At 39.1% G+C, this 232,264-nt stretch overlaps 18 protein-coding genes and 3 long non-coding RNA genes across 36 annotated transcripts; 11 read left to right on the top strand and 10 right to left on the bottom strand.

Moving 5' to 3' along the window:
* Positions 1-2,123: 2,123 nt before the first annotated feature.
* On the top strand, positions 2,124-3,269 carry LOC101742646 (uncharacterized). Of its 2 annotated transcripts, none has more exons than XR_001139882.4 (2): positions 2,124-2,536; positions 2,973-3,269. It is a non-coding gene; the product is annotated as an uncharacterized LOC101742646 (long non-coding RNA). The 2 variants fall into 2 exon arrangements; XR_002430998.3 differs by having other exon boundaries at positions 2,184-2,524.
* A 9,617-nt stretch (positions 3,270-12,886) lies between these two features.
* On the top strand, positions 12,887-18,347 carry LOC134199889 (uncharacterized). The gene has a single exon (XM_062671597.1). The coding sequence runs from the start codon at positions 13,003-13,005 to the stop codon at positions 16,144-16,146; it is 3,144 nt and encodes a 1,047-aa protein (XP_062527581.1). The 5' UTR covers positions 12,887-13,002; the 3' UTR covers positions 16,147-18,347.
* A 1,662-nt stretch (positions 18,348-20,009) lies between these two features.
* LOC101736941 (DDB1- and CUL4-associated factor 7) lies at positions 20,010-28,621 on the top strand. The gene is made up of 8 exons (XM_038014473.2): positions 20,010-20,240; positions 20,404-20,486; positions 20,902-21,004; positions 21,804-21,939; positions 22,458-22,708; positions 23,755-23,880; positions 24,675-24,856; positions 26,055-28,621. Exons 2-8 carry the CDS (start codon positions 20,425-20,427, stop codon positions 26,251-26,253), a joined length of 1,059 nt encoding a protein of 352 aa, XP_037870401.1. The 5' UTR covers positions 20,010-20,240; positions 20,404-20,424; the 3' UTR covers positions 26,254-28,621.
* On the bottom strand, positions 27,648-31,592 carry LOC101742508 (ATPase family gene 2 protein homolog A). The gene is made up of 2 exons (XM_004929349.5): positions 30,948-31,592; positions 27,648-30,533 (listed from the first exon to the last, which is right to left on the bottom strand). Exons 1-2 carry the CDS (start codon positions 31,294-31,296, stop codon positions 28,651-28,653), a joined length of 2,232 nt encoding a protein of 743 aa, XP_004929406.1. The 5' UTR covers positions 31,297-31,592; the 3' UTR covers positions 27,648-28,650.
* Positions 31,593-31,973: 381 nt separating this feature from the next.
* LOC101742356 (gamma-secretase subunit Aph-1) lies at positions 31,974-34,884 on the top strand. Its single transcript, XM_004929348.5, has 3 exons — positions 31,974-32,433; positions 32,594-32,767; positions 33,049-34,884. The coding sequence occupies exons 1-3, from the start codon at positions 32,212-32,214 to the stop codon at positions 33,373-33,375; spliced, it is 723 nt and encodes a 240-aa protein (XP_004929405.1). The 5' UTR covers positions 31,974-32,211; the 3' UTR covers positions 33,376-34,884.
* On the bottom strand, positions 32,788-37,120 carry LOC101742222 (uncharacterized). Its single transcript, XM_004929347.5, has 3 exons — positions 36,644-37,120; positions 36,217-36,327; positions 32,788-36,075 (listed from the first exon to the last, which is right to left on the bottom strand). Exons 1-3 carry the CDS (start codon positions 36,721-36,723, stop codon positions 35,868-35,870), a joined length of 399 nt encoding a protein of 132 aa, XP_004929404.1. The 5' UTR covers positions 36,724-37,120; the 3' UTR covers positions 32,788-35,867.
* Positions 37,121-37,548: 428 nt separating this feature from the next.
* Dorsal (embryonic polarity protein dorsal) lies at positions 37,549-94,350 on the bottom strand. Of its 5 annotated transcripts, none has more exons than XM_038014266.2 (13): positions 94,176-94,342; positions 63,279-63,353; positions 62,498-62,636; positions 57,469-57,621; positions 56,207-56,391; positions 54,914-55,143; positions 54,458-54,613; positions 54,305-54,383; positions 52,982-53,050; positions 48,715-48,756; positions 48,321-48,379; positions 46,463-46,810; positions 37,549-45,720 (listed from the first exon to the last, which is right to left on the bottom strand). In XM_038014266.2, the coding sequence occupies exons 1-13, from the start codon at positions 94,240-94,242 to the stop codon at positions 45,553-45,555; spliced, it is 1,770 nt and encodes a 589-aa protein (XP_037870194.1). In that variant the 5' UTR covers positions 94,243-94,342; the 3' UTR covers positions 37,549-45,552.
* LOC119629230 (uncharacterized) lies at positions 84,510-87,816 on the top strand. 2 transcript variants are annotated; one of them, XR_009974433.1, is made up of 4 exons: positions 84,510-85,250; positions 86,001-86,093; positions 86,887-86,935; positions 87,015-87,816. It is a non-coding gene; the product is annotated as an uncharacterized LOC119629230 (long non-coding RNA). The 2 variants fall into 2 exon arrangements; XR_009974434.1 differs by lacking the exons at positions 84,510-85,250; positions 86,001-86,093 and having other exon boundaries at positions 86,712-86,935.
* LOC101742066 (uncharacterized) lies at positions 91,139-103,891 on the top strand. The gene is made up of 9 exons (XM_004929346.4): positions 91,139-91,343; positions 93,859-94,080; positions 95,120-95,270; positions 95,725-95,877; positions 98,029-98,092; positions 99,574-99,671; positions 101,632-101,774; positions 102,544-102,723; positions 103,560-103,891. The coding sequence occupies exons 1-9, from the start codon at positions 91,222-91,224 to the stop codon at positions 103,651-103,653; spliced, it is 1,227 nt and encodes a 408-aa protein (XP_004929403.1). The 5' UTR covers positions 91,139-91,221; the 3' UTR covers positions 103,654-103,891.
* Positions 103,892-104,573: 682 nt separating this feature from the next.
* On the bottom strand, positions 104,574-152,803 carry LOC101742572 (apoptosis-resistant E3 ubiquitin protein ligase 1). 3 transcript variants are annotated; one of them, XM_062671335.1, is made up of 18 exons: positions 152,486-152,781; positions 144,421-144,920; positions 136,379-136,544; positions 128,351-128,559; positions 127,854-127,993; positions 127,319-127,459; positions 126,310-126,418; positions 125,460-125,647; positions 124,558-124,756; positions 123,522-123,718; positions 123,213-123,389; positions 122,709-122,886; positions 117,700-117,845; positions 113,973-114,116; positions 113,679-113,852; positions 111,601-111,753; positions 109,994-110,188; positions 104,574-109,460 (listed from the first exon to the last, which is right to left on the bottom strand). In XM_062671335.1, exons 4-18 carry the CDS (start codon positions 128,406-128,408, stop codon positions 109,290-109,292), a joined length of 2,370 nt encoding a protein of 789 aa, XP_062527319.1. In that variant the 5' UTR covers positions 128,409-128,559; positions 136,379-136,544; positions 144,421-144,920; positions 152,486-152,781; the 3' UTR covers positions 104,574-109,289. The 3 variants fall into 3 exon arrangements, with proteins under 3 accessions (XP_062527319.1, XP_037870319.1, XP_062527318.1); XM_038014391.2 differs by lacking the exon at positions 144,421-144,920 and having other exon boundaries at positions 152,486-152,803; XM_062671334.1 differs by lacking the exons at positions 111,601-111,753; positions 144,421-144,920.
* A 3,421-nt stretch (positions 152,804-156,224) lies between these two features.
* LOC732921 (peroxiredoxin) lies at positions 156,225-161,780 on the bottom strand (the record flags this gene model as incomplete). Its single annotated transcript, NM_001046921.1, is given in 4 exon segments — positions 156,225-157,059; positions 160,941-161,207; positions 161,277-161,449; positions 161,678-161,780. Coding segments are annotated over 3 exon segments (567 nt in total). The 3' UTR covers positions 156,225-156,864.
* Positions 161,781-162,725: 945 nt separating this feature from the next.
* Positions 162,726-178,740, top strand: LOC101742428 (transportin-3). Its single transcript, XM_038014566.2, has 11 exons — positions 162,726-163,095; positions 163,206-164,096; positions 164,691-164,870; positions 165,690-165,853; positions 170,206-170,422; positions 172,349-172,504; positions 172,624-172,868; positions 172,943-173,263; positions 175,538-175,725; positions 175,800-176,043; positions 176,490-178,740. Exons 1-11 carry the CDS (start codon positions 162,982-162,984, stop codon positions 176,548-176,550), a joined length of 2,781 nt encoding a protein of 926 aa, XP_037870494.1. The 5' UTR covers positions 162,726-162,981; the 3' UTR covers positions 176,551-178,740.
* A 606-nt stretch (positions 178,741-179,346) lies between these two features.
* Positions 179,347-183,877, bottom strand: LOC101741922 (chromatin assembly factor 1 subunit B). The gene is made up of 7 exons (XM_004929345.5): positions 183,577-183,877; positions 183,213-183,440; positions 182,518-182,726; positions 181,900-182,166; positions 181,313-181,525; positions 180,391-180,530; positions 179,347-179,932 (listed from the first exon to the last, which is right to left on the bottom strand). Exons 1-7 carry the CDS (start codon positions 183,703-183,705, stop codon positions 179,427-179,429), a joined length of 1,692 nt encoding a protein of 563 aa, XP_004929402.1. The 5' UTR covers positions 183,706-183,877; the 3' UTR covers positions 179,347-179,426.
* A 1,493-nt stretch (positions 183,878-185,370) lies between these two features.
* RpL36A (ribosomal protein L36A) lies at positions 185,371-186,273 on the top strand. Its single transcript, NM_001098283.1, has 3 exons — positions 185,371-185,394; positions 185,538-185,711; positions 186,107-186,273. Exons 1-3 carry the CDS (start codon positions 185,392-185,394, stop codon positions 186,242-186,244), a joined length of 315 nt encoding a protein of 104 aa, NP_001091753.1. The 5' UTR covers positions 185,371-185,391; the 3' UTR covers positions 186,245-186,273.
* Positions 186,274-187,028: 755 nt separating this feature from the next.
* Positions 187,029-188,792, bottom strand: LOC101741584 (WASH complex subunit 3). Of its 4 annotated transcripts, none has more exons than XM_004929343.5 (4): positions 188,644-188,792; positions 188,380-188,509; positions 188,058-188,222; positions 187,029-187,674 (listed from the first exon to the last, which is right to left on the bottom strand). In XM_004929343.5, exons 2-4 carry the CDS (start codon positions 188,434-188,436, stop codon positions 187,402-187,404), a joined length of 495 nt encoding a protein of 164 aa, XP_004929400.1. In that variant the 5' UTR covers positions 188,437-188,509; positions 188,644-188,792; the 3' UTR covers positions 187,029-187,401. The 4 variants fall into 4 exon arrangements, with proteins under 4 accessions (XP_004929400.1, XP_012548547.1, XP_004929401.1 ...); XM_012693093.4 differs by having other exon boundaries at positions 188,380-188,506; positions 188,597-188,791; XM_004929344.5 differs by having other exon boundaries at positions 188,380-188,506; positions 188,644-188,789.
* A 703-nt stretch (positions 188,793-189,495) lies between these two features.
* On the top strand, positions 189,496-196,830 carry LOC101741443 (pre-mRNA-splicing factor SPF27). 4 transcript variants are annotated; one of them, XM_021350047.3, is made up of 7 exons: positions 189,496-189,639; positions 189,810-190,027; positions 190,736-190,899; positions 191,712-191,924; positions 193,271-193,412; positions 194,412-194,583; positions 196,636-196,830. In XM_021350047.3, the coding sequence occupies exons 2-6, from the start codon at positions 189,953-189,955 to the stop codon at positions 194,538-194,540; spliced, it is 723 nt and encodes a 240-aa protein (XP_021205722.1). In that variant the 5' UTR covers positions 189,496-189,639; positions 189,810-189,952; the 3' UTR covers positions 194,541-194,583; positions 196,636-196,830. The 4 variants fall into 4 exon arrangements, with proteins under 4 accessions (XP_021205722.1, XP_062527317.1, XP_062527316.1 ...); XM_062671333.1 differs by having other exon boundaries at positions 196,585-196,830; XM_062671332.1 differs by lacking the exon at positions 196,636-196,830 and having other exon boundaries at positions 194,412-194,704.
* Positions 196,831-197,165: 335 nt separating this feature from the next.
* Positions 197,166-200,083, top strand: LOC101741309 (ubiquitin thioesterase otubain-like). The gene is made up of 5 exons (XM_004929340.5): positions 197,166-197,366; positions 197,464-197,763; positions 198,481-198,702; positions 199,537-199,647; positions 199,963-200,083. Exons 1-5 carry the CDS (start codon positions 197,259-197,261, stop codon positions 200,047-200,049), a joined length of 828 nt encoding a protein of 275 aa, XP_004929397.2. The 5' UTR covers positions 197,166-197,258; the 3' UTR covers positions 200,050-200,083.
* A 393-nt stretch (positions 200,084-200,476) lies between these two features.
* LOC101740933 (uncharacterized) lies at positions 200,477-203,523 on the bottom strand. Its single transcript, XM_004929337.3, has 2 exons — positions 203,055-203,523; positions 200,477-202,723 (listed from the first exon to the last, which is right to left on the bottom strand). The coding sequence occupies exons 1-2, from the start codon at positions 203,217-203,219 to the stop codon at positions 200,588-200,590; spliced, it is 2,301 nt and encodes a 766-aa protein (XP_004929394.2). The 5' UTR covers positions 203,220-203,523; the 3' UTR covers positions 200,477-200,587.
* On the bottom strand, positions 203,496-204,425 carry LOC101741165 (radial spoke head protein 9 homolog). Its single transcript, XM_004929339.3, has one exon. The coding sequence runs from the start codon at positions 204,353-204,355 to the stop codon at positions 203,540-203,542; it is 816 nt and encodes a 271-aa protein (XP_004929396.1). The 5' UTR covers positions 204,356-204,425; the 3' UTR covers positions 203,496-203,539.
* A 15,197-nt stretch (positions 204,426-219,622) lies between these two features.
* On the bottom strand, positions 219,623-225,269 carry LOC119629311 (uncharacterized). Of its 2 annotated transcripts, XR_005245336.2 has the most exons (3): positions 224,981-225,253; positions 221,559-221,779; positions 219,623-219,876 (listed from the first exon to the last, which is right to left on the bottom strand). It is a non-coding gene; the product is annotated as an uncharacterized LOC119629311 (long non-coding RNA). The 2 variants fall into 2 exon arrangements; XR_009974432.1 differs by lacking the exons at positions 219,623-219,876; positions 221,559-221,779 and adding an exon at positions 223,333-223,494 and having other exon boundaries at positions 224,981-225,269.
* Positions 225,270-227,784: 2,515 nt separating this feature from the next.
* Positions 227,785-228,797, top strand: LOC101740791 (fork head domain transcription factor slp2). The gene has a single exon (XM_004929336.5). It carries the CDS (start codon positions 227,870-227,872, stop codon positions 228,569-228,571), a length of 702 nt encoding a protein of 233 aa, XP_004929393.1. The 5' UTR covers positions 227,785-227,869; the 3' UTR covers positions 228,572-228,797.
* The last annotated feature ends 3,467 nt before the right edge of the window (positions 228,798-232,264 follow it).

The following is a 232,264-nucleotide window of genomic DNA, read 5'->3' as shown; positions in this document are numbered from 1 at the left end:
GCTAGATATTATCTTCACTGTTTCTCAATTATTTAGTTCGCAAAAAAATGAGTGCGAAAATAATAATTTTAATAAACAAATTTCACACGTTCTGCACTGTATGTATTACATGCGTAATGCGTTCTGTCGCCAGTGAAGGACAAGAAAACATCTAAACAATGCAGACTACATCGCGGCCTCGGGTCAGCGCAAGGATTGTAAAATCGTTCTAGCTTTCATAGAATTTATAAAGCCTTAGACATGGCATTAACAATGTAAATGCACGCCAACAGGATGCCAGTCGTGAACAAGCGTGAACATACTTCGCATTATGTTCACTGGGTACAGAGAAACTAAAAAGGTAGTGATAATCTGTGCCAGTCTCAACCACAACTGAGGCAACTGATTTTTCCTATGAATGGATATAATAATTTGTTTTTCCTACCAGCATATATTCCCACTATACCAGCAAACGACATAGAAAGCCCAATTGCTAAATGTGAAACCGGAATATCGGTCGGTACCTTTTTAGCCTTCAGGGGCTATTCTGGCCTCGCCTTGATTGGTGGGCGAGCTAACAGGACTCAGCCTAAAAGGATTTGCTAACATCTGCTTTAGCAAGAGCTTTGCTGAAGCTACCACCGAATAGGAATCGAGACTCACTAAGAAGATCCGGCGAGAAACTGAGTGGGTCGATGGTGCCTATTTAATATATCCGTGCGCGCTAGTATCGAATGATACAACTGATCCAGTCTTGCAACAAGTACTATTTTTTTTAAATAAACACTAGACTGGACGTTTTCGTTTTAAATCTGTGACTCGCTTACAATTGAATCGTCTATTATCAAAGGTGGCAATCTGTGCATTTGGACAAAAAAAATTTATTGATATGTCAATACAGATTGATTTGAATTTATTCGTCTCCTTCAAAGAATACGGTTCAAAACCTGCATTAAATAAAGGTTAATAGTTAACCTGTTATTTATCTAAGATGTCGTTCCAAAGAGTTTTGTGACTGCCAATGGAATACAAACTCAATAATTCGTTTTTCTGATTTACCAATAATTGTCCAAAAGTCAGATTGCCGGCTTTGATAATAGTCGACTCAATTATCCTGTCTATTTCCATGCGTTCAAAATGGAATGACCGTTAATCTAAGAAATTGAGAGCTCCGGCTGAATTCGAATTCAGAGGGAATCATAGACATCACAACGTGACTACCAGTTGCCACCCTCACTGTCAAATGGGTAGTGACCCATACAGATATAACAATAAAATATGAAAAAATGCGCCGAATGGTATACACTAAAAAAAGGGAAATCATATCAATAAGCGATCATGTCTAGAGATGGCCGTGAACTAATCTTTGAAGGTGCATTTCACTTACTTCTATGCAATTGTCCCTATCAGGATTCTACATATTTATTCTAATGCAATATAGATTTTCCCTCCGAAACAATCATGCACAATGTTGACAGATGTCAGAAACGTATCGAGGCAGCGGGACATTGGCTATTCAGCCAGTAATTTGTTACGATAACGTTCGTGTTCCGAAACCGAAACGAATAAGACTGCCGCGGGCTGCATCGCAAACATCCAAACACAAACTGAATTATGTTGTTGTATCTTTGATTTCGAACCGTACGTTAATAGGAATAAGTGTGTATTCGTCTGTAAGATACTTGTGCGGAATGCCCCCGTGTGTTTCCACAGTAGTCGAACCGTTCCAGGTATGTCAAGGACCATTTGGCAAAAATACTTTCTTTCACTACAAAAAATAACTTGTAATATTTATTTTCACACGTAATTACCATTATGCGTCGATAATGCCTCAATTATGGGTTTCATTCGTTTAGAAATTCACTTAATTTCTGTAAATAATATTGTGAAAATGATTGGTTATGAACAAGAATTTATAGTTTCAACTTATTACTTGATAATTAAAATCGGATTAGCCCAAATAGTAAATTTAATAAACAATAAATAAATTGGTAAATTTGGTAAACTGGTTAAATTAAGAAACATAAAACCACAAACCTTGAAATATTATCAACATTAAGTTGACTTTTTGAAGTATTTGCCACATATTTTACCTTAAAATTACGTAAATTTCAATTGCTTCAAATGGTTTCAGGACTATTTTAAGTTACGAACCTAAAATTTGGTACAAAACTAAAACCTTCTTACGCTCCAAAAAGCGTCTCGAATTTGACACACTTCGGAATTGACATATCTGACAGTTCAAAAATGCACTAAAACCAAAAAAGAAATGTAACGCTACAATAAAACCCCAAAACCATTTCCTGACAATGTCAATAATGTCGAAATATGCCAGATTTCCTTAACAGACATTGGAAGAGAAGTAACAAAGTGGTGACACGTAAAAGACAGTTGAGGAAATGTTTGCAGCTACGGTCGCCTTGCAGGCAAGAGGAGTGGTCCCCGATCGAAATCCAGTTCTGTAACATCGTGGCTTGGACTGGGGCAATAGTGATCACCGTAGTGATCCTGAGGTCCTTATATTTGCTTTACATGAAGCCGGAAGGTACATGAACAGGTATATGTGAAGTCGGCGCGTCTACAATTATAGATAGACTCTGTGGCTGATCATCAAATTTGATGACCCCTTTGCAAAGTATTATCCTAAAAAAACCTTCACTGTTATCCACTTGCCATTTTTTCCCTTCCTTCCCCAATTCCCTTCATTCGTACCACAGATAGGGGTGGTAAGATATATCGTCACGAGCACACTTAGCAATCCCACACAACGCAGTGTGTAGGATTTCGTCACACAAATCCATTTGTGGCTCTACCTTTCAGATATTTCGGTTGTATTTCCTATGAATTTGTAAGCTGTTAAAAATATGTGCCTATAACAAGAGGCTATAAACTACCACGTTATTAATATCAATAGTGTACCTTATAAAAATGTCCTTTGTTCTAATTTAAAGGATGGCAAGGGCAATTTTATTAATTCAAACTCCTTGTTACAGAATCCAGAATAAAAAACATGTTTAAATTTCGAAAACTCAACACAAAGCTTCTAAATGTTTAATCAAAAAAAAAAGGGTAAACTTTCTCGTTTGAAACGATCGATGTACATGAAAAATTCAAGATACCGTCTCGACTCTTATCAAGTGGAATTAAGGTACATATTGGTATGGTCCGTGTTATTATTCGTAGCCCTTCTGGGTCTAAGGGCTTTGTATCTGAAATACAATGTTGAGGACAACGAGAATAGGTTTCCTGTATGCTTGCACGAGTTTAGTTGAATAAACAATTTAAAGATTTTTGTTTTTTTATTCTTTAAAATCCTTATTTTAATTGAGATTCAACGAGTTACGAAATCTGCAGTCCACGGAATAGACATTCAATACGAAAAGTGTCAAATATGTACGTCATTTAACGAAATACAAACATAGGAACGACATAATATAATAGCCAAGCCAAAATTCGGTATACTTTAATGAAATCACTAATTTAATGTAAAAATTAATATAATATAATGTATGAAATTTCAGTAGCTAAAATAAATTATGTATTTACCACAGTACAATACTTTAATAATTAGAAAGTTATTCTTACAAAAGAAACCAATCATCGATCATCATTTTGGTCTTATCACGATTGATCGCAAGTCCAAAATCCAACGCAGTGGTCTCCAGCCGTCGAAGAAGCACCTCGATTTCGTCTCTGGTTTAACCCGTAACCCTCTGGTTAAACCTTAGCATTAGCAATGCCTTAAAGCATTGTCAAAGTGTCGAACCACAAATGTAATCTAGATCTTTCATTACCAAAGCAGAAACAAGTATTAAAAAAAAACAAATTTAAAAAAAGAACGGTCTTGTCAACAGTGTTACACAAGATGACGCGTGCTCTTGTAATTGTTACAAAACATTTACATAACACACCGTATAATGTTAGATTTAACGGTGAATTAAAATAACTGTGGTGCGGATGGTCACGGGTTGACGTCTTCAGTGTTCTCGAATAATGCAAATAGCTTTCAAATAAGTGACCTTTTTTTCGTCTTATATTTATTTAGCGCCTTTACATTTCAATGGCAATATGTTTGGGGCCTTGCGAACATAGTCGCTACGAGAGCGCTTACGGCTTTGACAGATTCGTGGATCTATCTTATCAGAAGAACTATTCCGCCCACAATTAAACCAATCCTTATCTGTGCCATTCATATCTAAAGCGACATTACATTCAGTTAAACGTCTAATTATAGAATTATTTTCTAGAAAATCACGCGCTTCCTAATTTACGCAATGAAAAAAACAAAATTATTCTGTTAAAAAAAAAGCATACTTTATCTGTCCATTTTATCGACAAAACTAGTCTCCCATTAACCTTTAAGTCTATTTCCGATAAAGAAACATACGTACAAGTAAATAATAGCCAACATAAAAAACCACACCAGAACCTTGAACTTTATGAATCAAATCTATCCTAAAGTCAATTAACTGCCAATTTGTATAGATATAGACATCCGTAATGCTAATTCTCGAATATGTACTTCCTCACACATATTTTATATAGCTAAAATTTTGTTATGTCTATGGCCAAAAGGATAAGACTCCGGGTGTATTTGTGTCAGCCGATTTTACCAGTGTTCAAATCGCGCAGGAGGACACGAATTTTTCTATGAAATCATGACGAATTAACGAACAACTAATACGGCTTTAGAATAAAATATATATTCGGATATTTAGTTTGAACTGTACGTGCCATATTCCTGTCCCATGCCGGGTCTTCGATTGGAAAAAGGGAAAGCCTTGATAGAATACAATGGAGACTTTTTTTTTTATTGCTTAGATGTGTGGACGAGCTCACAGCCCACCTGGTGTTAAGTGGTTACTGGAGCCCATAGACATCTACAGCGTAAATGCGCCACACACCTTGAGATATAAGTTCTAAGATCTCAGTATAGTTACAACGGCTGCCCCACCCTTCAAACCGAAACGCATTATTGCTTCACGGCAGAAATAGGCGGGGCGGTGGTACCTACCCGTGCGGACTCACAAGAGGTCCTACCACCAGTAACTTCGACTGCATGTTTCAAAATGCATATATCGAAATGCACATAACAATATTCGTAAGCTTCAGTAGTCAATTAGAATAAATAAAAATTAAAATATAACGGTAAAAATGGCCGTATGAAAATCACCGTCTTCAATTCAAAGTATACATTCCAGAACAAGGTTTATAATACATAGATACTGTGGGTATAATTTCAGGAATATCTATATAATCGATGTGTGTGTATGTTCCCCAATATGTAGGTTCCGATTTCTGGATATCTTCAGATTGGCCTGGTGATAGCGATCTGGTAACGACAGGATCAACGCCAAATCTAAAACACGTCCAGCAAAACCAAAGTGCTTGGTATTTCAGGTTAAATTCCATATTGTCGCAATTCGGGTTTGCTAGTTCATCAGTTCAAAATCCATATTTTCTCGATTTTACCTAGCCTATCCCTTAATATTTGCTTAGTTCTAACTATCGTGTGTAATAATCGGCAGCTATAAATAAAACATTAGAACCGAAATACTCGTAAATTAATAAAAATTAAATAGCTGTTTGGTGAAGACTTCCTCGCATCAAAACACCCATAATCGATTCTGAGATAAGATTTAAAAAGAAAAATATGCTTTAATGCCTAAAACAAAAAGTTTCATTTACATTCGTGCCTAATTAACAAAATTTCAAAGCTAATCAAAATGTTATTACCATTAAATGAAGTATTATATTGATTTGTGATTAGATAAATTTATTTTTGCGCCGGAAATTCATAAATTCGTGAATCTGGTTGGGTTTTTTTTAACGTAGGTGAACTATTGGAAAACGTGTTTTTAATTGCTATATTTTAAGGTTTGAAAATGTGTACTGTACTTTTCTACTCGCTGGCCGATTTACAATAATATTCTAGCAATCGTTGCATTGTTAAGTCTCCTAACCTCTACACCGCTGAACTCAAGATTGATTCGCGCCAGAAATAGGGTGAATTGACCTTGACTTGTGGGCTTGCATAGAAACAGAATTGGAGGAAGAGGTAGACAGAATTATGACTGAATTTGCGACGAACACGGGCCATTTTCAATTCTAAAACCAACATTCACGATCAAAATATAGGTACTCACTCAACACCCTACTCTGTAATAAAGACGTCAAGTAAACGTTACAAAAGTAATACATGTCTGTAAAATCTATTTTAATTGGTCCAGCGACGGTCGGTCCGGCGTGAGGCCAGGTCAAGGCTCAGAGCGGGCTTTGTCTTATTATCTGATCGACCTGAGGCCACTTCCCTGTCTGTACCGCAATCACATCGATTAGGTACTGTATAATTGACATTTTTATATTGAATGCAATCGACGCGGATTATACCAGGGGATAGCCAGCTGATGGCATCTCAAATGTTTCTATTCTAAAGCGAGGCATTAACACAGCTCGTTGTACTATAAATGTTATAAAAAATATCTATTCGTTAATTCCGGACATTCATGGATCAACAACCTCTCAAATCGTTTTAAGTAAGCTGAGTCTTCACTTCAATTACGCCGATACGTTATTAAGAGGACTTCTGTTAATTCTGGAAAACAATTAATTTGTAAATTACGATTGAGTCATAACATAAATAATGATACCTCTCAAATATTAAGTGTATAATCTATGATGATACCTTTTCTAAGTGGCTATTCGTTTTGCATCGTGTTGAGCATATGGTCTTATTAGCCTGCTATAATTTACTTATACCTTTGGCCGTTCCTATTGTAGAGTCTACTTTTATCCAGCTGTCACGACCTTGTGCATCTTCGTATTATTCAGTCAGATAAGTAAGATTTACAGAGAAAGTATAATTTAATAATGTTACAAAATTATTAATATGCTCACCACTCAAACGTGACGATTATCTGTTGAACTTTTTGTATTTGAAATCTTCAGAATCAATTTTGTTATCGATATTGAAAAGCTTTAAGAGTTATATGACCGTTACTGCGACGTAGTAGTAGATACTACTACTGTAGTAGCTGTAGTAGATACAGCTATACAAAGATCTTTTGTGAGCCAATGCCTTGTCAAAACATGACAAATAGTGCAGATAGGCGTACAAAAGACCGATATTATTATTGCTAAAACGCCTTGACCTGTTAGGTGCCTGCTAGTTTGTATCTACAAAATGCGAAATATAAGTCCAAAAGCGTATCTTCGGCACTGGAACTGAATCAAAATATTAATATTATATGGAATATTATAAAGGAACTGTCCTCGATAATGTTACCTAGTGATGGTACACAACGTTGAAGATATGGCGATGGAAAGAATGTGGTCTTCCATGTTTTTTGCATTGAAACTAATTCATCCGTTAACTAATTCATTAACGGCCGTCTGGTGTAGTGGTAAGTGACATGGTCACTACACAAGGGGATCGCGGGTTCGAATACCGCCAAGGGAAGATATTTGTATGATAAATATAAATGTCTTTTCCAGGGTTATGGATGTATATTAAATATATGTATGTGTATAATAAAAATCTTACATTTATATCCGTTATCTGGTGCCTGTAACACAAGTTCTTTACGAACTTATCACGGGACCAGTTAACGTGGCGTGATTGTTAGTAAATATTTATTTATTTATCCTTTTTTATGTTAAGAAATTTGTTTACGGTTACTCGCTGCTGGACGAGCGATTGGAATATGTCAGAATCCGACGCGACGAGTCCAAAGAGACTACGCCTTGAGATAGGTGCCCGAGGAAATGTCAATCCCCAAAGAATTCCTCCTGCTCCCCCTGAGCTGATTCCACGGTACCGCTAGAATGCGCGTCGCTACTCCTCCTTCTTCGGCACCCATCAAGATGGTCGGACGGTATCGACCCCTAGAGCAAAACTCTCATCTCTTCTCATCACCTGACCCATAAGACTGTCTCCGAACACCTCTACATCCGGTATCCTATGGTCCTTATGAGAACGGAGGCTACGACCACCCGCCCAGCGAGCCTTTTTCGCCGGAGATCACCTGACTCTAGATCGACTTCCCGCTCCCGTTTCTTAATTACCCAGAGGGCCATGACCAAGTCGCAGAGCGTCAACGTGGCCTCCCAGAAAGTCCGATCTTTGATTATGCGGACCATGACAGCCGACAAGGTGAGGCCCGCCCCGTAGCCTTCTGCATCTACTACAAACTAAATATAATTGTCTTAAGACTAAACATTGAAAATGACCCACCCTAAGCTACTTATCTTAATAAGTACCTTTTAGATATTAGTAGCTTTCTGCTCATTTAATTGAAGGAATGGAATATTATTTATAGCCGGCAGATGGACATCGTCCTACTGAATGCGATGGAGTTGCGGATTTCCAAGCAAAATTCTCCGGTAGCATACGAAAGGCAACTGATCTTCTCGAGGAGCTGATCGACTTCCTGGAGTAGTTGAGAGTGTTATGGTGGTGTAGAATACATCGCTCAACGTTTGTTTTCTTGGTGGCAGAAACAAGCAGGATAGTGATACCTACCCGTGCTTGTTAACACGTAATGAAACAACTTGAAACTAGTCAGTCAATATAAGATAAGTTTAGCAATAGAAGAATGTCCTTTTATTTTCCATAAAAAGCCAATTAATAGGTAAATGTACCTATTATTATATTATTTGGCATAATATTTAGTCTATCTATATATAGGTATAAAAATGAATTGCTGTTCGTTAGTCTCGCTAAAACTCGAGAACGGCTGGACCGATTTAGCTAATTTTGGTCTTGAATTATTTGTGGAAGTCCAGAGAAGGTTTAAAAGGTAAATAAATATGAAAATGCTCGGAAATAAATAAAAATAATTTTGTTTTTCCTTTGATATGTCCCCCGTCGGACGGATTCCTTTTGTTTGTTTTAAGTTTATTTAATACAAAAACTTAGGTTTTTTATTTATAGATTGAGGCACTACGAAGTCTGCCGGGTCAACTAGTTTAGTTAATAAAAAATAACGTACTTTAAACTATTGGGCTAGCAATAAAATTATTAGCTTGTCATCGGTCATTGATACTTGTACAAATTCTCAAGTTAATCGGACGTCTTGAAGTTACTGCAGATTAAATACCCTCAGGTAGATAAATAGATACATATCAAAACGATAAAAGCATGCTATGAACATAAAACTCGAACATTGCTTTTAAAAATTCAATTCAAATTCATAACCAAATCTAGATCGTCACGTACTTCGAACTTTATTTCGGAACACCGTCGTAGGCGGTAAACATTTATATGCCTACTAAACTAAAACGCCCACGTGACAACCGAATTTATCAAAATACATCTTGGGACAAAGCTTCAAACAATTACCGACTGCAAAAACTAAACGCACAGATAACGAAACAACATGAGAACCAAAAAGCTGCTTTTATGCAATGCACGCTCACACGAACTGGTGCCTCATTCGATGGTATACTGGAACGCATAAATATCACTTTTTTTTTTATTGCCCTTGTAGGCAGACGAGCATACGGCCCACCTGATAGTGAGTGGTTACCGTCCGTGGTAATTGAACCAAGTTCAATTCACCCCATTCGGAGACTCGCCCCAGAGAGTTCTCCACTTCAGACACAAGTTTTGATCGTCTCTCTTACACCACGCTCCGAGAGAGACTCTGATGGCCGATATATCGCGCATCCCCCGTGCTGTCATCCGCATAGCAATGCATGCCATCAATAGACAACATGTCACTGATATACAGCATGAAATAATGAATGACGCACAACACACTGCAAAAAAAGAAATAACACCTTCTCTCAAAATGCTAACTTCGGTAAAAGTTTAAACTATCTATAAATCACAAATCAATCATTGCAACGTTAGCTATTTTATGCTACTTTAAAACCCGATTGAACAATCTCAATAGATAACACTCGAAACTGGATTACAAAGTGCTTAGTCATAATTTAGGACAACATATTCGAGCTGTTATAATATTAACTAGTATATTAATTAATTTACCTAAGACCGAAAAGTGCCTCTAGCAGCACTTTCCGGCCTAACATATACTAGAGCCCCGTTGGCTCGATGTCAGTCACTCTGCGTCGTTACTATGAGCCACACTCTTTCTAAGTAGAATTTTGTATCTTCAAAGTGAATAAAATCTTTTTTAAAAAGAGTTTTTCAAAGTCCCGTATAACATTGGTGGCAGCGGTGGGATTTGAAAAAGAAAAATCCCCGGAACGTCTTCCGAAAATAAAAGTGAGAATAACTATTAAAAGTGAAAAATAACAACTAAAAGTGAAAATAACTAAATAAATAAGTGAAATAAGTGAAAAGAAAATATTTACTTACTAGTATTCTGAACATACTAATCTCATCATCCCGTGGAAATCCTGGAAAAGATCTGCGCGTACTACATTTACCTTAATCTCCTGCGAAGAAATCTATCTACTATTTCATCCTGCAACATCTTTAGAACCTGTATCCTGTTGGTGGCTGTGCGTCGTAAAATCTTGCAAATAAAATTCATCGTGAACAATCCAAGGCCGAAGCAATTGTTACCTGTTACCTGCCTTATCGCTGCGGAATGCTCCTGTTCGTCGCACCGATATCCGCCGTCTACATACTGCTGACTCTGTAAGTCTCCGGACATTGTTGCGTTTTATAACTAAGGTTGTCAAATTTCTGTAATTGAATTCTAATCCATGTAATGTTGTAGTAGTTTGCCATTTGTTCCGTCTCCTCTATCTACATTTAAATTTAAATACTATGCCAAAAGTGCCTAAAACTGAAGAAAGTAAATTAAGCTTACCAATTCCAGAACCGGAACAGGTTGCAAGCAACATAGAAATTAAGTCGCCTACTCTATCTCCCCGTGTCACAAGAAAGACCGCCGCATTCCTCACTATGTCCGAACTCGACCTAAATACTCTGTTTAAATTTGTTAAATGTTACGATGGTAGCCGCGATACCCTCAACTCATTTTTAGTTAATTGCGACAACGCATATGATTTAGCATCAGAATCACAGAAACACATATTGTTCAAGTATATCCTTAGCCAATTAAATGGAAAAGCAGAAATTGCCTGTTCCATCAAAGAGTTTTCGACATGGGAACAGTTAAAGGAGTTTCTCAAAGCTCAATTCAGTGAGCGTAAACATTACTCACATCTTTTAACCGACCTTCAAGAAAGCAGACAAGGGACACAAGAAAATGTCGGTCAATACGCTCTACGAATCGAGACATATCTATCTCAACTTTTAACAGAAATCTCCCTTTCGAACACAAAAGTAAAAGAACTCCCTGGTCGGACAGCGGCCATGGAAGACCTGGCTCTACACCACTTCTTAATGGGACTTAATCCCCGAATAGCAACGATTGTGAGATGCAGGTCTCCCAAAACTCTCAATGAAGCTATCAATATTGCAATTTCCGAAGAGCGCATTCAACAAAGCATGTTCAACAAACGCCCTGTAAATACGGAAAATAGGTTTTCTAAATCTAACAGAATTGATAATTTTAATCAAACTCCCTATCGTCCACAGACCTATCGTCCTAATCCTAATAATTTTAACCGTAATAATAATTTTAATAATAGCTTTTGCCGATACTGTAAATCCTCCGGACACTCTATTGAAAATTGCAAAAAGAGAGAATTTAAAAATCGTGCTCGTGAATTCGAAAATCCGTCTACTTCCGGTTTCAGACCACAACGCGTAAATTTTGTTGATAAATGTGAATACAAAAATAACACAAACGATTACGAGAACAATTACACTGAACTTGAAAACAATGACAACGCACACGAAAACGCTAAACCAAAAAACGAGTAGGTGGCCCGTATAGGTGTCGTGCGAGGCACCACAATATTAACAAATTCGACGCTGCTCCTACTAAGACCATAGTGTCACCTAATAATAAGAAATCAAACACATATCCTAAATCCACTGAGTCCCCTGAGTCCCCTGAGTCCCCTGAGTCCACTGAGTCCACTGAGTCCACTGAGTCCACTGAGTCCACTGAGTCCCCTGAGTCCACTGAGTCCCCTGAATCCACTAAATCCGCTGAGTCATCTAAAACAGAAACCAATAAAATATTCGAAATAAACGTCGATCCTACAAAAAAATTACTTCCTTACGTCATAATCGATTCACCCATATCGGAAATCCCACTTTCTTTACTCATTGATTCAGGTTCAGCAATCTGTTTATTAAAATACTCTTGCTTCCAAAATTTCCCCAAACTTATAGAAGAACAAATAACTTTAAAGGGTATCGAACCAGAAGTGAACACTACAAAGACAATGGGTCATTTCACATTAAAAATGAAACTAAATAGTTCATCCCATGACTCAATAAATCACAAATTCCACGTCATAGACAAGATTCATCTGCCTTATGACGGCATCATCGGATCAGATATGCTGAATCATTTCGGCTGCATGATTGACTATACTAAAAATCAACTTAAATTAAATAAAACATATTTACCACTCCGTTTTAATGAACCAACTTATACTATACCTGCTAGATCAGAAATGATAATCGAATGTTCCGTTTCAAACCCTGAAGTTAAACAAGGTCTTGTATTAGATCAAACTCAATTAAAGGATATCCTAATCGCAAATTGCCTAGTTAAAGTAAAAGAAAACAAACGAATAAACTTAACTGTAGTAAATATCTCTGAGTCTCCTAAAACTCTAACTTCAAACCTCAACATAACTTTGATTCCACTAGAACCTTCTGTCTTACATTCAAAAGAAACTTCAGAACAATACTCAATAAATACCGTTCAAACCCAAAATACCTTCCAACGAACTAAAGAAGTCCTAAATCAACTTCGAGTATCACACCTAAATTTTGAAGAATCTAATTCTCTTTACCAAATATGCTCTGACTATTCAGACATCTTCCACTTACCTGGTGAACCATTGACATCAACTAACGTACTACGTCATAACATAAAAACCACAACCAATGATCCTATCCATGTAAAATCATACAGATTTCCCGAATGTCACAAACATGAAGTTCAAACTCAAATAGAGAAAATGCTTAAAGATGACATTATACAACCATCAATGTCTCCATGGTCTGCTCCTATTTGGGTAGTCCCGAAGAAACTTGATGCCTCCGGCCAGCGTAAATGGAGAGTTGTTATCGATTACAGGAAACTAAATGACATCACTATAGGTGACTCTTATCCTATCCCCAACATAAATGAAATTCTAGATCAACTCGGAAAATCAAAATATTTCTCCACGTTGGATCTTGCTTCTGGATTTCATCAGATCCAAATGTCTGCCGAAGATGCTCCTAAAACCGCTTTCAGTATTCCACAAGGGCATTTTGAATTTAAAAGAATGCCATTCGGACTCAAGAACGCACCATCAACGTTCCAGAGATTAATGAACTCTGTCCTCTCAGGTCTGCAAGGCACTCGCTGCTTTGTGTATCTTGATGACATTGTAATATACTCGTATGACCTTGACTCTCATATGAATAACCTCGAAAGTGTATTTAAACGTCTACGAGAATTCAATCTTAAGCTTCAACCCGATAAGTGCGAATTCCTTCGAAAGGAAGTCTCGTACCTTGGCCACCTGATCACTGATGAAGGAGTCAAACCTGACCCAGCTAAGATCCGAGCCGTATCTGAATTTCCAGTTCCTAAATGCCCGAAAGATGTAAAATCTTTCCTAGGGCTTATGTCTTACTACCGAAAGTTTATTCCAGAATTTTCAAAAACAGCTAAATCATTAACTTCCCTATTAAAGAAAGATACCACCTTCACTTGGAACAACGAACAACAACTCGCTTTTGAAACACTCAAAAATCGTCTAATTTCTCCTCCTCTCCTCATATATCCCGATTTTACTAAACCATTTACCCTCACCTGTGATGCCTCTAACTACGCAATTAGTGCTATCCTCTCGCAAGGAGATCCAAATAGAGATAAGCCAATCGCTTACGCATCCCGGACCCTAAACAAAAGTGAAATAAATTACAATGTTACAGAAAAAGAATTATTAGCAATTATGTATGGGTGCAAAACTTTTAGACCTTACCTATATGGTCAAAAATTCAAAATCATAACCGATCATAATCCACTTAAGTGGCTTTTTAACCACAAAGACCCCTCAAGCAAGATGCAAAGATGGAGATTGAAATTAGAAGAGTATGACTACGAAATAACCCATAAAAAAGGCAAATTAAATTCAGCTGCAGACGCACTATCCAGATACCCCGTCAACCCTGTCAGAAGCTTAAATAATATAAACTCTGACCCAATTCCCGTCTTACCTATTTCTGACCCTCTGATCTCTTCTCAACCTGTACCCGAACAAAATCCACATCACTCTAACACATCTAATAGTGAATCTCCTCTTGAAACACTTCCTCTAGACGGCTTACTTACGTCAAGTCCTTTTAACCCTGATGATTACAACTTACCTTCACTAGAACCCCTTCAAGATATCGATCTCCTACCAAACAGTCCGTTCAATCCTGAAAATGAAATAGATGACCGCAATCTTAATAACAATGATAACATAAATCCTCCGACTAACAGTACTCCCAACCCTATGATTGATGATGAAAACCTACCAAGAAATCCATCAATTAACCTTCCGAGTCCCGAACCAAATTGTGAATCCTATACAGACTTTCTGAAAACTTTATCAAATAATAACCATACTTACAATACTAAAATTTGCGAACATGCAAATTCATTACTATCAACCGATTCAAAAATCATAGTCATTCCAACATCCATCGACCTCGATGAAACTAATCCATACATTGAAGAAATCCTGAATAACCAAGAAAATATCTCTGAATTCCTTAATGAAGAAAGAACCTTACATTCATTCCTTAACCTGAATGTTAAAGATAAATCTTATTATTTTTTATTCACAAAAGTATATCATTTCGACACTCCTCAGTACCCTCAACTATTTAAATCCTTACAAAATCTCCGAAATCATTTACTTATAGAAAAGGACATTCCAGTGAATATTGCTATATCAGACTTTAATGATCCATTCTTTAAACCAACTTATTCTAAAATATATAACATTCTTGCTTTTTTATTCCACAACACAGATATTACAATTAAAATCTACAAAAACTCAGTAGTTTTTCCAGCCCCTAGCGAGATTTCAAAAATCCTTAAAGAAAATCATGACCTTCCCATCGCTGGTCATGTAGGCACATCACGAATGTATAATCGTATTAAAGAAAAATATCATTGGAAAAATATGAAATCAGACATTGAAAATTATGTGAAAAAGTGCATACAGTGTCAAACGAATAAGGCGCTAAGACAAATAAACAGGCAACCGATGCAGATAACCTCTAGTTCAACAGCCCCATTTCAACGCATCGCCTTAGACATCGTCGGACCATTACCAGAAACTGGTCAAGTTAAGCTTAAATATATATTAACATTGCAAGACGACCTAACAAAATACTCTACTGCCTACCCTATTAGTAATGCCTCAGCCGAAGAATGCTGCGAATGTCTCATACATTTTATATCTCTTTTCGGAATACCAAAAATAATATTAACAGACCAAGGTACAAACTTCACCGCCGACCTTTTTAAGAAAACTTGTGAATTCCTCAAAATCAAACAATTATGGTCTTCGCCCTACCATCCTCAAACACAAGGAGCCTTGGAAAGGAGCCATTCTACACTAAAAGAATATTTAAAATCATACGTTAACGAAAATCAAACCAACTGGCACAAATATGTTTACACCTATGTCCTAGCCTACAACACTAATGTACATACTACTACAAAATTCACACCCTACGAATTACTCTTCGGCCATAAACCCTATCTACCCGATTCTATTTACGATCCTAGTCCTAGTGGTACCTATCATGAATATGTTAAAATGCTAAATCATCGCCTCAAATTAACACGCGATAAAGCTTTAGAAAATATTCAGAAATCAAAAGAAAACTCCAAAACCTATTATGACCGAAGGTCTCGCCCTTCCACGTATAAAATCGGTGATATGGTATATCTAAAAAACCACTTACGTCTACGGAAAGCATTATCACCCTTATGGAAAGGACCATACAAAGTGGTAAAAATACATGGAAACCACACACTTTCCCTTCTCATAAATCGACGACACGTAAGACATCATTATGATGAAATTAAACATGCAGAAGTTGAAACCTAATAAGTATGATTGTGTAATTAATATGATTAATTATTTTATTAGTTTTATTTCCTCTCTAGTATAACTTAACTCAGTAGCCTTTAAGTTAAAAACATTTATCGTAAAACATAAATAATAATAAATACATTCTCTTACAGCCTGTCGGCACCATGTCAAGGCCTATCACGCACTCGAGAAATTACCAATATCGAACAAATTACGAAAAGCCCTGGCATTTACTTTAATCCCTCGGGATCTGTTAGGATAATTAGTGATTATTTACATGTATTAGTACCAATGGACATAGACTACATTAAACCCCATATAGATAACATTCAGACGGTTTTGCATTCAGCCAGATACTTCTGTACTAAAAACAATGTGGTTGACGACCTAGAGTGCGAGAATATGTTCATGCCCCTTTTATCTATGTTCAATGATATCTCAAGGGACTACCACGCCATTTCTCATCTTATCCAAAGTAAATCAAAGAGGTCTGCGTGGATTTCCGGCATCGGCACTATTCTTAAACATATAATAGGCACCATGGATGAGAATGATGCTATAAGGTATAATAAAGCCATTCAAATACTTAAAGATAATAATAGAAAAACTCTAGATTTGATAAAAGAAAATATCCTTATCTCCAAGTCGGCAATTATAACACTCAACGAATCCATAATTGAAATCAACACTAATGAACATAAATTAAACAAAATGATTGAAAACCTATCTTCCAGTATTAAAAACCTAACAAAGGCAAGTAATGCCTTGTTGTTTAAATCTACAATACATGACATGATAAATGTTATTCAATCAAATATGTTAAACTTGTCCTATAAACTAGAAGACATCATAAACTCAATTTTGTTTTCAAAAACCAATACGCTACATCCATCAGTCATAACACCCAAAGATTTGTATTATGACCTTGTTAACAATGTTAAATATCTACCTAGATATTCGGAATTAGCTGTAAGTTTAGAATTAGAAAACATATATGTACTTATAAATCTCTCGGAAATTATTACATGTATTTTAGAAAATAAGCTTATATTTAGTCTTAAAATTCCTCTAGTACTCATTGATACTTATACTTTGTATAAGACAGTACCTATACCAGTACCCCATAATGTAACATCCAAATCTTTTGCACTAATACTACCTACATGTTCTTATGTGGCCTTAAATCAGAGAAAATCGAAGTATCTTAAACTCGATAATCTTTCTAAATGTAAATCTATTAATAAGGAAACTCATATTTGTAAACAATTAGATGAAATAGATATACAAGACTACCCCATCTGTGAAACAGAAATAATGACAAAAGTCTTGAAATCACTTCCGAAACAGTGTAAAACTAAATTTTTATACGGCCATGCCAACATATGGCAATCCTTAAATAATAATAGATGGGTCTTCACACTATCTGAACCCACTAAACTCAACATTGAGTGCACAGACGAAACTACCGAATATATAGTTTCAGGAACAGGCATATTATCCCTGAAACCAAACTGCACTGGATTCTGCAAAAACATAAAATTAATAAGTAAAAGTTATCCTGAATATAAATTCAGTCACATACACTCAGAATTCAATTTAGTAAACGATACATGTTGTAACCCAGCAGTGTTTGAAAATTATAATTATACCGAATCTATTACAGGACTGCATAACTTAGAATCGAATAATTTAGACCAAATAATCAACAAAGCTGATAACATGCTACAAACCTTAAAACATTTAAAATCTCAGAACGAATCTATTTCGATAAGCACTCCCCATTCCATTGTCACATACTTATTTGTAATACTATTTGTTATTTTTATATGTTATTATTTTTGTCATAGAAAGTGCGTGGCTTTTGTGCGTAAATCTAAACCAAACGAAAACACGACGCAAATAAACACACCCCCACAAGAAAATATTCAACTAAATACCCAACCGCGAATAAGAATCCATTAAACTTTATATTAAAATAATCATCGAAAACTTCGGAAAGCCGTAAGTTTTCGCTTAAAGGGGGAGCTGTTATAATATTAACTAGTATATTAATTAATTTACCTAAGACCGAAAAGTGCCTCTAGCAGCACTTTCCGGCCTAACATATACTAGAGCCCCGTTGGCTCGATGTCAGTCACTCTGCGTCGTTACTATGAGCCACACTCTTTCTAAGTAGAATTTTGTATCTTCAAAGTGAATAAAATCTTTTTTAAAAAGAGTTTTTCAAAGTCCCGTATAACAGAGCGCATTCCATTACGCTAACCCGACCTTACGAATTCAGCGCATGAACGCCATTACTTCGGTTAAGGACGAGTCACGCTTTCTTTGTTACCACACTGGCCACTGCATTAGGGACCAGTTACATAATAGTTTACCAGCGTAATAAATAATAATAATAATAATATAGCATCCATTATGGATTTGGTTCGGATAGCATTTGCTGATTTCCGAACTTGGAATGATATTAATGATACAATAGACTTAACTTTGTATACCTAAGTGGCCGACATTCTAAACCCGTAGAATACGGATAACGGATACAGAACTATCCGTTACTTTAACAATTCCTGAAATTTGATCAGCATCGATGGAAGGTGTAATTAACTCACGTGGATCATTATGGGACAAAGCAGTCATAATATGTTATATTTTAACTGTTTTGTTTCTTTATTTTAAAATTTAGTTTTAGTTTATTACAGATTTAGGCTATAAAAAATTAATTGGGGCCTTCGTTTTCATTTTTGAAGATTGTTATCATGTAATCACGTTCCGTTTTCTATTGCATCTGGTTTCTAGTTACCACGAAATGGGGAACACACAACTCAGGCGAGCAGACAGACGCTCTTCGAAACGTCATGGCATTCGAACAAAGCGCCTAATAAAAAGTTTTACATTGCCAGTGTACTTTATTGCTATTAATTAAATTCGGGCACTTTAAGTATCTATAATAATCTTTAACATAGTTATGAGTTAAAAAGTTATACAAACTAATAAGTCTGTCCTTAATTTTTAATTAAGAAACTGAGACTGCCCAGGTATCTAGGCAATAAAAAAATATTATACACAATAATAGAAAACGTAAGAAATTTAGAACCTTTTTACCTACGATATCAGATCAGGAATATGGAAATTCGCAGGAAAACCGTAATAACTGACATAGCCGAAGGAATTGTGAGATTGAAGTGGGCAGAGCATTGCTCGTAGAACAGATGGCCACTATGGCTGAAACGCTTTCGAGTGGCGACTGTGTAAAGATGTAGCTTGGGTGGAGCTCCCACAAGGCAGACCAGCTACCTGTTAAATATAGCGGGAATCCGCCGAATGCAGACAGTGTAGGACCGGTCGTTGTGTCGAGGCTTTGGGGGGGCCTTTGTTCAACAGTGGACATCTGTGGATATTGTCGTTTATTTAACTTTCTATACATAGCCTGGTTTTACTACTCATTCAGTTTCGAATAGGTAGCTTACTCATTATTGAATTTTTACCAGGCATATGTCTTCAAATCCAATTTCGTCTTATTGCAGCCAATTTAATTTATTTTTAAATTATTTCATTTTCATTCATAAAATAATTTTCATTACACTTTTTTAACAACTAACAGAGATTCGACATATACTAAAGTAGGGACCCGCCCTTGCTTCAGAAACTGTAATTGATTATTGATTTCTCCACTATTTAATGGATGTTATTATACATATAAACCTTCCTCTTCAATCTCTATCTATTAAAAAAAGCGCATCAAAATCCGTTGCGTAGTTTTAAAGATTTAAGTATACATAGGGATATAGGGACAGAGAAAGCGACTTTGTTTTATACTATGTAGTGATGAGGTTTACTCGCAGATGCTAAATTCCCGTTGCCTAGTCAAAAAACGAAACGAAAAAAAATTAAAATGTCAGATTGTCCTACTTGCCAGTTGTCAAATTTTGTAAAAATAATGCTTCATGCTTGTTTTCTCCACACAAAACTAAGTTTTTAGTTAATTTCCAATTATAAAATACATTAATTGAAGGTACAGAAGCTCATGGACAGTTCAATATTTAAATAGGTATATTTAAATCAAACATAACAAAGCCGCTTGGTGGCCATTCTGTGATATTACGGCAAAGGTACATAAAATATATATTTTTTGTAAATTTAAAACCATATGTAAAAATCTAAAAAATATAACTTGAAAGGTATGAAAACTTACGTACTTGAAAGACAAAAAAAATAAAAAAGTCACTATTCATTAAAATTTCATATAAATATCATTTTGATTTGTGTTTTCAGAAACATTAAACATTATCAGTGATGTCGATGCCACACAGCAGTTCGAGTACCAGTTCAGGCACGAAACGTAAAGAAATATACAAGTAAGTAACGTTACAACACAATATGAACTATAAATAACAGATTGGAAATAATTGACAGTATAAAATACAGAGTTGACCCAATTTTGAGATTGCTAATTATAATTAGGTATAGCGTGTTATTTATTTCTGTACCCATTCCTATGTTTCGAAACATTTGTAATACAATCAAGCAGGCATTATGGGACTTACTAATTTAATGCTTTAGATGTTTTGAAATATACAGATAATCCTTTCACAATTCCCGAAAAGAACTAAAGTGATGTTAACAAATTGCAAAAACAGCCTTATCTTGATAATTACGTACGAAATTTGAGTTGTTCATACAGTTAGGTTAAATTCTCATAAACGAAGTTGTGATAAAAAAAAAACACTATAAGCTAGACAGCTGCATTTCTATGTCACACATCTTTTACAGATACCAAGCGCCATGGCCATTATACTCAATGAATTGGTCTGTCAGACCTGACAAGAGATTCAGGTTAGCCCTGGGCAGTTTTGTTGAGGAATACAACAATAAAGTAAGCTTTTACAGAGCAGTTATTATATTAATTTAGTAATTTACAAAACATACCAACAGGATTAAGTAAATACAGTATAAAGGCCCAGATAATGAATCATGCAAAGCTAATGCAATTTTAGGGAAGTCAATTTGTCAAAAATTTCCCACTCATTGAATTATAAAAGATAGAGGTGTGTGCCTTATAATCTATAAATGCATAATATTACCAAAGAAAATACACAATAAATTACATATTTTTGTTGTTGTTCATTTTTCAGTAGTTGACAGAATTGGTAGGAGCACTTAGTTTGTGGAGGCTGTTCTTATAGACCAAGTAGACAAATACAGCAAGAAAAAAAAAATTCTAAGTAATTATTGGTGCATAATATTACTTACTTAATTCCACCATTAAATTAGTAAAAACTCAACTACATACTACTAATTAGTTAATTGTTTAGCATAATATACAAACATATAGTAAGTAAACCAGGAGTTCCCAAGATATATAACCCACTTAGACACACAATAACTTGACCGCAAAGGTTTTAATTGGTGAGTATGTTGTATGAATAGGAAAAGAACTAGGGATAGGGTTTTTTAAATAATTTGGGTATGGGGTTTTGAGGTATCAGTTCATTTTAAAAAGGGGTCTGCCAAAAATTGTTTTATATTACCTAATATAAATGAATTTATTAGTTTTCACTACATTGAAGGATTTTTAGTGAAAACTAATATATTAATGGTTTCATTTAACACACATACTGTATTGTAGCATTCCTTGTGCATGACATAAGCTTAATAAAACTCTTAAATCCTAGGTACAAATAATTTCCCTTGATGAAGACACAAGTGAGTTCACTGCAAAAAGTACCTTTGATCACCCGTACCCGACCACCAAGATTATGTGGATACCTGATAGCAAGGGGGTGTATCCAGACTTGTTGGCAACTAGCGGTAAGACTTCGGTAGCAGTTTGTTAGCACTAAGATTACCATATTTAATATGGAGATAATGAGGCTTGAATTTACTTTTACACTGCTACATAGACAAAAACATATACTCCCAAAAATAATGCTTACAATATCATCTCTCTCTAGAGAAACAGTATTCATGATAGTCTTTGAGCTCCATAAACCACTGAATTGTACTTAACTGAGCCTGTCTATCTCCTTTGTCGTCATATCACTCTTGTCAGAGCGGTTGTGGTCGTCATTCAGCATCATTGCTGAGGGCAGATGTTATGCGCCTCACAAGCAATCGCTACTCCTCCCGGTTTGTGGTGAGCCTGGTACACTCATGCAAACAATAATAATCAATCTACATAAATAAAAATAAGTGATACCCTATGAGTACAATATGAATGATTGTGATGTTAATAGAGGCAACTTTCGTTGACATAAACAGTTTTGATAAATAATCAAATTCAAGTAAAACTATTCAATAAAATTTCACAATGGTGCCTTATGTTGCAGGTGATTATCTACGCATATGGCGTGCCGGAGAGCCGTACACATTATTCGAATGTGTCCTAAATAATAATAAGAATTCTGACTTCTGTGCTCCTCTTACATCCTTTGATTGGAACGAAGTGGATCCTAACCTCATTGGCACCAGTAGTATTGACACGACCTGCACCATCTGGGGCTTGGAGACTGGACAGGTCTTGGGCAGGGTCAATGAAGTGTCTGGGCACGTGAAGACTCAGTTGATCGCTCATGATAAGGTTTGTGATTTTTATTTAATAGAAGATCTTGTTAATTCATTTGTGTCCAAAATTTATGTTAATGATTATCTGAAGATTATTGGTGTCTTCAAAAAATTTTCGTTCTGCGAATCTAGTATAACCCCTCGAGGTTACAAGAATATGTTGAAAAAAAAATTTTTTCAAATCAATGTATTCAAATATGTTTAAATCACTTATTACAATTTTGACATGATACATATTTATCAAACTAAAGAATTGCAGGATTGAAATGGGCATGTTACATACGTGCCCGATTTCATAATGATCACATAACATTTTAAGTTTTAATGTAATCATAAGCATGTAGTGTGAAGTATATTCAAGGATGCTCACAACAGATACTAATAGAATTTTATTCTATTGGAGATTCCATTAAAAATCTATTAGCATACACAAAACTGGTGGTAGGACCTCTTGTGAGTCCGCACGGGTAGGTACCACCACCCTGTCTATTTCTGCCGTGAAGCAATAATGCGTTTCGGTTTGAAGGGTGGGACAGCCGTTGTAACTATACTGAGACCTTAGAACTCATATCTCTAGGTGGGTGGCGTTATTTACGTTGTAGATGTCTATGAACTCCGGTAACCTCTTAACACCAGGTGGGCCGTGAGCTGGTCCACCCATCTAAGCATTAAATAAATAATAATAAACAAAGCCGAACGTATACGCCCCTATCTGGTTTTATACACCTTGACATAATACAAGATGCACTCTGCGTGTACATCTTGCTAGACACTGTAAAGTGATGGTTACTTGAACAATAATTTGTCCTTGTCTAACTCGCCTTAGAGAAAGGTGGCTGAACAAAACTTTATATACATGTGGGGGTATACGAAAAAAAGGTTCGACGGTCCGAATGTGGTCGTTCGGAACCTGCATATAGGCAAGCTTATTAAGCTATAGCAAGCTTGAAAATGTCGTAAGCGAGATTCGGGCATCAGTCAAATATCTTGTGTCGTGTGATGGCTACCCGCCACATGCAACTTCTCGCGTACGGCAGCCCTAATGCCGGTGTTTGTGCGCAGGAAGTGTACGACATAGCGTTCAGTAGGGCCGGCGGGGGGCGAGATATGTTCGCTTCCGTGGGCGCCGACGGATCCGTCCGGATGTTCGACCTCAGGCATCTAGAACATTCCACCATCATTTATGAGGTAAGTACAGGAGGCAGTAAGCAGCGTCTTTCGGCGCTCGTGCATGGGCGCATACTATCATTATTTGGACATGTCTCCCGGCGAGTAAATGACTCCATAAAGCGCCTTATCGTTCAGGGCAAAGTAGAAGACACCAGACCGCGTGGAAAGTTGCACATGCGATAAACTGACCAGGTCAAGTCAGCTATTGGCGGCTGTTTGCCTGAGTGTACCAGGCTCACCACAAACCGGGAAGAGTGGCGATTCCTCGTGAGGCGCATAACATCTGCCCACAGCAATAATGCTGAATAACGACCACGATCGCTCTAACAAGAGTGATACGACAAAGATAAAGATTCAAGAGGCCTGCGGCACGAATGACTAACACAATGAAGGAATGCCGCGTTAAGTCCGAGTTAGTTGACCATGTACTGTGGTAGTAAGACGTCTTGTGAATGTGCACGGATAGGTACCACCACCCTACCTATTCTTGTTGTACTGTGAAAAGTGAGGCCTTAGAACTCATGTCTCAAGGTGGGTGGTGGTATTAACTTTGTACACATCTATGGATTCCGGTTACCCCTTTAGCACTACGAGGGCCGTAAACAGCAAAGTAGAATCGGCAAAATTGCGGAATTTTCACTGTAGGTAGTAAGATCGATATCACAGATCTGCAGTATCGGGCTGCAAAACAGTCGTCTGTGAGGACCCGTGCAGTTTGCCTGTGAGCGCCACGAACTGGTCTGATCGTGTTTATGTTGAGAAGCTGCTGTCAACATAACAAGTCTTATGGCAGACTGTAATGTAACACGCAGGACCCTCAGCACACCCCGCTGCTCCGCCTGGCCTGGAACAAGCAGGACCCGAACTACCTGGCCACCATCGCCATGGACGCGTGCGAGGTGATCATACTGGACGTGCGCGTGCCCTGCACCCCGGTGGCCAGGCTCAACAACCACAGGGCGTGCGTCAACGGCATCGCCTGGGCGCCGCACAGGTTCGTAGGCCAGGTAGTAAAGTAGGAGCATCAAGGTTGCTAAACAAGCCCATCCGATATCTCCTCCTCTGGGACTGTGTTCCTCAGCGCATTATACGCAAAAGATAATTTGCGTAATGACTGGTGGTAGGACCTCTTGTGAGTCCGCACGGGTAAATACCACCGCCATGCCTATTTCTGCCGTGAAGCAGTAATACGTTTCGGTTTGAAGGGTGGGGCAGCTGTTGTAAGATAATGTAATACTGAGACCTTAGAACTCGTATCTCAAGGTGGGTGGCGTATTACGTTGTAGATGTCTATGGACTCCAGTAACCACTTAACAACCGGGTGGGGTGTGAGCTCGTCCACGCACCTAAGCAATAAAAAAAACAATGTTCTTGTCGTCAAGTTCTTAGAACTCTTCAAACTAGACTGTGCAGCCGAAAACACCAACTTTTGTTCTAATTCAGTCCGTAAGGTATGCTCCTTGTATTGTGAACGGACCACAATAATATAAATAATAGTTTAAAAAAAACAAAAGAAACGCTTTTATAGAAAATCCAACTAAAAAATAGAAAACAAATTTTAATAAATTTGTTTTTGTTGTGTTTGTAAATGTGTTTTTTAAAATAAAATCATTTTTTTTACACTATTTTTAATTCAAATTTATTACAATTTATTTTATATTTTTTAGTTGGATTTTCTATAAAAACGTGTTTTTTTTTATAACTTTTTTTTAAACTATTTTTATTTTTCATTTTTTAGTTGAATTTAAAAAATTAAATTTTTTTTTTTAATATTAAAATGTCATCGATCCTTAATAAGTATGCCAAATTTCGAGTTAAACCGACGTTTTGAAGGGGGTCAAAATCACGTTCAAAGATTCCGATACAAACTAACATACATACGTCTCATAAAGCTTATTAATAAATAATAATTACAAAATTTTAACCCTCAGACACAGCCCACTGAGTTACTCGCCGGATCTTCTCAGTGGGTCGCGTTTCCGATCCGGTGGTAGATTCTGCGAAGCACGGCTCTTGCTAGGGTTCGTGTTAGCAACGTCGTCAGGTTTGAGCCCCGTGAGCTCACCTACTAGTTAAAGTTACGCTGAAATAGCCTCTCAAAGCTCTCAGCATAGGTAGAAAAAAAACAATTAGAATAGTATGAATTCTTTTGTGTTATTTCGGTTCGTTTTAAAGTGAAATTTTTAATTCAGTTCTTGTCACATCTGCACCGCCGGAGACGACCACCAGGCCCTCATCTGGGACATACAGCAGATGCCGCGCGCCATAGAGGACCCGATCCTCGCCTACACCGCCGCCGAGGGAGAGGTCAACCAGATCCAGTGGGGCGCCACACAACCCGACTGGATCGCCATCTGCTACAACCGGCACGCCGAGATACTGCGCGTCTGAATATATCCTGATTGTACAATCCGGTGTGCAGTCGTGTGGACTGTAACCCCTGAAGCCGGCGTGTAGTTTGACGGTAGACGACAGTCGGTTAAACAATATACATATAGTCCTTAGAATCGGACGGTCGCAACAGATGATCCTTCGAGCTTGATTGTTGGAACGGGTATTTTAGTTGCAACATTTCAATTATTTTATAACTAAGAATTCTAGAAATAGTTCCTGTTTTTATTCAACTTTAATTAATTGTGCTCCTTGTGCGTTTTAAGGTTGAGAGAAATTTAGCAATTAAACAAAAATTAAAGGAATTTAAATAACACACTGAATACAAAACCTTGAATACAAAAAAATTATTGGTGAACGTTGACAAACTTGTATGATTTAAATTGAATGAATGATATTATAATAATTTCAAAATTTCCACAAACATTTCTCGAACAGAGTCCCCCTAACTCGAAGGTGCATTCTTTACACTAATCTATTATTTATAAATGGTAATAAAAGTAAACGTGTCGTGCTCGCGGCTGACAATATCTTGTCAATCGCCAAGATAATGTTGAGCTTGACTCCGATACTTAGGTATACACATTGCACTAGACCCCGCACACAACTTCATTACATACAGATGACTTTTTGGCGGGAACGCGAGGAGTGAAATTGTGTGATTTGTTTTGTTTTGTCTTTTTAGTGTTTCTTCAGATTTAAAATGTGTAATAACTGCGGTTTGTTAACCGTTAAATATTTGTGAAAGTGCACAAATATAGGAAAATGAAGAAATTCAAATTTATTCAGATTGCAGTACGAGCGAGATGATCGTTATACAATACAACTGATACAACTGATACTTCGACTTCGTGGTTTAGGACGGGTGACGCTAATCACGACGTGATGTCTATGGGCTTTTATTGCCTTTGTAGGCAGACGAGCATACGGCCCACCTGATGGTAAGTCCTTACCGTCACTCATTGACGTCAGCAATGCCAGGGGCAGAGCCAAGCCGCTGCCTACCGTTAAGTACTCTCCACAAGCCTCGTTTGAAGAAGGACATGTAGCGCTCGGGAAATACCGTGGAGGGGAGCCCAATCCATAGTCGGATGGTACGTGGCAAAAATAATGTCTGGAAAAGCGCACTGTGGGTGACCGCAGTGGCTCCAGGTAGTATGGATGAACTCTACTCCGGTGGCGGGCGGGCGATGGTAAAAAAGAGATGTTGGTATCATCTCAAACAATTTCTCAGAGCACTCCCCATGGAATATAAGGTACATACTCTGATAACTACGCCGTGGGTGGCGCTGAGACGTGGGTCCGTCACTCCTACGCAATAAAAAACGTTTTTTTTACTTACAAAGGCTGCTACAGCACAGTGACTTATTTGGCATGATAATAAAAAAAAAGACTGAAATTAACTGTTTGTATTTTTCCTGTATTCCAATATTATAAAATTAAGGAATTTTGGAGTAAAATTTTTCAAACAAAAAATATTAGTTTATTGTTTGTGGTCTTAGTGGGATTTGGTTAAAAATGTAATCGAAAAAATATCGCATTTCTTTCAAATTCGAAAATTGTAAAGCTAACGATTACATTAGTAAACTCATTACAAGTAACTCGTAACAAACAAGATCTGCATTTAATACAAAATTCATCTTTGTGTGTTGTGTACAAAAAATAAATCGCTAATATAAAATAATATGTACTTTACGCATCTGTTTGCTTCATTTTATTCCTTTTCATTTATCTAAGTCTGTAAAGATATTTTTCTTTGTGTGTTGTCCTCCATTATATTATATACGATCGCCGTAAAAACTATGTGTGTACTTAGTGCGAGTTTTTTAACGTTTTCAATCGCGTAAAAGTTAACTCCAATTTGTATGGAGTTGGAACAGCGCCCCTAGTGGCAAACAAAGGGAAGTTTTGTCCAACTCCATACAATTTTCATTTAACTTGACTTGTAATGACGTTTGCGACATAGCGGCAACCTTCAGCCTTCGACAGAGGGCGCGCGTGGAGCTTCAACACTTAGGTATATTTTATGCATTTACCGGTGGTCACAACAATATGATAGAAAAATTTTCGCATTTCAGACAAGCAAATTTGTTGTTAATTTCGTTATAACAATGGAGCCTTAGTCGGCATTTGATAGTAATGACGAAACCAAGCCAGTATTTGTAATTAAAATAACAAAGAACCACTAGTTTATCTGTATTCATCAAATCAATATTATAAAAATGTTGACTTGTCAACTTATTATAACTTATGACTTATTCTGTAAAATATAAGGACTAGATTAAATTATTAATTTATATAAATACATAATTACTATACAAATAGTTTTGTTTTCTGATTAGTAAATATAAATGGTAAAATAAGATAAGGCACTTTCATTTCGTTTCACACAGATTTCTACCCGAGACAGAATTCTTCATAGACTTTCAGTAATGTATGAGGTGTTCTGGGTTTAAAGTTTCTTAAAACATCCTCGAAATAAGTCATAGTAACTTCTGCACAGTCGAGATCTTTTTCTAGAGCCCTCAAAGCAGCTTCCTGACATAATGCATTCAACTCGGCTCCAGAAAATCCCTCGGTTCTTGACGCTAAAGCATGAGGGTTAACATCGTCACCAATACTCATTGTTTGAAGCTTCAGTTCCAAGATCTGTAGTCTCGTCTCTATGTCCGGTAAAGGCACGTAGATCAATCGATCTAGTCTTCCAGGTCGAAGTAGTGCTCTATCCATCCTGTCCGGTCTGTTGGTAGCAGCTAAAATAGTCACAGAATTTAGAGGTACAACACCATCTAACTCAGTGAGGAGTTGTGCCAGCACTCGTTCATGCACACCGGCCTCCCCTGCACCCCTTTCACCGCCTATGGCATCCATCTCGTCAAAAAATATCACAGACGGTGCCACTTGGCGTGCTTTAGTGAACAAATCTCGGACAGCCCGCTCAGATTCTCCCACCCATTTCGAAAACAGTTCAGGACCTTTAATAGACAAAAAATTAAGGCCACTTTCTGTTGCTAAAGCTTTAGCTATCATAGTTTTAGAGCAACCTGGAGGTCCATACATCAATACTCCGCCTGGAGGCTTCACTCCCAGCCTCTTGAAGCTTTCAGCGTGCTTCAATGGCCATTCGACAGCCTGTCGTAATTTTAACTTCAGATCTGCCATACCACCAATATCTGCCCATCTAATATTAGGTACTTCTATTAAAAGCTCCCTCATAGCGCTTGGTCTGACTATTGTCACTGCTGCAATCAAGTCCTCCTTCTCAATGTTTTTAGCTGAACGCTTTATGCATTTCATGGCAGCTTGTGTACACAGATTCACTATATCAGCAGCTACATATCCATGAGCAATATCCGATATTGTCTCAATATCTTGCGAAGACATCTGATTTGGTAAATTTTTCAGTAAGCTATACAAGATATCTTTCCTCCGCACTCTGTCTGGAACCGGTATTTCTATTTCTTTGTCTAATCTTCCAAACCTCCTTAACATAGGATCTATGGCTTCAGGCTTTCTGGTTGTAGCTAGTACAAAGACCTTGCAATTTTCATCATGTAAACTGTCTAAAAATGATACAAAGGCTGAAGTAATGCGTCTCTCTTGTTCAGTACTCCCAGATGAGCGCCTGGGACATATAGTTTCAATTTCATCAACTAATATAATGCTTGGTTGATTATTAACGGCCTTGTCAAATAAACTTTTCATTGTGTTTTCTGTTTCTCCAAAATATTTGCTAAATATTGCTGGTCCATTTATTTCTACATGGAAACATTTGAAATTCTCAATTAAGTATTTACAGATGGCAGTTTTCCCAATCCCTGAATGTCCATAAATAAGTAATCCTCTAGTTGGTTGGAAACTAGCTTTTAAACCAGCCTCATTAAAGGATATTTTAATGTATGTCTGGATTTCTTCCACAATATCATCAACTCCACCTAATGAAATTGGTTTCTTTTGTGTTTTTGGTTCAGATTCTTTACTCATACTCCAAATTGTTTCATTACTGAGAACAAACCAGTCTTTACTAGAGTTATCACTTTCATCTTTGGACTTCACAGTGATCACTTCTATCTCCAATCTTTTACCAAAATAATAATACACTAGTATAGTACCGACTGCTACATAATTTTTATAGAAATGATGTTTCAATATGTCACAGATGTCTGTTTTGATTTTGTTATTTTTTATTTTTATTATGACTTCCGTGGCTTCACTTACATTTTCTTGTAGAACTGCTACTGTAATTTTCTTATTTTCATTTTTCCATGACGCAGGAATGTCTGTCAGGTTTTTAAACATAATTAATATCGGTAATAATTGTTAAGCATAAATTGTGACTGGCATAATAATGGAATATTTCAGTAGTCAAAATACTGAAAGCAATAATATTATCAGCTATTAACGCTTTGCCATCCTCACATCTCATAAAAATGTATTGGCTTGGCATCAGCAGTGCTAATTCAGATGACTTAGTTTCTCTCCGAGACTCAACCCTGTTCACCTACTTTCATTAAATTCCGAAGATATGGTCACGACACCACTCTGATTTGACCGGCCGTTGGCCGCTATTTTGCGCCCGACACCCCTGTAGTTGCAGTGGCAGTGTAGTGGTTGGACAGCAAGGTGTTAACATAACCAGGGTAAACATGAGATGTACAAATTTTTAAGCTTTTAAATCAATATTAAACTCTCACCAGCGGCAGGAAGTATGACAGCAGCTGGGGAAGACGTTTTGGAGGGCCACATACGCTTCAACATCGCTGGTGCACCCTCGCGGGTTAGTTGTAATGCTCCTCCAATAACTGCATTTATAAGCGAACCAGCCGAAGGATGTACCATAACAGCGTCTCTAGGAATTCCATCAGCGGGGGATCCGGTCCTTTCGAGCCATGTATTTAGCTCTCCGTTATAAATAAATGGGCATTTCACTTGATCTTTTGCACAATTCAATTCCGTGTGAACATTCTTGTCGTTTGACGTTACGCTGCATCCACATTTCTCACATTCAACCCAAAGAGTTTTCTTAGCTTGTTTAGGCGGCATATTTTGGGGCTACCGTCGTTTATGAATCAACTCTGCTATGTTTAGTTACGTATGTATTGTATTTGCTTTTAAGGTTATGTTATTATTAGATTTTTTTTAACTCTTAGTGGTTTTGATTCCATTTCTTTTAAGCCAAACTTCATTGGATGACAAATGAATGTAAAGTGAAAATGAAGTTAATTAACCTGAACATTAGGCTGTTTAACCTCTCGGTAAAAACTGAAAAATAGCAATGTCCTTAGTGATAACCAATGGTGACAATTAATTAATTAATTTCAAGAATCCAAGCATTTGAGGGAGTTTTTGGCGGGAGCGCGAAGAGTGAAGATGTGTGATATTTTATTTTGTCTATTTAGTATTTCTTCAGGTTTAAATGCGTAATAACGGTGGTTTTTTTTTTTGTATCTGTGAAAGTGCACAAATGTGGGAAAATGAAACAAAGCCACTAAACGTAACTTCTCAGGGTCCTCCAAAAAGTCCACTGAAAAGGTCTCGGTAAATGACCACCATTGTACTGAAATTATATTCCATCTCATATCATCTCATTTAATGCCATGTTTCATATTAATCAACTTCATTTCATATCACTTCATATTAATATTTTTCATAAAAAATAATATAAAAGATTACGCTTTATGGTATAACATCTTTGCCTTTCCAGTTGGAAAAATAAAACTATTACTACCAAACATTTGACAAATGCTTGATTTGACACTTTTGACAGTGAGTGAATGAATCTGTATTGAGTCCAATGATTAATAAAATGGTTCAATTTACACTTTTAAACGAAAACATCATAAAATAGTGATAAATGTTCCGTATTTCACTTTACTGTATTAAAACTAAGAATAGCTGCAAGACAGCGATTATATTATAGTGTAAATAATTACGATTTCTAAGATTTAGAAAGTTAAAATGACACTCGCGGAGTTCTTTAGTTGTTCCCTGCTGGCGTTTGGGGCTCCGATCGTGATGTTCGCGATGACTGTGGCCACGGATCCAGTGCGCATCATCATTATGATAGCAGCGGCGTTTGGGTGGTTACTGTCTTTTTTGTTATCCTCGTTAGTATGGTACGCTGTGGTTCCTCTTAGATCATACTTGGTTTTTGGAATGATCTTCGCTATAATATTTCAGGTGAGGTTTTACAATTGATCTATTTATATTACGCTACATTACTTTCATTAAAAAAATACTTAAAGAAAAATAAGCGAAAATTGATAAATCATTAATGTTGCAGTTTTTTTGTAATATCCAAATAAAAAGTAAAAAGTTATCACTTCATTTATATTAACAGGAATTATTCCGGTATGGAATGTATCTCTTACTCAGAAAAACTGAGGCTGGCCTCAAAGAGATATCAGAGAACCATGAGATTGGTAGTAATAAGCTAGAGATGGCTTATGTGTCTGGCCTAGGATTTGGAACAATGAGTGGAGCATTTGCACTAGTTAATGTATTAGCTGACTCGGTGAGTAAATAAAACAAATCTTTTATGTTTTAGTAAACAATTTAAAAATAATGTACATAAATTTGCAATTATACTGTAGGACTCTAGTGTATTACACTCTAGGTTTGTGACTTAACTAATTCAAGCATTTGTTAATTTTCAAAAAAATCATAAATTTAAAATAACTCTTCAAATTACTGCTTTTCCCAAGTTCCACTTGCATTTTTTTATTTATTTACAAAGTGAAAATAACATATTTTATTCATGATCTGTATGTAACATGACTACTTTTATTATTGCAGATTGGCCCTGGCACATTAGGCCTGAGTGGTGGGACAGAATACTTTTTTGTGACAAGTTCTGCAATGACTCTTTGTATGATACTACTCAACACATTCTGGAGTATCATATTCTTTAGTGGTTTTGATGAAAAGAACTATCTAAAAATTCTCTGGGTTATCATATCACATTTCTTTGTATCATTTCTAAGTTTATTGAACAGCAGGGAGCTCTATGCAGCTTCAATCTTGCCTTCGTACATTGTTCTTATGATAACTTCATATATTGCGTTTCGCTGTGCCGGAGGATCTAGTAAAACTTTTATACAAAGTTTCTCTGCACGGTCATAGGTTATTGTTGAATTTGACCCAGTAAGTGGTGTTGAGACATCTCTAGGAGCGCCATAAGACGGAATCTGTGCTAGTATTGTGTTGTGGTGTGCCTTACGTTAATTGATAGTGTGTTAAATAAAATACAGTTTTGTAATCTGAATAGTCTAATAAATGGAAGTTGAAAAACTATTTGAATGCACAATTGACAATGCCAATTAATTATATAGGGAAAATCAACATAAATGGCAAATTTCAGTAAATAAAACTTGTGAATATATAGCTTGGCTGATTAATTAACAGTATTTTGTTTAGTTTTCTAATTATTTTAAAAATGATTCTACACAAGATTGCCCACAATGCTATAATACCACATTTTCCTTCATAATTTCTTAACTAACTAAAAACATAATAACTTGATTTTGAAACACACAAACACAAATATGCCACATTTGCAAATGTGGCTTGTGTCTTTCAAAGGCAACTCAGGGCACAGTTTTTATTTTACAGTATAGTACATTAATACATATTCATATAGTTATGTTTAAAGACCTCATCAGCTAAATAGGAAATTTAATCAGAAATAAAGTCCTATGGAATTTATGTATTATGATTTCAAATATTCACTACAGCTTGTGATGCAAAATCCACTTCATGCTAGGGTGAAGTCTCATTCCTCTAGTGCAGAAATTCACTTATGAACATTTGACACCAAAGAGACTAGCTATATTGGGCTCGAGCTACATTTGGGCTGATCATCGCTCAGCATCACTATCTGAATGTAAAACAAAACTTGCCCCGTAGTTAATATGTTAACAGAATTATATTACTTATTTTTGCTTTTATTAAAAAATTCAGTTAAAATGACTATGAATAGTTTAAACACTAAAAAGCATGCCTAAATAGAAAGCCAAACAAAAATTAATTTGATCCTGGTAATCTTAGAATGGTTAGATCAATAAATTAATTGCATTGTCAGCAGTTCTCAATGTGCAAAATTTTTAAGTTACATATTAAAATTGGTAAAAGTTTCATTGATTCCAGTAAATAGATAGACAGGTCAAGCTAACAAAAAACGTATTAAAAAGGCTGATAAATTAATATGTTTTGTAGTATTTTGATTTAATGTTGCCTACATAATAGACTGAAGTATATTTTAAATTATAAATAGTGAATGAGTCAGGTGTGATTAGGACATTTAATTTAACTAAGCCTTTTTTCCATAAATAGAAAAGAAATGCGATGAAAAGTTTTCATCTTCTATGACTAACAGGAAGAAAATGTAATCTACAGGATGCAAGAGATTCCCCACTAATGACATTCCATAAAAAAATCATACACGTTTTAATGTTCTTTTAATTTTAAGAATAATTTTATTTGAGCTGAGGATTCCTTTAATTGAATTTAATATGTTTAATGTAATATTCTAACAAAAAATATGATTTCAAAATAAAGTTCACTGCTCTAACATTGCAACATAATAAATAATGATTTTTATACAAAAATAAAATGTTTTAATAATACATCAAATGCATTTTTTTTATTGTCTTTGTAGGCAGACGAGTTTACGGCCCACCTGATGGTGAGTGGTTACTGTCGCCCATGAATGTCAGCAATCCCAGGAGCATTTTGAGCCGGAGGCCGAACCTCTTGCGAGGCCCCCGCGCCTAGAGGGCGCATGGGGTATGTGGAACTTGACGATCTACAGATGTTGGGAGCAGATCGCGGGCCTAAGGAGTTTTAGTGCACTACCGCAATAAACGACTCCACTGCACTCTTACTCTTACGTCCGGTCTCCGTCCGGGGTCAGAACCCGGTCAGAGTAGTGGGGTTTCCGCGGTCAACACTACAACCAGACTCGCGGCGCGGTTCTGGGATACCCCACTTGGCCAGAACCAGCCTACCGGGTTGGAACGCGATAAACCGCCAACCGCGTTGCTTTTCCACAGTATATTTCGCGACGACAGCGACGACGACAACGCAGAGCGCTGCCGACGACGCGTTAGAGTGATAGTAGCATGCGGTGCAGCCTCAACCCCCTCAGGTCGCCCCGTGACCATTACCGGGAGGAGATTACCTCCTCACGAGGAGCAGAGCCAACCTGCTGCCTACCGATAAATTCTGCAATAACTACTGCAATTCACGTTTTCATGTAAAATCACATAGAGTAACCGTAGTTGACATTAAATTTCGTGATTCTATATTTCAATACATCAAGGGTTAAAAATATAAATGTTGAGTAATACAAGTTGGATACAGATATTGCAGCCAGTATCCAATAGGTTTTTGGAATTTGTTTATGTTTGATATTTACTGCCTGTTTGATATTACCTGCTGCTAAAATGAAAGTCTAACAATCTCCTAAAGTGATTTCCACTATGGTTTTGGTGGTTGATCCACAATCTGCTTGATATAATGAAAACTAGATGAGCTGAAGGGAATTTAGCTCAATGTTTTAGTGTTGGTATATCCAACTGTAAACAAATGTGGAATGGTAACAGTGATGCAAAACATCAGTTTGAATTGCCTTCCTGGTATTCTTCAGCTAACTGCATGAGTAACGAATCTACTGTCCACACAGTATCTGCGATGTCTGACTCCACCTTTGGTATATATGTTTTGAGTACTTCAAGCACCCCTTCAATGCTGTCTGCAGAGCCACTGATACCTCCTCCAACTTCAGTCAAAGTGTTTACTGTTTCTGTGTTCTTCTGCGTAGGTCTAAAATAATTTCATAAAACTATTCAGAGTACAGTATATTTTATAGAGAAAAAACTATTTCAAATATTTAGTTCATAAACTTAAAACAATTTTAAGGGGTAATCTGATTTCCTCTGTGACTTATATGCAGTAAATACTTACACTGGTAGTGATGATATTTCCTTCTCCAATATATCTTGTAGATCATCTAAGTCTGGTATTGTAGGAATATCGTCAGTTGATTCAGGTGATTTGTTTGGTATCATAAATTCCCTTAAATGCAAAAAGTAAACTACAATATTATCTGAAACTATACTATTCCATTGAAAATAATTATTAGTCTCAATAATTATTAACTGTAAGTCCAAATTATAAAAAATGTTATTATAAGTGCCTAATTTAATAATGTATATATTCCCTGTTATCAACTTAAGCTCGAAAAAATATTCCTTGGTAAAAATAGGAACCGCAGATTTTGAGTAGAATTATTAAAATTAATTCTGATTATCGCTGGTAAACTAAACAAAAAATGTGGTCTGGTAATGGGTTTTAAATGTATAGCCTATTGAAGTTATTTGATTTTTCTTACTTTGCTTCTATGTGAGTCCCTTCTGCCCAAACACCAATCTTCTTAGGTTCCGGAATAGGATTTAAAAACGATTCGTTCATTATGAAATATGTACAATTCACCTTGATGTAGATGTAGATGACGCTACTGTTAAGCTTGGGTTTTATGTAAAATGTATATATGTAATAGTTAAGTAATTTTCTTGTACAAGTGCTTTAGATTCTATCAATTTGAGTTTGAGTTTACTTGTTTATTTACGCTTTCATTTTTTTTTTAAAACAGGAAAGACGAAGGTAACGCACCATACATACAGCCAAATCTTTAATTTAGGTTTTTACACAAAAGCAATTTGCTGTCAGAAGTGGATTTTTTTATTTTATTGCTTAGATGGATGGACAGGCTCACAGCCCACCTTGTGTTAAGTGGTTACTAGAGCCCGTAGACATCTACAACGTAAATGCGCCACCCACCTTGAGATATAAGTTCTAAGGCCTCAGTATAGTTACAACGGTTGCCCCACCCTTCAAGCCGAAACGCATTACTGCTTCACAGCAGAAATAGACAGGGTGGTGGTACCTATCCGCGCGGACTCACAAGAGGTCCTACCACCAGTAAAAAATAAGCAGAAAAAAGTTTTTAAAACTGACATTTGAATGCGTATAGCGAAAAATTTAATTTTAGAGAAAGAAAAGAATTTTCGGATTAGTCTCATACCTACTTTCATAGATGCTAAGTGGTTAACAGTATTGTTTCCTTATCGTTAAGTGTCCTACGTTTAAACACGAAGAAAAAATTCACAAACATTATTACTGGCAAGCCCGTAAAAAAATAGAAAAATCGCATCCCTGGCGTATTAGCCTTTAGAATACAACTTCACCGCGATATACCTGAAAAGACTGAAAAGGTAACACAATAAAAGTACAAGGTAACTTTCATATTTTATTTTAAAGTAGTTATATAAAATGACAACAATATAAATTCTCTGTGTGTTTCATTGCACCATTTAAACAATAACTCTTTCATTGTGATATTCCGTGATGTTTGTTCTATAACGACACTTTTATTACACGACACCATAGCTACGACAATCTATATCGACAACGAATTATTGGACTATTAAAATAAATAATCAGGTAATTACTTCGATCAAAGCTTGACATTTAAATACTATGAGACTTTGTTCTCTTTGTAAAAGACGACCCAAAAAATAGTGTAGGCCCAATGTTTGAAAAAAATAAAATATTTTTATTACATATTTTTTAATATTCTTCATACTATGTACTCTAATTTTATATGCGTTTAAAAATTGGGTTTAACGTATGCGTTAAACCGAGATTTTTATATTAATTTGATCAATATAGTTAGACAGACCGGGTCCACTTATGCAACAAGTCTTTACCGCAAATTTTGAAAGCGACGAGCCATGGCGTGGCGGGTGTACATGAGGTCTACTTAATAGGGGTACTAGTACATGTCGATACGCAACTTTTCCCACCTTTTCTCTAGGTTTTTTTTTATTAGACAAGGTTGGAGGACGACCTGACTACTCACTTGACTTGAGCGGATCCAGTAAGACTACTCAATGGAAGCGTTAGTGAATATCTCAATCAAAATATAATACTGGCTTTCTGTGCAAGAACACTACGCCGGTACCTAAATAAAGTTCATTGATCGTCAAAGCTCCAATTAAAAAGTTTGTGAGTCCGCGTTACGTACGCCTTTGAGAAAAATTATGTTATACACATCGAACCACATATTCGATAAGTGTTCAAATTCCAGTCTGTTTAAGAATTGACTGACTGACTACAAATATTATGTTTACGATCTGAAAAAAAGAAACCAGACACGCCAGGCGCTAAACAAATTTCGTTGTAACGATCCCCAAGTAGGAAACCCCGTAGGGCGGGTTAGATCCACCTGTGGTGAATGGTTTTTCACACACAGATTAGCAACGGGAGACGTCCGGAAGAAAAGAAAGACAGGCTGTCAGATTGAGGGAAAAATGTCATGAGATAAAAATTTGTGTTTTACGTTTTTAAAAGGTTCAAAGGATAAAAACCAATTGATTGTTAATGTATACGATTTTAAGGTGCGTGTGGAATAAATAAGTGCTTCTTATACTGCAGTTTGAGTTTAATCCGCAACGACGACAGTTGACAACATATTTCCTAAAATGGTGACCCCGACGTGATAGTATTGGCCGCCGCCTGTTTGTCATTGACCAAGTGACCAAGCACCGTTTTTTAATCGACACTGGATCAGACTTATGTTGTTTCCCCCATCACTGGTTACCAGTAAAGCGAAAGGCTACCAAATACGACTTAAGCGCTGCCAATGGTAGTTGCATTCGGACTTTCGGCACAATTAATTTAAATCTAAACTTCGGGCTACGCCGTAACTTTGTCTGGAAATTTGTCATAGCCGACGTTAACTCTGCAATTATCGGATCTGATTTTTTAGCGTTTTACAATCTTTTACCGGATTGCAGAAATGAAAGGATAGTTGATGGGACCACAGGACTATCATCAATTGCCTCAACCACTGATATTGATCAACCAAGTGTTCGAGCAGTTGCATCTGGAAAGGTCATTTTTACTGAATTATTAGCAGAATTTCCAGACATTACACGACCACCAGGGCTGCCTCGAGTCGTTAAGCACCATACGGTCCATTTCATCAAAACAACGGATGGGCCTCCGATTGCCTGCCGTCCCCGCCGCTTAGCCCCTCAGAAACTAGTTGCAGCTAAGAAAGAGTTCGAGGATATGGTGCAATCTGGTACAGCTCGACCATCCAAAAGTGCCTGGTCATCACCACTGCATATGACAATTAAAAAAGACGACACCTGGCGTCCATGCGGCGATTACCGGGCCCTAAACGCCAGAACAGTTCCAGATAGGTACCCCGTGCGCCATATTCACGATTTTGCTCATAACCTCTCTGGTTCAAAAGTTTTCAGCACCATCGATTTAGTAAAAGCTTATCACCAGATACCGATCGCTGAGGAGGACGTGCCGAAGACAGCAATTGTTACACCGTTTGGCCTCTTCGAATTCCCATTCATGACTTTTGGGCTTCGAAACGCGGGACAGACATTCCAGCGATTTATTGATGAGGTCACACGGGGTCTTGATTTCTGTTTTCCCTACGTTGATGACATCCTCGTTCATTCAGCTGATGAGAATCTTCATCTGAAACACCTTCGAACCCTCTTCGAACGTCTACAAGAATACGGAGTTGTAATTAACCCCTCCAAATGTACTCTGGGAGTAGATGAAGTTAACTTCTTGGGCTATCACATAAACAGTGAAGGGACACGCCCTCCTCAGGCTCGCATCCAAGTCTTATTGGACTTTCCACCTCCTGAGACGGTACAAGGTATGCGCCGATTTCTCGGTATGCTGAACTACTACCGGCGTTTTGTTCCACATGCTGCTCAGTTTCAGGCACCGCTAATTGAGGCTCTCGTAGCAACAAAGAGCAAGGGTGCCAGGCCATTTCCTTGGTCCCCAGAGCTACTTCAGCAATTTGAAGCCTGCAAGCAAAGCTTGTCCTCGGCGACGCTATTACAACATCCTGTGAGTAATTCTAGTTTAGGTCTGTTCACGGATGCCTCCAGTGTTCATATTGGGTCTTGCCTTCAGCAAAAGGTAAATGGTAAGTGGTTTCCACTATCTTTTTTTAGTAAGAAACTCACACCCCAGCAAAGACAGTGGCCGACTTACTACAGAGAATTATTAGCGGTATACGAAAGTGTTCAACATTTTCGATATATTTTAGAAGTCCAGCATGCCACAATTTTTACCGACCACAAACCACTCTTATATGCTTTCTTACAGAGACGCGAGAAGCTGCCACCTCCTCAGTTAAACCAGTTGTTTTTTATAAGCCAATTCACGACTGACATACAGTATATTAAGGGCGAGGACAATATCGTTGCTGACACAATGTCACGCATCGATATCAACGCCATCGCGCTGGATCAAGATCACGATGCACTCGCGAAGTCTCAGGCTACAGATTCTGAATTGAAAAATCTGTTACAAAATGGCTCTAGCCTGAGCCTAACTAAAATCAGCCCTCCAGAAGCGAAATCGGCAATTTATTGTGACGTTTCTACAGGTAAGCCACGTCCGTATTTGACCCCTTCCTTTCGAAGAACCGCGTTCAACCAACTGCACAACTTGAGTCATCCTGGTATCCGTGCTACCACACGCCTCGTGTCAGAACGTTTCGTTTGGCCATCGATGAAAAGGGACTGCCGTATTTGGTCTCGAAGCTGTGACGCATGTCAACGTAGCAAAGTTTCAAGACACAACTCAGCTCCTACTGGAAACTTTAACACACCATCCGGTCGCTTCATGCACGTGCATATAGACATTGTAGGGCCATTACCGGTTTGCAACGAATACCGATATTGTTTGACGGCAATTGATAGGGTTTCCAGGTGGCCAGAGGTGTGGCCTATGCGTACCATCACGGCAGAGGAAGTGGTGGAAACTTTTACCAGGGAGTGGATTTCCCGTTTTGGAGTACCGTCAATAATTACTACAGACCAAGGATCCCAATTTGAATCCGATTTGTTTAACCGGCTGCTGCTTCGATTCGCCACCAAGCGTATAAGGACTACCTCATATCATCCCTGCGCAAACGGAATGATTGAACGTGTCCATAGACAGCTCAAGGCGGCATTAATATGCCATCAAGATTCATGGGTAAGATCCCTTCCCATGGTTTTGCTGGGAATGCGGTCAGCCTTTAAAGAAGATTTGGAAGCCACAGTCGCAGAAACGGTGTACGGTGAACCTTTAAGACTCCCTGGAGAGCTGTTAATAGCTTCCTCGTCAATAGAAAAAATTGAGGATGCCACCGACTTTGTGGTACAATTGCGTAACAAAATGTCATCTATACGCCCAGTGCCTGCTTCTCGACATTGTAAAAACTCTCCATTTATATTCAAGGAATTGGAAAGCGCTTCTCATGTTTTCCTGAGAGACGATACCATCCGCAGGGCATTGCAGCCGCCATATACAGGTCCATATAGAGTATTAGAACGCTCCCCTGATGGGAAAACGTTCACACTGTCCATAAAAAATAACAAAGTTGTCGTGAGTGTAGACAGACTTAAGCCGGCTTTCATAGATCACATTGATGATGAACGGAAGCAAGCCGAGCCTTTGTCTTGTCAGCAAAATCAAGCCTTACGACCAATGGATCTGGAAAATCCGCCGCTGTTGCCGCTGCGAACAAGGCCGCTGTCAATTCCAATAAAAATTCAAGGTGAGAAAACAAAAGAGCCTTATACCACACGCTCAGGCAGACGTGTCAGATTTAAAAAAATTACTGATTTATAAGAACTACTTGTATCTTGTTACCTGTTGTTACCTATCTTTACCTTGTACTTGTTACTTGTTACCTGTAATTTTCACTTATAATTCTTCGTTTTATACAATTATTCTTGTAATACATTCGCACGTATACCTAATTATGCGTAATATTAAGAGTATAGTGACAATTTTGATTAAGGGCTCTCAACTGGCGTATCTTTCTCCGTGGGGGTGTGGTGTGGTGAATGGTTTTTCACACACAGATTAGCAACGGGAGACGTCCGGAAGAAAAGAAAGACAGGCTGTCAGATTGAGGGAAAAATGTCATGAGATAAAAATTTGTGTTTTACGTTTTTAAAAGGTTCAAAGGATAAAAACCAATTGATTGTTAATGTATACGATTTTAAGGTGCGTGTGGAATAAATAAGTGCTTCTTATACTGCAGTTTGAGTTTAATCCGCAACGACGACAGTTGACAACATATTTCCTAAACACCTACAGTGATTGAAGCAGCATCAAGAGGTCTTGGAGAGTGGTCATGGTGTACTGTCGCATCGACAATTGGGGCACTCACTCGACGCCATGACACAGTCCAGTGTCACTAAAACTTGTGATATTTTTTTAAACAGCTAATTTACAGTCAGTCTCTGAGAACAAAATGAATGTGTGCAAAAAGAAACAAATTTAATTTTGCATTATTTTCATACTACACCGAGAGCAAACTGAGTGACGTTACTCAGTGTGTCTCTACCTTAATTCTAGATGACACATTATCTCTGCAATTGTGATAATAGAAACAACAAAGATAGCAAACGAAATTTTAAAAAGATGTTTACCTTGAGTTGAACTATTTTATAAACATTTTACACAATTAATTATCTGAAATAAATAACCGAAAATATAATCGAGAAAAAAACCACATGATTAATTAAAAAATCACACATCAAATACAAATTTTACATTATTTTTTATTTATTTACAAAAAAGTATAATCTATTTGGTAACAAATTCAAAATTAATATAGTTCTAGTGTTGAGATGATAATATCGATAATATTATTTATTATTCTACGAATCATTACTGTTTTATCACATGCGTTAACGAACTCAATAAATTTCATTGCTCATTATTTATTGATTTGCTGCTTTTGAATGATGTTATATCTAGATATATCTGAGAAGGTTAAATAAAACAGTTTCGTACGTTTGTTTGTCGATTGATTTTCTTTAGAAACTATTGACGAATTATACAGATTATCAATAAAAATTTTGGAAGCATGTTTCTATACTCACTAACAAAAGAAAAAAACGTAGTACACAAAATGAATCTAAGTCTTGGGGTATCAGTGAATAAGGTCGAATTTCGATCGTTGGACGTACACTACGTATTATAAATACGAACATTTTTGAGAATGTGATGATGTTTGTCGCGTAATGAAAAAACATAATTAAAAGTTCCCAATAGTCACTTCTAATCTAGTAGAAATGGTATTGCACAAAACTTAATATTTCCAGAATAAAAAATGGCGTGAAAGAGAATGTTCATCTAGCCACGCTAATGAGAGATTGTCTTCAATTTTTAATCTTCTACAACTAAATGCATAATATAAAAACTGTGTTACACGATACACACTCGCAGACCTACAGATCTTTAATTCAAATTAATGAATTCAATTAATTTATACAAAAAAAAAAACGAAATGCAGTATTATAACAACCTTTAACGCATAAAGTGCCTTTGCTATGAAAAATAATAGAGATTATATTTAATATTTAAAAAGCTCATAAGAAGCTGCGTAAACATTGTACTCTATAATCAACATATTATGACGTTACATAGCTTTTCAACAAGAAAATACAAACAGTTCGACATGAATATGTGCAGCTTGTTCAAGTTAAATTTGTAACTTGTATAGTTCAAAGTGAATCTCGCCGACTACCCTCAAACAAAAGTTTTAATAACAGTAGACTTTTATTATAATACAATACTTTTTAAAGAATATATATTGTATCATTAGCGATATGCAATGTAGTGTGGTAAGCACTAGCACACACGACGTTATTTTATGGTCGAATTTTATTTCTGACAATTTAGTTAATTGTATTTTTTCAATTTTTTCTAAACTTTTGCCACTAACATATTAATGTCCGGGGGCATTCTGAAGCGGATATTAAATTGTTCAATGTCATCGTGTATCTAACACGGAAATATCTACAAACGAGTTCCACAGTAAAAATAATAACATTTACTCAGTTTATTTTATCATAGAGATGTACAGTTCTAAAGAGGATCGATTGGGCGCAACTTCCTTACACGCGTCAAATACACACCCACTAGCCACATATGACGTCACGTTTTGTGATTAGCGTTCAATGTTAAGAACCAATTGATTTTATGTAGTAATTTAAAAATTTATTATTTTTTTATAAATATTTAATGATATTGAAATATATAATTAATGGTTTTAATTTAATTAACATCTCTAAAAACGATTGTTTAAATTTATTTTAGTTATTGGTGTTCTATTGAAGGGCGGTACAGATAGCTACAGTTATACAGAACATACAGTAACAAAAACTTGTATCAATAACTTTGTGAACACATTATTATTATAATTTCCGAAGGCGGAGTGTCTGCCAAACAACAAGTTGTCTAAATTCGTTGTGTCCACAGCATTATTACTTTAGCTTTAGTTAATTTTTAGCAAATTCTGAAAATTTCCGTATTGATTAGATTTGGACTATTTCATAATGTTTAAAGCCGTCGAAACTCCCGCCAACAATATTGGATATGTAAAATTAAGTACCAATATTTTTAGAGCAAGGTTTATTTTTTTACTTATAATCCGAGATTCATTAATCGTATAAATCAGATTGCGTTGAGTGGCAAGCGAGCGGCGTAAATAAAACCATCGACAATGTCATTGACAATGTTATCATGACCACACTGGACTCGATCGAATCGGTGTCGTTTCGTGAATATATTGAGTTATGCCAGCGCAGTGTCCGCATGTGACGAGAGCCAACAAACTTGAAGGTATCTAGTGCGTTACATAAAGTTGACAGCCACTGGCTGCGCACGACGGCTCTCAACCTCGCGCCGCGCCGCGCTCCACGTCCCTTCGTCCTTCGCTTCAGATTGAGAAACGTTGCATTTAAAAAACAATTTTTTATGATCGAGCTATTTTTTCCACTAGCAACATTAGAAGTTTGCTGTTGCCAGAGTTGATATTTTGATTGAATTTAATATTTTTATTTCATTATATTACAAGTGATGTTTATTTAAATTATTTGTATTATCCTAGTTGGTCTGTCGGTTTATTGACAGTGTCAGTTATCGTAAGATCATCTTTCTCGATTTCTGTTTGTACGTATGTGTGCATCGCGTGGATACAAACTACACATATTCCTGTCGTGTTGAAGGCAGGGCATAGATTTATCAGTTTCTCAACAGAATCCTTCGAGAATCATTTCACTTTATCAATAACTCATTTATCACATGTCCATAACTAAGCTTAAGCTACATTACACATACAAATTAAAAATAGTTTAAATCTTACGAGGCCCCCCACCGGGGCGCTACTGTCGGCCTCAACGTTGAGGTTCACAGCAGGAGGTCGCTTGTGGAGAGCTTGTTGAGGTCGGCAGAGAGCATGTTCCCGTCCCCCCCGAGGAGGGATCGGAACTCGCTGGAGTTGAGTATGGGCTCGCGGTCAAGGAACTGGGCGGAGAACGTGGTCCCGGCGCCGTCCGCCTCCGCGCCCTGGGGCAGCTGCAATACAATACAACGCTGTATACTGCTGCGGGGGCGGCCGAGCTCACCACTGTGCTTACAAGTCGCATACCGACCTTCAGACACCAGACCGAAGTCTATTTAATTGTAGGTTTTTTTATTATTGCTTAGTTGGGTGGACGAGCTCACAGCCCACCTGGTGTTAAGTGGTTACTGGAGCCCATAGACATCTACAACGTAAATGCGCCACCCACCTTGGGATATACGTTCTAATGTCTCAGTATAGTTACAACGGCTACCCCACCCTTCAAACCGAAACGCATTACTGCTTCACGGCAGAAATAGGCAGGGCGGTGGACGTGGGCGTGGACTCTCAAGAGGTCCTACCACCAGTAACAAGCATGTCAGCTTCTCGACAGAAATAATAGTTATACTGTAAAATAAACTTTCTAAAATAGTCATTTTAGGGTCGCAGATTTTTTTAAATACTGAACTGAAGCAATTTATCGCCAGAGTAGAAGACAAAATTTACAATGACCGATACGACACTGACCACGTCGTGTCCGACGCCACGTGGTCGCGACTTGCACAGTCTGGAGGTTGTTGGTTCTCAACGCGGCCAGGGCAGGGGGCCTACGGGGGACACGGGGGCGGATGAGCCTCCGTGAGACTACTAATAATATTTAAGTATTTATTTTTATTGTAGCCATTTACAAAATTCATGTTGTTGCTCATTGTCTTACTGATGTATTTCTTTTTAAATAGTAATAGTAATTCTTACGTGATTATAAGTGTTGTGTTGCATGTTGGGCGATGTAGACCCGACTTGCATCATCGGGCCGACCATGGGGGACACGCAGGCGCCGCCGTGCATGGGGGACACGCAGGGGCCGCCGTGCATGGGGGAGCCGCACTGGGGGTCCTGCATGGGGGACACGGACTGCCCCCTGTGCATGGGGGACAGGGAGTGGGGGGAGTGCATGACGTTGGCACCGGGCTGCAGCGGCTGGAGGCCCTGTCCATACGGCACGTTGCTCCACGCCATGTCGGCGAAGGTGTCCATGTTGGTAGCGGCCGGTACGGCGAGGTCCGGTATCGTTCGCATCTGCTCCGGGGGAACCATCCAATTCTAGAATTCAGACAACTTTCTTTAACAAATGCGACGCGTTTATGTTATATCAACTTTAGTTTTTTTAGATGACGTGGATATTTCTTTCGTTTTTTATTTTCAAATATTATTATATTTTTTTATATATAGAGTGCGTTGAAGGCGTTCTGGAGAACGATGGCTTGTGATATAACTAAGAAAACATCACCATTTATTTTACTAATATTTTTAAGCAGCGCACAGTGTATTTCTATTAAGAATTGACGGACGTTCACCCGACTCAGAGAGAATGCGGATGCATACATAATTCACTTTTTTTTAATACGCTTTTATTAGCTTTAGACGTATGTATGTTAGTATGTAACGGAATCTTTGAATATGATTTTGACCACCCTCAAAACGTCGGATTAACTCGAAATTTGGTATACTTATTAGGACCGATGAAAAATCAAATTAAAAAATTGATATTCAACTAAAAAATGAAAAATAAATAATAGTTTAAAAAAACTAAAAAAATATGCTTTTATAGAAAATCCAACTAAAAATAGAAAATAAATTTTAATAAATTTGAATTAAAAATAGTGTAAGAAAAAATGATTTTATTGTAAAAAAAAGCGTGCGGTGCATGGTATCAGTTATAAATATTTTATGAACAGATATGAATAGAAAGGTTATTTTGATAATATTCTGAAAGGACCCCGCGCTTTTTTTTAAACTATTGTTTATGAGTCGGTTACGCCCCTGCACTCCCCCTCACCAAGCTTTAAGTTCCCAGATGTCACATCGTGCAGTCGACTTAGTTAATTATTATGGGTGAACACAGAGAAGCTTACTAAACATTTTTTTATGCATAGACGAGTTTCAGTTCTCCGAGTCCGTCTGGCGAGAAGGGAATACTGGAGCCCATAGACATCACGACTTGAATGTCGCCATCTTGATACTTTGATGAGGTGGAAGTCTCATTGTATTGAATTGTACAGTAATTACTAATCTTTATATTAATACGTGAAGCAATAATTTTGTGCCCCTTTTTACGAAAATTCCGCGGACGGAGGAGTATAGAATTTCCCACGCTTATAGAGAATATAGAGAAGGAGTGCAGTATATTAATATTTTTTAATTATTCGTAAAAAATACATTAAATCAATAAAAATAAACATTGCACACACTACCATGTATTTGACACAACACGCATGCATTCTATTTCTTTATTGTCAAACTTTTGTTATTGTTTAAAGTCTGTAGTCAAATTGAGGATAGATTAAATATTGTTTGTCTTTATTAATATTTGTCTATGGTGTAGTCTTGGCTAAATCTGTCATTATAGAAATTTATTACTCTTTGACATAGAACTTCAATTAATTATAGTCGAATTTCGACTACCGGGGGACCACTAGTTATATAAATTACGTATATATAATTTTTGCTCTGTTCAAAATTTCAAAGAAATATGTGATCTGTTAGATCTCAATAATGATTCCGGAACCGCCAAAAGGATCGAGTCGGTTGCTGTAGACCGCGGGCTACTCACCGGGTCGCTGTAGGGCGGGTACGCGCCGTAGGGCGACGTGGCGTGGTGCGGCGACTTCTCTGCAATACAATGCGTTAATAGAGTTGCAGCCCTATTTCCAGTAGTATACTGCTATAGCCTGATTTTTATGATGATGATGAGTATAGTTTTAAACTAACAAACATGTGTCGACGGGTCAATTAAAAACGAATTTAATATTATTTGTATCCTGTTGAGGACAACAGGTCTAAGTGCTCATATTGTTGTGTCGCCATCGGTCCTTGACGCGAGTGACAATTGCCAAGTTAGTGACATGTTCAAGTTGTTGTAAGTTGGAACATTCCGTCACACAGATATACATATATACAAGCAGGGGGGGCGCAGCGACCACCCCCCGGGTACTTAAGGTACTCACCTCTGGGCTCCGCCTTGATCGGCATCTGCTCCTGGAAGGTCCCTGCGAAGGTACAGATATGTTCAGGATTATGTGTGGTTTGAACATTGTGGTTAACAATAAAAACAACAAACATATTTACAGCGCAAAAAAATTTCAAGCGTATAAGTAATTCGCATTTCAAAAATACATTTAATAAAACATTAACCCTTAGATGCTGTATTGATTATTTCTAAATAATATTTCTGAAATGCAAATTCAAACACGACTTTGATTAAAAACAAAAAAAAAATGATGATGTAATTGTGGAAGTGTGAGTCCTAAGATCTAATCTGAGTGGTGTTGATAGCTTGTGTATAATAATAATTGTACTTATAAAGCAAAACAACTAGCTAACTAAAATTCAAGCTCTCGAAGGAATGGTGTGAAACTCTACCAAAACTCTACCAAAAATAAATAACTTGTCGTTGTGACGGGGTCTTATGACTTTCAACCTCTCTCTTTTTACCTCTAAGGACCTTGCTCTAAAGTTACGTTTACCACTATTGTCTACTTTCAAAAGTTGGATCTATGTGTAACGTTGACAATAAGAAATCAACAAAAAATATTACGACACACATACACACAAATGCACGCAACATAACTGTTAATAAAAATATACTTAAATAAAATATATTTCAAATAAGAGTGCCGACCGCGGGCAGCGAACACACACACACACAAGCGCTGACTACGTAGTGTCGCGGGGCGGCGCGGGCCGGATGTATTAACGGGTAAAGCAAACATCGACACGCCAGAACCAAGCTGCGGCGATTTTGTAAGTCTTATGCTGTTGGTTCGTTTCAAATTGTGTTTTCGATCGTAGGCTGCGTCCCCCCGGGGGACCCACAGCGGGCCGCGTCCCCCCGGGGGGCCTACAGCGGGCCGCGTCCCCAGGGGGGATATAGAGCAGGCCGCGCTTGTCTCTGGTGCGCCGGTAGTGGTCACAGCGACACGCATGCTTAGTACAACGGGGCGGATACCTGCGGCTCGGGGCGTGCGGGGACGTTACAAAACAAGTAGATACGTAATATAGTTTTATTGGCGTTATTCATCGTCTCCATTCAAGCCTTATCTTCGTATAAACCGTAAAATCTAGTTACATACGTGTCGATAGTTACAGTGGCTATGACCTAGTCATTGGCCAACCGAAGCTTTGTTCGACAACGGCTTGTAGACCGACAATACAACAGAGTCGCTTCTATATGCTCAATTCAAACCGTATCCAAATTCTATTGGCAGATTTTAATAAAAAAAATGATAAATGCTATGTTATTACTTGGTTTAATTTACGTACGAACTACTTCATATTATTATACAGATTAAAGAAACAAAAGATTATTATTGATATAGTGTTTTATCGACTCGCGCTCCAAATTACAAAGATAAGTTACAAAAGCATGTCCGCCGCACACGAAGCTAACTGACCAGCTGTGTCAATTCAATATAAATACCTCACGGTTTAACAACATTTGTCTATAAAAAAAGTTATAAAAACATTTTCGATATAATATTAACCAAATACGTAGTTTTTTGTTTTCGATATATCGATACAACTTTCACGTAAAACACTATTTTTATCACTTACATCACTAACGTTTAAATTTCTAAAAAACCACATTTACACGTGTATAATGAATAAGTTGTAATCGAATTTAAGACAATTTAATGTGCTTAGTGCGAGTTTTTAACGTTCTCGATAGCGTAAAAGTTAACTCAAATTTGTATGCAGTTGGAACAGCGCCCCTAGCGGCAAACGCAGGCAAACGTTCCTACAAACAAATTTGAGTTAACTTTTACGCTATCGAAAACGTTAAAAAACTCGCACTAACCGACCGCGGACCGGGCGTGCCCTGTTCTATGAACATTCTAATTAAAAACGTACAAAAATATTGTTTTACCGACAGACACAAAATACATTATATAAATAGTAATAATTAACTGCACCGAGTAATGGTTTGCACGGTTTTAAGGTCTATATAATTATGATACCGTGTTCAATACATCTTGATCATGTTGTTAGTACCCACAAATCCACATTAAGATAATTAAGATATACATAATACAAGGCGCTGTGGACTGTTTGTTCACTGTGACAATGTCGGTATCGACTCGATTGAATTGTTTTTTAAAAGGCCTTCTCATTAGGAGTGGGTGATATAAATCGTATCTAGATTCAATATCTATATATCGCAGCAATATCGTTGAATCCGATATCGCCCCGCACCAAATCTATATATCGATATCAGCCGATAAACGATATTGCTCGATGTGATGCGCATCGGCATAACGTACCGATTCGTGAATATCAGCAATATTCGTTTGGTTCGTATCGAATCGGCCAGAGTGAGTGAGCGCACGATAGGGATATCATGTGATTAATGAGACAGAAACAGACATTATCCATACAATTGTAAACCTTATATTTAAGTCCATATGTCTGTAGATTATTCTTAGCGTATCAGCAGGATACAATTTAGGAAAGAAGTTTCAACTTTCGACCCTAACTTGAATGCAGTATAGCCTATTTGCATCGTTGAATTTAATTTCACGCGCTTTGACCTTGAACTAGAATTTTTGGACAAGTGTTTATAAATACTTAAAAGTTTTTGTGTTTGATTTTTAAAGTACACATTTTTCTATTTTTAGTTGAATCCAAATAATTGAGTTTATTTCTTGTGTTTGTATTAAACTTTTGAAATCTACACTCTTTTGGTATATTTTGTAATTTTAAATTAAGACAAAATACTAAAAACTGAAAATAATGTAGCCAGTCCTAAGCCTGATAAAAGCATGAAGGAAAGTTTTTTTGATATTTTTATTTTCATGTTCTTTTTATTACTTTAAAATCATATTATAAATTGATATCAGAAAACCAACCGTATAACGTTGACTTAAATCTATATCTACTACGATATTATATCAGCGTATCGTTTCAAATCTCAAATATCATGAATCGAGAAAATCTACTAGCATCCATCAATATATAGATTCAATATCCGATATTGATCCTCGATATATAGATACGATTCGATACGGGGTAAAACCGATATTACCCACTCCTACTTCTCATCGAGTAGCCGCCATGCCCATATTATTGTATTTTTCTCATAAACTACTAATAAAATTGACCGCTTGTCTTAGGACATCACTTGAATACACTTCATAAGTACAACATTATAAAAGCGAAACCTACAAAAATAGTTAAATTGATATTTAGTTAATTTTTTAAAACTTTGCAATTGTAATTGGTCCTATTGTTAATTCCTTTTGTATGTAATAGATACATGGGTCCCGGCGGAGGCAAAGATAAATCGGATGATGAAAAATTGTTTGTGTGGCTGTGTGGCGAGGGGGACCGGGGCCGGACATTCCGCCCCTAGTGCGCCCCGCGTTTCCTCTCTATGCCAGCGCATTCGTTGTAGGTGCTCTAAGACCAGCACTGATAATTTAATTTTGTGTTTCATAAGCTCATACCAATCATATTGGAACTGATTTTTCTTTAGAACTTAAAGGTATACCTTCGTTTTAAAAAAAACAACAATGAGAACAACATATACCCTACCCTAATTTTTTACGCAACATTTTTTGTATTTTTTTTTATTCAACACCAAAATATTTGTTAGTAACATCCACTGCCATTAAATAAATAAATCCTAAACTTATATCATATTAGAAGAAAACATTAGTTGTTAAAATAATCAATTAAACTGAACGCATCGTTTTCAATGTAAACTATTCATTTGTGGTGTGGCAACATTTAGGGGTTGCCATGTGCGAAGCACCAATATTTATATTAATCTTATAAATATAGAATGCGGTATAAGATATAAGAATATATGTTGTGTTTAATTATACATAATAAATTTTGTTGGAAATACATTTCTTTTTAAATAAATTTTAAAATAATCAGACAAAGTTGGTGTGTATTTTTTGAGAATTTCAACAGATTTTGTTTTAGTAAAAGTTTATATAAAAATTGTTTCTAACAATCATTTTTTATGACAAAAATGTAAGAAACAAATGCACGACGTATGTGTGGAGTAAATCATAGTTTAATGATGATACCCTTCACCGTATAAATGTAAATAACATGTAATGATACATATTTAAATAATTAATTTAAAAAAATGCGCGGTCCCGTCAGTGAGCAAATTCTACCTTTCACCGTTATTCATGTAAACTATAGAATTTGCTGCAATCGGAACTTCTTTAGATAATAAATCGATAAAAATTGATGTAGACTTACTTTCTTGCTCATACGCGGCCATTAATGGCATTTTGGTCTTCCGCTTTTTACCCAATATGTAATTTGAATCTAAAAAAATTTAAATCAAAATATTAGTCGGACAAATCGACAGTTTCTCAACAATCAAATAAGTATATGAGATATTTTAATTAACAATTTGTAACGAAAACAAAGAAAAACGAAAACTTAACAAAATAAATAGTAACGAAAGCGTAAATTAGACTAGAAGTGGGGGTTCGGGGGAGGGGGCACAGGGAGCCCCTCATTGACGAAGGAAGTTGCTCCCGTCCAGCGGGGAGTAGTACGAGCTCTGGTCGTCGAACTCGGACGCGGTGGCTCGCGGCGCCAGCGCCATGTACAGCGCGTAGTGCTCCGCCTCCGTCAGCTCCAGCTCGTCCTGCAGCCGCCGGAACGACGACGCGTCCAGCGCCAGCACGCTCTCCGCCACCAGGATCGCGTCCGCCGGCGGCGCCGCGCACACCGACACGTCCTCGTGCAGCGACACGTGCGTCACGCTGTCCGCCGCGCGCAGCCCCCCGCCCGCACCCCCCGCCGCGCCCCCCGCCGCCCAGCGCGCCGGCCGCTGCCCCGACACGCTGCTCACGGAGCGCCCCACCGGCCGCGCGCGCGCCTCCTGCACGCTGGGCGCCGGGGACTTGTCGCGCCGCCGGAACAGCCGCGAGAAGAACGAGCGCTTCTTGGCGGGCGGCAGCGCCGGCTCGCTCCGGGCCGCCGACAGCTTCTCGTCGGGCGGCGGCAGGCGGGCCGGCCGCGCCGCGCTCTCCACGGACGTCTGGCTGGACCTGAACTCCGAGGAGACGGACTTGCGGACGCGCTTGGGGGGCAGGGGGGGCGCCTCGTCCGTGTCGCGCTTCAAGGGCGTGAACTCGACGATGGGGCCGCGAAACGTCTGCACGTGCACGTCCTCGTAGGGCGGCGGCTCGGGCTCGGCGATGGGCAGCGGGTTCTTGAAAGCGAGCTGCAGGCTGGTGTAGGTGCCGGCGTCGTTGAAATCGTCGGCGTCGGTCTCGGCGTCGGCGGCGTCGGCGGCGCGCTGCAGGCGACTGCGGCTCTCAGAGTAGATCTCGTCGAGCTCGGCGACCTGCTCCAGCAGATCGTCGAGGCTCTTCTCGTGCGGCTCCGCATGTCCGTTAGTCTCGGCGGCGGCGGGCTCGGGGTCGGGGGGCGGGGGCGAGGGTACGGGGTCGGGGGAAGAGGGGACGGAGACGGCCTCATCCTTGTTGTTATTATTGGTGTCGCGTTTCTCAGCGAGGAGAAGGGAGAGGAAGGACAGGTCCGGGGGCGGCTTACGGCGAGTGGTACCTCGGAAGTCCGGGATGTATTCGAACGCGAAGGAGTTGCTCCGCGCGTCGTCCGTCAACCTCTTCAGCTGGAAGTGTACCTGTAACGGGAGGCGCGTGGTTAGGGGGGCGGGCGGGGGGCGGGGGGCGGCGGGGCGGCGGGCGCGCTACTCACGGTGACGTGCTCGTCGCGCTGGGGGTCGCGGTAGGGCGGCGTGTTGAACACCACGGCGACCTGCTTGTGCACGTAGGACGGCGTCACGGTCTCCTCCCACACTATCTGCTCGTTCACCTCCTGGTAGAATATCACCGCCGTGTCTTCTTTCGATACCTGAATATTGACGCCATTATTGTTATCGATCACTGAGTTTAGAGTTTTGAATGTTTTTTGGAAAAAAGAAAACTTACATCCTACCCAGTATTAAATATTTAGCAGAATGTACCAACACAGTATGATGATACCGCTCATTTTGAGTCGTGAATATGAAGTTCTAATTGAAGTGGATTTTATTTATTGTTCTGGACCCCCTTCAAGGGGGGACCCTTGCTTTCTCCGCAGGAGAAACAGAACGGGCTTCACAAGCTATTCTTGGGCGAGGTAGGGACACAAGACGACAGAGTAGTGACGTACCTTCTCGCAGAGCAGGATGACCTGCGTGCCGCCGCGGATGGTGCCGGAGCAGTGCGAGGAGCGCATGATGAGGAGGTCGCTCATGGCCTTCTTGTCGTAGATGATGTCGGACACGACGGCGGGCAGCGGCCGGCGCATGCGCCCGGCGCCGTCCGGCACGAACACTTGGAAGGCGAGCCGCACCGCGTTGAGGTCGATGCTCTGCGTGTGCGAGCGGTGGTCGAACCCCGCTGTGCCAAACGTACACTTTACATGCACCCGACCTACACTAGCACGTGTCGCCATCCGGCTTTCTCTAGTGAGGCCAGAGGAAGCCAGATGGCAGGCGCTCGGAAGCGGTGCGGTAGGCGCCACTCTCCGACTTTAGATCCAGCATTGCTTTCTGGTGGGCTGTGTGCTCTTCTATGATAAACTTAAATGGCAATAAACAAGATTTTGATATTTATGTCGTTAATTACGAGGAGCGACGAAATTATGAACAACTTGACACGTCTTCATTTGTGTTTTTGTTATTTATTGCTGTTGGACGAGCTCACGGTCCACCTGGTTTTAAGTGGTTATCGGGGCATAACTACAACGTAAATGGCGTAATCGACTTCGAGACATGAGTTCTAAGGTCTCCGTTTTTTTACTGTACAACGGCTGTCCCTACCTTAAAACCGTAAAGTATTATTGCTTCAGGGCAGGAATAGGCAGAGTGGTAGTACCTACCCGTGCGGACTCACAAGACGTCCTGTCACCTCCTCATGAAACCGTCACCATAAATTAAATTTCTATTTATTTCATAAATATTTGACCGAAATTTTGAGTGATCCGGCGCGCCGACCCGCATTTCCTTCCATGGCGGTCGCGCGTGTAGTTGAACAATTAGGGATATTTTTGGACGAGCTATTTCGGGTAACGCATCGGAGCCCGTGGCAGTACAAAGCTAGCAATAAGTTGTACTTTGTAAACAAAATACGTTATACGATCTCAATTCAAAAGCTTTGGTCCCTTCGCGAACCTTACTATACTGGCGCATACTTGTAACAACTGAATGACTGCAACTGGGCGTCTTCTCTCAAATCTGATCTTAATAAACGCACTTTTAGTTCGCAAACGGATTTGATGTTACGAGTCATACCAGACAGACACAGAAAGCAGTATTTTGTATAATGACGTCAACGTTTAGAGACCTTTAAAAATTATATAGCTCGAAACACGACTCTACCAAACTATTTGTGTTCGTGTATTGCGTGACGTGAACGTGTGATTATTCCTAGAATAAAAAAATTGGATTCTAATAGAACTCACTCCTGAAGGGGTCCACCCTGAGCTCCTCCCGGAGGCGCAGCTCGGCGACGATGTCCTTGCGCTTGACGCATTGTATCCCAAGGTTCCTGAACTGGTACTCGTTGTTGTCCTCCGTGACGTCGGTGCGCACCGAGCACACGCCGCGGTCGCAGCGCTCCCGCCCCACCAGGTTGTGCGGGTGCGGTCTGCGCGTCACCACACACGTAACAGGTACATACATACAACTCCGCAGGACAACGCCCAGGGAATAATGCCCTTGTAGGCAGACGAGCACACGGTCCACCTGATGGTGAGTGGATACCGTCGCCCATGGACTTCAGCATTGCCAGGGGCAGACCCAAGCCGCTGCCTACCGCTTAACTCGTTTGAAGAAGAACATGTCATAGCGCTCGGGAAACACCGTGGAGGGGCTCATTCCATAGCCGGATGGTACGCGGCAAAAAAGACCTCTGGAAACGTACTGTGGATGAACTCTATTCCGATGGCGGGCGGTGGGATGGTAAAAACGAGATGACGGTATCATCTCGAACAATTCGAAATCGACATATTGCAACACCGCGAACCAAATTGTGTTATTATTGAAAATTCATTTGTGTATGATCGGAATTCATTGGAAGAAGACCTTGTTCCAGTATTACGTAAGCAAATTTATTACAATCATTCACCCCCCCTTTCCCCTTGTCAGCATAAGTAAACAAAGCTCTGACCCCAAATGCTAACGTGAACATTAGTATATGAATTTTTCTACTAACGTATTCTAATTTTTTTAATGATTAATGAGCAGCAATTATAATTCTAAAAATAAGAAAATAGGCTTATAGGATAGAGTACTTTAACGCACATCATATTCACTTATATGCGCGCAATAATTCCCCTACTCTGTTCCAAGCGAGTACGTAAACGTATTATTATTCATGGGAATCCCCGAAAATGCGTTTCGTTTTCAAGCATAGACAATGTGTAGGTTGTCAATATGTGTAAAAAAATAAATAACCACTGCGACATAATCACCCCACATGTCACCAAAAATAAGCAAAGTAAACCCGCACGCAGTCAGTCAGTAAACGGAACTACTCGAAGCGAAACAGCGAACGGATCACCTGAAGCGAAGCGGAACAAGCGAATTGAGTGTTTTAAAGTGTTTGTGAAGTGTTTAAGTGTTCCAAGTCTTTAATACAGTTTTTTTGTTGTAGTTTGGTGAAATTTTATTTATAGAACACCAGCGCGTAACAATATTTTAGAAAAAAAAAGACGACACTTACTTAAACGGGGGATCCTTGTTGACGCAGGACACGACTATGGTGGCCGGTCCCTTGTAAGAGCATATCTTGATTGTAGGATAAGTTTTGTTCTCCGGAGTACTGGACACGCCCGGGAGCGAGCCCGCCGACCGGCCCTCGCATTTATACCGGAATCTGCAACAAACATATGTGAGGTTCGCATAGTTTTCTTTGCGATTTAGATAACGCCGTCCTGCCGACTTCTGCGGCGAAGCAGTAACTCATTCCAGATAATCGCGTGCGGTGGTTTAGCTGTTTTGTAGTCGAAATTTCGGTTTCATGTCATAAGGTCCGTAAAACCTTTAGAAAAAATATTGATAGCGTGCACTACAAAAATTTTTTTTTTTTAATTCGTTCGTATGAGCGTCACACTAAAACCACTGATGCGGTTTTGGTACGAGCTGTACGTCTAAAACCTTGTAATTATCTAGGTAAAGGAAACAGTACATAGTTTAGTGCATACGTATTTTTTCACAGTTACTCTTCTTTTACTGGTGGCAGGGCGTTTTGTGATCTCGCACGGGTAGCGATAGCGTATAGGTGTCGGTGTCGCAGGCAATTTGTATGATTCCGCCGTTTACAAACGGCGTCGTCATTATAAAAACGCTCGCCGTTATGTAAAATGCCGAAGGCAAAATGTAAACTGCCGTGTCACTTTATAATATGCCACAACATAGCATCGACAATTCAAACGCTGTTTTCATAATGCCGCGGCGAATTGAAATGCTTAGTTCAATTTTTTACCACGCGCGCCACTGTTGATCAAAATAATAACAACCGCGTCAAAAAATAACTGAAAACAGTGCAAATATATCGTGTGGAGAAGACATTTTAGGAAAGATTCTGATTTTAAAGGCATATATTATAGTGAATTAAAAAAAAAATACAATTCTCAAATGGAAGCTGTAAAAAAGCCTTGGACAAATAGTAAGATTTTTGAGGTTATTCGGCACCTAAAAAATGCTAAGGTGGCCACAGAATCTAGTTCGCGGAGGACTCCTGCAGATTACTACTGGTCAAGACAATACGAGGTCCTGAGCATCAGTGAATTGGACTACTTTATTTTAAAAAGGATAGCCCTGGTAGTCCAACCGTTCGTGTAATACCGTTGAACGAATATTCCGATGTATTGTTAGAGATTCATAGAGGTTGCGGACATGGTGATCGAGACAAAATTCAGTATCAAACGAAGGATAGATTTATTAGTGTGAGAAAAGCGATTGATTTATTCGTATCGTTATGTCCTGTTTGTGAATCCAAACGTAACATACCAAATAAAGGTATCGTAGTTAAACCGATTATATCTCGAGATTTTAATGAGCAGAGTCAAGACCATGAATACTTCAAACTTCAAAATATGATTTTACTTACGACCTGTTTGTTTTATTTGAAAGTGTCATATTATCCTTAGAAGTTTTATTATTGTCATGAGTATCATAATATAAAGTGTGTAATTTAAATGTTGTTTTGTTACTTAAATATTTTAATTAAGTACTTTAAGAGAATCAAAGCACATAATTTAGTCTTACTTGAAATCTTCATTAGTACTTGATTACAGAAATAAAGTCTGATTATTATAAGCTGCATTTTATTGTGGTCACCCTAAAACTACAACCAATGTCGAAATTATAACTATTGAACGAGTTATCATTTTGCCTTCGGCATTTTACATAACGGCGAGCGTTTTTATAATGACGACGCCGTTTGTAAACGGCGGAATCATACAAATTGCCTGCGACATAGGCACTACCCTGCCTATTTCTGCAGTGAAACAGCAATGCCTTTCGGTTCGAAGGATGGGGTAGCCGTTGAACATGAAAACTGAGACTTAGAACTCATGTTTCAAGGTATAAAACGATTAAACCGTAATTCAATATATCTCGCCCGGTAACAAAGAATACTCGTATTAAAACCAATACAATGCAAACGCGAAGATATTAACAGGTCATGCACACAGGCCGCGTAATGAGAGCACGTTTATAATTAGAAAGCCACATACATACTGAGTTCGAAACATTGTTTATATCAACTTAAAATTTTATTAGCTTACGCTGGCAGCGGGCTTGCGGTTCGAGCGAAATCGGCTGCTATGCATTTTTTTTTCCTACCAAGTTGCTAGCCTTGAGAGGCTATTTCAGCGTAACCTTAACTAGTAGGTGAGCTCACGGGGCTAGAACCTGACGTTGTTGCTAACACGAACCCTAGCAAGAGCAGTGCTTCGCAGAATCTACCACCGGATCGGAAACGCGACCCACTGAGAAGATCCGGCGAGAAACTCAGTGGGCTGCTACTATGTCGTGAATGGGTGTTCGTTGAAAAAATTGGGTTTTATTTTATTTGATTGCCCGCCCCGTTTAGTGTTAAACGGTCACCAGAACCACGATAGCTGACTCTCATCTTGAGACATATACACCGAAGAATAGAAAGGTGTTAAAATAGTTATCTCTAACAGATGAAATGGACGGGTCGTTTGGATCGTTGATCGTTTTGTCCACACGGGTAGGTACCACCGCCCTGCCTATTTCTGCACGAACGACAAAGAGGCACAATCGGTGCCTCTTTGTCGCTCGTTGCGCGCTCTCGCTTGCACTTCAAGCCTTAAATAGAACGCCTCAGAGCGAGGTAACGCCGCATGAGTCAAGTTTTTTCCTGCGTGCAGCCGGCTTCATCAAATTATAAGACGTTTTCACGTCAAAAAAAACATTAAATGCATGAATCAGAAGTGGTCACAGTTATCCATTTTTAGTTAGCCGGCCCATTCGTCAGCAACGTGCACAATAATCACCCAAAAGCTTATATCTTTCAGGAAACCAAACCCGAAAATAGTATGAGCAGGAAAATATTACATTTTCCTTCTAATCATAATACGATTATAACAAAATTAATTAAGAACTCATTCAATTCTATTTATGTATGTTTACTGAACTATTGCCATATGCGAACATCTGGTCAATATTATTAATATAGATTGTGTATATTTAAGATCGGTCTTACCAACATACATAACGGTCTGGCATATCAATGTGCGATGAAATTTACATCGACGATGGTTTTTTTTATTGCTTAGCTGGGTGGGCGAGCTCACAGTCCACCTGATGTTAGGTGGTTACTGGAGCCCATAGACATCTACAACGTAAATGCGCCACCCACCTTGAGATGTAAATTCTAAGGTCTCAGTATAGTTACAACGGCCGCCCCACCCTTCAAACCAAAACGCATAACTGCTTCACGGCAGAAATAGGCAGGGTGGTGGTACCTACCCGCGCGGACTCACAAGAGGTCCTACCACCAGCCTTTCTCAAAATTTATATTTGTATACCAGAAATTGTATATGTAGTGATCCTCTTTAATTCATAACAATTAAATAATACACAAGACCTCGTTAAGTTACTAAGTAATTGCCGTAGCAGTTTTGATGGTTACTGGCATGAATTATAAATTAATTAGATAAAGATCCACCCCTTTTTGAGTGGACCTTTAAAAGTATATAGGGATGAAAGGCTATATGGTTTAAGCGACATTTTATTTAACACGCGACATTTATCTTTGTAATTAATGGTGCGCTTTATTTGGTATTACGATCAACGGTTCGATGTTTTTAATTGAACTTCAACTAAGTTTACTCCATTCAAATAGCTGGAGAAGTTTTTTGTTTTGATATATTTTTTCCAAATTTTAAAATTTTAAATGGGACTCCGGTAATTTTAAAAAAATGTAGCTTTAACAAAACTAGTGGTCTCCCGGTAGTCGAAATTCGACTATAATTAATTGAAATTATAAGTTTAAACTGGTGTTTGTATTGCTGTTAGCGTGGACCTATGTGTTACTTATGACGACGCTTGTAGCAAGTATTGTACTTTTTGACGAAGCATGTTGCTGATAACTCTATTTTGTAATCTGACGAAGCATGTTGCGGATAATAACATGTACTTTTAGGTTAGGAATATTATGTTATTTTTTTTATAATAAATATTAACGTGGGAAAAAAATTATAAAAAAAGTTTGCCGAAAGTTTTAAATGCCCACTTCGCTGGGCATTTAAAATTAACATTATTATTTATTGTCATTATTATTAGGGAATCCAACACTCATATAAATATTAGCCTATCCATTAAGTACATGTATTTTCTACATGGATACCAAGTTTCAAGTCAATCTTCAAGTCAAGATTTAATGTATTTTTTATGCATAATTAAAAAAAATTATATTCTGCACTCCTACTCTATATTCTCTATAAGTGTGGGAAATTTCATACTCCTCCGTCCGCGCAATTTTCGTAATAAGGGATACAAAGTTTTTGCTTCACGTATTAATATTTTATATAGATGTAAGCTTTGTGTTGGACGTTGACGTTGACAGAAACATTAATATTTGGGTATGTATCAGATCAGCATTCAACCATAAGAGGGAGCCACAAGTGGGACAAAGAAAGAAACGTGTTTTTTCTCGATCGGAATAAAGATATATAATTAAAATTCATTAAAACTCTTTGTGAATTAGCTTAATGAAAAAATTTGAATCGTCCTTTTTACTTTTCTATACTAATATTATAAAGAGGAAAGATTTGTTTGTTTGTTTGTTTCGAATAGGCTCCGAAACTACTGGACCGATTTGAAAAATTCTTTTTCCAATAGAAGCCGACATTGTCCCTGATGAACATAGGCTACTTTTTTTAATTTTTTTTTTATATTTTTTTTTGGTTTCATGTGTGTTTTAATGTTTCCGAAGCGAAGCGAGGGCGGGTCGCTAGTATAATAATAAAAGTAAAAAGGACGATTCAAATTTGAATACAAGTATAGTAAAGCATGAACATTTAATTGTCGATTCTCTGTTTTAGATTAGTAGTTATTTCATTACTTGATATTTGTTTTGATATTTGTTAAGTAAAAGGTATCTAATAAATAAAACTCTGATTTTAGATGAATCACATAATGTTTTGCTTGAAGAAGAAATATAATAGATAATCTTATATACAGATAGGCTTTCGCCTCTCGATATGCATTTACTGTACCTGAGGGCTTTGCTGGCTGGTTGCTCGACTATTACCACGCTTGGTGCTCGCGGGGGCGCGGATTGACTCGCCATGTTCTCTAAGGCAACAGGAGGAGGGCCCTCGCCGAACGTGGGATCCGCGAGCGATATGGCCTCAACTGTGGATAGTGCATTGCTAATTATTGTAATTGAATATGCAATTTCGAACAGGGCACATGTCGCATATTTTGTCAAATATGTTTTTTCATATAGTAGTATAAGTTTTGAGGCTTACCTACACCCATTTTATAATAATTTTAGTAATTTTCAATTGCTAATTAACACTAAAATATATCTCAAAAGTTAATATTTTAAATTTTACACTGCTTTAGAAAATAATCAGTTTTTTTCATTTCCTGAAAATTTTACATTTTCAGAGATGTGCCCTTTTCGAAATTGCATATTCAATTGTAATTACTCATTTATTTTTGTAGACAAAAGTACCGCGATATTCATTCGGTGATAGGACTTCGACTTCTCAGCCCGCGACTCACTCGTACTCTTCAACAGAGAACACTTGGAAACTGTATGAAATCTATTGATTCCACTTTTAACAATAATTCTAGACAGTTGTTTTATAAGGAATTCTTGTTCTTCTTCAAACTAGGTTTAAAAAGAATCCCAAGCATGAGACAGCAGCTCCTCGTAGGAGGAGTTATTGTTGATTTCCATAGACATATTTGACCCCCCTCAAGTGGGACAACATAGTTGTCTAACTTTCAAGACCATGTTATACAAAAAAGAGAATTAAGAATACTTACAAACATCATTAATATTCAATTCGTTAGGTTGATTGGGGTCATTTTGTTCTGCAATACCTATCGGTAGACCGGCGTCTGCAAAGCAACAGTAATACGTTTAATATTTGCTAAGGTTTTCACAGAAAACATGTAATGTTTGAAGCGTGAAAAATTATAAACTTAATAAGAAATTAATCTAATAATTGTTTAGTCACGTTGCTACCCAGATATGTTCCTTGTTTTGTCGCTGTCCTTGAGCGACGGTGAGCACATACGATCAAATCGTTTGCCATCAAAAAACCTAAATTTAATTGTTCAAATCAAATCAAATTTTTTTTATTCAACATAAATGAAAGTACTGTTGAACGTCAAAAAGAACTACCGCCAATTAACAAAAACTAGCCTCCGTCCTGAGAAGAACTGGCAAGAAACTCAGCCGGCGTGTCCTTTTTTTTTAAATATTAAAGTTTTTTTATTTAAATATTAGATTTTTTTTAAATATTCATGTTAACGGCGTAGCTACAATCCCGCAACAAGGGCACATTCCAACAAAACACCGTGACATACAATACTTATAGTACATAATCCACATTTAATTATAATTCTGGAGTCTCGCTCTGTCAACAGCTTCATCACCCAATAAACGGGAACTCGCCACTGCTTAGCGGCTGAAATAACCAGGATGGTGGCACCTATCCGTGCGGGCTTTCAATACGCCCTTCCTTTTTTATTTTTTAGATGGGTGGACGAGCTCACAGCCCACCTGGTATTAAGTGGTTACTGGAGCCCATAGACATCCACAACGTAAATGCGCCACCCACCTTGAGATATAAGTTCTAAGGACTCAAGTATAGTTACAACGGCTGCCCGACCTTTCAAACCGAAACACATTACTGCTTCACAGCAGAAATAGGCAGGGTGGTGGTACCCACCCGCGCGGACTCACAAGAAGTCCTACCACCACTAAAAAAAGTAACTCAATTCAAGTAACTGATCAACTTCCTCAAGTAACTCATCAACATCCATCACATTGACGTTATCAACTTTCATCTTCGTTGGACGCAATACAAATAACAGTGGTGGATCGTCAGTAACAAGAACCACAACATTTAGCCCCATAGCACACAATGAATATTTCATTTAAATTATAATAAAATTTTAACAAAAATGAATGACTAATGTAAAAGCATTAATGATGAATGATACCAAAGCAAATATATGCGCGAAAACCGGTAACAATAATAAACCGGTTTAAATTTATTACGTTTCCAAAAACGTCTAATATCGGTTTTGAAACTATTGACCGGTTTCAATGTCGACGGACGTTTAATAAAAAAACGTCAAAATGTAGGTATGTACATAGTTATGTTTATGTAAATTGAACTACTCGAGGCCTAAAAGACAAGAAGTCCAGTTTACTTGTGTACAATTATAATTCAACTATATAATTCAACAACTATTATGTCTATCCGACGCAGTGCTAATTAATTAAATACATTTTTTTACTCAACTGAGAGGATCAATCCTATTTTGCGTTGTCGATTCAAATTTTCTTTATTTATTTATTTATTACTTAGACAGGTGGACGAGCTTACAGTTCACCTGGTGTTAAGTGGTTACCGGAGCCCGTAGACATTTTTTTTACTACTAAGGTCTCAGTATAGTTACGACGGCTGCCCCACCCTCCAAACCGAAACGCATTACTGCTTCACGGCACAAATAGGCAGGGTGGTGGTACCTACCCGTACGGACTCACAAGAGGTCCTACCACCAGTAAACTAACTTCATCGTACCTAACGAGATTAGAGTTGTAGACGAACGTCTATATGTAAGACTGTTCTAACTTTAATCATCTTTCAAAACTTTAGTCTATCTTTAATCAATCTGTAACTTGAGAGTCAAATTGGTTCGAATGAGCCTGATTTTCCTTATTACTGTCGAAAACCGAAAATCGCTCTGCCCCTCTGATAGTAAGTGGATTAACAGTACCGCGTCCGTGACCAAATGGGAAAGACGCCCGTATCGAGTTATGCGATTACAAAAGGACTCCACGTGCTTTAAGTGTAATTCACGATATGGTTCGGCGGCAAATGAAGTCAGGTGAACAGCGAACCTTCCTGAAGGTCTACAGCTCAATAAGCCTTAATACGACGATGTCATATCTGTATGTAATGAATAATCTTTAAGATTTAAAACCTTTACAACTCTTTAATTTTAAAAAAGGTTTTACGTACACGTTTTCACTCACCTGTCTGTGAAGAGAATAGTTCATTTTTGCATAGTATAATAATACCATTTAAAATATTATATTTAAATAGAGATTAACGGGTTTAAATGGTGTTTTCTTATCTTTAGTACAGACTAGCCGTACTCGCCCGTTTGGCTGGGCATTTAAAATTAACATTATTATTTATTTTCATTATTATTATGGAGTCCAACACACATATAAATATTAGCCTATCCATTAAGTACATAATGTGTTTTCAACATGGATACCAAGTTTCAAGTCAATCGGATGCATGGTTCAGTAGTTATAACGGAACATCCGTAAAAACCGTACGTAATATTTTTTTTATTTTATACGGTCAATAAAATCTTATTTAGATTACAGAAAACGCAATCAAGTATTTTATTGTTCATGACTGGAGTATTTAATATCATTATATGTATATGTATATTTAATATTAGTATATAAATATATCATTTTCAGATTCCTATAGTACAAAAGATCCTAGTTCCGTGCCGAATGAAAGCGTGTGATATATCCCTAATTATTAATCTAACTCTACAATATACCAATACGCTAGACTACAAAATTCATTTCGGTGCAAGATCCACAGCAATGAGCTCATCACGTCGCAGTGAAAGCAGGAAAATTCATTTATTATTTGTTCGTGTGTATTATACGCAGGCGTGTGTGAATGTGAGTGTGCTTCTGTGTGTTTTATTGTATGTTTACCGTTGAGTATGTGTGCGCAGATTGTACTACATTAGCATAACGGTCTAAGGCAGGGGTCGGCAATCTGCAGTTCTTTAGTTCCATACGCAAATAATATTTATTTTATAAAAAAATATATTTAAAAATCGTTCTGAATCGACTAACGAGGATTGGGCACCGTTTGTTTCTATCTCTCAGCCCATTATTGTAAGTAAATGTTTGTTTTCATTTTTTACTTAAGTATAATTATCTAACAATACCATATCATAGTATAAAACAAAGTCGCTTTCTCTGTCTGTTCCTATGTATGCTTAAATCTTTAGAACTACGCAACGGATTTTGATGCGGTTTTTTTAATAGATAGAGTGATTAAAGAGGAAGGTTTATATGTATAATAACATCCATTAAATAATGGAGAAATCAATAATAAATTACAGTTTCCGAAGCGCGGGCGGGTCGCGAGTATATAATATATGTAATTTGTTGTAAAAAACACTAGTTATATAATAAATAAATATTTTTCTTATGAATAATTAGATTCGTTATTTTATCAAAAAAATTTTTTTTATGCAAGTACTATTTATTGTTGACAAGAAGATATGTATTTTGTAGCTACATATTTCAAAATTTGAAATTTTGTAAATTGTAATTTTTTGCTTTTGCGACTCAAAAGGTTGCCGACCTCTGGTCTGAGGTAATCGAAATATAAAAAATCTATCAAGTGTTTAATATTTCACTCAAATAGAATAACTTTGTGAACGTCATTTCCGGCCACTGTTTCGGTGCAGTTGTTTCTTTTTGTTGTTGTGCTAATTGGATTAGGTAAATAACATGTTTTTTAAGGTATATTATGACCTAGTCAATAAGACCTTTAAGTCATGTCTTATTTTTATGTATATTCTTATTTTTATGAAAAATGGTAATATGAAGTGAAATGAAATGAAATGAAGATGATTAATTTGAGACATTAATTAGCTGGGATGAAATTAAATGAAATGAGATGAGATGATATGGGATGAAATATAATGTCAGTAAAATGGTGGTCATTTACAGAGATTTTTTCAGTGTACTTTTTGGAGGTTCCCGAGAAGTTACGTCCAGCGACTTTGTTTCATTTTACCACATTTGTGCACTTTCACGGACAGTTCATTAACAGTTAATAGATAAAAACAGTTAATAAAACACCGTTATTACATATTTAAACCTGGAGAAACATTAAATACACAAAACAAAAAATAAATAATAAAATCACACAGCTTCACTCCTCGCGTTCCCGCCAAAAAGTCCTAAATGATATTACCATTTGAAAAATCACAGGTTATATTATGCACAAAGACGCGTCCTATTCAGCCCAAGATACGAGGAATAGTTTTCTTATAACGGTTATGTGGACCTTAACTGAAATCTATTGTAAGTTATGATATATTTTGTTATTCAACCATAACTATAATAAGAAAATATTTTTGAAAGTCGCTCTCAGTTCCGTAATACCAGCCCACATTAAATTTTAATCGGTCTAGTTTATAGGATGTTGAATATAGAGTTGTAAATGATATTACTTTCTTAAGATACAACCTAACATCTCATGTATTATTTTATAATCCATGTCTTTTTAAAATCGTATTTTTTATGTTTTTTATTGCTTAGATAGGTGGACGAGTTCACAGCCCACCTGGTGTTAAGTGGTTACTGGAGCCCATAGACATCGATAACGTAAATGCGCCACCCACCATGAGATATGAGTTCTAAGGTCTCAAGTACAGTTTCAACGGCTGCCCCGCCCTTCAAACCGAAACGCATTACTGCTTCACGGCAGAAATAAGCGGGGTGGTGGTACCTACCCGCGCGGACTCACAAGAGGTCCTACCACCAGTCAACATTATACATTTTAATTTTAACTTTCCTTTATTGAACTACACCAAGCATTTATTTTCATACTCTGTATTGGTTTGTACACTGTGTGACATTAAATCGACAATGATTCGTTTAAAATTTCATTTGTTTTTTCCTTATGACGTAGAAAACTGATGAGGCAACTGCCCTCATTCATAATGTAGCTAGCAGTAACACCAGTAAAACCATTCTATTAAGTAATTGTTGTGTAATTTCTAATGGACTATGAATTGAATGTGAGCAGGTCGACCAACTGCTAGCAGGATGCGTGTTGTCTATTTTATTTTATTTATTTATTAGGCACAAAATACAGATTACAAGCTAATAAGATACACAATTTTAGCTGATGATAGGACCTCTTGTGAGTCCGCACGGGTAGGTAGCACCACCCCTCCTATTTCAGCCGTGAAGCAGTAATGCGTTTCGGTTTGAAGGGTGGGGCAGCCGTTTTAACTATACTGAGACCTTAGAACTTATATCTCAAGATGGGTGGCGCATTTACGTTGTAGACGTATATGGGTTCCAGTAACCACTTAACACCAGGTGGGCTGTGAGCTCGTTTACCTAACAACAAGCAAAAAATCTGACTTGCAAAATAAGCCATGTGCGCACGACTAAACAACTATGGAGTCCGGTAGTCACTTGGTTGTAATGTACCCAGGATGACAGTCTGTATATTGTCCGACCTCCTGAAAGTCCTAAAGGCGACCTCTGCGACCTACAATGACGACTTACAACTGTTCTGAACTAATGTATTCCTGGGGGATGTATAAGATCAAATATGTATCCACAGTCCCAGTGTTTTAGGTTGGTATATTATGGTGGTTCAACATCTATTAAAATTAAAATTAAAATAAAGCAGTTTTTAAATTACATACTTAATGACAGTGAATCCGTGTTGTACACCTGTATTAGTACATTATTGAGTACTATATGAAATTTTATCGATAATGATTTAATGACATTCAATGATAAAATGTATATTTAATTATGATTAATAATAATCATTTCGATGATGATGATGATGAACCATAATCTTTAACACCATCATTGATGGTGGTAAAGATTATAAAATATATCATTTAATTTAATTAAAACAGCAAAATAAATAAAAATGTTTAATGCGTTGCTTACTTCTTCAATGAAGAAAGAGTAACAGTCAACGTGCAATGAAAATAAAACCTACAAAATTCAAGAAATTTGCGTAATCACCTTTTTTTTCCCTACATAGGCTGGTAGCCTTAGCGGGCTATGCCAGCGTAACCAAGCGAGTAGTTAAGCTCACGGAGCTCTAACCTGCTTGAGTGCTTCGCAGAATCTAACCCACCAGATCGGAAACGCGACCCACTGAGAAGATCCGGCGAGAAACTCATTGGGCTGTGCTGGTGGGTTAATTTTCTTGCTCGCTTGCGACAGGTTCGACGAGAACGGTGACCGGTGCTTGAGGTACCTAAAAGCACCGTTGGTGGATCGGGAGGATTCGAAATGACGTGTCCACTTCCTCGTTTAATAGGACTCCCTATAAAGTCGTTTTTACGTACGCGCTTATGTTTTTTTATTTATTTAGAAGACGAAATTACAAAATTTGTCCACTTAAATATCATGACACATGCGTTGATATGTTTTTTTTTCTTTGGCTTTTTGGCACACGCGAGTTTTTGTGGTTCCGTCTGCTCTTTGAATCAATTTCAATCGAGAGTTCAGTTTAATATATTTTTTCGTAAACGGGAAGAGAAGCTCGTTATGGCGTACGCTCAAATACAACTAACCTCGAATGTAATTTTTTTAATTTTTATTACTTAGATGGGCGGACGAGCTTACAACCCACCTGGTGCTAAGTGGTTACTGGAGGAGCCCATAGACATCTACTACGTAAATGAGCCACCCACCTTGAGATATAAGTTCTAAGGTCTCAAGTATAGTTACAACGGCTGCCAAACCCTTCAAACCGAAACGCATTACTGCTTCACGGCGGAAATAGGCAGGGTGGTCGTACCTACCCGTGTGGACTCACAACTCCAGTAACCACTTAACTTAATAAATAATTTAAAAAAACTAGATTCACCGAGCGAGTAGGTGAGCTCACGGGGCTCTAACCTGTGGACGTTGCTAACACTAGCCTTAGCCAGAGCAGTGCCTCGCAGAATCTACCACCGGATCGGAAACGCTACCCACTGAGAAGATCCGTCGAGAAATTCAGTGGGCTGTGTCTGGGGGTTAATTTACTAGCCGAGCTCTAGCTCTTCGAATAGGAACGCATGACTGACGCAGAAAAACGTTAGTGATATTGGCGCATTGTAAGACAGCTAGAATAGATACCAAACGTCCTGCGAGTTTGTGCCGCAAAACAGTCAGGCTTTCCGATTTCAAGGTTCGGACAACCATGATACAATACAATTGAAACATCACCTTCGCGTCTCAAGGTGGCTGGGGCTATTCACGTGTAAGTGTCACCAGCCGTGAGTTCATTCACCTCTAAATAAAAGCAGTTTCAATCTGAAGCATATGGTCTAACAACAAACCCCATGGCAATTATTTTTTCCTACCTAAGCTGATAGCCTTGAGAGGCTATTTCAGTGTAACCTTAACTAGTAGGTGAGCTCACGAGGCCCAAACCGGAGTGATGCTAACACTGACCCTAGCAAGAGCAGTGCTTCGCAGAATCTATCCCCACCGGATCGGAAACGCGATCCACTGAGAAGATCCGGCGAGAAACTCAGTGGGCTGTCTCTATGGTCTAATTCGCTCGTCGAGCCCTTCGTCGCAAGCGACAGGTTCGACGAGGACGGTGACGTTAATGGATCGGGAAATATGACTAAAGAAGAAGTACTAGCACCACAAAACTGTTTTATTTCTGAGCAATCGTGAGTTCGACTTTCAAAGATAGAATTGGCGGAGACCATTTTTGTGATTCTTGCATCGGTAATCCTCAATGCTGAGGGTCGTGGCCTCCTCTAATAACTCTCTCTAGATTATCCGGCCGGCCAAACGGCCGCCTGGTGTAGTGGTGAGTGACATGGTGACTACACAAGGGGGTCGCGGGTTCGAATCCCGCCAAAGGAAGATATTTTGGATGATAAATATAAAATGTATTTTCCAAAGTTATGGATGTCTATTAAATATATGTATGTGCACAATAAAAAATTTACATTTATTTCCGTTATCTGGTACCTGTAACACAAGTTCTTCACGAACTTAGCACGGGACCAGTTAACGTGGCGTGATTGTTAGTAAATATTTATTTATTATTTATTTAATGTACCCCGGGTGTGAGTTCGATTCGCAGTCAGCATCCTGCACCACTCTTGCCTATCCTCGGCTGTGTGGATAGCAACAAACAAACAATCAAGACAAATGGCGACATTCAATTTATGGTATGTAAGAGCTTTTATTTAAAAAAAAAAACAATTGGCTAATTGAGTGGCGTCTGTAATAATCGCGAGTTTCTAAAGTTATTACTCGAAGTACATAATATACTTATCCCATATTATAATATTAATATTTTTATAAATTTAATCGTTTCCTTCATCACAATACGAAACTATAATAATTTACATTGCTGTCATGTTATTGAATATATTATCGATATAGATATGGTATACTATGTTTGGTATGTCTGTCTTTATACGTTCAGTATTAATTATATATTAAAATATCTAATGTAAGGATGGCGGATTTTTGTTACCAACGGGTTTTTTTTCCCTTGTAGGCAGACGAGCATACGGCCCACTTGATGGTGAGTGGTTACCGTCGCCCATGGACTTCAGCAATGCCAGGGGCAGAGCCAAGCCGCTGCCTACCGCTTAATACTCTCCACAAGCCTCGTTTAAAGAAGGACATGTCATAGCGCTCGGGAAACACCGTGGAGGGGAGCTCATTCCATAGCCGGATGGAACGTGGTCAGTTTATTTTTAACAGGCTTTTATTAGGCATGTACAATGTTTATTAATATGGTTGGTTTATGACGGAGTCTTTCAACCTCGTTTATACAGACTTCAAGACGTTCGTTTAACTTGAAAATTTGTACGCGCATCAAGGACCGATGACAATAAAAATAAGTTTATAATTTCGCTCTAATACCTAATTAGTATTTTTTTTTATTGCTTAGATGGGTGGACGAGCTCACAGCCCACCTAGCGTTAAGAGGTTATTGAAGCCCATAGACATCTACAACGTAAATGCGCCACCCACTTTGAGATATATGTTCTAAGGTCTCAAGTATAGTTACAACGGCTCCACCCTTCAAACCGAAACGCATTACTGCTTCACGACAGAAACAGACGGGGCGGTGGTGGTACCTACCCGTGTGGACTCACAAGAGGTCCTACCAACAGTAATTACTTACGCAAATTATAATTTTTGCGAGTTTGCTTTTTATTACACGATGTTATTCCTTCACCGCCGAAGTCAATCGTGAACATTTGTTAAGTGCGTATTCGATTAGAAAAATTGGTACCCGCCTGCGGCATTCGAACATCGGTGCATCGCTAGATACGAATGCACCGGGCGTCTTATCCTTTAGGCCACGACGACTTCGAATATAAATAGGATAGTATAGTATAAATAGGATAAAAGAAAGTTCACTCATCATTTATTAGTAACATTTAATTATAGGTATGAAAATAAATAAAGAGCCAGCCCTACACCACCGCGCCGCCCACGTTCTCACTAAACTAACTATATCTGAACTAGGCCGTTTTTTTTATAAGGCAATAATAATTATTATTCACACAACTTATTTACTTGTTCTTGGTCGTATTAAATCCAACAATACAGAGTTGAACTAAATGTCGAGTATATTTACTTTACCTAGGTAAAAATATTCGGCATTTTACTAACCAGCAACTGTAAGGTGTATTGGACATTTATAAAGAAAAGTTAAGTCCAAAATTCGCCTCCATAATTTGTCTATATCGAGGGGTGAAAACGCTATTCGGTTTAAGCGACCTTTCGCTTAATACGCGATTTTTTTTGTAATTAAAGGCGCGTTTTAATTAATGTTTTTAATTGAACTTCAATTAAGCTTGAACTACCTGAAGAAGTTTTTTGTTACGATATTTTTTCCTAATTTTGAACTTTAAATTTCTCTCCTATAAAGTTGCAAAAATGTCGCTTAAACCAATTACTCCCCCCATCACCCCTCGATTTGTTTTTCTTCGGATTTATTTGTTCTTTAGAAGGTAAATAATTTCAATAAGGTAAGGAAGGTAAATAAGTTAGCAGCAACGTCAGGTTTGAGCCCCGTGAGATCACCTACTAGTTCGGTGAATCTGGAATAACCCCTCGAGGTTACTAGAATAGGTAGAAAAAAAATACATGCTTTAGTTGACAATATATAGCTTTGGTTTTTTTTATTTCTCCAAAATGTCAATAATTAAAAAAAAGATGTGATATATAAAATTAATCTAGATATTAAGGTGTCAATTATTCAATAGGGAACACTAGTTAATTTAAATAAACAAAAACACAGTGTACGATAGGGCCTTATCATTATTAGCGTTTCAACAGACTGTACGTAGAATGTTTCAATTTGTTTTGCACAGCTTGGTGTTTGTAAACAACTGCACTATGCACACATGAATACAAATCAACATAGTCATAATTGAAACCGGTTCACGATAATGAAATTATAACTTCTGCGTACAATAAAAATTATTACAGCGTCGTTTTTTTATGGACTAACACACTCTACCTTGTACCCTTCAAACTGAGATGCATGACTTATTAAAAATGCTGTATGCATCAGAAAATGGAGGATCACAACACGGCCGTCGTCACCTGCTGATTAAGTTTTATTTCATGAAACTGTTTTATTTCAAAGCTTTATTTCATGAAATTGTAAAAAGTTCGCTAAAGCCTTGTTCGGACTAGGCGAGTATTTTAGTCGAGTACCGAGTAATTTAGTAGCTAAATGTGTCTGAGCACCAAAAATTTAGTCGAGTAGGTTATTAAATAATTTAGTCAAGTCACTCCATTTTGTTCTATTTTTAAGTAGCGAGTAGTTTAGTCACTAAATTACTCGGTACTCGACTAAAATACTCGCCTATTCCGAACAAGGCTTAACCGCGTGCTAAACCTCAGCCAAATAGCAGCTACAACGCATATCATATGTGGCTAATATATTATTTAATGCTCATGTTTCGATGATTCAGTAACAATCAATTGTCATCGATTAGCAGCCAATCGCCGTTGCTGAAATCGGCATCAAATTATTTTGGCGCTCAATGACGTGAAAGGTTACAAGGTAATGAAGTCAGGTCATCAGGTGGGCCGTATGCTCGTCTGCCTACAGGGGCAATAAAAAAACAAGTTGCATTGAATCGCGTTTTATAGGATACTAGCGACCCGCCCTCGCTTCGCTTCGGAAACATTAAAACACACATGAAACCAAAAAAAAAAATAAAAAAAAAATAAAAAAAAGTAGCCTATGTTCATCAGGGACAATGTCGGCTTCTAATGGAAAAAGAATTTTTCAAATCGGTCCAGTAGTTTCGGAGCCTATTCGAAACAAACAAACAAACAAATCTTTCCTCTTTATAATATTAGTATAGATGTTTCGATTTGCACGGCGAGCACTGTAAGGTGTTCACGTCAAATTAGCATACTGCGAAGCCATCCGATTATAAGCTAGCTATACTGGTTACTGTTTAAAAGAGAGGGGCGAACACGAATGACTATCGAAAAAGTATTCGTATCGCTATCGAGAAAAAATGTATGGGATTTAAACAGCGCTCCTACCGTCCGTAAAAAGAATGAATGAATGAAAGAATGAATTTTCTTACTTTCGTTTCGCAATCAAATCGTCACGTTCACTAATAGTCGAGAACATGAAAATTGTTTTGACATACGGTAACGTAAATTTCGCAGGCTGGCTATTGAGTACGACCATCTAATGCAGGGGCTCCCAAACTTATTTTGTCTACTGCCCACTTTGAGAATATTTTTTTTTCTTCTTATAAACCACTATAGCGAGAGCACAGTCAGTGTTTAAGAGTCCACCTAGGTGAAATTACAAATCGCCTCCCAAGCCTCTACACAACGCCCCCCTTTAGGCCTGCAGCGCCCACAAGAGGATGTTATCGCCCACTTTGAGAAAGGCTGATATAATGTAATGAACCGTTTTCGTATCATCATTCATCGATACTTTTATATTACGAATACGATAGATTTTCGTGCTTGACATACAGGACACAGTGCAGGATACTGCAATCGACGTAATTTTGCATTGTTTTCACTTTCAAATATTTATAAATATACACAACTTATACAATTTAAAAACTTCTTGTTTAAATTTAGTTATCACTACATAGTATAAAACAAAGTCGCTTTCTCTGTCCCTATATCTGTCTGTTCCTATGTATGCTTAAATCTTTAAAACTACGCAACGGATTTTGATGCGGTTTTTTTTAATAGATAGAGTGCTTGAAGAGGAAGGTTTATATGTATAATAACATCCATTAAATAATGGAGAAATCAATAATAAATTACAGTTTCCGAAGCGAAGCGAGGGCGGGTCGCTAGTATCTAATAAATAATAGTTTAAATAAATTAACAAAATACGCTTTTATAGAAAATCCAACTAAAAAATAGAAAATAAATTTTAATAAATTTGAATTAAAAATAGTGTAAGAAAAAATGATTTTATTGTAAAAAAAAAGCGTGGGGTGCTTTTCAGAATATTATCAAAATAACCCTTCTACTCATATCTGTTCATAAAATATTTATAACTACTGATACCACGTTTTTTTATAGGGCGGTGCGACACGATAAACTTCTTATCGTCGCCCCCTCAATTACATAACCGACTTAGACGACGGGGCAACGCACAGCCGCCTAGCCGCCGTCGCCCTAAGCACATGCTGTCGGATCCCTCAAATCAACTCTCCAAGCACCGGTCACCGTTCTCGGCGAACTCATCGAAATAGTTCGATGAGCAATTTAGCCCTTAGAACACAACCCAAAAGTTTATCGCCTTCATGTTCTCAACGGGTCGAGATTCCGATGTGGTGGTAGATTCAGCGAAACACTGTTCTTTCTAGGGCTAGTATTTGTAAGTCCTCCCAGGTCGAGCCCCGTGAACTCACCTAATATCAGCTGTTGATTTTAGGTAGTTTGTCTCGTCGATCATAATTGGACCGGGTCCAATATCGTTATATCACTAAGCCGCCGTTACTCACGCGTCACTGTAATTATTTCGTCTTTTTATTTAGAATTATGACAAAACATTAAATAAAAAATACTTCCCTAATACCCATTCTTTGCTTTTATAATTTATTTTATATAAAATAAATAACCGGGAACTAGTCTTGCACAACCATCCGGCCCCAGCTTAGGATTCCTTGTGTTGATGTACAACCAGACTGATATATGTTGAAATGTATACTTTTATACATAATAATCACCCAGAGACAAAGTCGTAAGAAGTCGTTAGGGTCGTAAAACTGCAAAAATGATTTAGCATCTGAAAGTTTAATTATTTAGGATATGGCGGTAGGCAGTCGCGTCAACGTTCGCATGTGTTAGCGACTCATGCACACTGCTCGGCTGCTTTTAGAGGTCGCTTTTGTTACTTGATCTCAAAATATTGGAACAATATTTACCCAGCAACAAGACCACTGAGTTCTTTTAAAGCATATTAAAAATGTATCTTCTGAATACACAAATAAAATTCGAAAATATCAATTGTAACTATTCTTTTTTTTTTTATTGCTTTATTTTATTATTTATTAATTTTTTAAATTAATTTATTATTTTTTATTCCATCCCATAATTGTGTATTGGGGATTGTAATTTAACATAATAAGCTATGTTTTACAAATGTATGTTGTTCTACTTTACTATTCCAATTACTAATATGTAGTTTAAAATAATTCATTACTGTTACTGTTGTCTCTTTTCGCAATGTTTTTTTTATTGTTGTTGTAAGTACTTGATTTTAGGGTATTAAGTATACCTACTTAATATTACGTTTGAAAAAAAATGCTACACTCAAATAATGATTTATTGTTCTGATGCTGACCAGAGCTGCCTAAGGGCCATTGCTCAACCGGTAATATTTTCCAAGCCTCTATGTTTTTCTTTTATTTATTTTTAACTAGCTACCCTACCGACGAGTCATCGATTCAATTAAATGTTTTTTTATTATAAAAATTTAGTCTGTAAAATTATCGGGAATGAATTTAATATGTTTATGTTTACAATTTTTTTTTATTTTTATTGTCTGATTGGCACAACCTTTTTTCCCTTTAGTGCGGAGTTTGAGTTACATCTGTTATTTAGATTAAATACAGTACTATTTTTAGTTATATCTAACGTGTATTGCTAGTTGCATTATGAACAAAAATATCGAAAAGTGTTTGTCTTAAATTTTACATCGCCAATGGAATTTTGTGTTAGGAGTCATTGAAAATGTTACAGATGGCTTATGGCGAATCAAAATTTTCAAAAACACGTGCTCATGAATGACACAAGCCGTTCAAAAGCGGTCGAGATGTGGTAGAAAATTTGCCTCTCTCTAGTAGGTCATGAACATCTGCAATTCACGTTAACATCGCGTGGTGGCGATCCTCGGCAGTAAGGTAACGATGAAGAAGAGGTGAGCTGATATCAGATGAAATAGCTTCCCCAGTAAAATTGTGGTTCCATTTCTCCAGTGTGCGTAATTAAAAAATTTCAATCGGTTAATAAGTCACTATAATCACAAGTTTGAACCTGAGAAATGATTAAAATAAAACAATTTACATAACACGACTCCTCGTGCTAATGTTGTTCCTTAACCATTGATAATTGAAGTAATTATCAATAACTTTGAGTCCAAACAGTGATACCGCTAAACAACAATAACATAAACTTTGCTTTTATCAAACATAAAACAGAGTATTATTTATTATTTTTTAAATATTATGGACTGACGTTTCAGAAACATATAAGTTATAAAATATAGCATGAAAAAGATAAAATAATTACGATTAGGTATCAGATTTGTTGAAAACACTTACATTAATTTTCACTATCAAATGGAACTACTGGCTTGGTGACTCATTATCAATTAATCTATTAATTGTGGCAATCATTCAAATCGTTACTTTTAACTTCACTGTTTATCAAATCAAGGTATTTATTTAATTCGTCTATTGTTCATTTTTCATCGATATCACGTGCCGATTTTTTAGAATTATGTACTTACATTCAGGGCGATATTACGAAGTAGTAGTGAAGATGTCTAAGGGACTTCGGTAACCGCTTAACACCGGGTGACTGGTCTGCCCACCTAACGGAACTATTATGCAAGAAATTGTTTGTTTGCAAAGGTAGAATTTGTATTTTTGTGTGTTTAGAATCTGTAACACGATAAAAACAAAAAAAATCTAATAGAAGACAGCACTAAAATCGTCTTTTTTTTTTTGTCAGTTGAATTCGCCGGACTGCCGCCCTCCAATGGAGGGTGGGGCATGTCCGAGTCGAACCGACTAAAACCTCCTGTCGCTCAACAACCAGCATCCAAGCCTCGCATGAAACGAACTCATGAAAAGGCAAAGGGGGGAAAGTGAAGCTTTTTGTGCGGAGCACATCGCTCCCATCACCCTCACCCTCGGAACGCCGGACCGGCGGTCGTCGGCGCCACGACCACCAGCCCTCTCGGCCGGCAGGCTATCCGAAGCCCGCCTTTCGAAATCGTCTTGCAGTAGTGATGGTCTAACTGAAAAAGGCTGCAGTAGAATTTTTAAAAACAGATCCTCGTAAATTATATAACGGTTCCAGTTTCCAATGTGCAGATAAAATGAAATCAGTAGAAACAATTTACGCTAATGATAGGTAGGGACGTATCAATGTTATCGTGTATTTTACAAACTATAGGATGCATCGATGCGCTGTAATACGATACTACATATTGTATTCCTCGGTTTATCGTGTACTGTAATATTTGTTGCTAACATCATCGAAATCGGTTTATTATATAAAATATAATATTTATATACATATATATATATATTTTTTTTTTCATTGCATAGATGGGTGGACGAGCTCACAGCCCACCTGGTGTTAAGTGGTTACCGGAGCCCATAGACATACACAACGCAAATGCGCCACCCACCAAACCGAAATGCATTACTGCTTCACGGCAGAAATAGGCAGGGTGGTGGTACCTACCCGCGCGGACTCACAAGAGGTCCTACCACCAGTAATAACGCAAATTATAATTTTGCGTGTTTTATTTTTATTACACCATGTTATTCTTTCACCGTGGAAGTCAATCGTGAACATTTGTTGAGTACGTATTTCACACACATTCGTATTTCACAAAAAATTGTACTCGCCTGCGGGATTCGAACACCGGTGCATCGGTCAACACGAATGCACCGGACGTCTTATCCTTTAGGCCACGACGACTTCAAATTGGTAAGCAATAGAAATTTTATGTAGCGCATTATGTCATATTACGATGCATTTAAATAACGCGACTATTGCTTGTTAACATGAAATTAAAACATTTTTTAGCAGGGGGAAAACCCAAATTTTCCTTGTAAGTTGTCTCCACCTCAGTCCTCTATGAACTATAGGTGGGACAGAAAGATATCTATTATTTATATCGAATAAAAATTAATATTAAAATAATTCAGAATAATATACTACGAAAACTATACTGAACTACTATTCGAAAAATCTCTGGTCGTCTGTCGTAATATAATTTATTACCTACTAAGACAACAATATTGAACATAGTCCAGTATGTAACTGATATACTTATTTCGATATAAAGGGAAAATAGTGGTTTTTAATTTTAACCAAAACAGGGCGCGAGACACGCAAACGCTGTTAAAATCAACCGTGACCTTCGTTTGCCCGTCATAGCTAAGAAAAAGTTATAATTAACTTAATTCTGAAATTATATTCAAATTGATAACAGGTTTTAGCTCTGTAATTTTTTACCCACTACGGTCGCAAATTCAACATTCAGCGAGTTCCAAATTATAAAAGTCTTACCTACATAAAAAAAAAATGTGTGTGTGTGTGTGCAAGTCACACATGGTAGAAGTGAAACTTATGAAATATACGAATAATCGCAAGGGTCAACCACTCCGCAGTGCAATGGAGTAGCCGCACCCCGGGGGAACCGCCTGCATGATCACGGGATCCTGACGCCAGGTAGGTATGATTTAGCAAGAGAAATACGAGAACGTCTATCAGCTGTGTAACATCTCGTCACCACGATTCAGGAATTGTTGAATTTACGTGCAGCGACATCTGTTGATAACAAACTAAATAGAAATAAAATAAACATGGCGCGTAACGGAAGAAATTAAGATGGCGCGTAACCGAAAAACATTACATACGTTTTTTCCTCCCTACGTCGATAAAGAAGTTTCACTTCAAAAAATTGTTGTATATTTTTTTGTACAACCGCGACTGTCGTTACTAGGCGTCCTAAACACGTTCTCATATCTATATAAATAAACGAAAAGCGAATTGGTCTTCAATAGCGGTCCACGGTTGGACACGAGCCTAACCTAAGGAACGCCACAATAACCAATCCTGCACCGCCTGCATCCAGAGAATTCCCCCAACCTTCAACTGCCGACCGACGCTGCGTCTACCGAATTACCTAAACACAATTCATAGTGAATTCCGATTGGATTTCTAGGGAAAGTGGTGTCATCCTTTAGAAAACGAATGAATGATATTGGCTAAGTTGTCGTTGTCTCTTTGGAAAAACTGAAGGTTGCGTCTTAGCAATTACGAATTTGTCATGACGAATAACTACCAAAACTAAATACTAAACAATGGGACGGTCTGTCCGTCTGTCAAAGCAATTAGTCAGACTATTCCGAATAGATCAAATTAGGAAGATAGGTATATTCCATAAACCCTTACGCAGAAATGTATCACAATACCGTAATCAATAGGATGAGATTAAAATATACCCGTTATTATCTTTTCAGCAACTAACTGAAAACATATAATTAAATCGGGTAAAAAACTGAATTGCGCCAACGAAATTTACAAGGTAAACTACCAAACAAAATGGACCAGTAAAAGATTGGAACGTGTCCCTAATAGTTACACGTGTAAAATGCTTCATCTATTATAAGATTTATAGATAGCCTGAATAAATCTATTTCACCAAAAGGTGCACTTTTGCATGATCGATTCCAACGTAAGGAAAACAAAGTTGCTTTGGACTATGCAATAATTTTATCGTGGATGTTAGTTATTTTGGTTAGTTAGGATAGACGAGATCACTGCTCATGCCACCATAACGTCATTGGCGACTATTATTATATACATATATGTATATACTTATAAGGCATAAAATGATTCTCATTCTCAACTACCCTCCAAATTGGACAACCTAATTGTTTCGCGGCAGTATTAGGCTAAAAGTTTAAAAATTAGTGAGTTCGATGTTGTCATCCTATCTAGTGAAAAAATAACGACATTTAGTAAGAAAAATAGGTTCTCGACGTATTGTTATTATAATATACTGATACCGAGAAAAAGTAGCTAGGTCACGATTGATATAAGAACAACGAACCTAATGTGAACTTCATAAAATGTTTTACAAATTTATTTTATCTATACATATAAATAAAATTGGAGTGTCTGTTTGTAATATTGAAATAACTGCTTTTTACTACATGCATAGAAATATATATACGGGAAATACACCAAAATAACATTTTTTACAATTTTTGTCTGTCTGTCTGTCTGTTTGTTCCGGCTAATCTCTGGAACGGCTGGACCGATTTTGACGGGACTTTCACTGATAGGTAGCTGATGATATAAAGAGTAACTTAGGCTACTTTTTTTAGACTAGCTTCGCCCCGCGGCTTCACTAACATCGCGGGACTCAGCTATCAATAATAAAATTTAATGTTTCCGAAGCGAAGCGAGGGCAGGTCGTTAGTCAATAATAAAATTTAATGTTTCCGAAGCGAAGCCAGGGCGGGTCGCTAGTCTTAATTAAATAAAGAAACTTATCCGGATACAGTGCATAATAAAATAATTTTTCGTTTTTTTCACCCCATTTCTATATCCCTTCAGCAGCAGTGTAATAAAAATCAAACACGCAAAATTATAATTTCCGTAGTTACTGATGGTAGGACCCAGCATGAGTCCGCATGGGTAGGTACCACCATCCCGCCTATTTCTGCCGTGAAGCAGTAATGTGTTTCGGTTTGAAGGGTGGGGCAGCCGTTGTAACTATACTTGAGACCTTAGAACTTATATCTCAAGGTGGGTAGCGGCATTTACATTTACTGTGGCTCTAGTAACCACTTAACACCAGGTGGACTGTGACCTCGTCTTTTTTTTTTTTTTTTTTTATTGCCTTTGTAGGCAGACGGGCATACGGCCCACCTGATGGTGAGTGGTTACCGTCGCCCATGGACTTCAGCAATGCCAGGGGCAGAGCCAAGCCGCTGCCTACCGCTTAATACTCTCCATAAGCCTCGTTTGAAGAAGGACATGTCATAGCGCTCGGGAAACACCGTGGAGGGGAGCTCATTCCATAGCCGGATGGTACGTGGCAAAAAAGATCTCTGGAAACGCACTGTGGATGACCGCAGTGGCTCCAGGTAGTATGGATGAACTCTACTCCGGTGGCGGGCGGTGCGATGGTAAAAACGAGATGCTGGTATCATCTCGAACAATTCCTCAGAGCACTCCCCATGGAACATACGGTACAAAATACAGAGGGAACCGAAGTCCCTCCGTCTACCTATCTAAGCAATAAAAAAAGAGTGCCTACAGAAATCACATCGATATCTGTTGAGTACTTACTGGTACTGTGTTGTGTACCCGTTCGGCTTGATCCACGGTTCTCACTTTTTTTTTAAACCCTTGTTTCAACCTTTGTTTATGATTGAGGGATTACTGGTTGCCCGGAGGCCTTTCCAGTTTCACCAGGACATGTGGGCGAGCAAGGGCTCAGCCAGGAGGGGTGGGATTTGCTAACAGCCACCGGAGCACCTCCAAAGGAAACCTAACGACTCAAGAGTAACTGTTTCGCGAATGAATCTACTACCGGATCGGAATCGCGACCCGTTGAGAAGATCCGGCGAGAATCTCACCGGGCTGATGTTTAGGTTAGGTTGCACGTCGAACTCTTTGTCGAATTCGACGAGTATGGTTACCGGTTATTTTAGCCGCCAAACAATAAAGTTTCGTTTTAAATTAAAGACATCCGTCACAGCACTTGAGGCTCCCTATTCCTGCTCTAGTAACCAAGAAATAAAATGTATTTTGAGATTATGTTCTTGATATAGTATGGTGATATCTTAGTTGTAGTTAGTTAAAGGTTACATACGTAATGGTGTATTTCAGAAAAACAAACAAGATGCCTCATTAAAATTGGTAGAGGAAATAGTGCCGATCCGCACCGGAGAAAAAGTTACCTAGATTGGCAACATTGAAGAAAGCTTTAAGCGTTTTCCTAAAGGCTCTCTAAGTTATTATTTATACGAGTATTAAAGATGTGTCTTTGTGTATGTGTATGACTGTCTGTTGTGTATGTGTGCAATATAGCAACTTTTCCATGTTCGAGAGATTGCGGTTTTGTTATGTACATACATATATTTATCTCATATCGGAAACCGGAAGATTGATGGTCTTAATTATCGAAGAGGAGGGTCGGGTGTACTAAATCTATTTTTAATGAAATACTTACTTCATTTTGATACTTTGTTGAAGAGCATTTGTACCGTACGAACCGTCATTGTACATTTAAATAAGTTTCTTAGTACAAATTTTATCGCGGCTTGAGGGGAAAATCATTGTTTCCTTCCTTAAAGAGGCTTTAAGTAGACCTTTTTAATATACAATCGTATGAAAACCGAGAAAATATCGAGATAAGTTCTTTCTAGAGTCGCATGGTTTGTGGCAAAGGGATCTGAACGCAGTAGACCCAGGTTAGAAGAATTAACTTGCATTTGCAAATTTGAATCAGTCAGTATGCACGTTCTGTGGTTCATTTACTTTTGAACAGCGGTAGACGAAAAGGCAGATCAGTAAATAAAAAAATTAAATTTGTATACACAGAATAAGAAGCCGTCAAACTTTTATTGAGTTAGCATGATTGCGAATGTGATTTTTTACGGATGGCAATTACATCGCCAATTTGATTAATAGTATACTATGATGATACTATACCAAATTATATTATGATTACGCTATTGAAAACATTAATATTTGTTCTAATATTTTTACTTCGGTTTTCATAGACGCTTTAACAAGTCACAGAAAGACGATTAATCGTACTGGTTACTAAAATTTGACTCACGTAGACTTGAGACTTCGAGCTCATGGCCTAAGGCCGATGTTAGGAGTCATGTAGTGACGCAGACATAGGACTATGGTAGTTATTTATTGCCAAGGACCGCGGGCTTTCTATCTACAGCAATCTATACTTAATAATATAATATTATAAAGAGGAAAGATTTGTTTGTTTGTTTGTTTCGAATAGGCTCCGAAGCTACTGGACCGATTTGAACAATTATTTTTCCATTAGAAGCCGACATTGTCCCTGATGAACATAGGCTACTTTTTTTAATTTATTTTTTATTTTATTTTTTTGGTTTCATGTGTGTTTTAATGTTTCCGAAGCGAAGCGAGGGCGGGTCGCTAGTAACTAATAAAGCGACCGATGGCATTAGCTAGGTCTGTGGACTAGCTATATTTTCTATTCATTAAATAAGATAAATTAATAAGATAAAATTGAATAAGAAATGAAATAAACTCGCAAAAATTTTGAATCAGAACGAATTTGTTTTTGGGGATAAATATTAGCTTCGTATGCATATATCTACGTAAGACTTGTGTCTACGGAAACTTCACATAGGGCAACACGCCAGTAGGTATTTGAAATGAGTAGGCTATTTTTTAATCTAGCGTATAGATGTCACTATTGCTTTTTTAGCATTTTCGACGAACTTATTACTGCTATTGTAAAGCAGAAGTTGATGAATTAAGTACAGAAGCCAAGACAAGGAACGCACTACGATAATTAATATATCGATTTGTAATGATATTAATACAGTTCGTTATCAAAATAGCATTACGTTTAAATTAGTTTGACAAAACTAAAAACCAGACTATGCATAAACTAACAGCAGTTAAATAGTACACGGATGGGTTCTAAGAATTGTCGAGGGGTACAGCCAACGGTAACCTCTTTCATCTTATTATGACATTGTTTAAATTAACAAACAATATTTTAGATCAATCAATAAGTCTCGAAAACGAATTGCACAACAAAACTCGTGTATCGAGGTAATGTCAAGGCTTATAGTATACACATAGAAAAATAATTATGGGGGCTTGAGTCAATAGTAATCAATACCCAAAATCAGGACTTAATTTTTGTCAACCATTGTGAACTTTCATATAGATTTTTTAATCCATGTTCTTGTGTACTGGAGCATGCAAATTGTAGCCTGATTTAGGTCAAATTACCACAGGAGAAGAGGTTTTCAGTGATGTGGTGAAATTTCACAAAAAAACTACTTGGATGTAATTTTTGTAGAATTTGAATAAGTACGAAAAAAATAAATAAATAAATAATATAAAAACTTTATCTTGAAAAAACTTTGTATAGGACAATTTTTTCATTACAAATTAACATGACATGAAAATAAAGTTAATTGTATCAAATAACTGCTATTCCATCCTACAAATCAGAAAGAATTTTTGTTATTGCCTTGTAGGCATACAAGCTTACGGGCCACCTGATGGTGAGTAATTACCGTTGCTCATTGACGTCAGCAATGCCAAAACACAAGTCCCTGTCTACCATTAAGTACTCTCTGCAAATCTTGTTTAAAGAAGAATGTGTCATAGCACCCATTCCAGAGCCCCCAATAGTATGCAGAAAAAAGATCTTTGCAAACACACTGTCAATGAATGCACGGTTCCAGATGAACTCTGCTATAGTAGCAGGAAGTGTGATGATAAAAAGATATAAGGATAATCACGGACAATCCTCAGAGCATCTCAGGATTACAGCTGAAGTAAGCAACATGTTGTTACACAGCTGTGTGAGCTGACAATATGCCATATCACCAGTAGCTGCCATTTGATGACCAGAGTACCCTAGTATAATATCGAGAGACTACTGATGCTTGTATTCTGATGAATTCAACAGTCACCTATTATGACATCTAAGGGTAGAAGGGTAGAAGAAATTCGTTTATGATATTCTAGACTAGCACCACAGATCCCGAATCTGAAGGAGAATAATTGCTTTGGGTTGTTTCAGTATGTCAAAAAGCAGTAAATTTGTATTGCTTTTATAGACTTGCAGAGGTAGAGTAGGAGATACCCATGCCTATTTCTAACATGAAGCCATGATACGTTTAGCTTTGAAGGGTGGGACAACCACTATACATAACAACGAAGACAAACCTCTTGTGACAAGAATGTGACATCTATGAGATCTGGTAACCATAAGCAAAGTAAGGTGTGAGCTTATTTACGCATCCAACAAAAAAGGGTTCAAAATATTAGAATTATGACTATATTACAATATCTATACAGTTTGCTATACCATCACTACACTAAAACTACTAATAAAACTAAAACTAGTAAAAAAATTTGCATGAAAACCAGTTCTGGTTAGTAAAATATATGCATAAGCTTTGATCTTATAACAAGTCTTACATATTGCACAGTGAACTTCTAAACTAAACATATTACTGTATGGCTGCTGTAAATAAGGAAAATCAAAATTTGTTCAGTGATATTATTTCAAAATTTTTATGATTTCTGTTCCTCGTTTCTAGCTAGCTAAAATTTTATTTCTAGCAACTATTTAGTGTTCAAGAGTGATCCTTCAGATGATTTTTCTAATGAGGTGAGTGAGATTATTTTTATTTCAGTGCACACTAAATTCTAAATAATTTGAAAATTCAGATTTTTTAATTCCATCACAGTGATTGAAATTCATGAATGAATAATGAAGTCTACCACAACCAGAGGCAAAATATAAGCATTACACCACGTCTGCAGTCGGCGTGCGGCCGATTTCTAAAGATATTTATAGAACAACACTCAACCCAGATACTAGCACATCGAGCAGGAAGCTTATTTACATTTTTGCCTGTAACTATGCCGAAACGCGACCAGACCTGGATAATGAGCGGTTTATTTTGCTTGGTAGTTTTAACAGAAAAAAGTGACGTGCAAGTGCTAGGCGAAGGTGTCAATTCGTCAGCTCATAAATGGGCATAAACATGCATTTTCTCTCACGGTTTACCTCCGCCGATGTCCATGACACTTATTAAGAATACGTCCCCACGGACGCCTCAGAGCGGACCTTCCGCGCACGAACCCGAAACGCACATTTATTTTAACATCGTCATAACTTTGAACAAGTTTTGTAACACTTCCCGGTTCCAGCAGGTGTCCGTGTGAACTTTGAACGCACTGAAACTCACTATTAACTTCGCGGATGGAAACACACGTTATGTTTCACTTACTGTAAACTAAAAACGTACCTCCAGCGTGAATGATGTTATAATAATAACTGTCTCTTCGCTCTCGCTTGTCCGAGGAACTAGTTATCAAGGTCTCGTCTCGTTTGCAGTGTTCAATTCCAAGAATCAACACAGGTTATGTAGTTATGTAGCAAAACAACTAACACTGAACACAATTTTACACTTTATTTTCCTTTTAATCATTCGAAGACACTTTAAAATAATATTGTTACAGCTTTAATAAAGTTTTGTACACAAATTTCGTTATTTTTTACTTGAGTGAACGTCAAAAACTAATGAAAAGTTGCAGCTGTGTGCGTAAATCCTCGATGTCACACGAAGAACGACTGCCAACAATTGGCGGTATAGCATCACGTGGTTGCTTTGTGTGACGTTTGCAAATAGAGCGCATGCGCGTCGTGAATTCAAAACTTTTCCCCTTAGTCAGAAAGAGACGGTTGTTTCTTTTCATTCCGAACTTTTCCCGCCAATTATCTAAACTAAATTATTAGCAAAGGAATTATGAATTCGTCAAAGAAGAGACTAGAGCCATAAAAAAAAGGAATTATGAATAATTCATGTAAATTCTACTGATATTTAACAATTATAAAGTAATAACTCTGTTTTATATGGTAGTCCGTAATCCATGACCATGATGATCATTTGGCTAAAGGATCGTCTTTCATCGGTAGCACTAAAAAATTTAATATCGAATACATGGCTAATTTTTATGGCTATTTTGGTGGCATTATTTAAAATACAGATACAATACTGATATTTTTTAGATTTTTTAAGTTTAGGTTTTTCGATTCAAACATTCATAATTATATCAATAAAATACCAAAATATTGGACGAATGACTCATCATATGAAATGTAAGCTACATCAGATGAGTCAGTTCAGAAGGCCTTATTGGATTGAGTTTTAACGATTCCGCCGAGAGCGTGGGCGTTTCACAAGATTTGGGCGGGCGGATGACTCAGTTACCTTTTGGTTACCTATCATTATAAATCTTTGAGGCTCGGACGTAGTAGGGAATATCTGGTATGTATATTCAGATTTATCCACAATTTATATCATTATGTATGCGCCACGGCTTAATTACTGTAAACTTATTATTATAACTTATTCAAATCTGGTATACAAAGTAATTTATTAAAAGTGTTAAGTGCTAACCGGAGTCCATAGACATCTACAACGTAGGTAAATGCCTATTCAGATTTATCCACAATTTATATCATTATGTATGCGCCACGGCTTAATTACTGTAAACTTATTATTATTACTTATTCAAATCTGGTATACAAAGTAATTTATTAAAAGTGTTAAGTGCTAACCGGAGTCCATAGACATCTACAACGTAGGTAAATGCCGCCACCAACCTCGAGACATGAGTTGTAAGGTCTAACAGTCCAACGGCTTCAATCCTTCAAACCGAAACGCATTACTGCTTCACGGCAGAAATAAGTGGGGCGGTGGTACCTATCCGTGCGGACATACAAAACGTCCTACCACTACCGTTTTGTTTCTCCCTAAGCTGAAGGTCTAGAGAGACCATATCAGCGTCACCGGGCTAGTAGGTGAGCTCACGGGGCTCAAACCTGACGTTGTTGCTAACTGCTAACACGAACCCTAGCAAAAGCCGTGCTTCGCAGAATCTACCACCGGATCGGAAACGCGACCCACTGAGAAGATCCGGCGAGAAGCTCAGTGGGCTGTCTCTATGGGTTAATTTACGCGCCGAGCCCTTCGTCGCAAGCGACGGGTTCGACGGGAACGATGACCGGTGCATAGGGTAACTATCAGTAAAAACGGTATATTATTTAATTTAAAATAAGTCAACACAGTATATTCTTGGTCAGTTAGGACAGAGGTACAAAGCATATCAAGTGACTGGTGACTCAGCTAGGACAGGTAGCACGCGCCGGCGGCCGGCGGCAGAAGGTCGCGTCGGCGTTCGTTGCGTGAGGCGCCCATTCACCCTTTCGACTCGCGAAACAACCCCAGTTCCGACACCCTCGAATTATACCTTTATCGTTACATAATTCAAACGTTTTCAATTCGCTGCGTTACTAGTCAGTTGACCTAAAGATTAAAATTGTGATAATTAATTCAAAAACGTAGTACAGTGTAGGTATTCTTTCGAATTTCATTCATAAATTAATGCACTCGAAGTCTGAGTGGAGGACAGATCACTGCACTGTGCTCTCCGTGTAGTCAATTTAGCGGATTTAATTTTATTACATTATGTTTTCTCTCATGGCAGAAGCTACGGCTGCTAACCGCGATTTGAAATAGGGATCAAATTAAAATTCGCAATATCATTTTTGATGGTCAGTCCTGGGTGATGCCTTTAAATTTCGAGGCATTTATTGATTTAATTGAAATATACAAATAAAAACAGATAGCTAATTAAAATTTGTGTTTCTCTTTTTATGATTGAAGGATTACTGGTGGCCCGGAGGTATTTCCAGTTTCACCAGGACAGGTGGGCGAGCAAAGGCTCAGCCAGAAGAGGTGGGATTTGCTAACAGCTGCCCGAGCGCCTCCGAAGGAGACTTAATAACCTAAAGCAACTGCTTCGCGAATTAATCTACCACCGGATCGGAATCACGACCCGCTGAGAAGATCTGGCGAGAAACTCAGCGGATGCATGGACTAGGTTGCACGTCGAACTCCTTGCCGAGTTCGACGAGTACGGTTACCGGGGTCCCTAAGCCTGCTCCTAGTGTTAGAGCTGAAGGCGTCTAATGCAAAGGTTATTGGATCTGATGGATCCGTAAGGACGTGTGGATTTAAGGTTCTGCGATTGCAAGCAAAGCCAATAGAGGGAGAATAAAAGCCTATTTGTGTGCTTAGTGCGAGTTTTTTAACGTTTTCGATAGCGTAAAAGGTAACTTAAATTTGTATGGAATTGAAACTTGACTTGATTGTAACTTGAGTCAACTTTTAACCTATCGAGAACGTTAAAAACTCGCACTAAACACGCTGAAGTGTACGGAGCATCTGATTAATGGTTTGTGTATGTATGTAGTATGCATTGTAGACAGCAGTCAGTACTGAGTAATGAGTAGGGAGTACGGACAGTCACGTCGAAGCGCCACGTTGTCGCAGCCCCTCCGGCGCCGTCTACGCGGAGTCGCCACACGCGACCAGCACGAACCCTAACACTAAAATATTTACATCCGATTAAAAGGGGCCTTATGAATGACCTTCATGTTCTTAAAGAATATTATTAATTTTTTAGCAATTAATTTTACGCGCTGTTTAATAAAATACGTGTTTAGTCCTAGGTAAACAGATATAAATACAAATGTAGGTATATACATCAGGTCCTTCAAATTCTTCAACTTTTTCGCATCGTATAAATTAAGTGCATTATCTATGATGTACACAGAATACATTCCTCTTAAGTTTTTTGGCCTTACGTATGGTATATATGCTTGTATATTTATGGCGAAAATAAATAAACAAAACCAATTTGCCATCGCAAACGACTATGTTAATTATATTTAGAACTTTTCTAGTTGAATCGTTTTAATACAAGCCAAAAATAAATTATGAAAAAAAAATGATGACTTGTAATAAAAATTCGAAATTAACGTCACATTGACTTACCGACCTGCCAAACAAAGATATTTTAAACGAATTTTTACAAGAAAAAATGCCTGAGAATAGTCCTAAAATGGCGAGAAGTGCGTCTCCTGTAGCGAGAGCGGGAGCCGGTGACATCTCCGAAAGAGAATTATTCAGAGAAAGACACAACTTGCAGACAACTCCGCCCGCGTTAGTATACCTTGTTGCACCAGTGACGTCGTGACCGCAGAAGATTCTGTGTGTGGCGCGTTTTTCCCAGTCTTGTGGGAAACTTTTGTACCAAGTCGCTTTGCTTATAGATCATGCATTAAGTTTATATTTACGTGACGTCATTCGACAGGCTCGCTCGGGTTTTATATCCTATGTATTACTAGCTGTAGTTGTCCGCTTCGCTGGGCATTTAAAATTAACATTATTATTTCTCACCCCCACAAAGATTCTCATAATTAACGCCCCCGCAACTGGTGTAGAGAGTCCAATACTCATATAAATATTAGCCTATCCATTAACTACACGTATTTTCTACATGGATACCAAGTTTCAAGTCAATCGGATACATGGTTCAGTAGTTATAACGGAACATCCGTAAAAACCACTGTAGATTTTTAAATCAGTGTAGATAGAAGTAAAGATAATAACGACAGGAGTCTGCCGTTGCGCGCATCGCGCTATAACTGCTGCTTGGTTTTTTTTACATAGTTTTACTTTTTAGACGCTATCCATTGAAATTTTTGAAGAAAAGTGAAAGCTGCTAGCGTATATTGTGAAATAAATTTCTCAAGCCGGTAATAATAATATCAGCGATATTATGATTGACTTCCGACTTCAGTACCAAAATAAACCATGCACTTGTGACGTAGTGGTGTAAATAAATACCGAGCTATTCTTGTTGTTAACATTTCTCATCCAAGACGCGATACAATGTTTGAAATATTTGCAGCACGTAACAAATTGTCGGTGGACTAAACATTTAGTACATGAATGAATGCATTCTTAGTTTTCCTTATTCTTGGCAGTTATTTAGTTGATTTTGTGTTTATTGTTGTGCCATTATTAATTTCTGCGTCATGGGAAACGGGTCTTGTTGAAAATTAAATGCTGAATAAGGAAAATTAACTATTGGTGTCGATAATTGATGAATGTTAATTGATTTGGATAAAAAATTTACAGTACTGCGATTTGAATTAGAAAATCTTTTACAACCCATGCCTTTTCAATATTGTCCTAAAATCTTATTTATACCTTTAAACGAGCAATTCTTGTATAAAATATATAGGTATATAATCTGAATCTCGGAAACGGCTCCAACGATTTTTATAAAAATTAGTATACAGGCGATTTCGGGGGCGATAAATTGCTAACTAGCTACGATTTATTTTCAGAAAATGTTGTTTTAGTCGTGTTTTCAATATAACCAACTTAATCATCTATTGGTGAATTAACTAACTGCTTTAAAGACACAATAACGCTAAAGCTATTTCAGCAGATGGCGTTGTTAACCCACCCGAACTCCGAAGCCACTTAAAATGCCTAAACGATCTTGGAATATTTCATCGTTTTATCAATATGTAATTTGTATTTAAATATAATTTCTAAAAAACACAATTTATAAAAAAAAAACGGTCATCGTCTAGTATGAATTAAATATTAATACGATGAAGTAGCGGTTTTGTGTCTGTTCGTACAACGTAGGTTTTTCTTCGGTATCTACCTATTCTAACTGGACTTGAGGAACAAGCGATCGGATGATTATAGGGATCCGACTCTTACAGTCCCACGATAGAGTTGGTAGGCGGTGTTTTCCTACGGCCAATAGACTACCCAGATCTTTTCGAGCCTAAGTCATTCCGCTGATTTTTTTTATTATTTGATCATCAGTGTCTTATTTGTGCGGAAACTTGACTTTTGGGGTTAGTGCACTTAATTGATTGAACGACCTAAATTATCCAGGTGATTTAAATGCATGTAATATATCTTCATTCAAGAATATACATACATACATACATATGGCCTAGTGTTCATTTTACTCGTGTCTACTATAATTCTTTAAATTATCGCCATGTATTAACTTTATCATAGCTACGCACTTCTTGAATCTTCCACTTCATCAACGATGGTCAACTGGAAGAGAATGCCGGCATGGCGTTAAGTTCGCCTTTCTATAATATTTTTGTGCAATAAAAAAATTTCAATCAATCAATCAATGGTACACATCTCCCGGACCAATATTAGGTCTGTAAAACCGGTTGGGAGACTTTTAATGAAGTCATTGAAATTTAATCTCCTAGGTGAGGTTTTTTCACCCTAAAATGATTGGTATGATCGCAATTAATACTCTTGTGATTTAGATTTACATTTACATTCTTGGCAACTAAACACTTTTGCACTTCGTATGCACGAAGTCGCGCGTTTGAAGTTTTACATAGATATTATACATATTAACATAAGAGTAAGTAAATAGTATATTTATAATACTACTACTAGTTGAAGATTCTCAGCTCAAAGCTGCAACAAGAGCGCGAGCGAGAGCTTGGTTAAATCAAAGTGGTGATTTGATGTTTTTTTTTAAACTTTTACCGTTTATATTGTAAAGATTAACGATTAGAAATTGTACAGAACTTGTACCATATTACATAATCGCGAACATATCATGAAAATTTGATGGCGTCATAATATTTTCTGTTTTTTTTTTTGTCTGGGACAGGCGACTTCAGCGCTTACACCCCAAGAAGCAGCTCTTCTTGACTCCCGTGAACAAATTCACCGCCAAGAAACCAGAATCTAGCGTTAACCTCGCCAGGATCAAAAGTTGCTTGGATGAGTATCGCAAGCAAGGGCGACCTCCAAAGATCGGACACAAGGCTGCCTCGATGGAAGATTTGACACCCACGAAAAGAAGCAAAATTGAAAACTTGAACGCAACAAAGTAATCTGTTTTGAAACTAATAGTCGGCATTGAATTGCGCATGCAAGACATCCGCTTTTACTAAAATAGCATAGTATAATTATAACGGGACTTACCTTTATTTCTCAAATAGGGTGGCGCCGATCTCATGTAGCTTATGTTTCGTGCACTAACTAATGACATTGTTATTTATTGTAAATTGGCTGCAAAGGAACGCTAGTGGTTTTTGACGCAATATATAAATTAAGCTTAATACAATGCGGCCTAGCGTCCGACAGCTATCTTCGCTCTGAACTCTGAACTTATATGCACATCACACGAATTTGTCGAAACGATAAAGATAATGTTTAGCACTTGTGTGTATGTAGGTTATTTTTATAAATACAGTTACATCTTTACAATCGGTTTCGTTATCAACTTGTATATTGCGATTTGAATAATTTTACGGTGTATTTAGTTTTCATAGCGTAGGTATTACGAAAGGCCCACAAATAGATTAAAATGATGCGGAAATGGTAGTGAGCAACCCTCAGACACAGCCCACTGAGTTTCTCGCCGGATCTTCTCAGTGGGTCGCGTTTCCGATCCGGTGGTAGATTCTGCGAAGCACGGCTCTTGCTAGGGTTCGTGTTAGCAACGTCGTCAGGTTTGAGCCCCGTGAGCTCACCTACTAGTTAAGGTTACGCTGAAATAGCTTCTCAAGGCTCTCAGCTTAGGTAGAAAAAAAAGTGAGTGTTTTGAATTTAGATATGTTTGGGACTGAGAAAAGAATAATTTTTAGGACTCACTCCGTAATTCGTCGATGCACTATTTAATTTTCTCACCGGCGAGAGTTATATGTGCTGATTGATCAACAAATCACAATTTTATTGTTTTTGCACCGGACCTTGTTTTAGTTTTTTCTTACACACTCTTCGCGCCATTTTCACACGCGTAGTTTTTCTTGTAGTGTCAACAGATGGCGTGGATAGGGGATTGAGAAAGGAATAAGGAAATGGAAGTCCCAACAGTGAGCTCGTTTTATCGCGTAGTTTGTACCGTTGTTTCTTTGTCCTACTAGGAAAGACAAGGAGGTTCATTTAGTAAGGCCAGCGCTACGTGGTATAGTCGAGGAGCGCGCCGCGGCCCGGGTGGGTCGGTTCATGTTGGTGACGGCCTGGCGCCGGCGGCGGGACGAGGTGCGCTGCTTGAGGAAGACTTTGGAGTTTCAGGTACTCAACGTTTTAAGTGTTAATCAAAGTTCGATCGAAGCCAGTATTAACATTAAAACGCAACTATCAAAAAAGGATCGATGTGCTTAGTGCGAGTTTTTTAACGTTCTCGATCACGTGAAAGTTAACTCAAAGGAGACGGCTCATTTCTGCCCGAAGTCGTTTCAAGTTTATATACTTAATTAGCCCCGGAGACCTAAAAAGTTATTTAATTAAAATAACATATTATTAAATAATGCAAACTGTACATTTGATACTAACGTGCCAAGCGGGGATTGCAAATTGGTGTGATTAAAAAGTACTTTAATGAATGCACTTAAAGTCAGCCATGTTTTTTCTCTTTTTTTATTATTCTACGTTTTGTATGCAATTGGAACAGCTTCCCTAGCGGCAAACGAGAACGTTAAAGAACTCGCTCTAAGCACACTATATAATATATGTCCGTATTCTCCAGGTGTCGTGCTCGGAACGACTCCGCATGCAAGTGTCGGCGCTTAAGTCTCTGTTGGATTCGGACAACGTGAAGGTCCGTCTCGCTATGAGAGAGCTGGACCGTCTGAAGCAGCTCCTCAAAGATAAGGACATTGAGAAGGCTGTACTAGAACGGGTGAGTAATGACGTTGTTACGACAGTTAATTCGGTTAGTTTAGTTGCGACCACAGTGCATTGATGTATTTTGTACGGTTAGCTGCAGAACTGACATGGGGCAGGACACATTGCTCGTAGAACGGATGACCGTTGGGGCCAGAAAGTTGTTGAGTGGCGACCGCGTACCGGAAGACGTAGCTTTTTTTCCTACGCTGATAGCCTTAAGAGGCTATTTCAGCTTCGCCCTAACATGTAGGTGAGCTCTCGGGGCTCAAACCGGAGTAGTGCTAACACTGGCCCTAGCAAGAGCAGTGCTATGCAGAGTCTACCACCGGATCGGAAACGCGACCCACTGAGAAGATCCGGCGAGAAACTCCGTGGGCAAGACGTAGCGTGGGTAGGCCCACAAGGTGGACCGATGATCTATTGAGGTTCGCGGGGATCCGCTGGGTGCAGACAGCACAGGCCCGATCTTTGTGGCGAGGCTTGGGAGGAGTCTTATGTCCAGCAGTGGACGTCTGTGGGCTGATAAGAAGCTGCAGAACTGCGCGAATAGGCATCATCTATATAAACACGTTTGAATTGAACTTAATAAAAATAAACTAGATAGCGTTGATGGTTTTATTCACTAGTAGTTGGCAACGGACCGGCATAGATCTAGTTGTGTTCTTTTTTTTTTTATTGCCTAGATGTGTGGACGAGCTCACAGCCCACCTGGTGTTAAGTGGTTACTGGAACCCATAGACATCTACAACGTAAATGCGCCACCCACCTTGAGATATAAGTACTAAGGTCTCATTATAGTCTCTTCAAACCGAAACGTATTTTACTGCTTCACGACAGAAATAGGCGGGGTGGTGGTACCTACCCGCGCGGACTCACAAGAGGTCCTACCACCAGTAATTACGCAAATTATAATTTTGCGGATTTGATTTTTATTACACGATGTTATTCCTTCACCGTGGAAATCAATCGTGAACAATTGTTAACTACGTATTTCATTAGAAAAATTGGTACCCGCCTGCGGGATTCGAACACCGTTGCATCGCTATATACGAATGCACCGGACGTCTTATCTTTTAGGCCACGACGACTACGTTCTACCTAACGACTTCTTCATTCTAAAGTCTAAGCAGTAATACTGTATTGTTGTACCTTCGCAAAATGAAAATCATGTAAATAATGCATTACTATTTATAATTGCACAATCTTATGAAGTGTCAAGGGTCGGCAGTATGTGAAGAAGTGCGGTTCAAGGTCGTTGCCGTTATCGCTCTGTATGCTTAGTGCGAGTTTCTTAACGTTCTCGATAGCGTAAAAGTTAAGCCAATTTTGTATGCAGTTGGAACAGCGCCCCTAGCGGCAAACGTACGCAATTTTTTTGTTTTCCTACCTAAGCTGAGAGCCTTGAGAGGCTATTTCAGCGTAACCCTAACGTTTGTAGGTGAGCTCACGGGGCTCAAACCTGATGACGTTGCTAACACGAACCCTAGCAAGAGCCGTGCTTCGCAGAATCTACCACCGGAACGGAAACGCGACCCACTGAGAAGATTCGGCGAGAAACTCAGTGGGCTGTGTCTAAGAGTTAATTTACTCGTCGAGCCCTTCGTCGCAAGCGACGGGTTCGACGAGAACGGTGACCGGTGCTTGAAGTACCTAGAAGCACCGTTAGTGGATCGGGTGGATCCGAGATGACGTGTTTTGGGCGACGTCGACTGCTTTCCATTCTGCGCGTACGCAAACGATCGCATTCCATACAAATATGAGCTAACTTTGACGCTATCGAGAACGTTAAAAAACTCTCACTAAGCACTCTGTACAGCTACCGATAAACTAACAAGAATTAGAATATATATGATATATATATAGCATAATAGTTATATAGGTACGGCATGCAGCGGCTTGGCTCTGCCCCTGGCATTGCTGACGTCCACGAGCGACGGTAACCACTTACCATCAGGTGGGCCGGTTGCTCGTTTGCCTATACGGCAATAAAAAAAATAGTACTTTTGATTTACTCGATAGTCATGGGTTCGATTCTCACATCGGGAAAACATTGGAATGATGAACAGGTTTGCTTGCTCTTTGTCCGAGTGTTTACTATATATACATATATGTACATATTTATTTAAAAAAAGTACTTTCTCATTAAATAAATACACGAATACAGGAAAAACGTGCTTTGGAAGAAGATGTGATCGCCGCTGAAGACAAGGCCTCGCAGTTAAGTATCGGTATATATCTATTTAAAAATTTTGTTTTTTAGCAACAAAAGGTGTCTCTAGTCCATATAGTGCCCCTGTGTAATCATTACCCTGGCGCTCTCTAGTGAAGTCAAAATAGAATAGGTACAAATGTAACAGGTTCATTGGAAGTGTCGAGACCAGCGCCCCATAACACCGCTGCACCCACACCCTGCATCAACCCACAGACACAGCCCGCTGAGTTTCTCGCCTGATCTTCTCAGTGGGTCGCGTTTCCGATCCGGTGGTAGATTCTGCGAAGCACTGCTCTTGCTAGGGCCACTGTTAGCAACGTCCTGAGCTTAGAGCCCCGTGAGCTCACCTACTCGTTCTGCGAATCTAGTATAACCCCTCAAGATTACTAGGACAGATAGGAAAAAAAACCCTGCACCATAGGGAAAGCCGCCTCTGTCTGGACTACTTATTGTGGAAATGATGGTAATGACGTTGTAATATTCTTTACGCGACGTCGAGAAAATTTAGATCAGAATCTTGATGGTGAACGCTAGCAATCAGCAAATGAATGCAAAACCCATTTCGATGTTTTGGTACTTACTTATTTATTAGTCAATTACCTACACCGCCCTTTTAATTTTTTTTAGAACAAGTTTGGGCTTTGCAAAAGTAGAATACAATCGTCTACAACGACTTATTTATTCATTTTACGTACAATATTGGTTATCGGGGTCATACAGTATCTTATTTTACAAGTAAAAATCAAGTAATAAACGCATTTCAAGATATCTAAGCTGATAGTCTATAATCATGTATTTTTTTTATAAAAAACATTTAAATTCAATATCTCTAAATATCTCTAAATCAATATCTCTAAATCGGTTAGATTTAGGGTAGGGTGTTTCATAGTCAAATCAGTCAGAAACGATGTAAACTACCCGCCCTTAACGGGAATAGATCGACTTAACCTGTAACCCTGTATATACCATATTGTAAATAATGACAAGCCATTCTCGATTTTTTTTTGTTTTTTATTGCTTAGATGGGTGGACAGCCCACCTGGTGTTAAGTGCCACCCAGCTTGAGATATAAGTTCTAAGGTCTCAGTATAGTTACAACGGCTGCCCCGCCCTTCAAGCCGAAACGCTATACTGCTTCACGGCGGAAATAGGCAGGGTGGTGGTACCTACCCGTGCGGACTCACAAGAGGTCCTACCGCCAGTAGTATAACCCCTCGAGGTCACTAGAATAGGTAGGAAAAAAATATCGAAGACATATCTTTAATTGCAATAAAATCAAAGTCCCAACTAACTCTTACGCTCAAGCATTCTTCGCTGAACCTCTGCATATATATTCGACTCATCTCATTTATTCCTATACATCGTTTGGTGTAGACTGTTGTTTGTAATTCTATTGGGACTTCGATCCAACATCTACTACAAACCAATCACTTACATGAGCTCGTCGCTCAGGGCTTGTTATGTGTCAAAGCTGAAGGGTGTACGTATGTTGGTTAGATTGTCGGAACGCGCGCAACGAGCTCCAAGCGGCGGGCGCGCGTGCGGACAGGACGCTCGCCGCAGAGCGCGCCCGTCGCGACCGGGCGCTGCGTGCGGTTAGTGCTTTTTTTTAAGGGATTTTATGGCCAATGTGCTTAGTGCGAGTTTTTTCACGTTCTCGATAGCGTAAAAGTTAACCCAATTTTGTATGCAGTTGGAACAGCGCCCCTAGCGGCAAACGTACGCAAAAGATCCCATTCCTACAAATATGAGCTAACTTTTACGCTATCGAGAACGTTAAAAAACTCACTAAGCACACTGGTAACTAAGACTAAGGTTAAGTCAAATCAAAAAACCATTTTTATGAAAATGATGACATGAAGTGAAGTGAAGCGAAATGAAATGAAATGAGATGAAATATAATCTCAGTAAAATGGTGGTCATTTACTGAAACTTTTTCAGTGGACTTTTTGGAGGATCCCGAGAAGTTACGTTCAGCGACTTTGTTTCATTTTCCCACATTTCTGTACTTTCACAGATACTAAACAGTTAATACTTAAACCATCGTTATTACACATTTAAACCTGAAGAAACACTGAATATACAAAATAAAACAAATCACACAACTTCACTCCTTGCGTTCCCGTCAAAAAGTCCAGCGGTAAGTGCGTTGTCTGGACATTCCTAACATAACTCTAACTTATCACGCGTTGGCCTCAAGTAGGACTTTATTGTGATCCATGTGCGCGATAAATCTCGTTGGACAATTGTAAGGCCTCGAATTTAAAATATTATGAAAATAAAGTGACTTTCTAATAGTAATGGAATCCTGAACTGTAGATCCTGATCCTGAACGGTAGTTAGGGTCCGTTTCCACCGCCCTGTTGTAGGTGGACTTACATAGTAGCTCTCTCTGTTTTTATGACTACCCGAATAAAGGAACCATCTACTGTTGCTCGGGCATCGAAATAATCTTTATATTATTTTAGCTATTTACTTTAAAGCAAAAGAGTTTCCAATTTCGTGGTTTAAAGTCAAAATCCAGTAATCCGGCTTAAAGACAAGATAATACCTCATTTCGCCTGCCCTTTAAAGCTTTAAAGATATATACTATTTTTAATCCAAGCCATTTACTAAGTACATCAGTTACGTGAGCTAAATGAAAACAATCATCGGAACATGAAGAATGAGGCCAATTATCAACATTAGTTTTGTGGTCGGGGAAAATTAATGCAATACCACAAGTGCTTACTAAAAAAAGCTATTGTTAAAGACAACGTATAAATTGATGTTCACGTTAGTTTTAAATGAGATATGCACAATTTTTGCCCCCATTTCTCGAAAGCCATGGCCAATGCTCCATATATCCAATCGAGCATAAGTTTATTAGATTACCCAGACAATGTATAACAAATATTTGTTGAGAATCAATGCGGTCGGACTAAGTATTACTGAGTAAAATAATCTCAAAACGACTTATGCGTTTAGTCATAAAGATGGAATGTAAGCTTTGAGGAGATCCGTGCAAGTCACCCGAAGTTTACAGAATTTAATTAATAATTTAATAAGCAAGGTACCCACTGGGTATCATGAGAAGCATAATGTTACGCGGTTCGAGATAAATAAAATTCCACCAAGTTACAACTAAAAACTTAATTCAACACTTAGAACACATAAAACAAGTCGCTTCGAGTAGTTCCGATTACTAACTGACGGGGTTTTTTTATGATTGAAAGATTACTGGTGACCCGAAGGCCTTTCCAGTTTCACCAGGACAGGTGACTGACTGCGTGTCATCTCTGCAACGCTTTTATAGTCGAGACGAAATCCCTAGAATCGTCGAGAATACTCCGCAAAAGTCTAGTATTGTGTGTTTCCGCTATCTGGCGTTGTACTTCTCGAGCGTTCTAGATACTAATAGATTCTTCGATCTTCGTTCGACTATTCGGCGTAACAATAATTTTATAAATTTTTGGTTGAATTTGGTACAATTAACTTCGCTACACTTACTAAATCTGCTGGAAACTTCCATTGAATATTAAGAGAGGCCATTTCAGTGTTGGTTTAATGGCACAGCTCTCGTTAATGGAGCAACAGTTGGTTCAGCGGAAGGACTTGCTATCCACTGTCGAGTCGCAGCTCGCGACGCTGCGTCGAGAGGCTGAAGAAAAGCAGAAAGTGCTAGAGGAAACCTTCCAGAAGCTTGAAATGGAACAACTGTGAGTTTTAATAAAATTTATTTATTGTTTTATTTTTTACTAGCGGCCCGCTCTGGCTCCGCTCGGGTCTTTAACAAAAATTTCAACGATATCTGACGTTGTTTTATTTTTTTTAATAAAAGAACACTTATTGTGGCATAACTATAATAATTAGACATATTATGCTGTCGCGATACTTTTTGTAAATAATAATGTGTTCTACAAAGTCGTAGTACGTTATTTTATTCTATCATCAATAGTTTTCGCAGAGCACGCGATGTAAAGAATATTTTAGGTAATTTTTTTACACCTTGGGTTACATTATATGTAGTAAGGGTCCCTAATTTTTTTAAAAAAGATTATAGCCTATGTCACTGGGGATAGTGTAGCTTCCAAACAGTGAAAGAATTTGTCAAATCGGTTCAGTAGTTTCGGAGCCTATTCAATACAAACAAACAAACAAATTTTTCCTCTTTATAATATTAAGTACCTATAGAAGTATAAATCTATCTCGTACAGGTAGATGTCTAGTCTTTAAAACAGCTGTATAGAAGCAAATACATAGTTTTAATTGAATTATCACCCACTAATGAGTGTGTGAGATAATATCAAACCAATTCCTAAACGCATTCGACATTTGTCATTCTAAAATGTAGCTATATCGCTTTTTCCTTAACTTCTCTCTTATATTTTCCTAATAGTGTTCGGTCAAGTGCGTGTTCATATTACATAATGCTTATCAATTAAGTGTTTTAATCCATATATCAAAGTACTGACTAACGTTTGAAAGGGCACGAGAGTGCAGTACTCGGGAATGCTCAGAGCTGAGCGCCCGGGTGAGCATGGCAGCCGCCGAGACTTGCACCCTGAGACGTGTGGTAGAACAGCTGAAGGAACACCTAACGAGATTGGAGCTTGATCTCAAAATGACCCGAGAACAATTGGATTGGTGGCCACGACCTCTAACCAAGTAACTCACGGACTTTTAAATAATAATTATGTTATACTGTAGGGTTTTTCCTGGAAATTTAAGAGAGACTGGTCTTTATTTTATCATCGAAAACAGCGATAGAAAACTGAACGCAATGTAGCACAACTATAGAGTAGACAGTGCGCGGGGTCAACGATCTCCTGTCACACACCTTTCACTTAGTTTGTGGGTTCAACGAAAGAAATGAATTCACTAAATATACAATCCGTTGAGTGGAGCAGAGGGTACATTTTTTCCAGTGAATGTGTAGACGGTACATGGTCACGGTGTTTCCGACTTCGAGAGCGGTCACTTATACCTTAGGCCCTGTGCATGAACACTAAGCCCACAGTCCGTGATCCAAATTTGATCGTAATCACCGTCACCTCAAGATTTAAATTCATTTGACGTTTTTTCATATTAAGCAAGAAAAGTTTTTTTTTTTACTGGTGGTAGGAATTCTTGTGAGTCCACGCGGGTAAGTACCACCGCCCTCCCTATTTCTGCCGCGAAGCAGTAATGCGTTTCGGTTTGAAGGGTGGAGCAGCCGTTGTAACTATACTTGAGACCTTAGAACTTATATCTCAAGGTGGGTGGCGCATTTACGTTGTAGATGTGTATGAACTCCAGTAAACACTTAATGGGCTATGAGTTCGTCCACCCATCTTAGCAATAAAAATATATTTATTATTAATACTAAATCTCGTTAATAGCTACAAAAAAAGGTATTCGTTTGAGAAACTAACGAGAAAAATATATATCGCGGTCCCGAATAATAGTGACGAAACGGTCTTCAATATTTTTAATTGAGGTGTTTCTGAACCGTACGTTTGCAGGATGCTCGGTGTGGCCAGGTCTTGGCTCCGGTGCCCGATGTCGATGCCGGAAGCTCTTCTGTGGTCCATGTTGCCAGCGCGCAGTGGATGCTAAATAATAACCTAAATCTAATATTCTATTTGTTATTCGTGTATGTATCATTCGACTATTATTGTGACAAACTAAGCAGGAATCGTGTGGTAGGTATTTTTGGTAAGTATTTTACGTATCGTTTTACTATTATTGTATTTTCTTAAGTGTATTTTGTAATTCGTATTAAGATTTCGTTTATTTAACTTGTACTATTAATTGTTATTTTAATATATAGATTTATTAAATTGAATTAATATGATGTCTTTTTTCGTGGAATTTCCTCCAAGGATTAGTTTAAGTAAAACCACATTATTATTGTGTAAATTGTTCAGTTTACATTTTACCGAAAACGATGGCATTTGGTAGGGTAGGGCAGAAATAGGCGGGGTGGTGGTACCTACCCGTGCGGACTCACAAGAGGCGCTACCACCAGTAAAAACGTCCTGGGACGCGGAGTCTTGTTTGTTAAGACTGCGCTGTATTGTTTTGGGCTCTGAAGATTTTCTCTTGTAACATAATAATATATCGATAATCTCTGCCACGCAGCATCGTGCGGTCGTTTCGAATGAGATGAGATATTGCGCCTCAAGATTGCTCGTCTCGCTACCTACCATGATAAAAAACCACTGACACTAGGAAGGACCTGTCTGATTAAGATGTCACCCGTATGCAGACGTAATTTGAAATCTAAAATGAATATTTATAATAAAACTAGCTGACCCGGCAAACGTTGTGTTGTCGTAAATAAGATTTATAGGGAAATTCTAGTGTAGAAAAAAAATCCTCGTTCAACCACATACCTCATTATAACCATAATAAAAAAAATCAAATGTTTTACACAGAGTCATAGGCTAACGGACGACAAAGTCTAATGTATTTTGTTTCAAGTTACCGGTGAAACAAAATACGGAAAGGAAAATGAAAGAAAAAAAAACAACAAATTCGGTTTATTTATTTATTGTTCAGTCTTAACATTCTAATCAACAATAATTCGACTACGTACACATTACTTTTTTTTTTCCAATTTGGTTACCATGACTGGAATATGAATATGGAAATATTTTTGGTACACCACAATAGATATCTTGCTGCAATATACTGGCTCACTTGTAAAAAAGATCTAATTTCTTTCTCGAGTAGGCCAATATGTACATACATTCTATGTACAGCCTAGATGAATGTATCGGAGAGGTTCGGAGAATTGCGCCCCGTACGACTATATAGTTTGAAAATAAAAATATGGAAATTAACATTTTATTGTTTTAGGACTGATTTCAGAATGATCACAGAAATAATTTTACTTTTATTGTGTATTTTGTCCTTTAAATAACGTTTGAATAAATTTGTGGCCGATTTTTATGATCTTAAGATCATAGCTAATATAAAGATTTAATGAAAAGTAAATCGCCTATCATAGAGAATGTTGTAACGTTTTGCAAACCTGAACTTCGTGATATCAGAGTCATGACAGTTCGATGCGTTTTGGCGCGAAAATTTATAACCTAAATTGCATTGTTTAACTCGTTTTTGCGCTAACCTAACTAAAGCGCTTACCTAATGGTCAAAAACCGTCCTATTCATTGGACCAGTGCAGTCGTTGGACCGATGGCGAACTGTCTCCAGAACCATATTTTATGCAGCACTGTGAACGCACAGAGTACACCATGCAGCAATCCCAAATCTTTCAACGCATCGAACTCAAGATTTTTAATTTAATACATAGAAAGTTCTCTTTGACTGCCGTCATTCAATTTCCTTTTCGAACATTCTAAATGTTTCTAGCACACTGGGTGACAATATTTTCATTATTAATTAATAGGTCTGAATTAAATATTAGTTAACCGTTATATATTTGGTTGAATAACATTAATTAATACGGAATAAACAACTATATGAGAAAAACACGTTAAATGTGTCCTTAAAATTACAAGAGATTCCACAATGGACGAAAGAGGTCTACCTGTTCTACAATACAACAATTTGCGTTCATAAAGTCTATTATTTAATAATTAATGCGTCAAGTCCACAATTTGTGCAGTATGTTGTCGAGTGCCCATGCCGTCTCGGTACAGAAGCAAGTAGCGACTAACGAGTATCCGCAGTACTTTTGCTATATTATTGACCAAAATCCATTGACAAGTGATTTTGATGCCTGTACAACAAAATCCCACAAGATGTTCAGAGCCTACATATACATAGGTTTATGAAAACTATTAAAGAACATCTGTGCAATAAAGCTTACTATAAAGTCAATGATTATCTAGAAGATTGCACAAAGTGGGAATGAGTTGCTCACTCCGGGCATTTCAATATTGCAATAATTGTTACGTTATAATAGTCATTTTAAAAATTAATATTTAAAAATAAATCTATTATTTAAAAAATATATATATGAAAAAAGACATGCCCGCTGAGTTTCTTGCCAGTTCTTCTCAGGACGGAGGCTAGTTTTTGTGAATTGGCGGTAGTTCTTTTTGACGTTCAACAAGTATGTAATTTCACTTAGGTTGAATAAAATTTTATTTGATTTGATTTAATTTCATGTTTTTGTGTTTGATTTATTAACCTGGTTTAAAATTGTCAAGAATGTTGTCTATGATGAGGTTCGGAAACCAAGTTCATCCGATATACGATCTGACCCCGTCATCGCATATGTTCCGGTCGTGTCTGATGTCTGCTGATGTCTAAATGCATGCAGGGACTACATATGTTCCCATATTATCATTATGGATGTGTTAGCGATAAATATATTGCAGTGATCCTATTTAAGTCTCTGATGTGTTTCACGCCCCAAGTCACTTCGAAAGGCCACTATATGTAGCGTTTTCCGACTTCGATCATTTCAATTAAATTCGAATTAAACTGTCTCGCTGACATGACTCTCTAATGTTACCAGCTTTGCTAGAAAATAAAATTAAAAGAACTATGTTTACAAAGCACGAAACGTGCCCAATGGATTTGTACGTAATTTTTTTTTTATAAATAGGTTGTTATCATTAATCATAGATATTTTTATGGCGAAATTTTTTTTACCATTAAAATTAAGCAAAGCAGTTTTGAATTTTTCATAAACGAACAAAAGACGCTACTGAAGTCCTATTTGATATTTTTTCATACGTTACAGATAAAGAGATATTAAATTAGAGAGTTTCACGGAACATATTGAATTTAGGGTTTGGTGTTTAAAAAAAAAACATTCGTTGAATATTGCAGCATGATTTTGTTGAATCGTGTGACTTAATGAGATAAAACGTAAATCTTTTTTGTTCGAATTTTGGTTGTCAACTTTTAGGCCGCACGTGCTTACGAAATATTCGTAAATAAAATTTGTTAAATACTTTATTCCTCTTTTCCGCTAATGGGGTTCCTTGTAAACTATAAATTTAAACAGCAGCTGTGTGAGTTCATCGTAATAAGTTGTGAAGGACTGTTTTCGTCCATTGTTGTAATAACCATTGAGGTCCACGAAGAGTGTGTAGTTTTCAAAATAACCTATAGTAGGGGCAATTGTTCATCGAAAAACGATTAATTTGAAAAATCAATCTAGGTAAAATGATTACTTCCTTCTCCAAGTAGTTTTTTTCTTTCTTTTTTTATTGCTTAGGCGGGTGGACGAGCTCACAGCCCATCTGGTGTTAGGTGGTCATCGGAGCCCATAACATTTATAACTTAAATGCCGTCACTAATCTTGAGATCTGGTTCTAAGGTAAAGTATAGTTAAAACGGCTGCTCCACCCTTCAAACCGAAACGCATTACTGCTTCACGGGAGAAATAGACTGGGTGGCGGTACCTATCCGTGCGGACTCACAAGACCAGTAAAGTTATTCTTAGCACAAACATATAGGTGTTGTGTGCCCGTCGGGCGGGCTGTCTTCTTGAATATATTCTATTGTGGATCTATAAACCGCCACCAGTGTGCTTAGTGCGAGTTTTTTAACGTTCTCGATAGCGTAAAAGTTAACTCAATTTTGTATACAGTTGGAACAGCGCCCCTAGCGGCACACGTTCCGACTCCATACAAATTTCAGTTAACTTTTACGGTATCGAGAGCGTTAAAATACTCGCACTAAGCACACTGAAGTTATCATGTTTATGATGCAGCCTGCGGTACATATTCTTTACAATAAATATTGCGTAATAAACTTAACATCTTCTATTGAAGTATATTTAATGTATTCGCAGACTGTGAATTGTGATTATGACAATGATATGCTAAGTTCGGAGGGCGATGGACTATCGACCCTCGTCGTCGAGATATACGAACTAATTTTCTATGACGTTAAATATTTTATTGATACACATCACACTGGACCGATGCGTCTAAGGTGGGGACAATGTTTGTCGGGTGTCCGAATCCGGCGGGAACGCACAATATGCGCGCGTCCTTATGTATATACAGATCTGATGCTGTCATTAGAACACATTAAATGTGTCCTAGTTTTAGAGAGAGCGTCGGTGATTTAAATACCAATAATGGATGACCAGATTTTTTATATTTATTTTTTTTATTGCCCTTGTAGGCAGACGAGCATACCGCCCACCTGATGGTGAGTGATTACCATCGCCCATGGACTTCAGCAATGCCAGGGGCAGAGCCAAGCCGCTGCCTACCGCTAAAACGTTATCTCGTCAGAGTGACTAAAGCTACTAAATAGCAATCTCATAGATCAGCGTTCATCTTAAAATGTGGAACAAAAGGAGAAGTGCGAGAAAAAAAACTTAAAATTAAATATAAATAATTACGTTATTACACCTACAAATATAACCTAGTCGGATGGACCCGTCCATAATATTATTGTCGGTTCTCAATCTATGTGACGCCGCCCAACTTGCGTAAGGAGCACGGAACTAATGTTTCTCCACTAGTTATTGACATTGGCAACATTATACAGTAGACAAAAATGACTACCTAAACAATATAACTGTGTGAGTAAGTAATATCTGCTTTATTATTATTATTTTATTTTTTATTGCTTAGATGGGTAGACGAGCTCACGGTCCACCTGGTGTTATGTGGTTACTGGAGCCCATAGACATCTACAACGTAAATGCCGCCACTCATCTTGAGATATGGAGTTTTTACAGCACAACGGCTGCATTGCCCTTCAAACCGAAACGCATTACTGCTTTACGGCAGAAATAGGCAGGGTGGTGGTGACTACCCGTGCGGACTCACAAGAGAGATGCTACCACCAGTGATGTAGTATTAACCTAAATAGTGGTTAAACGCATTCGAGTGTTGCCGATACAAGGATGTGTGATCAAAGTTATTTAAAACTTTCATAAAGATCACAGAAGAAAGAGCAACAATTAGTATTGAGTGTGACAGACAGCGCGCTCCTGGCGGCCCGGGCTATATGACAAATCTCCGTTGACTTAAATAAACTTCGAAATCACAGAAGCACATCTAACTTAAAATTAATTATCAATTCCAGACACTCAAATCTTTCATATACGTCAACGTTAACTGTGACAGTTGACCCTGACAGTTGACGTCGACACGTCATGTACGGCACAGATAACGCACATAATGTTCGATCAATTTCTTTTGTGCTCTTACTCGTAACGATTATGACTAGAACAATCGGCTCACGAACATTGGACCTTAACGTTGAAGCTATAGAGATCATTGTATCATGTCTAGGGGGCCGGCGACTCAGATCATGCCGAAGCCCTCGCCGCCCTCGTTGATGGCCCAGAGCAGCGCGCGCACCAGCTGCTCGTAGGAGTCGTAGTGCGGCAGACAGAGCTGGTTGAAGCACGTGTGCGCCGTGGGCAGCGCGCCGCTCGTGGGCGCCGGGGACAGCTGGAAGCGAGGGTTCAGCTCCTGGAACCGGCCGCCATCACATCAACAGGAGTTTTGATAGCATCCGGCGTTCCTCGATGTCCATGGGCAGCAGTACTTACAGAGCTCGATGTGTGATTGTGTCGAGTGCGTTTTGAAGTCGTCGTGGCCTAAAGGATAAGACGTCCAGTGCATTCGTGTGTAACGATGCACCGGTGTTCGAATCCCGCAGGCGGGTACCAATTGTTCTAATGAAATACATACTCAACAAATGTTCACGATTGACTTCCACGGTGAAAGAATAACATCGTGTAATAAAAATCAAACCTGCAAAATTAATTTGTGTAATTATTGGTAGTAGGACTTCTTGTGAGTCCGCGCGGGTAGGTACCACCACCCCATCTATTTCTGCCGTGAAGCAGTAATGCGTTTCGGCTTGAAAGGCGGGGCAGCCGTTGTAACTATACTGAGACCTTAGAACTCATATCTCAAGGTGGGTGGCGCATTTACGTTGTAGGTGTCTATGGGTTCATCCACTCTTCTAAGCAATAAAGAAATTATAAAAAGAATGGTACCTGGAAGCCCCCGGGCGGCAGCTGCGAGCAGCCGGTGGTGAACTGCAGCAGGCGGGCGCGCTCCTCGGTGCTGAAGTTGCTGAGCGCGGCCCAGAACCAGCCCACCAGCCGCTCCCAGTCCCGCCCCGCGCCGCACACCAGCGCGTGCGCCCGCCAGTCCGCCGCGCACGCCTCGCCCGTGCCGCACACCAGCAGCTGCACAAGCGCGCCGTCAGCCTCGCCGCGTGCCCCCGCGCCCCGCACCCCCGCCCCACACCCCGCGCCCCGCGCCCCACGCCCCACATCCCCGCCCCGCGCCGCACACCAGCGCGTGCGCCCGCCAGTCCGCCGCGCACGCCTCGCCCGTGCCGCACACCAGCAGCTGCACAAGCGCGCCGTCAGCCTCGCCGCGTGCCCCCGCGCCCCGCACCCCCGCCCCACACCCCGCGCCCCGCGCCCCACGCCCCACATCCCCGCCCCGCGCCGCACACCAGCGCGTGCGCCCGCCAGTCCGCCGCGCACGCCTCGCCCGTGCCGCACACCAGCAGCTGCACAAGCGCGCCGTCAGCCTCGCCGCGTGCCCCCGCGCCCCGCACCCCCGCCCCACACCCCGCGCCCCGCGCCCCACGCCCCACATCCCCGCCCCGCGCCGCACACCAGCGCGTGCGCCCGCCAGTCCGCCGCGCACGCCTCGCCCGTGCCGCACACCAGCAGCTGCACAAGCGCGCCGTCAGCCTCGCCGCGTGCCCCCGCGCCCCGCACCCCCGCCCCACACCCCGCGCCCCGCGCCCCACGCCCCACATCCCCGCCCCGCGCCGCACACCAGCGCGTGCGCCCGCCAGTCCGCCGCGCACGCCTCGCCCGTGCCGCACACCAGCAGCTGCACAAGCGCGCCGTCAGCCTCGCCGCGTGCCCCCGCGCCCCGCACCCCCGCCCCACACCCCGCGCCCCGCGCCCCACGCCCCACATCCCCGCCCCGCGCCGCACACCAGCGCGTGCGCCCGCCAGTCCGCCGCGCACGCCTCGCCCGTGCCGCACACCAGCAGCTGCACAAGCGCGCCGTCAGCCTCGCCGCGTGCCCCCGCGCCCCGCACCCCCGCCCCACACCCCGCGCCCCGCGCCCCACGCCCCACATCCCCGCCCCGCGCCGCACACCAGCGCGTGCGCCCGCCAGTCCGCCGCGCACGCCTCGCCCGTGCCGCACACCAGCAGCTGCACAAGCGCGCCGTCAGCCTCGCCGCGTGCCCCCGCGCCCCGCACCCCCGCCCCACACCCCGCGCCCCGCGCCCCACGCCCCACATCCCCGCCCCGCGCCGCACACCAGCGCGTGCGCCCGCCAGTCCGCCGCGCACGCCTCGCCCGTGCCGCACACCAGCAGCTGCACAAGCGCGCCGTCAGCCTCGCCGCGTGCCCCCGCGCCCCGCACCCCCGCCCCACACCCCGCGCCCCGCGCCCCACGCCCCACATCCCCGCCCCGCGCCGCACACCAGCGCGTGCGCCCGCCAGTCCGCCGCGCACGCCTCGCCCGTGCCGCACACCAGCAGCTGCACAAGCGCGCCGTCAGCCTCGCCGCGTGCCCCCGCGCCCCGCTCCCCGCGCCTCGCTCCCCCACCCCGCGCCCCGCTCACCTCGAGTTCGTTCTCGTCGAAGATGGCGAGCAGATTGTCGGGCACGAGCAGCGTGAGGCCGCGCAGGAAGGCGTCGGTCTCTGCGCGCGTGCGGGCCGCCAGCCGCCGCTGCGCCACCAGGTCCAGGTACTGCAGCTTCGTACTGTTGCGGACCTGGGACACCAACACACTTGCGATCGTCGTCGGGCGGCGCAGGGGTGGAGGGGCGATTCCGTGAGTGGACGTCACCCGCGCGACATTGTGGTCATTTACTTACGCGTATTGGCAACCAAGTGTCGACACAATATATTACAAATTTTTTGATCAAATATTACTTTGCTGAACACCTGGATAATGTATTTACACCAAATGCGATGGATAATTCGGCTATGCCTCCCAATGAATCGGAATTGAATGAGCATGTTATTGAGGTTCCTTTCAAAAAAATTAGTAAATCCGAAACAAGATCTGTCATAAAGAATCTTGACCCTAATAAATCACCAGGATATGATCTAATAACAGCAACTATTTTAAAAGAGCTACCTCAAGAGGGAATTACTTTCTTGACCCAATTATACAATGCTATTTTCAGACTTAAGTTTGTGCCTCACTTATGGAAGGTAGCTCAAATTAAGATGATACCTAAACCTGGAAAAACTGGCGAGGACGTGAAATCTTATCGTCCTATCAGTTTGCTCCCTGTACCGTCCAAGGTCATGGAGATTTTGTTTCTCGCAAGATTGAATCCTATTATTGAAATGAAAAAACTAATCCCAGATCATCAGTTTGGCTTTAGACGGAAACATAGTAGAAACTGATGGTACGATAATGGGAACTTTTGCTGATGACACCGCAATAATGACCATGGACGATGATCCAAACGAAGCTTCTTATAAACTACAGAACAGCCTTAATAATATCAACACTTGGCTAAAAAAATGGCGCATCAAAGCGAATGAATCTAAGTCTGTACAAGTTACTTTCACCACTCGAAGACAAACTTGTCCTGCAGTCACCTTGAATAATATAGAGATCCCGCAATCTGAAAATGCAAAGTACTTAGGGATGTACCTGGATAGGAGACTGACTTGGAGAAAACATATATTCACCAAGCGTCTTGCGGTGGGTCAGCAAATACGTAAATTGTATTGGCTTCTTAATAGAAAGTCTCAACTGTCAGTTGAAAACAAGCTTTTACTATACAAATCTGTTATTAAACCCATTTGGTCATATGGCATCCAATTGTGGGGTACTGCGTCAAACTCAAATATTGAAATCCTTCAAAGATTTCAATCAAAAACGCTCAGGATGATAGTGAACGCACCATGGTATGTTGCAAATGAAAGAATCCATTATGATCTTGCCATAAGAAAAGTCAAACATGAAGTAATCCATCGAGCTAAAGCATATTGTGTAAGATTGGAAGCCCAACCGAATAACCTTGCTAAGCATTTAATGGACAACCTAATGACTACAAGAAGACTCAGAAGAAGAGTGCCTCAAGATCTACTAGATCTACTGTAGATTAAGTAGATTAATTGATATGGACATGTCAATGGACATTGTGCATGCACCGCCGAAATTATTTTTATCAAAACTACGGTTGCATGTCTTACGACAGCTTACTGTATAGAATAAACTAAAAAAAAAAAAAAAAATTATATTACTTCTCTTCGAATTTGATGTATGTTATATAGCTGTTGAACTTAAAATATTTTCCATTTCAATAATTTGATATAATTTTTGGTTTATGAGAATTTTGGGGTCATGCCATCAGCATTTTTGTTGGATGCCGCTGTACTAGGCACAAGTCGCCCACGGGGTCCAACGCGGCGTGGCTATACGTACTGACTAAATTATTATATAAAACCCTTTGTGTTGAAGTGTCCCTGCCTGACCCGCACGTAGCACCGGCACTAGCAATTGTATTATGGTATTGTAACTTAGAAGTATGCGTAATTAATACTCTGTCGCGGAACAGTTGAAGGTAGGACGACCGTTACACTATACAACGAGAGATCGACCTGATTACTCACAGTGACACTACAGCACCGGCTGAGCTAGATAGCGTTTAGTATGGAGGTCCCGGCGAGGCTCACCCGTGTGCGCGCTCCGTCGGGGACCAGCTCGCACGTGTTGACGAGCTGCCCGGCGCCGTCGTACTCCTCCTCCACGAAGTACAGCTCCAGCTCGGGCTCGGCCGCGTCCAGGTCCGTCTCCAGGATGTACTTTATCTTGGACAGGTACAGCTCCGGGTCGTCTTGTTCGAAGTACTGAAACGGGTTAGTGTAGATGAGTAGGGGGCCGGGGGCGGTCAGGGGGCAGGCGGGGGGTGGTTGGGGGGGCAGGTAGGGACGGGAGCATACAGGGGGCAGGCAGGGGACGGGGCGCACCTTGTAGTGCACGCGCAGGCCGATGAGCTGCGCGCGGAAGGATCGCGTGAGGCGCGCGCGGACCAGCTGCCGGTAGGAGCCGCCCAGCGCGCTCTCGTACAGACACTTGCCGACCATCTTACCAGCGAACTCGAAGTGCTTTAGCTGCAAAACGATCCGCTGTGTGTATAAACAATCACTTATTTAAGTAACAAATTATATATTTTATCCTGTAAAATTTTAAGTAAATAATTTAACTAAAAATATATTTTTATCGAATGATTCATTCGTTTTAATATAGTGGGTATTGATATATTATATATATTAATAAAATATTTTGTATCTCAGGAATGTGGACAAGATAGGATCATAATAACAAATTACATTATTATTTTTGCAACGTTTCAGTCTTTTATTAGACCTTCATCAGGGATCTGAAAAGTACACATATTGATAACCAACAATTTAAAAATAACAATTGTCAACACTACAATATTTACCATAATATGAATTCCAACAATCACTATCCTACACTGCACAGTTGCCTTAGTCATCATAAATTAATACAAATCAACAAAGCTGATAAATTAGTTAATTATTATTTTTAATTTTAGAAATCTTTCTAGATTCTAGAAGATCTAAAATTAATCTAATAAAAGACCGAAACGTTGCAAAAATAATAATGTAATTTGTTATTATGATCCTATCTTGTCCACATTCCTGAGATACAAAATATTTTATTAATAATTATGGACGATAATATTGATAATAATATATATTAATATTAATACACACACTACCATTTATTTGACACACACACGTAAGTATATATACTCTTTTGTTTAATGTTAAAGTCTGTGGTCAAATTGAGAATAGTTTAATATTGTTTGTCATTAATATTGTTTGTCGTTAACATTATTTATCTATAGTGTAGCCTTGGCGAAATCTGTGATCAAAGAAGTATAGTCTTTGACAATAGAATTTTAATAATGTTCAAAATTGTATTTTAAATTAATTATGGTCGAATTTCGACCGCTGGGCGACCACTAGTAAAAAGAAAATATTTGAAAAAAACTATTGAACGCAATCTAATATTTATTTAAATAATTAATTCGTAAATGCAATCGCTTATCAAGGTAATGACGTCATCAACGTGACATACAAAATCTATTCCTCAAAAATTGATAACCTGTGACTCTTTTTATGCTTCTATCAACATAACCGTTCAGTTATAAAAAAAATCGGTTGTCTGTAAAGTCGGTTTATTGACGATAGTTGAACGTGACAACGTCATAAGAAAATACTGATGGAATGGTTTCATTTTTCAAAAGAAAATTTTAATTTTATTTGTCTGATAGATATTTTGTATGGACAATTGATACGACATTCACTTTTCACTAAACTTCATACTTGACGAAAACGTGTAAATGTATTATTGTATAGCAGCTGTCCACGCGGATGCATCGCACACTCAAGTAGGAGAGAGATAGATGTCGAACGCTGCCGAACGAGGAGGCCTATTGTGCCTCTTTGTCGAACGTTGCGGGGTCTCGCTTGCACTTCAAGCCTAAAATGGAACGCCTCAAAGCGAGATAACGCCGCATGAGTCATGTTTTTTCGTGCGTGCAGCCGGCTCCATCGAATTATAAGACGTTGTCACGTCAATAACGAATCATTATTTTATCTAAGAACTTGAGAACAATTTCTGAAAACACGTTCGGATTTTTATACAAGGCATTGATAGACAAGACTATAAAAAGTTTTGACGGTGTTCAAATAATGACTAACTTCATGCTTTGAGTAGTAGTTCCATTTTTCCAACTGGAAAGGCAAATGTATCATACCATACAGCCTAATCTTTTATATTCTTTTTTATGAAAAATTATAATATGGAGTGAAATGAAATGAAACTGATTAATTTGAAACATTAATTAATTTGGCATGAAATACAATGAGATGAGATGATATGGGATGAAATGTAATCTCAGTAAAATGGTGGTTATTTACTTTTTCAGTGGACTTTTTGAAGTACCCCGAGAAGCTACGTCCAGCGGCTTTGTTTCATTTTCCCTCATTTGTGCACTTTCACAGATACTAAACAGTTAATAATTCACCGTTATTACACATTTACACCTGAAGAAACACAAAATAGACAAAATAAAACAATTCACAAAACTTCCCTCTTCGCGTTCTCGCCAAAAAGTCCTTTGAGGTTGTCGATGAACTATCAAAACTGATTTTTTTAAGGGATTTTATGACCTGATAACGGAGACCTTTAAGCCATGCCTTATTTTAATTTATATTCATATTTTTGATAAAAATGATATTATGGAGTGAATTGAAATGAAGATGATTAATTTGAAACATTAATCAACTGGGATGAAATTAAATGAAATGAAATGAGATGAAATATAATCTCAGTAAAATGGTGGTCATTTACTAAGATTTTTTCAGTGAACTTTTTGGAGGATCCCGAGATGTTACGTCCAGCGGCTTTATTTCATTTTTCCACATTTGTGCACTTTCACAGATATTAAACAGTTAATAAACCACCATTATTACACATTTAAACCCGAAGAAACACTAAATAGACAAAATAAAACAAATCACACAACTTCACTCCTCGCGTTCCCGCCAAAAAGTCCACAAATCTATCAAAACTGATTTTTTTTTTTAAGAGATTTTATGACCTGGTAACTAAGACCTTTAAGTCATGTCTTATTTTACTTTATATTCTTAATTTTATGAAAAATGATAATATGGAGTGAAATGAAATGAAGATGATTAATTTGAGACATTAATCAATGGGATGAAATTTAATGAAATGAGATGATATGGGATGAAATATAATCGCAGTAAAATGGTGGTCATTTACTGAGATTTTTTCAGTGGACTTTTTGGAGGAACCCGAGAAGTTACGTCCAGCAGCTTTGTTTCATTTTCCCACATTTGTGCACTTTCACAGATATTAAACAGTTAATAAACCACCGTTATTACACATTTAAACCTGAAGAAACACTAAATAGACAAAATAAAACATCACACAACTTCACTGCTCGCGTTCCCGCCAAAAAGTCCTATCAAAACTGATATTCGAGTCATGCACAGAGTATATAAAAATACAGACATACACAGGTATCTGTTTTAATAAAGCCAATGATGACGTCATTTGAGAACACACTTTAAATTATTGATAATTAAAGTTTTTTTTTTTCTGTAATCATCTAGCTAATTAATGACTGTAAAGAAAAAATGAAACAATTTCGGAATGAAACTAATAAAAATGAGTACGAAATACGTACTCAATAAATGTTCAAGATTGACTTCCACGGTGAAGGAATAACGTCGTGTAATAAATATCAAACTCGCAAAATTATAATTTGCGTTATTACTGGTGGTAGGATCTCTTGTGAGTCCGCACGGGTAGGTACTACCGCCCTGCCTTTTTTTGCTGTGAAGCAGTAATGCGTTTCGGTTTGAAGGGTGGGGCAGCCATCGTAACTATACTGAGATCTTAGAATTTATATCTCAAGGTGGGTGGCGCATTTACGTTATAGATAGGCTCCAGTAACCACTTAACACCAGATGGGCTGTGAGCTCGTTCACGCATCTAAGCAATAACAAAAATTATAAAAAAATAAAATAACGAAAGGGTGAAAAGTAACGGATGAGAAAACGACCGATCGGTACAAAAAAAAAACGGTGAATCATGGAAGTGCACATGGTATACAGAGAGTAGTTGTGAGACCTTGAGATGCGGCGGCCGAGCGGGGTTGGGGTGCACCAGCGCGGCCGGCGCGTCGCTGAACGGCACGAACAGCGCGCGTCGGGCGTCGAACAGCTGCGCGCACACCTGCGTGAACCACTCGCGCCGCACGCCGCCCCAGTCCACACCTGCACCACACACCGCCCTCGCTCTGTACGTACTGAGCCAACCCGCCCCACCGGGGGGCCACGCGACCCACTCGCTCTCACGCCGCCCCAGTCCACACCTGCACCACACACCGCCCTCGCTCTGTACGTACTGAGCCAACCCGCCCCACCGGGGGGCCACGCGACCCACTCGCTCGCACGCCGCCCCAGTCCACACCTGCACCACACACCGCCCTCGCTCTGTACGTACTGAGCCAACCCGCCCCACCGGGGGGCCACGCGACCCACTCGCTCGCACGCCGCCCCAGTCCACACCTGCACCACACACCGCCCTCGCTCTGTACGTACTGAGCCAACCCGCCCCACCGGGGGGCCACGCGACCCACTCGCTCGCACGCCGCCCCAGTCCACACCTGCACCACACACCGCCCTCGCTCTGTACGTACTGAGCCAACCCGCCCCACCGGGGGGCCACGCGACCACTCGCTCGCACGCCGCCCCAGTCCACACCTGCACCACACACCGCCTTCGCTCTGTACGTACTGAGCCAACCCGCCCCACCGGGGGGCCACGCGACCCACTCGCTCGCACGCCGCCCCAGTCCACACCTGCACCACACACCGCCCTCGCTCTGTACGTACTGAGCGCACCCGCCCCACCGGGGGGCCACGCGACCCACTCGCCCGCACGCCGCCCCAGTCCACACCTGCACCACACACCGCCCTCGCTCTGTACGTACTGAGCGCACCCGCCCCACCGGGGGGCCACGCGACCCACTCGCTCGCACGCCGCCCCAGTCCACACCTGCACCACACACCGCCCTCGCTCTGTACGTACTGAGCCAACCCGCCCCACCGGGGGGCCACGCGACCCACTCGCTCGCACGCCGCCCCAGTCCACACCTGCACCACACACCGCCCTCGCTCTGTACGTACTGAGCCAACCCGCCCCACCAGGGGGCCACGCGACCCACTCGCTCGCACGCCGCCCCAGTCCACACCTGCACCACACACCGCCCTCGCTCTGTACGTACTGAGCCAACCCGCCCCACCGGGGGGCCACGCGACCCACTCGCTCGCACGCCGCCCCAGTCCACACCTGCACCACACACCGCCCTCGCTCTGTACGTACTGAGCCAACCCGCCCCACCGGGGGGCCACGCGACCCACTCGCCCGCACGCCGCCCCAGTCCACACCTGCACCACACACCGCCCTCGCTCTGTACGTACTGAGCGCACCCGTCCCACCGGGGGGCCACGCGACCCACTCGCTCGCACGCCGCCCCAGTCCACACCTGCACCACACACCGCCCTCGCTCTGTACGTACTGAGCCAACCCGCCCCACCGGGGGGCCACGCGACCCACTCGCCCGCACGCCGCCCCAGTCCACACCTGCACCACACACCGCCCTCGCTCTGTACGTACTGAGCGCACCCGTCCCACCGGGGGGCCACGCGACCCACTCGCCCGCACGCCGCCCCAGTCCACACCTGCACCACACACCGCCCTCGCTCTGTACGTACTGAGCGCACCCGCCCCACCGGGGGGCCACGCGACCCACTCGCCCGCACGCCGCCCCAGTCCACACCTGCACCACACACCGCCCTCGCTCTGTACGTACTGAGCGCACCCGCCCCACCGGGGGGCCACGCGACCCACTCGCCCGCACGCCGCCCCAGTCCACACCTGCACCACACACCGCCCTCGCTCTGTACGTACTGAGCCAACCCGCCCCACCGGGGGGCCACGCGACCCACTCGCTCGCACGCCGCCCCAGTCCACACCTGCACCACACACCGCCCTCGCTCTGTACGTACTGAGCCAACCCGCCCCACCAGGGGGCCACGCGACCCACTCGCTCGCACGCCGCCCCAGTCCACACCTGCACCACACACCGCCCTCGCTCTGTACGTACTGAGCCAACCCGCCCCACCGGGGGGCCACGCGACCCACTCGCTCGCACGCCGCCCCAGTCCACACCTGCACCACACACCGCCCTCGCTCTGTACGTACTGAGCCAACCCGCCCCACCGGGGGGCCACGCGACCCACTCGCCCGCACGCCGCCCCAGTCCACACCTGCACCACACACCGCCCTCGCTCTGTACGTACTGAGCGCACCCGTCCCACCGGGGGGCCACGCGACCCACTCGCTCGCACGCCGCCCCAGTCCACACCTGCACCACACACCGCCCTCGCTCTGTACGTACTGAGCCAACCCGCCCCACCGGGGGGCCACGCGACCCACTCGCCCGCACGCCGCCCCAGTCCACACCTGCACCACACACCGCCCTCGCTCTGTACGTACTGAGCGCACCCGTCCCACCGGGGGGCCACGCGACCCACTCGCCCGCACGCCGCCCCAGTCCACACCTGCACCACACACCGCCCTCGCTCTGTACGTACTGAGCGCACCCGCCCCACCGGGGGGCCACGCGACCCACTCGCCCGCACGCCGCCCCAGTCCACACCTGCACCACACACCGCCCTCGCTCTGTACGTACTGAGCGCACCCGCCCCACCGGGGGGCCACGCGACCCACTCGCCCGCACGCCGCCCCAGTCCACACCTGCACCACACACCGCCCTCGCTCTGTACGTACTGAGCCAACCCGCCCCACCGGGGGGCCACGCGACCCACTCGCTCGCACGCCGCCCCAGTCCACACCTGCACCACACACCGCCCTCGCTCTGTACGTACTGAGCCAACCCGCCCCACCAGGGGGCCACGCGACCCACTCGCTCGCACGCCGCCCCAGTCCACACCTGCACCACACACCGCCCTCGCTCTGTACGTACTGAGCCAACCCGCCCCACCGGGGGGCCACGCGACCCACTCGCTCGCACGCCGCCCCAGTCCACACCTGCACCACACACCGCCCTCGCTCTGTACGTACTGAGCCAACCCGCCCCACCGGGGGGCCACGCGACCCACTCGCCCGCACGCCGCCCCAGTCCACACCTGCACCACACACCGCCCTCGCTCTGTACGTACTGAGCGCACCCGTCCCACCGGGGGGCCACGCGACCCACTCGCTCGCACGCCGCCCCAGTCCACACCTGCACCACACACCGCCCTCGCTCTGTACGTACTGAGCCAACCCGCCCCACCGGGGGGCCACGCGACCCACTCGCCCGCACGCCGCCCCAGTCCACACCTGCACCACACACCGCCCTCGCTCTGTACGTACTGAGCGCACCCGTCCCACCGGGGGGCCACGCGACCCACTCGCCCGCACGCCGCCCCAGTCCACACCTGCACCACACACCGCCCTCGCTCTGTACGTACTGAGCGCACCCGCCCCACCGGGGGGCCACGCGACCCACTCGCCCGCACGCCGCCCCAGTCCACACCTGCACCACACACCGCCCCAGTCCACACCTGCACCACACACCGCCTTCGCTCTGTACGTACTGAGCGCACCCGCCCCACCGGGGGGCCACGCGACCCACTCGCCCGCACGCCGCCCCAGTCCACACCTGCACCACACACCGCCCTCGCTCTGTACGTACTGAGCGCACCCGCCCCACCGGGGGGCCACGCGACCCACTCGCCCGCACGCCGCCCCAGTCCACACCTGCACCACACACCGCCCTCGCTCTGTACGCACTGAGCGCACCCGCCCCACCGGGGGGCCACGCGACCCACTCGCCCGCACGCCGCCCCAGTCCACACCTGCACCACACACCGCCCTCGCTCTGTACGTACTGAGCGCACCCGCCCCACCGGGGGGCCACGCGACCCACTCGCCCGCACGCCGCCCCAGTCCACACCTGCACCACACACCGCCCTCGCTCTGTACGCACTGAGCGCACCCGCCCCACCGGGGGGCCACGCGACCCACTCGCCCGCACGCCGCCCCAGTCCACACCTGCACCACACACCGCCCTCGCTCTGTACGTACTGAGCGCACCCGCCCCACCGGGGGGCCACGCGACCCACTCGCCCGCACGCCGCCCCAGTCCACACCTGCACCACACACCGCCCCAGTCCACACCTGCACCACACACCGCCTTCGCTCTGTACGTACTGAGCGCACCCGCCCCACCGGGGGGCCACGCGACCCACTCGCCCGCACGCCGCCCCAGTCCACACCTGCACCACACACCGCCCTCGCTCTGTACGTACTGAGCGCACCCGCCCCACCGGGGGGCCACGCGACCCACTCGCCCGCACGCCGCCCCAGTCCACACCTGCACCACACACCGCCCTCGCTCTGTACGCACTGAGCGCACCCGCCCCACCGGGGGGCCACGCGACCCACTCGCCCGCACGCCGCCCCAGTCCACACCTGCACCACACACCGCCCTCGCTCTGTACGTACTGAGCGCACCCGCCCCACCGGGGGGCCACGCGACCCACTCGCCCGCACGCCGCCCCAGTCCACACCTGCACCACACACCGCCCTCGCTCTGTACGCACTGAGCGCACCCGCCCCACCGGGGGGCCACGCGACCCACTCGCCCGCACGCCGCCCCAGTCCACACCTGCACCACACACCGCCCTCGCTCTGTACGTACTGAGCGCACCCGCCCCACCGGGGGGCCACGCGACCCACTCGCCCGCACGCCGCCCCAGTCCACACCTGCACCACACACCGCCCTCGCTCTGTACGCACTGAGCGCACCCGCCCCACCGGGGGGCCACGCGACCCACTCGCCCGCACGCCGCCCCAGTCCACACCTGCACCACACACCGCCCTCGCTCTGTACGCACTGAGCGCACCCGCCCCACTGGGCAGCCATGCGGGCCCTAACACTGGTAGTCCATATTATTGCGCTTCACACAAACTTAAATACAGTCCTAAATAAAACCACCATGTGTTATTCGATGGGAAGAGACGACAATTTTAAAGAATTTCAAACGAATGAGAGGACTAATGTACCTTGCTCGCCCTGGAAGCTGACGTCGAAATTCTTACACCAGTCGGCCACGGTGAAGTGCTTGGTGGCCTTTAGGCTGGAGCGAATGAGGTCGGCGCGGGTCACGCGCAAGCTCAACTTGTCGTGGGGGTGCTTGGAGTGAGCTTTGCGCATTTCACTATAGAAGAACTCTTGCTTATTCTGTTGAATTTACATGAGTCACAGAATTAGGAAATGGTTTTCAATTTATGTTAAAATATATAAGGTTAAAAGGCTAAGCTGAAGGTTTTAGATTTAATTTAAGGTTTTAAGAGTAATGGTGTGATGATCTCATTGTACCATTTGGGATGTTTAAACGACTTAAGGAAAGATCTTCCACCGAGCGGGTGAAATTGCTCGGTAGACCGACGGTCCGAATGTTGTTGTTCGGAACTTGTATATATGCGAGCTTATCTTGAACATGTCATAAGCGAGATTCAGGCATTTGTCAAATACCTTGCGTTGTATAATGGCTACCCGCCACATACCTTAAAGGAGTCCTCTCCTCCGCAGTTGTCCAGCAGCAGGTGCGTGAAGCAGGCGGCCAGCAGGTCCCGCTGGGCGCACTGCAGCCGCACCGCCTCCTGCACGCCGTCCTCCACGCACACCTCGCCGCCGCCCTCCGCCGCCCCTCCCGCCGCCCCTCCCGCCGGCTCCATGATCAGCTGCCCGGACATGGAAAGTTTTTCAATTACTTATTAGTTTGGAGAGTAGATCCATTTAAATAATCATTCTTAATTGTATGCCCCACTGTACGTGTTCATGTGGGTTGGGTTAGATAGACGCGCCCCGCTGACCTTAGTAGACGGGCAAAGTCGAAAAGACGTGATCCTCTTCGGTATGAACTTGAACATGTAGTCCTTGACGATGAGCTGCTTCGGGTTGAGGCAGCACAGCACGCGGCGCGGGCGGCCCGGGGACAGCAGCCGCGCCTCGAACGTGATGTTGTGCCGCCGGGACGACAGGTTGCGCTGCACGGTGGCCGCGTCGCTCGCTGTCAAATGCAACATACAAATTTCGCAAATATTTTTCGTAATGATTATTCAGTGGTAATTAGAGACCTTTTTTTTATTGCCCTTGTAGGCAGACGAGCATACGGCACACCTGATGGTGAGTGGTTACCGTCGCCCATGGACTTCAGCAATGCCAAGGGCAGAGTCAAGCCGCTGCCTACCGCTTAATACTCTCCACAAGCCTCGTTTGAAGAAGGACATGTCATAGCGCTCGGGAAACACCGTGGAGGGGAGCTCATTCCATAGCCGGATGGTACGCGGCAAAAAAGATCTCTGGAAACGCACTGTGGATGACCGCAGTGGCTCCAGGTAGTATGGATGAACTCTACTCCGGTGGCGGGCGGTGCGATGATAAAAACGAGATGCCGGTATCAGCTCGAACAATTCCTCAGAGCACTTCCCATGGAACATACGATACAAAATACAGAGGGAACCGAAGTCCCTCCGCAGCCCCAGAGGTTCCAAACGATCCGTGAAAATGGAATTATCGACAATCCGAACGAAAAAAAAAAATACACAAACGAACTATAACACAAGTGGTACGAAAAAGGACGAACATGTAGGAGTAGTAAAGGCACTGACACGAACGATGGGTAACACGGCGAATATCGATATGTACTGCCCTCAGTTTTTCGAAATTTCCGAAATGTTGAACAACAATAATGGATGATTGCCTAAATTCATAAGCGACAGCGATTTGGTCGAATTGTAAGGCGGTTGCCCAAGTAATGGCGGGTAAGTGAGTCGCCACAACCCTTTGGAGATGACCCCCACTCTCACTGCAGCAAGCACCGGCGTGATCTGTACTGAAGCTACTCACGTGTCAGCACAATGCAGTCAAACTGTCCGTTGTGAAGCAGAACATCTTCATAATAAATGGCGGCCTTGTAGACTCCGGCGTTGGGGAAGCACAGCGTCATCGTGACGCGCTGGTTCACCGAGTCGTACTGGAACACTGCCGAGGACGACAGCTTCTCATCCAACTCTCCAGTTAAAGTATTAATTTTGATGGAGAAACCCTGCAAGTAGAAAGGTGAAGATTTTTTCGCTGGTATTTGATAAGTTCGTGCTGTAAATATCGGTATTAATACTTTTATAGATACAGCGATAATTTTATGAAAAGTTTATTTCTGTTTGTTTCCTATTACAAAATATAACCAAATGGCCAGACCATAGTTTGGAAGTTTGCTCTCGAAATTCAGTAATTTATTCACAGTCCATTCGATATTACATGCACTCATTACTGCGGCATATGTAAGCTGGAACAAATGTGATGAATTAAGGCGGTCACGGCCCACAATGGACGACGGACGAGACATGAACCCAATGGCAAAGCGAAGAGGGGCAAGCTTCCAGCTCATAGCACATCAAAATCCTTTTTATTAACACTATTTGTAGTTTTGGTCTCTTTTTAGTAATCAATGGTTAATATTGGTCCTTCGAGCCAGGTTTTTTGTTATTTGACCTTTTGAAAGATTTTACGTATTTTAAACAAAGTAATTACAAACACTGTAGCGCTCGTTAGTAGACATATTTATTACATTTAATTGGACCTTATAACCCGCTTATTGTACCCGGTTCAAGATTTACAGCGAGAAATGGGGTCGATTGGAATGTGTGGCTGGTCTGCGGAATAACTAAGACGGTGAACTTTACTCCAGCAGACTCATAATGTGTTTTACGTTATATCGTTAATGGTGGTGTCGCGCGCTCGGTACTGACCGCGTGCGGCTGCGGCGGCGCGGGCGCGGGGTTGTCGTAGCGGTCGCGCGGGTGGATGTGCAGCGCGCGCGGGGAGCGGGCCGTCCACACGAGCGCGGCGAGCGGGCGCCGCACGCGCGAGCGCCGCGCCTCCACGCGCCCCGCCACGAACCACTTGCGGTACGGGCTGTCGCACACGCCCGCCCCGCCTGCGCGCAACACTACATCATTGCACAACACGCGCTCCTTCATTTCGCGACATCCATAGCACAGCGCTGGCTTTACTGTTTGCTTCAATAAATGTTATGTAATATCTTGTGTTGTAGTAGTGCTAGCGGGGGCAGTAGGAGTAAGCATTCAACGACGACCAATCCCACTGGATGGGGTTGAGACAGCGAATTTTTCTACTCCATTCTCTTCTATCAGCCGTAATCTCAAAACTCACTCCACTCTCTCTCTCTCTCTCTCATATCGTCATTCACATACTCCATCCATGTCTTCATCGGTCGACCTCTTCCCCTCTACCTTACACTACCATTTCAATAAATCTCCTAGTCACATGCATCTTCTCTCTACGCATCACGTGTCCACACCACGCTAACCGTCCGCTCTTTAATTTATTAATCACCGGGGCTACTTTCACACTTCCTCTAATATTCTCATTCCTTATCTTGTCCATTCTTGTCACTCCACACATCCATCTCAACATTCGCATCTCTGCCGCATACAATCTTCACAATGAAATTACATTCCACAAAATAACATTCACGACAAAAGCCCTTAAAATGTTTGGACATGTGACAAACTAGAAGTGATTGACTCTATGTAAGCAGATGGCCCTACGGAGATCGTCCCGGACAACAGTACATACCGATAGTAACGGAAATGAGGTAGACTCCTGCCGTCCTCACCGTGAACTGAACTCGCGCCACGTTGGCCTGCGCGGGGTCCCCGCAGCCCAGCTCTATCACGGCTTGCACCTGGGCACGAGACCTGTCGCTCAACACAGACTACGCTAGCGCTGTAATGACCAGCGCTACGTGTCCTCCTTCAGACGAAGTTTGCGCTACTTAGTGCTCAACGATAGGCAACGGCTTGGCTGTGCCTCTGGCATCGCTGACGCCAATGAACGACGCTATCCACTCACTATCAGGTGACATTGATAGACATCGAAGCAGCTGTCACTCAGCCTTGGTTCAATATTGTATGTGATTCCTTCCATCACATAGGAATTATATTGTGATATAATTCTTGTTTGTTTTGTGTTTACTGGCAATCGAGTTTACGATAAAATCTTACATAACGATACCATCTTTTTTTAATACCTTTGTAGGCGCAGACGAGCACACAGTCAACCTACCGGCAATGCCAGAGGCAGAGCCAAGCCACAGCCTACCATTAAGTACTCTCCGCAAGCCTCGTTTGAAGAAGAACATGTCATAGCGCTCGCGAAACAGCGTGGAGGGGAGCTCATTCCAAAGCCGGATGGTACGTGGCAGAAAACATTTTTGAAGACGCACTGTCGATGAATATGTCATTGACCTTTGAACTCACCATTGAACTCAGAGTCCCTCTGGTGTTAAGTAGTTACATGACCCCGTGGATATCACAATATGTGTGTCACTGTGCCCCCGGGACATGAGGTCGAAATCCCAATTGTATTGTTTAAGCCAGTTTAAGGATACCCCACCCCTCAAGCCGGAACTTGACGGACTGCTTTAATATAGTTACCTATGCGGGTTCACAATGCGCACTACCACGTGTCGAAGAAATCGTGTAACGTTTTTCCACATTAACTGAGGAGACGTGACGTCATCACAAACAAAAATCAACAGCCAATCTAGTTTGTTACCATAAGCCAACCAGATCTAAGTACTCACCTTCCGGGTTCCGTGGCTAATGCTGACCGCGAGTTCATCGGTGTCGCATATGGGATAGGGTTGCCCGTTGCGCTGGTAGCAGAGGACAGTGAAGCACATCGTTTCACCCACCACTTGTGGTTCCTCCCAGCCCCATTCCACCTGACCAATATCCATAGGGTTTAGGAAATCAAAAGCTTTATTATCTGATTAACGCCGCAGGGGCAGTCGTGTCGCGACGAGAGTGAGAATGAGACTGGCACCGGAAAAGAGTACTAGTGGGGGAGGACCATGACAAACTTTGAGTGGCGCATCTTATTTATTTCACTCAAATTACCATACTGTAGTTATTATTGGCACTTAAGAGTACAACTCCAGTGTGGTACCAGTATGATGACGCACAACTGATTTCCACAAATCGATTCCTTTTCTTGGCTTGCTACACACCTATATCCCTTTGGAACCTTCAACGAGTGCAGGGTAGCCGTGGTTTTAAGTAAGACTAGCAGCATAAATAATTAAAAAGCTATATACCACTAATCAGATAGAAGCTTACTCTGCAACTAGGTGGATGTAAATATTTTCCCGTGACGTACTGCAGCAATGAGTGCTTCGCTTCAGGAGCCAACGAGGGTTGCGTCATAGCGGCCAAGGTCACCAGCCCGCACACCGAAACGGAAACAATCAGCATTCCACCTGGAGTTACAATATTTTGCATATCAGAAGGAAACCTCGAGTAAAGCTACAATTTTTTTTTATTGCTTAGATGGTTGAACGAGCTCACAGTCCACCTGTTGTTAAGTGGTTACTGGAGCCCATAGACATATACAACGTAAATGCGCCACTCACCTTGAGATATAAGTTCTAAGGTCTCAGTATAGTTACAACGGCTGCCCCGCCCTCAAACCGAAACGCATTACTGCTTCACGGCAGAAATAAGCAGAGCGGTGGTACCTACCCATGCGCACTCACAAGAGGTCCTACCACCAGTAACAGTAATATCACATTAACACCCTCGCTATTTTAGATTCTGGTCAATACACATTGGCATACCCCATGTCCAGGCGTCTTGGTGCTTGCTGTTCTTGACCACGGTACTCCAGAGCTCCATCTTAAGTGTCTGCAGAGCCTCCTTCCCTGTGGGCAAGCTGTGTCTTGCTGCCGACCACGAACCAAAGTCCTTAGGGTCCAGAACGTGGCGAGCAGTTGTGTCTTCCAGCCAGTAGACGTCTTCTAGTGACGTCACGTCGAGACTAAGCAACCTACCAACAACAATTATTTTTAAATTTTCTATTTCTTTGCTGAAATTTTGAAAGATAATGGTAGTGGATAATGGATCCGCTTTAAGTATTAAGAAACATAAGCCGGAAATCCACGTGATTATTTAGATTTGGTTATTATGTCACAAGTAAATAGCGTTGGATTTCGTTGCTAAACATAAGGCAACACAGAAAAACTCATTTTTTTTCAATTAGGGTTGACAGGGCGCTGTGGGTCACGTTAAGAATGACTGATTGTTCAATAGAATAACGCCATTGATAGCAAATTTCGTGTTATAAGCATGTTCTAAGTTATATTGCAACATGATGGTGATATTATTGGAAATTATAAATTTTTTAAAGACGAGGATAAGGTGATAAAAGCTAAATTATTTTTAAGGTTTTTTTACTGCTCTTTAAACACTCAGTACTTTTACTTAATAATAATGAAAAGAGTAGCCGCTGATAGTTAGCACTTAACTAGTACCCGGAACGGTAATCAGCTATCTTTATCACAAACTGTATCTATCTATCTATATCTATATATATAAAAATGAATTGCTGTTCGTTAGTTTCGCTTAAACTCGAAAACGGCTGGACCGATTTAGCTAATTTTGGTCTTAAATTATTTGTGGAAGTCCAAAGGTTTAAAAAGTATATAAATATGAAAATGCTCGGAATTAAATAAAAATAACAATTTTGTTTTTTCTTTGATGTGTCCCCCGTCGGACGGATTCTTTTGTTTGTTTTAAGCTTATTTTATACAAAAGTTTAGGTCTTTTATTTATCGATTGAGGCACTACGAAGTCTGCCGGGTCAGCTAATTCTAAATAAAAGTGGGCTATGGGTCGCCGCATACTCGACGACGCCTAAAGACCTGTCAAGTAACAGTGTCCGTTCTAGAAATCATTTTCATATTTTGCCTAATGAATTATTGATACAAATCGGTCAGGTATCCATATTTAAATTTATTAATAATTATGATTATACAGAACCTCAATACAAATAGAAAACATTGTTAATTTGCCGAACTTAATATTGTTTTATGACTACCAATTTTTAACAGCTTTTATGGCGGCAATTACGCTACCAATTTTTTTTTTCCTGCCTATGCTGATAGCCTTGAGAGGCTATTTCAGTGTAACCTTAACTAGTAGGCGAGCTCCGGGGTTCAAACCGGAGTGATGCTAACACTGGCCCTAGCAAGAGCCGTGCTTCGCAGAATCTACCGCCGGATCGGAAACGCGACCCACTGAGAAGATCCGGCGAGAAACTCAGGGGGCAACATTTGTCTTTGTTATTCAGTTCTCTGCCAGCGTGTGGTAAATTAAAGAAGCCATTTTAGATCACGCCTTCAATGAAGTTCTGGTAATGTTTTAGTTTACAATTAAGTTCAACTTACTAAACAAACAAAGCGTTGTTCAACGCCATAGTTCCACGTAACTTGAGCATTAACTAAATTATGCAACGCTCGGCTGCCCCTAACTTAGTTGGCCGGTTACCAACTTCCAACTTATTGCAGTGCTATGTCGGGTCGGGTATTAGGCATTTGTAAAGTGTTTTTTTTAGTAGTGCCTATTGTTCATTTAATTTTTATTATTATTTTCTTTCTCGCGAGGATGCTAAAACCGATTCCTTAATCTCAAAAGAAGACTGAATATTTTTATTACATAATATACATTTAAGAACATAAAAAAGACAAAACAATCTAGTTATTCTTGTATTTAGCCAAAGCCACAAGACAATTAATGTGTTTTTAGAAGTGGTAAAAGATTACTGTGTGTATGTGCTTTGTAAATATGTAGACTTTTTAAAAAGCTTCTGAAAATATATTACTTAGAAGGTATATTTTTCAACATTCCAACGTCAGTTCTAAACGACAATGATATACAGAATATACATAGGAGCTCAAAGCAAAATAGACAAAACCGATCAAACACTGAGTTCGAAGATCCATTAAACTGGCGAACGCTACCAAAAATATAAAATCACAACACATTTTCTAATGCCTATCCATGATACGTCTAATTATATAATACCGTGTAACGTGGCTTGCTACTCACATTTCTTTTAATAGGCCTTAAATATGACACAACTAGGTTTTATAGACTTGTCTTAAAAAAAAAGCAGCTGTCATATTTTTATAATATTTTATATAAAACTGGACACTGCGATTTTTTTTTTATTTTTTTTTTTCGGGTAGAGGGCCGAACCTAGCAAGAGCCGTGCTTCGCAGAATCTACCACCGGATCGGAAACGCGACCCACTGAGAAGATCCGGCGAGAAACTCAGTGGGCTGTGTCTGAGAGTTAATTTACTCGTCGAGCCCTTCGTCGCAAGCGACGGGTTCGACGAGAACGGTGACCGGTGCTTGAAGTACCTAAAAGCACCGTTAGTGGATCGGGAGGATGACTGCGATATTCATAAGTCTTGGAATATATTCACGGATTGCACTGTGCAAAGGGATTTGGCATGAGTTTTACGACGAGACAAAATATGACTATCTGCCTGGCGTCAATCTCCTTGCTATCGTTAGCCTAACATGGTAGCCAAAAGAAATCCTTTAAGACACCTTTTACGATACCCACAGGAAGACGTGGATCTGTCCAATTCCAAGCCGAAAACCGCACTGAAAGCAATGTGAGGAGTGGACGTCCCTAAAAAGACTTGGATGGACTATGTGAAACATCTTTCAGAGAAGACTGAGCGAAGAAAAGACGTATGATAGGCCTGAATTGAAAAAGAAGACATTGCGCCGACGCCACATAATGCGGAATAAGGATAACATAGAGTTTTCAATGGCGTGACTGCTAGTTTCTTGTGTCCACATTACCTTAAAAATAATGAGATCTAGACGACACTAAGCTTTTTTTTTATTGCTTAGATGGGTGGACGAGCTCGCAGTGCACCTGGTGTTAAGTGGTTACTGGAGCCCATTGACATCTACAACGTAAACGCGCCACACACTTTGAGATATAAGTTCTAAGGTCTCAGTATAGTTACAACAGCTGCCCTACCCTTCAAACCGAAACGCATTACTGCTTCACCGCAGAAATAGGCAGGGCGGTGGTACCTACCTACCCGCGCGGACTCACAAGAGGTCCTACCACCAGTAAGCTAATTTGTGTATAGCCAATTTACATTTATTTTCACTTGAATTCCTTTGAAAACGTTTTCCATCAGATTAAGATCAACAGCTCTTTTAGCCCTCGGGCCATTAAGGTCGCGCCGACCGCTTGATAAACGACTCGCTAATAAATACCGACCTGTATTATCTTGATTTGTACAGGTTAATGGGCCGCAATGAACGGAATTTGGGTTAAGTCACTGATTTATATGGATATTGTATTTATAATCGTTTTAATGAGAATCTGATTTTAAAATAAGGATACTTATTACTTCACACGTCCTTATTATCGTCGTGGACGAGCAAAACGACGCCCTATCTCCTTCCCTGGGGACAGTACAAAGCCGTTTAAAGAAAGATATGACATAACGCTCAGAAACACTAAAGTTAGAAAATTAATACCCCAAAATCACTACAAAGCGGTTGTCTATCCCTGAATTAGTTTTTCAAATCTAATATGAAGATAAACGATAATATTAAATTCTACTAGATGTCGCATGACCTTTAACTTCGTTTTAAATCTTTTCAGATTTTGGCAGTATGCCTAAAACAACGGCTGAGATAAAAGGCTATTGCAGTAAATACGCTTACTGCGCAGGAAAGCGTCCTAAGCTAACAACTCTGAAACGAACAGCTTTCGTTCGTGCTACGAAATGAAATTTCAAAATAAATAAACATCATGACAAGTAAACATCGAGCATAAACTCCAATATCTTGTATATCTCATGTAAGTAGTCATAGGTTCCGGACTTTAGATATAGGTATTCATTTTCAGCATTTATTTTGAAACTTATTTGTATGTGACAGATACGTAAGCAGTATGCTTCCTGATATAAAGGGCCTTCCTTTTATATTTATAAAAAAACGAGAGTAATGCGATAAGAAAAGCCGAAAACCGAAGCAAATGGAAGCTGATGGTACAAAGAGCCACGAAGGGTTTTCAGGGACACGACCTTCAGCAATGAAGTATTCGACTAAGAAGAATGCGATATAATCGGATGTCTACTCGATTGCAAAGACGACAGGTATGACAATAGTATATATCAATGGATAATGGGAATATCAGTCCAATTGAAGGACCATATTCTTTTGTTTCATTTCTTTTGTAGCTTGGTATGCCTTTTTCATAATTGAGAATTGTGTAATTTGGTTTAATAGTCTCTACTAATAAAGACCACACTACTTACCTATAGTAGTAATAATAGGGAAGTTTCGATCTGCAAAACTACCTTTCATGAAGTTGAAGTGAGTAGGGTTGCCTACGATACGAGTACTGTACGTCCGAATATTTCTTTCACAGGCACACTGCTATTTTATTTTAAATAACGACTACCTTTATAAGGCTTCAAATCGTTTTCATTCAGAACATTGAATAGACCAAACACGGTAAAGGAATTATAAAAAAAAAACCCAGGAAATCACACAAACTCCAGTGAAAGAGTGAAATTATCATTTCAAAGGTTTCTCAGTTCACGTGAAACAGAGCGTTTTGGCTTTTAAATGAAAACGAGTCACATTCAGACGGAAATTTCAGGACAGTTTCATTTCAAAGAACACGACGTGGCTTACGCTATTAAAACGAAAGACTAGCAAGCAGTACACGCTTCAAAGGAACGAAGCTTTAAAATATTATGAGAAGCATTTCTGCTCTATAGCTTTCGTAACCGAGTCTTTTATTTAGGTATTGAATGGTGAGTAAAATGAATTTGTTTAACCGCTTGAGCTTGTCACAGTGAACTTATACTAGCCGTACTCGCCCGCTTCGCTGGGCATTTAAAATTAATATTATTATTTATTGTCATTATTATTAGGGAGTCCAACACTCATATAAATATTAGCCTATCCATTAAGTACATGTATTTTCTACATGGATCAGTTTTGGAAGTTTCAAGTCAATCGGATGCATGGTTCAGTAGTTATAACGGAACATCCGTACAAACCACTGTAGATTTATATATTAGTATAGATAAAATATATCCGAATTTAAAATATATACAATTTTTTCATTTACGAGATTGCATTACGCCAATAACATACGGGTAAAATTGATTTCTAAATTTCATTTAATTTAGGCCTTTGTTCTTCTAAAGATTAGCGATCGACAAGCTTACCCACTGAGTTTCTCACCGGATTTTCTCAGTGGATCGTGATTCCGATCCGGTAGTAGATTCAGCGAAGCATTGCTCTTGCTAGGGCTAGTGTTAGCAATTCTCTTAGGTTGATCCTGCTCAACTACCGGATCGCGTGAAGTTGGAATAGCCCTTTACGCTAGCAATGATTAGGTAAGGAAAATAACAAAGGCTTACTCTATCTGCAGCTCAAAGTTTGGTTCCTACACCTATGGTTGGTTGGTTTGGTTCCTATACGAATTATACCTATAGGATTATGAGGTTCGTATACTGGCTAATACCATTAGGACTATTAGTACTTTAATATCGTTACTCATAATATTGACTGTTACATGTGATGTTAGTATTAGTATTACCACAGTTTCCCTGCGTTCAAAAAAGCACGCATCGACCCATACTAATTTAAATATGATAGCTTTCTTTGTTACTCTTTCACGAAAAAACTACTAGATAGATTATAATGAAACTTCAAAGTCTTTACATCAACGTACCACCTAGGCGTATAATACAGTACAATCAGTACAGTATAATATATCTATATTACATACATATGTACAACGATTGTGCGTCTCATCCCTTCCTTCTGGTGTCAACAATAAAAGCTACTTTATACGTTGCATTGGCGTTGCAGAGTGCCAATCATCGTGACCTGCAGGTGGAAAACCTGTCGATAGCCCAACTCCACCTGGCCTCCATTGTTCAGAAACTAGGTCAACAGATAGATCAACGTACCTGCAGTGTTACCGGACCGTTCTGGGTGTGTAATGGTACTATTACATCATTATCACATATTCATAATTACTTAGTATTGGGTTTTGGCCAATTCGCTGTATGTTCTTTTACTAGTTTTTGTGAATCGCACCAACAATTGCAGAATTTCTGGGCCAAGCGGATAGGTACCACCATCCCATTTATTTTTGTCACGAAGTTGTGCCGAATGTGAGAAAGCCGTTATTCAATACTCTTGAGACTTGGACCTCAAATCTCCAGGTGGCAGGACGGATAAGGGCTTCCTTATCCGCTTAGCACCATAAAGCAAAAATACATTTGTTTTTATCTGTATAGTTATCTTCTTTGTCAAAAACAGTGTTCCTGAAATGCCTTCGAAAACAATAAATTGCGCAATTCAAAACCATAAACAATGATAAAGCTTTGTTCGTTCGCAATTCAATCCCAAAAATATGAAACCCGTTGTGTTTCTGACTAAACAATATGTATCCTCGCTATAAGAAGCGCGTTGCGGAATGAACAATGAATATGAATATAAAAACGATTCAAGTCGTTGCGTACCATCGCGCCCGAAATTGTATTTTTTCTGTAAATATTAAATTCAATCTCTGTCACCCTCTGACCTTTACAACAGTTATGCTTTCGGAGCTTGCCTGTTTTCGAGGCATAAATAATAATGCGAGGATTCGGGTATTTTTCTTGTATTTTTTTTATGAGTGCAGAGTTTAATGACGTGTACGGTCATGGCGAAGCTGGCGCGAAAAGGTCACATAAATTAATATTGTACTGCATTGGAAAAACTAATACAACAAGGCTGGTTGCAAACACGCAATAAACGGCCGTCTGGTGTAGTGGTAAGTGACATGGTCACTACACAAGGGGGTCGCGGGTTCGAATCCCGCCAAGGGAAGATATTTGTATGATAAAATTAAATATAAATGTCTTTTCCAGGGTTATGGATGTATATTAAAATATATGTATGTGTATAATAAAAATCTTACATTTATTTCCATTATTTGGTACCTGTAACACAAGTTCTTTACGAACTTATCACGGGACCAGTTAACGTGGCGTGATTGTTAGTAAATATTTATTTATTAAATATTTATTTATTATTATTAAAAAAAAAATGTGGGATGGAAACTGATGCTTTACCTCCCCGTGTTAATATGAAACATAATTACGTTTTCCTTTAACAACTACCTACGCTACGTGGAGCTATTTCAAGAACCCATAAGACTTTCAGCAAACAAAGCAATGCTTTTCCTTTTAAGTTCCGATACGCCGCTTTTCTTATACAGAGACCTTAAGTAGTTAAAAAAGACAACGCCGCATTCATTTTGCAAGTCTACGTTCTCGTTCCGTTCTCGGTTCGACGGGCGGAGTGTTTCGAAACTAGAGGCATAAGGTCTGGTATTATATCTGCTCATTTAAACAGCAATTAATTCTAATATATGAAATACTAGCGACCCGCCCTCTTTTCGCTTTGGAAACATTAAATTTTATTATTGATAGCTGAGTCCCGCGATGTTACCCGCGGTTATTGTCGTACCGCGGGTTACGACGCGGGGCGAAGCTAGTCTAAAAAAAGTAGCCTAAGTTACTCCTTATATCATCAGCTACCTATCAGTGAAAAGTCTCGTCAAAATTGGTCCAGCCGTTCCAGAGATTAGCCGGAACAAACAGACAGACAGACAAAAATTGTAAAAAATCTTATTTTGGTGTATTTTATATTCATATGCGTGTATTAAAAAGCGGTTATTTCAATATTACAAACAGACACTCCAATTTTATTTATATGTATAAATGAAAATCTTAAACCAATGTTCATACGTACTTCGTGTACACATGTTGGAGCTTATGTGTGGAGAGCCACTGTCGCAGTACCAGCCGCTGCTGCAGAACTTGCGCGGCTCGTCGGAGGCGCTTCTCCTCGGCCGCCGGGAGCTCCGGCAGACGATCCAACTGGTCCGGAGTCCCGCATCCCGATAATGTCGAGATGCCTACATACAAAACGTGCCACAATTACTTTTTACCCATGTATTACGGTAGGCAGTGGCTTGGGACTGCCCCTGGCATTTTTGACATCCATGAGCGACGGTAACCACTTACCATCAGATGGGCCGTATGCTCGTCTGCCTGCTCGGGCAATAAAAAAAACACACACACACACGAAACACACAAAATTAAAATAAATTTCACAGTTCAACTTTCATGACTTATCTACCATAGAAGTTATAAAAAGTAAAGTAGCCTTAATAAATTATAAATTAGTAAAATTTGAGTGCTTAGGTCTGACATGATAATACATAGTTTGTCTTGACTAGTGAATAGAATTGAAATTAATAGTTTTTTTTTTTTGGAGTTTACTCCTTTAGAATCGATTTACATATATAGGCCCGGGGTATGAAAATTATGGGGACCAAAATCGTACTAGCATGTCACACGAAATGCGTTATGCGCCTGATTGGCTCCTGATTGCGTGATGCGTGCGCGCGCCAATCAGGAGCCAACGCGCGGCCGCGTTATCGCAGGTGACGCCGGGCTGCTGCGCCGGCAGTCCGCCACAAAGCCTCGTACTGATCGCGCGTTTCTCTCATTATTGTATTTTCATATATTTGTTAGTCGTTTGTTTTGTGTCTCGTTAATTTGTTAATAATCTGTAGTGTATCGTGTTGTCGTAATATAGAACTATTTCTCGTATTCGTTTAATTTTTTATATCCAGTAAACTCCAGTCGTGCGTCGGAGCGGACACACACACTTTTTTTTGGAAGGAAGTTCCTTATCGCGCCTTGTGAAAGAGGGCTAGACGGAAAAAGTTCTTACGAAAAGTTGTCACGACACTTTTTAGATCCGTCATTCTGACCAATCAACGTGTAGGCGCTTATCGCGTGACATTGCTCGTATCCGATTGGTCCGCGTAATGAGTACAGTTTCTCGAGATAGCGTTTCAACAATAGTAATTTAGTTCATAGTATTGTTTTTTTCTTCTTCATAATGCCGTAATTTATTATTATAACTTAAAAAAAAATTACAATTCCTTCACTAATTAATCGAAAGGAACTTCGTTCCATCCGGGTGTCCCTTGACAGCTCTGGTGTTTTTTTTTTTTTTCTAAATATAATTGGGCTTTCTGCTGACAACGAATGACAACAGAAACGTTTTCTTTTTGTTCCCAATACTTAAGTTCACATATAGAGCCATCAAAGAGAAAAAGTTGAAGTGCTTTTGAAAGCACTTCTGTGGCCTGAGTATAAAGACACTCGAAACAATAGACAAGCTCATGTCAAGTTATGAGAGAGTTAGAAAATTAATAACATTAAGGCTATGTTTGTTTATTATTGCTGTCCGATAAACTTTTTTTATTTTATTGATTAGATGGGTGAAGGAGTTCACAGCCCACCTGGGTTTTAAGGGGTTACCGGAGCCCATAGACATCTACAATGTAAATGCCGCCACCCACCTCGAAACATGAGTTCTAAGGTCTCAGTATAGTCAGTACGGCTACCCCACCCTTCAAACCGAAACGCATTACTGCTTCACGGCAGAAATAGGCAGGGCGGTGGTACCTACCCGCGCGGATCCGCATGATGTCCTACCACCAGTAATTACGCAAATTATAACTTTTGCGGGTTTAATTTTTTATTACACGATGTTATTCCTTCACCGTGGAAGTCAATCGTGAACATTTGTTAAATTCGTACTTCATTAGAAAAATTGGTACTTGCCAGCGGGATTCGAACACTGTTGCATCGTAAGATATGAATACACTGGACGTCTTATCCCTTAGGCTACGAAAATCCAATCATTATATAATATAACATCGCACAATGCCCAGACCAATATCAACAGGATGAAAAAATATTAAATTAATTTCGCTATGCCTATATATTTTTTTGTACTTAAACTTTTTTTTATTATTTCAAAATAAATAACCTAAAAGTTGTTTTTAAAGATTACGTAAACCCGTCTCGTGTTTTCAGCGTTTTAATACAATTTTCATCGTCCTATTACGGGCTTACGATGTTTTAATGCATATTTCATGACCGCGATCCATTAGCGTTTGCGGGCGTCAAGAAGAATTGTTGGCAGTTCGTTGCCAAGAGACGGAGCGCCTTGACCTATTCAGTGATAGCATTCTTACAATATTCAATTACCTATATACCATAATTTCGAAATTCACATCTTTCAGTTCTTGGGGTAGTAAACGGCGTAATTAAAAATAATTTATATTCGTAAAAAAAACCTTTTTATGACGAAAATTAATCATGCAGGTCGGGGAATAAATTAGTAATTTTTTCAACCTAGTTGAGTATTCGATCACGTGACTACAGTTATGGAATGTGCCATGTTCTGCGGTAATGACTTTTTTTTATTATTAATGAAGGCAGCCGAGAAGTTTGGTCTTGATGGGAATGATCACAGTAGACGTCCTAGCTTGGTCGGTACACAGCAGCCTGTCTGACCTCCTGCCATTGCTGATGTCCATAGCAACGGCAACCACCCATTATCAGGTGGATCGTATGATCGTCTACCTACAAGGGCAATAAAAAATAAATAAAACAATAATTGATCTCGGCAAATTTGCACCGGGTGAAATAATATGGCGTATCATTTGATCGCCAGTTACGTGTGGTCTTGGTTCCGATTATACTCTTACACGGCACCTCGCTGATCGAAAGGAAGATCTGACGCTGACGATTTCCTCTCGTTCAACATAAAGGGATAAAATGGTGCTGCTACTTAAGAAACTCATTACAATAACTATTAACTATAAAAATTACAAAATCAAGGTATAGGCAAGACAAGGTAATACTATAAAGAGCCAGCCGGGTCAGAATAGGGTCGAGTATATGGGACTATTCAAACTCACATAATTCAATGCAAAAATAACGAAGTAGCGTGCGTGAAATTTGTGTGAACGTGGGTAAATATGCAAATATATGTACAACACGGCAGTAAAGCCGACATGTGGCGTGTGGCGTGCTGTTCACCTAGAAGCATGCCGTAGAGAGTTATCCGTGGGATAAATAATTTTGTTCCTCATACCAAACACGTCAGGCTTATCATGGTTTACCTTATTTCTTTTTAGATTCAGGCACATGGCTAGACTAACTAATCGCCCACCGGTTGACCGCTGATCAATCCGCCCATAAATCCCCCCAAGGCACCGGAATATCTAGTAGACTGAGAAAGACGCATCCGAAGGGACTGAGAATGAATCTATTCTAAGTGTTCTTGATTGTGAATTTCAGACTGTATTTCCTTTGTGATTTGTTTTCTTAAGTGGTTTGTGAAGTCTGCCGTTAAATTATAAAATATTGTTAAATTCTATTTGGTTTAATATGAACTAATTGTACATAATATTGCGCGTCTTGTAGTTGTTGAGTCCCGTTCAGAAGTGACGGTGGTTGTCTGTGTTCGCGCTGCGGAGCTCGCCGGTCCGCCGGTTTGCCGCCCCCTCCCGCGCCGCGCTGCCTCCGTCTTTCCCGACTTCGCGAAAGAGGAGTTGATGCGTCAACATATGGCCCCCGCCTTGGAAGCTCCAGCTTCCAATGAAGTAAATACAGGATGCTGATTACGATATGTGTGTTATGAGACTCTCGTTGTAGTCCTCTGCATTATGTAAGAGTGGGCAGATTTTTGAGTATGCCCGCTGTACAATCCCAGTCGCCGTTTTGAGGTTAGCTACTCGGGATATGCCGTCCTTGCCAGGAAATGTTTGCTGCACTCGTCCAAGACGCCATTTGAGTGGCGGCAGGTTGACTTCTTTGATTAGGACCAGGGTGTTCGGTACGATGTCTTCCTTGTCCGTTTTCCATTTAGTTCTCGTCTGCAATTCGGATATGTACTCCTTAGACCACCTCTGCCAAAATTGTTGTCGGATTTGTTCCACTCGATCGTAGCGCGTCAGTCGGTGTGATGCCGTCGCCGTGAGGTCGCTGCAGGCTGGTGCGGTCAACGGTCGGCCAATGAGGAAATGACCAGGGCTGAGTGGACGAAGATCGTTTGGATCTGCGGACATTGGGTGTATAGGACGGGAATTCAGGACGGCTTCTATCTGTGCTAATACCGTGCTGAATTCCTCGTAAGTTAAGTGTGAATTACCTACAACTCGTCGTAGGTGATGCTTACAAGACTTCACTCCTGCCTCCCATAAACCACCAAAATGAGGCGAATAAGGCGGTATAAAAAACAAATTAATGTTGTCGTTGGCTGCTAGCGAGACAATTTCCTCGGAATTTTCTGTCAAGAATTGTGAAAATTCTTTCATAGCACCTACAAAAGTTTTAGCATTGTCCGAGAAAATTTGAAAAGGTTTCCCACGTCTAGAAATGAACCTTTTAAGTGCAAGTATGTATGCTTGAGTCGTTAATGATGTGACCAAATCCAAATATACCGAGCGAGTGAGAAAACAAACGATTAAAATAATGTAACATTTTTCTAATTTAGCACCTCTTCCTTTGCGGTTGAGTATAAACATTGGCCCCGCATAATCTACTCCACATCTAAAAAAAAATAAAAGTGTGTGTGTCCGCTCCGACGCACGACTGGAGTTTACTGGATATAAAAAATTAAACGAAACAATACGAGAAATAGTTCTATATTACGACAACACGATACACTACAGATTATTAACAAATTAACGAGACACAAAACAAACGACTAACAAATATATGAAAATACAATAATGAGAGAAACGCGCGATCAGTACGAGGCTTTGTGGCGGACTGCCGGCGCAGCAGCCCGGCGTCACCTGCGATAACGCATTTCGTGTGACATGCGCAATCAGGCGCATAACGCATTTCGTGTGACATGCTAGTACGATTTTGGTCCCCATAATTTTCATACCCCGGGCCTATATATGTAAATCGATTCTAAAGGAGTAAACTCCAAAAATGGAAAACCTGACCCCGATGGTTCTATTTCAAGTCTCTGCATTGCTTAATCTGCCTCCAACCTTATGATTTTATCACTTTCCAAAAATATGTTTAAGCCTGATATATTACGCGTAGGTTTCAGAGGTAAGTTGTTTACTAGTGCATTATACATGACCGGGAACGATTGTTGTTGAACCACTCGTGCTAAAACCTTAGTCGCATTGTCTAATTCATCCGTCAAAAGCGCGCCGGACTTCCGCTGTGATTTTGATTTTATACGAATGTTATCAACAAATCTTAACATGTACGCAATAGCACGCCGTAATCGATTATATGATGAAAAACGTTCAAATTCAATAAATGACTGCGTTTGACTGACAGACCATTGCCATCGCGTCAGATTTTAATTCTGGTAGATGATTGTGGTCAATGATTCTGGTTCTATGTGTTTTTAATGATCTAGGTGACATACGAAGCCAACCCATAACAATGGTCGAATAAGTCCAAAAATAAATTTTAGAAAACATCAATCTGAAGGATTGAAATATTTTAGCGTATAGTCTTGTTGATCGGGTTGTATATTATTAAACGACTTACCTGAGATTGATTTGACATTCGCATCAAATACACCTCGAAGCTTAGTAGTCGTACTGTGTTCTCGTAACACACCGTAGTGTGGTAGAAAATAATGTGACGTTGTGTATTAAAGTAATATAAAGTAATATAATTAAAGTAAGTCTGCTTATGTAGTCATTCACGAAATCGATATGCATTGGCTTATAGTTAGCCGCACTACGTTCTAGCTTGCGCTCGAGTGCATGGAATCGGTTCTCAGCGATAATGAATGTATCGCCGAGCGCATCAGCTGATTCTTGTAAAGGAATGCGCACGGAAAAACGACCCGAATCGTCGCGTTTTGTTGTGGTTTAGAATAAAGTTTCGCATGCGCGTTCCTCTTTTGTATATTTGTTATGAATTGAATGAATTTCTTCTAGCTCCCGAAAGGTTTTTAAATGTGTATATGTTTTGTGAATTATTATAATGAACTTTATTGGTTGAATTTGAATAGTTCTTATTATAAAATGAGCCAGAAATAATCCATCCGAGTTTAGTGTTTTGTAAATACGGACCATGTTTTAAGCGAATTAATCCGTCGTTTAAAAGTTCCCAAAACTTATCTGCGCCGATTAATAAGTCTATATCAGAGGGTGAATGAAAATCTGGATCAGCTAGCGTGATGTTGTGTGGAATTTGAATGTTGTTGATGTGTGTATATGTTAACGATGGCATCTGAGCAGTGATACGAGGTAAAACTATACAAGTTAAGCGCGTGTTATAGTTATTAGTTTTAGCTCGCATCTGAATATCGCATGATTGGGTGGCCTGGGTTACGGAGTTACCCACACCTGTGATTTTAATGGAGGACTGTATCAATGGAATGTTTAATTGATTACATAGTGACTGCGAGATAAAGCAATGCTGACTTCCGTTATCGAGAAGTGCACGAATTGTGTGATATTTGTTGTTGTTGTCTGCGATTTCGATTAATGCCGTTGACAACAACACAGTAGGTAGTGTTGGATGTGCTGATGTGGTAATGTCACCGTGATATGTGTGCGAGTGTAGTGAAGCTGTGCCGCCAGTGTGTGGGCTGGACTCAAGCTGCGGCGCCGGCGATGATGATACGGTTGCGCTGGCGTCGTCACTATTGTCATCACGGTGAATTAGACTATTGTGTTTTTTATTACACTTCTTACAGGGACCTAACCAACACTCTTTGACTGAATGATTTGCGCGTAAACAGTTTTGACAAAGCTTTTTGCTACTTAAAAACTTTATTTTATCTTGTGTAGATAATTTTAGAAACGCATTACATGAATAAAGCCCATGATTTGCATTGCACATGCTACAAGGACGCGATCGCTTATTCGAATTTGACTGCCTATTTTCGTTGTTTTGTGTGGATAAATAAGAGTAACTGTGTGAGTTTGATGATTGTATTTTAGTGTTAGTGGCAGGCGCAGGTTTAGTGTGAGATACTTTTAATGTCTCCAACACATCGGCTTTGTCTCTTAGAAATTTTATTAAATGCGATAATGTTAACTTAGAATTTGACTCTGATTTCTGAATGTCGCTTTTATGAAGTTCCCATTCGCGTTCTGTCGACGCGTCTAATTTAGAAACCATTATGTAAATTATTAAAGTATCCCACATGTCAGTAGGTTCACCTAAGGTTTTAAGCGCACGAATATTTCTCAAAACACTGTCAATAAGTTTCCGTATAAGCGCAGATGATTCTTTGTTTATAACCTGCATAGAAAACAGCGCCTTGACATGATTATGATCGAGTAAACGATTATTATTATATCTATTTTGCAATAGATCCCACGCAATCACATAGTTTTCGGCAGAAAATTCTAATAATTTTATAACCTGCAGTGCGTTACCGGTGAGACTTGAACGTAGGTAATGAAACTTTTGAATGTTATCCATATCAGGTGAATTATGGATTAAAGAAATAAACGTGTCTCTAAATTCAAGCCAATTATCATAATTTCCATCAAAGGAGGGTAAAGAAATGGTGGGTAGTTTTATACATGATTTCTTTGTGGAGCTCGATTTCTCACTTTTATTATTTAAGATACATTTAGCTTTGGCCACTATAGAATAATATTGATTTTCAAAAGATTCTCTGACAAGTAACTCATTCTCTAATTGAAGATCAGATACCTTCATATCAATATCATCTTGAATTTCAGAAAATTGTTCAAAAAGCTGTTCGATTTTTTGTATACGAACTTGTAATTCCGATTTTTGCAAATCAGTTACTGTGGAAATATCAAGTGACTCGACAAATTTCGAAAAAAAAGTGAGCTTGCCCTTTAAAACACCTCGCCTCTTAACTAAATCTTTTACTATTTCCTCATCATCTTCCATCGAATGTTGCTTCCTTTTGGTCATTTTAGTGGTTTATGGGAAAAAAAGGTAAAAACTCACGATTATTTCACCGGTACGACGAGCTGCACGAATTGTTCACGTTTGCAGGTAGATTGCACACCGTGTTCACGTATTCGAAAATTTACTGGAATTGATTTAAAATTACGGTATTAGCACCGACGCGCACAGGATTGGGTTTGGATAAAAGGAAATACTGGCCTGACCGTATTGATGCTGGTATTCTTGAGTATCATCGGCGTCGAAGGACCATGTTCTTGATTGTGAATTTCAGACTGTATTTCCTTTGTGATTTGTTTTCTTAAGTGGTTTGTGAAGTCTGCCGTTAAATTATAAAATATTGTTAAATTCTATTTGGTTTAATATGAACTAATTGTACATAATATTGCGCGTCTTGTAGTTGTTGAGTCCCGTTCAGAAGTGACGGTGGTTGTCTGTGTTCGCGCTGCGGAGCTCGCCGGTCCGCCGGTTTGCCGCCCCCTCCCGCGCCGCGCTGCCTCCGTCTTTCCCGACTTCGCGAAAGAGGAGTTGATGCGTCAACACTAAGAGACCCAAAACACTAAAATCTACATTAAAAACAAAAGAGGGTGAAGTTAGGCAATCTAGGCGCTTAGTAACAGAAATCGACATAATTACTTCAGTCCGCCACGTACTGAGGACCTGTAGGTCTACAAGGCCATTAATATGTTATGTTGGCAATTAATAGTTTACTGTAACTCATAGGCATAAATAACAAAGTGAATACTGCCGAAAATGTTTCGTTTCGGTTTCAAGGGTGGAGCAGCCGTTGTACTAAAAAGCTCAGACTGAGAACTCATGCCTCAAGATGGATGACGGCATTTACGTTGCCGATGCCTATGGGCCCCGGTAACCTCAAGATGCTTAGAACCTTTAGATGCTCTTTAGATAATTTTGATTTAGGCATATCCCGGGCACAAATAAACTGAACAACTATACTTTCAGTCACGCACGAAAAGATTATGTAACCGAAAATTCTAGAAAACTATTAAAAGTCTAAACACGCGACTGAAGCACGTATCTATCGATATACTTAGTATTGATTCGACTAAAATGACAATAATTTTCATTCTTTTTGACCTTCAAACGTTTACAGATGATTGATGGAGCATGCGCATGCAATTTAGAGTTTTCGTTTGTCACGAAGTGGTTTGGGGTATTTACTTTGTGTAGTTTATAGTTTGTTAATTGATATAGAAATTTCTGAGTCATTGTCTAAATGAAACCATAATTAGATTATTATATTGTACAATATTATAAGATTGGGAGTTGGGCATTATATCTCAAACTCACGGTTTCTACGTTGTGATAGCTAAGGACTTAACCTGGCGGGCTGTGAGTGATAAGTGTATTTCTATTCAACAAACTTTACTGGTGGTAGGATCTCTTGAGAGTCCGCGCGGTTAGGTACCACCACCCTGCCTATTTCTGCCATGAAGCAGTAACGCGTTTCGGTTTGAAGGGCGGGGCAACCGTTTAACTATACTTGAGACCTTAGAACTTATATCTCAAGATGGGTGGCGCATTTACGATGTAGATGTCTATGGGCTCCAGTAACGACTTAACACCAGGTGGGCTGTGAGCTCGTCCACCCATCTAAGCAATAAAAAATAATAAAAAAGTTTTGCAGTTAATCTAGAGTTTACAATCTATATATTAATACGTGAAGCAAAAACTTTGTATCCCTTTTTACGAAAATTGCGCGGACGGAGGAGTATGAAATTTTCCACACTTATACAGAATATAGAGAAGAAGTGCATAATGCTAATATTTTTTTTAAATAATGTAAAAGATACATTAAATCGATAAAGAAAACATTACACACACTACATACCATGTATTTGACGCACACACGCATGCATACTATTTATTGTCAAACTTTTGTTCTTGATGTCTGTTGTCAAATTGAGAATAGATTAAATATTGTTTGTCTTTGTTAATATATTTTATAGTGTAGTCTTGGCGAAATTTGTGATTATAGAAGTGTAAATACAATCATAATAGTGTACAAACTTACAATTCCGATTAATTATAGTCGAATTTCGACTACTGCGGGACCTCTAGTACTAATTAGTTAGTAATACAATATTGCAGTAAATAAGGAAAACTTCACTTGGACGGATATCCCTTAAATTCGAATTTGCAACAAAATTTTATAACACGACATTATTAACATAGCGACAGTTACATTTTTCAAATGATAAAAACTGTTTCGTAATAGTAATGTAAGTAGTGACCTAAAATGACTGTTGGTAATGACATAAGTATGATATGGCCGGTGTCAGTGAACACAGATATTGAATGAATGCCATAGTTAAGGTTATCAAAGCAAATCTTAAAGGGGGAAACTTGACGAATATGTGACATGTCCCGCTCAATTTGTTTCCCGCAAACTGGAGCACCGGACCAGCCAATCTGAAGATTTCCTGAACATTTCATCCAAATCGGTCTAGCCGTTTCTGAGCCTTTTTTTCCCTACCTAAGCTAATGGTCTTGAGAGACCATAATATCAGTGTCGGAGTGGAGGAGTGTTGGACGGTTAAATTTGAGGGGATTGGGTTCTGTAGGCGAGGGTCTATTTAAAAACACTCTGCTTCATGGTTAATATAATTATATTGCAAATACTTTGTACACTATTACACCATTATAATATTTTATTTTAAGATGTTGCTCTGACCGTGTCTAGATGAGAAGTCTTTGTCTTCACTGAAGAAATGACAATTATTTGTTTTAAACATTTAATTAAGCATTTCAATATTCGAAATCTGTAACCTTACATGTGTCAAGTGTTGCCCGCCATTACATTGAATAAGGAGTCTATAGTGAACATACACACATTGACTTTTGTATAGATAGCAATATATGGATTAACAGACCACTTCAGTTGTTCTAGGTGGAGGTACTTTATGGTGTATCGCCATACTACACATTGTGCATTGGCCCGGTCACGGGTCATTAGCCCAATTCACCTGATCTAGTTTCCCGTTCGCTTGAAAGCAATGCAACAAGTTATGCGTTAGGCCTTTTATTCCAGCTATTCTACTTAAATGAAACTTATGTCGTAATGCATTAAGTACATATAAATAAATGAAATTAAATGTTTAGAGTTTCACAATAAAATAAATGATTATTAGTAAATTTTTTTATGTAATATAGGAATTAAAATGTGCATAAGAGCCCCACGTACTGTACAACTCTGTCTAATCATTCACGATAACATGCAATTCGTAAACTAGACACGAGATCTATGAGGCGGTGGGAGATTGATTATTTTATGGTGTCACGAAATATGCTTGAAATTAACAATTCTCACGAACTGGTGGTAGGACCTCTTGAGAGTCCGCACGGGTAGGTACCACCACCCCGCCTATTTCCGCCGTGAAGCAGTAATGCGTTTCGGTTCGAAGGGTGGGGGTAGCCGTTGTAACTATACTGAGACCTTAGAAATTATATCTCGAAGTGGGTGGCGCATTTACGTTGTAGATGTCTATGGGCTCCAGTAATCACTTAACACCAGGTGGGCTGTGAACTCGTCCATCCATCAAAGCAATAAAAAAAATAAAAATAAAAAATAGTTTGGAACCTCTGGGTCCAAGGAGGACTTCGCTTCTCTCTTCCGTATGTGCTATAGGGAGTGCTGTGAGAAATTATTCGAGACTATTCCTTCATCTGCTGTTTTAAAATCACACCGCACGCCATCAGGACACATTTCAACTATGCTATCTGGAAACGCTGCGTTCATACACAGTGCGATTCCAGAAATCTTGATTGAAACGTGCGTACTATTCGACGGTGTTTCAAAAACGAAAATCTGATATGTCTTTCAAACGAGGTTTACAGAGAATCTAAGTCCTTGCAGAGTGAGACTCGTGTTATCTGAGCGTATACTATTCTGCCCACAGTAAAATTGAAAAGGTCGAGCCTACGATACACCTGCTGTTTATCATCGGTTACGCTGCTAATTACCTGGGATATTGCAATACTGGAGTTTTCTATACGTGGCAAGCCGAGAACCGCTGCCCTTTTCGAATCAACTACACTGTAACTATACTGAGACCTTAGAACTGATATCTGAAGGTAGGTGGCGCATTTACGTTGTAGATGTCTATGGTCTACAGTAACGACTTAACACCAGGTGGGTTGTGAGCTGGTCCACCAATCTAATCAATAAAAAAAACAAAAAATAAAAATCAAGTGATTCAGAGTGGTGCTCTGTTGAGACCGCTCGATTGGTTCGTTAAGAGCGCCAACAACGTTGTGGCGCTGGCTTAAACACAAGTGACTAAATAAGAAATATTGTTTTTTTGCCACCCATAGCCAACTAATATATATGTATATATTTTTGCTTAGATGTGTGGACATGCTAACGATCCACCTGGTGTTAAGTAGAGGTGGTAGGTCTCAATTTTTACAGTACAACGGCTGCCCCGCCCTTCAAACCGAAACGTATTACTGCTTTACGGCAGAAATAGGCTTGGTGGTGTTACCTACCCGTGCGGACTCACAAGATGTCCTACCACCAGTAAATTAAGAATAATAATCTCTATATATAAAAATGAATTGCTGTTCGTTAGTCTCGCTAAAACTCGAGAACGGCTGGACCGATTTGGCTAATTTTGGTCTTGAATTATTTGTGGAAGTCCTGAGAAGGTTTAAAAGGTAGATAAATATGAAAATGCTTGGAATTAAATAAAAATAACAATTTTGTTTTTCCTTTGATGTCCCCCCGTCGAACGGATTCCTTTTGTTTCTTTTAAGTTTATTTTATACAAGAGTTTAGGTCTTTTATTTATCAATTGAGGCACTACGAAGTCTGCCGGATCAGCTACTTAGGTGTAAAATTAAAGACATTTTTATCCGACTAAAGCATACATATTGTTCGTTTTTTGCGTGCTCATTGCTGGAGTCAGGCAGAATATATAGTTATCCTTTTCTTAGTAGTTGCGATGACATAAGTTCACGACCTCATATGGTTGGTATGTTTAGCAAAGGGTTTAATACTAATTATGACACGGATTATTGTCTCTGGTTTTCGTGAGCCGTAGACATATTTGAAAATTATTTTACTGGTCAATTTGACCCCATTTTATCATTTCCTACGTTTCAAACACTTTATAGTTTTCGTGATTACCATTTAAATAACTTACCAAAGTTATATAAAAGTTACAAAACGAAAATAATAACACACTTCTGTGCAGTAACGCTTGAGGAACTTATCAAGATAATAAGCTTGTCTAACTATAAGCTATACATCAGCCAATGCGCGTTCACCCACCTCTAGATACTACTCGTTTGCTTCCCCATCAATCTCATGCCAGTTAATCGCTAACCGTCACCTTATTTTCCTTCATAGCTCCTCCTCTAATCAACAATCGCTAATAGAAAGGCGTAATGTAACATCGCAGACTTCAATATGTAAATTTCCGGCTAGTTAAACATAGTCGCTTCGATCTCATCCCTTAACGTAAGCGGCGGCTTTGGTAGCTACTAAATTGATAACTTTGTAACACTTTTTTTTTTGTAATAACTACTGAAGTTCGTAACTTACACCTCAGTAGCGACCAGCCATCGACTCGATTGCACACTGCGGTCTGTATGCATACGTTTTAATTAAGGGGAACATGTTTTAAACGATTGTTTATTCGATTAGATCTCAAACATATTTCAATACAAAGCTCGAATACTATCGAAGCTTCGATACAAATTTTGAACTTGCTTCAGCTTTTTTTTTTCCTACCTAAGATAGCCTTGAGAGGCTATATCAGCGGAGCCTTAACTAGTAGGTGAACTCACGGGGCTCAAACCTGATGACGTTGCTAACACGAACCCTAGCAAGAGTCGTGCTTCGCAGAATCTATCACCGGATCGGAAACGCGACCCACTGAGAAGATCCGGCGAGAAACTCAGTGAGCTGTGTCTGAGGGTTAATTGCTTCAGCAAGATCATCGTGTAGGACTACATTAATCAATGTAATACAATATTTACAATAGTGAGCACCCGAATCAATTAAAACTAGAATCAATCAGAGATGAAAAAAATAAATTTTGAAACAATATGAAGTTATTCATGGTTGAAATGTGGAAAAAATATTTTTACTATAATTATTTTAATTTGTATACAAACCTGAGAATTGCGATACACCGGACAACATCGACAGGCCGGAATGCCGACTGTGCGAAGGATGTATCATTCCTATCGAGTAAATCTCAGAATCTTCAAATTGCCACATTTCAATAACAATTATTTTAATAAATGACCACCTAAGATAGGATTTCGTGTCCTTAGAATATTTATCAGCATACAGTTATTTGAGACGACTATCCCTTTGTCACCTCTGAGCGTTTAATCATTTTATAGAGAGAGCAGCGAGACGCGCGTATAACGCAACGGCGGCAACGCGACTGTACTGCTGTAACGGCTGGTGGGGGTGATGGGGGCTGTCGTGGGGGTATTGGAGGGTGGCGGGCTGTGACGTCATCGGCCGTACTCCCTCAGTTGGTACACCCAGAAACATATCCCTAGACACTTTAATTGTATTATTTTAAAATTTAAAAAAATTGAAAAAGCTGATGGTTAATTTTTTACAATATTTAATTTTAGTATATCTATCAACATACAACATTTTGATATTATTTAATAATCAATTTCAAATGACGTAATTTCGTCCCTAGATTATAATTGTTAAGGTTTTAACTAAATTGACTATATTATGTATTTTATTGTCCCAGGCTGTCTATTTTTTATTTGTCATTAATTTATTCAGAAATGCCAAAACAATTAAATATACTATTATTATATTGTATTGTTCGCTGCTAATGAAGGTTTGTAGATGCCGTACATGGTCTAATTCAACTGGAACAGCCAAACTGAATGTGAGATAAAAATAAGCTCTATCGAAGTTCAAATATGCAACAAAATAGAGTGCAGGTTGAAGACCATAGGTAAAAAACTGACAAATTAATTCTGAGAAAATAATCATATTTTTTTGTGGATTTAAATAAACTTTAGCCACACCTGATTATTCACTTTTCTGCTACTTATTGCTGCTGTCTTTTGTCTCTTCCAATTATAGTTTTTACATTTAGTTCCAAGTAGGACCCCTATGTTATAGCATGCTAATTCTGAGAAGTTTCCATATCCCTACATCTTCCAGTTGCATTAGGCTTTTTAGCTCAAAATAATGTTTCCTATCAGACTAAATCTGATAAGTTGTGGAGTGATGTTGCGCAAATCAGTAATCCTTGACCAATACTTCTGTAAACTCAAGTTCACATGACATTCAGCTCCTATATCTGGACCAGGGGTTACACTTGGCTTAGTTAATTTATTAGTTTAATATTATTACCTTTTCATTACATTCTATTTTATAGCATATTCTAATTCATCTTCTGGAATGTTTAAGTTACAACATCTATGTACAGTGCAATATATATCTAATTCTGATCTTATAATACTGTTATAATAATATCTGAACACCCAAATAATGGTAATAGAATTTCTTGACTGCTGAATTTGATGATGAAGTGTATCTTAATTGATATTTGGTTTAATGGTTACAGAACCTTACAACAGCATAATGGGTGCAGGATCAATCCTCAGTCTGAAATATTACTTGTTAGGGATATTTGATATTCCCTCGGGATGTAGCTGGTCTTATCTTATGCTTATGTTTCCAATATCAAGTTAGATGTGGAATTTTTGGATGGTGGTGAACGGAAAACTTTTACCTGTATTTTTATTGGTAGAATTTAGTTTAAATGAAGAAGTGCGATAAGTTATCGGAGACGATATATAATTTACCGGAAAGGTTAAGTAGGTTAACGCGTCGGTGAGTAAAAAGGTATAAGTTTTTTTAGTTTGTAGAAAAATGCATTAACATATCTGTCCCTTCATAATTCTACCTTTAGATACCATTGCGTTAAAAGTTTATGCTTCTGGTAGTGGAGTAACAAGGATGCCAACATAAAATAAAGACAAACTATTAATGCGAAACGTTAAAGAAATCACCTGGAACGTCAACACAATGTCAATAATAAGCGCTGCAAAGTTAATTGTAAATTTTTATACGAAATCTACATTTATCACTTACCATGCTCTCTAAAGAGTTGTTTGTATTCTCCAAGTTCATTTTGGTCCAACCAGTCATCAACTAAAACACTTTCATCAACAATAATCTGGCATAAAACAAAACTTGCTAAAATTGTGATAGAAAACACAACCAACATTGTTATAAAAAAATTAGAACAACTAAACAAATTTCTACTTATCATGTATAATACAGGAGAAGTTATATTATTTTCATTCTCATTGAAGACATTGTAAATTTTAATTCAGATTTGTAGGACGGTCGTTTGTTTTGACAAAATTTGGCATTTAAATTTGCCATTGTTTTTTTTTTTCATTGACTGAAAAAGCAACGGGAACATAGGCTTGGTTTTAGGTCTTAAAATCAATAGAATGCTGTGAAAAAAGAAGGTATAAAGCCAAACAGAGCTACTTGTATTTAAAATATTAGGAATTAAATGAAAATTGAATTATTTTTTTTATAATAGAAGCTATTACATAAATAGCTTTTTATTGCATTTCTTCAATCTTGTAAACAAAGATGAAATGTTTTATAAAACGCCATTTTATGTAAGGTAATCTGAATTTACAAAAATAGGAGTCTCACGACATTACACTTCGTGGTTTCGCTAAAAGGGATCCTTATCACTTTAGTTTCAGCCACGGAATAGATAAATAAGGTTGGAATGGTAATGTAGGCGGGGCAAACGTGCCACAGTTATGATTCTACAAACATAACTCGACCGATTCTTTCATTCACCGCGTTTAGTGCGCTTCGGACTACTTTAGCGAACAGATATCCGCTTTATAGTGCCGTGTTGTGCAATTATAACTTGTAAAACAAAAAATCAGACCTCAAGTATAGAGCGAGGAGGTATATCTTTCGATCGGTAAGTCGGATTACCATTACCATTTAATTACAATATTATTTGTCTAAAACATAAAAATATACTGAGCATTATGAAATTCCAAACATTAACAATATTATTGCAGCAAGTTATAAATAGCATACATTGCGCGATGTGTACTCGCCCAATGAACGCAATGACCAAGTCAGTCCAATGTACTACATGCATTGCGTTCTCTACACTTCAATCTTTGAAATTTCGGCCTTTGCCCTGATTGGCCGTGGTGCAGTTTGTCGGTAGTGAGGTGACCATGTGGTGAAATAAAATCATCGACAGAATTCTCGACTATATTTACATTTGACATGGATAATTTTTACATTATTTTATATTTAATTAATGATACCTAGTATATTCTTAGTGAGACGTATTTTGAGTAAAATAAATATGTATTATTATTATTGAATTATTATCATTGAATTAATGTGAAGGTATAATATAAAGGGACATGTAGACCTCTCATTTACGGGTATTTACTATATTGTCTAAGACGTATTAAAATCTAAGTAAAATGCTATTTGACTTATGCAGTAAATTAAAAATTTTAGGTTTCCTAAAGAACCTAACGCCAGGGAACAATGGATTGACGTGACAGGTAGAGGAAGCTGGAGACAAAGACGAGTACTATTTGCTCTAAACATTTTACTGAAAATGATTTTACCATAAAAAAATCAGAATACACTTAGTTTTGAAAAATTCATTCGCAATTAATAGCAAGCGCCAACTGCTTAACAAATACGTTTTATTCCAGGGACAGTGACTATTTGTAATTAATAAAAGTAAAATAGTTTTCTTTTTCAATATTTATTTCATGTTTCATTTTCTCCATTCATTCATCAGATAATTTATCGATAAAGAATATCGATTTTATCAAGCACTAGCGTGTATGAACATTTTTATTGCCTTTTTGCGTGTGTGAGTGTGTATGCCTACGGGTGTTTTGTGCTAGTTTGCGAACGAATATCTGTCCTGAGATTTATGTGTGGGTGTTTTTGTTGTGTGCGAAATACTTGTAATCACAGTATGTGTATGTGTAGAAATTAAAATAGTGGGGATGAAGCGGCGACACTGGTTCTAATACAAAATTAGAGCAAAGGCCTTTCCAACCTTATTTATCTATTCCGTGGTTTCAGCAATCTATACTGGGTACATTAGTTATATACGTATTAGGTGCAGAACCATTAGAAAAATACTAGAGATAGAATGCCTAACTTACCAGACAACTTTCTTTTTTACTTATTTTAAGGACCTCGAGGGTTTTTTAATTAAACTGTGGTAATTGAACGAACTCAACGTGCGTCAGTTATTCATTTTAATAATATTTTTAATGATACATGGAGCGGTGTTCGTTTCTGAAATATACGATTCCTTGGTTAAACGCAGGGTTTTTTTTATTATTATAATTACCTGTAACTTTGACAGCTACAAAATTTTCATCGATCTAAAAACTTATATTTCAAGAAATGACTAAGAACTTTATTTAAAGGTAACGCGGTCATTAGATATTGTAATGAAAACCTAAAATACAAAACGGTTAGGCAAGCTAAACCTCTAGTAAAAAATGGTTATTAACATTGAACTACATGGACACAGAGAACCTAATTAAAAGTAAAAAATAGCAGTAGATTTATTAGTTTTGTATCTTTTTTGATTATTTTTTCTTATTACATACTTTATTTTATATTTGTTTATTTCTACGTTCCCCTCATAGGATGTGTAATTATTTGACGTGTTATTTTTATTACTCAAATTTCAACTTAAGTGAAATCTTGTGACGCATGTTTTTGAGTGTAATAATTATTAATAATAATGGTGTCGTTTTGAGGTCGATTATATACATAATAAATCGTATTTTGGTCCTCACGATACAGGCTGTGCCTAGTGTGAAGATCATTGGTTAATATTATATTGTTGATGCATTTACCTATTATAATTATAATACGCGACAGTCCTAGCGGGAATCTTCATTTCTCGCGATAAGATTTTTTTGCTTCCTAATGGAGGTTCGACGAATTCTGGCTTTAATTTAACAGCTTTAACAGCCTTTGTAGTTCTAACAGCACGCGGCAACCCCGATCTTTTCTGGTCTTCGATAGTACGATATATGAACATACATCTTTTGAAGTGTCTGGAATATGACTGACGGCTCCATACCCACTTTCGGCGATCACTGCAATCCTGTTTTCTTTAACACTGCATTCCATATTGTAATGGCGCAAAATCGAAAGAAGTTTTTAAAATAATATACCTACACGTTCCAAATTCAAAATAATTAAAAAGTTAAAAAAAGAAAGTTTTTATGTAACAGTTTTTATAGCCAGACTAGTTAATTTATTTATTTTTTTCCTACCTAAGCCTTGAGAGGCTATATCAGTGGAACCTTAACTAGTAGGTGAGCTCACGGGGCTCAAGCCTGACGACGTTGCTAACACGAACCCTAGCAAGAGCCGTGCTTCGCAGAATCTACCACCGGATCGGAAACGCGACCCACTGAGAAGATCCGGCCAGAAACTCAGTGGGCTGTGTCTGAGGGTTAATTTACTCGTCGAGCCCTTCGTCGCAAGCGACGGGTTCGACGAGAACGACGACCGGTGCTTGAGGTACCTAAAAGCACCGTTAGTGGATCGGGAGGATCCGAAATGACGTGTTTGGGGCGACGTCGACTGCTTTCCATTCTGTCCGCGGGATCGGGAATGTAGTTAATTAATGAACACCCAGATAAAGGGCAAGCAAACCTGGTCATTACACAATGTTTGCCCGATGTGGGAATCGAACCCACGACTCTCGGCGTAACAGTCAGAGGCGCTTATTACTGCGCCGCCGAGTCAATCAGGGGTAAGAATAATAAAACTGCAATGATATGACAATAGTTTCTATTTATTATATTGATTGTTTACCATATCACAAAGAGTGCCGACAGACTAATCGTGTAAAGCTATAATTATAAAATCACATTTTACTGATATGGGATCTAGCTAACTCGTGAGTTCGCACGAGATTTTTTTTTTTTTTGATTTGGCTCATTACATGAATAATGAAAGACATTATTTTGAAAACTTTCTAATTTTGACAAAAACTTAACAAGAGATATTAATAAATGCAACAGCAAAAATGTTATTATACATATTCGAAGTTTATAGTTACATAAATAGCAAATCTAAAAGATCTCAAACTATTCTATTCAAATCCATAGTGAGATGTGTTCGATTGATTAATAGCGTTGCCTTATACGTAAAATTGCTCAGCTAACAACCGAAGCAGATAAATAACATGAAAACGAGAATTAACGCAGATTTCCCGACAATTTTCTTGGCATTTCGACTGTGCGTTGGTAACATTCAATACAGCCTTTGCCTCAATTTACTTAGGATCTTAAACGCCGCGAGAAAAAGATAAGTTGCGAAAAGTTAGAGCATCACTAAAAGTAACAAATGCGGGTAAAATCGCCTTAATTTCGTTTTTATGTTATTTAATTTTGCAATGCGATATTACACACTGCCTACTTCACTTTGATCTTATCGGCGAGAGAACAAGACAGGCCAGTGCCATCGGGCTCCACATTCAGATCTTGGACCTTGCTGTCAACGATGACCATCGAGAACCTTTTGGAGCGGAAACCTCCGAGCGGCGGCAGATTGGTGCCCAGGTCCAGAGCCTTGATGAAGTTGCCGCTGGGATCGGCTAGCATACGCACCTGAAATAATATAAACAAATATAATGTCGTCGTCATGGCCTAACGGATAAGACGTCCGGTGCATTCGTGTTGAGCAATGCACCGGTGTTCGAATCTCAGGCGGGTACCAATTTAATGAAATACGTACTAAGCAAATGTTCACGATTGACTTCCACGGTGAAGGAATAACATCGTGTAATAAAAATGAAACCCGCAAAATTATAATTTGCTTAATTACTGGTGGTAGGACCTCTTGCGAGTCCGCGCGGGTCGGTACCACCACCCTGCCTATTCCTGCCGTGAAGCAGTAATGCGTTTCGGTTTGAAGGGTGGGGCAGCCGTTGTAACTAAAACTTGAGACCTTAGAACTTATATCTCAAGGTGGGTGGCGCATTTGCGTTGTGGATGTCTATGGGCTCCAGTAACCACTAACACCAGGTGGCCTGTGAGCTCGTCCACCCATCTGAGCAATAAAGAAATAATAATAAAAAAAGTCTTCTTGAATAATCAATTAAATATTCTACTATTCGTTAAATAGACGTAGTGTGATATAGCTAACCACGTAATATTAAATCAATTCATAAAATTACTTAGCACTAGTGTAAAGCACAAAAGAATGATTTTAATTATAATTTTAATGGATTTGATTTGACAACGAAATTGGTTTTTTTTATTATTATTCAAAAGTATTATTACTGTCGGATTGCCTTGATCGAGGTTAGTAATGCGGAATTATTTCTGTAATTTTCCTAGCCTATTTACGCCACCATTCAAATAAGCGTAACAGTGTAAGTGTTTCACGGAGACCTTGATATGAACACTAGATATGTCACACGGTTTCACCCGCGATACATTTATAATTCAAAACTTATGAAACACGTTGCAGTTTTCCGAGCAGCTGAGTAGCTGGTTTTTTTTATTTCCAGCCAATTTATACAGATAGATTGGCATATATCCAAATCCTGAACGCATTACACGCCCCTGCTAGTCTGGCTTGACAACGGTATGAGCATCGGTTAACAAATTTCAAAGTGAATCAATATACTAATAGTATTAAGAGTCCGCGCGGGTAGGTATCACAACCCTTTTTATTTCTGCCGTGAAGCAGTAATATTTACTAAACTAAACTGAGACTTGGAACTCATCTTTCAAGGTGGGTGGCAACATTTACATTGTTGACGTCTATGGGCTTCGGTAACTACTTCGCATTAGGGGGATGTGAGCTCGTCCATCCGTGTTTGCAATAAAAAAAATACAAACTACTTTTTAACTCGATATAGCGAATGGTATCGATTTTCATACGAGTCACGGCCCGCACCATGAATAATAAATTACCTACTTTAGTATTATAACTCCACAAGAAAGGCATGTCTCTATTGTGTAGAATGACACAAAACCTTAAAAAATGTTAACCATACCATATTTGCACGTTGAACCGTCTTTGATTAATTATTTAAATAAACTATTGTTTGCTCAATGATTAAACATAATCGCAGACACTTCAAGATTTCGATTCATTTTATATATAACATTTTCTTTATTGATTTATTGAAGAAGAAAAAAACTGAAGCCCTACTTCAAATGACCTACAAATATTTTTAATTTGACAACCCTAGTTCGTCAATAGCTACTATACATAAAGAAATAAAATCGGTTGACAAACAGAGAAGATAAATAGATATATGTTTAAAACCTTTGACTAGGACATCCATCATGAAGGAATAGCAATGTGGAAAAAGCCAAACCAGACACATTCGGTACATACTTCGCGTAATTACCTTCTCTTGACATTGCCGGTCCCAAGCCCGGATGAGAAAAGAGGAGGGTTGAGTAGAACTGGACATTCCTACCGTAAAACGTCAACGCCGAACACTGGGCGGCGGGAAATAACCCAGCCCCCGGATCCAACTAGAGACCCGGAGCGGGACCAGTTGCCGTGAAGGACTAAATCCCTTCGAAATACTGATGGGGAAGGACGTGGGAACCACAATTACATCCCAAGAGAGTCATAGACATAAAGAGCTAAGCAGTAGCTAACTACCGCCTCGATGTCAATAGTTATTGTAGAGCCGTTATTACAATGTACCTAATTATACTTTTTCGATAAGATGTGGCTACTCAAGGTTTTTTTTTTGTTTTTTGCCAGGGGTAGAGCCAAGCCGCTGCCTACCGTAGAAGATTAGCTTGTTAAGAAAATCAGCTTGTCGGCTCATCTATAACTAAAAAATGTCTTGTCTGCCGAAAAACTATCATACGCTCCAGATTGAATGGTGAATATAGACTCCGACCTCATTTTAACTAAGACTGGCTTCACTGCCAACTCAATAACTATTTATCTACATAGTTAAACTTTTACGTGCCACCTGCCGTGGGATCGATATAGCAGTTGCACTAGTTCACACACCTACTTTTTATGTTATACTATTTGTAATACCGCAATCGCGATTACTCTGTTGCGGGCAAAAATTCAACACAAAAAAAAATGTGATGATGACACACACTGCTATTGTTTTGTCACATATACACACTGGTCATGGCACGGTCGCCGCTGCCCTGTAGACGACCTCATAACTTCTTATAACGTCTGATAACAGCTCCCACGTTCATAATAAGCTTTTGGACATTTTTTCATTAAATATGGCTCTTGTAATTTTAAAATCACTAATTACAAATAATACATATTATTAATATGTATGTTGTATACTCAGTTTTTATTATATATTCAGATGAGTGAGTAAACTGCCTTGTGTTTTGTGTTTACTGCACTACAAAGATCTACTCAACTGTATTGTATAATAGCAGTCCTACCTAACTATCTTTTTTTTTATTGCTTAGATGGGTGGACGAGCTCACAGCCCACCTGGTGTTAAGTGTTTACTGGAGCCCATAGACATCCACAACGTAAATGCGCCACCCACCTTGAGATATAAGTTCTAAGGTCTCAAGTATAGTTAGTTATATCTACCTATAGAGGGACAGGAATGGTACCTACCCATGTCCGCTTACACCATACCACCACCATTTATGCATTTCAGTAATCCGCACATTCAAAAAACATTGATTCGATGTAATATCAATAGACAAAATACTCTCTTAAAATTTATTGGTAACAAGGTCTTATACTGTTGTGACTGTGAGAAGGTCACAACGGAACGATTACTAACAGAACCTTTTTTATTTATTGTCGTAAATAAGTTAATTCAAGGTATTGTTCTTTATTTACGTTAATCATTTAAATAGTAGGTCATGTCATTAATATTTGATCATTGTATATTTTATCAGAAACAAGTAGGTAGGTTTCAGGTAAATTAGAAGCACAATATTGTAATCATTACCCACGACTTAAAAACTGTTTGGTATTTATTATATTATAGAACTATGAATATAAAATAGGTAATAATTAATTATAAAATAAATTTATAAACCATAAAATAAGTTTTACTTAATGCAAAGATCCCCCCGAAAATCAAAGAAAATACTAAATTAAATTCCACTCAGTAATATGTTAGATATATTTGATTGCGATACTGTGTAGGTAGCAGAAAAACTATTTTCAGGTTGTTTTCACTTTTGATAAAAATAAATTAACAAAATCAAAATAAAAAATTCAGATAAGTAAATGAAAATAATTTGAAGCAATTATTATTCGAGTAAAAACATTTTACTATTAAGCAAGCTTGCATTCAATTTAGAGGGTATAACAAATATTACAATGTAACCGTGAATCCAATGTCAGTCCTCAAGACACGTGGCAGTATTAAAATGGTGGTTACTGGATCTATAGATATATGCTTAAATACATTTCGCATTATAAATATTTTGGTACCTCAATGTTAATATATCTCATTGAAAAATTTAAACAAGAGAATGACGTAAATAATATATTTGTATGAAGGAATTACCTTTCCTTTAGTGTTGTGCTGAGCTCCCCAAGCCGCCATCACATACGGGTCATTAACAGACACGCACACTATTTCAGCAACTCCATCCGATTTCAGTTTATCTGCGTTCTGTACGTATCCCGGCAAGTGTGTTTTAGAACATCCCGGGGTGAAGGCGCCCGGCACCGCAAATAATACAACCTTCTTTCCCGCCGTCAACTCACAAATATTCACCTTATTAGCGGGAGAATCTTCGAATAAATCAGCAGCAGGCAGCTGATCCCCGACCTTGAAGTAAAACACTTGAAAAAAACCTGTTATGTAATTCCAAAAAGTCTTTTTTCTTAAATAATTTACCTTAATTGGTGCCATGCTTAATTGTGAAATGTGAAGTGCTCGCGCTGACGCTCGATTGGTGAATGCGGTAATGCCACGGATAATCGAAGACCCTGTGAGAAACATTAGAAGGTAGAAGTTTTTACTATGGTAGTTACCTTACTTATTATTTATTTTGTTATATCGATCGTAAGTTAACAGATGATAAAAGTTCATGACCTTCACAACTTTGATAACTTTTATGTCAAGCTGTCAAATGTCATTCGGCCGTCATGACGACGCTTTGCATTATGAAACAGAACAAGGGTACATACACTATAAAAATTCAGTGGTTAATATTAATAAATACCTAGATGCTCTAATGTGCTTTCGTTCCTGGCTTAAGCCAAAAGGTAAGGTCTAAAGTTTACTAAGCCCGAAAGAATAGAGTAATGAATATTTTTTTTATAAAGGGTCTCAGTAATGGAGCGCGCATAATTATATAGTACGTATTTCTATTATTTTCTCAATTCGTTTAAAAAAAGCCTTTTACATTATATTTTGTTTTGTCATCTTCCCTGTATTTTTCGAATATCTCCAAATAGGTTGAAGTCTTTCTACGTAAATGTGGAATTGACCTTTTAGTCGCCACAAACTCTTAAAAAACCAACCATTTTTGCTGCCAAATAGTTAGAAAATTAAAACTTTTAACAATGACTCCACGGTGCTGTACCAATACATTTCATCGATACTCTTTGGGCTTAAATGAATCATATATCCACTGTTATTATACCAGCTACTGATTTAAATCTACATCATAGATTATCAGAAATTAATTAATATTTCACAGTAATTATTAATAATAATCACTATAAGTAAATAATAATAACTTCTTTCGGATATATATTATAACTCAATTAAGAAAAAAATTAATAATATTAATAGTGGTTTAATAGCATAACAAAATAACTAAATTGTATGTTTCAAGAACAAACTTGATATGATTCTTTATACTTAACCTCGGTAGACAGCGGCTTGGCTCTGCCCCTGGCATTGCTGAAGTCCATGGGTGACGGTAACCACTCACCATCAGGTGGGCCGTATGCTCGTCTGTCTACAAGGGCAATAAAAAAAACGTTTTTTAATTATTTAAATTTTCTAGGATTTGGTCATTATCAAATCATTTCATTAATCAAGCGGTATTTTACGCGGTAAGACAAACTACTCGTTTGATTTCTACATCTTTCTCTACGTGTCTTTCTGTCGTTATTTATCATATAATGATTGTAAAAAATAAGTTTTTAATCAATCTTCTTAAAATAGGGATACGGTCTACTGCTCAAGTTTTGTCCCCTGAATATGTTTGAACCTGTAAAGTATTGTCAGATGATTACATCCCAAGAATTAAATTACACTAACGTTAAGATCTATTTTTTGTAGGAAGAAAATCTCAATGCTACTTGTTTGGGTTGAGCAGACTTAATAGGTAGGTAAATTAAAATATTACAACTTCGTTTTCCAGTCAACTTGAATCAAGTCAATGCGGTTTCGAGCTCAGCCCTGCTGACTGACTCGAATCTGTCATCTGTCATTTGCAATTTGTGGTTCGTTGTCGTTTCGTTTTGAGTTTCTTTTTGTAATCAAATTTGATTCGAAACAATACTTTCTTAAGTAGATATGAAAAGTAACATTTTATGCACCAGAAAAGTGTGGGGTTGAGATTAGTATAAGAATTTAAATCTCCACGATGGATGCTCCTTCAATGGACACTGTTTACCAGGCGATCAGCGCTCTGTACGATGGCCCAAATGGAAATGAAATTGAGAAGGCTTCGCTATGGCTCGCCGATGTACAGAAATCCGTAAGTATTAAATTGTGTACTTATTTTTATTCAACTTGGGATTAGTGATTTGATTGAGTTCATTATATTAATATAACATGAAAATGTACATAACCTAAAATTCCTCACAGATCCACTCATGGAAGATTGCCGACGAGTTGTTGCAGCAAAAAAAGGACTTCAATTCCTGTTATTTCGCGGCACAAACGATGAGAGCGAAAATTCAGCACAACCTTTCAGAGCTACCAGCAGAATCTCATGTACCACTTCGTGACACTCTGATAGCTCACCTGGAGCGCACGACTCCGGACACCACATCTTCAATTCTCACGCAGCTTAGCTTGGCATTGGCGGATCTTGCCCTCCAAATGCCATCTTGGCAAGACTGCATAAGTGACCTCATAAAATTATTTTCAAACAAAGAATATCTACTATTGGAGATTTTGACATTACTACCTCAGGAAATTGACTCTTCGAATTTAAAATTGGGTGAAAATCGCAGAGAAGACATAAAATCCCAACTACGTTTGAATTCACAGACAGTAATGTTATTTCTTAAGCAATGTCTGAATAATTCACAAGGCAGTACAAATGTGGGCTTAAAATCTATAAAGTGCATGACATCATGGCTGCAAGTCCGAGCCGTGAACTTACATGAGATACCCCAGAACACTGTCATAGGATATAGTTTACAAGTTTTGAGAGACCACAATTCTATCAACACATTGCATGATGCTTCTTCTGATTGTATATGTGCACTATTACAATGCTTGGAAGAAGTTAATGACCATGAAAATATAGACAGATTGCTATTTGACAGTGTGGTGGCATTAGAAGAAAGCTACCACTTGGCTGTTGCTCATGAGGAAGAGGAAAAAGTGTCCAATTACGCCAGAGTGTTCACAGAACTAGCTGAATCATTTCTGATGAAAATAATTGATTGTACTGATAATGGGAATACACATTTTGCAATGAAATCATTAGAATTAGCTTTAGTTTGTGTTGGATATCATGACTATGAGGTAAGAATAATTGTATTCTTAAATGCTTTCTCCAAATTAAAAATCAATAAACAGTAAATAATAATTTCAGTACAATACAAAATTAATACTGAAATGATTTAAAATATTTAATCTCAGATTACTTCTTACCTGAGAATTTTGTTTATATCTATATAAACTGATTTATACTCTCCTTTCTGGTAAATCTCCCAAGATGTATATCTTAAATCCTAAATTTCTACTATTAATAGTGCTTGTAAGCCTTGTAATAGTGATGTAACTATTACAAAGTTAACAGATAGATAATGCAGATGAAGATACCATTTCTCTTGTGGATTAATAAGCTTTTAGATTAATTAAATATAAACAAACACATTCTACTTGATGTTAAGTATGATGTTAATCATATGATTCCCTCAGGCCTACAACTAGAATATTTTATCTTGTCATTTAGACATGTCTAATCTTTAGACATGGGGTCTAAATTTGAAATTATAATGAATGATATTTAAAATATCCATAGCACTTAACTGTATGCTCCACGCACAATTATATTGAATATTAATAACTATAGTATATATAAAAGTACTCAGAATTTTTCTTATTCTTTTTCAGGTGGCAGAAATAACATTTAATTTATGGTACAGATTATCAGAGGAAGTGTACAGGAGAGATCACCAACCATTAACAGATGCATTTAAACCTCATATAGAGAGGTTGATCGAAGCTTTGGCAAGGCATTGTCAATGTGAACCTGACTTGACACAATTGCCCGACGAAACTGATGATTTTTATGTAGGTCTTTTAAAACTTTGTAACAGATAAGTTTGTTGTCTCAGTACTGTGTGTATATTCATAAGGATGCCTGAAATACAATTATGAGGAAGAGTTCAGACAACATGTCTGAAAATCGTCACTGTCAAACCAAAATCTATGTGCAAAAACTCTATTTTGAATTAACGAGTAAAAACATTATCGTATGAAATTTTATATAAAAGTGAATTTTTAAGAACTATAGCAGCAGATTTTGGTTTGACAACGACGAAATGTTAAATGAATGATATTGCTATTAAATTTTTGCAGTGTCAAGGTTATAGGAAATTATAGTTTTTCTGCATTTGGAAATATTTTAATTTAATAAAAAGCAAAAGAAAACTGCTCAAAAAGTATGCTTGTGGTTACCCCCAGCTACCCCAGCTGTGATACTTGCTTTTTTACTGGCGATTATAGTAGACAAGCTCACACTTTCACTTGGACATCTAATGTTATGTAAATGGAGCCCCTAGATGTCAGAACATCAATATTGCCACATATATTGACAAGTAAAGTTGAAGTCTCAATTGTGGTGAATATACTATATATATATATACTACCCTGCAAACTGGAATTCATGATTACTTTGGATAAAAAGCAGGTAGAGTGGTGGTACAATCCTATGCAATGCTTTCAAAACTTATTATGAAAACTTAATAATTGGATATTAAAAAAAAAGTGCCAAGAGTTTACTGTTAGTTAGAATATTTTTATGTAGTAATATTAGTATTAGTATAAGTATAATAATAGTGTATATTGAAGATACCCAGATCAATATTACCCTAATCAATATTGTTACAGGAATTCCGTCAAAAAGTGATGAGTCTGATCAAGGATGTGGTGTTCATAGTGGGATCAAGTTCAGTTTTCAGACAAATGTTTGCTGCATTACAATCTAACATTTCATGGGAACAGACAGAAGCTGCTCTCTTTGTTATGCAATCTGTTGCTAGAAATATCTTACCGTAAGTTTTTAAATTTGCTCTTAAAAGTTAAAGCATGAAATTTCTATTTACATTTCATATTAGAAAACTGAAATATTGTGTTTAAGAAAAACTTATTTCAATATTTACCCCCCTTATCCATAAATTTGTAGTATCTCAAGGGAAGGCAACTTATGCCTTTATAGAAAAAAAAATCTCAGGATCTGTACTCTCTGAAGTCTACAATGGTGTTTTGTACCACTTCCTGAGAACAAAATTTTTTCCTTGCAGGAAATTGTCCGAATTGTGGAAAAGGGGGTAATCAATTGGGGCTAGGTCTGGCGAATATGGAGGATAACTTATAGTTTCTAACTGCAGGTTGTTGCTAAAACTGTTTTTCCGAGCTATGCGAGGTCTTACATTATTTGACGAGCAAGTAGGGGTTATTTCTGTGACAACTTTGTCACCTTTATTCAAAGGTCTTTACATATCCATCCTCTATACAGAAATGTTAATTCTTGAAGCACTCATGCACTTGATTATACCACATAGGAGAAAATCAGTCAGTGTTGTGGTTTAACAAATATTAAACCATGATTTTCGTTTCATGGCTGTGTATTAAAAATCATCTTACACTATTACTTTAAATTAATTATTAGCTAGTCGATTCATTGTCCTTAGTATCAGTCATTTCTACTATTTCATTCTGCAGATAAAAGTTTCCAACGCAATAGTGAACAAAACAAAACTGTGTAGTGCTCTTATTCTTTTTTTATTATTATTGCCCTATTGGCAGACGAGCACACAGCCCACCTGATGGCGAGTGGTTACCGTCGCTCATGGACGTCAGCAATGTCAGGGGCAGAGCCAAGTTGCTGCTTACGAGGGCGGCACTGAAAATTTCGGGAATTAACGAAGTGACACAACATTACTATTTAAAAATGTATTTATTGCTTTTCGAAGTATTCTCCGCGAAATTTGACACATTTTTCCATACGATGGAACCAATCATTGAAGCAACCATTCCATTCGGAAGTTGGGGTCTCCAAAATGGCCGTTTTGTAGGCGTCCACAGCTTCTTCAGGTGATGAAAATCTCTGTCCATGCAATTTATTCTTTATTTTAGGGAAAGTATACAAATCATTAGAGCTTAGGTCGGGGCTGTACGGCGGATGGTCTAATAATTCTATGTTTTCTTGCTCTAAAAACTCTTTTGTTCTGAGCGCGGTGTGAGAACTCGCATTGTCGTGATGGAGGATGATGCGGCGGTTGCAGTTCTCTTTACGGAGTTCAGAAACGACCTGTGGCAAACAAATGCTAGCATACCATTCTGGATTAACCGTTCTTTGTCCCTCAAGAGGAATAGTCGTAGCATAGCCGGTTTTGGAGACAAACGTGGCCACCATTTTTTTTGCAACACTCCGTGAACGAACAATTTTTGTTGGCTTTAACTTTTTTCGAACACCCAAACTCGTGACTGGTTTTTTGTTTCGGGTTCGTACGCGTATATCTAGGATTCGTCACCTGATACAATGTTGTATACAGCATTTGAGGATCCTGCGTGTAATCTTTCGAGAGTTCTGACGCACCAAGTAACGCGAGCCGCTTTTTGCTCTTCACAGAGCGAATGCGGTATCCATCGGGAAAACAACTTTTTTACACCTAATTGTTCATGCAAGATTATTTGTATTTGACTCATGCCAATGTCTAAAGTTGCCTGAATTTCGTGGTATGTCACATGTCGATCTTCCTCAATCAGCTTACGCACAGCATCAATGTTTTCTTGGGTGACTGCAGTTTTTGGACGACCTTGACGGGGATCATCACTGAGCTTGACACGTCCACGTTGAAACTCAGCAAACCAGCGATAAATTGTGGTTTTGGATGGGGCTTCATCACCAAATGCAGAAATCATCCGGTCAACACACTGTTTTTGTGTTAAACCACTTCGAAAGTCATAATAAATCATCGCTCTTGAATTTTCTCGAGTCAATTCCATTTTCTCAACGACTAAACAAGTTTGACAAAACCTCGTTTGACAAAACAAGACCGAGAAACTTTTTTTAAATAAATAAATGGTATTCGATTTTTAAAACCAAGGAGTTTTCAATTAAAAAGATTTTAATATGACAGGAACAGTGGAAATATTCCATTCCCGATACTTTTAGTGCAGCCTAGTACCGTTTAATAGTCTCTGCAAGCCTGGTTTGAAGAAGGAAATGTTGTAGCGCTCGGGAAACCCCGTGGAGGGGAGACCTCATTCTAAAGGCGGATGGTACGAGACAAAAATGATCTCTGGAAATGTGACTTCAGGCAGTATGTATGTACTCTACTCTGGTGGCGGGCGGTTCGATGATAAAAACGAGATGATGAAATCACCTCAAACAATTCCTCAGAGCACCCCGCAAGGAACATACGGTACAAAATAGAGAGGGAACCGAAGTCTCTCCGCAGAACCAGAGGTTCCAAACGATCCGTGAGAATGGGATTATTGACAATCCGAACGGCTCTCTACTGTATGGAGTCAAATGGGAGAAGCTGGTATTGGGAGCCGGCCCAGAGGTGGGAGCAGTACTCCACGCGAGGCTGGACTTGTGCTTTGTAAAGCAAAAGTCTTTGTCCAGGCGTGAAGTACCGCTTCGCTCTGTTGAAGAATCCCAGCATATTTGACGCCAACTTGGCTTTGCCTTCCAAATGACTTGAAAATTGGACATCGCTCGAAATGTCGACCCCAAGTATCCCAATGCCCTTGGAAGGTTGCAGGGATACTCATTGGAATTGCGTCGCCGTTCTACAACGACCGTGATGCTCCACCCATCCAAAAGCTAGCGACCCACTTGCAGAGTCGCGGGGATTCCGTACGATGGTAACTTCGACAGAAGTGCCCTATGCCAGACCCTGTCGAAGGCCTTCGCGATATCAAGGCTCACAGCGAGAGCCTCGCCCTTGCTTTCCAAGGCTTCAGCCCACCTGTGAGTAAAGTATACAAGAAGATCGCCAGCTGAGCGACCATGACGGAAATCGTACTGTCGGTCATTGATCCGCTGGCGATCCTCAAGATACTTCAGGAGTTGCGTATTTATTATTCGCTCCATCACCTTGGAAAGCAAGGAAGTTATCGTGATAGGCCTATAACTCGATGGGTCCGACCGGTCACCCTTCTTGGGCATATGATGAGGATTGATGCTATCAACGGATGTTATTGTTAGTGTAATAACTATGATGATGATGACTACCTATTTTATACCGCAAGATATCCACCCTCATACTATTTGTCGTCCGGGTAGAGCTCATGTATATAGCAGTGTTTTAATTATTTTAGTGCTGAGCTTAAATTCACATATTTCGCGAAAAGTGCTAAAGGTTTGTGAAAAAAAAATACCTTATTAATTAAGTGTGCACAGAATCTTTATTGTTCTCCTCAAATGTAGAGGAATTTTCGTAATTCTTTCTGCTATGTGTAAGGGACATGTTAAACTGCTCAAATGAAACAGTCATATAAGTGTATGTATTTTTTTTCTTTTTTATTGCCTAGATGTGTGGACGAGCTCACAGCCCACCTGGTGTTAAGTGGTTACTGGAACCCATAGACATCTACAACGTAAATGCGCCACACACCTTGAGATATAAGTTCTAAGGTCTCAGTATATTTACAACGGCTGCCCCACCCTTCAAACCGAAACGCATTATTGCTTCACGGCAGAAATAGGCGGGGCGGTGGTAGCTTCGTCCCTTTTAACCTCTAGACCAAAATTTTGTTTGGATCTGGTTGGTATCCCTGGGATGTTTTTACTGCTGTTTTGATGACCAGAGAAGTAAAAAACAACTCAAAATATCCAATAGACTTTTCAATATCAGCGAGTACATTTTTTAATCCGAGAATTTCGAAAAAGTAATAAGTACTATGTATGTAATAATTTTAAATGGTTAGTAATAAATATTATTTACTTAATAGAAACGTTATATGATCGATACCTATTATAAGACAGCGCAATAGTCGCTATTCTGACGCTTCACACTCTATACGCATTCATAGAGTCGGTCTGTCGACGGTTCGCGCTCTAAGGTTTAAACTTCAAATGATCAAAGAAGACCAAACGGTATCTAAATAAATATACATCCCGCTGAGTTTCTCGCCGGATCTTCTCAGTGGGTCGCGTTTCCGATCCGGTGGTAGATGCTGCAAAGCACTGCTCTTGCTAGGGTTAGTGTTAGCAACACTCCGGTTTGAGCCCCGTGAGCTCACCTACACACGTTAGGCTGAAGCTGTAATAGCCTGTCAAGGCTATCAGCATAGATAGGGAAAAAAACTGCTCAATGAAAAATACCTCTACACATTTTATTAAGAAAAACTCTGTGAAGGGTCTTATAAAAATAGATTTGTTGTTTCCCAGGGATGAATACGAATACGTGCCGAAGGTGGTGGAAGCGATACTGTCGATGCCCTCCAGCAGCCACCTGGGCGTGCGCGCCACGTGCATCCTGCTGCTGGGCGAGCTGGCGGACTGGGTGGAGCGGCACGCGGCGTCGTGCCTGGCGCCCTGCGTGGCCATGCTGCTGGCCGCCCTGCCGCAGCCCCGGCTGGCGCTGCCCGCCGCCACCGCGCTGCAGGTAACGTCACCTTACACCAAGGGTTCCCAAACTTATTTTGTCTACTGCCCACTTTGAGAATCAATTATTTTTTCACTTACTTAAAAACCACTAGCGAGAGCTCAGTCGGTGTCTAAGAGTCCTCCTAGATGAAGCTACAAATCGCTTCCCAAGTCTCTACACAACGCCCCCATTTTTTTCTGGGTTTCTTACCGCCCCCCCCCTTTAGGCCTGCAGCGCCCGCGAGTAGGCGTTATCGCCCACTTTGGGAAAGGCTGCCTTACACTGATAGCCTAACACTTAAAAGGACTGTTAGCGACAAGCTATGGAGAATTTTTACAGTATCGTCAATGAACAGGTTTTTTATGTTTTGGTGTCTAATATGTGTATATATCGTAAATATATGTAGGATTAGTAAGAAAGGAACGTATGAAAAGAGTGTGGAATGGAGCGTTAAGATGTGAGTGAGAGAAAACGGAAAGAAAGAGAGAAGAGAATTACAGACAGAATGATAGAGAAAAGTAAGATGGCGAAGACGGTTCAAAAATGAGCAAGGCGTAATAAAAGTGTTAATTAATTTTTAAATTATTATTATAACAGAAGATTTTATTTTGTTGAACAGTGGAAGTTTTATTTTATGCGCTGCGATCCCTATTCTACATATCGACGCTTGAAAGGCAAACGTGACTAAGCGACAATGCGTGAACTTTACAGTAGACTAATAATTTAAAGTTGAAATACCTGAAAAAAAATCTATTTTAACGAATCTAACGGTAGGATTGGAATTATTTTAATAGACCTAGAAATATAATTTTTTTTTTTTGCGCATCCAATATGGTTATTGCCTATCATTTATGTACAAAGCAGTTATTGTCGCATAGTCACGTTTGCCTTTCAAGCGTCGATATATATATACTGGGTGTTAGGAGACTGTTCCCGAAAACGAAAATGTTGTACCTACAAAGTTGTAAAATTTGGGGAGCGCGGTCTCAGCGCCGCGCCGGTGTGCATGTATAAGAAACGTCGCGCCCGGGCGTTCGTTGATCCGAGCGTCAGCTGTTCTTGACTTTGTGTTTCATTGCTGGTTTTTTTTTTAGTAAAGTAATGTATTTTTTATGAAACTATCATTGATTTTAGCTGTACTAACGTGATGGGGCGTAAATAATGCTAATAAAACGTTGTTGTTATTAATTATCAGCCTGGCGCAAGATCAAGGTAAAAACGTAGTGGTTATATACTCTGATAAATATGATCGTCTTACCTGTCAAAACTTAAGTCAGTCGCTCAATAAATGTCGTTGAAACACACGCAGTTTTTCTTTACGGATAGTACGCAAATCAAAGTGAACCCTATTTACATCATCAAACGTTTTAAAATCAGGATCGAATTTTTCTGTCCCATCATCAAAGGTGTCATTAGTACTGTTCTCTGTCTTCGTTTTCGGAAGCGGTCTCCTAACATCAAGTATAATTTAAGTTGAATAATAGGGTTCCCTCTTGTTTTCAAAATATGATTTCAAAAAATTGTAATTTCGAATTACATGTCCGTAGTAGCAGCATGTTCGCCTCAAATAATTTCTCACTGTTACGTACGGTACGAGTAACGCCATCTGTCAACAAATATCAGAAGCGGATATCAAAACAACTAATATCGTCGGGAGTGTCAGAGAAGTGATGTGGTGGCGCGGATAATCTGTTAGTAAAAAGCGAAAACGGATATAGAAAATTGTAGAGAGGACGTGGAGGCAGTCACTAAACAATTCTACTCGAAGCGAACCAGCGAACAGAACACCTGAAGCGAAGTGGAAAAGTGAATTGTGACATTGACGTTTAAGTGTTGTAGTAATTATATTAAGTTTTACTTAGTATTTCGGTGAGCGCGTCCCCACACCATCAGGACTCCCACATTACGTTCCAAGGTCATTTACATTGTGACGTCACGCAACAGAACATCTGCAAGGCGTGTCCCGGCGGAGCGGCCGAGCACATCGGCAAGCTGCTGGGCGCCGTGCAGGCGCTGGACCAGCTCGCCGCGCCGCCGCCCGCCGCCGCCGCGCTCATGCGGGCCGTCGCGCCCGTCGTGGCCAGCCTGCCGCCCGACCAGGTACCCGCACATACCTTACCGCACGGACTTATTGTACTCATTAATATGGTTATATCCTTAATATTGCTAATAACTCAGGTTGTCAATCAGAATACAAAGAATACAATAATTGTTTTCAGATGAGCGCAGCCCTCTGCGAAGCGTCAGCCCCCCAACTGGAGGGTCTCCGTCGGCTGTGCTCGGCTCGGCAGCCCATCAAGCGCGGCACCACGTCGGACCCCGTGCTGTACCTCGACCGGCTCGCCGCGCTGTACCGCGACCTCACGCTCTCCGCCGACCTCAAAAACGTCGCGGCGTCCGAAACGCACCCGTGTCTGCCGGCGCTCACCGAGGCGTGGCCCGTGCTCATCGACGTCATGGACAAGTGAGTAGGCGGCGCGTGGTGCGGGCGCGTGGTGCAGGCGCGTGGGGCCCGCACTGACCGCGTGCACCCTGCAGGTTCGGCGGCGAGGAGCGCGTGATGGAGCGCGTGTGCCGGGCGGCGCGGTTCGGCGTGCGGGCGGCGCGCGGGGCGGGCGCGGCGCTGCTGCCGGCGCTGTGCGGCGCGCTGGCGCAGCTGTACCCGCGGCACGCGCACTCGTGCGTGCTGTACCTGTGCTCCGTGCTGGTGGACGAGCTGGCGGCGCGGCCGGGCTGCGCGGCGGCGCTGGCGGGGCTGCTGGCCGACCTGCTGCCGCCAGCCTTCGCGCTGCTGCAGCGGGACCACGGCTTCAGGGACCACCCCGACACCGTCGACGATCTGTTCCGGCTCTTCATCAGGTCAGAGAGCGCCTCATTATTGTTACTTCAAGTATAATATCAAGTCCACAACACGCGAAATATCTAAATACTACGAATAATAAAACTATGGAACAGTAACTCGCCTTCAATTCCAATTTAGATTATGGTTCCATTTACGCACACAAATAAAAGCAAATACAACGAACACTCATACTCTTTCATAAACAAACGCTTGCACGCGATTGGTCGCGCCAACGTGACGGTTTGCAAGCGCACCCTTATGACGATGACATTATGCAGTAATAATGAATTTATGAAATATTTTCTCATTTTTTTATTAAATGACTTTATTACTGCAATAGAAATAAATGCAGTTTATAAGTCAGTACATGAGTTAAAAATATGATGATTAATCTTAAAATCAATACTACTACTACTACTAGTATACAAGGTGTAAGGCACACGAATACCACTTTCAAGTATGTACATGGCCTCTTTTTGAAAGTGTCCAATTTATTTAATTTCTTTCCAAGCGTACTATCACAAGCGGCTATTCATGTTTTACGTTGAATTTCATTTGTAGGAAATCTTTAAGAAATCTGCAGTAATCAAATCTTTTGTTATCGCTGCATAATGTCATACTCGTTACTTAAATAAAACTTATGTTTTATCCGAGCAGTATAAAGAACTACTACTGCATAGAAAAAGTAATCGTGCATATTGCATAACATTGTCCATCACCAATAGTATGAAATTTTACGATGTTTGTATACTTACTTATGAAAGCTAATTCAGCTGTTTTTCATATCTGTATGGCTTTTACACCATTTCACGACACACGATTGCATACTTACAAAATTAAAAAGCGCAAAATAATAATTATCTGGTCAACCGAAAACTGAGGCAACACGACCGCACGACACGAGTGCCACAGCGAACTGGCGCGCCGTTCTGTAGCTATTTTAAGCCCCGCCCTCCGCAGTAGCTATTTACGTGGAACCATTTTTGAAGTGTAATTACGTAATTATTAATAATTAATAATTACGTAATTATTAATTATTTATTAATTAAAATAATTAATAAATAATTCAAACGAGGCTTGTGGAGAGTATTAAGCGCTAGGCAGCGGCTTGGCTCTGCCCCTGGCATTGCTGAAGTCCATGGGCGACGGTAACCACTCACCATCAGGTGGGCCGTATGCTCGTCTGCCTACAAGGGCAATAAAAAAAAAAAAAAAAAAAAAAACTTTTTGTTGTAATGTTAAATACATTTTGTATGTTTTAATTAGAAAATGTTTTGGATAATAGAACACTTTGTCAAAACATATAACCAATATTTGGTATAATTTATCAAAGATTCTTTTGTAACCTTCCATTCCCCTGAGATCATATAAAAGTGTATCTTGTACTTGTATATTGGGGGAGCTCCCGGAAAATATTCTATTTTTAAAAGTATATTTTTCTGTGGCCCAGCCACTTTTATACTTTCCAGCTTATGTAGTAAGTTTAATTAGCCCGCAAAGGTATGTAATTTGGACAGCCTTGTTCTAGCAAACTATCAAATATCTGCATTAACAATGTTGCCGCTTTTTTAAACTCAGTTTCATATACACCTCGTGGCTAGTTTGGGGTTCGTAGCTAGGGTTGTTCCCCTGGTATATGTCAAAATCCAATAAAAGTCTACGTCCACTCAAGTTGTCTGCGTGGCCGTCCGCACTTCTGCCAAACCTTCACCGGAATATTCAGCAGGTTCTGCACTTCGATACAAATCGCTTCGACATTGCAGCTTTCATCATCATTATCCAAGAAACCTATCAAATCTTTATATTCATACCCCTAAAAATAAAGGAACACAAAAGTTTTTTAGAAAATTAATATTTTTATTATGAATATACTGAAGAATTTTTTTATAGTTACAGCTATAAAACACCCACTACATAAAAAAATACAAAGTTTTAATTTCATAGAGCACTTTAGTCTTTCGAGAGTGAAATAAAATGGAAATAATGGGTTACTTAAACCTTAAATGAATTTTTACTTGTTATTCAATTTAGTCGACCATTCTAAATCAACAAAATCACATGTGTTTGGTTCCATTGTTAATAAAAAACTAATTAAATATTCCAAGTCATATCATGCATAGCCACGTGTTAGTCGTGATCAATAATACGGCGCTAATGAATTAATATGAACTTTAATAAAGTTTAGTTAGTTCACTGGTTGAAATAGTTGTTTTGGGTCATTGAAGGACTAAATGTATAATAGCCTAGGAAATGTTGGTGAGTGAGCCCTCGCGGGCGCGGTCTGCGCGCAGGTTCCTGCAGCGCATGCCGGTGCAGCTGCTGTCGTGCGGCGTGATGGGCAGCATCCTGCAGTGCGCGTGCTCCGCCGCCGCGCTCGACCACCGCGACGCCAGCGCCTCGCTCATGAACTTCCTCGCGGACTTCGCGCGCCTCGCCAACACCGCGCACCCCGACACCGCCGAGGCGCAGCACGCCAAGGGTACCGCACTCTCCGCCGCCGCCGCGCTCCCCGCCCCCCGCCCGCCACACTACTGACCGTGCCGTCTGCTGCAGCGCTGGCCGAGGAGCTGGTGGTGACGTACGGCGGCGCGCTGACGGCGGCCGTGCTGGAGGCCAGCGTGCTGCACCTGCACCGCGGGCTCGTGCCCGGCGCCGCCGACGTGCTGCTGGAGCTGGCGCGCGCGGAGAGACGGCACGGCGCCGCGTGGCTGGGGGCCGCCGTGCGCCAGCTGCCCGCGCGCCACACCGCCGCCGCCACGCTGCTGCAGGCGCAGCACTTCCACAACACGGCGCGCAGGTCGGTCCCCCGCAGCGCGTTCGTGCCAAACTTCTTTAGAATCGTTGTGATTATAAACTCGATGTAACGAAATGAAACGAAACGAAACGAAAAAATAAGTGTGCCGCGATTGGCTTGACGAAGCGACTGCGAGCGGCGCCGACAAATCACGAAGCGCTCCACATAGTGACCTTTGCGATTATTTTTATTTCTTATAAATTTCAAAAGTTTCACTTCTACCGTGTGTGACTTCAGTGATTTGCACACATACACATTTTTTGTTTGTTTTCGTTCCATCGAACTATATATATCAGTATATATGTCAGTCAGATATTTATGTCAGTTTCTGATCACAAAGATGCTAAAGAAATCTTCACTTTCATAGAAATGTAGAAATCGTAAGCCGCGGAGTTCCCTCGAGTCTACTAGTATGTATGATTTTCACAACGCGTCGTTATTTGTTTCAGTACGGAAAAATCCAAGGAAATGACCAAACTGCTGCGCGACTTCGCGAAACTCTACCGATGAGACTCCCCCGGCCCGCCCCCGCGCATTGAGCTACAACGTGAGTCTGTAATCGTTCACCGATGTACATCTAGCCACTGCAGTAGTATTGTGTAATTGTATCGTTAGTCCCGAGGCCGCAGAGCAGCGCGTGTGCGCGTGTTGTCTGCGGCGCCGGGACATCTACTAATGTTGTGAGTGCGAGTGTTGCGTGACCACGTTCCGCTGGCCCTGTACAGTGAATAGTTCGCAACACAGTTAGTGAGCTCACGGCGCCTCCGCCACTGAGCACCGCGAGGGCTGCGAAGTCACAGGGAGAATGAAGGCAGCCCACTTCTACAATAGAAACATTAACAGAGCCCGAGATACGTGAGGGTGTGGCTCAGCACGACTGCCCGACGACTGATTAGTTCTGGAAACGGCTCTTATTTCAGTCTCCAAGTCTCTATGTCTTTTTGTATATCTTTTTTATCTATTTTGACTCATCGGTGACGGTTCGTAATAAATGTGTCTCACTTTTCAATATCCATTCGGCAGTCATATCTTGATTACGGTTCTTGTTTTCAAAAAATTATATTTATACAAATACATAACAGAATTTTTATTTATTTGCATTAATAATAAAATAAACGAGCATATCTCTTTCAAAAAATATAAATGTCTATTATTAAAATCATTGCAAAAAATAAATATTTAAATTACGTACATAATAAATCTTAGCAAAAAATTATATTCAGTTATGAAAGGCTAAATTTAAAACTAATTTTAATTTTTGTCCCCGTGTGTAAAGTATGTTCAGAAATGTAAGAAATTTGCAAATTTCTTTTTTATGCAATTAAATGTTAAGTATAATATAAACAGTATGAAACACACACAAATTGTTTTCGCTGGAAAACTGACAACTTTTTGAACAATAATCATAGAACAAACTTATTGTCCAGCCCGTATATGGAGTTGGCGAAATTTCAGAGACAAGCCAAAACAAGCATTTTGAATTTAAATTCTCATTAATTTTGAAGTTTGCTTAAGGTAATTAGTTCTTACAATCAATATTGAGATAGCAATAAAAATAATTGTGAATACATTTATTGTACATAATGTAGATGTTAAATTTATTACAACTGATATAAATGTAGTAATGATATTAAAATTTATCAATTTCTTGGTTTTTAATTTACACAAATTAGATAATTAATAGGATGTATTTATTCCTTGGAGGTTTCATGCTGAATATGAAGCACATTTTGCAATAGATTCACTTTTGAGTACTCTACGAATACACATGGTGATTTAGAAATAATTTTAATTATTTATCAATGCCCATTGCTTTAAAAAGGTCTTCATTCTCTACAAATCGTCAAGTTATTTGAAACATTAAGCTCTTCGCTTTCTCGCCGACTGATACAAGTTATGATGGCAATAAATAATTCTGTTCCTAATTAAGTGATTTATTGTCGCATTTTTTTTTCATTGTAATTTCAACTTGTCGAATCTTTTCAGTTTTCAGTTTTTGTGAAAATATATGCCGGTCGCCTTAGTAATGATAATTTACATTAATATTTGACGTGAGGCTATTCATTGATTGGTACATATAATTAACATGATTTGTACTTATGTCACGAATTGCTATTGAATTTTAAATGGAACACAAATATTTTTTGTACACAACGTATCTAATTTATTAGAGTTACTGCTTTTTTCATATTTCTATCTAACATCGGTTCGTAATATTGCTCGTATGACCACTTCACACGCTCGGCTCTTGTAACCCTTCATGACCCTTAATTAACCATACCATTTTTTTAGTTTAAAAAAATATATTAATTTATTACGTTTGCTAATCGGTTTAAGATGCAAAATCGAATAAGCGCGGTGAAACTCGTCTAAACCTTGAAATTGTAATATGTTCATTTATTTTCATCCAATTATGAAAATACTCCGCATATCGTAAACAAAGGATCAGGAAGGAAGGAAGGAAAGTCAAATATATTATTTTATATGTTGGTAGAGACGCTACAGAAGTACAGTAGAAAGTGTTGCTTGTAAATTTACTTTTCAAATATTATTTTATGTGGACTTAAGCTGTCAATAGGTAAGTATGGACAATACTGTATCTAAGTAATTGTGTTTTGTTAGATTTTAATAACTTTTTTATTTCGTATGTGATAAATGCGCATTAAATTGTAAATATTTATTAAAAATGTTTACCGACAACGGATGGATTTTTATTTCTTACTCTTCTGTACAACTTTCGAAGCCACCTAGGTAGACGAGGTGCATAGTCGTGCGGAATTGCGCTATTTTACTGCTTTAGATGCTGTCACGCATCAGGTTTCACCAGGTTAGAGCCCCGTGAGCTCACCTCGCTCTGTGATTCTAGCATGACCCCTCGAGTTCACTAGAATAGCTACGAAAAAAAAAGCGTCCGAACATACGAGATCTCGTTCCACTTGGTCTTAAGCGGATACTGAGGCCCATGAATATCACGTGAATGATACAGCTAACACTGAGAACTCCAATAATATTAAAAAATGTTACTATATCTTAACTTTAATATCCACACCCTACTCGCTCCCAGTAGCGACGCATTCACTGACTAGTTCAAGAGTAGGTACAAGCGGGACTTTGTATTTGTATAAATAGGAGGCTAGGCAAGGATAGGACAAGTTACGAGCCGCGTCTTGGTGCAGTCAGTCTGTGCATTTCTGCTGTTAAGGCACTACGGGTTCGGTGTCCACTTAGCACTTGCGGGTCGTCACGTAGTACAGTACCTACAATACCACTACATTCATAAAAAAAGGATTATACCATTCAAAGTCATTATTTGGTATATATATATATATATATATAAATTTATTTACACATTAAAAATATAATCTAAAGCTTATCGTTAACAACTACTATTTCTTTTTAGCATTTTTAGGACTTGACAAAGTTACGAAGCTGACCCTCCGAGGCGCTTTAGGACTGGACACTGTTGCCGCTATTGGCTGTTTGACATCTGTCACCTTGGCCTGTCTAAAGAACTGATTGTCTTTGGGCGAAGTGTTTTGTTTACTTTTAATTTCCAGTTTGTTGGCTTGTTGCGTTTTAGGCGGCGACTTGACGCCTTCAGTTTCCTCGTAAACCAGTTTTATATCGCCGCTGTCTTCTATGACCGTCACGTCGGAGTCCATCGGTTCGCTCGCTCGATGTTTTATAATTTCGTTGTTACTGTTATCGGACCACGAGGGGTTGGCGACTTCCTCTAAAAAGTCTATTTTGACGGGCGTTTTGATTTCTGTTTGTGTTTTTAAATTTTTGGGCGATTTTTCTGGCGCTTTGAATTTTATGAACGAATCTATTTTTGTCGGTTTCGGCGCTTCTGTTTGAGCTGCAGGCTTTTCGTCTTGCGTTTCCATTGGTTCTGCGTATAGATTTATTAAAGTGATTAATATCCGGAACCCAGAAGTTAGCTATCGTCTTTAATTTGCAATTCATAGTAAATTGCGTATTTTGATTTTTTGATAAACGAATAGGCTGGCTGATGTGTCGATATTGAGCGGTGACGGTCTCCGTGAGAGGCACCGCCCACTTATGCATGAAGTGGTGGTCTCAAATACAACGGAATGATGGGTATCCTACCATGTGGTTTGATAATTTAAGGTCCATCTAGTATTGTTTCTGTGGAATCCACAGGTATTACAATGTCAATAGCCACTCATCTGGAGACACAAGGTCCAGGTTTCGAATGAATTGCATTATGGCCTAAGGAAGGACCTAGGATTGCCACAGGCATTAATAAGCAGGATATTATTAAATACCTGTGCAGGCTCACACTCTGTCAGCAGTTATAAATTATTACTAAACTATTAATGGAATCACCTGGTTTATTCTCAGTGTTTGGTTCTAGAGGAAGTGGCTCGCCGAGTTCCTCATTGTTGAATGTGATAATGGAGCAGAAGCCGTCAGTGCTGGAGGCCACCAGTATACGACCATTGTTGGACCATGTTAGATCTGTTAATCTAATTGCAGAATAAATTTAAATAAATTATTTTAGCGGGGAGTACAACAGTAATATGGAACTCAAACACAACCAGTCTCTATCAAGATTCACCGGACAGCTACGTGATATAATTATAGGAGACAAAGCTACATGTGGACTCACAGCAAAGGCAGGGTCGCAGTTCAGTAATACTGAGTAGGCTTGTTCTTTTGTACTATTGCATGACGATGGCAGACAGGTGTCTGTCCCATCTGATGCTCATAGACATCACCAACATTGGCCTAAGACACTCTCTAATAACAATTATAAAACTGTGCAACTATTAATCCATGTGTAGCCATAACACGACACTGGCAGAAATTGCTGAAATTATAGGCAGATTGCCATTAATAAAAACAAAAATAAAAAATTTATTAATCAGCTATATGGTCTAATCTCATGCTTGTTTATGCATTTGGTGACCACAAAACAGATCCATTAATGTGAAATGTTTTATAAATTTCAAGATTTTAAATTAACAAAATCGATTATAGTAGGTATCTAAGTTTCTCCAGTTGGTAAATTTGCGACTCCTTTTTGGCTAAGATCCATTCTCATGGGAGTTCACATGCCTCAATCGGTCGAGCAGAAATTTTCTTTAATTTTACAAAACTATATCACTAGTACATCATGGATGTAATGTTATGAACTTGATATGTTGAGCATTTAATAAAAAAAATATTATTGGTATCTATCTGTCAAGATTAAACCACTATTACTAATAATTTTTTGTTATTTTGTATTATCAAGATAGTTGGTTACCTAGTGTAATGTACATTGGCAACTATGGCTATGGGAGTCTTCTGTTGTGTGTCGTACACCAACACGGAGCGCCTGGTCCCCACGGCCAGCACGTGCCGGGCTCCGCTCGGGGACGGCAGGCGAGGCGCGGGCCCGGCGGCGCGGGGGCGGAACCCTATCGGCGACCAGCGGGTCACCAGGGCTGGCTCGCCGCATGGTACCACACACACTGGGCTGTAACGGACAGTTATATGAGTGCCTCTCATGCAACATGCTGCAAGTGAAGATGCAACCATGAGCCTTGGTTAAATAAATTTTTGCATTATAGATGAGTGGAAGCTATTAGCTGCTATTATTTATTTAAACTAGATAAAGAAATCTTGAACTGAAAGTCAACTGAGTTCTCCAATTGCAACATATCACATGCCATACAAATAAATCTGATATTTTCTATCAGCAGAATAAAACTGTTGAGCTTGAACATTTTTAAAACAACCTTATCATGCAATTGTGTGCAATTTCAAATCTGGAAACCGTATTGAAAGCAAAAAGTTAGCTTGTCACATCTGAGTCTATGGATTCTGAAAACAATGAATTAAAATACTCACATTTTCAAACAATATCTCGTATAGATATACACGGCATTGATTGGTTTTACATCAGGTTTTCCCTCTGGCTCCACTCTCCCTGCTGGAACTGCAATGTATAGGCCGTCCGGGCTGAACTGCAGTCGTCGGTAATATGTTTGGAGTGTGTCATCATGGTATAGCCGTTGTCTGGAGCCGTGGAGAGGATGGTCAGTGGGGAACGGGAGAGATGCTTTGCTGCTTCTTGATACAACCTTCTTGGTAGATACATCAAATGCTCGAAACACTCTGTTGATATGAACTATTTACATTACATTTTCAAGTCTTTTATAATATTGAATGAATAATCAATTAATCAAATTAGGATTCCCTCTACTATGAGAAACAAAAACTCATATGAACATATTAATATAGATTTAAACACCTAGATGCAAATTGCCCAAAGCAGGCATCAAGCCAACAATCCTGTCTAGCAGTCAAGGGTGCTAACTTTGTTATTCCAATCATCACCTTTTTGATATTTTCATCAGGTATAGAAGCTACTTTTTTACAACTAATTTGATATCATTAATATTTGTAACTACTTATGATGAGATTACTCTGTTAAATTATTGTTTTAAATTATTATTTTCAGCTTACCTGTCTGTACTCGTAGATGTTATGTACTGTCCTTTAGGATCCCAACAGACACCTTGCACAAACCCTTTGTGGTCACTAAGTATAGTAGTGTAACGAGCTCTGTGTATGTCCCAAACAATTAATTTGTTATCTACTGAGCCAGAAGCCAACTGTAAGCCGTCCATACTCCAGGATATGTCAAGGACATCTTCCATGTGCCCTCGAAGAGTCTGTTTTGTGGAATAATTCTTACCATTACTCTTTATAAATTTGAAATAATTATGCTATTCATGTAAACATGACAATTACTGCATATTAATTGTATTTTAATTCTGTTTTTGTTCAGTACTTTTGACTGACTGTAATTAGGTTAGCTTTTTAAAAGATGAAGAATCAGCCACCACATTTCAAAATAGCCACATGTTTAGGTAAAATGTGTACGTTTAAGATATTTGTTACAAAAATACTATTGCAAAATGAAAATCAGGGTTTCTGGGCTTTCTTTGGTTTAATGCATTTTTAATGACATTTTGAAAACAGAATACCTATAAGTTTTTAATAGCAAACCAAGAGTGAAATTTTGTAAAAAAAAAAGAAAGTGTATACTTGGTATTGGTTGGTATGTAACTGAAAAGAGATGAGGCTAAGAACAATTGGGCATTACGTGGAATATGTATAGCCAGATTATATCTAGTAGATAATGAAGAAAATCTCACCTTATAAACAACCCAAGTTTCTTTATATTGCTCCTCACCCTCAGTTGCCGGAGAAAGTTCTTCCAGTTTCTGCTTCCAAATGAATATGATGGACTCATCATCCCCAGAAGCCAATAACTGTCCATTAGGTGACCATCTCACTACATTCACAGCTTTCTGATGCCTTGTTAAATCAGCTGCTACTTCAAGATGAACTGAACCCGTCTCCGTGGTTGATAAATACCAGATCTAGTATTAAAAAAATATAGACTTTATATCCTACTTTAGTATTAAATTCAATTTTTTTTCAATAACATTAGTATAAATAATCGCTGATAAAAATATAAATGATTATTTGTTCGTTCTTATTAAAAGATAGTTTTACCAAAACGTGTGAATCTGTTCCACCGCTGGCGAGTCGTAACGGGTCATTCGGTTCCGCTTTGGGCTGAAAATCTACACTTAGAACTGGATCACGATTATGCCAGGATATTTCTGGTATCGCAAACTTCATTTTTTTCTAATATTTAAAATTTAATAGAAATGGTAAACGAAGTAATAATATAAATTTAAATCCAAATAAGATAAGATGTATTTCAATCAATTTCTACAATAATTGTTAGGAAGCTAGCTTATTTTTACTGTTTATAGTTATTTGGCGCCAAAACAAAAGTGTCAAATTGAAGTTTTACCTAGCGGTAGTCCCATTTTTTCAACTGGAAAAGCGAAGGTATCGTACCGTACACCCCAATATTCTGTAAAATCTGTTTTATGAAAAATTTAATGGAGCAAAATGAAATGAAGTTGATGAATTTTAGATATTATTATTAATCAATTAAAATGAAATTAAAACGAGATTGTACGGGATGAAATATAGTCTAAGTATTTGATTTTTTACTGAGACTTTTTCGTTGAGAGAAGTAACATAAATTGTTTTTAATCTACACGAAACTAGATGAATTGGAATTACACAAAACGAAGTAAGATGATGAAGGTGTTTAAAAGTTAAACGTATAAAGACCTTTCATGTAGGGTATATTTAATTAAATATTCTTATTCACTATGGTTTTTATGTTAATGTCACAATCAGTTTTATAAAGGCTTTTAGATAACTATCTATCTTTTAGGTTTATGGCGTTTCCTTTTAGATTTCGCCAATGTCAAGTGTATTTAATACTCTGCTTTCTATAGCGGGCACCGTGATTTTTTTTTTATGATAAAAAAAATCTTCTCTCCACATTCTGTCACTGTCATCTGTCTTTCTTCCTTTTCTTCTTCAACTGCCTCCAAGTAGACCTTTTCAGTCGTCATAAATTTGTAAGAGTACGCTAATGTCGAATAAAATGTTTTCAGGTTCATCCAAAAGGTCCAGTAAGCTGTCATAAAATTTCTACGATTTCCCTTAGAGGTTATTCTTAGAACTGGCCTTACTATTTGTAACCATCATAAGTTTATTAAAAAAGAATAGTTGTTGCCTAACAACAAGTAGTTAGTTGTGTTGTTTCATGTAAAAATAAAAAGTCAGTATATACATCCGAAGATTATATTTTATTTTTTAACACAATTACCACAGTTATATCATTAGCCTGCCCGCTAATTTTCTCTCTGCTTCTGTTCAGTGGGCTGCGATTCCGATCCGGTGGTAGATACAACAAAGCACCGCTCTTGCTCGGCCCACTGGTAGCAAATCCTTTCAGGTTCGGCTCCGTGAGATTACCTACTAAGCGTGCGTTAAATAACGCATTAGACTATCGCTGCCGACGATTATGTAAATAAAAAAGCCAGTGATGCCATTTAATTTATTATTAAGTGTCACTATAACAAGGCTGGGCTAAGCCAGATCTCGGAAATAAGTTAAATCAATAAAATTTAGTTGATTTAATATTTAACTAAACATTTAAATGTGTTGGACGGTTAAATTTGAGGGGACTTGGGTTATGTAGGTGAGGGGCTATTTAAAAAACACTCTGCTTCATGATTAATATAATTATAATGCAAATACTTTGAACACTGTTACACCATTATAATATTTTATTTTTATAAAACTCCTAGATGTTGCTCTGACCGTGACAATTAACATGGGCTATGCTTACTTTGCCTGTTTAAATCAAACAAAAAAATGTCAAAGTGTCAAGTGTCATTGCTGGATTAAAGTATCTCTCTTTGACGTTTGTTGATATCGTGCCGAACGAACTCAAAAATGGTTGGTGAATTTGTAAAATAATATCGTATTTAATCGCGAGCAACGCAATAATTAATATTGAAATAAGGCTCTAAATTCAGCCGGGATGTGTTGGTGGTCGAAAATGTGTTGTTATTTCATAAAAGAACGTTTATATATTTCAGGTGAACGTACCAAAACAGCGCAGGACGTACTGCAAAAAATGTAAATGCCACAAAGTACACAAGGTATCACAGTACAAAAAGTCCAAGGAAAGGCACGCTGCCCAGGGTAGAAGACGTTATGATCGTAAACAGCAGGGTTACGGTGGTCAGTCCAAACCCATCTTCAAAAAGAAGGTGAATATAACCTCAGCCAATATAATTCTTAGAATTGGTAATCTTTGGTAAATTATTCTTATGTCAAATGCCAAAAAATCGAAAATCTAAATACCGATAACATTTTTTTAATTTGATATTCCAAACATAACCTAAATATGTTTTTTGGAAAATAATTAATAATTAACATTACAACACAATATAAATTACAATACCTATTTTAGATTCAGTTTTATTAATATCTAAAATTAAGGCAAAATCAAGAAGTTTTTCATTATGCATAAGTTTGTACGCGAAGTATTGTTTTACATTAAAAAAAGAACCAAAGAAGTTAGTTAAGTTAGTCAATAAACTTGAAACTCACAAGAAAAACAAGATTAATTTTATCACTACAAATTATTTGTTGGTTGTTTTAGGCAAAAACCACTAAGAAAATTGTGCTCCGTCTTGAGTGTGCCGATTGCAAGGTGAGATCACAGGTTGCATTGAAGAGATGCAAGCACTTTGAGCTCGGTGGTGACAAGAAGAGAAAGGGACAGATGATCCAATTTTAAATGCTTCTAATAAATAAGACCATTGCCTACATTTGTGTTTTATTTGACTATCCATATTTCTTGGAGTGACTGTATTTGTGCGTTTAATATGGATGAATAAAGGAATGAATTTTGCAATGGTGACAATTTGACAGGTGGTGTGCTGGTAAATTAGAAAATATGAGTTTGTTTTAGCATCTTATTGGATACTCGACAAAAAGTTCAGATTAATTTGGTTTTGCTCTAAGAACTTTATCAATATGTAATCAAGGTCACCACTTTGGACCAGATGCATCCTTAAAACCTCCCATTTATTGCACCTATACTTTATTACCATCCACATCGTATGGTAATACTATAACTATAACTTCTATGAGTAGGAATAAAAAAATCATGCTTAGCATTAATTAATATGTCTCATAAAAATATTAATGGTATGGCCAGCCTTATTTTTATTTATTATCAGGGTGCTGGCAGAGAACTATTTCTGCAATTACTTAGGATGGTACAACATTTGATGCCTATAGGTGCCTATTATTGTTACTAGAATATAATATAATAGTATCTCTGTAGCATGATTGTACACAATCTAACTGACATGGCCAATTTTACGTCAAATAAATCTCTCATAAATCAATACACCTACTACCCCTATAAGAATACTATTTATTTGCAAAAAAAGGAATAAATCGCATACAACATGTTTCACAAAATAAATTAATTAAAATAGTAAGCATATATCAACTTTCAGAAGTATTTAATGATTTTTTTCTAGGTCCACCTCTATGTGATCAATAATCTTGCATGATTATAAAATCCTTTATTAAAAACAACATTTTCAACATTTCATAAAAATATTAAGGAATGCTACTTAAATATTTGAGCCTATTACATTATTTAAAACGATAAGAACAAAAACATTACAATTTTAACAATTAGAATGATATTTTTATAGATAAAAGATAATATTTTCTAAACTATACGTTGATTACAATTAAACAAAAAAAAAATATTATTTTATTTTATTAATTTTACACTTATGATCCCATTAGATTAGAGGTATCACAGAATACACTGTTCTATTGTTTGTTCTATAAAAGTAAACTATGGTTTACACACTATGGTTATTTGATCATACTATGCTAACAACACAATAATGTAAATAATAAAATATTATTTTATTTTATTAATTGCTCCAGTATTTCAGGATCGAGACCTTCTAACGAGACTTTGAGTTTCACTGCCTGCAATGGCACTCCTACTTGAACCATTTTAACAAATTTATCATATTCAGGTTTAGTTTTCATTTCTGCTGGGGCTTGGTCTTCTAGTTTTCTTTCTAGATTTTCTTCTTGGAGTTCTGTTTCATTTTGACTTTCAGTAGATTCAGTCTCTGTAACATTACTTGTATTTGTCTGCTTAGGAATGTCTAATTCTGGTATTGAAGATAACTGAAATCAATAAGTTTTATCTATTTATGTATCGGTTTGATGTATGCTATCAATTAAAATGAAGTTTTTGAGGCACATGGGCAATTAAAGAAATGGCATAAACACAACCTGAATAAGGATTATGGTGAAATGCAATGATGCCATATCTTAAAATTAGTAGTAGTCTAATTTCTAATCTGGTAGGAGACCGTTTTTTTTTTAATTCAATTGAAGCTTTATGCATTGCAAATATATCAATAGGCTGCTCTTACTTTATCAGATCAATCAACAGCTTTCCAGAGAAGGTCTTGCAGAAATGGTTTATTATGACTAATGATAGAAAATAAAAACATTTTAGATATCCGTTTTTGTTTACATACAATAATTTATAAAAATATAATCACCTTAGATTCTAACAAAACCATGGCAGCATTAACTTTTTCTAATTTTCTCTCAAACTGCATCAGTTTCTGCTCGCAATTCGTCATAAAGTTATTCAGAAATTGTACATTTATTGTTAGGAAATGATTTACAAATGCCAATGTACGTTTTTGATGTAATGCCGCAACCTGCAATTTGTTTTTTAAATATTAAAAATAAATTATTCTCATTTATAAAAAAATATTGTGTTTTCTAGAATTAGGAAGTTTATAAAGATAATCAAGGCCGTGAAGTTTGTACTGCATTAAATTTTACAACAAATAATAATAATTCCAAATTTAAAACCTTAGTTAAATCCGTTTGTGGGGATTCGGATTGAGTTAAATCTTCTTGGATGGTCATTTTCAGTAGAATATAAACAAGACGAAAAAGAAATTTGTCTTGTGGTTTGGAAGCTTGAATTTGTTTTGTTCTACTGAAAAAACCAAATTGAATTACATTTCAATACATTGACTAATAGGTCCACGAGTTTTAATTACACTAAGTTTAATATAAAAAGCACCTAATTATTTTACAATAACAATCTTTTTCCTTCCGTGACAGTCGTACCTATTTATTTACGTTAAAAGAGTATGTAAGCAAATTAAAAGGAATATTTCAGTAGGTACAGTAGGTACGGTACCACCACCTAAGTCTGACATTATTATCATTAATTTACATTTATCAATATAACACTATTCTTTGACAATAGTGCTACTGTCCACTGTCAATATTTGTAGTAGTTCTATTTTTCCAACTGGAAAGGCAAAAGTATCATACGATACAGCCTAAGTTATCATTGTATTTTATGAAAAATGATAATATGAAGTAAAATGAAATAGAGTTGATTAATTTGAAACAATAATCAATTGGCGTGAAATCTAAGTAAAATGATGGTTATTTACTGAGACTTTAAGGAAACTGCCACCTCGCCCCGGGCAACAGTCTCATCAAAGAGGGTACACACACGCATGATTGCGTCGATGGTAGACCGGCCCTTTCTGAAGCCGTACTGTTCGGCTGACCGATTGGAACCCGTCCTGGGGATGGGGCAGATGACGCATCCACGACTTGCTCCAACAATTTTCTAGTTTCGTCCAGCAACACGATGTGGTGGTACACCACGGATGACTCCTAGAGGAGCTCCTCTTTCCTCAGAAGGATGAATCTGTCCGATTTCCGTCCGGGCTCAAGGCAGGCTTCGAAAAGCCGCACAAGCCAATCCTCCAAAGTACCGAAGGCCTGACCTGGCCACGACTCCGTAGGAGATCTAACAGCTAAGGGCAACTGCTTCGCGAATGTATCTGTAATAAAATGTCTAATTTTGTAGTAATGAAAGCTTTTTAATCACTGAATACATGTGAAATGGCACAAGTTTTAAAAAATCAAACAAACATTGGACGTGTTCACACAAATCATCCACTCCTAGACGTGCAGCGACCGTATTTATTAGATTCCTGCGACTTTCAGTAGGACGTCAGTTCACCTCGTCGAAAGTCTATCTAAGCTGCGTCGTGTGTGGCTGCCACTCGAGAATATTTTCAAAATAAGTTCGTTGATCTCTCAGTAAGCACCATTGTTTCATTATCAACTCATCTAATATCTACTCGATGTGTTCTTCTTTCATTAAATTCCATTTTATAATATAATATTAATTTAATATCAATTTATTGAATATCGAGGAATTCAAAAGATTTAGCTATATGGACTATATTTCTTTTGCCTGTTCATTTTAGGCTTAAAACTAGCTCAAACGAAGAATGTCACACAAGTGACACAACTAAAATCAAATAAACAAAGAACAGCGTTAAAACTTTAATATAAAGTGATAAATCACAGTACCCATTCGTAGTAAAGGGAGTTATAAATTTTGTAGAAAATGGCAGGAGAAGTTGTCGTAGATGCATTACCATATATAGACCAAGGATATGACGATCCTGGAGTAAGAGAAGCTGTAAGTATTATGATAACCTTACTTTTTTTAATTCTTGGACCATTTCCTTTACAACAAAGATTCATATCGCTTTAGCTTTGACATCTAGAGAAAGAAATTCAATAATCATTTTGGTATTGCTGGTCTGAACGACCACACTTCACAAATGTGGGTTATATTCTCGTCTGCTTCAAAATGCGCAGTCACCGCTGAGAGATTTATATAAAAATGTTTTTTTTTCGTTGTTTCTTGAACATGTATGCTATTTCGAAGGACTTCCTTTTTCGAAATGGAATAATTTCACCTTTAGAATAAACCGATTTGTATAGTCTTGGTTCGACCACTGCCAAAGATCAATTTGAAATTAGATTTCTGTTTGTTCCTTTTTGCATTGAGTGATACAAAACGAAGTAATTTTGGTAATATTCATCTTGGTCAGTCTAGGAAATGCAGAACTTCTAGGAATTTTTGCATACACTGTAAGCTACAAAGCACTTTTGCTTCAATTCTTTTTCAATTTTAATGTCAATTTCAAATTCAATTCAATTCACGATTTTATTATTTTGTTTCATTGCTATTGTAATAATTGATTGTGTGACTGGGAAGCTGTCTCAAAAAAGTATTATTAAAGCACTTCTTATTGATACTGCAGTATAAAATGTCCTTATAATCAAACCTACTTATAGAAGACTCCTTAAACTACCCTTAAATATGGGAATTGATTTTCAGGCATTGGCCATGGTGGAAGAAGAGTGCAGACGCTATAGACCCACAAAGAACTATCTTGAAAATGCAGGACCAGAACCAAGTTCTGCATTTGAAACTCCTGCTTTACAACGAGAGATGGAAAGAGTGCAACAGAGATTGCCGATGGAACCATTGTCTATGAAGAGGTGCATAAAACCTGCAATTTTTTTTATTTATTATTTTGTTCTTTTAATTTGCACCACCCACCTTGAGATATAGGGTCTAAGGTCTCAAGTATAGTTACAACGGCTGCCCCACCCTTCAAACCGAAACGCATTACTGCTTCACGGCAGAAATAGGCAGGATGGTGGTACCTACCCGCGCGGATTTACTAGAGGTCCTACCATCAGTAATTACGTAAATAAAAACTTGCGGGTTTGATTTTGATTCTTCTTCTTCTTCTTCTTTGTCGTTTCCTCATTACTGAGGGTCGTGACCACCTTGGTCCAGCTTTTGCACCAGCTTCCTCCAATGCTGCCTGCATTCGGCCTGCTTAATGGCTTGATTTTGATTACATGATGTAATTCCTTCACCATGGAAGTCAATCATGAACATTTGTTTAGTAGGTATTTCATTAGAAAAATTGGTACTCGCCTGGGATTCGAACACCCAGTGTATTGCTCAACACGAATGCACCGGACGTCTTATCTTTTAGGCCACGACGACTTCAATTAAGTTGATAGGTTTGTAAGCTAAGTTGGTATTTGAGTCAGCCTGGCTACTGATGCCACAGTATGAACATGATGATAATGAAGTAATAGTAAGATTGTGAGGAGATATAATATGTAGGTCTGTAACTTTTACTAAGTGGTATCTTGTGATGCTGACTGTTAATATGCCAAATCCTCTGGTCATGTTAACAAACATCACTATTGAGTGATCACGTGATGTAGTGAAGCACAGGAATGTGGTTTTAAAAAAAAAACTATTGAAATATTATGTATAATTAATTCCTCAGGTATGAACTTCCACCCCCTCCAGTCGGAAGAATGAGTGAACCAAGTGCCTGGGCCGAGTCAGTTGACAACTCTCATGCACAGCTGTCACACCAAGCTATCAGAGTTCTCAATTTAGAGTTGCAGTTAGAGTACGGTTCAGAAGCATGGAGATCATACCTCAATACACTTCAAGCATTAGTCACAAGAGCTCAAAACGAACACAACCAGTTACGGTAAGAGATGTATAACATAGAAATTATATTTAAATGGTTGTTAGTTTGACAGGGAGTCTATCTTCGATTATAGAGCCTAGGGAAGTAATTGTCTGTTGCTTTGACCCTTATTGCCTTTCATAGAAACAGTAGGTTAGAACTGCTTGTAGGATTTTATATAACTCCAAACTATTACAGTCAAACCTGGATAAGCGAGAGTTCAAGGGAGCACAATCTCATTCTCGCTTATAGAGGTTTCTCACTAACCCGAGTTTCTCTCTAATGCTCCCTCTGAATTTCATTTAGAGATTTTACGGATTCAAACGAATTCACTATTTTAAGTTTATCACTTAATGACAGCAATTGATTAACGATAAACTGAGTAAGTCTGACAAACAAGATGGTACACAGGCACACGTGTCCATTCGAAAAGAATGCCATAAAATAATAACGTTATTTAGTTCCACGAAATAGAATAGGTTCAATATTGACGAGAAAACAATACAAAAACAATGTTAAGAAGTTCCACGAAAGTTAAGAATGGGTCATAAAATAGCAGATTTTAAATTTGTAATTTGTTTTGTCATTTGTTCCTCCTAAATAATATAAATAAATAAAGCTCGACTGTCGCTTATAGAGGTATAGAATAGTAGCAGTCTCACTTACGGAGGTTCATGAGGGAAAAAATACTCTCTCTTATAGAGGTTTCCGTTTCTCGCTAATAGAGGTTTTAGGAGCTAAAAATGACGGGTCCTGGCTATTACTCTCACTTATAGAGTTTTCTCACTTATCCAGTTCTCACTTACCCAGGTTTGACTGTATATCATTTGGACCAGAGGCTTCCAGGTTTTGTTCTGTTGGCCACTTTCAACATTTATTTGGTTGCAAGGGAACCCCCTGCTAACTAGGTTTCTACCATATTTCCAAAACTGTGTAAAAATGTGGAGATTAGATGTAAGTACGAAAATTTGCGTCGCGGTTAAGTTCCAACCGCGATTTCATAGTTTTCGAAAAATAAAGTGAGAATTGATTGTTTAATTTATCAATTGATTTTGCTGCTGTGAATGGATGTAAAAAATGGAAAGTTTGCCAATAAAAAAGCGATTCCATCCAACTTTACTTTATTGATATCTACTCACAGCACAAGGAACCCATCAATTCTCACTTATTTCATTTAGAAAACTCCTTATTCGGAGTGTTAAATATAAAAAATAGTACGCCAATGTAGATCCCCGTTGAGTATTCTGTGGACCCCTGGGCGTCCACCTGAACCACTTTGGGAATTAAGGATTTAGACCATACCAAAATTAATTTTTTTACTGTGTACACACAAGTCCAGTCTATTAAAAACAATAATTACATTTCAGTAAACAAATAGGCTCTGTGAACTGGGAACGTAAACGCGTACAAACAGCAAGCGGTGCGAGGTTGCGGGCATTGAGGCGACGGTGGGCGCAACTTGTCTCGGACAATTATAGACTTGAAAGAGCCCTACTTCACTTACAACAGGTACGTTCAAGTTATTTTATTATTATCTTTCTAATGAAATACGTACTTAACCAATTGTTCACGATTGACTTCCACGGTGAAGGAATAACATCGAATAAAAATGAAACCTGCAAAATTAGAATTTGCGTCATTACTGGTGGTAGGACCTCTTGTGAGTCCGCACGGGTAGCTACCACCACCCTGCCTATTTCTACCGTGAAGCAGTAATGCGTTTCCGTTTGAAGGGTGGGGTAGCCGATGTAACTATACTGAGAACTTAGAACTTATATCTCAGGTTGGGTGGCGCGTTTACGTTATAGATGTCTGTGGGCTCCAGTAACCACTTAATACCAGGTGGGCTGTGAGCTCGTCCAACCATCCAAGCAATAAAAAAAAAATTGTTGATTTAGTACATTAAAAATCTTTTCAATAATATTGCATTTGGTTTAAGAACAAACAAAAGTTACAATTGCTATTGCCACTTCCCATTATAAAGTAAATACTAAAGGAATCATTATTATTGTGTGGTGTTATTCCAGATTTAGATACAATAAAATAATTTAAAAATACATAAAGGCGTGGCTAACAGTAATAATGACTATTTCAAACAATATTACAGATATCCTAAAAAAAACCTAACAACCAAAATAAACATTATGTAAGAATAAATATCCAAATTTCCTCAGAGTTCATCCATATTATCTGGAACCGCTGCGTTCATCGACAGTGCGTTTCCAAAGATCTTTTTTGCTACGTACCATCCTGCTTTGGAATGAGCTTCCCTCCATGGTGTTTTCCGAGCGCTATGATATGTCCTACTTCAAACGAGGCTTGCGGAGAGTACTTAATGGTAGGCAGCGGCTTGGCTCTGCCCCTGGCATTGCTGACGTCCATGAGCGACGGTGACTACTTACCATCAGGTGGGCCGTATGCTCGTCAGCCTACAAAGGCAAAAAAAACCCATCTCCAAACTATCTAAGATTAAATTTATAGATAAGTACATATTCTTATTGTTTTTAGGCAAAGGGAGAAGTACCAGTAGAAGAAGGAGAAGAAGCCGATTTGGACATTGTAAAGTTACCTGAAAAACTCAATTCGGAAACAGAGAAGGAAGTGCAAAAGAAAATTGAAGATATGTTTGCGGATTAAAAGGAATTTTAGAACTTTGGAGTAGTGTTTTGGCCATTGATAGGTATGAAATGTAAATTAAATGTTCAATTTAAAGTTGTGGCTATAGAATCCTACTTATTGTTTCTAAATATGTATGTGTTATTATAAATTTAATAAACATTCTACTTTTTTAAATATGGCAATTGGCTTCTTGTGATTCGATTTTTATTAGTGCCGAGATTAAAACATTCAGTATGGAAGGAGAAAACATGTTGCGCCGACCCCAGGTAACTGGGAGAAGGGCAGGATAATGATGATGATGATGATTAAAACATTCTCTTAAATATAGACTGTAAGGTGCCATCCATAAATTACGTCACACGAAGGTTAGGACTGTTGAACCCCTCACCTCGTCCTTGTCATATGTTGTCACATTTTTATAACCCCAAGATGTAACGTCACAATTTTTTGGAGTTTACTCCTTTAGAATCGATTTACATATATAGGCCCGGGGTATGAAAATTATGGGGACCAAAATCGTACTAGCATGTCACACGAAATGCGTTATGCGCCTGATTGGCTCCTGATTGCGTGATGCGTGCGCGCGCCAATCAGGAGCCAACGCGCGGCCGCGTTATCGCAGGTGACGCCGGGCTGCTGCGCCGGCAGTCCGCCACAAAGCCTCGTACTGATCGCGCGTTTCTCTCATTATTGTATTTTCATATATTTGTTAGTCGTTTGTTTTGTGTCTCGTTAATTTGTTAATAATCTGTAGTGTATCGTGTTGTCGTAATATAGAACTATTTCTCGTATTGTTTCGTTTAATTTTTTATATCCAGTAAACTCCAGTCGTGCGTCGGAGCGGACACACACACTTTTTTTTTTTTTTTCAATAAAATCTTGTAAGTTAAATTATAAGTTAAATGACGTTGCATGAGAGATAATCTCATAGCGAAATTGCTAAATTATTAATAACTATAATTCAAGTTCGTAGATTTTTAGTTTTTTATTCACATCTAAACTTCGCGTTTTATTTAAATTTTAACATGTAACGTCACAAAACTATTGATCCCATGCTCCTTGTCGCACTATGTCACATTTCAGTGATACTCGCCCTCCCCATCAACGTGTGACGTAATTTATGGATGACCCCTAAAGAGAAATCACGTCCAGCGGTTTTGTTTCATTTTCCCATATTTATCCACTTTCACAAATGCCCACTTTAATAAACCACGGTTATTGCATTTTTAAACTGAAAGAACATTAAATTAACAAAAAACAATTGACACAACTTCGTTCATCGCGTTCCCGCCAATACGGAAAGGTTTTTTTTTTAAAGTGGTATCAGTGACTATACATATTTTCGTATAATGTGTAGGTAGAACTGTACTTTATAGGAATGCTCAATATGAGGGTAGTTTTCCAATTACAGCACAAGAGCGCATTATGCGGCATAATGCTCAACTAAGCTTCAGCATAATTCGGCATTGTGCGTCACTGAGTCGCATTATGCTCTGTAATTGGAAAACTACCTGTATTAGCATTATGCCGCATAATGCGCTCTTGTGCTGCAATTGGAAAACTACCGAGGTAACCCACCAGTTTGATTAATGCAATTGGACAGCTTGTTTTTATAAATTGTTGCTCAAACGTAAAAAAAAACGTCCTATATTTACCTTCATTTGGGTTGAAATGTAGGACAGATAATCACCGATAAAAACAAATAGGCCTTTGTTGGATGCTTGGGTTTCTCAATAAAACTTCCACAATCGATTTTGTGCTTGTATTTCCTTTATACAGGTTTTTGTTAATTTAATACGTTGCGAATGAGTTAGCTTGGCACGGCCATTAATTGAAGTGTTTAAAAATTGTGTCGGTGAACATAAATAAAATTTTGTTCATTGCTCCTTAGAAATTCGTAGGCGTTAACAGCTTTATATAACAACGTCAAACATTTTCTTACTTTAGCTCGACTTTTTTGATTAATTTTTAGATGATTAGTCATTTAATTTAATCTATCAATAAAAAATTGTGATTACATGATCGTTTTCATTTAATATAAAAATTAATTAACTATTTCTAGATTGTATTGGTGTAACATTGCAACATCATTACAGCAGCAATTTTTTTGTAGGTACAACAAGTGGAGCCGCCCTTATGGCTTTTATGTTGCAAGAATCAACTGTTACATGAATCGCAAGTAAATCGTTTTGGTATGGGAATATACAAAATCGATAGCATAACACATCTAATATAAAATATTGTGAAAAAAACTGGTTACATTATGGCATTATTTCTTAATGGTAAATAAATTTTAAATATAAACTTATGTTATGTTTTTATTTTCAATTCCTTCATTTTATATTTAATATATTTTATTTATACTTCATTTTATATATTTATTAGACTTCGTTTTAATTTAGTAACATTTTTTTGGAAAGATAGTTGTCCTTCTAGTTTCACGAAAACGAATCGGTGAGCACGGACGCAATGTAGTAGGTAGGTATTTAAACCCAAATGGTTCAATATTCCTAGGTTTCTACAACTGTATTTGTATCAGTGCATGGGTTTGATTAGCACGGCTACGATTTCATTTACGTAGATTATTAATTTCAAGGAATTTAACAGTAGATACTTTTTGTATTAATTTGCCGACGACATTGTCAATCAACTTTTCTGAACGGTAAACGAATGTCATTTTAGTCATTTGTTTTGTTGCAATTTTCTGTCAAAACATATGTCAGTTGTTATTTGAAAATGGCGGATGATGCATCAAGCAGTAGCGGTATTACCGGTAATACGGTTGAAAATTCAATTAATCAAGATGAATTGATAATGAAACAGCAACGTGAAATAGAAAAAGAGGTAATATATATAATATATAACCAGAAAACTACCTAAAACCATACTTCACACTGAAAACATACTTTGAAATTTGACGTTACTGTTTGTTTGTTTTTAGATATCGGAAACAATACCGTTGGTTGGTGAAATTGAAGAATTGCAGACTTTAGAGAAAGAATATAACGAGGATCCGATTTATTTGCTCAAAGTGAAAGATTTGTCTTCGAAATACAAAAGCATTAGACGAACGCGTCCCGATGGCAATTGTTTCTTTCGCGCGTTCTCATACGCATATTTGGAACGCTTACTGACTGATAAGCAGGAATATGATAAGTTTTACGAAATAGCAAAAAATTCTAAAGATATTCTCGTCGCCTTAGGGTTTTCGCAGTTCACCGTTGAAGATTTTTACGAAACTGTAAGTTGCAACATTCTTTTTGTTTTGTTGACAAGGACGTTTCAAGTTTACGGGTTGCGCGCGAGGCCTTGACCGGAGATTATGGTTTTTTCTCAGAAAATAAAAATTTCGCTGTTAATCATCATAAAACTCACCAGAGTATTGATTTGAATAGTCAGATCATCGAAGATAAGTCAGACATGAATATTATAACATTTAATAGAAAGGGAGGTTAGCATAATTATTTGATTGAAAATTATTGGGGGCAATAAAGCGTGGCTGGTTTAAGCAGTTTTAAAAAACCACAAATGTTTATAAAGCCTGGGTGACTGCCTTAAACTGGAATAGGCAAGATCTTAATGGCTTGTGTAGACAATGCATAATATAACAAAGCTTATTATCTAAACACCAGGAAAGCCCAAAAATATTTCCGAATATAAAAGCTATTAGGATAAATCAATTTTAAGTGTTTGATGAAGACAGTGTTTCTAAGTAATACTTGGACCATATAATTAGATACCTTGATACTATAGAGTTGAGACTTGATCTACACGCTTGAAGTCTTCACACTGTCTTCATGTCATCTGGACTTTTTCCTAATATCAAGTAGCTAATAGTTTGCAGACTTCTTTAGACTAATTTGCAGACTTCTTTATTTAAAATATAATTTAAAAAAAGACATTCAACTTTGTCAATGTAAACTAAAACAACAAATCTAATTAAAATTATAATTTGCAGTTTATGGAAGTAATCCAAAGAGTAGGGGAACATGCTGGTTCTACTCCGGATTTGATAGAAACAGTTCGTATGGAGCTTCATGATAAGTTCAACAAGCAGGGATATTCTGATTACATAGTGGTGTACCTTCGTCTTATTACATCTGGCCAGCTGCAGACAGACCAAGAATTTTATCAGAATTTTATTGAAGGACCACGCACTGTTACTGAGTTTTGTAGACAGGTAACAATGACATAAATGTTTTACAATTTATTTATTTACAATAAAAGGATTGTGCTGCAGCATTTAGGTTGTTTTCAGTAACCACTTAACTTTTTGTACCATGTGGTATTTTGATATTATTTGTATTTCTAACATATGTGCAAGTTAACTCCTCAAAAAGGAACATAATTTAAAATAAAGTTTCTGACTTACTGTTGTGATTCTGCTACATAGTAGTCAGGCTTAGTGTTTGAGGGTAGAATAATAATAAAATGTAATAAACACGATTGTGGATATTTGTTTTGTGAGAGACAACAAGGTTATTGTATTTTTTCCCAAAATATTTTTATATCAATAGTATAGTGCACTAGACTTGAAATTGTTGTTATTGCTCATGGTCACTGACATAGTTCGTCTTGAAATTGGTCCCATGCGTATAAACAACAGATTCTACTTAAATTATGGTTCAAACCACATGTTGTGAATTTGTTTATGTAAAAAAAGGTGACCGTATGTTCCCATAGGGAGCGCTCTATACCATTCGGCTTTGGATTGAGCTCTCCTCCACAATGTTTCCCGAGCACTATGACATTTCCCTCTTCAAATGAGAATTGTGGAGAGTGCTTAACGGTAGGCAGCAGCTTGACTCTGCCCCCGGCATTGCTGAAGTCTATGGGCGACGGTAACCACTCACCATCAGGTGGGCCGTATGCTCGTCTTCCTAAAAGGGCAACTAAAAAAATTATTTTTGTAGTATCGTATACATTTACCATGCAGGTGCCTAGGTTCATTCAGTTGGAAAGAGAACCGTGATTCAAAAATATTTTTGTTAGATCTTTTAATTTGTTATTGCAGGAAGTGGAACCGATGTACAAAGAGTCTGACCATATCCATATCATAGCATTGAGTAATGCACTCAAGGTGTGCGTCCGAGTGAAGTACATGGATCGGGGTGAAGGTAGCCAGGTGAGCAATAAAACTTAGATGCTAGTTACCAAAAAAATTTAATTGTTTAATTACAAATTGTAATGTCATTTTAAATTGAAAGCAAAAATATTTAAATCTGTAAAGCAGTAGTAAAGTACCTACTTCAAAATTGTTCATTCATTTCATTTCAATTCTGGTTCAACCAAAAGAATAACCAGTTTCACAGAAAACTAAAAATATCCTAATCTCTATTATGTTTTGTAAATAGAACCGTGTTAAAAAAAGTAATTGAAGAGCATATTTTTTCTACTTGCTAATGTGGTAATTAGTAAATGTCAAAATTTTTTATTGCAGGTGATAGCACATGATTTTCCAGAGGGTTCTACTCCGCTTGTCCATCTACTTTACCGGCCTGGCCACTATGATATATTGTATGCGTGATCAAACATTTTCTTACCATAAATTATACTTTATACATTGTCTTTCATTTTAGTTTTTAATGTTACTTTAGGAAGTGCCTACATATTGTTTTTAAATTTAATGAAAATATTTTAATGTTTGGTTATTATTTTATAAAGTATAAAACAACTAATGCTTTAAAGCATGGTCAAATTCGTAACAAGCATGCTAAGCATTCAATTTCTTGAAAATTAAACGAGTAGGCAAGGGAATCACAGTCATTTAAGGTCAATAACAGATCGTACTAAAAAACTGGTACCTGGTAGTCACATCACTGTAGTGTCTTATTCTTTAGCCCATAACCGCTACAAAATTTATATTGCATTAAAAGCAATAAACAAAATATTACTATACTTTCAAAATAACACAATGGGATAATTTAATGAAGGTTAAAGAAAAAACCACTAAATATCACAAAATTAGCTTTCTATTTATGTAACTAAAATAATGAATAAAATAAGGATAGGACTAAAAATGTCAAGTAATACATAGATAATATAAAGTAAAACATTTTTAGCAGTTATCTGCAGAAGTATACGCCATCTGGCTCTCTTCGAGGCTTCATCCCTGCAAAGAATGCTTTAATATCTTCTTCTTTTACCACTTCCTTTTTGTCTTTAAAACTCTTAAAGAAATCCAGCAATTTATCTCGGAGCTTGTTGTATTCAGTCATAGCATTTATTTGTTGGATCCTGTCCAAGGATGATAGGGCCTGCAGACCCTTTTCATACTGTGATGATGGCCCACCATTGTTTTTCTCTTGACCCAATGTTTCGTAAGCTATCACAGTGTCTTCTGGGTCAATAAGGAACAAGACATTCAAATCTTTATACATTGTTACACATTCATTACACATACATAGTTTCTGTCTGAAATTAGGAGCCCAAAATGTAGCCCCTTTATGACGTTTTTTCATTCCTTTAGGTCTTTTGCAATGTATCAGTTCACTCTTTTGCTTTTTAACGGGCAATTCTTCAGTACATTCAATAAATTTTCTTTTACTTTGTGCACTTATTTCTCTCTGGGAATTGTCTTCAATATTGTCACCACCATTAGAAGTACTTTGACCATTTTCAATTATTTTATTTTCAGTTATATTCAGAATCTCTGTATTTTCTTTTACATGAGCATCACTATTTGAGTAAAATTGTTCTAATTCCTGATTAGAAGTACATTTAATTTCTGATGTGTCTTCTTTTTGAACAGGCATCTCCGTAATTTTGTTGAGACCAGTTTCAGTATCAGAATCAAAGATTTTCATTTCTTCAGCAGCACTATCATTATTTTGCAACATATTTATGTTTTGATCTGAAATCTCCGTGGTTATGTTCTGACTATTTTCATTATTTGTATCAATTAGTTTCAATGTTTCACCAGTACTGTCAGTGATTTCAGCCATATTTTCAAATTGATCTAGTACTTCTGACTCTTTTGTTGATATTGGTATTGTTTCTGGTTTTACTTCATTATCAATATCTTTTGTGAGTTCTGAAAGTTCTTTAGTGGCTGTTTCAAGAGTATCTTCATCTGTATTTTCTATATTTTCTGTCTCTATTTCCGTAATTCCAACATTAACTTCATTACCATTTGCTATATCTCTAGATTCTGTCTCTGAAAGATCTTCAGTAGCTGTTTGAAGAATGTCTTCATGACTATGTGTTATATCTCTAGATTCTATCTCCAAAGGTTCCTTAGCTGTAGTATCTTCATTATTTGTAATTTTTTTGCATTCTATCTCAGTCTCTTTTTCCAGAGTGTAGCTTTGAGAAACTATAGTATCCTTGCATGTATTATTATCATTATCAGTATCCTGATTTATGTCTTCAGTATTAAATGAATTTATTTTATTAGTACTCTCTTCAATTTCTTTTGAAGATATATTTAAATCATCATTGTGGTTCATTTCTTTATCATTTGTTTTTATTATATTTTCATTCACATTTTTTACATCATCTACTTGTCCATTGAAAGTTTCTATATATTTTTTTTCTGGAATAAAGTCATTAGAAATATCAATTTCTTTTGCAGTTTGGGTTTTATCTCCTGGGGCAGATTCAGTAACATGAATTATTTTATCAGACGCTACTTGAGTATTTTCAAAAAATTCTTTTATATCCCCATTACAAGAAATAGAAGATATAACAACATTTCCAGCATCAACAGAGAGGATATCAACTTCTCCATTTTCTACATTCACAGCTAGTTCACTGTAGTCATGTAGAAACTCATTCTTTTCCATACAAGCCTTACAGATCATTTCTGAATATAGTTCGCTGCTCGGTACAATAGCTTCAAGATGTGTAGAATGCAACCAATCTTCACATATGACACATTGGATCATTTCATCTTCAAATGTTGCATCTGGATCAGGATAAGGTCTATGGCAAATACAGTAAAGTCCACTAAAGTTTTGATTATAAATATTATCTTCATTGAAGTCAGTCTTATTTGGTGTGAATTGACACGGGTGGGATTTAAATTTTGGGTTACCACAATCACAACGGAAGTTCCTTTTTGTATATAACTCGACCAGATCATGGTTTTCATGGCAAGCGATGCTGCATGCCAGGCAGACTCCAGCTCTCTGGTTTTGATCGTCTTTGGCTTCAGGGCAGCATGTAATGCAGGCGTAAATGGCTTGACGTTTTATGTAGCCCTGTAATTATTGGTGAAAAATTTTATTAATCTTCCTTATGAAATGCATAACTTATAGTAAATTCACTTTAATTTTTAAGGGAACACATTTTTTCCGTAACATTTACAAAATTTTAAATCAACTGCGTTTTTGTTAGATAATTTCTCCGTTTTGTACGTTCGGTAGATTTTTTTTAGTAGTATTTATTATCAATGATTAATTGAGAGTTTTGTTTTGTATTTAAACGTTTCATAATACCATTACAAGCTACTTTATACGATCTTTGTAACCGCCAGCCATGTTTAATGGATTTTTGGCCGTCTTACATTTGAATTACCGCACATAATCTTACCGTAGAATAGGTGCAGTTCTTCTCGTCGGAGGCTCCAAGAACAGCATTTGCGTCGTCTTCAAAATCCTGCTGTTCTTGTAAAACATCGAGCATAGTTACAACTTTTTCCCCATCGCAATCTGCCATATCGACGTCTTCATTTGTATTCACACCGTTCGTGGACATGTCTTAGAAATAATTACTTAAGAGACTTTAAACGACAGTAATGTAATGTAGAATCTATCTTAATTTTGCAAAAAAGCCGGTTGATTACGCGCCAATCGTACTTTTTAAAGATCTGTAGCGAAATGAAAAACAACTTAAGTTTAGAATCCACCAACCAACATTAACAGAATTTAGAGCTGTACTTAAAAAAAAACTACTGAATCTCCTAAATCGACTAAGCCGAACTTTTGTTCATAGTGATGTAGTCAGTTTTTAGTTAAAAGATTTTAAGCGTGATGTAGTTCAATACATTTATTATTTTAGCTATAAAAAAGACATAGTTAAATAAGAAACGGTACATCCAAATTTTTACGACCGTTACCGATGTAAAGAAATCCTGCATCAGACGTTTTTACTTTGTGAAAATATGACATACCGGGCCAATATAAGCTTTTCAAATACGCAACACTTCCAGTTTTTTCTAATGATAAATTCCAGCACCCTTTAGGTATATCTTGATCTATGGAGTCAAGAAAATCCATACTGTAATTATAGTCTGGGCGTGTTAGTAAATTTGTGTTCCATCTGTGCTGAGCAGGTCTCATATGTAAATAGGATTTTAGTTCTTTTGCTTCCGTTGCAGTAAGGCCATAGAAATTTGGATTTATCGTAATAGAGCCATCTGGCCGTTTGATTAGTTGTCCTCTTGCGCATATTTCAACTTCTTCACAAATATTACTGATTGTAGCGGCCAAGCGATTTTCTTCTTTCATGAAGCGACACCGGTCAGGGTGGTTTTCTTCGAAACTTTCATCTAGCACTTTGATTTTGAGTGACGGGTCTCCGCGAAAAGGAAACGTAGTAATTAACGAGAGCTCTTTGTATTTCTTTTTCGGCCTAGGAAGTAAAGACCAGAATTGAAAGTCAGTGGTGTAGAAATACTTTTTACCTGTCAGAGCGTCATTTGTTAGGCCAACAGCGATGTAATAATCTAGATCCGTGGCGTAAATCTGTCCCCAATATTGTACGATGGTGAAATGGTTTTCGACCTGTAGTACTGTTAGAGAATTCTGTAATAATGAAATGATTTCGCTGTTTAATGTAGCACCATTTACATTAACGTATTCTTTGTATTCCCACAACTTGTGAATATTCATTGTTTTAAGACTTTCAGAGAAAAAATTGATGTTGTGTAAACTTCATCACAAAGCTTGACGAGTGTTGTTATTCCATAAGTTTGTTTTTTATTCTATTCGTAAATTTCAAAAGAGAATGTATGCACTACGTACATTTTACTTTTACTTTGGGAGGAACGCGTGGCCTCAAGCTATGTTAAATATTTTATTTGTTACTTTAGTATTTGATAAGGTTAAAACATCGCATATTAACCGTTCAGTACGTGAAAGGGCATAAATATGAGAATACTAAATAAAAATGCCCGCTAGCCACAAAGACACTCTGAGTACATTTTCCGCACTTTACTGAGAAGTTATTACATTTCTTCTCATCTAGGTCCTATGGACTTATCTCACCCATTTAATCTATTTAATTGAACTACCATTTTGCTTTTCAATTTTCATACATCAAATATATTTTGTAAAAAAAATATATTTAGTGTGATCTAATAATCAGTTCAATGGACGAGTCAAATTAATTAGTATGGAGGGTAGTGATATAAGGAGACCTGTCTTAACATTGGGAAAATTTGTCTAGAATTTTGGAAAAAAGTGTCCAACTGTAAGCAGCTCTCAAGTCGAGCCCGTGATCTCACCCACTCGTTAGGGTGTAGCTGAAATATCCTCATGGGCTACAAGATAATAGGTAAGGAAAAAATTATAAAAAAAGCAACAACAAAATAGCACTAGCGTAGTTGGTAGTGTGCTATAAATGTAGCAGTTGTAAACGAAGTGTGTAGAATTGAAAAAAAAAGTGTTGTGAGCTGAAAATTAATAATCTGAAAAATATGTAGGTACATAAAATAATTATCAGCGTAATAATATTAATTGTATACAACTTAAATGAAAATTAATATTAAAATTAAAAATATCACAAAACTTTTACGTCTTAGCAGGTATGCTCATCATGGTATGCGTCTTGGGAATTTAACGGGCTACAAATTACAAGACTGGTGGGCTGCTAATAAACTCAATTTAAAGCAGTTTTTTTTATGAAGGAAGGATTATCTTTTCAGTTGTAACTTATTAGGATTACCTTTCCAGGTATTTCCAGTTTCACTACGACAAGAGGGCAAGCACGGGCTCAGCCAGGAGGGTGGGATTTGCTAACAATTACTCGAGCGCCTCCGAAGGAGACCTACTAACTCAAGGGCAGCTGCTTCGGCAATGTATCTACTTCCGGATCGGAATCGCGACCCGCTGAGAAGATAAGGCGAGAAACTCAGCGGGCTGATGTATGGGTTAGGTATTATACTGGGGGAGTCGCGTTTCCGATCCGATGGTAGATTCTGCGAAGCACTGCTCTTGCTAGGGCCAGTGTTAGCATTACCTCCCGCTTGAGCCCCGAGAGCTCACTTACATGCTAGGCTAATGCTGATATAACCTCTCAAGGCTATCAGTCTACCCCTAAAGAATTTCCTCCTGTGTAAACTTGACATTAAAGTAAACAAAGTAAAGAAAAAACAGAAACAGTTTATTATTGATTATTTTATTATTCTACTTTCTTTGAAAGCTCCCTGTTTTCGTAGTGAGAGCGTAATGTGTGTGAAACTTGATTTCCCTTCTCGTATGACAATTACCTTGGTTGGACCATTCCGTGCCAAATGTTTACAAGCCCTCTATCAGACTCAATACGCAACATGACCGCACGGTTTTCCAATTTAGGGAGCGCTTTAAACTCAACCACGTGCATATACACGAGGGTTCCAGATAAATTGGAAGCAAAATAAAACACGAGAAGCAATTTGTGTATTTTTATAGATTAAGGGCGATCGTGTTGCTTGTTTGCAGACTCGCGGGTGACATTCCGAAGAAAATATTACATTGAGGCGTTTTTATTTCATTTGTGTTAAATTAATAGGTATCGTTATGAATATTTAAATTAAGAATATTTTTATGTTAAGCTAAGCCGTCAAAAAATATTCACAACGACAAAATAAAAGTTTTGACAATTATTAGGTACTTAAACAAAAAAACGTAGGTATCCTAAAATTGATCTTCATATTTAAGGCCGTCAGCGTAAAAGTCGTCTGATCCACAACTTTTCATATTCGTGCTTATGTATTGCAATTTATTTAAAACAGCGTGCCGTGAAGCTGTAATGCGTTTCGGTTTGAAGGGTGGGGGCAGCCGTTGTAGCTATACTGAGATCTTAGAACTTATATCTCAAGGTGGGTGGCGCATTTACGTTGTGGATGTCTATGGGCTCCAGTAACCACTTAGCACCAGGTGGGCTGTGAGCTCGTCCACACATCTGCAATAAATAAAAACAATAAATATTGATACAAAACCGGCCTATCCCTAGTTTCACCCATGGCTTACAGATGGCTTTGTAAATATAATTTTTGCCCGTATTGTTTTTGCTTAAGAAGCAGTGTAAAAAAAATTAAAGCCTCATTATCTCCGTACTAGCTATAAGTAAGCTTAGGCCACTTTTGCGCTGACTGACTCATTTATGGTGGGAAAAAATGATACTGCTACTGGACGCTAGGTGGCAGGATTGGTTTTAAAATTGAAGCTTGTGTTAGTAAAATGATGGATTAATAAATTAAATGTTAATGATATTGTTAAAACGTGGTTTTGTTTTCATTAATTTATTATAACTCACCACGATATAGTGGGATGAAAATGAAATGCTATTTGGTTTTTAAGCGATATTTCGCTTACATCTGTCTTTGTAATTAAAGGTCCGTTTTAGTTAGCATTAATATCAACAAACGGATATTTTTTATTAATTAAATAGTTGAAGAAGTTTTTTTGCTATGATATTTTTTCCAAATTTTAAACTTTAAAATAAGTCTCCCCTGTAAAGTTGCAAAAATGTCGCTTAAACCAAATAGCCTTTTACGTCTTGATATAATCATTAAAATTAGGCGCTATGATAGGTCATGACTCTTGGATAAAGGGTTATCAGAATAACGTTTTTACCGTTCTTCAGACCAGTATGCTACTCCAAGGTTGAAACGTGCAGGAAGCCAACGTGGGGGTAGCAACTCTTGCGTACAAGTCGCGTTACTACTAGTCTACCGCAAGTCGTCTGAGATATTTGTGACTATGAAAAGAAGACTGTTTTTTTTATTACTTAGATGGATGGACGAGCTCACAGCCCACCTGATGTTATGTGGTTACTGGAGCCTATAGACATCTACAACGTAAATGCGCCACCCACCTTGAGATATAAGTTCTAAGGTCACAGTGTAGTTACAACGGCTGCCCCGCCCTTCAAACCGAAATGCATTACTGCTTCACGGCAGAAATAGGCAGGGTGGTGGTACCTACCCGTGCGGACTCAAAATAGGTCCTACCACCAGTAAGACCAAGTAAGACAAGTACCACTATTCGAGATTGATCGGCAAAAACTATTTAAATACCTCCAAAGTGACTTTTAAATGAGGTTGCCTTTATCTAGTATCGTTTTAGACAATAGGCGACACACGTGCGTGCCTCTTGTCGAGTTCGGTCGATTCGGCACGTGCTGCCGCGGGAGGGGCGCTACGTGACCCGCGCTATCTCTGCCTCTCAACACCGCAGTGCGTATTCAGGACGGCCAATATAAAATATTTAAATAAAATTGTCATCAGTCATCATTAGCTTAGAAATGTCCACTCCAGGACTCACCCGAAGCGTGCCAAAAGGACCTGCTCAGCTATTTAATAAGGATTAATATTAAGCTGAAGTTGGCCATGGTTAATAATCCACTTCGATAAAGCGGCACGAGACGAGAACCCTCTCATCGTGGCCGCCGGTAACTACATTCCCGATCCTGCGGACAGAATGGAAAGCAGTCGACGTCACCCCAAACACGTCATTTCGGATCCTCCCGATCCACTAACGGTGCTTTTAGGTACCTCAAGCACCGGTCATCGTTCTCGTCGAACCCGTCGCTTGCGACGAAGGGCTCGACGAGTAAATTAACCCTCAGACACAGCCCACTGAGTTTCTCGTTAGATCTTCTCAGTGTGTCGAGATTCCAATGCGGTGTTAGACTGAGCGAGGAACTATTGGTGTTAGCAAATTATCTCAGGTTGAGCCCGTGAGTTTAGCACCGAGCTGTTTGTGCTAAATGGAATAGCCCCATAGGCCACCGGCGAGTAGGTAGCCTCTTACTTGTTAGCATGTATGTGACGTCCACGGAATTACGTCTAACGCTAGTTGAGCCGGGATTCATCTAAGTAACTACGTCAGAAATATGTATTATTTAATATATATTTTTTTAGGTTTCTCAGTAGGCTGCGGCTTGGCTCTTGGCTCTGGCCCTGGCATTGCCTAGCCCACTGAGTTTCTCACCGGATCTTTTTAGTAGGTCGCGTTTCCGATCCGGTGGTAGACTCTGCGAAGCACTGCTCTTACTAGAGCTAGTGTTAGCGACGTCGTTAGGTAGGCTCCGTGAGCTTAACTACTTGTTAGGTTACGCTGATAAAGCCTCTCAAGGCTATCAGCTCCAGCTTAGGCAGGAAAGAAAAAAATTGCATTGCTGACGTTCGTGCGCTACGGTAACCACTCACTATCAGGTCGTCTCTATGTTCATCTACCTACCGGGTGATGAAAAAAAAAAAAAAAAAAGAAATCCCTTGGGGCAACCTAAATACAGATCTGTGACATCATCGTTTCACTAATATTGTATTAATCAGTCGTTAATCGCGCGTCGAGTGCGTCTCATAGTGTCAGCGTCATTGTTGAGGGCACGTGCATGTTTAGAGATGTTAAAACGAAGTACCGCAACTTGTTAAATGCTCTCGACGATCGCCGATCTAACGATAATGAACTGAAGAGTTAAGTAACTGTTCTTGTTTAAATGAATGGGATGGATTTTTGAATTATCCAAGGTAAAGGATAGTAATGCGTGTTGCGTTATGTTTGTTCAGCTGTTGCTGTATATAAGGGTCTTGCAGATAAGGCCTGGAGTATATAAGCAGCTCCTTTAACAAAAGTAGTATCTTGTTCTGTTTTTAACACGTTTTTATTGGTATGTGTATGTATGTGTATAATGGAATGGTTGTATGTCTTATTCCCTGATTTCAAGAGGTCCGATTAACTAGAATATTTGAACACGCATCGAGGACCGATGAGAATAGAATAATTTTATAACTTCTCTCTAATATCCTGACCAGTATCAAGAGAATAAAAAAATATAAAATGAACTGTGTGTCGGTTTGCTATTTGAGTGTGTATTTTTAGTTTTTGAAGTACATTTCTACCACTGCATACTGTGGTCACGGACGAAAGAGTCATTCATCAAAATTTCAGTGAAATGTAACGTAAACGTAAAAAAGCAGTTCTTTTACTGGTGGTAGGACCTCTTGTGAGTTCGCGCGGGTGGGTACCACCATCCTGCCGATTTCTGCCGTGAAGCAGTAATGCGTTTCGGTTTGAAGGGTGGGGCAGCCGTTGTAACTATACATGAGACCTTAGAACTTATGTCTCAAGGTGGGTGGCGCATTTACGTTGTGGATGTCTATGGGCTCCAGTAACCACTTAACACCAGGTGGGCTGTGAGTTCGTCCACCCATCTAAGCAATAAAAAAAAAAATGTTTACGACTCGCGAAAACCGAAGAAATTATTAGGACATATTTTCCACAGTAAAAGCATTGCTTGTATTGTGCGATGTTTATTTCAAAACAGATATTATTCCAACAGTCGTTTTTTTTATGAATCAGAGCATTTCATCGTGAACGCAATCGCGCGAAAATTTTACGAAAGCATTTAAAAAAAAAAACAGAACAATATACGCCATATGCACTAATCGATTTTGAATCGATTCAATTCGTGTTTATTTCGCACACTGTTCGGAAACCGCGACCGAGTGAGCATCCACAATGAGCTCGTTCAAAAACAATGAGCTGTTCCCACAGCCGCGCCCCGGGCTTGAACCTTTATTTATTATTTCTTTAGTTTTTAATTGTTTTCGAACAGGAGGTCGGTAGTACTGCCCTCCGGCGCCGCCTGCTTTGTAAACGATACGTAACGTTTGCCCACTGATATGTCGGCGATGTTTTCTTAAATATTTTTCCGAGGGGCTTATGCTTACTGATAACAATACAATGTTTAACATTTGTATTAAAGAAATTTAATTTATTTACAAAAAGCTTTAAAATCGAAACAATGGACAGATGAGTGGTTTAAAAAACCAACCTGAGTTAAAATAAAAAATATAATCAAAACTTCCCACATTCTGCGGCCTCAGGCCAGGATTTTCTGCTGTGTTTTATGCAAGTGAATATATATAAGATACAAGAACTAGCTAAGTGCCCCAGTCTTCGTAATACGGATTAGGTAAGTTATTGCAAAGATAATAAAAAAAGCATCATAATAATTAATTAGGATTTTTCCCAAAAAAAATATATTATTTCCAATATAAGATAATATATTAATATATATTTCCTAGCATATATATTTCCAATAATAATTGGAACCAATTTAATATTGAGAAAATTTATCGCCTTCCCTATTTTTATTTCTCATAACTGTAATTGGGTAATTAGTCCAAATCAACATAAAACCCAGATTCCACGGTAACGAAGCACTTCAATACAAACTAATTAAAATCGGCACAATTGAATTGCAAATCGACTATTACTTTCCCACAATTATGAGAAAAGAAAAAAAAAATGTAATCGGCCAAGTGGCGATTTCCGAACGAATCGCGATTCGTGACAAAAGGCGGGGAGCTAAATATTTTTTACAATATCTGGTGTTTAATCGTTAGTGAAACGTCACAAGCTGGGGTCGGGAATAGCGGGAGAGAAGATTAAAACTATTTGTGTTAAACACTAAGTATTGTTAGTGTGCTTTCGGGTGCTTGGACCGTGTTAATTGCTTGTTGGTGCCATTCTGAAGGCGATCGTTGAGATTCAGCGGGTCTACAAGTCTGTTAATAAGCATGAGAAATGTTAAGATGGTTAGTTGAGGAGTTCCTATGTGAAATATCTTGTGTATTGGGATGGAAACACAGTGTTTCCGGATTTTGGGGGTTCGCGGGGGGAGTCAACAATATTATGAAGTAAAGAGTAATTATAATGGGTCCTATTTACAAATAACGCAAAATATTTACAAATGACGGTAAAAGAGTGTACGGCCTACTTGATGGTGACTGGTCACCGTCGCTTGTGGACATCAGCAATGTCAAGGACATAGACAAGTCGCTGGCTATTGATATATAAATAGGAAAAGATAAAACAGCTAAGCTCTATTTTCTGTTTTCTTTTGCTACGCCTAGTCGCATACGCTATCCATATATATATGCGTCATATCCTTAAAAATGTTTGAAGACTTAGAAGACCCCCTGCCTATTTCTACCGTTGAGTAGAAATGCGGTTTCGGTTGGAAGGATGGGGCAGCAGTTGTACTGAAAATGGAGATTTAGAACTCATGTCTTAAAGTAGGCGGCATTTACGTTGTTGATGTCTATGGGCTCCGGTAACCACTTTACATCAGACGGGCCGTAAGCTGATCCATCCTTCCACCTTTTGTCGAGCTGTATTGTTACCAATTAAAAAAGTTTGGAATTCAGTTTGAGTTGGGTGTCAGATTCTTTTCAATATGTTAATAACAAAAGAGGTAATGTTAAACGCAATATCAATCTAAAACTTAAGGCATCAGTGATTACGGTCGAATTTCGATCACGGGGCAAACATTAGTTATAATTAATCTTTATTACCCAAACGTGTCTCATGTTATTAGTCAAATCTCCTATTTTAAAAGTTCGGATAACATAATGATCATAATGATAATGAAATATCGGGAACTCGTAAAAATCGTGTAAGATTTTCTGTTCTGATTTTTAATCTATCTTATCTGATTGATTTGTAATTTAAAGCCTTTTTGGTCGAACGGTCTCTGGTCTCTCGATTGTTGTTTCTGAGTACTAGACTATGAGGTTTGTTTTCAATTGCAATTTCCCGATCGGTTTTTTTTTGTGAAAATATTTATTATTCGAAGTTTAAGTGTATTGTTGTTGATTTTTCGGATATTTCCAGAGAAAAACAATAGAAATTATCACGGTGTATAGCCCAATTATACTTAAGGCCCGTCTGTTTAGTAACCATGCAGCTTATTACATATAAGGTAGCCATGAAATGTAAGCTTGTTAAAACAACAATTAATAAATGTACATTTTGAAATAAAAAAAAACTAAATTGAACGCTGTCGCGTGCGCACGCGACTGTCCGATGATGAACTATCGTAACTGTGTTGCCATAACGAATAATCACCGCGTGATGGGGTTGCAAGCGCAAATAATTGGCGCCCCGCTGTCCTACGCGCGTTAATATTTTGATAATGACGAGTTCTTTTGTACATTTACAAACGTAAAAAGATTTTAATCCGAGATTTGTTTAGTTTCGGACAACGCTTGCTTGTTTTACAAATAACGTGTGTATTTGAATAAACAGATAAACACTGTGGAGAGGTTTCGTGGGGTTACTTGTTAAAATAATTGGGGTGTTTTGTTTTGATTCTGCTCTTGGCTATATTGATTATATGTGACTATTGTGAGAACTTCAGGAGTTCTACTTTCAAAGATAAACAGTCTGAAAGAGGTTGGGGCACTTTTATTTTCCGGAGCTTTATAGTGTATTCGAAGCTTACAAAGGTTCTCTTTATGCATCTTAATACAGATACGCACACATTGCTGAATGTATGCCTAAATGTGTAAAAAAGTATAATTCTAATCTTATTTCTTGAAAGCATTTTATATTAGACCGACATTTACAAGCTCTTTGTATTCGACATCCAAAAGCAAAGTTTACAAACGTATATGTACGTACACGCAGCGCAGTAGTAATGAGAACGTGCAGCGCGCGCAAAACAGTTCGAGTCTGACCGCGACGCGTGTTTTGTGGACGATTGAGGCAATCCCGACGATACTAAAGGCAGGGTCGCCACGCTTTAATACCGATACTGGGATAAAGTGTAATAATTTTTTATTAAAAACATCTTTTTTGTTTCATAACAACAGAAAACTGTTACTACTGCTACTGCGCTGGCGCTATGACCCCAAAGTGGGTTTTGGCATCCGACAATAAACTTTGTTATTCATCTCGGCGTTACGCAACACCTTGCCAGTCCGACAATTGGAGCTCACGTAAATTTCCTTCCACAGCGTCAGACCAGCGGTACTTGGGTCTCGGTACGGGGCGGCGTCCCTCCGGAACACCGTTTCACAGCCAGATCCTGCTCCAAAAAAGTCTCTCCACATCCTTGTTTTTCCGGAAGTGCTTTTTTTTGTTGTTAAAATGAGGTGGGCTGTGAGCTTGTCCACCCGTCGTGGCCTAAAAGATAAGACGTCCGGTGCATTCGAATGGCCTAAAAAATTCGTGGCCTAAAAGATAAGACGTCCGGTGCGTGTTGAAGCGATGCACCGGTGTTCGAATCCCGCAGGCGGGTACCAATTTTTCTAATGAAATACGTACTCAGCAAATGTTCACGATTGACTTCCACGGTGAAGGAATAACATCGTGTAATAAAAGTGAAACCCGCAAAATTATAATTTGCGTAATTACTGGTGGTAGGACCTGTTGTGAGTCCGCGCGGGTAGGTACCACCGCCCTGCCTATTTCTGCCGTGAAGCAGTAATGCGTTTCGGTTTGAAGGGTGGGGCAGCCGTTGTAACTATACTGAGACCTTACAACTTATATCTCAAGGTGGGTGGCGCATTTACGTTGTAGATGTCTATGGGCTCCAGTAACCACTTAACATCAGGTGGGCTGTGAGCTCGTCCACCCATCTAAGCAATAAAAAAAAAAACTCATCTAAGCAATATAAAAAAAACATTTTCAATAATATGGTAAACGAAAAGTGAACTTAAGATGATTGTGTTACGAATTGTGGATGCAAAAAAGCATAAAAATTGGAATAAATTATTTATATTTGAAATTGTTATGTAATTTATTTTTGACAGTACAATGGCGCTGATAAAGGGAATTAATTACCCAGTACAATTGAGTTATCAACTTATGTCTTATGGTTCTGGCGATCAAAGAGGAACAAGCTGTCCATTTAAAATAAAAATATTATCTGAATTATCCACAATACTAGACAAACGTGGTCACCTCAGCACCGAAGTCGGTCCTTCGTGTTTGGTGGTGCTATACAAATATTTAACAAACCCTAGCTGGTCTGGTGCCTGAAGGCCATGTCAGACGGAGTTTGAGCTCGTCGTAGACGCAGGACGGTTTCTCTGTCAAAAGTATAATAAAACATGAAAAATTATATATCTCGTAACCTTTTGCGGAATACTCCAATTATTCCTCATAGCGGGCTACCGGCATCTGAAAACTTCCGGCAGCTTTCATCAAGTCATCGGTTCACGTTTATGAATTCCTATCCACAACGCAGCTTCACATTGTATAAGTCTTCTCAAAACTGTGTGCTTAGTCCAAGTTTTTTAACTTTCAGCTTTCCTTCGTTTGCCGCTAGGGGCGCTGTTCCAACTTCATACAAATTTGAGTTTATTTTTACGTGATCACGAACGTTAAAAACTCGCACTGAGCACACTGATACAGTGGAGACGTGCAGTTTGCTATCACTCTTGTATTTTCGTAACAAATCACGCGCATTTAAGTTTAAGGATATACGTTTTTCTGACACCTTTAAAACTATAAGCTGTTAACGTATTTATTATAACGGTGACTTCCTGATATGGAGGATGCGTTATAACCACGAGCTGTATGATGTTTACAAAGATCCTAATATCATAACAACCATCGATCGATAACAACTATAAAAATTGGACGCCTACGATGGGCAGGACATGTGGTTCGAATGGAGATAACCAGAGTGCCGAGACAACTGCTCTATGGCAAACCAGAGGGCCGCAGAAGTCGTGGCAGACCCAAACTTCGATGGTTGGATGGCGTGGAGCGCGACCTCAAAGTTATCGGTGTCAGGAACTGGAAGGAGAAAGCCTTGAACAGAGCAGTCTGGAGAGACATACTGGACCAGGCTAAAGCCCATCCTGGGCTGTAAGGCATAAGATGATGATGATGATGGTGACTTTCATTCAAGTACCACATCTACGACTTAGCACCACATAGTCTGTGTACAGCGGACATTTCGGCACAGCTCTTAAAAAATACAGTAAAACCGTTCCCTCCCTCGATCTCGTTAAGTTTCAGTAAATACGCGGTAAATAAATAAATAAGAGTGCGGCGCGTGTTTCGTTCGTTATTGGAGCAATTACCGCGAGAGCTGGCTCTGCGCTCGGCGCGTTATGTTGAGCGATGTTGTTCTCACTGTCAAAATTATATTTTCGTTACGAATATACGTGATGTTTTTGCGTAGACTTCTCTGTAGGAATCTAATAAGGAGTGAAAGGAAAAATAGTGGAAGGATCTGTAGTCTGTGTCTGCGCCGAATCATCTTCTTTGCTTCGTGGAGTTGGGGTGCTACTACAAAAAACTACCCCAATACAATCTTTTATTTTATTTTATTTATTGGGTACCAACATGTTATATATCAGCACAACTATATATAACATTACACGAAAACCTTACACTATTACACATTTACTACCAAATACGCTATTACTTAATTGAGAAAGCTCATTGAGCAAGGCTGTAGACTTCTCGTCGAAAACTGTCAACAGTGCCAGCAAAACGGTCCAGAGAATACTTGCTATGCAAATTGTTTAATTCCTCAACTAGTCCGCTGAGAGGCGCGTTCTTACCGATTCGATTTTTTTTACTTTGTTTTTTATTGTATCTGTACAATCAACCTAATAGGCATCGTGGTTTATAGACATTAGCAATACCAGGGACGTAGCCAAGCCGCTCCTTTTTTTTTTCCTCTTGTGTGAAGAAGATAGTAAGTAGCGCGGAGGGCAAGCTATTTTAAAGTTTCAATTGTCCACTCGGCTTTACTTAGCAAACTCATTCAAAGTAAACTCAATAAGGTTTCATTTGACAATTTATAAAAGCAAAGGGCTGTTTGTTTATGTCGATCTTTCACAGCTTCACTTGATTGTTTTTAATTTGTACGACTTCATTTTATTTGCGGCTTGTTTACATTGTCATTAAGTAACAGTCATTTAGAGTGGGCTTGATGATATAAAAACAGTCGCTATCGCCAAATAGGCGAAATGGTCTAGTGATGTAGCTTTTTTTTTTTTTAGCAGGAAATCGCCGGACTCCTACCCTCCACTGGGGATGGAGGGCGGGGCATGTCGGAGTCGAACCGACTATAACCTCCTGTCGCTCAACAACGTCCAAACCTCGCATGAGACAGAACTCATGAAGAGGCCGATCGTCGGCGCCACGACCACCAGCCCTCTCGGTCGGCAGGCTGTCCGAAGCCAGCCTAGATGGCACCGGTTTGAATGGGCTATCCTACGAAATACCCCGCTGGGTCAGAACCAGCGTGGGTTGAGGATAGCCGGCCTTCCATCACCCGGATGCTCTTGCGTAAAATGCGTGCAGAGCAGCTTGCACGTCGTCTTCTTAGGCCCCCTTCGCCGGGCCCCAGACCGACATATGAGGGAGACCCGAAACACTTAGAGGGCTTGGGCGAGATCCGCCTCCCTGGCCCCCGGTCGACGGCGGCGGGCTTGTGCGTCTCTCACGCGCCCCGCCGCCTCCTTCTGCGAGATGGTGCACTCGCAGAAGTCGAGCATCGCCTTCCACGACTCGTTGTCGCCGAGCATCGATGCCACAACACTCGGCAACGACAAGTCGTTTCCTATTTTTGCGACGAGGACACGGCGCCACCCCTCCCATGCGGGGCAGGCAACGAGCGTGTGCTCCGCCGTGTCCAAGTCGCAACCACAATGTAGTGATGTAGCTAGTCGATTTTTAGGCAGTTTAATTTTTGTACCTGCCCTACACTTGATCAAAAATATACTCAAAGCATTAAGATATTAGTTATAGGCAGTGGCTCAACAGTGCTCCTGGTATTTTTGGCGTTTATGAGTGATTATGATCACGCACCATCAGAGCGACCGTACCCTCGTCTAGAAAGGCACTAAAAATACCTAGTCAGGTCATAAATTCTGTCACATGTTTAATGTAAAAGAATTGCAACAAGTTTATTCATTATGTAACCATTCATATACCAAAATGAACTTAACAAAACATAGATTCTTATGACACTAAAGTTTATTCAAAATGACCTCCGTGATTTTGAATACAGGTCTTCAATCTGCGCGGCCAGTCGTCTATCGCAGCACGAACGAGGTCCATGTCAATATCGGCGGCTGCCTTAATCAAGGATGTCCTGAGTGACTCCAAATTGAGATGAGGCTTTGAGCACGCCTTTTCCTCCAAGTGTGGCCATATCTTGTAATCTAACGGATTCAAATCTGGACTGGAGGAGGGCCAGTCTTCGTGCCGGATGAAGTCGATTTCACGCGCCGCCAGCCAGTCTTGTGTGCTCTTCGCTCTATGAGCTGTCGCCGAATCTTGTTGGAATACCCAGTGCCTGTTATTGAACATGGTATGAGAAACAGGTTCCACAAGGTTCGTCAGGACTGTATTTTGGTACACAACTGCATTCGTTTTTACACCTTTCTCACAAAAATGTACCTCTGTTAAGCCCCAATAAGAAACTCCCAACCATACCATGAGCGAGGAAGGAAAATGACCTCGTTGGACACGCGGAATACGGTTGCTCGCTTCTTCACTACTGTGTGCGTACACCTTATCATTTTGTTTGTTGTAGCTCTCTTCTACGGTAAAAAATTTTTCATCCGAAAAAATTATTTCCCGATATTTTTTTCCCGCGTACCGCTTCAACAAAGCGCGGCATCTCTTCAGTCTCAGGTCCATTAGACGAGCATTCAAACGATGTCCTGTTTTTCTTCGATATGCCCGAAGCCCTAAGTCTTCATTTAACACCCTTTTCACCGTTGTTCTGCTTAACCCCATCTGAAGGGCCAACAGTTTCTGCTTACGTTTGGGATTTCTTTGAATTCGCGCCTTCACAGCTTTTATCACTGCTGGAGTCCTAACAGACCGAGGGCGACCACTTCTTGACCTGTCATCTACACTAGAGTCTTCATTGTATCGTTTGATGGTACGATAAACGAATCTTTTGGTTATATTAAAATTCTTCAGTATGTCAAAAATTTGAATTGGCGCGTAACCGCAACGATGCAACGCAATAACTGCAACACGGTCTTCTTTAAGCGTCCACTCCATATTTAAAAATGAGTAAAATTCTAAAAGTATATACATTTTTATTTTCATGAACAATTCGAAATTCGAATTCAATAAACTTTTTTGTGGCCAGCATTCTAAAAGAAAAGTTTTTACTGTGTGACAATACTTATGACCTGACTAGTTATAAGTTGCACTAAAGCTTTTGCACTTTGCTGGTGGTAGAACGAAGGCTAGTGAGTTAGCACCACTCTGCCTATTTCTGGGGTGAAGCAGTAATACGTTTACCGGTTTGAAGGGTGGGGCAGTCATTGTACTGAACTGAGACTTTAGAACTCATGTCTCAAGGTGGGTGGCGGCATTTACGTTGTATATGTCTATGGGCTCCGGTAACCATATGGGCCATCCGTGAGCTCGTTCTACCCATCTAAGCAATAAAATATAAAAAAATACACTCTAAATAGGGTTATGTAGATTTAGGTATTTCTGTCGCAAAGCAGTGATGCGTTCTGTGTGCTTATTGCACACTTATTGTATTTAACGTTCTCGATAACGTAAAAGTTAATTCAAATTTGTATGGAGTTGGAATGTTTGCCTGCGTTTCTCGCTAGGGGCGCTGTTCCAACTCCATACAAAGAGTTTACTTTTACGCGATCGAGAACGTTAAAGAACTCGCACTAAGCACAGAGATTAGAAGAGTAGAATTGGCTTTGATTAATCCAATGCGTCTTCCACATCATGTGTCAGTCCGGTTAGGTGGTGGCGTTCACTTCTTTCTGGTGTTGGTCTGTGGATGTTTGTAGTCCTTTAATGCTAGGATGGTGGATGGCGCGTATGCACGTATTAAAAATCAGATCGTTACCACCTGTAAATTCCACTTCATGAAGCTATAATTTATTATTTTATGCATTCGTTTCGGGTTATTGTTGAAATATTGAGATGTAATCGAACGTGTAACCCCCGAGGCGCGGGGTGGGGCGCAAACACATCGCCTACTGCGCTTACGCCGCCCCTCTCACCATCGACTGCCAGGTTAATAAACAACGGCTCGTTGTAGATTGACGTATTTCTTTGTTATTATGTTAAAAAAATTCACGTATCTTCGTTGAAAGCTGAATAAAGAAAAAGCAGTCAAATAATTAAAAAAAAACAAATAGAAAATTATTTTGATTAAGGTTTAAAGTATTAAAAATGTTGTAATCACAGAAAATTTACGAAATAGCTTTACGTGTTTCTTGTTCTTGGCGCTCATCTCGAAACAGCGTCAGCAAAGTAGCCGTTTCATCTTAAGAAGGCGCGCTCTCGTGCCAGTAGCTAATGTTGTTGAAATATTGATTAATATTGTCGCCATGTTGGATTGCCACTCGAAAGCGGAAGCGCGACGAGTGCCGGAAGCCGCCGCCACCCGGCGCCCTCTGTCGGATAACGTTCTACTTACAACAACAGATACTCTTTCTCCCCATTGTTACTGGCACACCGAGAATTCGAGTGCCCTTAAAAATACGGAAAAAAAAAAGAATTTGAAAATATTTTTTAGAACAATACGTACGTACGGCCGTTTTCAGAACGCTCAACTGAGCAACGTCAAACAATGAACGCTATAAAATTAAGGAGTTATTAAATCATTTTACAAGTATCGCTCTACTGCCGGCCATTAATTATATTTCATTTATCTCGAGATTTGAGTTTTGAAAAATATTTCATAAACTTTTTTAGTTTTAGTGCGTGTTCCAAATTCAAGTGTTCTCGAACTGAAGTACACAGTGCACACCTGGACAGTACAATAACATGGTACAAGAATTGGATTCGAACAAGCTACTACCCAATAAACAAGGAGCATTGTATACAACAAATTACATACAATGTGACGTGGAAAGCGCCCGAGAAATGCCCCGCTGACATTTTTTGGCCACTGAAAGAAATAATCGAGGAGTCATTATGAATGCTTGGCTCGTTACAAAACTTTAAAATCTATTGTGTTTACGAACGGTTGAAGGATGCTGTGATTTAGTGACATTTACATTATTCTATACTAAGTTTTGTTGACAGGTACGTGAGTGTTCATTTTATTAAAATCCCGATCAACCATAGAGGAGTATTTTGTGAGTGACTGACTCTTTAAGAACTGTTTTCTTGTGTGACAGTCTGGAATTATCCAATTAAGAAACATGTAATAAAATACACATATGTAAGGTTAGAACTTAACGTTGTTTTGTTACGTAATAAGCCTTACAGTTGTGTCCTCCGTAAGTCGAAGTAAAATATTAGTTATTCTGTCTAATTACCCGACACAAACATCAAACAACCGCCGTGCCCACTCGATTGCCTTCAATCACTGAACAATTCCGAACGCACTGCACTATGTTTTACACTGCATCTGTCGCGTCCTCGTGTCCGTTTGGCCGATTTTTTTATTCTTTCTCGTATTCCGAGTTGATCGGATTTGTTGGCGGGGGGCCGGCGCTGTTTGCCGCCGATCGCTCGCCTATTGTCAACTGTTCGATTGTCCGAATGTGATGGATTCGCGATTGTTAGAGCGTTCTCGTGTTTTGAACGTTGGAGCGCCAAAGCGGATTACGTGTAACGGAATGGCCAACAATGGCCGCCGGTCAAAAGATTTGCGGCCTATTTTTATATAAAGCGCATTTTGTTATTATTTTGGCAAAAGCGTGCGTCGATTTAAATTTATGGAATTGTTATGAATGTTTAATTTAATTTTGATAATCGATTGTTTTAGTTTCCGTTTGAGCGGATTTGAGATTGTGTGACGTCTGCTTCACCCGCGTTTTTTTTTTTTTTTTTTTTTTATTGCCTTTGTAGGCAGACGGGCATACGGCCCACCTGATGGTGAGTGGTTACCGTCGCCCATGGACTTCAGCAATGCCAGGGGCAGAGCCAAGCCGCTGCCTACCGCGTGCAGTGTTTTTATTGTTCTGTCAGCCTGCTGCAATCAAATTAAATAATTCGCATAATTTAAAGTTCTCTTAACCTACATTTCGAATTCCTTCAAAGAGGTACAAGCAAATATTGGAATAAACGCAATTTAAGAACAGAACAATGCTACAAACAAAGTGTATCGCATCTCAGAAAAACTTACCATATGTATTTTTACAAAGCTTCACACGGGAACATAATTTTTATTGAGAATCAATCAAAATACAATATTCCTCAGGAGACACGAGCGTCATCTGCTTAATAAAAATCGTAACAGATTTAATTAAGTCCTCACAACTTGACACGTGGGTCACAATGGCGCGCTTTTGTGTTCGTAGTGTTGTATTGTCGACGAGCTGTAGGAGGTCGGGTTTCCGAACGCACCTGTCGAATAGAAAAAAAAAACTTTAACAGGAAAAGGAAATGTGGATTTTAAAATTGTCAATTGTAAAGACTATTTTCGAACGTCGCCGTAATTCGAATTCGGAGCATTTGATCGTCGAATTGTTTTGTTTTGCAAAATATTTGACATACACTATGCTAGTTGGTGTTGACTTTTTTTTGTAACAAGAATAGCTCAGAATGAATTCACATTTATACAAATAATCAGTTCTGATTGGAATTCGCGAAAAAAATCTAATCTCAGTAACTAAGTTTGATTTCAAGACATCTAATTACTTCAAACCTTAACCTTATTAGTATTATAATTCTTAACGTTGCCGTTAAGCTGCTTTCAGACTACGCTATAGTATAATAGCATATTTTATAGTAGGTATATAGCTCATAGCACAACAATGTTGCACACCATACATGTTATGGAAACATTCACGATGTTCTGTACTATATATTATTGGCAAAGTATAGGCTGCTATACTATATGGCACTATAGTATAGTGTAGTCTGAAAGCAGCTTAAGGCACACGGTGAAATGATAAAATGTTTTAGTTGTTTTATCGTTATTTAGATAAACTATTTAAAATATTAAAAGCTTAGAACCTACTTTTCTCGCAGAAAGGTTTCCCGTAACAAATCAAAACCTGTGTCATTACGTCACGTCCACAGGATATGACAATTTCCGAGAGTCTCCAAATATTTAACACGGCACGACGACACGCTAAGAAATCATTGTAAGTAGCTTTACAATAGTGATAATTGATTGTCGCATGCAGATGGTGCACCCTTTACATATCCTTGTATACAAAATTTATAACATTTGTTTAAAAACTCCAAGGTGCGGACACTCGATGTAAATCTTTTGACTTTTAACGAGTTTGACGGTAGACAACTTTTTTTTTTAGGAACTTCGATTGCTGGTTATTTAAAAAAGAATAAAGTTATTACTACAAATAAATTTAAATTGAAAATAGTGGAAATATATACATATTTTATAGTAAAAAAAAGCGTGGGGTGCATGGTGTTATTAGTTATAAATATTTTTCTAACAGATATGAGTAGAAGAATTATTATTTTAATAATATCATAAAAAGCACCCCACGCTTTTTTTAAATAAAATATATTTTTTACACTATTTTCAATTTATTAAAATTTATTTTCTATTTTTTAGTTGAATTTTATATAAAGCGTGTTTTTTAGTTTTTTTAAACAATTTTTTTTTCATTATTTAGTTAAATTTTATATAAAAGCGTATTTTTAAAACTATTAAGTACTTTAACATCAATTCTTGCCTTATCGACTATAGATAAAAATTATATAAATTGGCAAAAATCTTATTTTGCAAATTGAATTATGGAATAATCTTATCAAATTAGTGTATTGTTATCGGTCCTCGATAAATCTACAAAGTTTGAATGAAATCTGGCCGTTTAAAGTGGGTCAAAATCGCGTCTAAAGAAGTCCGTTACAAACATACAAACATACATACAAGTAAAGCTAATATAAAGCGTGTAAAAAGAATGATTTCATTCGAAATAAAACACTTTCAACTTGGCACTGCTTTATTTATTGCTTTGCTTGAATGACACTAAATTGGGTTTTACAGGGCACTTGAAGTTAGGCTCTCACGGGAATAGCCTTAGGTGGAGCACGAATATTCCAGAAGCTTTTGCAGTTACGGTGAATACAATCGAACTCGACTCCAACTGCATAAAAACGTTATTCGTGAAAATAAATTTAAAACTGCTTTCCATAAATAATGTTTACGACAAATCACTATTTCGTCTCCTTAGACGTTGCGTTTTGGTCATATAGCAAGAAAACCCTCTGACGACCTGGAGTGACTCATAGTGATGGGGAAAGTGGATTGACGACGATCCAGAGGTCGGAACCAAAAAAGATGGAGTGACCAATGTGCTTAGTGCGAGTTTCTTAACGTTCTCGATAGCGTAAAAGTTAGCTCATATTTGTATGGAATGGGATCGTTTGCGTACGTTTGCCGCTAGGGGCGCTGTTCCAACTCCATACAAAATTTGGTTAACTTCTACGCTATCGAGAAAGTTAAGAAACTCGCACTAAGCACACTGGTGCAGCTTCAGGACACGAGACTGAGCCGCGCACTTCACTGTGCCACTGATCAACATAAGTGGATACAAATCACAAAAAAGGTCACAGGCGGGCGCATCACGATGCTCAGCAATGAGCCATGGATTGAAGGAGGAAGAGGAGGCGTTGCGTATGTTTACATAATATTTGGGTTCAAGTTTTTGGTTCGAAATGTCATAACGAAGGAGCTGTTATAATTTAAAATAAATAATAGTTTAAAAAAACTAACAAAATACGCTTTTATAGAAAATCCAACTAAAAAATAGAAAATATTTTTTAATAAATTTGAATTAAAAATAGTGTAAGAAAAAAATATTTTATTGTAAAAAAAGCGTGGGGTGCATGGTATCAGTAGTTATATTTCATGAACAGATATAAGTAGAAGGGTTATTTTGATAATATCCTGAAAAGCATCCCACGCTTGTTTCAATAAAATCATTTTTTCTTACACTATTTTTAATACAAATTTATTAAAATTTATTTTCTAGTTTTTAGTTAGATTTTCAATAAAAGCGCATTTTGTTAGATTTTTTTAAACTATTTATTTTTCATTTTTTAGTTGAATTTCAACTTTTCAATATTTTTTTTAATATTGAACTGTCATCGGTCCTTAATAAGTACCTATACCAAATTTCGAGTTAATCCGACGTTTTGAAGGGGTCAAAATCGTGTTCAAAGATTCCGTTACAAACATACATACGTCTGAAGCTAATAAAAGCATATTAAAAAACCATCGATTTCGATTATGTAGTTCATTACTACTCGTTCTTAGTGTACACACCGTGGATGGGCGTATCGTATCGGAGACAGCAGCGATGAGAGAATTAGGCATGAAATAATGTGACGTAACAAGGCCGATTGAAAACAATAGCGCCTAATTCAAGCTTTTAGGTGGGCGGGGTCACATGGCTTCGCCATTTTGATCACCTGCTTACTACTAGGTAGATCCATTAGTCTGCCTAAGTGCTCTGTAAGTCTAATGGTTATGTATCTTTTAATCTGCTTTAAGTATCATACGATGTAATTTCTTAACATTCAAAGCTGTTGCAAATGTTGTTGTTTTGAAATATTTATTTTTATTCTAACCACAGAACCCTTCATTTTGTACTCTCCAACACACCCTAACTCGTTTTTTTAAACTCTCCAACAAATAAACATAATTAACACTTTACAAACTGTATCGAATTCTGCGCTATAAAATATTTGAACACATTTGACATATCAGATGTCGTCCGTCAAAATTTTTGACACTAGGCACCACAATAGGGATGCGATTTTTTTATTTTAAGATTTAGTATCACCGTTGCATTCTGTTTTGTATGTTGCTTGATCAATCAATGTCAACTCTAGAGGGATGCTTTCCGAATTTAGCTATGTTACTTGTAATTTGGATGTTTGTTCCGAGGATCTTATTGGTAATAGCGTATTAGACTCAGCTTTTACCCGACCTAATCTTTATACATATATTCCTTCTGTCTTGTCTTTGTCACTGAACTCTTGTCACTGAACTTCTCCTAAACGGCTGGATCGATTTGAATGATTTTTTTTGTATGCATTTGGGTGGCACCCTGTGATGGCTTAGATTCACAAAGCAGTCGGTATCTAGGTTACTTATCTTTCCTAGAAAAAAATTATATGGCAAAACAACGTTTTCCGGGCCAGCTAGTGCTACCGATTTTTACTACCTTTTTATCCGTCTTAGCACACTTGTTCTTAGTTAATTCACTAACTTTTTAGTTCCTAATTTAAGAATCTACTAATAGTGAAGGTCGTCTCGGGGGGCTATCTATAAGTTTTGTGTTTATTTCTCTGTGGTAATAATGCCTTTGGGTGGGGTTAGGGCAGAAATTGTTTGTCATATTTCAGGCCGATTTATTATTTCAAACGTTCATCCATTTCGAATAGTTCCGCGGTCCCTGTCTTCGAAGCTTATTTGGTCCACGCTCGTGGAATATTCGTAACGAGTATATCTTGAGTGTCGGGAAGCAGACGTCGCACGTGAGAGCGGCTTTGTTTGAAGTACCGGGGGGCGTGTCGCAATGTGGGCGGGAGCATTGTACAAACAACTGTAGATAAACTACAGCGCTGTGACAAAGTTTGCTGTGTTATATTTTCGCGCTTGATTTTTTTTTAGTATTAAATAACTTAGGACTCAAATTTTAAGGGATGTTTTCGGTGGTTTTTCTCAATCTGTTCCTTAGTTAATTTTAGTTTGAAAACTTTAAATCGACATGGCAAAAGAAATTTGTATTAGATACTGGATGATGTGACACATAGTACTAGGACTCTCCAACCGGGGAGAGGTCTTGACAAAGCAGGACCTGTCTTTCCACATACCTACATATCTAGTTAGAGTTTCCTCCCGAGACTTTTATGCCAATATTAGGTAATAAATGAATACATATAACAACGTGTATCAGATATGCTGTTTTGCTCTTAAAATTAGGTTGTAAATCTCTGCAATCGTAGTCATACCATTAGTTAATGACACATTACTAGAAGAATATCAACAGTGAGCATTTTGCCCGCTGCAAATATTTTTTTTAAATTTAATTTTAGACTATATTACATAGTACAATATTAGATATAGGTACTTCAGTATAATATATACCTATAGTATTATATATGTCTAGTGGACGACTGTGGGCTGATGATTATGATACTATATATAATATAATATTTATAGTATACTGGAGCCACTTTTAAGGGGAGAGACCGCTTCTATCAGGAAAATTCGTTTTTTCTCAGGAACTCTTAGAATAAAATTAAAAACTGAAAACCACAACAGACTAAAGAAAAATAAGTTTATTATTGTACAAAGATAAACTAAGAAAATTGAGAGAAATTAAACAAGCATCTATGTTCCCTAACCCCTAACGTACGTTCATGTCAAATCTTTTATATGTGATTGGACTGTCGTGACAGGACATGATTTAAATATTAAGTGTATTATCTATGGTTCTTGATAAATTACTGAAATTTTTTTGGTTCATGTCTGGCTACGACCGCATGGTCTCTCGCATGAGACACGCTGGGTGGGTAAGTTCTACCTACAGCAGCCTCGAGCGCACTCTAGGGTTTTTAACACGACTTTTTGTAACATAATTTTATTTAATAGTATAGATTATTATTCGTATTAAAATTTAACTAGAAAATGGAATGAAGAACACCCCAAGCGGATATTAAAGTTAATTATTTCGACTCTCCTTCTGTTATATCACAATTTGGAAGAAATCTTGTGCAAATTCCGATTTCTTTGGCAAGATATGTTATGATTAGGGAAACATGATTCTATCTGTACAACTAGCAAGGCTCTGGAGAAAGAGAACATATGTAGGTACCTATCTATACAGTAAGTCTGAAAAAATCTAAATCCCAAGCACAGTCTCTCCGGGGCTACTAAATGTCGTTTCATACTTTAAATATAATATCAACCGTTGTCAACGTTTCAGCGTGAACACAAAAGCTATTTGTCTTAAAGTAATGAAGCTATAATAAATCTTTTGTGGCCGTTTCAAGCACAATTATTATTTAGATTAATGGTTTACGAGGTGACTTCTAAAGCCAATTTGTCAAATTCAACTTCCATAATTTACATGAATCCGAACATCTGCTTCAATGTTTAAAAACACAATTAATAATTACATTTACGACACATAAATAGCAACGCTAAATAAACTCACAAACAACGCGTGAAAAATTATTAAAAAACCTGTTTAATAAGCGCGGCTTATCGCGTCAAATTTAACCCCAACAAAACCCTGTAAGAACCTTTCGTTCCACATTCGAATGGAGAATGAGTTTTAAGTGAAAGTAATAAAGTTGTATGTCGTATAGTGCGGGTGTTGAGCGCGGCGGCACATAAAGCGATGATTGGAGGGTGTGGTCTGAGTGCACTGGGCGGCGACGCGAGGCGGGGCGTGGAGCGGCTGCGGTCCTTAGTAAGGCGCGAGCGGCGCGCTATGCCGCACCACTATGAGTCCTCCGCACAGCTTCGCGATCCGCGACATCCTCCCGGAGGCCTTGTCGCGCTCGCCCTCGCCCTCCGACGCCGAGCTCGACGTCACGGGCACCGAGACGCCGCCGCCCTGTGCCTCGACATCGAACGAAAACAAGAAAAACGAAAAACCGGCCTACAGCTACAACGCACTCATCATGATGGCCATCCGCAGCAGCCCCGAGAAACGACTCACTCTCAACGGTATCTACGAGTACATCATGAAAAATTTCCCGTATTACAAAGAGAACAAACAAGGTTGGCAAAATTCTATACGTCACAATTTGAGTTTGAACAAGTGCTTCGTGAAAGTGCCGCGCCACTACGACGACCCCGGTAAGGGGAACTACTGGATGCTGGATCCATCTTCGGATGACGTGTTCATCGGCGGCACGACGGGCAAGTTACGAAGGAGGTCGACGGCCGCGTCCAGGTCGCGACTGGCCGCGTTCAAACGTGGCGCGCTGCTGCACCCGATGTTCGGGAATCCTTACGCGTCGTTGGTCGGTCTGTACCCGCCGCTGCTGTCGGTGTACGGGCGGTACGCGCTCCCGAGTCCTCTGCTGAGGCTGCCGCCGCCGCCGCCCAGCCCGTACCACCAGCTGTACCGACGGCTGCACGGACTGGCGGCCCCGACCAGCCCGCCGCCGGAGCCCGACCACCTCGTCAAGCACAGTTGATCGACAGGGGTCTTTGCACTGATATTTCAGTATATCCCGGCGAAGACAAGTGACCGCGTAGTGCACTGGACTGTGATAGCCGTGAACGGAGAATGTACAGAATGAACCTTGTATAAAGTCGTATCGCTATTTATTGTCGACGTAAGCTATTATTTAATGAATTCATTGTAGCGGATAAGAGAATTAATTTAAGTTATATTAATGCAATAAAGATTTTTTTCCTGAACTACGTATGGTTTTGTGAAACGTGCGTTACATGTCTGTTCTTGCTAGGCCTATTTGATGACAAGTTTAACGTATGAGGTATTTTTTTATAGAGAACTCTGATATATTTAAAATTTCGTAGCTCGTTTTGAATCTTATCAAATAATTTAGGTAAGCTGATAAGAGATACATAAAAAAATATATTTTCGATCATAAACGTCGTAGTGTGCTAGAAGAAAAAATCGCGCCCGGAAAGACATACTACTTGAGTTAACATTTCTGAGATCGACCCTTTCTTTATTTGAAAACGAGTGACAACTTAATTGAGTATTTTATTGACAGTTCTCGTGATAACATTTTTGATTGCTTAATGAGTCGTCACGAATAGCTGGATATAATTTCCTTTAGAATTTCGAATATTTTACTTGTAACTTTTCAAGGTCAAAAACCACTTTTTATTGTCTCAAAGAAGTATTTCCGTTTTTATAAAACTTCAATGAAACAGAGCATAGATACTATTAACTTGGCTGGCTGTGTCTGTTCAGATGGGTGCTAGCATTGCTTAGTTCAATTGATGCTTTTTTTTATTTTATTTTTATTGCTTATATGGGTGGACCAGCTCACAGCCACCTGGTGATAAGTGGTTACTGGGGCCAAAGATATCTACAACGTAAATTCCGCTACTCACCTTGAGATATGAGTTCTAAGGTCTCAGGCATAGTTACAACGGCTGCCTCACCGTTCACATCAAAACGCATTACTGCTTCATGGCAGAAATAGGCATGGTGGTGATACCTACCCGCGCGGACTCCCAAGAGGTCCTACCACCAGTACAACCAGATCAGTTACTTCCATTCAGTACAACCACCTCATGTATGAATCCAGTTGCTGTTTGTACTATCTCATAGGCAGTACCGTATTTTATACCCTTCATTCTTTTTATGACTACTATTTTTCACAAAAACCCTTTTTCTTCAAAATCGCGGTCGTCGTGGCCTAAAGGATAGATGTCCGGTGCATTCGTATCTTGCGATGCACCGGTGTTCGAATCCCACAGGCAGGTAGGTACCAATTTTTCTAAAGAAATACGTAGATAACAAATGTTCACGATTGACTTCCACGGTGAAGGAATAATATCGTGTAATAAAAATGAAATCCACTAAATTATTAATTGCGTAATTAGGTACTGGTGGTAGGACGTCTTGTGAGTCTGCACGGATAGGTAATACCACCCTGCCTATTTCTGCCGTTAGCGTTTCGGCTTGAAGGGCGGGGCAGCTGTTGTACTGTAAAAACTGAGACCTTAGAACTCATATCTCAAGGTGGGTAGCGGAATTTACGTTGTAGATGTCCATGGACTCCGGCAACCACTTAACACCAGGTGGTCCGTAAGCTTGCTTGAATGGTAGAATGCCTTAAGCACTAAGGTTGCCTCTGTCTGCCATTCTTGTTTGATACACACTAGTTGAATAAATAAATAATTGAGTTCGGTTATTGCCTTTTTAGTTTTCGATTATTTTTAATACCCGTTTTTTTTATTCCTTACGTTTCAACATACCACATTACATTTCGGTTCAAAATCCTTTCTTTTTTATACATACATACATATAAATATCATCAGCATGAGTGCCCATGACAAGGCACCTGTTGGTCTAGTTTTTAACCAAATTTGGTGCAGAAAGTTTGTGGGTTAACGAAAATCCAAACATGACAATATTTTTTATCATTTATCACTTTTACTTTGCCTTTGGGTGGAATCGAAGTTGTGAATAGCTTATCTTGAAAATGTCATAACCTGACTGAGGGATCTGTAAAAATCTTGTGTTTTTGGCACAATTTTACCCTTGGATAGTAATTTTACCCATAGCGAATTTGTTAAGATTATCCAAACGCAATATTGAAGTTACAAGTTGTCTGTGCTGCTCTGGATCCTCGTTGAAGCGTCCATTCGAAGCCTACCCTAACTTCTGAAGTCTCCCATGTTAATCCGAACACAAAACCATCATTTTTAGTACTATCATAATATGCCAAATTTGTACTATGTTTTAAATCATTAATTTTGGTTTATACTTTTTTAATTTTAATGCAAAGCGGGCATTTGTTACTTTAATCCTAATTAGTAAGATGTACTCGTACTAACGCAGACCTACCCAGTTCACAACAAAAATACCTTAGAACTGAGGAACTGTCAGGGTATATGACTTCCGAATAAGATACAATTGTTTGCACGAAGTCGAAGAAGATCCAAGTCGGAACTTGACTCAAATAGAGAGGTAACGACAAAGCTTGAATTTCTAAAATCGTAAACGGAATCACACTTAAAGATTCCAAGGTAGCTGTTTTATGGCCACTACAAGATTATAACAAGGAAACCCATATCCCTAATAGGAAATGTAACTATAGTATTGTCTTCGGTTTTCGCGAGACACAGTTATAACTACTTTGAGATCTCCGACATTTCTAATCCTTTACTGTTTTCGTGGCTACGGATGACCAAGCTGTTTTGTTATTCATCGATATTTTCCTAAGTGACTCTTTCAAATGTAACGGTCACCAGTTAAGCCTTGACCTAATCCATCCTCATAATGAATTAAAAAGGTTAGTCTTCACCCTGGCCCATCAAACACGGACACCATTGTAGGTACATATTATAATTCCGAAACACTATACGAATCAGACGAGGGGGAAATAGGATTGGAAATAAACGCGAAAGGCACGAATTTTTATTAATTTTTTTTTTTATTAAATTAAAAATCGTAGTCCATTTTAATTTATTAAAATTTATGTTCAAAAACAAAAAACGTCATTGTTAACACACATTTTTAAATATTGGAGTCGTTAGGGAGTGAATTGTCTGTTTTCAGTCCAAACATTTACATTATTTACGTAGTGGTCGTCAGCTTCTGACGGTCGCCATATGTCGTTTGATGTTATTGCGAATACACTCAGATTATTTTCAATATAGCGTTTTATAATGCTTTCATATAAATATTTTTTTAAAAGCATTTCTTTCTCAGCCTTGTGTATCGAAAGCATTCGTGGTCCAATACTTAAGACTTGCAGTGTATTAATTTTAGTAATGTCAAATATTAGCCTGTTATCAATAAATTTTTGTCATAATTTTAATGCATATTACCTACGTACAACGAATCGTAAAATATTTATGACTTGGTGGGGTCATGGGTACCAACTCTTTTAAATAGCTATGTTCATAACATGTTTGTTCTTGTCTTGTATATCTCTCCCTGGCATTCACCATACGGGAGGAAATCTCAACATGAGGCCGTTGATTGTGGCCAAGATTAACTTAAAGGTGTTCCTTATAACACTACGTTCGCACTAAAGCGGAGCCAACAAAAACACTTGACAGTAACAAGAGATCAGTCTAATCCCGCAGTTTAACCGACAGAAAACATCTTGCCGTCAGGAAATATTGTGAAAATGTTTAACCTCATAATAAATCAACCGATCATTTTGTTTCAGCATTCC

The sequence above is a fragment of the Bombyx mori genome, chromosome 12, assembly GCF_030269925.1.
Source record: "Bombyx mori chromosome 12, ASM3026992v2".
Lineage (NCBI taxonomy): Eukaryota > Metazoa > Arthropoda > Insecta > Lepidoptera > Bombycidae > Bombyx > Bombyx mori.
Note: the sequence above shows the minus strand (reverse complement) of the source record. Positions and strands in the feature narration are given on the sequence as shown.

Excerpts from the sequence above, each read along its gene's own strand:
- LOC134199889 (XM_062671597.1), top strand. The coding sequence starts at position 13,003 with ATGCTTAAAGATGACATTATACAACCATCAATGTCTCCATGGTCTGCT.
- LOC101736941 (XM_038014473.2), top strand. The coding sequence starts at position 20,425 with ATGTCGATGCCACACAGCAGTTCGAGTACCAGTTCAGGCACGAAACGT. Across the intron at positions 20,487-20,901 it reads AAACGTAAAGAAATATACAA|ATACCAAGCGCCATGGCCAT; the intron begins GTAAGTAACGTT and ends CATCTTTTACAG. Across the intron at positions 22,709-23,754 it reads AGTTGATCGCTCATGATAAG|GAAGTGTACGACATAGCGTT; the intron begins GTTTGTGATTTT and ends GTTTGTGCGCAG.
- LOC101742508 (XM_004929349.5), bottom strand. The coding sequence starts at position 31,296 with ATGCCGCCTAAACAAGCTAAGAAAACTCTTTGGGTTGAATGTGAGAAA. Across the intron at positions 30,534-30,947 it reads TGTCATACTTCCTGCCGCTG|ACATTCCTGCGTCATGGAAA; the intron begins GTGAGAGTTTAA and ends AAAACCTGACAG.
- LOC101742356 (XM_004929348.5), top strand. The coding sequence starts at position 32,212 with ATGACACTCGCGGAGTTCTTTAGTTGTTCCCTGCTGGCGTTTGGGGCT. Across the intron at positions 32,434-32,593 it reads TCTTCGCTATAATATTTCAG|GAATTATTCCGGTATGGAAT; the intron begins GTGAGGTTTTAC and ends TTATATTAACAG. Across the intron at positions 32,768-33,048 it reads TTAATGTATTAGCTGACTCG|ATTGGCCCTGGCACATTAGG; the intron begins GTGAGTAAATAA and ends TTATTATTGCAG.
- LOC101742222 (XM_004929347.5), bottom strand. The coding sequence starts at position 36,723 with ATGAACGAATCGTTTTTAAATCCTATTCCGGAACCTAAGAAGATTGGT. Across the intron at positions 36,328-36,643 it reads GGGACTCACATAGAAGCAAA|GGAATTTATGATACCAAACA; the intron begins GTAAGAAAAATC and ends TTTGCATTTAAG. Across the intron at positions 36,076-36,216 it reads GAAATATCATCACTACCAGT|ACCTACGCAGAAGAACACAG; the intron begins GTAAGTATTTAC and ends AAATTATTTTAG.
- LOC101742066 (XM_004929346.4), top strand. The coding sequence starts at position 91,222 with ATGCCTGAGAATAGTCCTAAAATGGCGAGAAGTGCGTCTCCTGTAGCG. Across the intron at positions 94,081-95,119 it reads GAAAACTTGAACGCAACAAA|GAAAGACAAGGAGGTTCATT; the intron begins GTAATCTGTTTT and ends TTGTCCTACTAG. Across the intron at positions 99,672-101,631 it reads GCGACCGGGCGCTGCGTGCG|CTCTCGTTAATGGAGCAACA; the intron begins GTTAGTGCTTTT and ends TTAATGGCACAG.
- Dorsal (XM_038014263.2), bottom strand. The coding sequence starts at position 94,242 with ATGTCATTAGTTAGTGCACGAAACATAAGCTACATGAGATCGGCGCCA. Across the intron at positions 62,637-63,278 it reads ATTGAATATTAATGATGTTT|TTGAGGCCATATCGCTCGCG; the intron begins GTAAGTATTCTT and ends CACTATCCACAG. Across the intron at positions 54,384-54,457 it reads AGCGCGACGAGCACGTCACC|GTACACTTCCAGCTGAAGAG; the intron begins GTGAGTAGCGCG and ends CTCCCGTTACAG.
- LOC101742572 (XM_038014391.2), bottom strand. The coding sequence starts at position 152,666 with ATGATAAGTAGAAATTTGTTTAGTTGTTCTAATTTTTTTATAACAATG. Across the intron at positions 123,719-124,557 it reads TGACTGCATTGTGCTGACAC|CGAGCGACGCGGCCACCGTG; the intron begins GTGAGTAGCTTC and ends TGCATTTGACAG. Across the intron at positions 113,853-113,972 it reads GCCTGCGCGTGCACTACAAG|TACTTCGAACAAGACGACCC; the intron begins GTGCGCCCCGTC and ends AACCCGTTTCAG.
- LOC101742428 (XM_038014566.2), top strand. The coding sequence starts at position 162,982 with ATGGATGCTCCTTCAATGGACACTGTTTACCAGGCGATCAGCGCTCTG. Across the intron at positions 165,854-170,205 it reads GTTGCTAGAAATATCTTACC|GGATGAATACGAATACGTGC; the intron begins GTAAGTTTTTAA and ends GTTGTTTCCCAG. Across the intron at positions 172,505-172,623 it reads CCAGCCTGCCGCCCGACCAG|ATGAGCGCAGCCCTCTGCGA; the intron begins GTACCCGCACAT and ends AATTGTTTTCAG.
- LOC101741922 (XM_004929345.5), bottom strand. The coding sequence starts at position 183,705 with ATGAAGTTTGCGATACCAGAAATATCCTGGCATAATCGTGATCCAGTT. Across the intron at positions 183,441-183,576 it reads GAACAGATTCACACGTTTTG|ATCTGGTATTTATCAACCAC; the intron begins GTAAAACTATCT and ends TTTTAATACTAG. Across the intron at positions 182,727-183,212 it reads AAACTTGGGTTGTTTATAAG|ACTCTTCGAGGGCACATGGA; the intron begins GTGAGATTTTCT and ends TCCACAAAACAG.
- RpL36A (NM_001098283.1), top strand. Across the intron at positions 185,712-186,106 it reads AACCCATCTTCAAAAAGAAG|GCAAAAACCACTAAGAAAAT; the intron begins GTGAATATAACC and ends TGGTTGTTTTAG.
- LOC101741584 (XM_004929343.5), bottom strand. The coding sequence starts at position 188,436 with ATGACCATCCAAGAAGATTTAACTCAATCCGAATCCCCACAAACGGAT. Across the intron at positions 188,223-188,379 it reads CACAAACGGATTTAACTAAG|GTTGCGGCATTACATCAAAA; the intron begins GTTTTAAATTTG and ends AACAAATTGCAG. Across the intron at positions 187,675-188,057 it reads TGGTTTTGTTAGAATCTAAG|TTATCTTCAATACCAGAATT; the intron begins GTGATTATATTT and ends TATTGATTTCAG.
- LOC101741443 (XM_062671331.1), top strand. The coding sequence starts at position 189,953 with ATGGCAGGAGAAGTTGTCGTAGATGCATTACCATATATAGACCAAGGA. Across the intron at positions 190,028-190,735 it reads ATCCTGGAGTAAGAGAAGCT|GCATTGGCCATGGTGGAAGA; the intron begins GTAAGTATTATG and ends ATTGATTTTCAG. Across the intron at positions 191,925-193,270 it reads AACGAACACAACCAGTTACG|TAAACAAATAGGCTCTGTGA; the intron begins GTAAGAGATGTA and ends ATTACATTTCAG.
- LOC101741309 (XM_004929340.5), top strand. The coding sequence starts at position 197,259 with ATGGCGGATGATGCATCAAGCAGTAGCGGTATTACCGGTAATACGGTT. Across the intron at positions 197,367-197,463 it reads AACGTGAAATAGAAAAAGAG|ATATCGGAAACAATACCGTT; the intron begins GTAATATATATA and ends GTTTGTTTTTAG. Across the intron at positions 198,703-199,536 it reads TTACTGAGTTTTGTAGACAG|GAAGTGGAACCGATGTACAA; the intron begins GTAACAATGACA and ends TTGTTATTGCAG.
- LOC101740933 (XM_004929337.3), bottom strand. The coding sequence starts at position 203,219 with ATGTCCACGAACGGTGTGAATACAAATGAAGACGTCGATATGGCAGAT. Across the intron at positions 202,724-203,054 it reads AGAACTGCACCTATTCTACG|GGCTACATAAAACGTCAAGC; the intron begins GTAAGATTATGT and ends CAATAATTACAG.
- LOC101741165 (XM_004929339.3), bottom strand. The coding sequence starts at position 204,355 with ATGAATATTCACAAGTTGTGGGAATACAAAGAATACGTTAATGTAAAT.
- LOC101740791 (XM_004929336.5), top strand. The coding sequence starts at position 227,870 with ATGAGTCCTCCGCACAGCTTCGCGATCCGCGACATCCTCCCGGAGGCC.